At 34.2% G+C, this 288,358-nt stretch overlaps 1 protein-coding gene across 1 annotated transcript; it reads right to left on the bottom strand.

Moving 5' to 3' along the window:
- Nucleotides 1-143,543: 143,543 nt before the first annotated feature.
- Nucleotides 143,544-285,748, bottom strand: LOC115445015 (hemicentin-2). Its single transcript, XM_030171052.2, has 18 exons — nt 285,642-285,748; nt 271,625-272,113; nt 175,167-175,299; nt 169,465-169,673; nt 166,160-166,270; nt 163,690-163,896; nt 162,283-162,428; nt 160,574-160,724; nt 159,858-159,988; nt 157,989-158,148; nt 154,399-154,560; nt 153,802-153,936; nt 153,097-153,303; nt 151,893-152,042; nt 148,825-148,942; nt 148,142-148,269; nt 145,562-145,659; nt 143,544-143,729 (listed from the first exon to the last, which is right to left on the bottom strand). Exons 2-18 carry the CDS (start codon nt 271,740-271,742, stop codon nt 143,613-143,615), a joined length of 2,481 nt encoding a protein of 826 aa, XP_030026912.2. The 5' UTR covers nt 271,743-272,113; nt 285,642-285,748; the 3' UTR covers nt 143,544-143,612.
- Nucleotides 285,749-288,358: the final 2,610 nt, after the last annotated feature.

Here is a 288,358-nt window from a genome sequence, read left to right as displayed (position 1 = left end):
TGTTCTTTTGTTAGCAATGCACCCGAATATTCCAACAGTGTTAGCAGATTCGTTAACCATGTTGACTTTTGACCAATTTCAAAATGGATTCACATTATAGAGCATTGTGGTAATTCGGAAATGTGTGTGTTCCGAATTATTGAAGATTCAAACGTTGATTTTAGTGTGGAAAATGTTTGTCGATCCCATCTCTTTTATGTATCTTATCCATTCATCTCTCAACTAGCCTATTATCATGATCAATGGGATATATTTTTGATGCAAGATAATTAGATAATTTGTATAATTATATAAATTTCAAATACAATAATTCACACGTGTCTCACAATTTGTAATTCATTATGTGCTAATTCTAAATATATAAACTCTAAATCTGAATGCATTAATACATTTTTAGAGTTCTTTTTTCAATGTGTGGCAACAGAACCCTGTTTATTAACAAATTGTTAATAAACAATTCTTGTGTTTGTAGTATCTTAATAACGATTAATTACTTGAAGTTTTGTTTTGTTGTATACCAAATTAATTTTCGTTTGTGTCTACAAATATTTTTGTTAGTAAAAATAAGTCAGCTTTATTTTATTACAGTGCCTACGTTTTATCTAAAAATGTTATTTATCTACTCTTTTTGTGAGATAGATTTCGAAGATTTCTTCTTATTATATAAGTAGCGGTATGTAATATTAAAGATATCGTTGTGAGGGGAATATTTTTTTATTACTTTCGAATCAATTTATTGTCTTTATGAAATAGATTTATAATAAATAGAACTTTGCTAGCCGAATTTTAGCTACGGTGGCCAATCATAACAAAGATCAGCCAGGTACGCAAGAGATATTATAGTACACAAGTGTGTGCGAAATACACAGGTGCACTCATTGTTCCTTCAATCTTATAGTATTTATATATAATAAATAGATGTGTAGGTGTGTGCGTCAAGGGCGATTATAGAAAAAGCAGTTAAATATTGTAAATCAATAGTAACGTTTACTTTATTTATTGACATCACGTCAATTTTATCGTCATAATACGTCTAGATACTTTATTCTTTATGAGAGTTTAAACTCTTAAAACGGCCGTGTTACGTTATCTTCGTGAAATCAATGTGGAATGATACTCTGTATGCCAATTTCTATATTCTAACCGTGACGTGGTGCGTTACGAGCTTGTTACACAACGTTAAAATAACGCGTGGCATAGAGATAAAGATTCAAACATCTCGCCAACACACAAACCCGATCCTGAGCAACAGTGCCTATGTCACGGTATTTGTTTATTGTGTTGTAACATTACGACGTATTTGATTGTGAACTTCCGAAGAAACGATCAAACATTGTGTTACGTTACGGGGTATGTTACGGGTTACGTTACGCTAGTGTGGACGATGCTATTTGATGACCATACAAATCATGAGGTAATCTATTTAAATTAGACTATGAATCATGGCGAATCCATAGGTATCAAAAGACAGGCGCGCCTGTCGCGTTGCAGCTCCGCTTCAAATTAGAGGAACTCTACTCCGGGCCTTAACAATATAGTGACACGGTTTCATAAAAAAAGTGATGGCAGCTTAACGTTGCATTATAGCAAAATAGTTGGAAACTCTATTTCTTAATTTTAAGTCGGTTTTAGACTAGACACTATGATAATTTACTTTAACTTAGCTGGCATAGTTGCCGTCCTATTTTTTTATTTAGATGCAGCTAGCTTAGCTCTTGGTCAGTTGTTCATTATGACAAGTTCATATATGAATCTTTTGAAATTTTGGGTGTTTATAGACGTTCAAGGGTTTGTAGTAAACAGTTTTTAATAATATAATCATGTACAGTGTACATATACACACTATAGTAGGTATATATACCTAGTTATTATACTGAATAATATAAAAACATTTTAAAATTTTAAATTGCTATGCGGTCACACACGGACAAGCTCCCCGACCCGCAAATTCAGTTAGCAAGCATTTTGATACTGACCTGTTCCCAAAAACCGAGACCGAGAGCGACAATTATTTTAGTATATATTTTTAAAACAGTTTCAATTTAGATGGGTTCGGCCATAAATGTTTTTCAAAAATGTTTCAGTATTATCTGCACACAATATTTTTAAAATGTCATATTTCATTTAAAATGTTGTTTGTGAATTGTTTACATTTTTTTTATGACATATGATTCTATATTTGTCTCTTATTAAAAAATGTTAAATAGTGATTAAAAACATTAATTGTGTGAAATATGTGTGTGTACTTCACGTTGACAATTAAATATCACTCGTGACACCTAAAATTAAAAAGAAATAGTAATCGAAGCAACTAAATCTGCGTCTTCTACGCTAGCTTTTGCCTGCGACTACGCCCGCGTGAAAAACTTTCCGAGATAAAAATTAGCCTATAACAGTTAGAAATAATGTAGCTTCCTAGCTAATTGATGAAAAAACCAAACTCGTTGTAATAGTTCTTGTGATAAGCATGTTTTAACTCTTTAGCTTTATAGATTCATATAATATTCAGTGATTTCTAACACCTAGGATAACACACAATAAAAAAACGATTTTTTAAATAGAACATAATTATAAAGATTCAGATTAGAGAATAGATCCCTCTCAGTAGTAGAGGAGGCCCGTGCTCAACAGTGGGACAGTATATAATACAGGACTGATATTATATATTATAATTATAGATAAGAGAGTGAAGGTGTATACTATATCTTACTTACGAAACTAAATTTAAGGTCAAGCTGCCAATGCGATTTCATGCCAGTTTTCAATGAGATAGCACCACGCCAGTCGAGCCGGCCCATTGTAGCCAAATATAGCGTGAGTCTATTCAACATCTTTAAATGTAAACTCGAACGAGCCAATTAAGCAATTATCTCAACTAATGATAATCTTAATAATACGCATTCCATTTCCGATTAACACAAGTGGCTTTTACGCCTCAATTATCAACGCGTAATGGTGGATGGTTAATTTATTAAATAAGGTAATGTGCCATTTCGCTTAATAACATATTTAATGGTAACACAAATTGATGAGTTGAGGATGTATTTCTCTATATCAAAGCTACGATACGTTTGTTGCCATGACGATAGACTGGGAATGTAAGTAGGCGATTTATTAACGATTTTATACTTCCCACGTTTGAAACTAAAGTGACCTATGTGAGAAACACTGTTGTGAATGGACAGAGTCGGTCTAAAAGCCTTTGCATGAGTCCTTATTTCGGAACTGGACATCTAATATAGGTATGCCCCCCGGTGATAATTGCAGGGGCTCTCAAAAAAAAAAAAATATAGGTATGCTATAACACATCCTGTGTATGATTATAATTTATTTATTATTATTATAATGATGAAGAAAAGTATCTGAAAATACTGCGGAATAAAGGTTTATGACAAAACTAGAAAGTACGTAAATTTTAATATACGTCACTTTAGTTCTAAAGATGTTATTTGTATTGAGTGGAACAAAATATTACGAAAGAAGAATTTGATATTCAGATGTTTTCGAAATTAAATTAATCAATTCTTCTCGAGATTGAATGTGACTAATATGGCTTATTCTTCATTTCATTACCGTTCTAATCGTTCGTATTGATTGGGCTATTGGTATTCTAACAGACACACAGCTCTCACATTTTGTAACGCAAAAGTTATTATACTCATAATATATGTAATAATAATAATATCAGCCCTGTATTATATACTGTCCCACTGCTGGGCAGGGGCCTCCTCTACTATTGAGTGAGATTAGACATTAGTCCACCACGCTGGCCTAGTGCGGACTTCGTAGACTTCACATAATCCCAAAATCCCCATAGATATCTTTTTAGGTATGCAAGTTTCTTTGCAATGTTTTCTTTCACCATTAAATCAAGCGATAATTCACAAAGAATTTAAACACATCATGTTTAGAAAAGTCAGGCCCTTGAACCTGCGGACATTCGTCTCGACAGTCCGTTCCACACTTAACTAGGCTATCGCCGCTACCCACTACTACACTTATACTAGAGAAAAAATATCTGTAAAGCTAAGATCATATAGTATTTGTCTGAGTTACTTTCGTATTAATTTAATATCATTAGACGTTAGCAAACAATACGGGAATCACATGATTTAATAAAAGAGAATGTACTTTATTTAATATTCAGTCTTAAATTAAGTACAGTGATAAATTTAGCCTACGTGAAACATCACATTACGCTAAACCTAAAAACCGCAAATTGTTACGTTCTCCATAATTTATGTCGAAAATATTATACATTAATATAATTATACATATTTTACCGTGAATAAGGAATTTAATTAAGTGAATGAAACACTAAATTAGCTTAACAAATATGAGCGGAAAAGCTATGAGGTATACGTTTATTTATAAAATAAGAGAGATTATTGTTTGATTATCTTGCGCTATAAAAGTAAAGATATTTGGAAGGGAAAAGCTATATGTTCCAACTGGTTTAATATAGTAAAAATTATGTATTATTCTTCGCTCGAATTTGATGACTTTTAATTAAATGACAATTTTTATTATATTATTTAAAATCAGAAATCTTTTGAAGTGGGGATATATCCCCATTGTGAGTATTATAATACCATGTATTAAAGAGTCTGTGCGACCATTTTATCCAACAGATTTACTTAATGATTTTACCAAAAATTATGCACAGATTTGTTACCAATCATCGGGAAACTCAATTGTTATTCGTCCCGAGTTATAAGTAAACCCCATTTCCTCGAGGACATACTTATGTTTTTATAATTTTCTTCATCTATATCTTTGGTTGTAATTGAAATACGCAGTGTATTTTGCTCTAAGAACACTCGCTGGATTGTGTGCTTTTATTTGAACTTTTGTTTTCCTAAATTGGTCGAATTGGAAGGAAGCTACGTGTGAAAATACAATAAGTATTGTATGAAAAACTAATTATTTATATTAATATCATACATATAATTTACAATATATACATAGTTAAGCCCTATTTCAAAACATTTCTAATTTTAAAATATAACAAATGTTTTAAAATTGGAACTGATTCTGACGATTTCCGAAGATTGCTTTTTTATGTACACATTGACGCCAATACTAATGCAAATCTTTTCCATATTTTATAAATAATATCACTTAGATTTACCAACTAAACCTCTAAATTTTAACTGCCAGTTTGTTAGACAGCTAATTTAGATTGTAGTTATCTTTACACAGTTCAATTGGAAGTATAGTTGACTTTTGTATTTGAGCATGTTATAATATATTTCTGACATATACTCAATATTAGTGAAAATGGAGCTCTATTGTTCTTATACCACGGTTATCATCCTCATACGATATTATTATATCTGTTATCTAATATAACTAGACTCTATATGAACAAGTTAGTATATGAGTCATTATTTTAGTTATATAGCTTTCGTAAACCAGCCTGGAGTTTTAGTTTTTCTTCTTTGGGTATTCATCACAGGTAGCTAGTCAAAGGTTGGTAAGGGCTAAGAACGTCATCACCGGTGAGGATCGCGAGGAGTCATTGACATGTTTATTAAAAAAAATGACCCTTTACCTGCCAGCTCGAGCTGGCTTTTCTTATTTTTATATGTCTACAACATAGTCCTTTACTTTTTAATTTTAACAAATACTAAATGTTTGTAATTATGTAAGTAATGTAATTGTAATAATTAATTATAATTATTATCATGTACCTGTTATAAGTGCAAATATCTTGCCTACGTGACTAATAAGTTATATTATTTATTTATTTCTATACATATAACCTACGAGAAACTAAGTATCTAACAAGTAATTCCTAGGCTCTATTATTCGATAAATTTTGTGATGAGTCATTGAACTACATGTTTCATCTACACACTTGAACACAGAGGGAATTGTAACTTGTGATATATTAATTAAGATGACAAGTATATTTAAACATCATAATTTTGGATATATTTTGTCATTAATTATGTAACGCGCATCACAAAGAAGTATTAAATATGTACGGGTCCAGGAAGGCTTCGGGTTTTCCACGAAAATTTCCTCGGGTCTCAATTCAAATTTAAGCATATTTCGGCTTATATTTTGCAGTTGCTACCTAATTGTATAATTTAGATTTATTAAATCATAAATTTAATATTAAGATGGAACTATCAATAGTTATTATTCGAAGTAATTTTTTTACGCACATTTTTGCTTAAACAATTATCAATCCGGAGTTATCATTTTTTCAAATATATAATCACAACTTGATAAAATTATTAATTTTGCTATCATGAAGCCAACTTATACGATTGTAATTATTGAGCTGATATAAGTAACTGGTAAATTTTAAAAACCTTAAAAATAAAATAACGCAAAAAGTAACGATTATGAAAATGACATTAATATAATACAACTATAATTAATCTCAAAGAACATGAATTATAGCTTATATAAATACTTAATTCCACCTAAAGGACACATTCAGAAATTCCTCGGATATTTCAAATATTAAAAGGCAAACACGGCTAACCTGGAAACGTTGAATGAAGGAAAATCTAGGTTCAAAGCACGATTTTTGTTATTAGTATTCCACGACCGTGCTTGTAGGCTTACTGCCGTAGATAAAAATGTGTTAACAAGCTATTGTGGTGATACAAATGGAGGCGCCCAGTTTTATGGACTACAGATTTATGATTCCACCTTGGGTAAACGTAAATAGATAAAACTAAACAGCTTTGTAATGCCATTACCCAAAATGAACTTCAATTCATTAACTATATTGATTAAAGTTCATTTTTCCTTTAACAATAATTTTCTGTAAAGATTTTCGGACAAAATTTCTCATGAGCTACTAAAATTACATTTACTAAAATAATATCCATAATATGCCAGTCCCTATGTTGTTTTATAAACATACATTTTACAAAAACAAAATATTCATGAATTACCTTTTTAAACATCATCTACATACGTTTATCATAAACCACCGATTTAAATGCAAAGAAAGCACACCGCGAACAGCCTTAAAAATAATGTGACAAAATTAAATCGTTCCCGATCAACAAGTGGATTGTATTACGTCACAGTACACAGAAAATAGACGATTTATTTTATTTTCGGAATACGCGCGGATGTATCAATCAGCGGCGGTATCAGCTCACAGCCATTCGCTTTGGACTGCGAGCGGGCACTGATTCGGCATTGGACGATGTTTTTCAAAGGTGAGGATTTCGTGCGCCCTCGGCTGAAGTCGGCAGCCTTCGGGAACTCATCCCGATTCGATTGTGAAGAATTTGATGTTTTTGTGAAACATTTTAATTGAAAAGGTTCTAAACTGTTTCCGACAGGTTTGTTTTTAATCGTGTTGTGTGTGGCTGTACGTTTTAACTTTTTATTGATATGTTGTAGTTATGATTTAATGGTTGTAAAATTACGGTATCGTAGCTTAATTGGTCACTCCCGGAAGTACTACATAATCTCTTGAGTACCGGTTTGAAGGATATTGTGGCCAGTGTAATTACTGGGCATTGTAAAACTTATGTTTCAGGATAACGAGCGCAATACACTTATATACACTTATATAGTATTGTTTAATACTGTTTATGGGTACGCAGAGTGCTCACCTTCGAAATATTAAACACAGTCGTGTCGCCATTTGGTTTTATTATAAGTTCTAAACAATATACGAAATGCAGAATAGCTGTTACTTTATTTTAGTTTTCTGTAGGATAATGCTGCATCGATTACTTCGCCCCTACGCTGTACATTTAAACAGTTTATTTTTAGCATATAAACAAAATTGGCTGTGGTGTGCCTATAGAGGATAGCCTCTTTTTAGTGTAACCGGTAGTATAAGAGACTTCAGGTTTTGTGACCCGCAAATATTTATTCCGAACCTAGTTGCTACGGGAGTTAAGTCCTTTATAATATAATACCTGGGAAACAACACACACTAGTTTAGTGTGGGTTTACGACTGTGTAACTGTTAGTAGTATAATTAATCCTTTTTTATAGCATAAGCCGAAAGTCAAGCAAATGGTCCATGCAACGTAAAGCGAAGTCCATGGCTCATAAACACCCACACACTAGGCGGATCTCTACCACTTACAATATTGTGTTTTGTTAGTCCGATAAAGTTGCCGTTAGGTAGAGAAATCTCTTTCAATTCTCATATTGGTAATACACCCATAGACCTTCTGGTTTTGTAAATATAATGACCACTTACTATTGAGCAGGCAATTCCTAATAGAAACCCTTGTCCTACGCCATTTTACAGTCTATTTTCCTATACAAACATCTACGGAGCCTGGTCGTATATTAGTGTTCCAAGGTGAATCAGTCCACAACGTGGTAATAACACGATTATAAGTCATATTTGTTGCACTGAACGTGTGTTTGTATTCTAAAACAGACTCTACCTCGAAGTATGGCGATCAGATGATTGGCAACCGACTGACCGCATTGTATCCGATGGTAAATAGGGTGGGGTCCAGATAGAGTGTTAACTGACGAGAGATTTTTATCCCTTGCCAGTTAACACAATTATGCCGGCCTGTTGGAACCATATATACACGGGTTTATCTAAAAACTCGACATACTTAGAGCCACTTTGGCGAGATTTATGCCATGCACGTTGATCGATATCCGGGCGGATACAGGTATCCCACCACCGGTAAATATTATACTACTTGTGATAGTTTTCATCATTTTCGTTCTGTACACTAGAGTCCTCTACATTCCTTAAAATACACCTAATAAAGATAACTATGTTAGCTTTAATTCCAATTCCGAGACGATACCGCGATAAATTTCGGATAGACCGTATACACTGTTTGATGGGAATTTCAATACAAAGGGCGCATAATTAAATTTGTTTGTTTGTGCACACGGTACTGCGGGCTTAGGAGCTTGTGATTTTTGCCCCTCTGTGTACCGAAAAAATTATAGGTGAAGTTTAATGAAATTTTAATCGAAACGAGTAAGGTAACAACATTTTTTTACAAGTCTATAGCCTACGTAGATCTATATAGAGCTGTGTTTTCAATACAAACAATTGCTTTGTAAAAAAATACTTTATAATAAGGCTTTCCACGGATTATTCTATGATAATACTAGAGTACCATCATACCGCGCTTTTGTACTTTGGAGTTTTTATGATTATTTGAAAATAGTAGGGCCATACTTTAGAGCTAATTAAGTAAATTCTCGGATATTCATTGCCCGACTAGGCCGTGGTATTACTATCTCATAAAATGGATGAGAAATGACAAATTAGTGTTGCGATCCGTATTGGGAAATTTCCTGAGGCCCAAACAGCTTTTCCTCCTGCCCTAATTTTTATTTTATTTCCTAAAGACAGCAGCTATAATTCTGCAGGATATAATTCTCGGACGAATTCTTCTGTTCCTGACGGACATCAGTTAGAAGTTGACTTGTTCATTTGCCATGTCAATAAGAAAATATGTACTATAATAATGCCAGCCGTGTATGGACTGCCCACTGCTGGGCACGGGTTCCTGCTACTGAGAGTGTTTAGGCTCTAGTACAACAAGCTGTACCGGGTTTTATAGTTGTATGATAGACAATAAAAATGTAGATTACTGTTTAACTGAGTTATACAGTATGAGCGATATTGACCGTAATGTAAATAGTTGAAATGCACTACAGTGGTTATGACTACGTGCATGTTTTTAAATATTGCTTTTATCAATTCTGTATAATTCGTGAAAACGTGAATTTGTTTAAAACCAGCAGGTACTTTAATTAATATCAAATAATGTCACTGAGTAATAACAGCCGTGTTACTGAAATTAAAGGACTTTATTAAAATGATGTTTTGGTCGAGAAATCAAGTTGTGTTTGTAATTTTCCACTACAATGTTATTTGTTCATACGAAAAAGCTATTTTAAACGTTATTTGAGTTTAAATTAAAGTTAATATAAGATAAAAGATATAGTTTAATTTAAAACAAAAATTATAACTAAGTATATGATTGATATATTCTATAATTGTGCTGTTATATAGTTTTGTGATATATTTTGAATATTGTAAGTCTGAAAATATAATATCGCTTCTAATATTTCCGGCACGTCTCGTTAAGGATTTTTGTGTGTACTTGTTATTTCTTCTCTACATAATTATATTTTAAAAGTTTGACTGTTTGTAGGTTTCTCATATGTGAGAGTCGCCCTGGGTAGGTACCGCCGCAATGTCTATTTCTGCCGCGAAGCAGCATTGTGGAGTCACTATTGTGTTCCGGTTTGAAGAACATTGTAGCCAGTGTAACTACTGTACGTAATAAGACTTAACATCTCATGTCTCAGTATGGCGAGCGCAGTGGAATACAAAACAATACTTTGTAATTCAAGGTGTTGGATGGTATTCTAGAGTTTATGCGCTGTCGTAACGCTTACCGTCAAGCGAACGGCGAGCTTGTTTAGTCATTCAAACCAATAAAAAAAGTCAAAATTATGTTTGGCTCGACCTGAGATTCGAACCCAGGACCTCAGCGCGGTAGACGTATCGCGTAAGCAGTCTAATGAGAATATCATTAAGATATAAATGGATAATTGCAATAACATAACTGTATTATATTATAATAAAACCAGTAATATATTTATACTATCCCACCGCTGGCCTCTATCTACAGAAACAAGTAGACACAGAGACCTTTACAAACATTAAAACCTATATTTCTAGAGACTCTATATATGTATAGTATATCGTCTACAGTATAAAGGAATTCTACAATGAATTACATTTATCGTGGCACGCAATTTCCTATGCGTAATGTTCAATTAAATATCCATTTACACGTATCCACAAAACATTTGATCGGGATCCCAAGTATTTGATGGAAGTAGTGAAACTTCGAGAAGGCACTACAAAGAGACGTTGGGTGCTTGTATAAAATTGTTCCACGAAATTTTCTGATGCCATTTATGTGCGCGTGTAATTCCTCAAACTAACCTTTTATATTAAAACAAGCGAATTTGGGGATAATACCTGTTTTATTTATAAGGGTTTTGGGAGAACTAATATTATCAGTAATTTCGAATTGTGTTGTAAATGTATATAGAAAGGTATAAGATAGGTAGATAAAGTATATAGGCTCATAACTTATAATTGACTTAAGGACAGATGCATCACTAATGCATCGCCGGATATAATATCGCGGGATATTGGACTATGTATTCGTCTTATGATGTGGTAGAAGCCACGCCTTTCCCCATATGGAGAACAAAACCTCATCCTGGCAACAAAGTTTATTTTGAAGTATTTAAAAATAATTCTCTTATTTAAAATTCGAACAACTGTACTTTTAAAATCACAATTCCAATAGTTTCTTTTAAAATTCGCAGAAAATAATCAAGTTGCATCTACAACATACCCCACGTAACTTAATTGCGTTACACATGAAACACAGTTTTATCATCGAACAGCTGTCTTGGGGTCCCCAGACGTTATCTCCCCGCAAGATATACGCAGGCCTATCTCTGGAGAAAAATCGGTGGGCCTGTCACAGAGGCGCGGGGGTGCCATTTCTCACGCGACTGCCGGCTCCCGTGTAGACGTGTACTGTGACTAACGACTTGCTGATTATGGCAAGCTTCATCGGTGCTCGATACGAGTTGATCTGGTTCGGCTTTAAGTGAAGGTATTGAACGTTTGGCGTTTGGCTTTTGTTGGTGATTTTGTGTTCATTTTTTAATATTTTGTTTGGATTAGTTTAGTTGAATTAACATAGAAATTGTATGTGTTAATTTGTACCTATATCAAATACTTTACAATGCTATTAAATTAAGGCAGTTCGCAAAACATTTTTTTTTAAGTGCACGGCTATGTGACCCCTTGTCAGTCCACATTAGTCTAGCGTAGTGGAGACAGGTCTAGATCATCTCACTAGTCGAGAAGGTCCTTGCCCAACCCTGGGACAGCAAACCATACGGTTCATCTAATATATAATAATAATAGATGAAGGATGAACGTGTTGTGAGACATACACGTTTGATAACATCATGATTAAGGTTTATTCGAGCTTAATCTGTTGATTGTAGTTTTTATTACTTGCTCTTAACGTACTATTTACCATCAAGTAGCGTCTTACACGTCTTGGTTATATATAATGACAGAAAAGCTACTATGTATGTGGATCTTATGGGATTATGTAATTTATTTCCCATCTTTTGTTTGTCAACAAGAAAAGAAAACAAAGCCATTTTTCTTTGTAATAATTCTTGTTCTTTCGTTTAATTCCTTATAAGATAAATTGCTGCAACAGACTATTCACATAAATAAACAAGTTCTATCAAACTTGTTGTTTTCTTGTCCAATGTCCATCAAGCTGGTCCATGACGAATAGTGCAGAATTCACATATTGGAGTTTATTATTTTCCCTTTAGTAATTATTTTTGGTTTTAGAAACATTCGATAATATTGTTAGTATAATCAACCGTCTTTAATCTGAACTTATATCGTATCCAAATGATTGACCGATAGCGCCATTAAAGATCAGACAACGCACACATTTAGTAGAATCATCATCGTAGTATTTCCTTTCCAGCGACTCAAACTATGACCACACTATATTGTATCGAAATTCGTTAGATAGTTTTTGAGTATGGCATTCACAGACAGACAGACAAATGCTGCGGGTCTAATGTTGCGACATCTAATTAAAATTATAATGATACTTATTATCGATGCGAGGGCAAAATAAAAAAAAAAACTTTATGATTTACACCTGTGATGGGGTTTTAGAATTCTTTTCTATTTATCACGAACTACCTTTCGCCTGGGGCTCCGCTCGTGTAAAAATATTTTTTGGGATAAATAATTATTCTGGATGAAATGCCAATAGCACTCAGGAGTAATGTAGTTTCCTACTAGTAAAAAAAATATTTAAAATCGGTTTAGTAGTTCCTGAGATTAGCGCGTTCAAACAAACATACAAAAACACTCTTCAGCTTTATAATAAATAACATAAAGAAGAAATTAGTATAGATTTAAGAATGTTCTTCTTCAATAGATTTCCAAACACATATTCTTCAATAACTCACCATAAAAATTTCACAGTCAAATTGAATTTTATTTATATCAGATAGGTACAGACTAGATACCAGAAATATGTACACTCACAAACACGGCATTATACATTAGTTACTATAATAATATAATATCAGCTATGTATTATATACAGTCCCACTGTTGGGCACGGGCCTCCTCTGCTACTGAGAGGGATTAGGCCTTACTCCACTACGCTGGCCTAGTGCGGATTGGTAGACTTCACACACCCTCAAAATTACTATAGAGAACTTCTCAGATACGCAGGTTTCCTCACAATGTTTTCCTTCACCGTTAAAGCAAGCGATAATTCACAAAGAATACACACATATTTTTTTTAGAAAACTCAGATGTGTGTGCTCTTGGGTTTTGAACCTGCGAACATTCGTCTCGGCAGTCCGTTCCACACCGCATTCTCTAATAACTTTCCATAAAAAATTCACAGTCAAATTAAATTTAATTTATATCAGATAGGTACAGACTAGATACCAAAAATATGTTTTACGCTCACAAACACGGCATTATATTAGTTAAGTTTGCCCGACTCATAAACGTAAATTAACATTTCACCTCCAATTTGTAGAAATTTGTAACCTTCTGTGAAAATATTGAAGATTTACTTATAACTCAAGTGGCCCTGTTTAGTTTGAAGGTCGAATGTAATGTCTGCAGAGGGGTTCGTGCCTTATCTCTCAAACGGCACAAAGCTGGAATTTGCCTATTATTATATCTTGTAGGTAATTTATTGCTTCCATTATGAAATTGTAAATTGTTTCTGTGTATAATTTTTATGTTAATTATTAGGCAGTGTCGGCTGTATTTCTTACGAATACGTCTTAAAATCTGAGTTTTATAAAATGGAATAATCTATTGTAATATAGGTTTAAATCTCGAATATTGTTTGCCACGTGTATATGTAAACTATATCAAACGAATGTAGTTTCGTAACAGTCTTCAAAACCTTTTTTGTCATCAAAATTTACCTCTAACACCCACGGGAACTATCGAAAGCATGTGTCCTTCAACCGATTTCATAGTAAATATTAGGATTCACACAAATTCTTCAAACACTTAAGTAATAACCAGAACCAATTTCGTAAGACATTTAAATATCAAACCCATTTATCGAACAAATCGCAAATGCGATAGTCAATTTCATACCCGTCATCTTCAACAATTTGAACGTATTTCAAAAGAAGTGTTTATAAATACGTAGACGTCTTTATTCCTATTTGCATAGGAAATAATTTTTTATAGCAAACGTAGCTACAATTCCTTTGTTTGAAAGCAGGCGAGTAAGACGGCAAGGCGGCATGCAACAATGGCTTTTCCTGATTATTGGTTCATTGCGTCACGAACTTTTGTGCAGACAAATGAAAAACGACTTGAATGCATTCTTTTTCTAATAGTTGTTATTGATTATGATAATGAATATTCTAGAAAGTATATTGAACCGAAGCTTTTTGTATCAAATTGGCTTTTTGCCGGTGTTGATTATGAAATCTGGTGGAAGATATTAACTTCAATATTAGGATTCTAGCCCCATAACTCTTTTAGTATTATTGAAACTGTCAGTGTTTAATTCAGAAAATCAAAAACTTTATGCAATATTCAAGTTTTAAAAAATCCTGGTTACTTTACTATCGTAACTTTATAAGTCAACAAAGTCACTTGCAGTTTCCATCATGATGTTGACGGCAAGTTCTAATATATTTTAGAAATTATCAAGAATGTTTGTACGGGGACATGTTAGCATTGTGTTAATAAATAAAACTACATAATAGTCTTTGCATTTGTTGACATTTTACCACAAATAATTTATTAAAACCGAAATAAAAAAACGTTTTACTTTTCTGATTTTTCTATTTCTGAAAAACGTTTTACTTTTCTGATTTTTCTATCACTTTGTAGTTTAGGTTGAGTATAGCGTGTGCTTGAGAGTATTTCTGAAATAATGATGGATCTGCAACGAATTCTGTTAGAGTAGTATTTACATTAGGACATGTAAAATTAAAAACAATTTTTATAGATATTTATTGTGTTATAAAATTCCACTTTTTAATTTTATGTCTACAGTTTGATTGACTTATTGTGTTAGTTTCAAGACGATAAGTATGTGATTTCATTTAATAACGCAATGTTAAAATTCCCCTATCTAAGTTTAAGACCGAAATCTTCGTATAAAAGTTAAAAGAAATAGTTATCTCCTATAACACTAAAAGAAAGGCATTCTGAGTGCATTTCCAAGCAATAGTCATTATAAGACAACATATCTTTAGCTGAGAAATTCTAAGCGTAATGACCATAGTTGGCCGGTTTCTAGACTGCAATAAAGGCGATTAAACTATATTTCTACTGGACTTTTATTTTGCACTTAAGGGCTTTAATAAAAGCATTCTTCCGTCCTGCGGGTCTGATGTAGAAACTTTTAATTTCAATAACAGCAGAGGAAGCCTCGATTAATTACACATCTAATTAACGTTTAGATGCTGTTTTTTATGGAATGTGGCAGTTGATCAGGGGAGTTTTTTGTGTAACTAGTCTATGGAAATTATAAATTGTATTTTTGTCTAGGAAACTAATTATCATTTTTGTAAACTTACTTAAAATGTGAATGAATCCGTACCAGGGGAATATCGCCCACGGCGGCCAGTCTCAATAGAGATTAGCCAAGAACGCAGGAGATATAATAGTGCACAAGGCTGAGCGCTATATACAGTTGCACTTTCTGTTCCTTCACACTAATAGTTCGGTGAGACAGCAATCCGACATGACTGAAGAGAGATCAGGCGCAGGACTAACCGCTTTACATGCTTTTCGGTCACAATTATTTTAGGCTTGTTCCGCGATTCGAACCTAGGGTCTCAGGGCGTAGTCGTGATCGTATCGCGTACGCATTACAACACCGTCACCGATGCAGTCAACTACAAATGTAATACAATAAAGTGCTTTGTAACACACTGCCTATATCATCCCAAAAATTATAATTTTCATTCAGGCCACTATTTACTCTTGTTAAAAAGTTATTTAAATTTACACATCAGCTTCCATCCTATTGCTTAGCAGAAAAGGCAAACGTGATGGCACCCACAGTCTTACAAGAAAACCGTGCTTCAAAGATTCCAATAGATTTACTTTAACTTCCGAAAGTAAAATAAGTAATTACGAAAGAAGTTATTGATCCCGTAACAATGTAATATTTATGTTCGCGTAATGGAATTTGATAGCATTTATTATAATATTCCGAGTTATGGACGGATTGCAATTAACGGAGCGGACGCTTTAAATATCTCCTTTGAGGGTCGTTATTATTTTTATGTCCATTGGAGATTTGGAGGAAATAAGGTACTTTCAGATTACTTTAAGTTTGTCAAAAGGTAATAAATATTATAGTTGATTTGGATTGCTAATGTTTTATGTAATCCAAGGAGCTCTATATGGGCGATAAAATTACATAACTTTTTATACATTTTATTTAATATAATTTAGTTTGTTAAATATGTCATTTAATTAGCAAAAAGTAAGAGGCGTTTATTTATTTATACGGATATGAAATGAAATAATTTATTTGAACCTGTCAAATGTTATATATTATTTAAATTCAATATTAACTCTACCACCAGTTCAGAAATCAGTTCTCATCAAAGAACGGACAAGAAACTCTGATGTTGTTCTTTTCAAAATCAGTTTAAGGTATAAACATATAAATGATACACAGAAAAGAAAGTTAAGAGCAGTTCATTTAACAAGATAAGATGCTGCCATGTGATATCGTTGTTCCGGTATTTGCGTTTTCTAAAGTGAATATTTTATTATTACATATTGCACTATTATAATAATATTATATCGCATTGGATATTAAATCGGTAATTTTTTTATATTCATAATAAGCTTACAGCAATAAATTTTCTTCTTTGTCATATGTAACTTTAAAAGCAAAATCTGTTTATTTTGCTAAAAATATTGTATAAATTATGATTTTAAATATATGCATGTGAAAAATACTTTACCGTTTCAACAGTATACATTTTTTTTATATATGATTATATAAATAAACTTTATTTCATGCCTATCAAGGTTCTTAAAGCTGCCGGCATTCTCTTGATTGCGGGCAAAAAATTAAAATGTTTATTTAATTTTTTACAACTATAATTTAAATTTTGTAAAATAAAATCATGCTCACAAACATTAAATTCAACATAAACGATCCGACGAAACGCCTTCTGTCCAATGTCGGAAGCATTCTTGAATTTAAATTGGTCACTAGTCGAGCCGAGTTATTTTTCCACTCCGGCGGCCGTTTTCTTTGCGGATTAAGCTCACCACTTTCGATCAAAAGCCTGTAGTTTGCAGGGAGCTAAGCTTTGAATGTTTTCATTGGGGTAATTCACTGAGTATAGATTATTTTTGGACGCAATTCGGAAAACAGCTATTAGGTAATGGTTATTGATTTCTATATGTTTTTGAGCTATAAACTCTAATCTATATTTACGCGAATGTTCGACATTAAAATAAACTATTTTTCGGATTTTATCGCGGTTTTTATATTATATTTTTCTCCCGACGTTTCGAAGACTGCAGCCTTCGTGGTCACGGGGCAAATTAAGGTGTTAGTCATGCGTAAAGTCAAATTTACAAAATGTAATCTATGTTTATGATATTTATATAGCATAGTCCGGTAGATAAAAATGTGGGTCACGTAGTTTGAGTGTACCTATACCGTGGTCTATAGATACGTATCATAGAAGAAGCATCATGGAATTAATGGCTTAAAGGAAAGGAATAAGGATTAGGGACGGGATAGGGGTGTCTGGGCTTCCGGAAATCTCGTATTCCGTACAAAAGGGAACAGAAAGCTGTCACTTACGTTTCCTGGAACATGTACATTACATTATCTTACAAACTTCTATGAATATTAAACTACTTTTCCACACAAAAACTATTTTTCCAAGCACTTACCAAATATTTAAAACGGAATTAGTTATTCTATCGCAGAATATTTACTCTTTATTGTACCAAACACAAAAAAAAACGATACAAAGAAGAAAAGAGAGACAAGAGGCACATGTACAATTGCCGGTCTTATCGCTCTAGGCGATGTCTTCCAGACAACCGTGGGATGGATATAAAAACGAGAAATAGAGAAAGAGTAACTACAAAATATCCACGCCGAAGCTGCTATCTCGTCCAGTCATCCAACAAGGTTTCGTCACGATAAAGAGGCTCAAATATTTGTAAAAAGCTTCGCAGGATAAATTACGTTCGTGTCAAGTATAACTTCGCTAAGATGTACATTCTGTTTAACTTATGCTGCCAATTAGTTAGGTTGCCAATTAGGGAAACTTTCTTGCTTCGAACAAAATAAATACATTTACTGAACAGGAAATGGGCGGGGCATTGTGTTTTGAATTTTTAATATACTGTCGAAACAATTAAAGTACTAATGAGCGTTGTAGATTAGCGACTCTATATAAATGTGTCAACAAAGAATTGGAGGATTTATCTTTAAATTTTGAGATCTAAATCCCACGTAATAGAGGTATGTCGCCATTTACTGCACGCAATTCTAGACTCTAAGCTGATACTGAATTGAACAATTATATTGAAGATTGGTCTTGCGATTGAATTTGAGATAGTGTCACGGTACAACAACCACATCACACACGTACAAGTTCGTAAAATTGAAAATACATTAATTGTCCTTTTTAAGTATAATATACTAAAAAGAATACCAGCACTGTATTATTCACTGTCCCACTGCTGGGCAAGGGCTCTACTGAGACGGTTTAGGGCTTAGTCCACCACGCAGGTTTAATGCGGGTTGGTAAACTTCACATACGACCTTCAAAATTCTTTGTTTTGGGGATTCACGAGTGTGTAAGTTCCTTTACGATGTTTTCCTTAACCAGTAATACGAATGACAATTCATAAAAATAACTTCGAAAAATCATAGGTTTGTAGTTTTGAACCCGCACACATTCGTCTCGGCAATCCGTTACATTCCCAACTAGGCTATCTCGCACGTGCACTTAAAATATACTTTACATTAATTGTCTACGAACCTCGTATAATCTGATATTAAATTCGTTAGGAACATTCATCTTCCTTCTAAGTGTCATAGTGTAGGCGAGGAGCGGTCGTGCCGTATCGCCGCCCCATCTGACCCGATTCGAGAGCCATGGACAACTGGGAGCGACTGTGCGAATGAGCACTAAAGCTATATGTATGTTGAAGTGCCACTCGTTTCTCTCGCCAATGTTTTAGAATATATTTCGTAAATATCATGTTTGGCCGGTTATAGGGCTTCGCAACAGTTTTAGTTAACTATTGACTTTGTGTTTCTCTTGCTATAGTCACATATTGCTGAGGTTGAAGTCTAATATCGCTATAAAGTAAAAATAATAAATTATATCAAATGAATATCGTTTATTTAACCATATACGGCAAAGTGACCCCACTGCGCCTGATGGTAAGTGTAGTGGAGTCCGATAGACTGTCGACTGACGAGAAATGATTACTCCTCGGTAGTCGACAGAATTATGTCGGCCTGTTAGAACCGGATATACTCAGGCTGATCCCAAAACGCAACACACTTGCGTGGGCCACTGTGGAGGGTTTTAACACCCTGTATACAATGGTCGCTATCCGAACCGATAAAAAATATACCGTACCATCAACTATTAAACATTAACTTAATCTATTATCAAATTATTTTACGGAAGAAAGTATCACGACAGTGAAATTCACAAAATTCAACCATGAGTTCTCTTTTGAATTTATAAATATGTAGTATAATAAAAGCGCAAAATACAAAATAATACAACGTATTAAAAGAACCAAAAAGCAAAGAGTAAGATTTTCTGCATTATATTGTACTTGTAGGCTTAGTTACAAGAAAATTAATTGTGCGCAATATGTATATTTTCATATGCACTATTTTGTTAATAGGCTTCATAAATATAATTCAGGGCTTTTTTTGTCAGTAATGTATTTAATAGCTATTTTACGAGCAATTTTATGCACCTTATTATTTTATTCCATTTATTATTGCTGTTTTACAGGTTATTAATTGCGTAAGAAAATTTGAATAATTTATGCCTTCCAAACAGTCGGATCGCACGCGATCCTCTGTCGAAATGTGTACAATTTAATCTTTGAATTCGCATATCCCGGTTGACTTTCCGACAAATGAAGTATTTGTCGAAATAACTCCGCAAGTTTAGATAAAGGGATGTATCAGGGCCTGCGAGCGGCTGATTTAATTAGAATTTCTGAAGTGGAATTTCACGAATGACTTTTGTTTCTATTTACTCGTTATGTAAAGTGGTAGTGTAGTGGGCATCCTGCCGCTTTGTGGCAACTTCTCTTGATTTATTAACGTACTTTCGTATATGCGCGTTGACCCTACTTTATTGTACGGCTATTGGGAAATTAAATGAAAGTCAGCCCAATGTTCCGAAGTTTTAATTACTTCTACTTCTGGTTTTAGCTCGGCTAGGAATTAATTTTAAAATGTTAGATATAGGGTTTATGATTTTATTACGTATTGTTATACCTAGTATTATAAATGTCGCCTTAAAAAGTAATGATATTAAATTGTATTCGTGCTTTTATATAAGAGATGTAAAATGGAATAACTTATAATCTTTAATTCATATACACCGTATCCTGAATATTGTTTACTCCTTCGAGTGTTTTTTTTTACATCTATTTTATTGGAGATCATCCCTGTATGAGAATCATGCCTCACGATTCACAACCCCTTTATGTTGCTAATGGACCATTGAGTGATGATCATTTTTTTTTAATATTTTTATTTAATAATAATAATATCAGCCCTGTATTATATACTTGCCCACGGCTGAGCACGGGCCTCCTCTACTACTGAGAGGGATTAGGCCTTAGTCCACCACGCTGGCCTAGTGCGGATTGGTAGACTTCATACACATTCGAAATTCCTATAAAGAACTTCTCAGATGTGCAGGTTTCCTCACGATGTTTTCCTTCACCGTTAAAGCGAACGATAAATTCACAAAGAATACACACATGATTTTTTAGAAAAGTCAGAGTTGTGTGCCCTTGGGATTTGAACCTGCGGACATTCGTCTCGGCAGTCCGTTCCACACCCAACTAGGCTATCGCCGCTTTTAATATTTTTATTTATTATATTACTAATATTTTAAAAGCGAAATTTTTTAGATAATTTGATGTTTGTTAAACACAAAATCTACTGAGCAGATTTGAATTAAATTCGGGACATACAAACGAGACCATTTGTACTCGTTTAAATTTTATTCAATTGCAGTTATTTTTACATTACTTATTATTACATTACAACACCTTCAAAAAAATTATCTTTTATAAAGCTAAATTATAGACAAGTAAATTCTCGAACCAATGATTTTGCTCAAGAACGTCCAAGTACACACACGCGACTAGCGCAAGTGCTGCAAGCTTTAAAATTTGCAGAAATCAGCTTGCCGTGACTGTTTGCCGACTTCTGCTAGTTTTCTTGTATATTCAAACGCTTTACGCAAGTAGGAAGCAGAATTAACTTCTGAAATATGTGGAATGAAATGAATCATCGCACAGTGTAAAGCAGTGTAACAAATGTAATATTTGCAATGTTTAACAACACAAACACTCACAAAGGAAGGAATTCCACGAATTTCACAACGGGGTTTTAAAAGGCTTTTAACTTTATAAAAGTGAAGAATTTTTGCTTCATTTTGGTGAAAAATTTATTGACGAATAGATGAAATAAAACTACTAAGTTTGTGTAAGGAATAGGTATAATGAGTAGGTAACTAATTTATTTGATTTTAAGGTTCCATAAATCAAACAAAATATTTGTGATGTATCTATACTTACATATAAAGTTACTAGGAAAGATCTTACCTAAATTTATTAGTAAATAACTTTTGGTCGCAGTTTTGTCCAGTGAAAAAGTTTTTGTGGAATAAAAGTACTATTACATATTTTCAAAAAAAAAATTGCCTGTCTTTCCAAGGGTATTAAACTATTTCAATAACAATGTTTAATATTTTTTTAAATTTATCGCGTTAGACAGAGAGATAGACAAACGACGCGGGGGCTTTGTTTCATAATATTGCTACGGCAACTGGTACTTGCTAATAATGGCGCCTACCCGAATATGGAACGGTCGGCGATGGTACATTCTCGAAAGATCTCCATATTTCCAGAATGTCGTGGAAACTCCCTTTTTTATTCATTTTCGTGTTGCAGTGTTTGTGTAAGCGTTTTATTGAGTGTTTTAGTGTGCAAAACATCGTTTTATTTTTTAAGTATAATCGGAATTTTCCTTGTTAATCTTGAACCCTAGCACGTTACAATATGTAAGTATAACAGCCTGTTACCATATAGGGTGCTAAGTGAATAAATTTGATTACATCTTACATCAATGATACCATTACATTGCTACACTTTAAGAGTTCGCCTAATTAGCATTCTACACTGTTTTAAACATTTCCCTGGATGTAGTACTCCCATCAAGCTACTGCTTGGTATCAGCTCGATCCTAGAACTTATATAGCCTGGCTTGAAGGACTTTATTAGTATAACAAATGGTATTACAAATTTTAAATCTGTCAAAATAGCAAGCCCAGTTTGACGTAATTTAAAGTTAATTGCTACTGTTTGACAGTCATTATCAGCTGAAAGACAGGCCTGTCTTTGAGCTGTACAAAAAAAAACAGTCTCTCATTTCCATCCAGTATTATCAACACACTGTCTAATTTCAATTACCCAACGTCATCCCAGTTTATAACAGGAAGCGGGCGGTTTGCTTGAAAACGCCTGGGGGAGGCCCGACGTGAATGGAACTCGTAAAAATAGTGAATAGTCCCGCAGTCGACGCGCACCTTACTGAATTCATACTTTACGTGATATCACGCTTAAGAGCCCAATATAACGCGGAGTTAGATGAAATATGGTGCCTGAATCGCAAAAATGATACGTTTTTTGAGAAGACAAGAGTTTTAAAAAAGTCTAGGCGGAGCGAACCACTATACAATTCAAGTGTCATATCTCAGAAAAATAGTGCTTGTTGTTCAATTATTTTAATCTATATTTACCTATATCTGCTGAGCTTTAATTTAAAAGGATCCCTAATAGCGAACATATTATTGTCTCAAAAAACTGCGTCCGCAACATTAAGAGTTAATGAGATTAATGAAGCCGTTAAATAGGGGAATATTATGATCATGGCAATCTAAATTTAAAAGATCAGGTTTACTAGCCGCCTACATAACTATAACATTTTCTGCGGGATTTAGTTACGGGCGAATTCTATGTAAACTTTCACATGATGTAATACAATCTGGTAATCGAACCCAAGACCTCCGATTTCACAGCTCATAAACCTGCGTTAGACTACATCAAGGACACGGAGATATGACTTCATAAATTCATCATCACATAAAGTCCACTGCTGAACATAGCCCTCCACCCAAAGATTTCCAGACGGACCTGTCGAAACCGGCCTGCATCCAACATGTTCCTGCAACCTTTATCAAGTCTTTATGATAAATGACTAACTTATAAATTAAATTTAGCCTTAAACTCATCCCAAATATCCCATCAAGCAACTTGTATCATACCGCTAAAACCAGTTACAAGATTCAAAACTTCACACCGGCCAAGCTTCAAAACCCTAACGCCTAAAACAACACGTCCGTATAAATTTAATTTGCCCGCAAACGGCGAAACTCGTAAATTAGATAGCCAATAAAAGGTAATAAGGCAAAGTTGAAGTTTTGTCCGGTCATAAAAAGTATCTATTGTCATAATACACGTAAAACACCTCGGGCCGTATAAAGGCAACCGCTTCGTTGGCACTTTCACAAAACACTTCCACCATAAGAAATCCAATTTAACTTTGTCGCCGAACAAAATGTGCTCCAATAGAAATAATTTCGTCAAGGACTACCAACAGCTGTACAATTCAATCAGGGTGGAGTCTACTGTTTTTTTTTTATCTTCCCCGCAGTATTTTCTTTACGCGTCGTAAAACTTAGTTAATGTTTCCGATTCTTTTAACGCTTGTAAAATGGCCGACATTAAGAATTTTCAAGGTAATGTCTGAGTGTAATTTATTTATTTCGAATCTGAAATATTTCAAATCATATTGTTAAATAAAAGAGAACACGGATTACTGTGAACAAATTAAACCGTAAACACAGGTTAAAATAAATGTTAACTGCAACGTTGATTGAAATATGCGTACAATTTTTATTGCCATATTTTCTGGCTTATGCTTCATATTTTTTTATTATCCTGTTATAGAATGAATGTAGTTCAAGGTTGTCCAAGTAGTGGGAACCCTTCCTTTGTATTCTGTCTCTGTCGATCGTCACAATTGGAATACTAAAGTTTAAATGTTTGTTACTATTCAATGTTCACTTTGGCAGTGCTGTTACGGTGTCGCTTTGCCTAAGTAAATATGAATCTATGAATGAAGACATAATATATGTCTTTTGCAATTGTTTTGCTTTTTTACAGTTGATGAAGTACTGATCTCTTATATTTGCCAGGGCCTAAGTCACTCAAGAGTTGAAAAAGATACCTTATTTCATGAGGAATAGTAATAACCGCATCATTTGTAATAATATGTACAGAAACAAGTTATAGTTAATTTTTGTGTTATTTTGTGCTCTTTGTCATGGAATAAAAGACAAACTGGTATTTGCTGTATAAAAATACGATACAATTTTATTATTGGAATTTGCACAGTTTTATGCAATAGTCGTTTAATTAAAAATTTTGTTTTCAGACGCAAAAATCCTTTGAAATTGTACGTTGACACATTTCTAGTAGTATTATTTTTTTGACAGCATGGAATGGAAAAATACTCAAAATTGTGTAAATTCATTAAAATTATTAAGTTTATTTTTAATAAATTGTAACATTTCAAAGTTAAGACAGAAAAAAAAACTCAAGTATTGTAATATAATACAGCAACTACAAATAGAAGTATAGAATCTATTTAAGTATCATAATAATATGGCTTGCCTTTATATTTCGCGGAATACTATTTAATTACCAAAGATTGAAGTAGACACTCTTAGATAACTGTTTAATTCTAACAAGTTTCCTGACTTCTAATCAATAGTTACAAACTACGTTTCTATTATGTTTTGCTTAACTTTGGTATTTCAAAATTATTGATCCAGCTATACCAGCTATATGGATACTAGTAAAATTAATAAATTATTGTCAGTACATCTTGTGTTTAAAAAATAGTGTTAGCTTGTTTTTCTGACGTCAGCTTACGTAAAAATGTGTCGTGTTCAATGGGATGGAATAAGAGCCGATGGAAGATAACTGATTTTGTATTTATCTTCCTTTATAATTATAAAATTTTACTGTGCTTTATAATCATAGATGTAACTAGTTAATATATTAAACGGATTTTTATTTATGTATTTATCTTGTTAGGTTCTTCTTCTTTTTTTTTAATACGGGCTTGGCAGTTTAAACTCACTGCACCTGATGGTAAGTAGAATGTCGATTGACAAGATATGATTACCCTTCGATAGTTGACACAATTATGTCGGCCTGCTGGAACCGGTTATACATAGGCTGATCTCGGAATGCGACACACTTAGGTGTGCCACTATGGCGGGTTTTAACACCTTGTGTACGGTGGTCGCTATTCTGGCGGATATAAAATACATCCTACCACCATCGTAATTAAGTATGGTTGCTGTTATCTCCTTAGTTGCAGTGTACATGGAATATGTTCAGTGACCATACAAAGAAACATTGGATATATTTTCATATATTATTATCGCTAGTAAATCATAAGGTATTGAGGATGATTTTTATTTTATTATTGCTTTAATATTCAATTTTATAAACTAGAGATTTTATCAAAGATTTATCTTTGAACACTTTTAAAATACGATTTTATGAAGGTTTTAAAATTAAGTCGGCCATCAATGATTCCTTTACCTTAAAAAATATTTTAATGATATACATATATACCTGTTCATAACATTGATTCAGCAGTTGCAATTTCAAATCTACGCAACGATGTTTCTAGAGGTCATGACCTTTGTTAAGGACCGTCTGAAAGTTGTAAAGATCTTAATACATAGACTGTCTGTAGCTAGAGGGTTGGTGACAGATTTTATTTGCTGATTAATCTTAACAGTTTAACGGTCTGCTTCGACCTGGGCCACGGCTTTACTTTGTCTCGTATTAAATTAAAAATAAATTTGAACTTAATGAAATTTGAGTATTGAACGAATTTATATTTAAAAAGTCTATGTTTACATATTTTAAATAAATTATTATTATAAAGCATTTAACTTCGTATTATATGGACAATTATGACATTCACAAGGATTTTTTTTATTGCTATAGTAGGCAAATGTATTTCACCTGATGGTAAGCGTCACCCGCCGCCCACTAATTGTAACAATGTCAGGGACTCAGTCTAGCCGTTGCCTACAAGGAAGTGAGTTAGTGAGTTTATTAAGCCACCTTTAAAAGATATCTTTTTACTAAGGAGCCGATTTTTAAATATGGAATAAAGATTTTTTCCAATAAATATTTTGTTGGAAAAATACAAGCAAATCAGTCCACGTGATAATTTTTTGGTGGATGATTTATGATCGAATCGAATCGAACTTTTATGATTGAAAAACCTGTCCTTAATATAGAACAGTATATTAAAATAAAACACATTTTATGCATGTAAGTTAATATAATAATCATAAACAATTGATCCCATATAAAGAATAAAGAAAAAAAGGTTGTTTGCACAGGTTATCAATTTTAAATGCCGCAGATTTCCTGATGCCAAAAGAGAGCAAACATGCAGTCAACAGGCTTACGGCGAAATAGGTCGACAACATTCAGAATAACGCCTATATAAACATGCCGCGATTGGAATGGGATAGAAAGAAATGGTTAAAATGTACTTTCGAGCTAAGGGGTTTATGTCATTTATATTATTTATTATGGTAAAAAATTTGATGTTTTTGGGCTTGTTGTGTTAGTTAGTATTTCTACTGTGGATGGGTTGTTCTAAAACAGTTTCTATTGGACTGGTTCGTTAGGTATGTTGTCATAAGATTCGAAATAAATCCCTTCTCCACTAAACTCAAAAACATTTGCGCCGACACCACAGTAAAGTGATTGGGTAGGTGAGAGGAACATAGTTATTCTGATACGCGTAAGTACAAGCATAAAAATCATAATTCTACACGCGCCGTTCCTCAGTTTTTATTGTTACAAAGGTTGTTTGCGATTTTTTGTTGCAACAGCAATTTCAGTGCTACTAAAAAACGTCGACGACTAACGAGGTTTCAGGATTGTCATTCGCATTTGTTTCGTCTATAAAACTGAATATACTTGCAATACGATCCGTCCGATGAAACTGGTCAGTATTTCTAAATCTATTTGTATGGGGTTCGAATTTTGTTTAGCTGTAAAGCGTAATTGTTTTTTTAAGTTATTGGTACTTAGAAACTACGGGTGAGACATATCTATTATGTTAATATGAAGTCTATGCAGAATTTAATGCGCATCACCGACATGCTTTTTAATACTGTATGTATCGCGATTTCTTTGCGTTTGAAACGCGTTATCGTCGCCCACAAATTAGTAGTCTGTACATCCCTTTATGTGGGTGTTACTAGAAAAATCCATAAGGGCCTGTTTCGTAAGTTTCGAGTACATTTTATTTGACAGTTATTGTATTAACACTCAATGTAGATAGTATTTAGGAGCACGGAGTATGACTTTTGTTTGTTCGGCTTATACATTTATGTGACGAGTGGCATTTACTCAGAAGTTGTGAAACAAACCCTTAAAGTTATAATAATCGTTTGTCAGTAATACATTTAAGTCAATCTCCATTTGTGATATATCGGCTTCAAGACTATTTGATGTTTGAACTTCATAAATATTTTAGCAGTTTACAAAAAAATACTAAATTGTTTGATACTTATTTTAGTTCTTACGTGGGTGAATCTGGAGCCATTCATTGATCTTTTGTTTAGATGTTAATAATCCATCGTGTATTTAAGTCAAACGGTTATTTTAAAGTTGTATATTCGAGCTTATTCGACAATAAGCTAAAGAAATAAATTTTAATGTTAATCAATCAATCATCAGCCTATCTACATGGATCTATGGATACATATTTATTATGAAACTAATCAATTAAGGTCGATGCAACTGTCAGTTTCATAGCAGTTGTATGAAAAAAGAAATATTAACAGACTGTTTCCACTATTTTATATTATAGTTATTATTCTGATTAAATGACCTCAATCAATGAAACCAGATGACCTCATAAGTCGCAGGAGGTCACTGGATGCGGGTCGCTTCCAATAGGTCGATCTGGAAATCTTTGGGAAAGGCCCATGTTCAGTAGTGGACTTTCTGCAACTGATGATACTGAATGTCTTTAAATATATTTTAAAAGCATTTGTTTATAATACATCTAAATAATGACTATATTTTAATTTTAAATCTTCATAGTTTTAAACAAATCGCTTTAATCTTACAAAATCATATTCCAATCACGTGAGATACATCTAAAAGAGCATTTACATCACAGCAGACAGTAATTTATAAAGGGAACTATTTTTTCCTCAACGTACGTGACCGTGGCAAGCGCATCACTTGCAGGTGGAGTTACATGGACCGTACCCTCGCAGACACGTTCGACAAAATCATATTTTACGTGATTCCATTCTGAGATAACTTTGTGGATCTGTGCATAAGTGGCAGGTGAATTTCGTGTGTATTTTTCGTGGTTGGTTTGGATATTTTCGCTTATTGTTTTATTTCGATACTTTATGTTATTGATTGACTGTATAAATATATATATCCATACAGACTATATGTATAGACATATCTGTATTATTTGCTAGGTGTTATTCGCGGTTCGTCTGTGTCTAAAACCCCTCCTTAGGCCTGTTATTCACTTAGCTGGGATAAAAAGTAGCTTCAATGTTATCCAGGACATAGTTTATGTATTTAACAATTTTTATCAAAATTCGTTCATCAATTTTGGCGTCTATTTCTGACCTAAAAATTTGACCTTTACAAACATTCGCATTTATAACAGTAAAGTAGCATATAAATAAATAGATATGCTTGATCCATTTATTATAATTAAATTAACAGAAACGGACGCAATTGGGTTATAAATTCACAATTTTAAAAACGTGCTTTAACTGAAACTCTCTCAAGAGCGAACCAGGGATTAAGTATGAAGCCGTTGTTGGCTCTACGTCCGTGTATCCGTTTCATTGGCAAATTGTATTTGTCCCGTTACAAAGTGCTGGACATGTTATTTTTATAAATATATGAAGGGCAGTTGTACAATACTATTGAATTCTGGTGCTTCTATATACCTTACCACATCAACAGTAGAGTAGTAGAAAACTCTTCGGTGGTGAAACAACTCTCTTGGCTTTATACAACTAGAGGAGTTGGTTTGCTAAAGGACAAATTATTCGTCTCGTCAACAAAATTTATATAAATTAATTTAATCTACGCCAGTTCTTCCACTACCTTCATTCTACTTAAAAGTGGGGTTGGCACAACGATTTTAAACAATGGAAAATAAAATATTTAGCTTATATTTCTTGGGCTTCGAGTCGCCCTTGCAGATTAAGTGTGGAAAATAAACCAGGTTTTCCGTCGAATAGGAACTTATATTTTCAATAGAGTTAACACGTTAGACAATCGTATTAGACTAGCACAGATTGCTTAGTAACAGTACATTGTTATTTCATTCCAAATACAATAATCCAAAATGATACATACTGTTACGCGGCCAGTTTACATTACATTATTAAAAAGGCTTTGTATTTGTCTATGCAAACCTCAACAATATTTATGATCGATCGCCTTAAATATATATAGATACTTCTCTAACAAGCCATTTTGGATTCGGAATAATTTCATTTGAAACAATCCAAATACAGTCTTCATACATGTAAATTTTCATTTGGATACAGTGGAAATTACCGGGAATTTGATTTATACAAATTAACCCCACGCTTCGACGGCGGGAAATGTTATCAAAGTGCTTCGTGACTAGGTCAGCCGGCCGACTCCGACCAAGATTTGATGAGAACTTCCTAAACTGTTCCACCCCGTTGACTTTTACAGTGACCTTGTGTTTGTACGGGCCGGATGACTATCTCTGCCCGTACTATTTGCTTTAGGTTTTCAACATAATCTTAAGAATTTATAATGGATTTCTGAGCAATAATTTGCTAACTTTAGTAATAATATGTCATTGATCTGTGATGGCGTAGGTTAGACGTAGATGTGACTCTGGTTTTGTCTACCAGGTTCCTTTTTAATCGTGTTTTACTTCTGGGCTCAGCTAGAATATATAATTCTTCATATATATTTATTATTAATATTACTTACATTTTCAGATGAACTGTCATTCAATTACCTTCTAAATTATTTCTGCTTTTCAATAGAGATTCTTCTTATGCTTCTTACCATAACCAGGAGACAGTAAAAGATTACAATATGCGCAACAGACGAATGATATTTAAAAGAAAAAATAAAAATCGGAGAATCCGCGTTCTGTGACTCCTTCAGGCGTGGTTTGAATATTTATCTAAATAAGAATAGTTTTATCTAAATTTCTTATCTCGGTTTCTATATTGCCTTAACATTTGTCAATTCGTCCAGATTTCTTTCTTGAAAATATAATATAAGTAAAATAATGGCTTATGATTCTAAAGATAAACATCCAAAACAGTATTTATAAATAAAAGAATATGTTCTTTAGACATTTTTAGAAGCCGAAATATTATGAATAGTATTAGATATTGCTTACGGCTTCCGCCGCGTTAGAAGCCTGTCCCGCTACAAAAGTTCAATACAAATATTATCTTGTCTAACAATCAAGTCTACCTTATGTTAAATTTACTGATAACGGGTCATTTTAATAATAATAGGCGCATTCATTTATCCATCCATCCATCTTTCACTACTAAATCTTATTACTTGTAGAACTATCGTGAATAGCGAAACATTTTATCATTTATATCGTCTTAATATTAAAGTATTTTAGTTCTTATTGTACCTAAGATATTTTCAAGTATTAAACCCTGAATAAATTCGGTCTCAGTGATATTTGAAACTCTGACTACACCATACTTATAGTGCAATATTAATAAGTATTACAAATTGTACTGAATAAAATGTATTATTACCTTTCGATTGTATTTTTTCAATGATTTTATATATTAACTAAATCAAATTGTAACCGGTTAAGTCATTTGATAGATTCTTTGTCATTATCATTCACAGTGAAAGCAGATGAGGGTACTTGATTTTCTAAAGTGTACCAATAGTTGTTCCATACTAAATCTATATATATAAAAATGAATTGCTGTTCGTTAGTCTCGCTAAAACTCGAGAACGGCTGAACGGATTTATCTTATCTTGGTCTTGAATTATTCGTGGAGGTCTAGGGAAGGTTTAAAAGGTGAGAAAAATTCGAATAATTGCCGGGAAAATCCTCAAAACAGCATTTTTCTATTTCCCATACAAACGTTTTCTAACTAATACGTAGAGTCAATTTGAGCTTTATTGCTATTGTATAAAGTTCACTGTTGTCTAAGCAATGTAGGTGTGTTCCTAACATCAAAGCAGTGTGCGTTGGAGCACAGAATATAATAATGTAATGTCGCGTTCTGAAACTCAACAAAAGTGATATCGCGGACCCGACTAAATTGAACAGTCACAAAATTTAATATATCATTAGTTATTTGGTTGGCTTCACGATATTATTTCTTTTGTTTTACTTTAAAATGCATGTTTTCGTTATGGGCAATTTTTGAGCTACTTTTGCATATCTATACTTATAATAAATCTGTAGAGAGGTCAATTCTGTACATGAAATATATTTCCAAAATAACTGGGGGTGATTAGGGATCGATACTGATGCCAAAAATGCAATTAGTAAAATTTTTGTCTGTCTGTCTGTATAACCGTTATAGAAACAAAAACTACTCGACGGATTTTAACTTAACTTGGTACAATTATTTTTCATACTCCTGAGCTGGTTATAGTATACTTTTCATCACGCTACAATTAATAGGAGCATAGCAGTGATGGAAAATGTTGGGAAAACGGGAGAAGTTACTCCATTTTTTAAGCTTCCGTCATTTCGTGTGCAACCTTAATGGTTAAAAGTTCCTTCAATTTCACCAGGATCCCATCATCAGACCCTGACCGGACAATCGGACCACCTGCATACCACCATAAATTAAAAAAACATCCCGACAAATTGAGCACCTTCTCCATTTTTGAAACCCGAAATCCACGCGGGCGAAGCTGCGGGCGGAAGCTAGTAGTTATATAAAATTATAGCCTACATTTTGCGTTGCGAGCTACCCAGACTAACCCAGAATAACTATAACATACAAATATAGTTACCACTACGGAAAATAAAAGTAGGATATAAGTTTTAATTATGTTTGAGCGCGTTGGGGTTTTTATAGGCTATTTTAATATTAATAGTTTTAATGGATTTAACGATGAATATAAAAGTCATCTTAAACAAACCAACAAAAGATATTTTTGAAATATCTTACAAGAACTCAGAAAGGTTCTGGAACTTTTGGTACGGCAATAAATTCTGTTATCGAATCGAATAGCTCAAACTTAGTGAATTAAATTATAAAGGTTTTCATTATTTGCCTTGGCAAATATTTGATTGGAAACAATGGCTGCGTGGCCGGCTGGCATGCTTATTTGTTTAATTGACGTTGTTTGATTGGTGTTTATTGTACGTGACAGATATAATTTGTTCAATAATTTTTGCTATCGCATTATGGAATTGGAATGGAATATTTTATGAGGGGGTAATGATTCTCGCTGGATGAGTGGCTTTCGAATGTTATTTATTTGATGAATTCTGTTAAACAAATTTTCTTTATCATTTAATATAAAGGACCAGTTTTTGTTTAAATTGATTTCAATATAATGAAATATTTTATTTACTTTATTTATCTACTAGGGTGAATTAGAAATAGTTTGCACAATGGACTGTGTACTTAACTTTTAAAAAACATGTCAACTGATTCCACAAATAATTAAAACAAATCATTTAGTGTTAACATTGCTACCGATTTTGAAACAAATTATAGATAATGATTTTATCGATAGATAGAATTATACCTGTAATAAGCGAAACGGAAAAAATATTTTAAAACAAAATTTCCCTTACATAGGGACGCTAATTCAATATTCAAACTCAAGATAAGGTAGAGTACTAAACGTAACAAGATTATGGTATTACAATAATGGTTATGATAGGTGGGTAGATAAAGGCAGGAAAAATAAAAATAAATTAACAAAATAAAACCGGTCCTGACTCTAAATAGCATCAGTTAATCGAGGGACAACTCCAAATGGGTCAAGTTAACCAACTTACGTAATAAGAGCTGTCTAAGAAAGTCATTTTCATACAATGTAGGATTCTAGTGCTTAATCGTCTACGTGCTTGTAACAATAGGCTATTTGACTAGTTTCTGGAAACCATCTCACTTTAATTGGTATCTATGGACACTAAAGATAATGTTTATTTTAATATAATATTATACATATTCCATTCTTATGAAGTCACATGTCCGTAAACACTAAACATATTATTAACAATGATGACAGCAGATATCTACATACACGATCACGCGTTTCCAGCTAAAAATAATTTAATGTGGTTGTTTTTTGGTAAAAATATTTAATATTTTCATATAATATGTTATTGCAAATAGCTTTTCAACTCCAAATTCTACGCGAATAGCAATAAATAGCCTATCGATATTTTAGGTAGGTACTTATATAAATGAGGCGACTAGTTTCAAAACCGGCAATCTGACTTTCTAAAACATGTTGGTAAATAAAAAATAAACATCCTATTTTCTTTGTATTATCCTTGTTATTAAAAAACAAATTTACATAGCATCTTAGATAAATAATAGATCCAATAAACCCTATTTTAGCATAATTCATTCTGCAAGAGTTACAAAATCAGTTTTAATTTTACAGATTGTCTACCTTGATATCAAATTTTACAAAATGCTGTTTTTGAAACCAGTTGACTCAAATATGATATAGATGTTAGGACAAATTTACATCATCTTTATATTTGAAAGGAGAAAACTAGAGGCATAGTTAGTGCGTCAATATTAAACAAAGCTTACCATTACGTGATTATCTAAGTAATTTAAAATTAAATTAATTATATTTGGGAACCTCTATTAAGAAGCTAATTTAGTTAAATGGGCTGTAAAACATCTCCTGTTTTCATTTTAGGTACAGCCGATTTTGTACAAAATAATAATCCAGTAGGCGTATCCTATCCAGAGTAGGCAGCGATAGCTTAGTTGGGTGTGGAACGGTCTACCGAGACGAATGTCCGCAAGTTCAAATGCCAAGGGCACACACCTCTGATTTTTCTAAAAAATGATGTGTGTATTCTTTGTGAATTATCGCTCGCTTAAACGGTGAAGGAAAAACATCGTGAGGAAACCTGCATACCTGATAATTTCTCTATAGGAATTTCGAGGGTGTGTGAAGTCTACCAATCCGCACTAGGCCAGCGTGGTGGACAAAGGCCTAATCCTTCTCAGTAGTACAGGAGGCCCGTGCTCAGCAGTGGGCAAGTATATAATACAGGGCTGATATTATTATATTATTTTTGTACAAAATATGTATTAATAACACAAGTCGACAAAAAAAATTTTTTTTTTGTGTTTCTGTTCTAATGCTTGAATTCTGATATCCATTTTAACCCTTAAAGTTTGCTTTTGTCTGATTTATGTTGATAAGTACGTTTTGAAGATTTTAAATGATTCTTATGAGGAATAGGCGGTAGCATTTTGATCATTTTAATTGCAAATTGTGAATTATGTCTGAACGGCAGTAGTGAGTGTTTACTAGTCTATTACTATTTAAAAAAAAGTATATTTGAATTATAACAACCGACTTTTATGTGGTATTTGGTTAGAAAATGGCACCAAGAAAATGTAAACAGAATGTTGATTAATTCTGTTTTATTTGCGGTGAATTTATTAAAGTAAGAAGTAAGAAATTTGCTTCGGCAACGATTTTGAAGCATTGCGAAGCCTATGACGCTTATTATAATCTTAAAATACGGAATCAAGATAAGAAATGGGTGCCTCACGGTGCTTGTGTTAATTTCAAATTGGAAAATATAATGTGAAAGTGAAACCAATAGTAGAGCCTAAATAAATATTGATGCTACCGTTACATATCAAGTTAGGGCTAATGAAGCAATTTCTGTAAGCTCTAGATCATATTCTGAAGCTATTGAATGTCTAAAGAGATTATTTCCCAAATTATCTGAAGCTAAAGTTAAAACTGGTATTTTCGTTGGACCACAAATAAAATAAATAGTGAGCAGCGATGATTTCACAAAATTCCTTATTGCTCACGAAAAATAATCCTGGAAGCGTCTGAAAGCAGTAGTCAATTGTTTTTTTTGGAAATCACAGAGTCGACAATTATGAAAAGTTCATTGAAACTATGCTTGAAAGTTTTAAATTTATGGGATGCAGAATGTCCCATAAACTCCATATGCTACATGCTCACCTGGACAAATTTAAAGATAATATGGGTGCCTATTCAGAGGAACAGGGAGAACGTTTTTACCAAGATGTAATGAACTTTGAACGATATTACCAAGAGCAGTACAACGAGAGTATGATGAGAGATTACATTTGGGGATTAATACGCACACGAACATAAAAGATCCATTAAAAAAAAAAAACATTTTTGAACATGATTTTTTGTTATTTTCTATTTGTATGCTATTATTAGTCATAATTCTTGTATAAAAAAGACTTTGATGTTCAATTAAAACTTTTTTTATCGTAATTTTAAATGAAATTACAGAGGAAGTATAAAAAGGAGAATGCCCATTTTTGTATGAGAGTTGGGCTATGCTTGCGTCTGTACAAAACCTTCACAAAACTATGGGGAATATATCCTAATTTTTATACAAATTGAAAACAATTAGATATTCGATGGGAGTTCGGAGTAATCAGAATTTTTATAGGGCGGTTATTTTGAGGTTAAGTATGGACTGCAATAATGTAAGGTAGAAAGTACCTACGTGTCTGATTAAGCTCAATATTGCAGTACCTACTGGTTATTGCTATAAGCGATTAGTGGACGGTCTTTTCACCTAGCTTTAATCGCCCTCATAAGCAACTGATAGGCCCTAAAATATCTGATAAGACGAAACTCCAATAAAAATTCTAACATATTATGGCGGAATATTAGTTTTTTCACGAAGCATACATATGTTACCTGACCTTTTGTGTATATGTTTTTCTGACTTACGACTTATTCTATTAAATGGATTACCTAATTTTAATAGAGGTATATATATATTTTCACCTACCATTATCTCACTCTAATATGGCGTCAACACATATTGTAGAATTGATCCAGCTTAGTTTTTATGGCCGGCCTCATGCCTGACGCCAACCCTATTTGGAGAATTCCGATCCCAGGCAACTCATGTAAAAATACCGAGATAAAATGTTGCTTGGCCTGGAAATCGAACCCAGGAACTCACTTCACAGCTTGATTAGGCTAATAGTTATTTATCATAGGGAAAGAAAAATAAAACCAGAAATACGAAATCCGATGCATATTTTTATATAGATGTATATTTTTAATAGAGGTATATATATATTCTTGGCATCCCAAAATAAAAACAAGAATTTAATATAGCCGCAGCACGGTTATATACACTCCTGAAGTGAGTGAATGACTTCTTGCAGCGCTGGTCGGGTCATGCCATGTTGTTGTTGTCTGTGAACCTCTCTATTAGCTGATCTCCAGCAGGCAGCATAAATTCATTTCAGCCTTGAAACCTAAAATATAATGTAGAAGTTGAGTAAACATGCTCAGATTATTATTATTGTTAAACTGTTGTTTTTAACTTTGGCAAAATATTTCCGACAATGTGGGTATGTTAATAATAATCTACATAACTTACAAACTGGACAGCTCGTCCAAGGAATATACTTGTCTTTGCTGTGGCGCCGCAAAGGTGCAGTCAATACACCGCCGGGATATGCCGTCTCGATTAACTGTCCTGGGTCTAGGCTCTAGACGACATTGTGTTGCTTACTAAAAGCCTTCCGTCTCAAAGTTCGAAACGCACACTATACACGATGTTTTTTTAAAAGAGGATTTTTCAACTCAACATTAAAATACACTCCGATCTTTAGTAAGATAAAATATATTAAAATATTTTAATGATTTAACATTCAAACAAATCTAAAATGTCAAAATGTCATTAATTTCTGTTGCCAGTGTAATAAAAATCTGTACCCATATATTCATTAATTAAAAATACTTAGTCTGGCCATAAATACTGTTACACTTAATTATAAAAAAATATTACATTTGAATTTCGAATCTGTCATTTTTATACGATTGTTCATTGTGTTTTCTCATTTTGGCGCCAATACATTGTAAAATATTTTGCGATATTAAAATGGTGTGGGGTGATAAAGAGAACCGAATCGCTGTGATAGCATTACACAAAGTAGGTATGGAGCCAAATGCAATTTTTAAAACTCTCCATACACTTGGTATTAGTAAAATGTTTGTGTACCGGGCTATTAATAGGTACAATGAGACCTCCTCTGTTTGTGACAGAAAAGATCTGGCCGTCCACGTAGTGTTCGTACGAAAAAGGTGGTCAAAGCAGTAAGGGAAAGAATTCGAAGAAATCCTGTCCGAAAGCAAAAGATTTTATCTCGGGAAATGAAGATAGCACCTAGAACCATGTCGCGTATTTTAAAAGATGACTTAGGACTTGCAGCCTATAAGAGACGCACTGGCCATTTCTTAACTGATAATTTAAAGAAGAATAGGGTGGTAAAATCGAAACAACTACTGAAGCGGTACGCAAAGGGAGGTCACAGAAAAATTTTGTTTACGGATGAGAAAATTTTTACAATTGAGCAACATTTTAACAAACAAAATGACCGTATTTATGCTCAAAGCTCTAAGGAAGCTTCCCAATTAGTCGACAGAGTGCAACGTGGACATTATCCGACTTCAGTGATGGTTTGGTGGGGTGTTAGCTATGAAGGAGTGACTGAGCCATATTTTTGTGAAAAAGGTATCAAAACATCGGCACAAGTGTATCAAGATACCATTCTTGAGAAGGTAGTTAAGCCCCTTAACATCACCATGTTCAATAACCAAGTATGGTCCTTCCAGCAAGACTCGGCGCCGGGTCATAAAGCTCGGTCCACGCAGTCTTGGTTGGAATCGAACGTTTCGGACTTCATCAGAGCTGAAGACTGGCCGTCGTCTAGTCCCGATCTTAATCCGCTGGATTATGATTTGTGGTCAGTTTTAGAGAGTACAGCTTGCTCTAAACGCCATGATAATTTGAGTCCCTAAAACAATCTATACGATTGGCAGTGAAGAATTTTCCCATGGAAAGAGTGCGTGCTTCTATTGATAACTGGCCTCATCGTTTAAAGGACTGTATTGCAGCCAATGGAGACCACTTCGAATAAGCTTTTTATATTTTTAATTGTTTTATATTTATGTATTAAACTGACACACTGTAAAAGTAATAAATGTTATTTGCAGTTAACAATTTTCTTTTTTCTTTATTACAATATTTATGGCAAGACTAGGTAAAGTCCAGACATGTTTTAGCCGACTATTGTATTTCTGTCAATGCAAATACAAGTCGCTATTTGTTTGTTTTTGGAACAATTAATATTTTCTCTTTTTTTACCCGCTATTTGGAGTTTGGTCATAATTATTAAGTAAAATATATTATTTTATAACAATATATTTGAGATGAATAATATATTTAATACATATATTATAGATTCAAGTACGGGCACATTTATTGTACATAATATTTACTTTTTTTATTCCATTAAAAAGGGAATTTGTTATGAATTGGTATCAATTCGCCATATTGGCAGTAAGTACATTATCCGGTGTTTCATTTGCAACAATTAAACAACTTTTTTTTCATATCTTTTAAACCCCCATTCGCTTATGACTGAAATAAATACAAATGAAGTAATAATTAAAATGATGATTTTTCGTGAATATTTGGTTAAGACGCATGACTGACGCAAAGATAGCCTGGTTTTGGGCATTGTCCTTTGTATGTATTTTTTGAAACTTAGTAAAATTGCTCTAGTTTCTACAAAAGCAAACTTTGATCGGAACAGTTATTTTTTTATTTATTTGTAACATAGGAGAAACCAAAATTTCACATTCAGGAGCCAGACTCAAAAATCGTGTTGACCGGTGTAATTTGTTTCGTGTGTAACTACGGGAAAATTTTTACTCGTCAAATAAAATTTATACATACATTGAATAAAGTAATAAATAAATAAAATATAACCTGATTAAATATAAAATTGAAACAAATTGACAACTTTATATTTTATACGTCATGTAATTTAACTCGTCTCGTTTGTGTTGCATTTCATTTGAATTTATTTTATTTGATGGCGAAAAAATCATCCCCCAGTTAAATATAAAGTTGGAAACAGTCGGAAATATTTAATACTTTAATATTAATACAGCATATATTCCGGTATTTTTATACATTTTAAAATTATCAGGTACTCCATAAATAGCAATATTGATATTTACAAGAACATTTACAAATTGTCGCAACACTATATCAAAGGTAAGTGAACAAGTTAATTCGTGCTTTATAACTTGTTTAATTTGAACCAGTCAAATGCATCTTCCTGACTTTGGCAAGGCAGCGTTTAATTATTGCTGCAAGACTTCCCTAATTTGATACTATGAACCATCATTGTATATTGTGCTCGGCGAGCTGTGGCTTAATGCACAAATTCGTCTTCTATATACACGTAGTTTATTGTAATTAAATGCGTATTCTTATGTAATGCTATTGCGTTTTGTTATGTTTTAAGGATGTGGATGATTAAGAGATCATATTGATAGCACCCACTTAGAGAGGACGGATGGTCGATAGAGCAAATAGATGTTGTAGCGGAGACTGCGATTAGGTAGACGTAGTAGGACGCCTTGCTGCACGATGTCCCGACTGGAAAAATGTAGGTAGCGGATGGATGCGGCTGCTTAAGATCGGAATGGGTGGCGCTCACTTGGGGAGGCCTACGTTCAGCAGTGGACGGTGAGAGACTGATGGATTTATTGAGACAGTTATCACTTATACAAGTATACATAAACGTTACTTACCTAAGTTCGCAGCAATGCTGTGATAATAAGTCTGTTTCTCAGTACCTTCGGCATGACAGTCGTCGCAGTGCGTAGACACAGGCGTTGTGATTGGCTAGTATTGAGATACAATTTTACTTCGATTGGCTGTCGGATAAAGCTGAACAAAGCCAATGAAAATGAAATTGCTGACATTATTCGTTCGTGCGCACTCTGCATCCTCATAGTATTTTTTGTGAATACGATTGTTGTCTTCTCTTGGGGTAATATCACGCTGTTATTCGTGTAGAGGTAGGCAGACTAGGTGTAACTAGAGAGTTTCTATTTTAATCAGTCCCATGTTATAACATGAGGGTTTTTGCGATATAGTTTTTTATTTTTTTAAATTTAATTGTAATCTTGACCTCATACTATTTTATTATAGTATAATTAATTTAAATGTTCTTTACGCTGTAGATTTTTGTATTATTGTTCTGGTAAGGGAAGAGACCCTTACCTAAATTCTAAATTAAAAACAAAATATATTTTTCTAATTGCATAAATAAAACAAGATACCAGTTTATATTTATCTCTTAGCAAAATAACTCAATAAAACAATAATAAATGCATATCAACGTATAAACACGCCATAGCGAGTGAGCGGTAATAAAAAAATAAATTCATATTCCGTGGATGGTGTTTGCGATGCGTTATGTTGGGCCATAAAGACGCCGAGTATAATGCTCTTGTGTGTGCTTATTGTGACATTATCTATGTATAAGTCTGGATTATGTATGTATTGAATTTTTATATATATTTTTTGTATGACGAGACGAGCTTGCCGTTCGCCTGATAGTAAGCGATACGACCGCCCATAAACAGTAGAAACACTATCCAATACCTTGAATTACAAAGTATTGTTTGGTATTCCACTGCGCTCGCCATCCTAAGACATGAGATGTTAAGTGTTATTATGTCCAGTAGTTTCACTGGCTACAATGTCCTTCAAACCGGAACACGACAGTGACTATATACTGCTGCTTGGCGGCTGAAATAGACATTGCGGTGGTACCTATCCAGGCGGACTCTCACATATGAGATATCTACCACCAGTAAAGCTGTACGATCTTTTACTGAGTTATATTAGTTTTTACAGGAATAACTTGATGAGTATTCCGCTTGGTAAGCGCTGTAGCATCTTAATAATAACATCGCCCATAAGTGAAACTTTATCCATAAGATAGATGGCAGAAAAAGACATTGCCTTTAACAACACAACGTAATCCTTAAAACTGCTTGGTTTTTAAGAAATCATGTTTGATGAATATAGGTCTAACAGCTATAAAAGGAGCTGAACAAATTTAAAATCATATATAGATACACTTTAATTGTGTATTCTTTTCACAAGAATTAAATAAAATGGATTTACTTTACATTGCCTAAAGAAAAAGAAATGTTTCATTAAAACTTAACGCGTATTACGAGATTTGAAGTTTTGTTTTTTATTGTAACCTCATTAATTTTGATCATATTATAAATTCATTTTGGCATACGAAAATGCACTCTATTACAATGACGCTGGTCTCATAGCCTCTCTGGATGCTCAGATGACATCACGACAAAGATAGGTACAGGCCGTCACTTTCATCATTTCCTAGGGGCCATATTCACCCGATACAGCGAGCCGTGCGCTCAGCAATAACCTGTGAGTGCGAGTCCTTGAGACCTATTGCATTTTCTGCTTTCAATACACGAAATGCGGACTCGCTTGTTTCTCGTTGGTACGGCGTGAAAAAAATATCATAGTAAGGTTGCATTCTTGACTTGAAAAGGTGTGAAATGGAAAACTTGTATTGTTGCTGTACTGAATGTTTGTTTTTTTATATGTGCAAGGCAAATTGATGCCACTGCACCTGATAGTAAGTGGAGTGTGGTTCAATAGAATGTCGACTGACGAAAGATGATTACCCCTCAGCTGTCGACACAATTATGCCGGTCTGTCTGTCACAAGTCTATCGGGATATAAATAGGCTGATTCCGGAACGCGACATACTTACGTGGGCTAATAAAGCGGGCTTTTACAAACTTGGTTATGGTGGTCGCTATCCGGACGGATATAAAATATATCCTACTACTAGCAATATTCCTCTTACATATTTTTGTCAGTATTGTTATAATAATACTATGTAATAATACCAGCTACGTATTGTCCCACTTCTGGACACGGAGCTGTTTTCTAGAGGGTCTAAGAGGCGACAGTATAGAAACTACATCCGTTCTGCAAGTTCAGCAGCAACGCACAAGAATGATCAGGTGAGATGAAAGTAGCGAGTTAGAATTTAGTCCACTAGGTACTTTTCACTTTATATATTCTCCCTCAATTTAACCGTGAAGGAGAATATAGTGACAGTGAAGAAAAGTGACATGAACTGTTAAGTCTTATTATATCCAGTAGTTACACTAGCTGCAATATGTTTAAAATTCGAACACAATAGGGCCTACACACTGCTGCTTGGCGACAGATAAAGACACAGTGGTGATACCTACCCAAGTGGACTCTCATATATAAGAGAACTACCACCAATGAGTAACATTGAAACCACAGAGTAACATTGAAACGATAAATTATGAAGCATAAAATGTATATTCCCATTAATCTAGTTAACGAAAGTTAAAGAAGTTGTCTAGTAGTTGTGAACTATCGTCGTTTTACGTTAATTGCTTCTTCCAATGAGGGCTTGTAATATACAGGTAGATGGACAGCCATCACGAATCGTTAAACAGTAATTGAAATTTTAATTTGCACCATTCAATTTAACATACATCTTCTTTTTTGTTGTTTTCTTTATGACTGAAGGACTTGCTGTGGTAAGCTTTGGTGGCGGCGCTGACAAGCTACTTCCACTCCACCCAGTCTTATGCCTGTCACAGAGCATCGCGTACATACTTATCTCTCTTATAATGTATAGTCTGAATTCGCACTAGATCAGCGTGGTTAATACCTAAACTCATTTGTAGAGAAGGTCCGTGCTCAGTATCGGCCAGTACCAATACTATACAGATATTTATATGTATTATTATTTATCATTATCTCTTAGTATTTTCATCGCATCAAGCAGCCGTGGAATCCTTATAATTCCCACACTACATTTTCATAATGGATAAAATGAGTCTTAACAAGTGAATAAATCACGTTTCGTGGGGATTGTAACAAAAAAACGCCACCGCCCCCCATCGAGACGTGTCGGAAATATTAACTTGAGCATTTGAATACTTTATGATCAGTAAAAAGAAAGATTTGAATCGCAAATGTGTTCGCATTTTAATCAAACATCCAGACGAGTGCTCACGGTTTTGTTGCTTTATATCAAAACGACAATCGTAATTTTAATATCGGGCTTTTGTTTTCCATTTTCGGACGTTGATGTCGATATGTGATTTAATATATATCTTCAAGGATCTTCCTTAATAAAATATAAAGCTCGAAAATAAAATATGAATATAGTTAAATATTTTGACATCCTTAACATTAGGAACTAAGAACATTAGGTACAAAAAGATTTACGTATAAAATATTGTAAAATATAAGACAAAGAACTTAAAAGAATATTTCTGAAATGACAGACGGATCAGTCATTTTGATAAACAATGAAGTAAATTATCACGACGCGTCTTTTAATATTAAAAATATAGAGACAGTGGAGCCCTTTGAAAATTAGACCCTTCTCGATAAACCTAATATGACAAAAATGTAAAGTATTTATCTCATATTAAAGGGGCTTATGTTAAGTTCACCGATACAAAAAGCCCTTGCCAACAAGACTTGTAAGAAATACAATTTAACTTCCTCCAGAACACAGAATGTTTCATTTGAAAACGTTTCCTGTAGGATTGTAACAAATTGAATCTCACGCCCGCTCAATCCTTTATTTCATAGCGTTCCCTTAATGCAAAGAAAAGATTATTAATCGAAAATTTTCCATCTTAGTTGAAATGTTTGGAATGAGTTATTTTGATTTATCAAAATATTGTTTCTTGACTTATATAATTTGTTATTGCTTTGTTAACCGGGTTTCGTAAATTTGTATACGAAATTCTATTATAAAATAGACCTCCGTTACATGATAATGTAATAACAAAATCTTGATGAAAATGTATTTTATCAGAGCTATATAATTATATTTCGTTTTTGTGGAAGGATTTTTAGCCTCACTGGGCCCATAAAAATAGTCCTTCAGATCCTCAGATAAAGATTTCAAATTCGTTTTATTATAAATTCTAATTATGGCAATATTGGTATTCCTAAACTGTGCAAATAGACTATTAAACATTTTAATTTAAAATGGACAAATCAAATAACTAATTAAAAAAATCACTTAATCGTACAAAGCAACACCGAAACCCGAATTCCTCAACGCAAATAACTGAATACCGTCGGCATGTTATATTTCGCAATTCCCCACAACGGCCAAACTACGTAATAATATTGTGCTCGGGCTCGCATTCGGGGCAGAATCATCGATAGTCATTATCGGAAAAGCGGGTTTAAGAGGCGTCCCGCTCCCGGTGGGACCTTTACGGAGGTCTCATCCGACGCGTTCGATAACTATGCTAATGTTATTTGCGCCAGTAGGTTTGAAAACGACGGCTTCCACTAACTCGGCATTCCCAAGAACATAGGGCTCCCTAAAGGTAAGGTTTCAGAATGAAACATCTTACTTTACGACCCATAATACCCATATTGCGAAAAGATTTGCTATTCCCAAAACTTATGGCTGGTGAATTTCTTTGGCAATGGTGGATGGTGTTTGTTTAGGATATTTGTGATTACAACTTTACAATTAGGTCAACTGAAGTAAATTCGGGCCGAAGGGTCTTATCTTCGTTCATCTTTCCGTTGGTGATGGAAATCTCCTCAGGGACCACCTAAACAGCTTATATACGATCTTCTAAAGGATCTTGTGAGCCACTCGAGGATAGTCAATTACAGGCCCAATGCAGTTCCGTTCGAGGGATGGATTTTAAGCTCAGGTAATATCAAACCATTCATAGGTTTCTGACAAATTGTATTAGCAAAATTACGTCTCCTTGTATAGCATAATGCCTAACACCGAAATATGGTATTATATTCATTTTAAAATAAATTACCAAAATATTACGTAATTTAGTAAATTCATCCTGATAAAATAACTTTTTAAATTCTATCTTCGACTGGGTGGCTGGTGCAGTATTGCGCGCACGGTACAACTTCTGCTTTGAGGTCTCAGGTTCGAATCCCGTGTCGGGCAAACCCTATTTGACGATTGAAATTAACAAATTATTAGGTTTATATGTTACATTAATATTTCTTGATTATGTAAAATTAGCAGAAGCTTTTATATTTATTTTATCTTTCGTAGCTAAAACCCGAGAGAAGCACTAGCGACTATAATACAACTAATAAGTGAAGACAAGTAACTCTATCCCAATACTCCCGGGTGGCCTCAATATTGGGTCGCACAAGGATATGTACCTAAGCCCACTCTGTTCTCTTGTATATGATCAATTCTTTCACGTAATGTTGCTAGTTCCCTCGGAATTACTAGTATTTTTCATCCCGCCGCCAATTCTACCTTGTAACATCGTATTCGTGTGTCAATATTGATTCTCTTATATTTCATCTCTTTAGTTACATAGGTTTTTCTGTTATATTATTACAATTCCGTAAGAATATTACTTAAGGTTAATTTTGTGGAAATGTTTATTTTTACGCACGATGTCGACGTGGTATGTTTTTAGATAATCAATTTATATTAACAGAGTTTCTTTACTGGATTCCTGTAAAAAGGTAATATGCAGAGTTCTTAGATTATAAAGAGCGGACATTGGGACGATTATCATACAAAAATGTTCCGCTCATGCGATGGTTACTTAATATACTGTGAAATAGCAAAACATAAATGTAAATATGCTTCATAATTTTTCCATATCATGATTTGCATGATTTTACTGGACATATTAGCATATTTCTTATACATACATATATTATGTTTGTATATATACTTAAGGCACTGTAACATCTAGGCACACGGACTATTCAAATTACACAGCGACATGTAACTAATTATTGGTAATAAGTTTTGAAGCAAATATTTAGCCCTGATATTCAGTCTATAACTAACTATACAGTTCAATGTCTTTGGTAATATGTGATTAAGTTCTATGTGGCTCGATGCTCTCGCTGCCTATTTTCGCTTTTAAAATGAATTATCTATAAACAAATCACTGTGGGTCGTTTGGGCAGCGGCGCAATTAGCACCCTACATCTCATATCCAATGGATATAGTGCGATAACCTACCCCATTGTAAGGGGATGAGTCGACCATAATATCAAATACACAAGATTCAAATTTCTATACTTAGATGAGGTTTTAATAGAAAACATTAAATTAATTATTGACTTACCTGGGAACAAATCCTACGAACACATGACCACCAGTATAAGACATGAAAATGGTCATACAACATGACCAGAAAAATAAAATACCTCGTGGTAAAATGACATGGTTGTCAATGTCAATGCTTGTCTGGTAGAGATCGCCTCGAGCGATAAGACCGCCATTTGTACCACCTATGTTTTAATAATTTCCACCGTCAGTATACAAATTTGTCTTGTTTCTTATTTTTACAGTATATAATAAAGTTTTAAATAAATAAATAATAAAATAGTCTTGTACTGATAACGTTAACTTAAAAATAAAAGCTCCCAAGTAGGTTTTTTACTTTCCTGGCCAAGCTATACACAGTTACATCATCAAATTCAGCTGATCTAACAATATACATATAGAGTTGTTACTAGATGCTGCGTAAACAGAATATCGCAATATGACATGCAGGTGACAGCAACGGTTGGGCAGGGCCCTTATTCTGTATGATAGTGTAAACGCATAACGCGGCCGTGTCATGTTATCTTCGAGAAATGTGTGTGGAATGGTATTCTGTAAGCCAAATTTCTATAGTACTAAACATGATGGATTGTGTTACGTGCTTGTTACGCACTGTCAAAATAACGTGCGGGATAGAGAATAAGGCCCCTGAATCGCTCATGCTGCGTGCGGCTTTGTCTAAGGTAATTGTAATTCTACACATTGTTATGCAACGGCTCTCAATATTTTATATTATGTTCAATAAGATTTTATCAATTACGGGACTGAAAACTTGTCCCGTTGTGGTCTGCGATATCCATATACAAGGTATTCTTACATTGCATCATTAAATAAAACCGCATATTCGTCTTTATCTTTGGTAATATTTTGCGACAAATCGTCCATGAATAACAAATGTTTTCGCCAAAAACCCCGGTTTTATTTTGCTGATTTCTTTAATTTAAATGTAAAGTACACTTTCAAAGATAAGTAATTGAAATTTAATGAGGTTTAGTAGATGCATACTGGGGTAACATGTCTTGGACAGGACAACATACACTGGGTTTTGTTTTCAATTGTCAGGTGGTTTAATATCTTGGGCAAGTAAAAAACAGAAGACTGTTGCACTGTCGAGTACAGAGTCAGAATATATTTGGATATCAGAATGTTGTAAGAAAGTTATATATTTAAAAGACCAACACAAATAAATTGTATTATATCTGGTTTATAATGATGATCAAAGTGCCCAAAAATTGTTAACTTATCCCGCCTTTCGCAACAGAACCAAACATGTGGATATACGTTATCATTTTTGTAAAGAGTATATATCGCTAAAAGTGTTGTTAATGTTAAATATATGCCAATAGCGGATATGCCGACTTATTCGTTGACAAAAAGTCTAAACAATGTTAAACACCATAAGTTGCTATGTCTAATTGGCATACATAATGTATCTTAGTTTATTAATGTTTGTTGTTATCTTTGTATGTAGGGGTGTTGCAAATATCAAAATAATTAATTTGTAACACCTTAATATGTGATAATTGTAATTGTTTTTTTTTTTTATCTGGCCACACTGAATAAATGAATGCTTTCTCAAAATCTCCTCTCAAACCAAGCTAACATGTTATATTTTAGGACGACTACCGAATCGTTTTTGTATTTTTAAGCAAAAGGTCCGACCTGTTGAAAAACATATTGTCAATAATTATCTTCCAGTACATTATGTATTAATATTTGTGCTTACATACTCACTTTGTACTCGTTTATTAAGTATGTTCGTGTAGTATACTGTTATACATTATTTATAGTATCTTTTTTGTTTCGTTATTTTATTATATAATTATTTATTATGTACCTACCTATAATATTTCATCTCTGCATCGCCCAAAGTTGATAGAGAATGCCTTTAGCATTAACCCCGCCTTTAAACATAGTTGTATAAAAAGTGTGTAAATAAAATAAACTATAATATGTAATTTTAGTAACAAAATAAGTTTGCATATTCCCAGAATTTTCATTTAAACTTAAACAATACTAAACTTAAACTTACAGGGAGTATTTAGGATAATTGAGAAACTCAGGCATGTGACGAGTGACGTCACATTATTAGTGTCAGCGGATGTACTTAGTTCAGGCAGTTTCATCGACATGGCAAATGTAATATGTATATATAATTGACATGCTAATGTGTAATGAAACGGCAAAAATAGATTATTATTATAATTGACTACGATATAGTAAGGTTTTTATTTTCCTGGTCAGGTTAAAACTCTAAAATAGTTATGATTTTTCTAATCTTAATTTTTGGTATTAAGAGCTACCTAATCAAGTACTTAATACATTATAGTTATTTAAGTTTATTTGTGCAGTTCAACAATTTATGCATTACTCCTAAGAAACCTCCAAATATTATTCGTATTTATTTTACGGAGGTGCAGCGGAACATAGATTGAAACCTACTACTTATGTGTAAATAGTAAAGAGCTATTTCCTCCAAAATACCTTGGGAACCCGCATACTGTTACAATTAATCGTATGTACAATGAGACCTCCCATACAATTATATTTGCATAGTTCATGCTGTAATTGGTTACACTAAGCTTAACCCAACAGGAATGCATTATTCTATCTATACTATTACATAAAGCCGAAGAGTTTGCTTGAACGCGATAATCTCAGAAGATTCTGGTTCGAATTGAAAAAAATGTTTTAGTATTGGTTAGCCCGTTGATCGAACACGGTTATATACCATTTATTTTGCATAAACGATTTTTTTTCTTTTGATAACTGTCGTTGCATGCGCACCGTAACCGATTAAAGTTACGCAACAATCATGACGGAATTGTTCCTCTAAAAAAGTTCTGAAAAATATAATATTATAAAACATATCCTCCGCTCTACCTGTCTGAACGCAATAAACTTAAAAATATGGGGTCGGCACCAGACAATTATTTTGCTCATGTTAGAAAAATTATTTTGCTTAGTGTAGACAATCAGCGCCGTTTGTCTGTCGCCGAGTCCGTCCGACTTTCCAAGGGAGGCAATCTTGAGCAAATCGTATTAAACAACCCCATGTAAAATTGTCTTGTCTGAGAATCGAATCTGGGCCTATAAAACTAGAGCAAAATAATTTAAAATTAAATTTAAATTAGACTATTACAGTTTTTATGCAAAATTATCAAAATATACATTACTAGGTTTGGCCTGAAGGTCCACTCGCGTGAAAAATTTTTCGAGATAAATATTTTCCCTGGATAAAATAGCCCTAATAAACAATCTTCCATCTTCAATCTTCAATTTTCTAAAAAGCGGCGATAGCCTAGTTGGGTGTGGAACGGTCTGCCAAGACGAATGTCCGCAGGTTCAAATCCTAAGGGCACACACCTCTGACTTATTTAAAATCATGTGTGTATTCTTTGTGAATTTATCGTTCGCTTTAACGGTGAAGGAAAACATCGTGAGGAAACCTGCACATCTGAGAAGTTCTCTATAGGAATTTCGAAGGTGTGTGAAGTCTACCAATCCGCACTAGGCCAGCGTGGTGGACTAAGGCCTAATCCCTCTCAGTAGTAGAGGAGGCCCGTGCTCAGCAGTGGGCAAGTATATAATACAGGGCTGATATTATTATTATTATTATTAAACAATCTTCCAACTTACTATTACTGAAAAAAAAAATCAAAATCGGTTGAGCAGTTTCTGCGATTTGCGCGTTCTAAAAAACATATGTAGATGACATTATATTAGTATAGATTACATTATTTATATCACGAATGTTATGATAACTCTATTTAAAAATACTTAATTTGACGTTTGTATCTGTACCTATAAATAAATTATGCAATTTCCTATTATTATTCCTATTATACACTAATCAACCTTTCAAACAACACAAAAGCGAAATAATAAAACTATTAGCCAGTAGCATTGTGCGGAATAATAAAAGGTCAACACATCTGTACCGTTCATGTTCCACGTACGAAGCACTATTCAGAAGATCGAAAAAGTTTTCCAATACCACAGACTCGCTGATGACAGAAAATACTCGGCCGCGGAGACCTGTGTATGATTCTGAGCGAAACTCGTCGACTTTTATTGCAGTCACCTCTTCTGAGCTCATGGAGTGCAATAAACCCGGCTACCGGTAATTGTCTTAGTTTTCTGAACTAATGTTGCTGGAATGAAGATATTGCGTGATGTTATCGAATCGATTTCGAAGTTTATATACTGTCTGGTGTTTTATTCGATTTTCAGAATAAAAGAAATATAATTATTTGGGACAAAATATTATGTATTTTCTCGTAAAATTAGGACCTAAATGTGTTGTATTAAGTTATTTAAATACATATGGTATATATAAAGTCATTTACAATTAAAAATCAACAAAAAAAATTACCATATTATGCATTAAATAAGAAAATTGTAAGAGATATTACATTCATAACAGGCAAACCTTTAGACAGCCTTTTTATGAGATTAAGTTTGATATTTCAAATGGATATTTGGAACTCTTCCAGGTTTCAGAAAATAATAATGCGGCTGTGTAGTTTGATGTCAATCGCTACGTGCATTATAAGCATTTTATTTATTTACAAGATGTTGCTTGCGGCTGTCCACCATATATTATTTCCAGATAAAATTCCATGATACGTTTTAATTCTAGACATGAGCTATCTGTATATTTTGTACAAGTATGAAAACTCCACTGAACTTCATGGTAAACGGTGTGGGGTCCAAAGTATCGATTGAAGAGAGATAATTATAAGTCCCTCACCAGTCGGCACACTTGTACCGGCCTGCTTGAAACCGCACATAAACAGAGTGATCCCGGAACGCGATACATGGGCTGCTATGGCAAGTTTGGCCAATTTCATACAAATCCGTTTGGAGTTTTCTACGTTTGCTATTATGAGACCAATTATCAAAAGTCTGACGTAAAATGTGTCTTCACAGTGGCTCAATTAAATGACCATGAGGCCATCCGCGTTTCGGTTATTGTAATTTTACTTAGCGAAAATAAAATATTGGCAGTTAATAGATATAAATGCAAAAATAATCCTGTATAATTCTTGTCTTTCATATAAGTTACAATATACATTCAATATTTTACAATTGTCAAATATCGAATTCTAATAAATATAATTTAACTAGGTATTATAAGTTTCATATAATATGTTAGCTTTGGTATAGTCAAAGTTCTTGTCTATTCATTATTTTCCAATAATTTTGAATATAAACCATTTTATTACGCGTTTTGCATAACCGAAGGTACTTATGTGGTGAATGTGTTAATAAACAAACAAAACAAATAATCGTAATATTTCGGAATTGTATATTTTGGAATTCTTAAAATCAATATAAATATTATTGGAACGCTTGTTGTAAAGAAACGATTAATTACCAGCATAATAAAATTTGTAAATAAATGTTGTAAAATTAATTATTTTTAAATAATTTGCTAATATTATTAATGAATCATACAAAGATTTCCATGATCTCAATGAAAAACTCCAAAATGCCGTTTTATATATTTTCTCAACAATCAATATACTTTTGATGCAAAGATAGTTTTTTTATCTCTAATCATAGAAATAAAACAACAGAAACCCATCAATAAAACGTAGAAAACACAAGAGTTATATAAAAACAATGAAAAGTCCAGTGAATGCTCAATCTTCGCTACTATTTCACGAAATAAAAACTTCGATGATTAAAAATTGTATGACCGGAACAAAGAAGCGAAGTGAAAAGCATACTTCAGTGGGGTTAGATTACTCGTTAAGGTGAGTCCGATATAGATTATTCGGTCATCGTGCCATGAAATGACAACACTATTGAGTTTCCTTCTATATTTTATCTTACAATGATAGATATTGGGTATAGTTTTGTGATGATTAAATTGGATTAAGTCAGCCAAACAATTACAATACTATCTTGGTTGTTAAACACACACAAACTTATACATCCAAACTGATAGTTTAATCACGCTATCATTTCCAGTCTGTGGCCTCCAAACTTATAATAACTGGCTTAAAAATTGCAGGAAACTTTCATAAAGATAGAACTTGAACATCTTGCCTCGCAGTGACGTTAAAAACGGGCTACGAAATGAGGAGTGCAGAGTTGAATTCCCACGAGAATATTAGTGTTTAGTTTAGAGTTCAGAAATGGATTAGACCGGAGCGGTCTAGGTTTGTGGGGAGTGGAAGAGACTGCTGGCACAAAGTATGCAAGTTCGAAATTAGCAAGGCGCGCCTATTACTTCGAAGTTACGGATGTATTCACTGTTAATAATTATTATTAATGCTTTCTTTGAAGGGGACAGTAAACTTCATGAGATCAAAAATCTCTATAGTAATTAGAAGTTAGTTAAATCTCGTATACTCAGTATATATACAGTCATTCCTAAATGAAATAAACGCGTCCACTTACTAGCAGTCGTAAAGGAAAAAGAATACAAAATTTAACGAGATTTACAGCTTAAGTATCCAATTAATAAACCAACAAGGCCTTCGTTTATGGACTCAGAATCGAACTAGTTCAAAGAGCCGTGCCGTTGGTCCAAATACGACTCAACAATATAAGCATTATCGCATTATGATACAGTCTGATAGGGTGTTTAGGTAAATTGTATTATATTAATGCTGTCCCTCTCTCACGCTCGCCGTCTCGCTTGTACCCTCTCTGTCGCACTACAAAGAAGATTCCAGACATTATTCAGTAATCCCTAATATTCAATGTACCTGTATTTACTGGAGCATGTAAGCTGCGAACTGAACATGTACCTTGTGGGATGAAGGTTCTAATTAATTTCTATACTTGCGTCTGAGACAGCGATAAAAATGTTTGAAAACCTTTTTACAAATACTAAGAAAATAAAATATACTTTTGTTTAGATTAAAATAATTTGCTATTCTATGAAGTCTCTATATGCATTATCGTATCGCAAGACTGATATAAGCTTGTCAATGAGTGCATGTAGCTTCTGCCTACCTTATTTTTATAAAAAACAGACAATTCATTTTTTTATATCAATTGTAGTACAATCATATTATCCCTATGTATCAATGGCGAAGGATGGAATTTTTCAAAAGGTAACCTGAGGCAAAAAAAAACCTTGGTTAATATATCGCGACTAATTAAACAGAAAACAAAAACTAACGCAAACGTAAATAAACTTAAAAGGGAAGCCGGTAGGAATCAAATTGAATGGACGCTTCGCCACTATGTGTATAACTTACAATGAATTAACGGGCCATATAAGACAGAAACAAGAAACTATTACAATTTACAATACAAAATTTCCTCAAACATACCCAATGCACTAACATAAACAGCCCAATCGTGGCTCCCGAGGGCTCAACAAAGTAGTGTTGTGCTTGTGAAGCAAAACCTCTCAGCCCTTTGTATTCATGACGTCACCACGGGATAAGCCTTCCCAAAACGTGCCCCTGCACATCTGTATCGGGTCACATAAAGAAGTTTTGGCTCGTCGACCAATCTGGGATATACCAATCTACTGGAAAACGATTCTGGCTAGTACTTATGGACACTGTACGTTGTTTGAGTTGAGGCTTTTCTAGAAATAAGGTTTTAGAAAATTAGTACTTAATAATAATAAAAAAAAAATTGCACCTTATTTTTAAATCCTCAAATGTTTCCAATGTTAAAAACTGTTTAGATAAAATTCAATGATATTTTTTATTAAACATATTTTTTTACTCTTAGCGTTTTTTGTTCCTCTATGACTGAAAACTAAATGTGTCATCGGCTATTTATATTTTTTTAAATTTTCTGATCTATTTATAATAAATTAGTTGATGTAGATTTGAAAATATCGATGCGTACCTATTCGCGTTGGCCGTCTGCTACCGTTCCTGCCTCTATTTTTACATGAGTGACATAATTTATAGTTCGTAGCAGGCACCAATCAATAGCTTATACGAGTAGTAACAGTGTACGAAGATACCAGGGTATTACAATATTTGTTCATATTTAACAAACATTTGTGTTTTAAACTAATCATTTAGAAAATGACGAATGGCACAACTTGCGGACGACAAGCTTATAAAGGGCTGCCACTCTGTACTGCCGGGGAAATGAGACGTCTCAATCAGCTCTTAGTTCGTTTCCTATGAGAGTGATTTCCAATTTTAAAATAAGAAACAAATAACTAAGATTAATCTTAGTTTTTTTTTTATTTTAAAATTTAAAAAACTAAGATTAATCTTAGTTTTTTTAATTTCTTGTTTTTATATCCATCTCATGGTTGTCTGGAGGACATTGCCTAGGGCGATAAGACCGCTATTTGTACATATGCTTTATTATATATATTTATACATATTACAATGTTGTGTACATCTTTAATTGGTACATGTATTAGTTATTAAGCCTGTGTAAAGTGTATTAGACTGTTAAATATATGTACTGTTGATGTTCCTATTATAGTAAATAAATAAATAAATAAATAAATGCCTTTTGTCTCTATTTTCTTATTTGTACTATTTATTCTGTTTGGTACAGCAAAAAGTATAAATAAAAAAAAAATTAAAAAATCTTTTTTTATATCTCTATTTTATTAATATTAGGTACCAACCGCAACTGCGAATTCGTGTGCGTAGATTTAGAGATATGTGGGCTCACTTATATTAGGCATCTCTCCCCCGACAAACCGCTCTTTAACACAAAAACACGAGACGCGTAGTGGCGCTCTACAATTTAAAAAATATCAGTCATTATTCTCTTAGTCGATTTTGATGAAATAAACACAAATGTTAATCAAAATATATAGCTATCTTTTTCATTAGTTGTGTTCTGAATTTAATGACTGGCTTTTGCTTGATGCATTTACAAAAGAACAAACTGACAGTGACAAAAATAAAAAAAAATAATAGTTCACGTCGAATTGATAACCTCCTCCTTTTTTTTGAAGTCGGTTAAAAAACAAAATGACTTTTTACTTTCCATTACTTATTACTGGCGTCTCCGATATTTTACTGAAAATTCTTAATCACTAAATTATATTATAGAAAAGAATTGAAAATATTAAACAATAACCTTCATTAATTTTTTTTTAATTAGAACGCATTAGGAAATTATTATGTACTCATTTCTTTCTTCACTAGTTAACTAGTCCTATAAATTAAATTATAGGGAATTCGTATAGTGGATAATGTGGACAGTGTATTTATTATTATTAAATTTAATATTATGCGAATAATATGTCGTTCTACCGTCGCTACATCGTCTCTAAAATCTACAGACGTACAATGCATATAAAACAGTTCTCATAAAAAAAGGTATGATATCGGCTCACCGAATTTTTTATACAATTCCGCCGTTCCTGGGGGAAGTTCGATTAACAATTTCGTTTCACATGGGTAAACGCACTCACTCCCCGATCGGAGATAATGTCACAAACGGGACTAATCGCGCGGAGCAACCCTTTTACGGACCATTGTAGTGCTATTGTATCAAAAATGAGGTTTTTTTTTGTAAAGCTACCTGTAAAATAAATGAAATGCATTTTCCTTTAAAATATTTTGTGAGTATATTAGCAAATGGGAAGATTGGATAAAAAAAAAATAAAAAGTAATGTCCAGGGGAAGCAGTCAAGGAAATTTTTCGTGCATTATCCATCTGTATGGAGAATTAATAAGAATAGAGGGCATTTATTTAGTGAAATAAAGTAATAATGCTGTGCGACGATAGCCTAGTTGGGTGTGGATCGGATTACCGAGACAAATGTTCGCAGGTTCAAAACCCAAGGGCACACCCCTTTGACTTTTTTAAAGTTATGTAAGTATTCTATGTCATCATTTGTGAATTATCGCTTGCTTCAATGGTGAAGGGAAACAAAGTGAGAAAACCTGCACAGCAATGAATAGTTCTTTATAATAATTTTGAAATTATGTGAAGTCTGCCAATCCGCACAAGGCCAGCGTGGCGATCCAAGGCATAATTCCTCTCAGTAGTAGAGGAGCCTCAAGTCCAGCAATGGGGTAGTACATAATAGAGGCATGATAGTATGTAGATTATTTTATACGTAATAGAAAATCATATGAAAAAGAACTTCGTCTGTAAAATTTGCATTACAATTTGTAAAAAATTTGGACAGTTATCTATTCATATTTAAAATATTGTTGTGAGTAAAAGTGCGGGTATGGTGGGGTTATCGCGCTATCTCTTACGCTCGTAACGCTTTAGCCGGTGATACTCAGTGATGTCACAGTTTGTTATTACTATTCTTTAACAGCAACTCCTTTTACTAAATATCAAAGCGTAATTTTTTTTACCTGGATTATAAAAAATCGTTTTCCGTTAAATTTTAATGACATACAATTTCATAAATGTATTAAAAAAAGTAGTCATCTACTCTAAAATAATCTATTTATGTCTCTGTTCTACATACGTAACATCTTGCATGCCTATATCTATATACTCATGTTCTTTTACACAGAATATCTTATCTTAGCCTTTTGTGGTCTAAATCTCAGTTCATCTCTGAACACCATCCCTGTTCTACATCATGCTGCTAATGTGAAACCACAACATCAATCTCAGATTCAGAACAGTCTAGAAATTTCTAACTATGGCACATTCGTGGAACAAAGGTTTGTTTACAGTTAAGGAAGCCACGGGCAGTGACGGGACAAAAAATTATCGATGATTATTTTTTTATGTATTTTGAAGTATCCTCTAGACTTTTACCTGCCACTATTATACTTCATTACACACTGAAATTATTCCATTCGTATAAGTAAATAACTAATAATAATCATCACAAGATGGCGGAAGCATCTCGATAACTTCACACGTTTATAGAAAATCCCAAAACCGTCAACGATACGAGAATAATACAATCAATCACATTCCCACAATCACTTGAAAGCTTCGCGACAACGTTGTTCAGTTAAGTAGCAAAATTGACTGAAGGTATACTTGAGTTGTTTTTATTAACATTACACAATGATTTCTTATGTTTACGCGAATGATAGATATTACACATTTATATATTATAAAGCTATAGAGTTTGTTTGCTTGTTTGAACGCGCTAATGTCAAGAACTAATACGCCTAGTTTAGATTTTTTTTTCAGAAATAAGAAGTTACATTACTTCTGAGAGTTATAGGCTAGTTTTTTTATACCGGAATAACTTTTTTCACGCGAGCGAGAAATTCAATTTATATAAGTTTATTTTTTATAGAAAATTATTTGATGTTATTTATTTTAAATATTATTTGATGTTATTGGTGTTAGGTCTCTCATGTGAGAGTCCACCTGGGTAGGTACCACCGCATTGTCTATTTCTGCCGCCAAGCAACAATGTGTAGTCACTGTTGTGTTTCGGTTAGAAGGACATTGTAGCCATTGTAACTACTTATAAGGCTTAACATCTCATGTCTTAGGATGGCGAGCGCAGTGGAATACAAAACAATACTTTGTAATTCAAGGTGTTCGATGGTATTTTTATAGTTTATGGACGGTCGTATCGCTTACTATCAGGCGAACAGCTAGCCGCCGAATCAGCTGAGCACAAACTCTTAAATGACATCTTAACCTTGGTTTATTAAGTACTTCAATACATTAAATGTGTACTTGAGATTAAATTAAAGAAATTAATTCTTTAATACTGTCCCTAGTCTCGATTACTGGTCTCAGCATAAGAAACCCTACAATTTATTTTGTGTCTCAATATGGAATACAATTCCCCACAAGACTTGTTGCAATATGTTAAACGATGTGCTGTCTGAATTGTGAATCAAGTCCCGGAAAACCCATAAACCAAGGTCATGCTTCTACTGACATCAATAAGGAATGCCTTTACTTACGTGTTCTATACTATTTTTATGTATTACTAATATTATAAATGCGAAAGTTTGTGAGGATAGACGTATGTTTGTTCCTCTTTTACAAAAAATCTACGGGAACGGATTTGAATAAAACTTTCAAGTAATATTGGTTATACATCATAATAAAACATAGGCTACACTTTATAATGATTTTTTGTATTTTGGTCATAATATAACGATACATATCAAATAAGTCGGAAAACTCCTTCACGCGGGCAGAGCCGTGAGTAAAGCTAGTATTATATAAGCTTAACGTCCACATTGTTTACAATGTCAACAGAATCCAGTACATGCACCGTGTTTGTTCGAAACGCGTCGGATCGTGAACAGCAACACAGCTTTCCAAGACTATTGGATCGGCACCGATACAAGAATTATACAATTAATCATGTCCACACAATCTTGGGGATATTTCGCTGTAATTTTGTATATTAATATATAGTTGTAGCCTAGTTAATGCTGAGGGCCTAGGTCGATAGGGTATATTATATCGATAAGTACTAAATAACATTGGTCGGATTGACGCAGGGGCGGGGACATCCGTACAAACGTTCATCTACCAATTGACTCGCGTTTCAACAACTTATAAATTTAAAAAAAATAATTAAAAAAAAGCGTAATTTGTTTTACAGTATTTTACTTTATAACATATTTAACTAACTATTAGTCAGGTTGACATATTTTTATGTATTAAAGTATTTGATTGAATGATTTCTTATGTAAATAAAATTAAATATTATAGTAACACTTTTGAAGCATGTTGTAGGCGCATACAAAATTCATCCCTTGCATATCTTTCCAATCTAACATTTAATAATCTCATTTCATCAGCCTACAAATGCCCACTGCTAAACATAGGCCTCTCCTAGAGCGCACCATGTTGCTCGGTCCTGCGCTCTCCTCATCTAGCGTCCACCGGCGATCCTGCGAATGTCGCCGGATATAATAATACCGGTTCTGTATTATACACTACCCACTAGTGGGCACAGCCCTTCTCTATTACTAAGAGGATTTTATACCTTAGTCCACCACGTTGGCTTAAGCGGGTTTATCAGACTTCACATACCTTTGATAATCTTTAGTAGCTTAGATATACAGGTTTCCTCACGATGTTTTCCTGCGCCATTAAAGCAAGCGATTATTCATAAAGGTCAGAGGAGCGTGCCCTTGAATTTAAACCTACGGTCCTTCGCCTCGGCGGTCTCACTCCCAACTAGACTATTACTACTCATAGTCATTTATAATAATAAATAATAATATCAGCCCTGTATTATAAAATATCCCACTGTTGGGCTCCGGCCTCCTCTACTACTGAGAGGGATTAGGCCTTAGTCCACCACGCTGGCCTAGTGCGGGTTGGTAGACTTCACACACCCTCGAAAATTCCCAATAGAGATTTTCCAGGTATGCAGGTTTCCTCACGATGTTTTCTTTCAACGTTAAAGCAAGCGTTAATTCACAAAGAATACACACATCATTTTTTAGAAAAGTCAGAGGTTTGTGCCCTTAGGATTTGAACCTGCGGACATTGGTCTCGGCAGTCCGTTCCACAACCAACTAGGCTATCGCGCACTTAGTCATTTATAGTCTATTATAAATTAAAAGGCCTATGCGTAAGGAACTATAACGAAAGGTATCATTTAAATATATTGAGACGGATTAAAGAAAGAAAACAAGTTATGCCCAGTCCCACGTAAGCGTAATCACCCTTCCTTAAAAGTACGAAAAGGTAAGCATATATGCTATTAACACACCCTCATCAATCCAAATTTATATCCATGAATTATTAATAATTGTAGTTGCCCAACCTATAATACTGGATACAAATTACAATGTTCGATTTAGTTGTGTATTTGAATTATAAACTTTAACAAACATGTTGTTTCTTGACTATTAAAGGGGTATAGCTTGAGTTCGTTAGAAAAAGAAATGGTCTCTCACTTAAAACCGAAACCAAAAACGTTTTACAAGCTTGTAGTCTTACTTCCACTAATCTTTTAAAACCTTTCATGAGGTCTTAATGTGTGGTCAACCATTTACATTTGAACACGTAAAAAGGTGCTAGCACGCGCGACATTACACGAAGAAAACGTGTGAGGGCATTCTTACAAGAGCCGTGGTAAAAAACCTTTTTCTAACCTCTTAGCGTATCATAAAGCTTTCCAAACAGAGACATTACGTCCATTACCTGTTAGTGTTCTATTAGGCATAATCAAGTAGGTGTTTTTAGGCCAAACCATTAGTGGAACAGTTAATAGAGAAACATTAACAATCAGACGACGCATTTACTAGTTTGAATACTTTTATAAAACTACTGCTTGCTATAGCTTGGGAGAAACATTAACAATCAGACGACGCATTTACTAGTTTGAATACTTTTATAAAACTACTGCGGACGATGAGTCAATTGCGAAACGAACCTTATCAGTGTGATCTATCAGCAAGCATTTGTTGTAGATTCTTTTGTGAACTGATAACTTTTTTAATTATATATCTATAATACAATACAAGACCGTGTTTATGTGTCGAAGACAAAAACCTATACGACACACCAATTTGTAGCCAACAGTCGCACACACCTATATGTGTGTATGTGACAGTTACACATAAATGCGTGTGTGTGTATGTGACTCGTATATTTGTTAATCAATTACTATCTAGTAAAATAAATTACGTTCGAGTAATGGTCTAAAAATCCTTTCGACTACTCACATAATGTTAAGATGGATATAAAGAGCCATTTATTTTGAAGCTACCTCTGAAAGACTATTTTAACTGTCAAAGTTAGTTTCACAGATTTATAGCCGAAACAAATGCACTTCTGATCACAATCTAAAGCTAACGTTAATATTTAAAATGGATACAGAAAAGGCAACGCTCACTGAGATAAAATAAAACAGTTTTTTAAATGCCTAAATCAGTTCATATTTGAAATGTATGAGAATTATAATATTTATGTTTAATACTTGTTGATTGTAGTTAGTGTCGCAGTCAGTTTGGCTTATAGCCAAAGTAATAAGACTGGTTTAAGTGAGTTAGATAATACAGATTTGATACGATTTCCATAATTTAGTTTTAACACAATGAAGTATCATACACAATAAGAACAAACCAATCTAGTTAGTGGTAATAATAACTTGCCGAAAACAAAAAAGTATCCATAATTTTCTTTTCATTTCTTACCTGTTTATATCATAAATAATTTTAGTTGATGATATTAATACTTGCTAGCTATCACTACTGTATTCCAATGGGATTATAATTTAGACATCTCCAATAAAAATGTCTTAACTCACCTTATATTTGATACATAATGTTGGTACTGTATATGTTAATAGACAGAAGTAAACCTAAAGCTTCAATAAGCTGGTCGAGGTCATCAATTGCCACATTTTATCCAAAAAAATAGATGCCCGTTGCTGCATTTTTTTTTTAAGATAAAATTGATGACAAATAATACAACGCGGTGATTCGTTTACCGTTCTGTTTTCCAGAATAAAAAGAAAACGACCCAGTGTGCGGTGGATTTAAAACGTACAAATGATGTAAGTGTTAACGTTAGCTTGACAGTGGACAACGATTCGGACCAGGAGAGTCATTTGTCTTTCTTTACCCTAATTATGTGATGAAAATTTATTGTCTCCACTACACACCCACTTGTTTCGTGTGCGGCTTTGTATAAACCTAAATTACTGGGTTAGACTATTTTTGTTGTATGGTCTAAATTTCTGAATTCGGTGGATGGCGTTCATTTTTTATAAACTTTAATGTTACTTTGTCTTGGTATGTTAATGTATGTAATATGATGTGGAAATATTATGAGATGGTTTATCATATTTAATGCTACTAATATTATAAATTATAATCATTTTTATGCACTATTATTTTTACATAAAATTTTTACAATATAATATTGTTATGTTTGACATTTCCACCAAACCCATAAGCTATTAACAATTGAAAAATTTCATTAATTACTTATCTACTTTATAACCAAGTGAACTCGCTTCTAGTATTTGTATAATATAATATTATTGTATATATCTAACCCAATGAATTTAAAAACAATCGCACAAAGAGTTATAAAGATATTTTTAGAAATTAAACTGTATTGGAAAGAGCTTAAAAATAAAAATCAAAGTATTGCGAAAACCGTATGCGTTTGATGTTTTAATTAAGAAACCATTGACGTGAAAACATATTGAAACCTTTTTTAACATACCTCGGTATTCTTCGAAATGTGCCTTTGATATTTCAAATAACATATAGGTATCCTTTGACTATATCTTTTTACTAGAAATGTCAATAAGTTCAGGGTAGATTAATTTTTAAACTACCCTCTAGACTTAAATTAATTATTGTTCACAGAATTGACAGGGTTTTCGTATAAATAGCAGCTAAATAGTGTCGCAATCACATACATCTATTCAAGAGTTACTTTTTGGAATATTAACAATGCTTGAAAGGCAATAATATCTAAGCGACAATTGAGTAGAGTGATTTAAAGTTTCGATTTTAATATGAAAATTCGTAACAATTAAACTTTTTATTTTATAAAGATATCTTTATTTTAATATCATTAGACTATATAGTCTAATGATATTAAAATTGTCCTAGACCTACGAAGCCTAGATTAAATGACGCAGAAAAATGTGGCGAGTCTAAATATTTATAGAATACATTTTCGGTATATTTGCCGCTTACATATGTTTGCCATTCAAGCGTCATATTATGAAGAATACGTTCATACATTAATTAAACTGTTATAAAATGGACAGTAGACACATAGTAAATCCCATTTATCACATACGGTAAATATGTATAGGGAATAAATTAGTTACTCTTTGATGCAGCGCTTTATTTTTATAAAGCGCTGGTCGGTTTTAAAACGAATATAAATATCTAATATTATTGTAAAAGCGAATCGATAATTTTTGTTTTATGTTATACTTTTATTCAATATATTTTCCGAAGTTGTGTACGTACGGTTTATTTAATGTTGAAACATTTCCCCATATATCTTAACCTGTTAAGGCCAATAATTCCAATGCATGTGACTGTAGAATGCTATAGTCTTTTATACTCGGATCTCATAAATGCTAACATAAATAACATATATTTTTTTATTGCCTTATTAGGCAAACGAGGTAGCGGTCCGTCTGTTGGTAAGCAACATCCACTGCCCATGGACTTTGCAGAGGCACAGCTAAACCGTTGGCCATCGGTATGTGGTATGGCGTCAAAAACACTGTGTTAAATCAATCTCAAATATAAAATTTTTAATTGCCATTATCAAATAATATTGCCTTAAGTCCTAGTCACCTACATACTCTCTCGACTAATATAATGATTAATGGCATAAGTGTACTTCTCAGAACTAAGTACGCAACACGACATTATCGCTGTATGTACACATCTCGCCTGACGTCAGAAACAGAATTCCGTCCTAAACCAAACTTACCATAAATATCACGGATCCACGTCGCGCCATATTATGTTTGTCGCCCAAATGTTGTTAATAAAAAATAAACAACGCGCGGTTGCACGGTGTATCGCGAGTGTTTGCTGATGCCCGTCTCGACGTAAACAATTAGCTCTTTTGTGTACTTGGCCAGACTTGCCTCACTTTGCGACGAGGGTGACGCACAAGGATATTAACGTGCTGGAAATGGACTTTAAAATGTGTGTTGTTGCGTTAATGAGGTATGGAGTTCATTGAATTCAAGCTTTTTAGCGGCTTTGTCCATTTTAAAGTACTTTTTCAGGATACAGGTTCAACTTAAAATGGTTTTCGGGTTATAAAATACCATATAATATATTTATTTATTTATTTAAGGACCTCCAACGAAGGATACACGGCATATAATAAATACAATGTGGTAGCATTTTTAAAATTAGTAATGTGACGTGCCTCGTCAATTATAGGAGACCACAGGATTCAGGATCTAGTTTATCTGGGTTTTGATACCACATATACACATATATACTCACGCCTTTTATTCTATAAAGTGGTAGCCAGAGTCGCAACAAGTGCACTAATTTTTGTCGTCTGTATTCTATCCCATGATGTGGTAGTAGGCGAACCAACCGCATTATTGGGCACAAATTCCAGACTCTGGGCTGTTAAAGAGTAGAAAAACCCAATATCACTTTGCTGGATGGGTCGGACCCGGAACTTCAGAACCGCAGTCGTGCTATAATGCATCTACGGCACGAAAGCAGTCGAGATTTTGTACCTTTTCATCCAAATTCATTTTGCGGTTATGGCGCTTACAATCAAAACATACAAATATCTTTTACAAGCTTTGGCGTGTACAATATTAGTCAGAAGTAAGATGCTGCTGACTTTAAATAAAGTTTTGAACCTCTAGAATCTATTTATTTGTCAATCGAATTTAAAACTTATGCCAGTGACATTAGGAATAAAAATGCGTAGTTTATATGAATGACTCTTCCAGTGTCTCTACATGAACGTAACAGATAAAACCGTGTATAATACACACACAATTAATATTTTTGTTTGTTCAGGTCACCATAATTTATATGTGGGGTAAGTAACGTGCGATCTCTGAAGATGTTTAATTACGTATGATGCTAATTTAAAGGGGAGATAAGTTTTGTTGCTTTTTAAATGGAAAATGGTTACTGCCGTCCTAGTTATACGTTCTATTTTGCAACTACAAACATTTTTTGGCGTATTATTTTACATATTTACAAGCAAATAATTTTAGGGCGTTTTTCAACTACGTATAATTTTTTTTTTATTTGTAATAGAGAGTGTATTGTTGATAGTTTGATTGTTATTTGTTTACTAAAATAGATGACTGCCTGGGTGGCGTAGATGTAATTATACACGCTACAAGTACGACTACTGCGCTGAGGTCCTGGGTTCGAATCCCGGGTCGGGCGAAAAATAATTGTGACTGGGCTTTTCCACCTGAAAATTACTCAGCCGCAGCTCGGAGTCAGAAAGTTGCCGGTGTGATACTCATGTGCCTCGGAAATCACGTGAAGCCGTTGGTCTGATCTCTATCCGGTCATGTCGGATCGCCATCTCATCGAATCATAAGAGTGAAGGAACAGAGAGTGGACCTGTTTATTGCGCACACACTAGTGCACTATAATATATCCTGCGTACCTGGCTGATCTCCGTTGAGATTGGCCGCCGTGGTCGAAATTCGGCTAGGAGGGATTCATTTAATCACTAAAATAGCTATCATAGGGAAAGATCTCACTTCACACACTTAATTATATTGTAAATGCCAAAGTTTATGAAAATATTTTGTTTGTTTGAATTAAACACGATAGCGACTCACCATCCGTGTTTTTAAATTTTGCACACGGCTTGATCCTGTCCTGGATTAATACATACAGATACACACACACAACATCACGCATTTATCTCCGAAGGGATTTGCAGAAGCGCAACCAGGGCACCCACTTTTCGCCAAATGTGTTCCGTCCCATGATGCAATAGGGGGCGAGCCTATCGCCATATCGGGCACAAATTCCAGACTCCGGGCTGATACTGAGCAGAAAAATACAAATATCACTTTGCCCGACCCAGGATTCGAACCCAGGGCCTCAGAGCGCTGTTGTACCGCGCATGCAGTACAACAACGCCACCGAGTTAGTCCCAGAGGATTAACACATAAGCTACTTTTTATCCCGGTGATTTGCTCCCGTGGGACATATTGGGTGTTTGTTATCAAATTTTATATAGCTGGCGCTGGCATAGTAGTATATAGTAGGTGTTTAGGGATTTTTGCAGCGGGAGAGGCTATTCACGCGGGCGAAGCCGCGAGCAACACCTAGTTTTATTACACTATTTCAATATTCAGTATTCTAATATCTAAAATCTTATATTACATTAAAAATACATAAATAAATAGTTAATTACCTCTTCAGACAAAATTAACATAATGAGTCCATTTTTCATCTGCCTAGTAATTATTAAAATTATGAAGTATTTAAAGCACTTTAATTCTAGCTTACGTGCCGAAACGCAACAAAATGAAAAACAACACTTACCAGCCTGTTTTAAACCGTACAAACAATACTCATTTAGCATGACTTGAGACTCAGGTTAACAATATTTAACAAAACAAATTAACACAAACTGGTAAGAATGTAGTGACCGCCGCGGCACTCTGTATGTTGATGCCATAACAAAATTAATTAAATTTGTGTGTACACTAAAGATTACATTCACCGTTCGTTGTTTGGACGAGAGTAAATCTATTATTAATATTCAGCTGCATAAACCGCGTATTAAAAACCTCTACTGCGTTGTTGAAATTATTTTTTAATAGTATTTATTGTGAAACTGAATATGCTGTGTGATGGATTTTGTATACGTGCACTACAAAGTAACTTCACTACACCTGATGGTAAGTGTATAATAATAATAATAATATCAGCCCTGTATTATATACTTGCCCACTGCTGAGCTCGGGCCTCCTCTACTACTGAGAGGGATTAGGCCTTAGTCCACCACGCTGGCCTAGTGCGGATTGGTATACTTCACACACCTTCGAAATTCCTATAGAGAACTTCTCAGATGTGCAGGTTTCCTCACGATGTTTTCCTTCACCATTAAAGCGAACGATAAATTCACAAAGAATACACACATGATTTTAAGAAAAGTCAGAGGTGTGTGCCCTTGGTATTTGAACCTGCGGACATTCGTCTTGGCAGTCCGTTCCACACCCAGCTAGGCTATCGATGGTAAGTGTAGTGGGGTAAAATAGAATGTCGACTGATATGATTACCTCTCGGCAGACGGCACAATTATGCCGGCCTATTGGAACCGGATATATAGCAAAATGTAAGCATTATTGGGTTCCAATTTGAATGTCTAAATGCAGTCTAAATATTGATGACAACCTTAGCCTGCGGGTCCGCTCCCGTGAAAAAGTTTTCTGGGATAAATACTTGCCCGAGATAAAAATAAAGGGAAATAATGTAGCCTCCTATTAGTGAAGAAAATTTTAATATCGGTTTAATAGTTCCTGTGATTACCGCGTTCAAACATAAAAACTCTTCAGATTTATATAATAGTGTAAAGTATATATAGATTATGATAACAAACTGAAAGCATTAGTACAAAAATGATTTAATTTCAAACATTAAAACTCATAGTTTCGCAGACCGGATCCTAACATTCGAATATAGAACAGAGTTGTTAACCTTTGTTTGTGTTCATTACTGCTCCCATTAGAGCAGTTAGCAAAGTTCACGACCGCGTACATTCTGCATCGGAGGAGTTAAAAATACAACCATCTAATGACCACAGCTTCGCTCTGAGCTCTAATGGCGACGTCTTAAAGTTCCTTTTCCTAACTTAATAAAACAATTTAAAACTGAATAAATATAGTATGATATTATATGATACAATATTGTAAGTTGTATAGGACCGTGACAGACAGGTCTAAGACCGGAATCTGAAATATTTTTTGTATATATCGTGGTCAGATTTTAAAATTGATCATTTCATGAAATGGCCAACTAAAACTATATTGTTTCATCTTTGCATCCCCCAGATTGACTAGTAGACAATATTCATACATTGGTGCATAGAAAGCGTGTAAATAAATAAATAAATTAATTAAACTGACCATATCGTTTATATGTCAGCGTTTGACGACATTTCCACGTGGCTATATTATTAATGTAGGGTTTCTATGATATTATAGGTTTTATAAAATTCCAAATAAACAAAGGAAGTTATATAATTATTTTTATTCTAAGTATAAAAATTTGTTACTTTGATGGATTCACTTTTATTTCCCATTGGCGCGTTATTACTTGCTTTTATCACAATAATTCTCCGCCGACATGATGCAACACGAAAACAAAACGCTATCACGGCCTCTGACGGTGAACAATGCGACTATTTTACGATATGTTTATTAAATTTAATGTTCGGTCATGTTCGGACTAGCTGTGCGTTTATCAGTCTATATCGTCAACTGCCGATTATTTACTTGGCAGACCATATGTAGACAGCGAAAATGTTGTATTTCATGACCAACCAGTTCAAGAGAGTAGGGTTGAGTAGGGTTTGGTATGTATGTCGCGTGTTAGCGTGACCGAGAAAGGAGAACACAACACGAAAACTAACGGTCTCAAGGTAGTCTCCATTCTCTTATGGTCTCGCTGATATCTCATCGCAGCGAACCTACACCTTAAAAGTTTTTAAAATAGTTTCATAATTATGGCAACAAAACATTAATTATTTTAGTAAAAAAAAAATGTACACAGGTATGGGCTGATAAATGCTTACCGGGGTTAATACCCCCCAGGAAAGAAAATCGTTAATTCATTTTAAGAATAAACTTTTGCCGCTGTGTGGGTGTTTACACGGATTATAATAACACAAGTCTCTTGGGAAAGAAGGTTGCAAAATTAATAGAATAAAATCAAATATCAATTTTGGTATCATAATTCCTATATTATAAAATTAATATTGACCAAGTAAAGTTTTCTATTAGTAGTATTCTTAGTTATATTTTTGTTTTTATGTGGACGGCAAAGTGATATCTTTGCATCTGGTGATAAGTGGACTAGGGTCCAATAGAATGTACTGAGCCCTTATTCTGTATGATAGTGTAAACGCGTAACGCGGCCGTGTCATGTTATCTTCGAGAAATGTGCGTGGAATGGTATTGTGTAAGCCAAATTTCTATAGTCCTAAACATGATGCGTTGTGTTACGCGCTGTTAAAATAAAGGCGGGATAGAGAATAAGGCCCCTGACGAGAGATAATTACACCTCGGTAGTCGCCACGATTATGCCGTCCTGTTGGAACCGTATATACACATCCTGACCCGGATCGCGACACACTTACATGGGCCACTATGACGGGATTTAACACTTTATGTATGGTGGTCGCTATCAAGGCGGATATAAAATATATCATACCACTAACAAATATATAAATAAGGACCTACAGACCTGACTTATTAAAAAAAAAACAAACGGCAGTAAAATTGAATTAAAATAGTACTTATATAAAAGGTATAAACGATAGTAATTTTTGTATTAATGTGTGCCGGGGGACTTTTCAACACTGACAGCTTTGTTAGTCCGTGTCTGGTCGGCCATCTATGCAATATTAATTATGTCAATTTATTTCACAAAGTAATAATATATTTGGAAAATTAATTAATTACGTAATTCAGTATGATGAAATGCCAACGCATTTTTGTGTTTAATTAAATTAAATCAATTAAAACCATGCTTACTATTTCAGCATTACTACATTTTTAATATAGATTACTATATTTACTTTAAACCTAGTTATCCAAATATAACGTTTATTATTTGGTGCCACATTTGTAAAATGATATTTATATTTAATAATTTTATTTGTCTGACTTCGTAATGCATTAATCATTCTTTTGTTTTCGCAGCCTGTACCTTAATTATATTGAGGAAAGGATTATTTTTTAATAATGCTTTAATTAAAACTAGTTTTGAGGTATCAATTGCGTTTAGCATAAAATAGATATCAAAGAAGACGCATCTATCATAGTCACCACTGTATTTAAGAACATCGTAAAGATAAGTCACCTGCTCAAAGACCAAAATTTCGAAGTCATGAATACATCTTTACAAGAATATATGAAAGCAAACTTTATACTTGAAACAGCGTACTAAGATTGCAAACTGACAAGAAAAACTCCATGATTAGCCGCTTGACTCTGTACTGAACAAAAACATTAAACTTAACAAGGGAATCATTTAACCTCTCAGCGGTGGAGGGTTTCAATACTACGCATGGGACGTATCAGACCGCAAATTAATATAATCCCCTTTGCAAATGAATTATAATTTATTTTTAAATATTTCGATTGTTTCAGAGCCCTTGTATGAGGGTAAAGTATTATTTTTTATCTTTTTAATATTATTTATTATCACGATAAACGTATTTTGTATGAGAATAAAGTATTGTATTTGTTATCTTATTATAATTATTTCATAAGGGTTAACGTATTAATATTGAATCTTAAGGTAATGTTTATAACAACAGATAGAGAGGGAATATAAAAAGTATTTTGTTTCAGATTATTGAATCCACCAAGCAGGTACTATTTAGTCTCCTTCTTCCAGCTATGAACAGAACTAACGATAGAGTAGTTTTAGCACATCAAAAATGTGGACTAGAAAAGATGCGTCAATCTAACGTACTATATTCTTCATTGTTACGAAGTTATGAAATGAATTATTAAAGTAACGTTAAAATATTTTCTACGAAATTGTCGCGATAAATATCTTAAGCAGGGTTAATGATTATTATCATTTTTTGTATTTATTATTATTATCAAAACAATTAACAATTAATTGTATACAATATTTGAGTATAAACGCGTACCTACTACAAATACATAAAAACAATCCAACTAATAAAACATAAGATTGTTATTAGCAATCGGTCTCGACGACCCATCATTCCGCAGAGGGTTGAACAAGAAGCTTGTTGGCTTGAAACCAAAAACGTGGCATCGAGTGGTGCCTCGCCGAAGCCGCTACATCTGATCCCGGTTTAATTAGAGACAATGCCCGCACTAGTGCCAAATTCACGAAACATGTTGTGTGCTGTAACTGCCATGCTCGTTGTTGGCCGAAACGATCCTCGATTGTTGTTTATATTCAGAATGAATTCGTTCCGCGATTATCAGACGATTATGAAGCTTTGCCGATGCACCATCTGTGGCGGTTTGTGTGGTTTTACTATGATGGTATTATGTGACGAATGGTTGGCTTATTGGCCGAACGTTGGTGTAAAGTTGGTGACGTGATTTTTTATCTAACCTATGACAAGATGAATAATTTGCTCGGCTGTTGCTACTGTCCTTAAACGATGAAAGAAAGTTCAGAAAAAAATGCCTTAACAAAACAATTTTCAGCTATATTTTGTATTAATTTTTGGTTATGAATTATATTGATAATACAGTTTAGCCTGGAAATTTCTCTAGTAACCCCTCATTATATCTCATTTTCTACATCACAGAGGTCATACCAAACGCAACGAGAGAAATTAATCGTTGCCCTGAAAATGTTCTTAGCGCATTAACTATAATTAAACTAATTTACTTAATAGTTTCAAGTAATGAAGGTGGTCTTATTCTCTTGATAATTGTGCTAAAATATTTCTCATAATGAATTCTCTTTCACGTAGTTTCTCAAGATCTTTTTCTCGCATATTATCTCACATAATTTTTCGTACCCGTAGATACATAATACTATATGCAAGTCTATATTTTGTTAAAATAATTAAATTATTAATAATTATCCGAAAAGTCACATATACTCCTGACCAAAGATTTAGATATTTTGTGTTGTATATATCAGAAATATAGTGGATTTAAATCTACCAACTCTTATACCTCAAAACATTGATAATACGGACGTTTGTTTCTGGTGGGATCGAGGTTTCTAATTCCATAGCCAATTTATTGCATAGCTACGGAGGCTACAATTTGACTAGCTGCTCCCCGCGGATTCATCCACATAATAAATTTCTCCAGGGAAAAAAAATAGTATAAAACACTAAGAGATAATGCAGTTTCCAATTAGTAAAAAAAAACAAAGCAAGATTTATTGTTAATCTGATTTTTAATTTTTATATTTAAATTTTTTTGTTGTGATTGCCTGTCATTTAAATAGCAATTAGTCTAATATTTTTTGATTACATTGTATTTTTAAATAATATTGTTAAGGTTGTTGGCAATCCTTAATAAATAAAATATAAATATATAAGTATATGTCGGAGTAAGCTATGTGTCCGGTTGATTGTTGTTTGCGGGTATAACGCATAATAATTGTTAATCTAATTTTATTTGATTTGTTACATTTTTCTATTACTTAAAACCTTACTTACGCCTTAACGATAATGTAATAAAAGTTTATTTAAAAATTATAATTAACGAAATGACCAATCAGAGCAAGACACGTGCCTCGAGCGGGGTCGAGGCACCATCTTTACTATTCAGGTAGGCCATGAGTGCTTTGGACATAGAATGGAGGATTCATGTCAGTGGCTGATCGAGTTGGATCGTTGAGAATATTTGTTGGTTTAAGTAAGATCGGTGCCCTGAACCCGCTGCTCGGTCCTAATTGTCCACTCTTCTATCATCATTATTGTAAAGTGACAAAATATTGTTAAATTTAAATCATTTTACCCTCATGACGCCCACTAGTCTGCAACCACTAATGACGATGTCGACGGGAATAATGCTTCTCTTATATACGTTTTTTTCATGTTTTTTAACCTATTTAAAATAAAAAAAAAACTATGTTAAGTCAATTAGTCTTTTAAGTTTAGTTATATGTATATATATGTATATATCGACGGTTAAAAGACTAATTGACTTAACATAGTTTTTTTTTTTTTATTTTAAATAGGTTAAAAAAACATGAAAAAAACGTGCTGATTTTAATTATGTATGATAGTTAGCATCGCAAAAAAAATGTCCATTAAGTCCATTAGCCTTCTAACCATCGATACATATTCCTCATTACAGAAACACATCTACACATAAACGCCACCCGTATCCACTAACCAAAGCTTTCAGCCATTCTATTTCTGAAAACCGGTTTAATAGTTAGCTTTGATTAATCTGCAAGTTAAACATGAGTCAACATCTCACTCGGGCCTGTCAAAGTTCTTGTTCCTTAGTTAAACAAACCCAACTTAATGGCTTAATATTGATGCGTGCGCTTGACATTTTCTTAGTGACCATTGGCACCTCTTAGAAGCTAAAAGGTTATTTCTCTTAAACCCTTGTCCTTACTTGGCAATATAGAGTTGTTAATTATGTTAATAATTTATTTTGTTCCTGTCACGTTGACTGATCAAACTTTAGAGGAAGTAGGGATGACATTAGATAGGTAACGTGGTAACAGTTGTGAAGTTTGCAGTGAAGTTGGTTTCGAAATTTTGAACAGGTAAACTTCGCAAACAAACATTTCGAAAATGGAATGTGGTATTACAAAGATGTAGATAGGTATATTCAAAGCATATATATAATGAATTATATTTTATTCATGCATATTAAACCTGTGTTCCGTTATACAAAAAATGTAAAAAACACTGAAATAAAAAAAAACATAGGTTAAAATACATACAGTGAAAATATTGCATTAAAAACAAACTAAACCGCTATTCGTACCAAATGAGACAGCGGAACTAATTCAGTTATTACAGGGACACTGAAACAAATCATAAAATATCATTGAAATAGAAAATTTCAAACAACTTAGATGCATTCGCACGACGTAAATAAACATCTAAAATCTGGGAACTGGCAATGACAAACACTGTATATTAGAGCAGGGATGACCAACCATCGGCGCGTCTAATAAAAAAAAACCTATAAAGTAGAATATGATTGTTATTGACAATAACATTAATATTTCAATATAAGTATGCGTGTAATTACAATACAATATGTATATTATTTAAGGCTTTTTGAAACGTAATTATTAAAACAATTTTTACTAGATACTAGAAACAGTACTTACCAGGATCTAAAGTGCGCGCAAACCTGCTAACGGTCAGTAGTTTAAAATTCTCGCCAAATATGTGTAGTCAGTGGCTTAGTTTCTTTTGGCTTTGTTCAACTTTATTTACAACCAACTGAATTAAAATTGTAGCTCAATATTAGCCAATCACGGTGCCCTTATATCTATAGACTGCGGAGGCTATCATGCCGTAAGCACTGTGACAAAAAGACTTATTATCATAGCATTGCTTCTTACTTACCTAAGTAACGTTTTTGAATACCAGCCTGAAGATTATTAATTACATTCTTCGCACTCTAATTTTTTAAGCAATATATAGCGCGCACTTATGAAAATGTTCGCCAGCCCTGATTTAGACAATATTTCGAGCGAAACCGGTCTGAATATGAAAGTATTGTTGGCATACACTATTGAAAGTCCATTACTGCACGATGAAAATTTCATACGGCTAATAAATATTTACGTTGGTAACTGATACAGTTTATTTACGTCAAAATCATCAATAAAATATATTCAAATTGCGTTCGTTGCTGTCAAATGTTATGGAATTTTTATTGCATCCTCGTAAAAATTGTCTGGATATAGCTAAGAGACGATCTTTCGTTTTATACTATTGACAATTTGAAACGCTAATATCTCAAAGCCTAACAATTCAATGACTAAACTCTGTACTGTTATGTTGTTTTAAATATCAATAGCCGATTGAATAGACGATTATGATCGCAATACAGATTGATCGCATAAATTGACTAATTAGAATAAAGTTTGCTTGATATGATTAATATAATAATAGTAATATTAGCCTTGTATATATATATATATATATACACTGTTGGGCACGGGCCTTCTCTGCTACTAAGAAGGATAAGAACTTAGTCCACCACGCTGGCCTAGTGCGGATTGGTTGACTTCACATACCTTTGAAATCGCTATAGAGAAATTCTCAGGTAGGCAGGTTTCCTCACGATGTTTTCCTTCACAGTTAAAACAAGCGAAAATTCACAAAGAATACACACATAATATTAAGATAAGTCAGAGGTGTGTGCCCTTAGGTTTCGAACCTACGGACATTCGTCTCGGCAGTCCGTTCCAAAACCAATTAGACTATCGCTGCTATATTTTGATATGCTTACAGAAGTTTTATTTTAACTGGTTTTTTTCGGGAACGTCCTGAACATAGCAATGAGGATCGTTTATTTATTCAGGCCGTATGAGGTTAAGTAAATACCATATTCCACGTAAATGTTGAGTTGATAAGAAAGTAGCTGTTGATCGCGGCTTCGCTCGTGCGAAAAGCTTCTCCCTAAAACACTGTAATGGTTCATAGTGCCATATGCACAACTCCAGCGTCACCTATTTAAAAAAGGGAATGTGTTTATCCAGTAGGTACATGATTTATCCATGTGCAAAATTTCATCTAATTCCGCTCAACTGTTTTTGCGTTTACTTCTAACAAACATCTATTTTCACAAAAGTTCGCATTTATTAAATTTGTTAGATATTATTTAAATTGGAAAACATACAAACAAACATATTCTATCATGTTTCTGAGTACTAGTACACAATCTTGCAAGTTAATAATCCTACTCAAAAGATACCTGATGAATTTTAAACTTGCTAACGGTCAGTAGTTTAAAATTCTCGCCAAACTACATTAAAAACAGTAGAAAGAAAACTGAGAACGCCAAAATGCAAATTGCTCCATGAAAATCTAATGTGTCGTCGCGTCTTTTGGTTCATGAAGTTTTAATATCATAAGGATTTTGTAGTGAGTTTGTAATTTGGTTCTTAATATATTTTCTTTGTAATCTTACGGACAATTATTGTTGGATTTTGCTTTGGAATTTTTACGAATGTAAACTACTTGGATTTATTTTTAATAAGTGTGTTTTTGCTCAGTATTTATTATTACAAAAGATATACGCTTTTATAATATAAAGCCAATAAAACGACGTAAAAACAACGGAGTAACAAACCACAATAGGTATATAATGATTTTGTTTAGAATATATTAAACACTCCTAAATTACTGTTTGTACTCATATAAAAATCTATGTGAGTATGTCGATCGTAGCACGATGTTCCCGATTGTGGTAATTGGAAGCTTAAAGGAATTTATTTTCAATTTCCTATGATATGAGTTTTTTCCGTCTATAATACGTTTCTATATTAAATTTACTCGTTTGCGTATTACGACATTATGTTAATTGGAATGTTTAATAATTGTAGCATCGATTTGTTTTGGCATCAAAATATTACATAGCAACATTATTGTGCTTTACGTATGTTCTTGTTTATGTGGAACTCATTTATTGCCGTTTTTAATAAATCCTCCCAAACTTGAATCAATGAACTATTCAAAAGAACTAATTTGTACGCTTGTCAAGAAAACTCTGTTCTTAGTAGGTTATATAGGTTATAGGTATAGATAGGTTTCTTGTGACATTTTCTGTTGTTTTTACGCTGGCTTTGGTAGTGACCCTAAAACTTAGTCAAATGCTCTGCACTTGCCGATATCTATAGGGGGACATTTAACATCAGACGAAGCTTCCCGCGCATTCCACAAAATCTCGCAGAACACTTTATTACTATCAGCATTAGGTAACTTAATTCTTATCGTAACGAGAACGATGATTTGACAACCTCTCAAGTCTTATAGATACTTTTTCTCCCGAAAATGACGCGTCATCCTCGGTTACCGCAACGAGGGAACAAAATGCTTCCACATCACACATTAGTATGACTTGCATTAATGGAGTCTTGTAGACCCTTATCGTGAGTAATCGACCGAGGACAGTTTGCGGGGTTGTGCTGTCATCGGGCGAACAAGTTTCTGCTACGTATACTTAGAGATTAGTTGTATATTGAGTGAGCGGTCGAATAATTGATTTTAGAATCAAAACCAATCAGCATTAAGGCTGAATTTTGATAACGTTAAAAACTACATAATAGGGTGGTGGTCTATTCTGGTCACCGTATAGCCTGTATATAGTGATAAGGAATACCTACCTGAATAAAAAAGAAAACAAAAATGTATTGTTACACTATAAAAAAAATATATTGTCGTCAAAGACCAGTCTAAATGCGGATTGTAGGCTCGATATATTATTTTATAAATGAATGCAGAAAGGATGGTATATATTGTGAAAAAGCAGACATGGCTCGAATCGGATTATAATATCGATGCTTGAAAGACAATCATAACCAAGCGACAAGCAGCAAAGTATTAAATAAAACATATTAAAGTTTGGGTTAAAAAACATATAACCATTAATTACTTTATAAAAATAATGTCTAATAACATAAAACTCTCTATAAAAGTTTATATGTATAAAAATATAAGCCTTGTAAAAGTCAGAGGTTCGTTTTTTATTTTGAATTTGCGGATATCGGTCTCGGCAGTCCCATACACTGCCAAGCCTGTCGCCGCGATTTGAATTAGCCAGGAGATATCCACTAAGACATGTCGACATAGTCGGTCAACGAACAACAATATATAATATCAGCCCTGTATTATATACTTGCCCACTGCTGAGCACGGGCCTCCTTTATTACTGAGAGGGATTAGGCCTTAGTCCACCACGCTGGCCTAGTGCGGATGGGTAGACTTCACACACCTTCGAAATTCCTATAGAGAACTTCTCAGATGTGCAGGTTTCCTCACGATGTTTTCCTTCACCGTTAAAGCGAACGATAAATTCACAAAGAATACACACATGATTTTTTAGAAAAGTCAGAGGTGTGTGTCCTTGGGATTTGAACCTGCGGACATTCGTCTCGGCAGTCCGTTCCACACCCAACTAGGCTATCACCGCTTCACCAACAACGAACAACAATATATAAGTTTCATATTGTTTTTTTTTTTATATCTGCCCCGGCAAATTGACCACATTGCAGCTGATGGTAAGTGAAGTGGGCTCCAATAGAATGTCGACTGATGAAAGCTGATTACCGCCGGCAGACGGCACAATTATGCCGGCCTGTTGGAACTAGATATACACAGCCGGATCCTGAAACGTCACACACGGTGGTCGCTATCTAGACGAATATAAAATAAATCCTACCACCAGCAAATAAGTGTGTTTCAGTTTAATTAGTAAGATCATAAACATAACAGTAATTGTAATTTTCATAAAATACAATTTAAATACCAATTCTAAAGACACATTGCAATATACCAATTCAAACAATTTTTATTTCGTGTCGTCAACAGGGATTAAGATAGACAGCTATGAATATTTTAGCTGAATTGCAAATCGTAAAAAACAGATTGTTTTAATTGTAGTAATAAAATTATTATTACAAAATAAATAATTTATTTTTATATATTTTTGTCTGTATTTATTTATATTTTCAGTTTAAAATGATTGAGATTATGCCTACATTATTTAGTTTTTAAAACTGTATTAAGTCAGTAGATATTATACCTAGACATATAATTAATAAACACATTCGTATACCTACTTATACCAAAGTTGCAAAGCAACTCTAAAGCATAATTGATAATTTTATATCTTAAAACCAAAAACATATCAAACATTAGAAACACCGCCCTTTTTTACGCCATATTTATTAACGCGAAATAACAGTTTATAACACCTCTAAAACCCACATCGCAGGCTTCATCAAGGCAAAATATATTTTGAAAGCGAACCATTTTCAATACCATACGGAGGAAATTCCTTTTAGTTTTTACTAATACTTGCATATTGGGTTATAAAATTTAAGTGAAAATCGCTTGGATGAAAATTGCAGTTTTACTGTCGTTGTGACGCAGTTTTCTGAGAGATATTGCTAAAATAAGTGGTAAAATTACATATATAAAAATGTTTAGTTGTATATGGTACGAGTTTCATTTTTTATTATGACGCATAAAGTATAGTGCTGGTTAGTTGATAATAATAATATTACCCTGTATTATATACTGTCCCACTGCTGGGTACAGACTTCTACTACAGAGAGGAATAAGGCTTAGTCCACCACGCTGGCCTTGTGCGGATTGGTAGACTTCATACACCTTCGAAATTCCTATAGAGAATTTCTCAGGTATGCAGATTTCCTCACTAGGTTTTCCTGCACCGTTAAAGCAAGCGATAATTAAAAAAAATAACACATAATTTTAAAACTCAGAGTATGTGCCCTTGGGATTCGAACTTGCGGGCACATTTATATCGACAGTCGTTTCACACACAACTAGGCTATCGATACCTAAGCTAGCTAATAACCTAACTACTAAAACATAAGAATTATACTATCCCCTTGCTATAAGCTAAATAAAGACCCTTGTTAATATATGTCCAATAATTGACCCATATTACTATAACAAGCAACCAAATGCGAAGAGAAATCATGACTCATCATCATGTCACATTGAGGACATGTTCTTTCCAGTCCAAAAATCTCTTAACTTACGTCATTAAAATTAGTCCGTTAATAATCATTATTAAAGCCAAATAATATTATTTTATCAATATGATGGCGTAACCAAAAATATCAATTTAGTGTCTACAAAATAAAACCTGTTTTAAAATAGATATTAAATACTACATTTTCGAAAGCCACACATCAATTAGACATGAAGATAATATTACGAATAATTCCCTATGAACTATATTGCCAATATTAATAAATTAACTCAATATGGGTAGAACTTTTCCTAACTTATTAGGTAAGGAGACGAAGAAAACCCGACGTAATACACGAACCAATAAGGCACGTAGTATTTCTTCGTGAATGTGTGAATTCCGTGCAGCTGTTTTGCGCTCGTAACCTGACGCTCTTAACTGCGCTACATGTATATTGACAAGGTATAGCATTTTCTTAGCTTTGCGGGCGTAAATTGAATTACATTACTTGAATTCGTTGTTCAGTTTTTTGAGTCTATAATTAATTGCTACTAGAGACACTAACCAGAGACTATCTCTGAGAAATCGAGTCATTTGACCATGGATCTGATTTCTGGCAACATGTTGTTTTGTCCTTATTTTTGATACTTGAATCTATCATGTCCTGTTATGGCTTACCATTTCAGATGTGCTTCTCTTGTATTCTAGTTTGATTCATAGATTAATATACGAAAATATTTCGTTTTTTTTTCTAATTAAATTCCTTCTGCTAATTAGCGGATTATTTGGATAGGGATAGGGATCCAATATTAACATATCATTTATGTTGTCTAAAGTTTAATTCACAAGGTCTACATTAAAATTTTCCTCATTGGAATTATTCAAAACGTTTCAAGCTATAATAGCCACGTTAAAATTTAATATTCCAGTCTCAAGGCTCACAACAGTGTCGTGAGCTGCAGTAAGTGTTCACATTTTTTATTAACGTTAATAAATGCACTCGTTATTTACTTAGAAATTTATTGTTCTCGCCGCACCTGCGCCCACTCATAAACTGCTACTTTTGCCGGTTGTACTTCTTATTGAGTCGATCGGAAACCGCCATTGTTTTGTTCATTACCTCCGATCTGTAGATTTGTATATCTATATATATAAAAGAAAGTTGTGTTAGTTACACTATTTATAACTCAAGAACGGCTAAACCGATTTGGCTAAAAATTGGTAGGGAAGTAGCTTAGAACCAGGAGACGGACATAGGATACTTTTTATCCCGTTCCCACGGGAACGGGACGTGACATACAATGTGGTATAACAAAACGAAATTTGGTATGTAGATAGTTTAAGACCCTGGGAAGGTCGTAGGCTACTATCCCGGGAAAACATATAGCCGGACTTTTATCCCGGAAAACTCCTTCACGCGGGCGAAGCCGCGAGCAAAAGCTAGTATATTATACATCTGAAGTTTTGAGTTATATCTTTGATCAAAATTACTTAGGAGGTGAAGGATATTTTTACAAATATTGCTTTATTATGTATAAGGAAATGGATCCCGGATTGAGCAGTTTTTTTTTTTTTTCTACTTAGTGTCAGCTCGGATTCTGGAAACATGCTCGGTAAATGACAAGAGGCCTGCCGCCTATTACACTGGAGCTAACAAAGTTGAAAAAATGTATGTGACTTTCATTTCTGCCTACCCCTAAAAAGGGAAAAGCCCTGATGTATGTATGTGGGTTTATTTATTTAAGAGGAGCATATTAGCTCGAGCCACTTCTGTGTGATTATCGCGATTTTACAATATTAAAACCCGTTTTGCTTAATCTAGGTATAGTAGAGGTCTAGCCGTTGGTATTGGTGAATATAAGCATGTGCCGTCATATTGAAATTTAGAACATGTTTGTAGGTCGGGTGTTATACAAGGTCATTTTGACATTGCGTTACTAAATGAAATTTATTTTCTTGAAAATACCATTTTACAATAAGTAACTGGAACCGAACTGAACTCAAAGAAAATAAATTTCGCCTTAATGCCACTATTTCTACTCTAAGAGAACTCGACGCAGCGACATCACACTTTTAGTTAGAACTACACTCACCCACACGCCATATTAGCACTTAATAACAAAATGATTAAAAAATCAGAAACGTAATGCTGGTATTTTTGGGTGACATTTTTTGTTATTATTGTAATATTTTTAACACAATGTTACGGGAGATAACGATAATGTAGTTTAATTTATTAACGGAATACCAAAATATCTGAATAAATTAATGTAATTGAATTATGTAAATGCAACTAAAAACTTTCAAAACAGTCTCTAACACCTCGAACATCAACCGTCAAATTTACATCAGAATTCCAATTTAGCGGAAACTTAAACATGAAACCTTAAGATTAAGGAAATATTATCCCGAACAAACTCAATAACTTTAATATTGACGAGTTTAAAGTAAATCTTCCAACCTTTTAAGCAAATGAGTTGCGCCAGTAGTTGGTTCAACTTGCGATCCATGGTTAGATGTGGACTTATTCCGAAGCAATTAAAACTTCAACCTGGACTTAGGTTGTTAGCAAAATTCGGACCCTTTTTGTATTGTTACACTAACAATTGTAGAGTAAACAAAGAAGTGGAGAGACAAAGGAACTTCGCTTGAAAACAGTATTTAGTAAAGATTTCCAGTGGACTTAGTTTCTTTGGTAAGCTGCAAAATACATCCGTTGTGCCGAATAAAAACTAACTTGAGCCGAAATAGTTTTATTGGTAAACCTTTGTTTTGTAACGTAACGTTGTTGAACACTTTCAGTTGGAAACATGAATATTTGAATGTTTTTAGTATTTTGGAAACGATCAGCGTTATAACAAAGTTGTCAAGGTTTGTTCGCACAGTTTTCAAATGTTGCTTGCAGTTTTACATTCATCAATAATTTTGATACGTGTCTAGTGATCATAATTTAAATCAGACAATGTTCGAAATGGCTACTAACTTTCGCTCCCGACTGCATTCGTTTGAAAATATTTTCCTGATATAAAATTCTTACTGTTCAAAAATTAAATGTAGCCAATATCAACTTTACCAGACACGGTCTTTGTATGCTTAATTCTTTTGTTTTGTTTGCAAATGGGTTTATGTTGCCCCTTATTGTTAGGCTCAATATTTTACAGAAAACTTTTTCCTTTTTCGTAGATATGTAGGTATAACGAGAAACGAAGTGTTAGTACAGGAATAAAAATATGCTATTCTGTTAAATATTTCCTGTGAATGTATGTGTAAAAAAATAACATATTTAATTTAAAGCCGAAAAAACGTATTAGGTCGTCATATACGTTCAATATTAAGTAAGCGACGGGAGATGAACTCTCGCTCGAGAGTTTATCATCGCCCTGTCACTCCACAGTTATTTATGGACCAGTAAACTTGGAAATATATTTTCCTCGCCGGCGGCCGCGCGTCCATTTCAGGTTAAGCCCCTTGGGCCAGGGCACTAGACGAGTCGAGTGTCATAAATTTGAAAACTGTTTCGTGAAAGGGAAAAAATGAAACAAATATTTGACGTTCACTCGGAGTCGATCTTCGGTATGGCTGGTCGAGCCTACCGAATTTACGACTGTTTACATGCCGACCGAGTTAAACGGCACCTATAAATTTAGACGAATTTGCTATCGGCTCGCTATGTCATGCTCTACTTTTAGAAGATTTGCTACAATTTTATGTGTGATTATTTTTTTTAAAAAATTCCCCTTTTTATATTTTATATTCATATATATAATATAATAATAATATCGGCCCTGTATTATATACTGTCCCACTGTTGGGCACGAGTCTCCTCTCCTACTGAGAGGGATTGGGCCTTAGTCCACCACGCTGGCCTAGTGCGGATTGGTAGACTTCACACACCTGCGAAATTCCTATAGAGAACTTCTCGAGGTGTACAGGTTTCCTCACGATGTTTTCCTTCACCCACAAAGCAAGCGATAATTCACCAAGAATATACAAATAAATTTAGAAAAGTCAGAGGTGTGCGCCCTTGGGTTTTGAACCTGCGAACATTCGTCACGCCAGTCCGTTCCACAACCAAATAGGTTATCGCTTTTATACTCATATGCAAGTCAATATATTATTATAAATTTAATAACCGCAATTTTTTAGATCCAGATATAAAATACGCGGTAATAAGCCAGTTATTATATCGAGTACTGTATAGGGATTGTTCCTGAAATGACGAGGTACTAAAATAATTTTAACGACAGTTTGATTACTTTTATCGTGAGTTTTCGGTTCAGTTGTCACGTTTTCAAACCATTAGTTTTATGCGAATTACCTAGTACTGAGGAATTGCTTATTTATTAGGATTTCGAAAGCTAAACAATTTATCTCAATCGATTTGAGGTATCGATAATTTTAGCTGCTCTAAATTTAACACATTTAACGGATCAATGTTTCACGGAATATTTTTGGATTATGTTTGTGAGGTATTGTTAAAGGATCTGATAGCTTATTTCAGGTTGGATTATGGAAGTTTGAAGTATTTTATGCGATACAATATTGGCTAACAATATTTAGTCATCCAACAAATTTCGCTTTGTGTAAGAATCTAAATGATTTTGTAGTTTTCCTCTTATACACGTTATGATTTAAGATGTCTATATTTTATTTCGAGAATTATATACAATTAACTACATCCGTCTATTTTATTAGACAACTGAGCTATGAAAAACTCCAATCATAATTTCCTTAAAACATATTTAAGAGTATAAGTTGTTTACTTGAATGAATCTTTTCGTCCATTGATAACAATTTATAAAATGAAACATTTGTTTATCATGTTCACTTACCATTTATTTCTTTAAAAATGACAAGCAATGGATTCACAAGATACCACCTTAAAATAATACACTAATAACCCAAGTTTTCAACAATCACAGACAGCTGTGGGCTTGTCGATTTAAAAGCTAACAAGATTGACGACTGACGAAGGATTACCGGAGTCAATTCAACCTTCGACAAAGGAAAAATATTTTTAATATATTTTATGTTAGGAAAAATATATTTGGAAAGAGCAACACCAGAGTTTCTTACCCGTTCTTCTCTGGTGAGAACTGATTTCTGAACTGGTGGTAAAGTTAGTATACAGAATGTAAATAATATTGTATAATTTTTTATAGGTTCGAATAAATTATTTCATTTCATTATACTTATGACACCACTCTTTTCCGTCGGGGGCTAAAAACAATATAGCGTAAGTCTACGTCCTGCTAATTAAGTTTGAGTGATGCAGTACAAATGGGTGAACAACCACAAATATGTTAATATTTCCAAAACATATCACAAATACTAGGAAAATAAAACTGCAGATTCATAAAACGAACAGATATATTTCAAAATATTCTACATAATAATATATCAGTGTCAAATTATTGACAAATGACAGTCGTTTGTTAATTTGGTGGTGTATTTACATACTGCGCTTCATGTAGCTTCCCAAAAATATAAATGCATGAATCGGAAATCAATGAATTGTATTTTGTACTACCTGACCCGACAGACGTCGTTCTGTCTTAACTATGAATTTGCAGCGCGCATACTGTCAATCGCTGACAGTTATTTCAAACAACCGACAGCTATGTCAAACAACTGACAGTTTTGTCAAGTAACCCCCCGAGGGAATTCTCGTACGCTCAATCTCCATTCCGAATGCACGCCCATGAATGGGAGGACATTATAGCGCGGCCCTAGGCACATAGTGGAATGTGTATACCTCTTGGTTACAAAACGCTGATACTTATAAGGGACCTCGAACATTTCCTGGCCCGCTCCCCTCCGCCCATCATGAGATGGTTCCTTTTCCTTCCGCCACATTTCCTTCTCATCTATCCCTTCCCACTTTCCTCCAGGCCCTGCAGTCGCTAAAATAGGGGGAAATAATATAACGTTCGCAGGTTTCCCTCGGTTGACCGCAGGGTATGTACACAAAAAAAAAATGTGTCAAACAACTGACAGTTATGTAAAATTAATATCGTCGTTAAGCTTGCTTAAATTTTCTAATATTCCGTTTAACTTCCTTAATTTTTTCTTTCATAAGAACCTTCTTCTGACAATAATTAACCGTTCACGTGTCATGCGATGAAGGGAAATAGCAATTCATTTTTATGTATATAGATAAGAGAAGTCGATTATAAAACAAAACAAACAATGGCTAGTTAACCAGCATATGACAATGAGTATTTTGCCAACAAAAAGTAATAAACGTTAGGAATGGAAACATCTATTTACGGTCACGTTCCGAGTTCGGAACTAAAATAGGCCGATCACGTATGTTTCGCGGCGATATTATCAAATTAGTCTTCTTAAAAAGATATTATCAGAAAATAGGATATCCAAGCTTTGCTAGTCCAGAACTGCCTTTATATTACAACGGCTTAATTGTGTTTAAAAATATTTTTATCCAACAGATATGGTCTCAGAATTTTAATCTTATAGCATATTTGAAACAACTTCATACAAAGAGGATGGGGGAACCTTTCCGTAAAATAATTATAGCGTAGAAGGTAGAATTCAGTCTAAAAATATTTGGGCTACACATATTTCAAATATATTTGATCTAACTTGTTTTTAAATTAGCGTGTTTTAGGTACATGATTAAAAAATACCGGCTACAAAATACAATGGCATTAAAGATAGAAATGGCGTTTTGCATAGCTATCGTGTTTAACTCGCTCGTAGTACCAGTGAACTACTTAGCAGAGTAATGATTGACGGCTTAAAAACTACAAAGGCTTAATTGAAATTTTGCTGGTACTTAACCTAATTTGAAACAACACTCGAGTGTGATAAGCCCCTTAAATGTATGACATTTTGATACAGTGTAAAGCCCGGTGCACATGACATATTATTACGTGTTACTAGCTTTTGCTATCGGCTTCTTCTTCGTAAAAGTCCTTTCTGCGCTAATTATCTAACTATTTTCCGGGATCAAAAATAACCCATTAGAAACTTTTTATTTTAATACGAAAATTTGGTAGAATGGAGTTCAGATAGAATGTCGATCGACGAGAGAATATGGTTATCACTCGGCAGTCGACATCATTATGCCAGTCAGTTTGAAACTGGTTATATACGGGCTGATCCCGGAACGCCACACTCTTACGTGTTTACACCTTACATACGGTGATTGCTATCGTTTCAGATAATTTGTAGTTGTTGGTATGTTTGTGATTATAAACGTAGAAAATACTGAACAGATTTGGATGAAATTTCGCACACGGGTAGACCATGTCCTGTGTTAACACATAGGCACTTTTATACCGGTAATTTGCCCCTATAGGACATAATAGAATTTTTCTATTAAATATTTTAAATATATGGCCCTGGCATCGTTAAGTTTTAGCGACTTTTGTAGCGAGAAAGGATTTTGACGTGGAAGAAGCCGCAACCGGAGCAACCGCTTGCATCCTAAACCGATAGAACTAGAAGCATGGATTCTAACAACTGAAATCGACTTTTGAATATTCATTTTAGAGGGGCACATATTATCAGCTAAACAGTACTACGTACGTATTTGTATGTACTACGTACCAGATTTGGCGTTCCGAACATTCACTGTGCTCAAGTGAATTGCACTGCAATCCATTCAAACTGACTTTAGTATGGTCAATATTGACAACTTGTGGTTGTGTACGGAGTGGCGCTTAGAATATAAGAACTCGAGTTTTAGTGTAAACCTAGAGTTGAATAAAAATTTTAGTCAAATAAGTAAAAAAAAACTGTTATTCAAGTGAATAAGTAGGTTATAAAAGTGACGTTTTGGTTGCCATTTTAGTTCAGATTTTAAACAAATAGTTTGTACGGACATTCGTGTTTATAGAATATACGTTAATGACTTATAATATCAATCCGAGCCGATACAATATTGGTAAGACCACTACATATCGGTTTAACGTCATCGACCTACATCGCTGAAATGGCTGGAAGATGTGAAGTCACGCCCTAGTCGTTTTTGGCACGGGCAGAACATGAAATCCGCACGGGTTTATGTACTCTATTCTGTATAGATTTGAAAGTGTCGGTTTGCTATTAATTGTCTATATTGGGAAGTTATGGTGATATTTAATATATTTTAAGTTAGGTTTTGCTCGCGGATGCGTCAGTATAGTCCAATATTGAGTACATAGTAAATAGCCTGAAGTATAAATATGTGATAAAGTTTCATATTAGTGAGTGAATTTTGAGCATTTTATCGGTACGTATTTTACCCTCTGCATCCGAACTTATACTTTACATTCCATAATTATCACCATCTGGGATGCCCACTGCTGAACATTGACCTCCTCCAAAGATTTCCAGATCGTTCTATTGGAAGCAGCCCGCATCTACTTAATTTATTTTCTGTGAAAATGTTTATTTTTCTTATAACTAAATATACAATAACGGTGATTGATATTATTGTAATATTTTGCAGTGTCTTACTTTCATATTTGCAAGACGGTTCATTTGTATTTTATCAATAAACAAAATAATGATAAAAATAGTATTCATCAGAATCTTCCATTACAAAATTGTGCATAACTATCGTAAGATGTTTCAATATTATTTATTAAATTGAACTCGTCTGCCTCGGTGAGTTAGCTGTATTACGTTCGCGGTACGACTTTTGCTCTGAAGTCTTTGGTTTGAAGCCCGGATCGGGCATGACATTAGGTTGTTTCAGTATCAGCTAGGACTTTGTATTTTGTGCCCCATACACAGAACCGCCCCTTATCAATTGGGACGGAATGGAATACACATGGCGAAAAATGGGAGGGCTAACTTTCCCAGTCAAAATATAATGGGACGAAATAAGCTTTACAAAGTGTGGATGCAGATTCGAGCCCCCAATCACTGAATAAAAATGGTGCTAACTTTTGATAACATGCTAAGGTTATAGTATATTAATATTAACTACCAAAAAAGGGCTGTTACTTAGAAATTCCAAAATACATTTATTTTACAAATCTTATGATTATTGAACTCAAGAAGTAAATTATTAAAAGTGCTTTAAACAACTAAACTTGAAAAATACGTAACAGAACAAAGATGCTTACATCTGATTACATATTCTTTCTAAAAGACCCAAAAGACCGGGGCGAAGATTACCTATTTTACGAATAGGCCTATTTTAGAAGGGTTGCAGTAAACCAAACATCAGCTAAGCCCTCAACTATTTGAAGGGTGAATAAATGAAATGTTTGTTTTTGGTGTTTGTCAAGATTTTTAGGTTTTTGAGAAAAATTAAGGATTATCCATGTATAGAAGTAAAGATATTTAGATGTTTTGAGCTTAGTATTATTACTGGAATTTCTATAATATCAAAGAAATAAATATTATTTATAAAATTAATAATTTGATTTTACCATTCATCTTAGATTCATAGCTATTTCTCTATGTGTTCTAAAAACTTAATCGTTTTAATTTGCTCGAGAAATAAACCTAGGACAGTTTAAAATGTTTGTAAGATATTATAAACCAAAGAACTAATTTCATTAAACACCATTTAATTACTATTACAAGATTATTAACGACCAAATAATCTTTATTGTTTATACATCCATCTTGAACAGGACTGTGGGTCGATGCATCGCGCGGACAATGCGGGTGTTTGAGTGAGATAACTATGATAAATGGCGGTTTTGACACGCCCGGGCCGGCCGCGGATCGATTGTTTCGATAAAAATATATGCTCGTATATCACTATCTAGTTCTCACTACGGGCTTAGTTGTAAAACGATGGGTTTTTAAATATCGGAATGGAAATCGATTTCGTTTTTCGAAGTTTGGATGCCTTTTGGTATTGTATGCGAATTTAAATTTGAGTAATATAAGTTTTAAATCGTGGACGTGTACATTTTCCACGCACGATATTCCCTATACGTGATATTAAAAATACTAAGGTGTTTTTAAAAGTGTAACAGACAACCTTTGCTAACATCAATTCGAATCCTATCCAAGTAAATTACCACATTTCCACTGCGGCGTAACAAATAAAATATTAACTTTAATATACTTAAGCTTTTAGGTAACATAATAGGAAAACAGTGAGCACCAATTTCCGAAGCGCGAGTAACTGTAAGACGGTGCAGGTTGGCCATAAACGTCGAATCAGGGTGATATAAGGACGACAAACGGCTCCAGTACTCGATTTACTAAGAACAAAGAAAACGTTTTCGTCTACTTTTCTTTTGTGGCGGACCGACGACAGTTCGCAGTCTATTACTGAGCTATTCATTCGCTCAAATGAGCCGCTTAATTTATCGTTCCTTTATTAGAAATAAACGCTTTAAAGGTGCGACGTTTCGGATGCAGCGAACGATCCATCGTCTACTAATTAGGGGTGATATATCAATCAAGGTCTGTGAAAAAGTTCCGTTTATTCCAATTCTATTTTCATTTAATTGTAATTTTTATCTCTCTGTACAATTAATGAAAATAAATAATGGCTTTAAAATACAATTCCTTCGTGCGTAAATATTTATTATTCTTGTGTCTAGGAGTTGTTGCTTTTATAAGTTTAGTAGTATCTAATAATTTTAGGTTTATACCAGATCTATATTAGCAACTAAATGTAAAGACGGTGTAATACAACAAGAAACTTCCTTAGTGTGGGCGTTAGATATAACGCAAAACTTGCATCTCAATACTCAGACTCGGATCAAATACTAGCAATTCAAGGAACTACCCATCTACAGTAACCGATTTGATTGTTATGTACATATCGCAGATACCTAAATTTTTTATTAATTTTATGTAATTCGGATACATATGGAATTGAATTGTATTACTAACAAAATGATTGGAATACACAAAGTATCACTTTTGTGTTAAGGGCTATGGATTTTAATAAATAAAATACGTAACACTTCACGGTTCACGACACGTACTGTAATCAGATTTACTGTATTTAACGTCCTAACGACTGTATTAAAATTCTCTACAACCAAATTAACTCACTTTAACGTTTTGTATTACTGTCTTTCTGTTTGGAGAGAACAATGTTCGTTCTCGAAGCTTTTAATGTTTGTTGTAACATTTATCTTACTCCTCATATATTTTGCTAAAATGTTTTGTCCTTTTCCAGTCGCTTCGTAAAATTACTTAGCACTCCAAGAAGTGCAAAGAACGTGAATCTAGAAGAATTATTAATGTAGTTGATTTCCAATACTTATATACGGGGTGGGTGTGAGACGGGGCAGTAGGGACAGCTACCTTAATTACTATAGCTAGAAGAATTTTTTTTTTAGGAGACTGTCTGTCATTGTTGAAAACATTGCGATCTGCATTCACAGATTATAAAAACATCTGAAAGTTTTTTTTTGCAATTTTTAACCTTAAATGTGTTATATTCAAAACTTTAATGACTTCAATCGTCTTTTGATTCTTACAAGCAACAGAAACGATTGACATCAAAAAAAGATTTTGCATAAATTAAGCTCTCCATACTGCCTCGTCTCAAAAAGCCATCTGTATATTGGTTAATTTTTTTGTTGATTGTACAGTGTACAATTTGTTAGAAATCTGTGAATGCAGATTTTAATGTCTTCAAAAATGATCGACCTAAGGAAGTCTTCCTACACTACTTCACATCTACAAAGCTTAAAGTAGCCTTACTGCCTCGTCTCAAAAAGCCATCTGTATATTGGTTAATTTTTTAAGGTCGAAGTCTTATATATTTCTATAATAGTCATAATATATAATATAGTTTTATTACCTTTATCAGTTAGTGTCAATACCATGCTATTTTTTATACGTCCGCGGCTAATTGACCTACTGCAACTGATGTTAAATGAAGTGGGCTCCAATAGAATGTTGACTGAAGAAAGATAATTACCCATTTGTAGTCAACATAATTATATTGATGAAACCAGATATAATATCTTAGAAAACCAAACCTAACTGAAAAATGTACACATTGTTGAGCAAGAAACTAGCATTTCTCACCTCGAAATGACAAAGAGCAATTTGAAAGTGTACCAATAAAGGCTGATCCCGACACGCGACACACTTATGAGGGCCACCATGGTGGGATTTAACATCTTGTGTATGGCGGTCGCTATCCGGACGGATGTAAAATATATCATACCACCAACCAGCTGATATATAATAATTTATTTTATCTTTAAAATATTTCTTTTTCAAACAAATTATAACATCAGATAATCGTTTTGTAATTTAAAGGCGCTGAAACCCGTTATCTACTGTAAAGGAATATAGGTCTTTGTGCAAACGAGATTATGAAACTAAGCTTTTATAAATATCAACAAAAACTCCACAGCCGGGACCTATAAAAACGATGTTGTTAGAATTTAAAAATATTTTTCATTTTCTATTTTTTGTGTACACTAAACAAGCAATCTGGTTTTTTTTTATTAAATGCTTCTTAGAACATTAGAAATATGTGATAATAGAAATCGATGAAGTATGTATATACTTATACATACTAACGCATTAAATTCAGCTTCGTTTGAAATCTGAAATAAATTTTATTTCTAAATATTAAAAAAATAATTCAACTGTAGGTTCATTATACGAATAAAAACGAGGTATAATGTACTATCGTACTTAAGTCAATTCTTTTGCACACTTCAACAAAATTCGCTGGCAATGGGAAAATATCAACTTATTGCCGTTAGAGCCTAACCAAAGTATTAAGTATTAATTAGTTTATGACTCGTTAATTCTTAAGCATATACATAATAATCTGAATTAATGTTTTCGAAAATTACACTCCACCCTTGTAGCGCATGACACTACGCAGCGGTGTTATATCCATTATCCATACTATCAATTGTATATAAAATAATATACTATACTCTTTATTTTGAAAGTTAAGCTGACTACGTAGCACTTACTGTCACGTAGCATACAGCCGACTACGCAACAATTTACGCGTAGCACTTCCCTTTACGCCACTATCATATTCGTAGCAAATGCTACGCATATTGAAACACATTGCACTTACGACGGCATTCTATCTATTCATAGCGATAGCTTTTTCGGCGTTATCTTATCTATCGTAGTAGATACGACGCGGCCATTCAACAAAAGTTACAAGGACCTAGAATCAAGTTTTGCAAGTCTATGCAATTTGTAGAGCTAGACTATTCTAACAACGAAAAGTATTCCAACAATATTATTGAATTCCGTGTCACGCGTTCAAGTAATGTTATTAATAGGGAAACTTGGTGCTGTTTGTATCAACTATTCGAGTAAATAACGATATACGAATTCACGAAAGCCGGCGCGTATTCATTTCCCTTACTTTAAGTTCGTAGCGTAAACGAAGTAGGATTATTGTAGGATTATAGTAGTTAAGTCTCTGATATTGAATTTCGTTCGGTGCATTCATATAAGGTAAATTGATTTTTTAAAATTGTACCGAGTTTAAATTGTAATTTAAATTGCTTTTTCATAAGTTACCTTTTACAATGTGTTTTTTTACAGACAGTGAAGTTATGTGTACGATATATTTTCAGTTATTATATTAAATGGGAGGGAGTCACACACAATACTTATTTGTAAGCAATTTTTCAACTCAATTAAATAACTAAAGCTGCTTCTAATATCACAAATATAAAAGGTATTATAAATTAAAGACTGTAGTAATATGTTATGTAATTAAGAGAAATAACTATAAAAATATTTCTTAAAAAATAAAATGAGTGATAATTTACCGCTAAGAAACTTTAAATGCTCCTTTGAACAGTGAAACTTACAGAAATTTAATGCAAATACAATTACTACATCAATACTAATAAACGTACTGACATTCTTAGTAGTAGATTCGTTAAAAAAATAACTATTACAATATATCTTTAAAAAAAGGAGTGATAAGTTACCGCTGAGAAATCTTAAATGCTTCTTGGACTGTACATAAAATACAATTACTACTAAACTACTTTAATAATAATAAACGTATCTTTCCAGCAGGAAAGATACAGTATAACGTACTGACATTCTTAGTAGTGGTTGCGTACAATCAGGTAACAAAATACATGCAAAGCGGCCGGTCGCGATGCGGGATTGTTATACTAACAATTATTTCCAATTGAATAACACGATTTGCTTATTGTGAATCCAGTTAATATAATCTAATTGAAAAGGTTCGAAATATCAATATGTTGCGAGTTACCTGAAATATTTTGTTTGCCAGAATTTGATTGTTTATATAAAATTTATAGCTAGTGTTATAAAATTCAGATTGAAGGACGCTAGATTTTTTTGCTTATATACTCTACTGGCGGAAGATTAAATTTTCCGAAAGGTAATCCGATACAACATATAGGTAGTACTATGCATAAATTTGGTCTGCAAATCGTTCTGATGAGAAATGCCTTACTTTCTACATATTTATTTATTTATAAATTGAATGAAAGTTTACAGCACTTAACTACTACCAAGTAAGCTATTAAATCACTACATAGTATAAAACAAAGTCGCTTCCTCTGTCCCTATGTGTGCTTAAATCTTTAAAACTACGCAACGGATTTTGATGCGTTTTTTTTTTAATAGATAGAGTGATTCAAGAGGAAGGTTTATATGTATAATAATAACATCCATTAAATAGTCAGCATTGCACCCGTGCGAAGCCGGGGCGGCTCACGAGTTCTACATAAAGAGAAGCTGACAGGAATCGGGCTATATGAAGCCTTCGTCACTGTACTCTACATAGACTTGCTAGACAGATGTAGGTGGTAGGATATATTTCATATCTGCCCGGATAGCGACTTAATGTTTATACACGTCATAATGACCCACGTAATTGTATCACGTTTCGGCATCAGCCTGTATATATACGGTTCCGACAAGCCAGCATAATTGTGTCGACTGCTGAGGGGTAATCAGTCTCTCGTCAGTCGACATTCTATTGGACCCCACTACACTTACCATCAGGTGTAATGGTGTGACTATGCCGTGCGTATATAAAAAAAAGGCAACACGTGAAAGCCACCGTCACAGCTCTGGCGACGTTGAAACTCGTCTCTTCGGGGATGACATAATTTGAACTGTACTTTAAGTATCATTAGGCGAAGAGAACTTTAACATCTGAGGACGGAGACAGTATAATTTCACTCGTATTTTTAAAGCGGTTTCGTTCATACTTTAGAAGGAATAAAGTATTAGATTCTTCGTATTACGTTGTATGCTAGTAGTTAACCATAACATTATACTATATAGCACATTATATTTTTATTAATTTTATTAGGTGTGAATAATTTTGCCCGCTACTAAATCCGTTAAAACAAAGTACGATGCCAGCGCTATCTATAAAAAAAAAAAAACATTATTTTCCATTAAAATAAATGACCCTGATAAAAAGTAGTCTATGACTCCAAAAAATGACCTACCCGCAAGCCAAATTTCATCCAAATTCGTTTAGTTGTTGCTGCGTTTACTTTCAAGAAACATACAAATATTTTTATAACATTAGCATTAATAGTATTAAGTAAGAAATAAAATAGTAAGATATTACGTTTGCTTTTTTATTATTGCTTTAAATGACGAGACGAGCTTGCCGTTCGCCTGATGGTAAGCGGTATGACCGCCCATAAATAGTAGAAACAACATCCAAAACCTTGAATTATACATATTGTTTGGTATTCCACTGCTCTCGCTATCATGAGACATGATATGTTGTCTTATTATGTCAAATAGTTATACTCGCAACAATCTCCTTCAAACAAGAACACAATAGTGACTACACACACGCTAAAAATAGTTATTGCGGTGATACTTACTTAGGCGGACTCTCACATATGAGAGACCTACCACCAGTAAATACAATGCAAATACAAGTAAAAATAGTTGCGGAGTTATCAGATACGTAGCAACATACATAGATGAGGTTAAACAAGAGACCGCATATTCGATCCGTACCAAGACTAATGATTTTAAAGTAGTCTTTACAAATCTAGGCATTTTCATCGTGGGCTTAGATGATTCTTATTGATATTAAATAATTATATTAAGAAAATTGACACGTCTTAATATAGTGCACAAAGTTTGGATTGGTATGGATTCTGAACATGATAAATATCCAGTCTATCTGTCAGTTCCTTATTTCGTAAATATATTATTTTTTGTAGATAAATCGACCCTGAATATATGAAAGAAAAGAAAAGAAAGAAAGAAAGAAAAGTTTATGAGCAATTATTGACTGTATTCGGAATTATAGTCAGCAAAAATATTTAAAAGAAATTAAACCATTCAACTCGAAGATAACTTAGAGAAATAGAACTTTCGAAAGTACAAATCTATTACAAATTATTGTATTATATGAAAATGAAACCCTCAATCTTGTGGCTTGAATATTGAATTATTGGATTGAACATGTTTTTTGGTAAAAATATTACATTTAATCTAATTTTGGATACAACCGTAGCATATAGCGGTAAATTTGACATATAATCTGATGAACCATTTTTATAATTCCTGATTTGCTTACTGTAAATGTATTTTTCCTGCCTCTAGATATTACAAAATTACATTACAATTTAAAGACTTTTAATAGTACAACTCCAAATTTTATAAACGTATAATTTATTTCTACGAACACAATTTTATCTTAGTAATCTTTTAAAATGAATTTATGAAATGAGTAAAATATTTTTCCAATAAAAAAGCAGATTTATCAGAGTCCGAAATCAAAGTGTCACCTCCGTGGGGCGATCGGTACTATTTAGAACACTCCTTTGATGTTCTTTTACTTGTTTCATTCAAAATTTCAATAAAAGACACGATCCGTGTTTCCCGACGGATGACTTCTAATAAACATAATACTTAATCGATAAAACTGGAGCTATATTAAAAAGAGTATATTTCTGCCCGTGCCCATATTTTGTGAAAATATTTATTTGAATAATTTTCCGGTCGAATTTTCTTCCCGTTCGCGCTAATAGAAATTATAATAAAATATTTCGAGCGAAATGTTTCTTTAAACGTTAAATTGGTTAAATAACCATACCTTTGCGATGGTAATGAATTCGCAGAATTTGTTTTTTATTTATGAATATATTTTTTTTCACACGATCTAGACTAATGTGACAAATTGAATCAATAGATCATTCGTAATGAAATACATTATGTACTCGAATTTCGATTCGAATTTGAAGCAATAATATTGAAACAAACGAGATTACTCGCGAACAACCATTACAAACGAGCCACGACACACGTCAACTTCTATTTAATAACGAAACGCAAAAATCATGGCACATAGGACGCTTTGCGGATTTATCACTCTCGCTTTACAAGATTACCCAATACGACAGTGACGGATTGACTCCTCAACACGTGCCGTCCTTTTCTATCGTATGGATAGTGTATATTTGTCCCTCTCCCGCTGTGTCGGTAATTAGGCACCTGCATTTGTTCAGGTCACTAGGGATACCGGCGAGACTCTATCTAGACACGATGTTAATGCAGTAAGATTGATGATTACGGATAAAAGATCGCTTTATAAAGCATTAAATGGTGGCAAGGTTGCAGAGAAATTAGATTTTGGGTATTTTGCTAAGTAAATTATTGAATATATTTACATGATATGGATTGCGCGTTAATTGTGATAATAAGAGCAATTATAATATTCGGTATTGGTTATAATAAGGGGTTTTCTATAAACATAATCATGGAAACTGTAACAACTTAGTAAAAATACAAAAAAATACACAAAGAAAAACACATTTTCAAATAATAATTTAAATAAATTGCGGACTAAAAATGTTTCGCTCGAAATCATTTTTCGTCGCTTATATACTAAAATATAACTTGACAAAATATTAAAACAGACTTTTATTTCGAGCTCATCTCGCTATGACTTATGCTCAACATTTGAATACTACAAAAGAAACGTTTTTAATCCTACAAAATTTAGTATGAAACTCAGGTAAGCTGCTTAGTTTTTGCAGGACTTTGCAAAATAATATTTTAAAAACATGGTTCACGTTTGGTTATACTCGAAAGGCTCTTAAAGTCTCTGCTTTTTTACTATTACATTTGCTAAAATAACAACATTATTTTACAGAATTTAATTCTTATTTATTTATTCATCTCGATAAAATGTAACTAAGCGTTGTTATTGAATATAGAAATATTTATTCCTTTCCAGAATATCAAAGATTTCATTTCGGTCTTATTTCTAATTCCATTGGTTACTAACTTATTATGTACTAGCTTCCGCCCGCAGCGTCGCCCGCGTGGATTTCAGCCTTCAAAAATGGAGGAGGTGCTCAATTTGTCGGGATGTTTTTTTAATATATGGTGGTATGCAGGTGGTCCGATTGTCCGGTCAGGGTCTGATGATGGGATCCTGGTGAAATCGACGGAAGCATATAGCATGATTCAGTATTCACGCGTGATGGCTTATTATCAGCGTATTTCATGTATAACTTTGGTGTTTCTATACCGATTTCTATGATTCTTTTTTATTGAATTTTAATAATGTTAACTTTTTTAATTAGGGATGACTGAGAGTGTTATAAACGTAAGAGTAAACAAATACAATGAGAAAGCTTCGAACTGCTAAGCTATCGGGAGTTACACGTGTTATTGTGAGTCAACCATAAAAGATAGACATATGCTGTCGTGGGATATTTTTTATATAATTTTAAGGAGAACATTTCCGTCATACATGATTTCTGTGTAGCTTTAACCATTAAGGATGCACACGCAACGGAAGCTTAAGAAATGGAGTAACTTCTCCCGTTTTCCCAACATTTCCCTTCACTGCTCTGCTCCTATTAATTGTAGCGTGATGAAAAGTATAGTATAACCAGCTCAGGAGTATGAAAAATAATTGTACCAAGTTTCGTTAAAATCCGTCGAGTAGTTTTTGTTTCTATAACGGTTATACAGACAGATAGACAAAAATTTTACTAATTGCATTTTTGGCATAAGTATCGATCCCTAATCACCCCCTGATAGTTATTTTGGAAATATATTTCATGTACAGAATTGACCTCTCTACAGATTTATTATAAGTATATATTATTCTGTTAATAACTATTTTAAATGCTAGTAAAGATGTTCAGATGTATAGATATTTGAATGTCTGTTTTAAATTACAAAAGTATGAACGGATTTGAATAAAATTGATACAAAGATTATAATTCTAGATCATCATATAGGATATTTATTCCCGTAAAAGTATATAGTGGGACTTTATTCTGGGAAATTCGCAAGCATAGCGTAGTCTATATGTTTAATGCCTTATTTATTAATAACCCTCTAAATAAAGGCAGATTGGCCGTATAATAACAATAGAGGTTAAATTTTGACAGAACATAAGCGACAAACCCTAAACATAATACAATCAAAATCACTGCATAACACATTAATTACAGCACTGCAATCAGTTTAACATCTGACAATGCGGAACGTAAAACTAAAAAAAGGCAATCAATGGAAAAAGTAAGTGTCCGGGATAACAACCATTGTGGATTGAAGTCACGTACCGACGCGTCCGCGGCACGGCGCGCACATAAATAACGCTAATGATATCCGATCGCTTGAAAAAAATGTGCCCGAAAACCGCATGTACAGATAAAATGTTACGTTCCGCAATTAGCTTTGTCCCCCCTTCGTGGGCAGGTGTTTTGGGTATGTTTGGGGTGTAACAGAGTACAGTTTTTTTGTGACGACCAGGTTACGCTGCAAGAATGGTGATGTTAATTATGTGTGAAAATGTCGACTAATACGGCATGATTGTTATTATTGGTCTTTTAAACCGATAATACATGTCAGTCAAATCAATACTCTGAATGTTTGTAACAGGAATATAACCCAATTTAAATATTATTTATAAATATTTGAAGACACAGATATTTTATGTTAATCACCAGATGTGCAATATTATATCTTGTGGATAAAGCAGGGTGTTTTAATGTCGTTGTTTGTGAAGATTTTACAGAATTGCAGTTAAATATTTAACATGTCAAGCCGCCATAACTTATACAAAAATGTAGTGAAACAAATAGATATAAGTATTAAATGTATAGGTAGCCGTTACAAATACGCAAATGTATTGAATGTAAGTGATAAGCACAGGATTATTTAAAGTGATATATAATTAATTGTAAGTGGGAAATCATTAAATACATTACACAAATGTCTTAGACGCAGATGCAGAGACATAATAAATTAGGTTCCAACAGGCCGGCATAATTGTGTCGGCTGCCGAGGGGTAATCATCTCTAGTCAACGACTAACTATTCTATTGGACCTCACTCTACTTCCCATCAGATGCAGTGGAGTGACTTTCCCTGCCTGCATAAAATTCACAACAGACGTTTACTACGTCATTAAAATTTTAGCGTTAATATATTATATGAAATCGTGAGTGACTACTTCATTTAACTAATTAATAATCAATCCAAACCGATATACGCCTTCAATAAAATGAACTAATTCACTTAGTAGAGGCGAAAATAGCACGCAAAAAACACTATACGAATGTCAAGAATAACACGTTCTAATATTCATGCGAAATAAATATTTCTGCGCCATAAGTGAAGAAGATAATAATATACCATTTTAACATTGTAGCAGCAAAATAGAACAGAGAAAGTAACACGTAATGCCGCATTTAGACTACTGGCGAATAATTCTGGCACTTAGTAAGTTCTGAGTAAGGAATACATCCTAATAAACTATTTATATATTTGTGTTCGTGAATATTGGTACTCAGAAAATATCTATATATCCTCTTCTACAGAAAAAAACTCGTTTTTACTGAGTGACAATGCTATAGCTCACCTATTTTATACTATACTGCCGTGCTAAGCTCAAAAGCGGTGTCTCAAAAAACAACAAAATCTTGATTTTTATTTCGTCAGACAGCTTAAAGAAATGCCCATCCAATGAACTTACCTAAATAACGGTATCTTGTTTAAAACTTGTTAAAAAAATCCTTAAAAGGGTTTCTCTATTTCAGTCTCACATACAAAACTATAAAACTATATTTACAAAACTTCGATTATCTTGTAATTAGATTTCCCTGATATACGGCTATTGCGCTTAGCACGGCACCATACTATAGCTTCCTGTGTTGACGCTGCAAAAACAGTATAACTGAAACAAATATTCCCATAGGAAGACAACTAAACCATCTTTATACTTCTATATTTGAACTAGGTATTGCTCGAGGCTTTCCCCGCGTGAAATAGCCTTTCTCAGAATAAATATTTAACGAAGTACTTTTCTGGAATGAATAGTGCTTTATATTTGTTTGATATCCAGAGCCTAGTCTATGTTTATGCTAAATTTTATCCAAATCCGTTTAACTATCTTTGGCGTCACTTCTAACATCCTCGTTTATTACAATTGTAATATAAAATGAGCATGCCGCTTGCTTGGTAGTAAATGATACGAAGGCGTAAGTAGTAACAACATATAAAACTTATAATTACAAAGCACTGCGTGGCACTCCACTGCATTCGTCATCCTGAGACCTAAGATGTCTCATAATGCCCAATAATTATGCTGGCTACAATATCCTACAAATCGAAACACAACAGTACACACTGCTGCTTGGCGGTAGATATAGATATTGCGGTGGTCCATTCCCAGACGGCTATCGCATACTAGAGTCCTACCGCAAGTAAAGCATGAATATCTTCACAAACTTCCAAATTTAATATTAGTAAAATTTGATTCGATTATTCGAAACCACTTTAAAATCACGACACAAACCCACCATTTATGCTTCATTAACGTTGGTTTTTGGACATAAACTTTTTGCCGGAGAAGCTCGCTCGTATTTCAATTTGGATTTTAAGCCAATATTGAAATGAATGGCTTGTTAATTGTGCTGTTAGATGATAATGAACGGTGGGCGACGGGACTTCATCGCGGGTTTCGTTATGCTCGCATTGTTTTAGCTTAAAAAGGTTTTATAACTTCATCTCCCTTGCTTTATTTATATTGTATACTTAGACTTATATTATCAATTCAAGTGCTTAATCCCTAAATCAATTGGAATGAATTTTATCAAACCTTAACCAAAATATAACGAGGTAATATTACATCGAAAATAAAAATAACCTTATTAATGGAGATTTAAAAACAACCCAAACACACAACTGCCATTTTGTCCGAAGTTAAATATCCAAAGCAGTCAAGGAACCAATCAGTGCATTACCCAATTGGCTCAGAAGCCGTGTAATCAAATCGGAACGTCTGCGGATCTGGTACGGTCTGCATATCTGAATGGCGCGAAATGTTCGAGTCACGTCGCCTGGACGGCACGTCTCGAAGCGGCTTAAATACTATACCTTAACGGTACTAGTGAATTTTATTTAAGTATACAAATTTCTGAGTTTCTAAGTATGTAATTTAACTGCAAATGTGTGAGTATTGCGGTATAATAACTTATTATTGAAATAAAAAGAATATACTATCGAGGATTTTAATATATTATAATTTTCTCTCGATATTTCGAAGATTTGGTAGCCTTCATGGTCACGAGGGGAGGTCCTTGGCACCCATATTGGCTGCAAAGTCTTCGAAACATTGGAAGTAAAGTATAATATATAAATAACCGCAATAAAATCCGAAACAGTTTTATTTCAATTCCTAACATTCGCGTAAACATAAGAAAACTCTTATTATATTTATTGAAAGTGAAATAAAGTATTACGCTGCAAATATTATATTTATTGAGGAATATAACCTTAAGAAAGAATGTATTTTTTTTTGGGAGAACTTATATATAAAATACGTTTTATAAATGATGTCTCGAAAAAAATTGTAACAAGAATTTCTTTTCTGTACCATTTGTTCTATATATAAGGGTAAATCTATGAAGAAAATATAATCTAGATCTATATTTAACACGCAGGAACTTTGCTAAATGTAACGTAAATATTTTCATCCAAATTTAAGATCTGAATAGTACAATCATGACACAACAGGACGTCCATCAATTTTGGGATAACGTATAAGATTTCAATACAACCTATATTTAATTCTAAATTGTTCGTAGTTACGGCCATATTAGATTGTGTTTTGCCAATATGATTACCAGATTTACTTTATTCAAACTTAAAAAAATCTAAGGCAAGTTTTTTCCTTCAGTTTCTGTGGTACTATAAATTCATGGAGGATTCCTGTATTCAGTGGCGTTGGCTTGAATTTTGCTTATAACTGTTGCTGACACCCGGTTCAATCCGTCTATCTCTTTAACGTCTAATGTAATTATTTCTACTCATATGAGTATCCATATTTCTTATACGACTAGTGAAAGACAACTTGCATTATCAGTAAGTAGGTATGTCCTTTTACTTGTTTACAAACTTTGTGGTAGTCTGTACAGTATCTCATTTATTCTATAAACTAAAAACTCATAAAGCAAGAATTTAAAAATATTTACCCATAAGAAATCTGCTTCTGAAAATATTTATAAATTGGTTCCACATCAAAGTGTGTTTGAAATAAATACTCAATTAAAAATATAAAAAACGCCGGTCATGAAAAATAAAACAATTTATAATCCTGGTGTGATTATAAAAAATCTGATAACGCAAATTGCCTGCGGCATTACTAGACAGTGGCACTTCGCAAGCCAAGGAGAGGGGAGATTCGTAATAAAGTTTTTCTTCGCTTAATTTTATTTCTTGCTCTTCTTCTTAACAAAGAATTCCTTTAGAATTGGCACTTAGGTGCACCACTTACTGTAGTCTCGATGTCCGCAGAATATCGAGTTGTATGTTTAAAAATAGATACGATGTTTTTTATTTACGAAATTATGAAAAAAATCCAATTTGTCCAATGCAGACCAATTTAGAATTTCATAGCAATATTGTATTTTGAACGCATGTATAGTAAAAGTATATATATTATGAAAAAATATGTTACTATTTTCAATTTAATTTTTCTTATATTATCCCTTGTAGAATAATGACATAATTTTGTATCTGTATTTATATTTATTTAGATAAAAAAAATAAAGCGATAAATACAATATATTAGCATCATGCTACAAAACATAGAACACTACATAAGTATTTGTACCGTGCAAATTTTTTATTAGTGCTTTGACTTAATTCCTGTGACGTTTGCATTGACAGCAGTCTATTAGGCAGCAAAAGCCATCGCATAGGGTAATTAAAACATTTTCGTCACCAGTTACAACAATTGCTCATCAATAATGAAGGCGTGGACCTGCATCAGGACAATTACCCCAACCAGAAATCATTCGTATTCGTAGCCCGTAACATGATGTCATTACCCGGCTAATTTAGAGCCGTTTCATGAGATACAATTAAATAAATTTCGTATGTGGTGAATGTATTTTTATTATTTCACTGCGTTGTTAAGTTTGTTCGGATTTTGTTTACTTTATATTTCAAACACGGCTGGTGTAAATAAAATATACTGTTAAAATGATATTTAACAGGTTTTACAATAAATAGTGATTCGTTTTATTAGGCTCCTTTGATCAAGCAGCAATTGTAAATAAAATAACTTGGGGGATTATGTTGTTGATTAATTATGATATTTACAATCAATCGAAATAATTTGTCTAACGTTTTTTTTTCGAGCACGATAAAGTGACCCCACTGTATATGGTAAGTGGAGTAGGGTCCAATAGAATGTCGACTGACGAGAGTTGATTACCCCTCGGTAGCTGCTACAATTATGGCGGCCTTTTGGAACTTGATATACATAGGCTGATCCCGAAACCCACACACACTCTTACTATGGGAGCTTTAACACCATGCGTACGGTAGTCGCTGTCCGGGTGGATGTAAAATATATCCTATCACAAGCAAATTAAACAACCTATTACTTAACAACTGTACGACCTATCTTCATCACTGTATTTTACTCCATCGTTTTCCTAAAATAGATGTAACACGGTGAATACATCGCGATAACATGTAGGCTACGTGTTAATTTAAGGCTTAGTACATCTGAGTGCCTTTCATCGAATTCTATTCAGTTGATTATGCGTTTGTTTGTATCAAAGACTTTACCGTCGTCACGCCCACAACTAGAACTTCTGTAAGCAAGGATAAACAGTGGCACGCATTTTATGACAACGAGTAGTGAAGCTCGGAGAGTTCACGAACACTAATTTGTTTTATCCCGCAACGAAATAATAAAATGTCTGTATCATACAAACGTCATAACAAATATTCATATTTAAAAAAATATTAACAGTCCATTTGCGTAGATACTACGAATGTCTATATCTGCCGTCAAACAGCAGTATGCATATAGTTCCGCTTAGAGGCACTATAGCCAATGAACATAAAACTTAACATTTAATATATTTTTTTATGTGGACTCGATAAGGTGACCCCACTGCACCTGATGGTAATTGGAGTGGGGTCCAACATAATGACGACTGCCGAGAGACGATTACTCTTTGGTAGTGGACAGAATTATGCGGGCCTGTTGGAACCGGATGTGCAGAAGCTGATCTCAAAACGTGACACACTTATGTGAGCCACTATGATGGGTTGTAATATCTTGTGTACTGTGGTCGCTATCCGGGCGGATATAGAATATATCCTTCCATCAGCATCAGTTTTAATCATTAAGCAGCATACTGTATTCACTTCTAGAAAAGCATACACAACTGTATAATGTCTTTTTCTATATTTCTGTACATTCGGTAATTGTTAAAATGTGTAAAACTTTTAGCCTTTTTAGTGAATATATAAAAAAAAGTTCTGGATGTTATTACTATTTTTTATGGATAGTTATAGTTGTTAACAGACAAGCTGCTGGGTCTTGAAATCATACAGCTGATATACAAAAATCATCCACCTACTTTCTCCCCCAAATTACAACAAACTACTTCCATTTACGTACATCTTTTAAAAACACATCTCATTCCTGATCTACAGACTGCGTCGGATGTTGTTCAGCGCAGATAACCGCCATGATAAATTACAACATGGTGTTGAAAAAATAACTTGGGGTGACGACACCCTTGGACTTAATGAGCGTGTGTATGAGATATTATGCAGCGTAATACCGTACCAACTTTTGTGAAAGGCAGAAATGTACGCTATGTACACATATTTCTGAATGCGTAGAAAATGATATTGTTGAAGAGATTTTATTTTTCTAGGACTGTTTTTATGAAATGTAAATATATGAAATGAATGGAATGTTGTAAAAACTGTAAGATATTTTTTTAGATTTTTATGAATAGAATGAACTAATAAACCGATGTAAGAGTAATCATTAATTAGGAATGGCTCTTCTTTTATCTCATCTTAATACTATAATTTATCTATATTATAAAGTTACTTTTTCATATTTTTTGTATACATAAAAACATCAAGGCATATAAAAACTATATAAAAAAAACTCTATGATGGCGAGGCTCAAAACCACTTCACCTGCTGTTAGGGATCTAAAGTGAATAAACTCCTTACGATGAGTATAGTGTCCAACAATACTTGAACCCAACGACGACCAATTAAGAACTTCTGGAGATGTAGTCGGGGCTATTTGATATAAATCCGTGGGCAGCAATGTCAATCGGGACAACAATTGTAGAGTCCACATCCCACACGTCAGTAACCTCGTGTGCCAAGTCTAAATGTTTAGACATTTTGTCTTTTTCGGCTTTAACAAGGTTATCGTCATTTAATATTATTATAGGCACCTATTTCATTAAAACAAGTCAGAACAAGTATTTCCTGAGATCCTAATAGAAGTATTTGAACTACGATGCCGTCTTATAGAAAAAGGCAATGGCGATTTAGAAGAAAGTGAAATCGTATAGGGCCTATGTTAACTTATAAAACAAAATCTAAAATTAAAATTATTTACACCAATTTTCCATGAATCAGTGATGAATGATAAAACATCAACAAATCTGCAACATGACATTTAACAAGATGGGTATATGTCACGTAAACGTAAACAACTGTATTGATAACTAAAACATGTAAAACCGTCAAATTACTCTCCAAACATTACTTTCACTTTAAACGGTAGTAAATAAAACTGTAATAGCCGAAGCATTCAAGCCGTGAAGCGTCCGTGCAAAAGAACCAATTTTAAACATGCGCCACACGACACAACTTATTTGTCACGAAATATGAAGCTACAAAAATTCATGAAATCGAGGTGGCTTGTGGAATTTCATGCTATTTATACATCTAGGAAGCCGGTGCCGCGGAAGGAAGGCCAACCGACGGCAATTTCGTCGTGTGAAATAAATTCAAGCACTCTCCTCTGGCGATTTTTAATCCGAATTTTCCTTTGAATTATGCGAGGTGCCGACTAAAGGACGAGTTGACTTGCTGAGAGGTTTTGAGGTTCCTCCACATACTGAGACTTGGCAAGGATAGCGCGAATGCTGTGGCGCATAACGTTTTATCCGAGACTCTTATACGGTTTAAGTTAGATAAATGTTATATTTCAAGGTGGTGATCACAGTTCATTGTGAATGAAAGTTATTGATGATATTTACTATATTATGGGTAAACGATTGATTGACTATTAGGCCAGTAACTTTCTCCTTTTCTTGTAAAACTAACATTGCCAAGAGTCCCAATCTAAAACTACGCTATCCATTAAATTGTTGCCGTCGAAAATAAACTGCGCTGGTCCCGTCCCCTAGTGAATTTCTGGAGTTCCCTACATAAGACAGAATAGTAAAATTGAAACTACAAGCACGTGCCAATAATTGCAGCGCTCAACTACCTATGGAGCTATACCAACTTTTATAACGTCTTAAAATGTCTTACGTACGATTTTATACCTTAAAACTTGCAATTTAGGTTGGAATCAGAAAATTTTTAACCAAAACTATGTGGTAGCATTAACGGTGTTAGACAAAGTTTCGAAAAACAAAATATTAAGTAACATTATGTACCCGTAACAACGTACTCTTATAGACAATTATAAATACAATCGTTGAAGTTAGCATTTCAAAAGTCGATAGCAACTTAGTCTTTATACTTTAAACTGGTATTTAACTTTTACAACAATGCAAGGGGAATAAAATTCGAATAAAATAAAAAAATATTATAAGTACACTACACAAAAAAGTTGTAGTTTTTATTTTTATAAGTTTATTTTTTAAGGCGGTGCATGATATTGCGCCTTATTCTCACCGATAATCATGCACATAATGATGCCCCAGCGCTCTGGGTAGATGACATCAATTCTAACCTTATAGACTTTGGATCACAAATTTATAGTCACTTTGGATACGAAAATAAAAATATAAACGGTAACACTCATAACTAATCATACCATTAGACGTGATCTTTCTACAATAGTAATACCATATAAAGAATAATATTTTAAAAAAAATATGGCAAAAATAACATATCGAAAGTTCTTCTCTATATTACCTTTTCATTATAATTCGTAATGTATTGTTAAACTTCAAAACATTTCGTCGCTGTTACAATTTCTTTGAAAATGTTTCTTCTTAACATTGTATTAAAAAACCGATAGATAAGAATGAAGCGCACAGAGTTTGAGATTAACACTCTAAAGATAAAGTGGTCTCGTCGATTTCTAAATCCATCATTCTACTAAAGATATTTAGTATGGATAAAGTATTTGCTTTTAAAAATATCTATTGAAATAGCAAACCATTAATATATGAATAGCGAAATTTCTTATTAGATCTTACCGAATATAAATTTAATTTCTTTTGAATTAATACTAGCTTTGAAGCTACGTTTCAATTATAAAATACAGAATTTATTGGTTCAATGCCTAGGTTTATCTTAGAGATATTTCTCGAGGCGAATCGTGTTGCATTTAAAGACCTCAAAGTTTCAAACCGATCATTGTTTGAATGTGGCTTTAAATTTACATTAGCCACTTTCGTTTGAGTTGTATTTTTGACTTTAATTTGCCAGTTGGACGCCCCGATCTACGGCTTCACGTTCAAAAGTAAAAGCAGACATATTTCTCTGCAGCGTTCATAATTCCTCCCCGGAAACACTAGTCCGCTAACGAAGTTAGTTCTAAGGTAAAGTTTTAATTGCTCTCTGGCAAATCTCAGTTTATCTTTTCGTGGTCTCTAGGAAACAGCTTTGTTGACTATAAATTCAATTTGAGCGAGGCGGAAAAGATTACGAGTTTATTTATGCTGAGGGCTCGGTTTGAAGAAACAGTTCTTGGAATGGTTTCAAGTGGGACAATATTACTGCCGTGTCGCACGCTATTATTTACAATGCGCATGTCGCATTCGATTCAAATCGCAAATTCTAAAGTGGAATGTGTCATTTTGTTTCCGATTCTTCTGTATCCAAACATGTGGTAGTGATGTTACATGATTCTTGAAGGATTTGATTCCCAAATAAAATTCCTCTGCATTAGGCACGTAAATATAAATATCTCAAATCATTAAGATGTTACTTACAGGGATTTGATTCCTAAATAAAATTCCACTGTATTAGGCACGTATATTACGTATACATTTGTCCATTATTAAACTACGTTGAAGACTCTAAACTGAAAATGACACGGCGGAATATCCGTTTAATTTAAACCGGCGACAGTTTCTTAAACATCCCGTTATCACCTGAGGAGCACGTAGATGGCGCGAGGTTTGCTCTACAGCTAATGAATTCTTATTTTGTTTACAATAAACCAAAAAGATTTTATGAATATCGTTCATTAAACGAATCTCTGCATTATGCGTGAAGCCGCTTGGCGAACGTGACTTTAGATTCCCTGTAAATTGACTTTAGTGAGTTTCGATAACGTTTAGACACGGCGTTAAGTGTCGCTTCTGTCATAAACTGGGAATTATGTTTGCGAGATTTAAAAAATATAGCAGGAAGAGGTTCGTATTTTGAGATAGTGAATTTAATTTCGCGTAATTTAAAGAAATTGTCTCGATATTATTTATTGATTAGGTTTTCCAGTAGACTTACTTAACCCTACGATTACAATTATTTAAATATTATAACTTATAGCTATAATCTAAGCTCAAGTTATGAAAACTCAACATGTATATAATTGAAAAGGGACTTAAGCGCAGTAATCATATTAGTAGGACTCTTAAAGTTCGCCAGCGGGACTTATTATCATGCTACGGCTTTATCAAGGGATATACTTTTCAACATATTATCGACCGTATTAGATGTCTTCTAATGATAATATCTGATTGACTAGGTTTTTTTAACCTGAACTACATTTGTTAGCCCGTCAGTCGCCTTATACAAACATACCGGACTATTGGGTGAGCGCTTTAGGCGCTCGCAACCCTGGAAAAATTAAGCGACTATGCTAAGGCTAAATGCACTAACGGGTTACAAACCTCGGCTCAGAACGGCCACTAGAAGATTAAACATTATTTGAGTGATTGGCTAGTAAGTAATCCTATGAATTAAAAAAAATATATTTTTTTTGAAAAGTTATGGAATGGCGACCACGGACCAGAAGACTCAGCGTAGGTAGGCCCCCCACGAGATGGACCGACGACCTGGTGAGGTTCGCCGGAGTCCGATGGATGAGGGCGGCCCGGAACCGGTCCCTATGGCGCTCAATGGGGGAGGCCTATGTCCAGCAGTGGACGATTCCTGACTGAAATGATGACGATGACATTTTTTATATTTTGAATGACATATCAAGTTGAAGAGAATGAAGTTTACATTACCAAAATCGTCAGTCGAATTCGCATTGGTAATACATTTTTTGAGATGCAATACGTCCATAAATATATGTTAAACCAAACTCTCAAAATAAAACCCCTTAGAAAATATAAAAAGATTAATTTTATAATATTATATTCCAACACAAAAACAAAATCTCTAACCACCTTGACCAATTACGTGAAACTAAAGCGAGTTATGTTCGCAAACATGATATTTCACTGTGACATTCAAAGGACCTTTGTACTTTACACGAATAGATAAATTCGGAATACATTAAAATTTTGCCGTACCTCTACATTATTCATAGCTCGGGGCCATTCGCCTAACTAGGGACAGCTAACGTAAGAACTTCACTGAATAAAATGTTAAGCACAATTAACCGGTAAAATATCCATGTTTAAATTTTGTGATATTAACCATACATTTAGATTGACTAATTGTTTTAAACTATATTCTACTACTAAGTGTTGCTTCCGGCTTTATTGCGTGTGCCTTTGCTATCAGCGCCATCTAGGTCAAATATCTGATAAAAGTATTCAATAATTTTACACAAGAGCAAAAATCCGGCATAAAAGTAACCTACGAGTTAATCCATCTATCCAAGTGCCAAATTTTATCCAAATCCGTTCAGCTCTTTATGCATTTACTTTTAACGAAAATCCAAACATCCAAAACATTTATACATAGTTTCGTACATAAGATATTTGTAAGATACACTAGGTGTTGAGCAAGCCTCCATGTGAATGTTGGAAGAAGAATCCCACTATGATTTGCTGGGATAAAATATAGCCTATACCTTAATCTTTGGTATGTTCAATCTATGTGGCAAATTTCATCCAAAACTGAATTTGCCTTTAACAAATATCAAACAATCAAACACCTCTACAAACCTCCCCATCTATAGTATTAAAATTTGATTCTTGACAATAAAAGGTGTCATAAAATATAAAATTCCGGAAGATATTATTATAGACTGTATCAGATAATAATTCATCATATATACAATGACTAGCTTTTGCTCGCGGCTTCTCCCGCATGAAGCAGTTTTCCGGGATAAAGTCCCGCTATATATTTTCCCAGGATAGAAAGCCTATAATAACCTTTCCAAGGTTTTTAAACTATCTCCATACCAAATTTCATAAAAATCCCTTCAGTAAATTTTGAGAAAATAGCTCACATACAGACAGACAGTTTTGGGGACTTTATTTTATAATATGTATAGATTATAAAAAGTCTTAAATAATTCTTGATGAAGACGTAGGTAAGGTTTGCGTGCGGGAAGTCGTAAAATGTCTCTCACACTCGTACAATGTACGTTTCGTATTTTCCTTCATACTTATTAAACACGTCAACTATATAAAGTGGCTTAATTTTTAATATGAAAGCATATTATATGTCTTCTTTTAAATTATGGCTTCCACCGTTTATCCATTGTTAATTTCGCAAATGTAGAGAAATTATAGCAGAAACAAAACAAAAGTGACTAAATAATTGATTGAAGTCTCAGTCGTCAAAAATTTGTTCACTCAAATTTAATTTAAATCATAATTAGTTATGGTTTAAAGATTACAAGAATGAAGTGAAAATATTGCTTTTTATATATTCTGGTATCTCACTAATCTCACCAGAATTACGATTATGTTAAAGTTCAATTACTTATAATTCCAAATACACTCCCGTTAGATTTATAATTAACCGCAAGTAATAGTCGGTTGATATTGTGTTTATAACTCGTTCGTGAGAAAGTGATACAGAAGGGAGGTCATGACCCTCGATATTGAGAAATACGACGCAAAGAGAGAGAGAGAGAGAGAGAGAGATTGTTTAAATGAATATATCTTAATATAACATTTTTAATAATGTCTCCTAAAACATATTTTTAGTGGAAAGTTATTATTACACAGTTGATCTTCAAATTTTGATTCAAACTAAGCTTTATGTATGCCTTTTTTTAACTGTCACAATTTTTTGTGACATAAACTTGTTTGTATCTTAATTGAGATCTTGGATTTAGACTTACCCTAAACGATGTTGCTAAGATTTCGTGTCAGTTTCTTAGTTTGAAGGTTATTATAATTAATAAAAAAAATATTAAAGAAAGTGTAGAAATAATTTAATAATATAATATGATATAGACTACTTCTTAATAAAATGTACCCCTATATATAACTTTGTAACAGAATGTATATTTAAGCACAAATGAGCTAAATATTTTTATTCTTAGAATAATGGATTTGACGAATAGCAGCTAAAATTATTTGAGGTACGGATTGGCGGAATCTACATTTGTCCACGGCGGCGAATAAACTAATAATTGACATATTTACAGCCCTGAAATATAAATAAACACACTGTCACCGTATTCCAATTGTGATTTTAACTGAAAACACCAAATAAAATATCAAAAACCCATTGAAAATATTACAATTCTGAAGAGTCTAAATTTCGCCTGCACAGAGTAAATAAAAAGCAAATTTTTGAACAGTAAAATACCACACCGATATCTGACCGCGACATGTGACAGCGTCCACTTATTTACTGACACGGTACCGCTGTAAATACAGTATGTAATTTTGTTTTATTCTCGACCACTGATAAATTGGGTGCGGAGGAAGCCCGGCCGCGGTGGAACCGGCCAATATTTTTCATTACTATGCTAATTTCATTGGCCCAATAAATGCGACGACCCACGCCGCGCCGAAAGAGTTTAGGTGTTTCACGACCATTTTTACTGTGAAAATTTTGAATTCGCGTCCGAAAACTGTCGGTCTAGATAATTTGAAGGCTGTTTTTTCGTCCCTTTTTCACATGTGTATACTGTAAATAGAAAACAATTTTTAACGCAGACAAAATGACTACATCGAACCTGTTGGTAAATCGAGTTAAAAGAACGACGACCTGCGAGAAGGGACAGTTTAAAATGCAATCTACTACACAATACACTCGCTGCGAGCCAAAAACAACTCCAATGTAGTGTAGGCGACGATACTAACCAGGTGGGCACTAGTACACTGTTCACTTTCGGATTCATTCATTCTATTTCAATCGAAATATACTACAATTTAATTTGACACGTCTCTTAAATAATGACGTAAACATTATAGCTTCAAGGAGAAATGAAACTGATTAAGATGACTTTAAGTACGAACTTTGATTAACAGATGACTTTGAGTGGGTGTGTTTTAGTTTTAGCATCGGTAAGCCTTCAAACTGTCTCCGTGGTGTAGTGACCAGGTGATAAGTGAGTGAGAATGAGGTGATGTACAGTGATGAGTCGGCTTTAAAACAACTGTCTAGGGATCGATCATCGCACACAGATAAATTTTATGTGATGCGCATTTATTGGTTCCTTATTTAAGTGTAGGGACGAGAATTCTGGTAGATTAGTAGTTCGCAATATCACGTTATCATCAACTGGTACCTTTATTTGTGGTTGGGAATATAATATGTACAACTATGGAGGTAGAGTGGTGGTAGTCAAACATCTATAATAAAATCAACATGAAATTTCATTCAAATTATGTAATAATTTAGACTATTTTTGACTGTCTGGATCATCTTATGTGTCATTTTTGTGATCTATCGGCCTGAGTTGAGTGACGCCCTATAAGTGTGTTCTACATCAACTATTTTTAACATTGAGTAATTTTATCTTCATAACCGTTTTTTGCCGTGTAAGTTAAGTTATCTTTGGTATGCAAGTGTTGGTAAAATTTAAACACAATATAAAAAAACTATATTTAGACAACGCAGGATTAATTATTTTGCATATATTCTTATACCTAAATATATTTATTTACCGTTTCATAAACTATCACAATCGATAACCACCATTAAAATAACTCGCAAGCCAAGATAATACCACTACAGCATACATGGAGGCAGACAATGAGAACAAATGACGGCTTGCACTATATAGGTTTATATTACTAACCATTGAAATGATTCAATAGATCAATAGGAGTGCAGAGGCTTGTAGTATGGCGGTCACGTCCACGCCTTCCGGTGCATTCTGGTCCGTTCTTGTAAGTGTTTCCAATACGACATGTGTCATTTTGAGCTGACATTATTGGTTTATAATGAAATTGGTACATTTCATAATTATGTTTTTTTTTTTTAACTAATTATGTACTTGGATATAATGTGCTTTGTTTACCAGTGGTTACAAAAAGTTCACAAAATATTTTTTTCAAACATTTCTAAGTTCTCGTATCGATATCACTTAATGCAAATTACGGACATATTTTGGAACAATATAAAAACTTCCCCTGTATAAAAAGAATAAAAAGTTAATTTAATAGGTACATCGTTCCCTCACTCACTCTATTCGGCGTTAATAATTAACGCGGCAACTAAAAACATTGTTAAACAAAAATGTCATGATTTTATACTCGCGTCATAGCAAACAAATTGTACAAAAAGAAAATTCAATTTATTATAGCGTTTTCAAAAAACGTTGCGTTTAACTTAGTTAGAACGCGTACAGTACTTTTTGAAACGCTTTTCAATTTTTTAAAGTGTACGTGACTATTTATTTGATTGTTACGTATCGTTAGGGACTTTTCACCAAAATCTTTTCACGACTTAAATATAGCCGTGGTGTCTACAAACATATAAACAACTAAGTGCTGTTCATTTGTTTTTGTTAACAAGTTTTAATAATAGGATTAAGGTACTTAGTTGGCCATAAGATTATGAAACTATTTTCTAGTGACGGTAACGTCATCTTCTATCTTCTTCTTCTATACTTATAATAAATCTGTAGAGAGGTCAATTCTGTACATGAAATATATTTCCAAATCAACTATCAGGGGGTGATTAGGGATCGATACTGATGCCAAAAATGCAATTAGTAAAAATTTTGTCTGTCTGTCTGTCTGTCTGTCTGTCTGTCTGTATAACCGTTATAGAAACAAAAACTACTCGACGGATTTTAACGAAACTTGGTACAATTATTTGTCATACTCCTGTGCTGGTTATAGTATACTTTTCATCACGCTACAATTAATAGGAGCAGAGCAGTGAAGGGAAATGTTGGGAAAACGGGAGAAGTTACTCCATTTTTTAAGCTTCCGTCGCGTGTGCAACCTTAATGGTTAAAGCTACACAGAAATCATGTATGACGGAAAAGTTCTCCTTAAAATTATGTAAAAAATATCCCACGGCAGCATATGTCTATCTTTTATGGTTGACTCACAATAACACGTGTAACTCCCGATAGCTTAGCAGTTCGAAGCTTTCTCATTATATTTGTCTACTCCTACGTTTATAACACTCTCAGTCATCCCTAATTTAAAAAGTTAACATTATTAAATATTCCATAAAAAAGAATCATAGAAATCGGTATAGAAACACCAAAGTTATACATGAAATACGCTAATAATAAGCCATCACGCGTGAATACTGAATCATGCTATAAGCTTCCTTCGATTTCACCAGGATCCCATCATCAGACCCTGACAGGACAATCGGACCACCTGCATACCACCTTACTTAAAAAAACGTCCCGACAAATTGAGCACCTCCTCCATTTTTGAAGTCCAAAATCCACGCGGGCGAAGCTGCGAGCGGAAGCTAGTAATTATATAAAATCCAGCCATATCCATGTTGAAAATAACCTAATGAGCTCTCAAGTCTCGCAAAACGTTTTAAAATAAATTACAAAATTTAAATGAATTCGATATATAAACATGAAAAACAAATTCATCATCATCAGCCCTGTATTATATACTGTCCCACTGTTGGGCACGGGCCTCCTCTACTACTGAGAGGGATTAGGCCTTAGTCCACCACGCTGGCCGAGTGCGGATTGGTAGACTTCACACACTTTCGAAATTCCTATAGAGAACTTCTCAGGTATGCAGGTTATGCAGGTTTCATCACGATGTTTTGCTTCACCCTTAAAGCAAGCGATAATTCACAAAGAATACACACATAATTTTTTAGAAAATTCAGAGGTGTGTGCCCTTGGGATTTAAACCTGCGGACATTCGTCTCGGCAGAGGAACAAATTTGCTAATCTATCTTCTATATCTATCTATCTATACTTATAATAAATCTGTAGAGAGGTCAATTCTGTACATGAAATATATTTCCAAAATAACTATCAGGGGGTGATTAGGGATTGATACTGATGCCAAAAATGCAATTAGTAAAATTTTTGTCTGTCTGTCTGTCTGTCTGTATAACCGTTATAGAAACAAAAACTACTCGACGGATTTTAACGAAACTTGGTACAATTATTTGTCATACTCCTGTGCTGGTTATAGTATACTTTTCATCACGCTACAATTAATAGGAACAGAGCAGTGAAGGGAAATGTTGGGAAAACGGTAGAAGTTACTCCATTTTTTAAGCTTCCGTCGCGTGTGCAACCTTAATGGTTAAAGCTACACAGAAATCATGTATGACGGAAATGTTCTCCTTAAAATTATGTAAAAAATATCCCTCGACAGCATATGTCTATCTTTTATGGTTGACTCACAATAACACGTGTAACTCCCGATAGCTTAGCAGTTCGAAGGTTTCTCATTATATTTGTCTACTCTTACGTTTATAACACTCTCAGTCAGCCCCGGATCTAGGGGGGGGGGGGGGGCAAGCCTGGGCCCGTGCCCCGGGCGGCGAATTTAGAGGGCGGGAAATTCAAACTTGGCAGACGAATACACATCTCATCATTAACGCAACTTTAACTACTGCGACATCTATACTCTATACTATCTATACTTCTATCTATACTATTATATAAAGCTGAAGAGTTTGTTTGTTTGTTTGTTTGTTTGAACGCGCTAATCTCAGGAACTACCAGTCCAAATTGAAAAATTCTTTTTGCGTTGGATAGCCCTTTGTTCGTGGAGTGCTATAGGCTATATATCATCACGCTATACCCAATAGGAGCGGAGCAGTAATAGCTAATCTCAGGAACTACCGGTCCAAACTGAAAAATTATTTTTGCGTTGGATAGCCCTTTGTTCGTGGAGTGCTATAGGCTATATATCATCACGCTATACCCAATAGGAGCGGAGCAGTAATGGCTAATCTCAGGAACTACCGGTCCAAACTGAAAAATTCTTTTTGCGTTGGATAGCCCTTTGTTCGTGGAGTGCTATAGGCTATATATCATCACGCTATACCCAATAGGAGCAGAGCGGTAATGGCTAATCTCAGGAACTACCGGTCCAAACTGAAAAATTCTTTTTGCGTTGGATAGCTCTTTATTCGTGTAGTGCTATAGGTTATATATCATCACGCTATGACCAATAGGAGCGGAGCAGTAATGACTAATCTCAGGAACTACCGGTTCGAACTGAAAAATTCTTTTTGTGTTGGATAGCTCTTTATTCGTGTAGCGCTATAGGCTATATATCATCACGCTATGACCAATAGGAGCGGGCAGTAATGGCTAATCTCAGGAACTACCGGTTCAAACTGAAAAAATATTTTTGTGTTGGATAGTTCTTTGTTCGTGGAGTACTATGGGCTATATATCATCACGCTATGACTAATAGGAGCGGAGCAGTAATGGCTAATCTCAGGAACTATCAGATCGAACTGAAAAAAATATTTTTGTATGGGATAGCACTCTGTTTTTGAAATGCTACAGGGTATATATCATCAAGCTATGACCAATGGGAGCGAAGCAGTAATGAAACATGTTGCAAAAACGGAGAAAATTTATTAGTTTTGAGGGCTTCCGTTGCGTGCGCTGCGTAAACAGTTAAAGTTATGCAACAGTGATGTATGACGGGATTGTTCCTCTTAAAAAGTTCTACAAAAATATATTATAAAACAAAGTCCCCCGCTGCATCCGACTGCCTGAACGTGTTAAACTCAAAAACTACCCAACATATTAAGATGAAATTTGTTATGGAGACAGTTTGAGATCCTGGGAAGGACATAGGCTCCCGGGAAAATATATATAGCGTGACTTTTATAACGGAATACTTTAGCCCGAAAACTTTCTAACGCGGGCGGAGCCGCGGGCAAAAGCTAGTACTATTATATAAAGCTGAAGAGTTTGTTTGTTTGTTTGTTTATTTGTTTGAACGCGCTAATCTCAGGAACTACCACTCCAAACTGAAAAATTCTTTTTGCGTTGGATAGCCCTTTGTTCATGGAGTGCTATAGGCTATATATCATCACGCTATACCCAATAGGAGCGGAGCAGTAATGGCTAATCTCAGGAACTACCGGTCCAAACTGAAAAATTCTTTTTGCGTTGGATAGCCCTTTATTCGTGGATTGCTATAGGCTATATATCATCACGCTATACGCAATAGGAGCGGAGCAGTAATGGCTAATCTCTGGAACTACCGGTCCAAACTGAAAAATTCTTTTTGCGTTGGATAGCCCTTTGTTCGTGGAGTGCTCTAAGTTATATATCATCACGCTATGACCAATAGGAGCGGAACAGTAATGGCTTATCTCAGGAACTACCAGTTTGAACTGAAAAATTCGTTGTGTTGGATAGCCCTTTATTTGTGGGGTGCTATAGGCTGTATAATATCTCGCTATGACCAATAGGAGCGGAGCAGTAATGAAACATGTTGCAAATACGGGGACAATTTATTAGTTTTGAGAGCTTCTGTTGCGTGCGCTGCGTAAACGGTTAAAGTTATGCAACAATGATGTATGACGGGATTATCCCTCTTAAAAAGTTCTAAAAAAATATATTATAAAACAAAGTCCCCCGCTGCATCCGTCTGCCTGAACGTCTTAAACTCAAAAACTACCCAACGTATTAAGATAAAATTTGGTATAGAGACAGTTTAAAACCCTGGGAAGAACATAGGCTCCCGGGAAACTACTACTTTTATAATGGAAAACTTTAGCCTGAAAAACTTTATAACGCGGGCGGAGCCACGAGCAATCGTAAATAAATTTTACTTTAAAGACCTTAGCGTTGAAAATACTGTCTGTTTGGTTTGACAGCAGCACACAACACATATTCGATATCCGACAATAACATCACAGTAAAGCTGTGACAAGTGACGAAAAGAATTTTATTTTATATAGATAAGTTTTTTTTAGCTCGTGACACGGGTCGCTATGTTCGTATTTTGATCTATGTGGCAAAAAGTTTAATAAAACAAATCATATTTGCTGTAGTTGTTTCCGTCGCACTTTTTTTTTTCTGTTCATGGAGAAATTATATTGATAACATAGTACACACCTTATCAATGACTAGCTTTTGCTCGCGTCATCGCTTGCGTGGAAGTTTTTATGGAATAAATGTCCCGCTATATATTTTCCCGGGATAAAAAGGCTATGTCGTTTCCAGGGTCTGTCGTCAGGGTTAGGGTTTCAGGTTCAGACAGATAGACGAGCTGAGAGACTTTTTTTATAATACGTAAGTATTGACAATTTCACTGAAAGGAATTTGCGAATATTCTCTTGCATTTTTGTGAATTATGTATTTCAATATTTAAAGTTTAATAATCCTGGAACGATATGATTGTTATAGTAACATTTAATTTCATGCTACATTCATGAATGGAAAAATAAAATGTAATTATTTGGTTAAGATCTATATAAATGTTTAATGCTCTAAGTCTTGGCTATGTATTAATTTTTTAAAACGCGGAATGGTAACTGTATTTTGATTAAAACATTAAATATATTTCTTCTTCGTTTTATTAGGTTTTTTTTGCTTATGAGATTCGAAATTTATAAATAATTATTTATAATTAGAATTAGTGTTACTAAATATGCTATCCCCACAGGAGCACTCAACACATCACTTTTCATCACAATTTATCATTTACTTATCGCCAAGTAGCTGATCGTAGACATACAAAGAAAAAAGATAATATTAAGTAACGTCTACATTATTTTTATAATTCGAATCAAACTAAGCGCGAGGGAATAAGATTACTACGCTGAGAACAATAGTTTTTGTAAAATATATTTAAAAATACAAAGAAAATTAACAAAAACAAATTGCCACTTCATACTGACTTCGTGAATTTATTAGAAAACAAAAACAAAAATGAATAAGATAAAGCAACCGCTTTATACTGCTATCCCAGTGGTCACATCAAAAATGACTTCTTCGCAGTAAATTCTTATCGTTGCCTTGAAAAAACTTGTATAAAAGTTTACAAAAACACATTTGGAGTTATCTCGCGAGCTGCAGCGTTGATCAGCAGTCAAATCTCCACCAAGTATTTTCATCTGAAACCAGAATATTAGAAAAGTTTTTCGATCCGCTGAATAGTGCCGGCTACGTGAGACACAAATATTGCAGTGGAGCCCGAGATAATCCCCTGGCTTCGAGCCAGTTCACAATATGTAAGCGTAGTTTTCAATAGAGCCGTTTAGGCACAAGAATAAAGAAGTGGATAGATTGGGACATCCATATTAAAACAGCCATTAGCGGCGCGACTGCTGCCTACTTCCTTGTGACGTTATTTCACTGCTGTCATTTCGAAAATTCACAACTCTTTTATGAAATTTCCTTTATTTCAGTGAAAATAATTTTAAATACCTACATTATATTGACTTTATTTATTTTGTCATTCACATAAAAGAAACGTGTTGATGTTCTCAGAATGTTTATTTCAACATGCAGACGTTCTCACAGAGGTCATTTTTAATAAGTTAATAAAATAAGCTTCTCCAATTATCCTTGAATGATAAGGCGGAAGGCAAAAACTTTTCAATGAGATATCCGTCCAAAACCCCATGACGGGATAAGAAGCAGACCTCACCATTACCAATTCCAATCCCTGATATGGCTCAGATTTTTTATCCCATTGAAAAACACAAAATATTATTGTCTCGTTTCGGAATTGAACTTAGAACCTTCCTATTAGATGAGGTTATAAATCATATTTTTCTCTTTCCTTTATCAATGTATATGCAACATCGCCTCTGCAAACCTATATTCTAGTGGTTTACGTACGTATCGGTCTTGAATAGCGATTCGACAATTAAGTGAGAAAGCATACGGAATGATTATCGGTTGCCATGCGAATGCGAACAGCGTGGAATATTAGAACTTGTGGGGTAATGCCGTATTCACGGTGATTCTATACGCATTAGAGTTGGAATTAGCGCAGCATAATTGTAAGAACTTCGATAAATGCTCTTGAAAATTACCTCATTGTCGCCTAAACGTTTCTTGCGAACTTGGAACTTGTTTGTCTATCGTCTAGTTGATCTTGGTTTCTTGAATGGTATACATCTTGAACTTTGGTAATAGACTTCTTTTATGTTTAGATTGATTATTACTACAGAATTTGTAGTTAGAAATAAATTTTTTAACTTTGTGATTTCAAATGATTTTTATTCAAATGCCTAAAATATATGTATCCCTAATTTATTTCCTTTAATAATGACTAGTTTTGCATAGTGGATACGTTAAGATTGATATTAAATGCGTAAATTCTAATTTTACAAGCTTTCTCTTCTAACCTAATCTGTAATTAATACATCTTATCTGTAAAAATATTTTCATAAATTATTTACACTCTCATAAATAATATTTTGCTGGTTCACTATATAGGGTTCTATACTATATCTGATATGGAAATTTAATGATATTATATCGCGTGATTCTAATTCTTTTTCAGTGATATTTTTTAATAATCCCGAAAGATAAATTTATTGGTGGTAGGTCTCTCATATGTGAGAGTCCGCCTGGGTAGGTGCCACCGCAATGTCTATTTCCGCTGCCAAGAAGCACTGTGTAGGCACGGTTATGTTCCGGTTTGAAGGACGTCGCCAGTGTAACAACTGAACATAATAAGATTTAACATCTCATGTCTTAGGATGGCGAGCGCAGTAGAATACCAAACAATATTTTGTAATTCAAGGTGTTGGATGGTGTTTCTACTATTTATGGGCGGTCGTATCGCTTACCATCAGGCGAACTGCAAGCTCCTCTCGTCATTCAAAGCAATAAAAAAAATTACCTTAGAACCTTGTAATAGTAAAACCGGAAATTGGTCTATATAACATTTTGACCACAAATATAAGACGCATTAAAGACACTAACGCAAAATAAACAGCCAAAGGACAAACTTCGCAACATTCTCCGACAAGTAAAGGAAATAATGAATCATCGTCGAACATTTTCACAGAATAGATGGGGCGATGTTCCATCATCCTGGTTTCCGTCGGGGACACGAACCTGTATCGTTGCTTGTTAACATTTGCACTTATAGTTCGCGTGATAAGACAAGTTAATCGTGTTAGCGAGTTTATGAAATGAAGAAGTTTCGTTTGTAAACTTTTGTAGATACGAAGGTATTTGGAACCTAGAACCAAATATAAAGTAGGTACCTATGTCTATTTTGTGGAGATATCAATGTTTTCTGATGTCAATTGATTCTAATATCATTTATGAACTGATTAAAATATACGTGTTGATGCGATTTAAAGAATGTGTAGGAAAGATAAATTTCCGAAATCTTCATTAGTAGTAACTATAGATCCCATAGTGAAGCTGTTTTGAATCAGTTTTCTGTGAGAGTGGTCGAAATCACCGTCGTAGCGTATACGAACTGCATATAAAATTGGTTATCAACAAGAATATCATTATAATAACATCGTTAGTAAAATACAACATGTATATATTAAAATATCGGTTTGCATAGCATTTAAATAATTCGTTTCGTTGCCAAAAATCTATTTTAGTTTTAAATAAGTGACCAGCCAGTTTCGACATGTCGCCTCGACAATGTTAAAGTGACAATTAAAGTCCAACCCAAAATGGATCTGCACTTTGGACTATGGTGTATCCCAAACTTCGAGACTTAAATATTTTATGAACTTATCAGAGCAAAATACTGTATGTCTATTTCTGTCTTGTTAATTATAACATGACTGCCCCGGTGGCGTAATTGTATTGTGTACGCGGTTCGAGTGCCGAGGTGTGTGATTTGATCCTAGTCGGGTAAAATTATATTTTCGTTTTGTTTTTTGTTGAGGTCTGTGTGATTTTTTTCCAAAATGAGTTCACAAAACTATTTTTATTATCACTAATTTACAAAATTAAGTGTTTTTGTCCTCTACAAGTGGGGTTTCGGAGGGAGACTAGGTGCGATTTCATGCGTTGCTCATCAGCAGCTTGGCTTTGACTACCTCTGTGTCGTAGTTGTATTACGGTGCAGTGCTGAGGTGTCGGGTTCGACCTCGGGTCGGGCAAAGTGATATTGGATTTTTCTACTCAATGTCGGCCCAGAGTCGGGAATTTGCCTCCGATATAGCGATAGGCTCGCCCCCTACCGCATCATGGGACGGAATACGTACAGCGGAGAGTAGGTGCACCAGTTGCGCCTCTGCCTACTCCTACGGCAACCGAGCGCGTGAGTGTGTGTGTTTTAAGTTTGGAATTTAGCATATGAAACGTCAATAGTTTCGCCTCCTATTCCACGGGACTATACACAGACAACGGAACTCGGGTATAATACAACTCAGCCTACCCTTGAAAAATGAAAGCTGTGATGTTATACAATATATTACACCAAGTATACTAAGATTCCATAATAGCAAAATAAGTAACGCGGAGTAGGCACGTAAATTGAGTCCCTCACACATTGATCGCTGTCGTATGCAAATTAAGGCGAAGTAAGGAAAAGGTCGCCTAAATTACGTGAAATGTGAGTGTAATTAGTTGTAACAAGGTCAATGGGAAACTATTTTCGGTATAGTTTGAATAAACGTAGGAAGATAATTTGGTTTCCTTTGACGTGGGGTTAAATTAATATTTGCTTTCGCCGCGTCGAGTGTCGTTACTTTGACTTGAATACATTTCTGAGTAAGTTGATAGACTATGTTTTAACAAAATAATTTTCGTTTGAATTTACGATTAATCATTTCTTTTTCGTTTCAAAATGTTTTCAAACATATCATAATTGTGATTTAAAAATCTCGTCAAGGACTTTGTGTTCGGTGATGAGATTTTTATTTTACAATCTCTATAAGAAATGAATTCATAAAATTTGGGTTCACTTAGATTTACTGAGTGCCAAATAGTTTAAAAGATGTTCGTGTGCTATTTAGAAGTAAATGCAATGCTCATTGGATTTAAATGGAACTTGGAATACAGAAAAATCAAATCAACCTATCTTCATAACCAATTCTTTATAAACATTTTTAATAAAAATACACCGCAGAAGTTTTATTCTAGGAACTTTCACGCACGCAAATTCGCGAACAATGCCAAGTATAATATAAAAAACCAATATAACCAGGTATATAAATTGCTAGCAAATAATGACGTTATTTGCACCAAAAAGTGCAAGTCACTGCGGGCGGGAACAACCGGCTGCAAGCCCACTGAGTTTAACAAGGAAACTACTCTAACCTCTTACAATGTAAACTCATTTAGTTCTACTGTTTTTTTTTTAAATACGTATCTTAAGTCAGTACGACATGGACATGGAATACACAGTGCGCCAGAAGCATTAGTTAGATCTTTTTTTACTTCTTATCTTACTTTTCTTATTAATATTATAAATGCGAAAGCTTGTGAAATTGTTTGGATGTTTGTTAGAGGTGAACACAGAAACAGCTAAACGGATTTGGATGAAATTTGGCATACTTGTAGCTCGTATTTTCAAGTAACTCATAGGTTAATTTTTATCTCGGTAATTTGCACCCATGGGAAATAATAATTTTTTCAAAGAGATGGCTTTGACATACAGTGTTTTAGGAACTTTTGTTACAGGAGAAGCTGAGAATAACACTTAGTCCATTTAAATCTGAGGTCCATTTACCTATTTATTGAGATAATCAATGTAAGATTTATGTCAATTGAGATAATTATTGTAAGAGTTTTTTTACGTTGAATTGTCACACCAAGTGTTACTAATATACATAACACACAGCACGAAAACATCTGATAACTTGTAATATCCACACTGAAGAAATTTAACACAAATTAACAAATCGTCTTATTAAAAATAGTAATGATTTCCAATACCCAATACTACAAGTTCTTTACACGATACGTTTTTTTTTTAAATATAGCTTATTTGAGTAGCGCGTCAAGAAGTACAACGGAGTACACTATTTACGTTGTTTCAATAAAAACGCGCGACAAAATCGACATAAAGTCATGCTTATTTTACAGCGCCTTTGTGTCGATACAAACGCGCGAATAACGCATCTCAATGCTGAGGAAATGGTAGAGACGCAGTGCATTTTTAACGGCGCAATTGTTCAACGTGTTTATATTGACAGTTTCTGCGTGTTTGCGTCCAAGTTTTGGTGGGTTTTTTAGGCTTTTTTTATCCGTCCACGGGAAAGTGACTCTTCTGCACCTGATGATAGTGGAGGAGAGTCCAATAGAATGTCGACTGACGAGTTTTGTGGGTTTGTTATACTTTTAGACGTGCACGGGAAAGTGACTTTACTGCACCTGATGATAACTGGAATAGGATCCAATAGGATGACGACTGACGAGAGATGATTACCCCCAGCATTTGACACAATTATGCCGGCTTATTGGAATCGGATTTACACAGACTGATCCCGGAACGCGACATACTTACGTGGGCAAGTATGGCGGGTTTAACACCGTGTGTACAGTGGTCGCTATCTGGGCGGATATAAAAAATATCCTGCCACCAGCAAAATACTAACAGAAAGATACAAAAAAGAGATACTAGCGGAGATTTTGTGTACATATATATATACACGAGACTATCTCACCCTCATCCATCACCCACCACTCCTATAAGCTAGGATCGACAATGCCACGCATTTTATGACACCGAGCGGTGAAGCCGAGTCTCGGGGAGCACTAGTTAGTTTTAACCCGCCACGAAATTAATCACATAGAAGGTTAGAGAGGAGTTGGAAATAAATTTTTCCACTTCCATACTAAAGCGGGAGACAAAATTAAGAACTACAAAAGGTATATTTTAACTTTAATCATAGACATTTTCAACTGGAAAAGCCAGATGTAAAACACCACGAATAAAATTGAAGGGGTCCTGTCATTTGAGCAGTCAGAACTGAATATGTGTATTATTTTCTAACCAATGTTATGTTGCATATTGAAATAAAACAATTTTACGAATTTCATCGCAGTTTACGATACAATAGCTAAAACAATTTAAAATTTTGTATAATTGTAAAATGTAGGTAGATACTGTAAATTTGATTTTACGGATGACCAACAACTCAGTCCCCTCCTTGAACATGAAGGCTGCAACACTTCGAAAAAAAATTATAATATAAAAAGCCGCGATAATTTTAGTAAAATAGTTTTACTTTAAGGTCTAACATTCGCGTAATCCTAAGAAATCGTTACGTTGTATAGCTATATTTGGCACTCCTGTATGCGACATGTTCCATTAATTTGTTTTGTATATTCATACTTACCTATTGTTATCTTTATACCTACACATAAATAAATATAAATAGTACTTATATAAACTACGAATTTATACCCTTTTCTTGTGTGAAACTCGCATCAGTACGAGTATGTCCTTTTTTTCTGTGAAACCTGCTTCAAAAAACGTACAAAAATTTCCGTCACATATATCCAATAAATTAAAACTCGGGAACAATATAACATTGATATTATTATAACGTTTTAAAATAAACGTATAAATGACTTATTTATCGCATTTCGCATATCAGAGAGAAAACAAATTTTAGAATTTACATATTATATTTTCAGTAACAGAGCTGGTTAAAAAAGTTTTTTTTTTTATTAACTCGTACATGTTTGTAGTTGAAATTCGCATGCTTCTATTTAAAATATATATTCACAACCTTGGAATTCAGTATTAATTTACATTTTTATGTGAATTATCAATGTTTATTATGCAAAATTGCTTATCAATTATTTAAAACATGTTACGCTGTCAATGTTTTTCTCATAAGGTGCGTGCCTTTAGTCCAGAGACCTTGAAATGCTAGAAAATAATGCAATGGTCACCTAGATGCCGTAAATATTATTTTCTTCTCATAACGCAATGGACCATAAATGCAGTAACAACTACATCATATTTAACTATATTTCTATTCGTAACTATGATGAACTCGAGAACTTCTTGTTGTACAACTCTAGTATATTGCTGCTACACGTTATATAGTTTCCTTGAAGTTGCAGAAATGAGAAGAGGCCGCAGCTTTGATTCTCCCACCAAGAACAATATATTTAATAATTATAATCAGCACCCACAGAAATGATGGGAGATAATGTAAGTCTTGAAAGGTGACCAAGAACTGGTCACAGAAACTGGTATAGGCCTTCAATGAGGTAGACCGACAACTTGGCCCATGTGGCGGGAAGAAGTTGGATTACGCCTGCCCTAGACAGGACAACCTGATGTGCATTGCAAGAGGTCTACACTCATCCTTAAGTGGATATATATATTGAATAAGAAGAAGAATCAGCACAAATCTTGTGGGACGCATCATTCATCGTAGTTTTTTTTTTCTTTTTATTGGTGATTGAAGAGATGATCTTGCCTTTCGCCTGATGGTAAGCGATAAGACCGCCCATAAACAGTAGAAACACCACCCAACACGTTGAATTACAAATTATTTTTTGGTATTCCACTGCGCTCGCCATCTTGAGACATGAGATGTTAAGTCTTATGTCCAGTGGGTACACTGGCTACAATGTCTTTCAAACTGGAACACAAGAGTAACTACACACTGTTGCTTGGCGGTAGAAATAGACATTGTGGTGACTACCCAGGCAGACCTACCACCAATACACAATACTTATTGCGCATAACTTTAATACTATTATACCTATATAAGACTAAATAGAGAATGGAAACAAACTCAATTAATCCTTAAGGTATTTCTGGCTGGAAAGCCGGTCAGCGGATAATATCCGGCCGGAAGGATCACGCTGAGTGATGACGTGCAAGAGATGTCACGTCGCCTGCTCATACGTCTTGTACGAGACATGCTATTTTCTTCGTGTTACTTAAATAGCTAGTTATACTATATAGTTTTATTGTGTGTTGTTCGTGAGTTGGTGATTTTGGACAGTCTAAGATGTTGGGATTTTCTCTTGCTTTTGTATTTTGTTTTCTTTTTTAGTTTTGATGGGGTATACATATTATAATAGTTTGATTTATTTTACTATTGCAAAATAAGTCATTCCACCTAAAGATATGTAAATGTAAAGTTGAAAGTATGTAAAGTATTATACAAGACATTTTGGAGTATGAAAAGCTTGAATGAATTTATGAGATGGCAAATATTATGATACTACGAATAGTAAAATAGCTCCAAATAGTCGCTTAAAATTAAAAACAATACTATGATAATAATAAAATAATGATAAGAGATAATAATATCAAAATTCATACCCAAATGTAGTCTATATAGGAATTTTGGCATCGTTCAATAAGTACATTCATTCTCAATTATAATGACTACAATTATACAATTCAATGGACGGCTAAGATAAATATCCAATAGACGACTGATATTTTAATATAATTATATTATCGGATAGCTCGATCCTATCTTGTTTGTAATAATCTTTTCTATTAAACCACTATTTATTCCAAACTCTAAGTTTCTTATGAAGATAAAATACTCTGTGGATAATTTAGTATTCATTTTGAACACTCTTTATTTGAGATTCGTCTGTATTTACCCCTATGTAGTGGAAAGATGCATATGAATACTTCGAACAAACACCTATGAAAAAGGTATATTAAAAAGGGTGCTAGCATAAGCAGTACTTGTAATTTAGGGTTCCTTATAAAAAAGTCGCCGTTTTAAGTTAGGTATTCAAAGAAATTCACCACCTCCGTATCTAATACCTAAGTATGGGTCACAATAATTACTAATATCAGTATGGATAATTTGTAGAGGCATTGTGAGGTTGAGGAAGACATGACGAATTTATGAGGTTTATGTTTTTGCCACTCTGTCACGGAATCCTAATAAAAATACTTTATTTTGTTGAAAAGCAAGATTTCGCCTTTGAAGCCGCTACCCCTATGTGAAATAAAAACTGCCATGCTCAAAATGTGTAAACATAGCGCTGTATGTGTCTTGCCAAACTTATTTTTGCATTTGGTAAAATGAAAATTCACCACAAAGTATATTAAATCATCGCGAACGTGGCCGCAGGAGTTTGTTTGCCACATGGGTATTTTTCGCATTCAACGCCCATACGTATCTTATAAGCCGATTTTTATTACTCTTCAAAGAATATGCTTACAAAAATACAGATTAAACACAAAAGATAAAAGCAATGACTGTCGAACATGTTTAGTTTCGTGCCTTCAACGTGTAATCTTAAAAGGAATGTTGTATGAAAAGAAATTTCCACACAAAGTTTTCTTCATTCAGTTTATATAAAAGACACGGTATTACGCGTAATGATTTTTGAAAAGAAATTCAGGGATTTTAAAGATAAAAATAGCGATGTTTTTTTATGATATTGACAGTTATATCGTAATGATGTTTCATTAGTTTGAAAAAAAAAATGAAAATCCTTTAAAAAATATGTTGTTTGTGAATAATCTTTGTCATATAGAATATTTAACTGAATACTAGTTTTAGTTGCAGCACTAATAAACGATTGAATTTTATAAAAAATTACTCAGTTATTTGTTTAGTATTAACTGAAGAAGATAATCACCTCTGTATTTAAAAGGATTGTCCTTTACCCCTATTTAAGCACTATTTTTCACTGAACTAAGCCATATTTGACGTTAATGGTTCATGAATAAATTTATCGTTTTTTTTTCATTAATAATAAAGTATTGACATATTTTTATCATACAATACCATATTGACGTCATGCGATATCGTTTACGTAGTTAAGCCCGCGGGAAAGATCTGTCCTAGAATAAAAGTCCCTCGGTGTACTTTCCGAAATTAAAGTAGCCAAAATATAGCCATGACGTAATAAATACCAATAGAGCAAATTTCATTGAAATCCGTTTACCAGTTGCAACGTTTACTTCCAACTAACAAATATCCAGCCGTACAAACAACAATAATCTTCATAAACTTTCGCATATATTTGTAAATGCGATCCTTACTTAATATTATAAAAACAGTCCCCCGCTGTATATCTATATGTACGCGATAAACTCGAAAACGACTTTCTTTTTTTAAGCAGATTTCGCTGAAACTTGGTATGAAGATAATTTGAAACCCTAGCAAAGACATAGGCTACTTTTATCCCGGAAAAATACATCACAGGACCTTCATCCCAGATCAAGTCTGCCACACAGGCGAAGCTGCGTCCAAAAGCGAATATAATGTAGTAGGTATTTCAGAAATTATTTTTCTCAACTTAATTTGGTAATGTCCTCAAGCATTTCATGTTCGTGTAGCCACATTTTTACAATTCCTGAAAGTATCAGACTCCCACAAACTGTTACGTTGTCACGCCAGCTATTTTTAGGCCGAAACGTGATATGAAACCAGCACAAAACAACCGTATAAGACAAATGTGGCAACAAAATAATAATAGTTGTTCCGTACATAGTATACTAGTTGTGAAGGCTGCCAGGTGTATAGAATTAGACGGAGTGTTTCAATTTATATAGTTTTATCTTATACTGCGGCACTCCCCGCGTTTTAAAGTTTTTCCGCAATAAATATTTTCCCGGGACTAAAAGTAGCCTAAAACACTTAGGAGTAACGAGTTTCCTATGAGTGAAAAAAAAATCAAATGAGTTTTGTAGTTCTTGATATTAGCACGTTCATAGAAACAAACAAACTCTTCAGCTTTATAAATTTGTATAGATACTTCATTTATACCTGCTGCAATTGTTTACACATATACTTTATTTGCCTTATATATATACTTCGAACCCATACAATTTTAATCATATTTAAAGTTCTGAATTTATACAAATCCCGATAACGATGCTGTCAATGCTGAAGTTGTTTTAAATATGCCTCTCGTGCTGGCAACACCAAGCCTACGTGTCCTGGTGACGTAACACTAGCTGACCAGTTATACAACACATTTTGCGACACTTTTGTCGACACTTATTTTTACGTGTTCATTTTAGAATTTTATTTTGGTAGTATGAAGCTGATTAAAGGATATCGGATATATTTAATATTTGACTGAATAACAACGTGCAAGTGGCTCTGATGGTAGGTGTTTCGTATGCCAAGATCCTTCTAGATGGGTTCAAACACTATGTCTATTTTTAGCGCCAAGCAACAGTTTCCATGTACAATATTCCGGTTTGAGAGACATTGTAGCCACTGAGCATTATAAGACTTAACACACTGTGCCTCAGGGAGACGGGCGCACGTATTAATTAATTCAAAGTTCTGTGCTATTGTTTATGGGCGGTTGTATCGCTTACCATTAGACGAACGCCATGCTCGTCTCGTCACTCAAGATTGGCATGAATCCACTAAGAAGACTCGCTTCGAGGAATAACGCGGCAGAACAACTTGCATACGATAGGATAGGGAAGTACATCCCTTCGATTTAACAAGCCAGCATTTTTACGATCTTTACAAACATCGATCGGCAATATTATAGTTATTATTTTTAATACTAGATGTTGTCATTTTATAATGTCAGAATGGAAAAAAAACTGTTTAAAACTATAAGGACAGATGGCTTGTAATAAACATTGTCATAAATTTGTCATTAGCTGTTTGCTTAATTATTATGAACTTATTATTATAATAAACCAATGACCAACTACATATATTTTCATAATTATTATAATATACTAGCTTTTGCCTAATAAATATTTTCCCGGGATGAAAAGTAGTCTCTAGCGCTCAGGAGTAATGTAGCTTCCTATTAATAAAAATAAATTAAAATCGATTTAGTATTTCCTTAGGTTAGCGCATTTTAACAAAAAATCTCTTCAGCTTTATATAATAGTACCTATCGATTAATAATGTGTCTACTTCAATAAACGCGGGACAGTTTTCTTTCAAAAAATTCGATCAACATTACTTCAAATGTTGCTACTGAATTAGGATAATAAAATAAATTAATGTAATTTTTTATTTAAAACTCGTTTTTATAGATACTAACGTGAGCTCATACGTTGTTATTATACACTAATCTGTTTCTTTTATTTTGGAATAAGAGAACGAAAATTTGATGTGAAATAAAACTAAAACAATTTGCTAAATATATAGATCAAGAAACGTAATACATTACTTTATTTTTTTTTAAACAATAAAATGGATGTCAGTGACATAGCTTTTAAAGCATTAAATAACTGAATAAGTGCTCTTAAAAAACTAAGCATATACAACGTTACGGGCTTAAAAATATATTCAATTGCATTATATATTTTATGACTGATAATATTATTTATTAGAAGTAATAAAGAAATAACTTAGTCTAAACACAAATCGTGGTACTTATCTTCGTTTCTCGTTTATAAAAAGTCTGAACCTAGACTTGTTTGTTAACGCTTTAATTTTATAATAAAATTGTTAACTGTAATACCTCACATTAAACTGATGTCATTAAATAAATAAAGCTACTTACCAATAATTGCGTGCCGTTAAACCCGTCCAACGTTTATTTGTTTTTAAACAAAGCTGTCCAGTCGTAAATCAAGCCAGCCATTTTTGTAATGATGCAAAAGGAACAATACATTGTGATGGAGGAAAAATGAATTCAGGGCGTCGCGGGGCTCTCGTGGGCCGTTCATTGGACAAATCCTATTAGCATAGAAATGGAAACATACCTCATTGGCTATCGGTGTAACCCAGGATTACGGTGCGACCTGGCGAAGATTTAGTTTTGGTACTTATAGATGCGCTTAGATTTTCTGGGAATATTGATTTTATGTGATATTGAAGTATTTTTCGTTGTCTACCTTTAAGTATGTGATCGGTAGGTTTGCTTCTTATCACATTTTGCCTACCTGGTAGCAATTTTGACTACCCCTTTGAGGATAAATACTTAATGTGTTTGTAAGTGGTTTGTTATATCATTAATTTTCTTCTACATTGTTTTATTAGAACTGATCGCTTAACGAACCTCAGATCTATAGACTATGAAGTACGATTTACTAAAAAATAGATATAGCCTAGGTGGTAGACATTACATTCACTGGGTAGACTAGAAGTTTTAAGCTAGAAGGCCAATCGGCGGGAAAAATAGTAAGTAAATGAGAAGTTAAATATGATAAAATAGGAAAATATAACTTAAATCATATTACGATAAATTAAGACTGCTAAATATTTTTTATTCATTATAATGGTGTAATGCGCGTTTCCGATTTAGTCATGGTTCCTTATATTGACTGGTAGTGGATACTGATTACTCTAATTATTTTTGCATAAACGTTGTATAAAAAAAAGTTATCTATATAGCCGTCTTTAATTCAATCCGCTACCGACAATGAACCAATCATCACTAATAAAACTCTTACAGCACATATTGAGTTTTTTTTATACTTATTCAAGGCCCAAATCGTAGTATATTCCGCACTTCATGCTAACAGAAAATGGATAAAGGTGACCGCAGCGAAAATCGTGCCTGCGCACTGTAGATAAAATTATACAGTAAGTCATTTCCGTTCAAGTATCGTATGTATTAACATATAGAAAGGAACAATTTTACACTTGTATTACTTAAGGAAGCTGTGTTGGGTGCGATTAACATGGTATTACTTTGATATTATTTAGTATTATTTTTGTGATCCCTCGCAGTCACATACATGTTCTTTGAATTATTTTACTAAAAGGTAATAGTCAATTATCATAATGTTCAGACTTACTTACTTTTAAACCTTTTAAATAATCTTCCATTGCATTTTTATAAAAACAAAAGAGTATGTAATGCTTATGCTGGGCAATCTTAACCCTAACAAATATCACTAGCCAAAAACATTTATAGTAGCGAAGTATTATAACCCTAAAACAGTATCTGGGTACAAGTGATCTACTGCGTAAACTGTTCATTACATACGCAGCGGTGACGGTAGGCGCGGGTTAACTAATTGGGAGGGGTGGGTCGGATGTGCGAACAAGGCAAATGAAGATTTATCATGTGGCCGGTCCTCCGAGCCCCCGCGCCGCCAGCGGGTTACTGAGGATATTTTTGTATACTTTGTTTATAGTGAAAGTGGTAAAGTGAGATTTATATTCTTTGGATTCTGTAGAATTTGTCAAATACCTGTAATAGAAACAGAGACTGAATAATTATATAATAATAATATCAGCCCTGTATTATATACTGTACCACTGCTGGGCTCGGACCTCCTCTACTACTAAAATGGATAAGGCCTTAGTCCACCACGCTGGCCTAGTGCGGGTTGGTAGACTTCATACATCCTCGAAAATTCCTATTAGAGAATTTCTCAGGTAAGCAGGTTTCCTCACAATGTTTTCCTTCACCGTTAAAGCAAGCGAAAATTCACAAAGAATACACACATAATCCTTTAGAAAAATCAGAGATATGTGCCCTTGGGATTTGAACCTGCGGACATTCGTCTCGGCAGTCCGTTTCACACCCAACTAGGCTATCGTTGCTATAAAAATGAAGACTTAATGCTTGAAGAAAACTAACAAATTTATATATAAATACTTACATTCTAAGTAACTATATAAAAAAAAAATATGATGCCTCCAATATGAGACTCTCATTCAGCTATTCTGCAGTACAGTATAGTCGGAATAGGATCTTCAGCTGTAATGACAATAATTCTTCATGCAGGATCGCGCTGCCTTGCCAAAGTAAACATGGTAATATAAGTTTTCATAAATATCTTTTTTGCGTCTTTTGTTTAGTCATTACATTATACAGGGCAATTTTGACACTGCGTAAAATAAAAAAAACAATAATTTTCGAACAAAATAAACGTTACTTAATAAACAGTAATTTTAATATTACATGTTCTAATAAGCTACAACCCCACGAATAGAATTTATGGTAGCGGCAACATCCTACTTTCAATCAGAAATACACTTACACACACCATATTTACACTAACCGCCAAAATGATTAGTTTCAGAAAACTTTAACCGGGATTTTTGGTGCAAATATTTGTTATTCATGAATGATTTTAAGCACAATGTTAGCAGAGGTCCAAACAAATATCTAGTTATATTTAGTAACACCATGCAGAAATGATCCTGCATGATGGACAAACCCAATTTTTTTTTTATCCTAATATTCGTGGTCGATATTTGACCACTACTATCACTTGACCGCTACTATCTACTTTCGGTTACAAAAATAGTATTATTTGCTATTATACGTTGTGTAGGTTCAATTCTCAAGTTAAAAGTAACTTATTCATAAATACTGAATAAAACTTTAGGCGGTGCCCCAAGCAAAACGGCACGTTATCCTTATTTTCAGAAGCTATCGTTTCGAAATTATTATATGATACACATAGCAAAAACTTTAAATAACTTTTCTACGATATGTCATATTTACTTTGGTTGTTTAAAATTATTTATAATGAGGATATTGTCCATTATTTTTCATAATCAATATGCAATGAAATTATTTTATTCCGTGCATGTCCTCCTAAAGTACACACCACATTGCAACCAACACTATTAGATAGATGATTAAGGAACGTATTGTTAGTCTAAAATCTTTTATATTACCGTTTTTATAGCAATTGTTATTAATCTTTTCACGTTCCCACACCGTTATTTATAGGAATTATTCGTAAACCACATACCCTCCCGTACCTCATGTGTTTTAAATGTATGGAACAAATTCTCAAGGCCGTTACCTCGGTGGAAGGCCTTAATAAATTTGACACTAAAACTGTTTATATTTCTGCCAGCTACGTGAAAGGTCACAGACTAATAAAAGCATTAAAAAGGTATTAATAAATATTTTTGACATTTCGACTAATGTGTTTCTAATTATTAGAAATATTATACTATATACATATTAGATTACAAGTACATAATTTATTATTTTGTGTAGGCAGTGGTTAGTACTTATCTCATTTCATTTTAAAAGGTAATGTAGCAGATTATTATCAGTTGCAATTTTAGCTACTCAGTACAATAATCAATTTCAGAATATTATAATAAAATACTAAATCATTATTTTTCACAACTAAGATAAGCAAAATCTGCAAGAAAATCACCAAGACTGCCTTGGTGGCGTAGTTGTGCTGCATGCGCGGTACGACAGCGCTCTGCGGTCCTGGGCTCGAACCCCGGCTCGGGAAAAGTGATATTAGGGTTTTTCTGCTCAGTATCAACCCGGAGTCTGGAATTTATGTCCGATATGGCGTTAGGCGCGTCCCCTATAACATCATGGGACGGAACACACTTGGCGAAAAGTAGGAGCCCTGGTTGCGCCTCTGTATACCGCTTCGTGGATAAATGCGTGACGTTGTGTGTTAAGACTAGCGAAATTAAAAGCACTTTAAAATTATCGTACCGGTTAAATAAAATTGGTGTAAATCGAGCTGAAATACCATAACGTAGTATGTAGATTGATAACAAAGTCGGCGTCATGTCTCCTCTTTTTTACTCGTCGATTGAGGACATCGTCGGCAATAAATCTTTTTCTTCAACGTAAACAGAGCTATCTTAAGCGAAGACAGTCAAGCCCACTAATACCTACACTTACATTATCTACGTATTTTTCTTATAGCAAATGGACCGTTATATTTCTCAATTTTGTTTTCATTAATCCGACATTTATTGAGAATATTTTTGATACGTAAACTTGGGTTGAAGTTTTTTAACGAAATTTATCTACAATAGATATCATTATAGCTGACATATTTAACATTTTATTTTTTAGGAATTCTGCTTACTGTTGCAATTTGGCATTGTCTTCTCTGGACTTTGGCATTATATTTTTATAAAGTAGGAGGATGTGACAATTGACAACTCTAACTATTCTATTGATAACCGACTCATAATGCTAGGAACATTGTTCCTCTTTAATCATATTAGAATAACACTTCCAACACCAAATAGTTTGAAAGCTAAAGATTGAAGATTCCTTTTTTCACTGTGTTAAACCTTAAATTGTGCAGAATATAATATTTGTTGTGAATACGTTTTCGTATTTTGAACATTGATCTAATAATTTGATTTGAAACATTTATAGGTTTTTTTATGTTACTGTTAGACACCTTTCCACATTTTACAAAGACATTGATTTATTCTCTGTAAATAATCACATAATGGTACAGTAAAAAACAGTTAGAGTATTCCCGGATATGTTATTTAGCTGTTGAATAAAGCGGGCAACATAAATGGAAGCCGATTTTGTATCAATTAAAGTGGAGGATTATTAGCTGGTAGTCAATGACCATCGAGCGACCGACGTCGGGCCGTACGGCGCTCTGACACGAATTAACTTAATCGCTGTTTACGCCACCATCCGAGGTATGTTACTGGTGAATTATGGAGAGCAAGCCCAAAATGTTTTCCAGTGTACTTGGCAATGATTCTGAAAAATGTTGAACCACGAAAGTAGGCGACTAATTTAACTCCAACGTTCTATAATTATTTGTTTGCGTCATGCAATTTTTAAATGCTCATTTGATCATAGATTTAATGTTGCTCAAGCAGTGAAGATGTCGACGATTAACTCACGCATCTAAACAAAGAATGTCAAGCATGTCCCCAAAGGGAACGTTCAGTAAGAAAATGAGTGTGGGAGAACATTTCACGGGCCACAAATTTCCCCGTGAAAACAATCGTAAAACGTTTTTATTACTCAAACATTCGCCATTGATTCACGGCCCAAAACAATAAAAATACTGACTCAATCAACCTACCGAATTTTACGAGTTTTGTAGGTGAGTGGATTTATTGTCAGATCGCCAATAAAGTAATGTTTCATTTACACCTCCGCGCTAAAATCTACTGGCCACATTTAATGTTTTATGACCACATCAAAACATGAGAATTATACACCGACGGTAAACACAAAAAGCCCTAATTCTGATCGTAAAATTGTTTCTATTTCTGCCGCACTTATATCTTTATGCTCCTTTCATTACTATAATTAGAAACAGACCTCAAAGCGAGAACGACGTCAAATTGGAATCTAAGTTTACACGACTCAAAAGCAGCGTTCCAAAATAACTACCGCCAAAGTGTACGTTTCACACTGAAGTTAAAAAGATTTTCACAAAAAATACGATGAAACAAGAACGCGCTTGAGCGGTCGGAAAAGGTCATTTGACATCATACGGTGGCGGCAGCGGGCAGACTTAGGCTTCGCACTGTCCCTCGCCTCTGTTGTTCATTTTTCTTCCCCTTTTCCGGGGCCAAACGGTAAAGAGAAACTTAATTGGAGGCTTTCCCGCCGACTCTCAGGCTCAATGAAAAATTACGAGCTAAACGAGCACACGCCTGGGAATTTTGCGCTCATTCTCGACAGCGCAAGCAGAAAGAAATGCTGCGTCTTTACGCAAGGCACCCGTAAACTCAGATAAATGTAAGCTGACGAACGTAATTTCAATGAAATATACTGCTCATTAGAACAGTTAATTTAATTTAGCTCTTTTAGCGAATTGTCGGAGGACGTCACGCTTTGCCGTGTACATCTTTTATGAGACTCGTCTGTATGCCTCTTTTCTGTCGACCCAGACATCTTTATGTCTTTTCTTTTATTTTGAAAATGTTATCTCGTTTGTATGATATCGTTTAGATAAAATATAATTTATTTTATCGCCTCGTTGCATTAGTTTTTGAGTGCGGCTTTGGGGGCTTGTGTAGATAAGATTCTTTTGTGGGACGGCTTTGAGGTTTTAAATGTAGAGCACTAAAATTTTATATCCATTTTAAATGCGACAGTAGGTAAAGTTACAAAACACTCCTAATTGGTTAACCAGCCAGCCCGATGGCGGATTATGTTGGATGTTCATTATTGCGCTTTCGGGATTTCCCTTAGAGGCAGCCTGCATAATTCACGTGGCTACGATTAACCCGAATGCATTAGGCATGTACCTACTGCAATATTTACTAAGTATAATTTGTTTTGTTACTACTCGTTCGTGCATTAAACTTTGTTACTAAAAGTAATTGGATTGGAAGTAAATTCAAAAAATTTTTTGTAGAGGTAACTAATTGAATTTGTTCGTCGTTTTGTTGTGATATTGCTTCAAGTTCTTTATGTGCTTTGAGCTCAGAGCAACAACTTAACTAATTTTGAGTAATATCTGAAAAAATCTAAGTCTTATGATTCCAAATTTAGGTTTTATATTTGAAAATACCAAATCCTTTTACTGGTATAAAGAGGGCACAAACGATGCTTTCCAGTCTTTGTGTCTAGCACATAAACATGGTAAATATTAAACCGAGCAATTTGCCGATTTCAAACACAAAATTAAAACATAATTATGTATCGTATGCAAAAGGGATTGTAATAATAATATCAGCCCTGTATTATATACTTGCCCACTGCTGAGCACGGGCCTCCTCTACTACTGAGAGGGATTAGGCCTTAGTCCACTACGCTGGCCTAGTGCGGATTGGTAGACTTCACACACCTTCGAAATTCCCATAGAGAACTTCTCAGATGTGCAGGTTTCCTCACGATGTTTTCCTTCACCGTTAAAGCGAACGATAATTCACAAAGAATACACACATGATTTTAGAAAATTCAGAGGTGTGTGCCCTTGGGATTTGAACCTGCGGACATTCGTCTCGGATTGTAATAAAATATCATATTGTAGATATTACTACAGTAGAAAGAATTTATAAGTGTCGGCCAGTTTATCCGCAATTATTTTAAAATTTTAAAAGTTATAATTTTTCGAAAATTGTTTTAAGTTTTAAATATACACGTCAAATATTTTATATTTCGTCATATAAAATGAGGAAATATTAGCATATTAAGGATTTGTTTCACAACTTCCGAGTAAATGCTCGTTATATAAATTTATAAGCCGACCCAATTAAAATGTTCGACTCTAATCTATGTACGTAATAGTGGCACTTTTGATATTAACTGTTTAATACGCTAACCAATTACTTGAAACTTGTGATACAGTCCCTAAGTGCCAATGTTTCACATTATTAAAGTAGGTAAATAGATTCCACTACCTAACCTATCGGATAACAAATGCTGCAAATACCTACTTATTTGATCACCATTTATTTAGGACCGCTTCGGTAGTGTAGTTGTGGTACGATTCCGCCTGTGATGTTGTTTTTTTTCCTCTGTATCGGCTCGCAGTCTTGAATTTGAACACAATATGACAATAGGCTGGTCTTCGATCACTAACTACGAATGAGACGGAATAAATAAGACGAAAAGTGATAGCACAAGTTGTGCCTCTGCTTATCCCTTCGGGGTTAAAATGCGTGAATGCGTGTGTTATTTAAGAACATATTTGATAACCATGGTTATCTTAAATCGTGATAATGAATTTTACTGGTGGTAGGTCTCTCATATGTGAGAGTCCGCCTGGGTAGGTATCACCGCAATGCCCATTTCAGCCGGCGAGCAGCAGTGTATAGTCACTGTTGTGTCCCGATTTGAAGAACATTGTAGCCAGTGTAACTAATGGACATAATAAAACTTAACATCTTATGTCTCAGCATGGTGAGCGCAGTGATACCATACAATACTTTGTAATCCAAGGTGTAGAATGGTGTTTCTGCTGTTTATGGGTGGTCGTATCACGCACCATCAGGCGAACAGCAAACACTTCTCGTCATTCAAAGCAATAAAATTTTAAAATAAAATTATGACCGATAGCTTTTAACTAGTCGCGGTCAAGTTACAAACGCGACGATGCCGATGTCACCTGGCAGACATTTTAATTAAAGCCCACGAGAAAAACGGAGTGGAAACTCAAAGTTGATTAAAATGATACCTATAATTACTGACCTATTTAAAGCAGGTTTTATTTTAATATAAGTGGAGAATTTTAATGTGATTTTTGATACAATTGATGGACGAATGTTAGTCTTGTACATTCTCTTTCGAAATTCAAATATATCAAAGTTAGGACAAGTCATGTTGTTATTCCGAATAATTATCTATGATCAGATGTGATACTTATTGTTAGGCATTAAGGTATATTCTATATATATCGATGTTGTAAGGCGATTAGTATGCTTGTCTCGTCAATAATTTATAAAAAAAAAAAAATATCTATGTTGCCGAATGTGCATCGGCAGTAAAAATTCGATTATTTATTTGTTTTAATAGAGCGGTCAGGATGGAAAGTACAAAATCTATCGTTTCCTTACCACCAATCATTTCTGGTTTTCATAACTTTAGCAATATGCAAGTCGGTAAACACTAGTATTATCTGTTTGCATTACTTAGAACTTGCACGATTGGCTTTAGTTACTAGTAACACTGATCTCACTTAACTTGCAAATTTCTTGCTTATTAATTGTACTTTGGGGAACCATTATTTTTACTTACAGTTGTTGTGTTATATATTTCAGGGATGGAAATAATAAAACTTAAACAACGAGTACCTGCTTTTTAAACGAAGCTGTAATGTATACATAATTATTTTGAAATTGTGTTAATGAATCAAAGCGCATACTTATTTTCTTGTAAATAACACTTTACAATAAGTTACTTGAGCCATATATGTTAAATAAAACAGTGTAAATTTCGAACAAAAGAAATATTAATAAAAGTATTAGTTATTTGACAGGCCCTAATGTTATTACTACTACTCTAAGAGAATTCGTCACCGCGGCAACGTCGTACTTTCGGTCAGAAATATGTATTTCTGTAGTGAATGTTCACTTACACACCATATTCGCAATAGCAATATGACCCTGTATACGTGTTAATTACAATTCAATCCGAATATAATAGAGATACTTTAATAGTCTTTAAATATGTAATAGTTCTGTGACATTTCGCGCATGCATATCCTTAAGTTATGCACTTAAGGGATATTTGGTCTTGCAGATCCCTTAACTCGAGAGATGATAAATAAGTCTAGTTACATCGTTTAAGCAACTTTGTACAAGATTTTGTTTTATCCCTTCCTTAGTCTAGGGGTTTGAGCTACGAACCGAGAGGTCCAGAGATCAATTCTCAAGTTGGCTACAGCTATTTCTTGTTTCCATGTCTGGGACGACTAGCAGAACTCAGATAAACGCCCATTTGTAAAATTTCAGACTTATGTTTTCTACAACACGCTCAAAAAACTATTTTATACTGATCGCATATTATAATGAGATGAAAACAAGATGAGATCTAAACGTGGGCCAAGTCATGAGCAGCACCTAGTCCGTTGTGTATTCCATATCTACCACTAAAATAGGGAATTCCGTTTTCAATTAACAGCAAACTGTAACACAATTATCTCCGAATTACACTTAAGACGTCAATCCTAAATTTTATTTACGATAAACTTTACATCGAATTTAATGTATATACTAAAAAATATAATATTCCTGAAGCTTAATAAGTTCATATTCCCATTTAAGATTTCTGTGTCATAGACAACAATGTCCCTCGTGAACCATAGCCTGCAAATACCCTGGTTTATAAAATGCAAAGACAGTCGCTCGGCGCCCCACTGACAACTCGGACCAGCATAATGTAAATGACTTTCGTTATGAAAAATAGCGAAAGGATTTTATACGAAGCCAGCGACGAAATCTGGAATATTATATTCCAAATTTTCTCTTTGATGGGCTCGTCTGTTTGTAAATTCACATTGTTGTGGCATACGCGGAGATATGGGCTATCAGAATTCGTTGTTTATTCCGAATTTGTATGTAATTTTATTTCTCTTTATGGATTTATTATTCATTATTTATGTAATATATTTTATTGTTAACCAGTTAAGGTATATAATTTATAGATTTAATTTACTGTCCTATCGAAATCATTCCAAGTGTTTACTTCCCTCTCAGTAGTAGAGGAGGCCCGTGCTCAGCAGTGGGCAAGTATATAATACAGGGCTGATATTATTATTACTACTCTGCAGTTCTTTCTTACTTCTTACTAGTCTTATATTACTTCTTAATCTTACTAATATTATAATTACGAAAGTTTGTGAGAATATTGGATGTTTTTATGTTTGTTAGTAGTAAACGCAGTAGCAACTGAACTGATTTGGAAGACATTTGGCACACGAGTAGACCATATCCTGGATTATCTCATAGAATTTGTATCCCGGTAATTTCCTCCACTTGGAAAATATTATAATTTTAAATCTTTTCTTTTTTTTATTGCTTTGAATGAGGAGACGAGCTTGCCGTTCGCCTGATAGTGAGCGATACGACCGCCCATAAACAGTAAAAATACCATCCACCCGAAGAATTACCTAGTATTGTTTGTTATTCCACTACGCTTGCCATTCTGAGATGTGAGATATTAAGTCTCATTATGTCCAGTAGTTACACTGGCTACAACGTCTTTCAAAGCGGAACACAACAGTGACGTATGCTTGGCGGCAGAAATAGACATTGAGGTGATACCTACCCAGGGGAATCTCACATATGAGAGACTTACCACCAGTCTGTCAGTCAGTGTGATTTTTTGAATAGATAGCACTGGCGTCGTACTTTTTAGAGGTTTTTGTACCGGGAAAAGTAATTCACGCGGGTGAAGCCGCGAGCAACATCAACAATAATAAATAACCGACTCAACTCACTTGATCATATTTTTATTTCCTCATTTATTATTTACATTTTATTTATCACAATTTCACAGTCAATACATACATCTACTATGTACAAAATGTTACAAAAATCCTATTTTGTTTTATTTATATCTATACACAACTTTCTGGTCCGGGTATTTCTTCTGCTATGAGATGTTCTCGCCTACTTAACGTCATAGTGCCTGAGACTTGTTTACTTGATACTGAAGTCCTTGGCGGCGACATCACCTGAAACAAGATTTAAAATTTCAATCATTTTACTCATAGTTTAAGTATCGGCTTCAAAATTTGCCGAAATGAATTTAATAAGAGTATTTTTGTAGCAGTGTAATGAATGGTTATAATAATTGGTCTTCGTAGTCATTTCAGAATAGTCCAAAACTCGATAGGTGAACAAATTTGTGATAAACATTTTATATGAAGTTCTGATGTTCTTTCTATCTTCGGTAACTGTAAAAAAAACATCTATCTATTTTCCAAATATAATATTACTATTGAATGATTCCATTTTTATACAGAAACATTATTTTTTTATTGTACTTAATAATTTTCAGAACGGAATAGATAATAAAATATATATGTTGTTTAAAAATCGAAGCTTTTAATGCAATCGACATAAACGCTACAAAATGCAGCAAAACAAAAATACTCGAGGCTGAATAATACATACATAAGCTAGATAATAAAGATAAAACGCGGAGAAGAAAATAAATTATCATAATAATTTACAAAATACAAGGAATAAAGGTATTTTAAAAGGTAGCGCAAATTTTCAGTGTACTTCATTACGTTTCCACGGTTTGCGAAATGCTCCGACTTTATGTGCAATTACTAACTAAGTATGACTATAACTTAATTAAGCCCGCATTTTAATGAGTTAAATCTTCGATGTCAGAACAATTTTTGATGATGAATAATTTTATAATTGTCTCGAGTTATGCATGAGTGGAATGATGTGATTATGATTGGTCCGCGGCATATTTTAGTTTAGAAGGATCGTAAAAAGTATATGATGCTTTAATATTCAAATTTTAATCTAATTAACATAATTTAAAATTTTATATCTTTTGAAATTTATTATATTAACGTAATATATTCTATGCGTAGTTATTGTTTTAATTATTAGTAATTTCGAATAATTACGGACCTAAGTTATGGAAAAGTTACGAAGAACTTTTCATCTTATTTTTTTTATTTATTGAATTAGCAAAACCTAAAAAAATATTTAAATACATGCCCATAATATAAAGGTGATTATAATTAGATAGGCCTATAACATTATACAAACAAATTACTGTTTTCTGTATACCTCCAAATAAAATTTAAATTAGTCATCCAAATTATATGAGATTGTCATGTGGCAACATTAGATGGAGTGACGTCACTCGTTCGTCGACAACGGAGTTTGTTTGCGGTAAGATTTATCAGTTTGACGTAATACCGCGCCGCCCAAAGATTGACGGATGCTTGCCTACGAGTGTTTATGGAGACATACTGTCTGCGCCACACAACACCGTGGCATGAATCTTTTAACGAAATCCAGTGATCTGTGGCACTTGGAGTAATGGATGGTGATTTAAGAAGGATGTTTGACATAGGCATGTTACCATTTATCGAAAGAAACCTTTAATCTGAATAGTAATATTGTCGCCTTTAATTGGTTGGTAACATTTTATGATAAACTTGTTTTCTAGTAGTTATAGCTGGTATGGATGATGATTGTTGTTTGATGACTATATTCATCACCCTTATTAATTTTAAGTTAATAAGTGCAAATAATTTTAAACTCACTAGTTGTTACGAACACTTATGTAGGTAACAGACTAATGTTATTTGTGATTTCATTCATGTCCTTATTATTCAAGATAAAGGAGGCTATATGCTAAAATAGCGTATTAATTTATCCACAAACCCGTGACCTTAAAGAAAAATAAATCTCCACTAAATGCAATTATTTTAACCACCTATGGCTGAACGTAACAGCTTCCTTTATCGGCTTGCTCTTCAAGTTCTATATTCAAAAATCCAATACACATTTTAAAAACACACTCGTTACTGACCGCGTGTTCGTGCAGCTCGCCCGACCACTCGTCGGCGTGGAGAGCACCATTTTTGACAGCTGCCTCTAGCCCGCACTTGACGCCCGGAGGTTCCCCGTCTAAAATAACAAATTGATATTTTTCATATTTCCAGTTTTATCAATGTAGCTTATTCGGTTTTGTCGGAGGATTTTTGTTTTAAAATGCTGTTCTGTCCTCTGGACCTCATTCCTCTATAATAATGCACGTGTTTATAGTAAGAAGTACAATATTATCTTGTCACGCTTAATGTATTTTACTCTTTATGTTGTCAGACTTTTAATCTTCTATTTCTGTATTTCTAAGACGCACATTTAAATAGTCCCTAATTTTTATATTTTACACAAGTATAAAAATTAAATTAATTATATTCATACTAATTTAATTCTAAAGGAATTATAGATATGTGTAAGGGATGGAGGGGGTTACAGATTAGTCAAACAGCAAATTCAAAGACATTTTTACAAGTGTGAGAACTAAAAAGTAAACGAAATGACATGGGCGCTACCTACAAAATACACGCGTTTAAAAAAACGCAAATCTTCCCATTTTGCTTATTTATCGAGAGACATGGTGTAAGTTCTCAAATTCCATATATTAAATTTGGTCTTATTTTATTTAGAAATAGTAATATATAATCTACTTGTTCCGATTTTAATTCATATTTTTGTTTCTCTGTAAAACTACATTTATCCATAAACGCCGTTTCATAATAAAGTCCTTAATTACGCTTTCTAAATGGCGTACACATACTTTTAAATACAAATTAATCTTTAAAAAGGCTGGAATGTCGTCTCAAAGTGAATTTTTTCTTGCACCTAAAAGGCAAAGGCTTCTAAAGGACGTGAAGCCAACATTCACGCACATTTAGTAGACACAAGATTCTTTGAGTAATGGCGTCTAACGAACTGTTACATACGGGTTCAACTTAGTTAAACATTAATATGGAATGAGATAAAATTCTGATTATACGTTGAACGTCTTGAATACATCATCGTGATTTCCATAAGCAATATTATTTTATAAAGTAATTCTGTTACAATATAAAATACTTCAGTTCAGTAAGAATAAGAATATATAAAATATTTTCACGATTTACGTATTAGAAATAAAAAAGTGTTAAAAACATGCTTTGTGTATCCCTGATGTATTCGTCTGTGAGAATAATTATAATTACGAAAACTTGGTAGAATTTCTATATTATTTTAAAATTCGCTTTTGGAAAAATCTTTATAAATTTGAATACCATTGGGTCACTAATCACGATATTTAAGAATCTATAAAGGATACAATTTCAAATTTAAAAATCTTCTAAGTAAGAATTCTTAGAAATCCCATACCTAGTTAGATAAATCCTTAAACTTCTCAAGTAAAATAAATTTCTATAAAGTTGGAGCTGCGATTAATCGATTTTAAAAATATTATATTCCTTTTACGAAAAAAATGAACTATCTATTAAAAAAAAATCCATCAATTTCGGTCCATTCGTCTGAGTTGTGATACCTCAGACAGACATACAGATGTGTATCTGTGTATCCTTAAGTTTATAAAACCATTATTTTGCACCGGGAGTTAAAAATTCATCAGGTATTTTTACTTGTTAATTCTATACCAAGAAAATCGCATATTGTGTTTTTCGAATCTATATTTTTTTATTATTCTCACCTGGCTACTGAACCCACGACCTTACCTGCTACTAAAAAACTTTTCTACTATGCCAGTGAGGCGATTTTACGAAACTAGATTCAGAACTTTAGTTCTCATATCTCTCAACGCTTAAAGTACTTTGTTCGCTTGTTGAAACTACTAAAACGATAATGCCTTTGTAAGAATCAAGTTATGAAAATGAACGATAACTCTAATGAAAAAAAAAAAATACTTTCAGGCTTTTTTGTTTGCTTTTAAGTCTTTTGTACGTAAAACTATTTTTTGAAAGAGCTTTGTGTTAATGATTCTAAGAAATGATATTATATTAAAGGTCACACTTTTTCTATTTAAAAACTGATTAAAATTATTATAGCTTTATATCTGATGACACCCACACTAGTTCGACTTATTGTTCAATGGCTTCATCTTAACAGCAAGGGAATAATGTCTCATTATCAACAACAATTTTGCAAAAAAAACATAATATATTGAGTATCTATCTACATTTTAAATATTTTACACCATAAAATTGATTGAGTAGGTAGACAGTGCTGAATCTAATTACTGCATTTTCATTGCAGCGAATTTTCAGACAGTTCTTACATTCATGTTGCTCTTAGCATACTCCTGTAGTGTTTTAAATTAATCTGCGAATTCTATTATATTATGATTTCACATAAATTGATGTGCAATTTCCTATGAACGCAGTTATAATATTAATTTGGTTTATAATTATTGTTGATATAAAGTTAGAACTCAGACACTGAACTATATTTTTTGCCTTCGACAATCTATTTGCCATCTGAAACCAGACAAAACTAGACACATAAACCATGGTTGAGAATAAAAACACTGCACTGAGATAAAAATAATTTTGCTAGAATAGTAAAGGTAAGCCGTGGCCGACTGACTCACCTGGGGGTGGATTCAAAATGTCCGGCTGTGCCTGCTTGGGCGGCTTCAGTGTGTAAGCCACTACGTACTGGCCGTCTCCGGAATTTATTTGTAGCTCCGATGATTGTTGTTTTATTGGCTGTCGGTCTCTAGTTAGGTTGGAGATAAAATATTTATTTAATATAATATCAGTTGTGATGTAAAATGACGTAAGTTGTTGTTCTAGCTTCCTAAAAAAACTACGTGTTCTTTTCGATCTCTTTTGAATGTGTTATAATAATACATAAAAACTATTTTTAAAAAATTCTATGTCTTCTTACATCGCTAACAAAGGAATTTGTTTCCAGATAATGCAAACCAAATGGCAATACATTAATGTTATTGCTGTCTACTTTGTTATTGTAATCAAATGCTGTTTGAAACCTTTTTAAAAATGCATGTTATTTACATACAAATTGAATCATTGTTAATATTATTTCTACGTAAATCTAACATACTGATCTTCGTTCGTATTAATGCATTTTTCGCGCAGGAAGTATTATGTTCACAAACATGCAACGCAGTCATTAGCGACGACATATTGTTAACCACACTAATGTTGTATTTTAAAATTGAATTAAGTCTGTAAAAATGCTTATTCTCAGATTTAAATAAAACTAGATATATTTTTCTTTTACATTCATATTCATATTGTGTTAACGTACCTTTTTCTTCTAAGGAAATATCCAGTAGATACAACTGCAAACGCAGCAAATATTGACGTAAGTATGATGGCCCAAAATGTTGTTTTAGTTACTCCAGCGACTAATCCGTTACTGCCATCTATGAGAAAAGTGGTAATAAAGTAATGTGGCAGTGTTTTTAACCAATACTTAACTTTATGGTCAACTAACTTCTGCTCGTGTTTTCGCCCCTTAAATATCCATTACCATAATAAAAAGAAGCCTGTCGTTCTCCGTGGTTTGAAACAAACATTGAACTGTGTAATGTTAGTATCTAGGTCATAAATAATTTCAAGCCGTCTTATTGCAACTCTTGAGCTTTTGTCAAACAGCGGACGGGGTGGGACGGCAAAGCGACGCTAGCCACTCTATGTGAAGTCTAGCGTCGAGCGAAAGGGCTCTACGTGAATTATTAATTATTCTATATTAACTAGTATTGTACGAATAACTTACAAATTTAATTAGGTTATTACAATATTGCAACTGAAGACTATGCTTAATGCCTAATAACGCATTATAACATATATTAAAACAGTGTGCAATATTCAGTCACACATGGCGTTTTATTTTATATCATTCCTTGTCCGTTATAATATCAGTCTATCAACTATTACAATCATCATTTATCATATCACCAGCGTAAGGGAAGAAGATTCCCGTACATTGTTTTGGTCCTTCGAGCCGGAAATTGTTCTTAAGCCAGCGACGCGTCGCCGTCCCGCCTTTCGCTCCTTAATCAAAGCTTTTTGGTTAAGGAGCGAAAGGTATATTATGCACCTCTGCACCTATCCTTGTTAACTATAATTCTACTATAGGTTTTTTTTTGTTGCTGTGAATGACAAGAAGAGCTTGCCGTTCGCTTGATGGTAAGCGATACGACCACCCATAAACAGTAAAAACACCATCTAACACCTTCAAATACAAATTATGGTTACGAGCCTGCCTCGCCCTTGTACTCACCACTGTGACTCCTGTAATCTGAGATTGGCATTGGCAGTTGGCACACATTTTGTGGCACCGAGCAGTTAAGCTCTGCGAGACTTGGGGAGCACTAATTAGTCTCAAGCAACGAAATTAATGACATAGAAGAACAAGAACAATTTGGAAATAAATTTTTACCAAAAGTTAAGGTGAACAAAGATATTTTGAACAGAATAGTTGGTACACTATTACCTATTACTCTATTATATCCTTTGACGAATGGTTCATTGAACACTACGCTGAATGTCTTGTAACAATGCAATAGGAACTACGAGCGAACTTAGTAAAGTTTTATCGAAGTAAGACACGAGCTCACACGACTCGCTGATCTATTTCAACAAAATGGTGATCACAAATGCATATTGTAATCATACAGTTAAATATTAATTAAAAACAAGGGCCGAGTTAATTTGGTCGCATATTGATAAGGACAGCATATTTTATATACGTAGTGGTTCTTAATTCGGCAAAGTCTTTTTCGTTATTTAATTTCAATTCAACGCACATACTAGTAAATGCGCTAATAAGGACACTTCTGTAAGCCTATAATGACGTCATGTTCCACTTACATATTTAATTAATTTTTAAAACTAAGTAAAAATACAAGTGGTACTTTATTCTACTTAAGATTTTATTCTACCCAACAACAAAATTAACAGCTCAAATAATAGAACCCTTTCAATTTTATCCGTGATGCATAACATCTGGCTTTTCCAGTTGTAAATGTCTATGATTAAGCCTAAAACTACATAATTTTGTCATCTCTTTCTAAGCTATGGATGGAGGTGGAAAAATAATATATATTCCCAACATCTTCCTATCCTTTTATTTCATTAATATTGTTGCGAGTTAAGAATATTAGTGCTTAGACTCGCCGAGCTTCACCGCTCGGTGTCATAAAATGCGTGCCACAGTCGATCCTGGCTTATAACAGGAGTGGTGGGTGTGAGAGCGGGAATGTCTCGTTACTGACTACTGATAGTTTGCGTTAACATGGCTGAATAACATTTCAATATTCAAACCAACTTAAACGAACCGTGCAAAATTGGAAACTAACACCGTTACCATAGAACCACATACTAATAGACATTGCATACGTCAGTAATAATTATTGGAAATTTCAATGATGTCGGTAGTTTAATTAGTCAAAGTCACTAAAGTAGTGTTCTCTCATAATTTTAGCTCAAATATCTGCGTGTTGGAGTGAGATAGAATTATTCTAGCTTATTAGGTCATGTTGATAACATCGAATTTATGTCTAACCATCTAGTAGATTGGTTCCTTTATTGTCTAACTAACACCAGTCAATTGCACAATAGGCTAGAACGGCCATGTGATCGGTTTCTGCACAATTAGTTTTTGGACGACAATGCGGTACATCATATTGATTATGATAGATGTGTTATAGGCGTGCCTAGTTACGCGTCATGGGTATTGTAAACACTAATGACACGTCCATCAGTTAGTTGTAAACCTTTGGTTTGTATTACAAAAACGTTTTCGATTTTATGATTGCCTAAATTGTCAGATGTTTCGTTTTGGGCCATGACTTAATCATATCAATATAAGTCAATTATTATTAATAAACATCTACAAATTTTAAAAATGATGTCACTGAGTAAAAATTTATTTTATGAATCAGACTTATTAATTGGGTATAAAAAAATATTTTTAATTAATTTTAATTAATACTCAAATTTCAAACCTAAGAAATGCAGTAGAAGTTTATTTTCGAGAAAGCACTTTCACATAAACTCTACGATCACAAACTATTATGTCAAAAAATAGAAATAGAAATATATAAAAAATGCTTCCAAGTATTTGACAGCATTTCAAATGATTCCTATGGCCGTCTCCAGTGCTCTACTAAAAGTAATAACTTAAAAGGAGCATTCTTTCTCCTCCGTAAAGAACACCTACGAGCTTTTATTATGAAAATAACTTAGTTTTCATCGAAAAAGAAGTCTTATACAGAAATATAACAAAGCCAACTTATATAAAGAATTTGTTCAAAATTGCGACTGTAAATAACCTACCAAAGGTTGCAGAAATGCTAATTTATTTCATACCTGTCCTTCTCTCAGGATCTTGATAAGTTAGAGCTTGAAGCATGATTCGATCTGATGCTCCTTTATCATTCCTTGAATGTACAGTCAGTCGTAATGAGTTGCCAGCTGACCAGAGGACTCCTGCTGGCACTAGGAACAAAGCCACACCATCTAGGAAGAAACAATAAATAATGTCTAGAATTCAAAGGGTCTGCAGTTTGCTGAAAAAAGATTGGACATTCGAAAGCAGCTTATCAAAGACTCAGTTCAAGGCATTTGAAATGAGCACGACCTTCAGTAAAAAGAATTAATAAAAAAAAATCTAAGATGTCTTCCATGACCAAAGAATAAACAGTGTCGACGAATAAGACAATTTCTTCTCGAATTGTAAATCTTCTAGAATTATAACTTTCGATTAATAGATCGTATCATACTTTGATACCGCCATTCGTTTTATCGTATCTACGGGTAATTCCTCACGACATGTTGCTATAAATTATACAGTAATCTGGCAGTTGTCTCATTGGTCGGTATCGATAATTTATGTAGCAACATTTATATAGTCTTTAAATAATCCATTGATTGATTCCTTTCCAACGGAATTTCGGCCGCGTCGGCCGATCTCAACGGAAATTAGCCAAATACGCAGGAGATATTAAAGTACATAAGTACAGTTGCACTCTCTGTTCCTTCTGCGTGCACTCTCATAGTACGATGAGACGGCAATCCGACATGACCGGAGTGAGATCCGGAGGAGTAAAGGCTTTACGTGCTTTTCGAGGCACGAGGATATCACATCGACAACTTCCTGATTCCAAGGTGCGTCTAAGTAAATTTTAAGATGGAAAAACCCATTCACATTTTTGGCCGAGCTGGTATTCGAGCCCAGAATCAAATATTTAATATATAATTTTGTCTCACATTGTTGGTGAGATATAGGTGTGTTCCATCACAGACTATCCATGAGACGAAAAAAACGGAGTGCATGTAAATTAAGCTATATTTATGAATATTAATGTTTGTTTTGGCCGAGGTGAATTTGCTCTATTATTGTTTTCGGTGCATACAATTTATCATTGTTTCGTTTATATCTTAGTTTAAACGACCCTTACCCTTTACATATTAACCTGCTTGTAAAAACTTGTAAATTGCCTTTTTTTAATATTATACTTATATGCTAGCAGTAGGTTATCTAAATAATTAAAAAAAAAATCTTTGTACTTACCAGTATCATTAGCTGTGACATTAAATTTAATAATTCCATTGTCGGAGTCCAACGCTTCTAGAACAACTAATTGTGGTAGACCTCCATCATATCCTGTGACACATCGAACCATGAGCGACTCTCCGACGTCATCCTTGTTCGAGTCCTCGATCCAATTGGACCCATTCCCTGCTGATATCGTGCAGTTTCTCGGCGGTGATGGTCGCGCTGTCAAAAACGTGTAAAATGTAGAACAAATATTACCTAGGAAGCTCAGATGATTTGGGTTTTGAGACAAATAATAGTATAGATTAAAGCAGTGGCATTAATTGCAAAATTTAAAAAAATAAATAAAATCATAAAAATCAAAATTATCGTTAAAGACACACTAAATTGAATCCGTGAGACATTTTTCTTAAAGAATCCTATCAATAGGGGTTTGATAATGATATATTACTTCTTCTATTAAAAGGTACTGGAACACAAACATAGCAGCATAATCAGTGAGTTCAGTTCCAGTGTCACAAGACAACAGTTATCTTAATGGTACTGGAGCACAAATATGGCAAATTTAATCAGTGAGTCCGAGACATCAGTTCTGCCACGAGACATCAACAGTTAATTTTGATGTCACCAAGATGTCGCCATTGTTTGTAATGTGGTGCTTACACTCAACTAACCAAAATGCTCTTTAGTTGTAAAAAAATCCTTAAAATCTAAACGTACCTGCTGGGACAATTTGAAAGATACACGGCTGCACTTGTCGACCGACCGTGTTACTCCCTCTGCATGTTAACGCTCCGTAATCTCTCTCGCTGGCGGGTGTGTACCGAAGTTCGCTTATACTGCCGTTAACCGTTCCTTTACAACACACCAGACCTTTGATGAACAAACTTTAGATATCCGTGCAGATTTATGATTAAATGCATTGTTTTCGTGTTTTTGTTTTTTGCTAGCGGATTTGACTGATTTAAAATCTTTTTGGGGAAAAATTAATTTTTATTTTATTTATGCACTTTATATACATACGTATATCGGCCAAACAATACTAAAGGCATTCTCTACCATTTAACCTTAGGGTGGTGCCAAGATAAATAAGGTAAGTGCATCAAAGTAATTTGATATTTAAAGATACGAATAAATTTAATGTAAAAATTAAACGACTCTTTCTAACTCTATCGCTATTTTAGAATTTGTTATTTCTATACTTATCCAGAGAATGTTATTACCTACATATTCAGAATAAATTCAGCCAAGTAATTCTTAGATTTAAATAAATGCAATGGTATCAATAAAACAAACAAACAAATAGGTTTAACTTACCATATCTAGCAGGAGATACGTTAAAACTTTCGCCACTGTTATTAAACTGCCATAGAAATGTGACGTCATCCGGGTCGGCGTGCACCGAACATCGAACCCGCAGTGCTTCATCCAATGCCGCACCCACTACTTGAGGTGACGTTTCAGCGCATACCGGTGCATCTAATTTATATAAATCTTAATCAATTTATATAACCTCAGTCATATTGATGATTATAATGACGTCTCCGAAGCTAATTTCGGCAACGGCAATTACAATAACTGGACAGGCATATTTAACTCAGACTAAGACTGGATACTTAATACTCGTGCTTCTGCGCTTTGATGCACTCTTACATGACTTATATAGCCAATTTTATTTATGAAAGCGCGAGCGCATTTTAGGCACGACAAAACCCCGCCGACGTAATAATAATTAATAGCCACAGATGGACGGATCTGTAGTGGCTCTTATCAATTTCCATACGACGCTCAGAATAATGATATTCTCAATCATAATATGCCAATAAAAGTAGTTCAATCGAGTACTATATGATGTCGCTGTATCTCAATTTCTTTCTTGTGACATTTTAAGTGGAAGATAGTTTCAAAATAACAATTTTCTGAATGAAATATGATAAATAATATAATAATGTTACAATAACTTTCCTAGCTAAAGAAAGTGTTAGGATTATGTTGTCTTTTGTACTTAAGGTAGCAACAACGCAACAATCCTATTGCATTGTCAGTTTGAAGAATACCCATTACCTTTAATTAGGTTTCAAAACAAGTAATTACTATCGTACATTTGGATTCTTGCCACATTAATTCAAAAGCTAATTAAATAAATCCACTACGCTATCTCAATTAGTTAAGTTCTAAGTAACTTATTTAATTGGTAATCTAAGGGTCATCTTTAACAGAATCATTCTATGAATTATCAATCAGTGAGTTATGATTGTCAGAAACCGTAATGAATTCTTAGAAGACATTTTGAAGGGCAATCTTGAATCTATACTAATAGCAAGTAATATAATCGGAATAGTATATTTACTTAGCAGTTATTGTGGACGAATGGGATAGACCTGTTTTGACACCAAATTGAAGACGCGTGTGGATGAGAGATAAGCTTTTGTATGCGAGAGGAAATAAGTTTGTTTTGTGTTAGTTATCCACAAAAATTACACTTAATGACAAAGAATCTTCATCACCACCTTGCAGCTGGAACGAAAAGGCTGGATTTGAAGTGTAGAGTGAACATTTAACTACGTCAAAAGAAGCTGAAGTAATCGTTTCTGGGTACGAGGATTCCGAAGCCAACAAATGCCTTCAAAGATGTTAAAAAGATATTGTCAGTTGGAAAAATTGACAATTTTAATTAGTACTTGATGTAATAAACTTAAAATGAAAACGTATTGACCTCGGAATGAACGTTCATAAACACAATTTTGTGAGTTATCAGAACAATAACGCTAACGGATACGTATATTTCTGTTAAAAAGCCTCAGAACGCTAGTATTCATTTTGATGTAATGGCATGTATTGTTTTGTAATTGTGGATAATCATGAGGATTCGCTAAACAAGGGACAAGGCGGAACGAGGTCGCAACGCTAGCTGGACGTGAATAGTTGAAGCGTCGCGCCGTCGATCGCCGAGCGCGTCGGCTCTACGTGACGTATTATATTAGCTATAGTATACTTCTATATTACTTGAATCTTACAACTACCCATCGTCGCGTCGCCTTCTCGCCCTATCCGCTATTTAGTGAAACCATAAGTCAAAATAGTAATAACTCTAGCCATTTCGGTATTATTGCGTCTTACCTACACGTCAACAATTAAGTTTCGGCCAGTTGCGCGCGGAAGGAAACGTTCCGAAGCGCCAATATACAATTGTCTATAATAAATCAAACGCACGGACAATGTTGTTGATTTACGTATCTGCGATGTATAATCAACGGGTAACATTGCCATTCAAATGTTGTTTTTACTCTCCCTAAGGCCAGTGAGAAATTTAAAATTCAGGTACTCATTTCCATTTGTAAAACTTAATCTCCAAAATTAGGAAAAGATGAATTTACTTAATGGGGTCCGAATTGTAATTATTCAATACAAAACGAGGGAACCTCCGAAAGTCGCAATGTTTCCGTTATTTCAAATCTATTTAACTTTAGCAATTAGTGAAATTGATTTGAACCTCAACAAATTAAATTTTATTAATCGTTTGCAATAATTCGTGGACTGGATCAAAACATTAATTTTGTGCCATTGAGATTGAAATAACATTGTGTGGAATATTAAAATTTTTATAAGCTGTCAAAAATTATACTGATATTATTTTTATAATTAACATTATCTCAAAAAATATTTGGTACTATTATCACATTTCAAAAGAGCCTTTAGTCAAAGTATAAGTTAGAATTTTGTAAAATGGAATTCTTGGCGATTTTTTTATCCGTCTGTTTTTGTTTAAAAACCCTTTTTTGCTACGTGTCTATGGCAGACTTCCAAGGGCAAATTCATATAGCAATTTTTCCACGTAAAATCAAACATACATACGTAATCATGGTCAATGGCCAGTCCATAGTCCAACCGACAATTACAGCACTGGCAAATGTATCTTTAGAATTTGAAACGAAATTTATTCGGAGTCGACGAACTAAAACAAAGCTATATGAATTAAAGTGAAGCCACGAAACAACAGATTGCGAAGGTTCCCGGGGAATCGCAGTAATATTAGGCAATAATTTTGATGATTTACCGCCTGTGCCGCCTTCCCTTCGTGCCAATTACTATGCGGACGGTCGGCCACGGAAGGAAGTTGGTACGTCGATCCGGACCGCAATCATTTGAATACTATTTGCAGACACATCGGTATTTATAGGCGAGTAATTCATACCGCGCCCGGTGACGTTTTATGGGTATGTGTCCGATGTATATTACAAGAGGATTAGGGACATGCAAATGAAGTGTCTACTACCGACAAACGTTATATGAAATTCCCACCTTCACACGTAAGGATACAGGTTTGTTTACGGTCCGAGGATAAAATTTAAATATGGGCAATGTTTTGAGGCGTGTAATCAAAAAAGGGCTTGCATCGTGTACGGAAATTGGTGTCGCGATTTTATGCTATAAGTCTTGCGTAAACAGTGGTTTATGTAAGGGGAAGTTTTATTGGAAGTATTTTGTGACCTGTGCCTGTATACATATCCATATTGGCGAGCGCCGATAAATTCTTATTGTTACTCTTCGAGTCACGTGACGAATATCTGTTCACGAACAATATTACCTACATGATGCGCACGAGCAGACACAATCGTAGACTCAAAATGCATACAATACGCCTATTAGATACATTTACTTATCAAAAACCTATATCAACCATATTACGCTTACAACAATCATTAACTCCAAAACATTTTATCGAAATGAAACAGTATAACAAATGATTAGGGTCCGAATCATATTCAACAAAAAACCTACCTCAGTCGATGACATCGATCTTATCACCACAAATTACAAACTAATAATCATTTTGTCCAGATAACCAAATAGAGCACAAGTAAGACTCCCTCATGCTCGTTATCAATATCACGGTACGTACTTACATTGCACTCTCAGTTTGACGGCTTCGCTGGAGGTTTCCCCTCGACTGTTGGCCGCCTTGCAGGAGTACGCACCCGCCTCCTGCCGCGTCACCTTCTGCAGGACCAGCGACCGAGTGCTCACAATGATCCCCGACGCCATGTTCTGCGATACCGGCCTGTCCTGAATTAATTTTGTCTTTATTGTTGAGTATTTTGAAATTCTGGAACATTTTAAATTAAGAACTTTCGAATATGGAAATTCGGTATTTGAAATGTTAAGTTATTTTTATTTAAATTAATAGTAAATTTTAATATATTAAATAATATTATTTTAATAGAAACGGTATCAGTATTAGTTTAAAATTGTGTATGACCATCTACTTAGAGAATTATCTAGAAAGATCTCTGTTGTAAAAATATAGAATGAAACAACAAGCTAGTAAACTTAATATTTTGTTATGTCAAAATGTAGGTTTGTCTGTCTTAAGCTTAGAACACAAAAGATGTCTTGAGGGCAACTAAGTGTTCGTTTGAAGTAGGGCTTGTTTACTTTAACCCTAAACTCTAAACGATTTGATGAACATACAAGACATCAGCTTTAAGTAATATTTACTATAGGTTATAACACTAATCCTTATAAAACATGACGCTATTGTAACATCCTTGTGATGATGATGATGATTGTAATGATGATGATGTTTGTAAACTATTCTAATACTACATTATATTATCAATGATCAATATAAATAATCAATAACCAAGCGCAAAATTAAAGTCTCATAAAACACTTCTATAGAAATAGTTTGTACAATAAATGTATACTTCTATTTTTAATTCTAGTCCATTGAAAAGTTACATTTGGGGTTGCGTTTTTTAGAGGACGCAATTTTATTTTTTTGAATTGTAGGGGGGGTCAGTGTTAAGCTAAAACCAAGTTTGTGGGGTCGCCACCCTTGTCCCACGGCCGCCATCTTGAAAATAGGGGTTGAAAGGGTTTTTACGATGTATCTCTTAAACTATTTATCTGACAAAAAAAATATAAACATTTTTTGTTGCAAATTAAATTCTCTACAACTTTGGTTTAGTAACTTTATGTCGTAGAACTATAAATAAAAAAGTTATAAGCGAAAATGTTAAGAATTGATAGACAATTGGTTCATCTGTGCCAAAGCGATGCAGGATCCAAGTAATTCGGGTACAAGCCGACAACCGCGGGTTTGTGTTGTACGTAATGAGAGGAAAAAAAAAGGATTATGAACCTTATAAATACACGTTCTGATGACGTTGCAATGGACATTGCTTAACATTGAATTTCTTAACATTTTCGCTTATAACTTTTTTATTTATAGTTCTACGACAAAAGTTACTAAACCAAAGTTGTAGAGAATTTAATTTGCAACAAAAAATGTTTATAATTTTTTTTGTCAGATAAATAGTTTAAGAGATACATCGTAAAATCCATTTCAACCCCTATTTTCAAGATGGCGGCCGTGGGACAAGGGTGGCGACCCCACAAACTTGATTTTAGCTTTACACTGACCCCCCCTACACTTCAAAAAAATAAAATTGCGTCCTCTAAAAAACGCAAGGTAAGGCCTAAAAAATTTAACATTCCAATGGACTATTCAGAACGTGGTGAAGAAGACACAAAAGTTATATGCTATCTGTACTATAACAATCTTATTTATAATGAAAATGTCTATATGAAGTCTGATTAGGCTTAATTTTTTTTTTATATTTCGCACCGTCAACATAATAGTACTTTTTGCAACTCAGTTCAATCAAACCAACGCCCAAAACGTCATCAATAATTTATAATCACAACAAAATTCCAGAAAAATCATTCAAATACAAGAATAAAAGAACCCTAAGAAATCCATTTGCACTTACGTCATGAAACCAAGATATCCTGTGCTCCCTCGGGTTCGCCCGTACGTTGCACTCGAAGTAAACGTCATCGCCTTCTTTGATCTCGTGCGGGTTGAGCGTACTGCCCAGAGTCAGCGACACCAGGGGACTGTCTGGTGGCAAATATATTTCTAGCTAATTAAGTGTCGATACGTGTTCGAGTGTCTATCGTTTTTCATTAGAAATGTGATTTGAGTGGTTTCTTTTAAATTTTCCAATTAATGAACTTTTGAAGTGATGTAAAATTGATACGTATTTAAACTGATTACTTTGAAATACTTCGGTTTACGAATATATTTAATCACAGAGTGATATTTAGTCAATTAAATTATATGTTTGCTGTAGAAATATCAGTTTCAGATTCTAAGCGTTGCGGTTCATTAGTCCTATGAGAGATGGAAACATCACTCTATTTACAATAAAATAGAGTAATATTTATTAAACATGATCCAATTTAGTTTGTAAAATTTTTCCCTTTTTTGGTTATCTTCAAAATTATAATTTAATGTAAAATCTAAGTGTATGTAATTTCACACACTATACAAATTGATTTCTTTTCTTTGTATTTTTTGTGAAGTTTTTTATGTTTATGCAGACCGTGTACGCCTTATATTGTAACGAAATTTAGCTTTAGATTACGATTAACGTTGCTATTGTAATAAATTACGTGTTAAATAAATAATTAAATATTTACTAACATACAACGTTGACTTGAAATTGGTCATCTATGGTCCTCGTGGGTAGGCTGGGATTTGAAGCGACGCATTTTATGACCCCGCCGTTGTCCGCTGGCGTGGGACTGTACACTAGTGTACTGACCGACCACGTTTCGTTTGAGTGGTCTGTTACCTGTAGATAGATAAAAAAAAAAACATACAGTCGAATTGAGAACCTCCTTCTTTTTTGAAGTCGGTTAAAAATAGTTTCGAAGAAACAATAAGTTGATGTAAATAATTACTGGTAGGATACTTGTATTCGTCTGAAAGACAACACTATGTAGAAGTTTCTATAGTGTTGTGTTAGTGAATCAGCTTGTGTAGAGTTTGAATACTTTGGCGTAATCACATAAAATACTTTAGTTTTTATACTCATACTATTTTTGCTGTTAAAACTGAGACATTGAAATATTATATTTTGAAATATTGGGTTTACAACGACCATAAACCTAGATCCGTCAATCCATCAATTATCGAACGTGAATGTTAAATTATGACCCAAACCTTTTTAATACAAAGCTTTTGCTCGATAAAAGATGAAAAACTACAAAAAAAGACGTCAAGTAGCAAAAAATATAAGTACTTTGGAAAAAGTAAGACAAGTTGATTTACTCATCCATAATCATATTTCGTTTATAACTCAGCACTCATATTTTTATGTACAGCCTTTAATATCTCGAATTTTAGGTTAATACTTTATCTTAAACAAGTGCATAAAAGCTTTCAGCGTTTCTGGAACGTATTTCTAAAAAGCGTGCCGTACCATTTCCTAGCTATTGTATTTTATATGGACATTCTAAAACATCAATTAGTCTGTGAATCGCGGTCCATCAATGGTCGGATACAATCGAATGGTACAATCGATTTAAAAGCCACACAGTGCTTAGCTCCAGAATGGAAGTTAATTGACGGTTACCTTCGGCATCAAGCCACGGCAATTAGTGCTTCGAGGTATAGCTTTATTTACACATTGTGAGGTTATATGGTCAATGTCACGGACCTGAAGATGTTAGATAAGTTGTAATTTGAAACACATTATGACGGTATACAGAAAGTAAATAAATATAAATGTTATGTAACAAATAACAACGCTTTGTAAATATTTTCCCCATAAACATCCTCATCGCATCGTTTTCTTTATTGCTGAGGGTCGTGAAACCCTGAATATGGAGTAATATTTGTCTTGACTAAGTTGCGTCACCTGTTCCTATCTTTGGAATCGTGGAGCGGATTATGAAGTTTGGTACTTAGCGTAGAATAGATTTGGTCGGACTTTCTGGTGGAAATACGACTTCTCGGACGTTTGCCTTTGACTTTCCCAATATCCATCAGTTCGAGGCTAAGTCCGTCCTCGTCGGTGACGTCTGCATAGCAAAGATTAGAGATCTTAGTGCCACCACCCTTCCAGCTCGTAAGTACTTCTTGTGATGTACTCAACTATTTCACCTATTTATTCACCGCATTAAATAGAAGGAGGAGAAAAAGCAACCCCCATAAACATAATAACATTATTTTTTGTTAAGATGTCATAATATTACCACTTATAGTACCATATCTTAAATGGTTTGGTATCTAAAAAATCATACGAAATACATACACACAATCCTAAAATCATAACCTTTGATTCACCGTAGTAGGTTAAAAAAATGGCCTAACAGTAAATTTAGGACTGAGAAATGAAATATGTTTACCTTTTCCTTTTCAAAAATCCTGTTGTCCTTATACCAAGTGATCTGCGCAGGAGGTCTACTGCCTTCAGCCACGCAGCGAAGTGTCGCAGCAGCACCAGCTATTAGCTGCTGCGGCCGATTCAACAGCGAGACAGAGAGTGGAGCAACTAAAGACAACACAAAGTACGATGCATTTGATGTCTTGTTTACTTTATAGGTAGATATTATACATTCAGTAAAAGTAAAGAATTTAGAATTTAAACGATGGTAGAATATAAATAGATTTAAAATCAAAATAATGTACTGATTGACATAATATGTGGACGATTTAGATAGATTCAGCTAATTATGAAAATATTATAATCAAATCTTTTTGTCATTTTCTGAAATAAAACAGAAATTATTGATGCTACAAGGAAAGACGCTGACGCACTCTGTTTAAAAAACCTGATTAAAATTCTATTTTTTTTCATGAAAGAACATTACCAGGATAAAAAGAAGCCTTTTAGTTAATCCACGACATGGTCTACCCTTGTACCACATTTCATCCAAATCCGTTTACCTGTTTCTGCAATTACTTCTAACGAACATCTAAACATCCAAATATTTTCACAAACTTTCGCATTTTAATATTAGTAAGAAGTAAGACAAGATCAAAATGCAATAGGCTCATTTTCATTGGTCGTTAGATTTCGCATTTGGGGTTTGGGGAACTTTCTGTTTACGCATGCCGAGAGGACCACATGAGGAAACCATTTTCATTAGTCGATGGGACCCAAATGCGAGGTACAAGGGATTTCTGTTCAATCATGCCATGGGCCCGCATGCGAAAATCTATAATCATTTAGTAAAACAAATTGCTGCTATAAGCAAAAAAATGTGCGACATCGTTTACAGAAAGAAAGATCGAAAGCAATACCATTAATCAAGTATAAACTCGGTATAGTACATGCGATGTTCCAACAGAGGCATTGTTATTTTTTATTCCAATAAGTTAATTAAAATAAACACTGTAGCGTAAAAGGATAAATAAAATCACTTGAAGTGGGAACTGAGTTCCATTTACCTAAACCGTTATATTCCATTTTACAATACTATTTTTGTTACCTGGCGAAACGTAAAAACATTAAATGAAATGATAACATTGGGTGTATAACAAAATTTCAACACTTGTTAGTATAGCAAAAAATTAAAAAACATTGTGTTATAGGATGCCAAAGATTATATTACTTTTTGTATCGAAATAATTTCTTTTTCTCTTTGTGCTTTTTCAGTGTTATATGTGATATGTTGAATGTGATTGTCTTTATTTATATTAATAGTTATAACGTTAATAAATAAATTTTTAAAATTCATCGTGCGTATTATAAAATGTACGTCAATAAAAGAGTGAATGTATGTTTGTATAACAGATGTACCCTTACTTACGGTTCATTTCAAGCCTGATGACTTTCTCTTGAGGCGGCACCAAGTTCGTGTTCGAGGCCCTACACTTGTATGTAGTATTCAGGTCTTCTCGCTTCAAATGCTGTAGTTCCAATCGATTCACCATCACATGTGTGTCTGTTTTCATTCCGATATATTGAGGAGCTGGAGTCCCGTCAATCCACCAGGAAACCAGCGGTTCTGGGCGACCTTGGACAATAACGAAAAACAAATTTAAATGTGTACGATAATTGCTTGTATAGTTAAACGACAAGAATTATGATGTATTATGGTGAAATGTGAAAATTCCGGTTTGTGGTTTCCATTTGTTTAAAGATTCTTTTACCGGTTCTCGTCCCTCATTCAATAGAGTACTATGCGAAATGCTTTTGGAATTGACCCAAAAACTTAGACGTAACTTAAACTCTTACACCCTTTTATACAACACTTCAATCCTAAATTAAAAAATGCTAGCAGCTTACTTAATGGTTGGAATCAAAAGTTAATAACTCTCACAGGCTTTCAAAGCTCACTGTAGTTAATCCTAGGTTCATAGTCACGTTGGATACCTCCTCAAAAAATGAAAATGTCGAACAGTTCAATTTTTCTATTGCTTGATTTCTTTTATGGAAACATTGGAGGAGATATTCCATCTGAATGGGTTCATTGAAAAGTCCGCAGTATGGCCGGTTGGCGACGAGCCAGTACGCGGCGCGGATTATCTTCGGCTGTGTGCCCACCAATTGTGATGATGCAGCGGAGCGGACAGCGAGGAATTTAGGCTTTGAACCTGTTATCAGGCTCATGCTTAATTATGTGGTCTAGGATGTCTAGAGCGATAGCCGCGAACTATCCATAGAATGTTACTGTTACGTTTTGTTGAGAATACATTTTGAAAACAGAAATGATTACTCAAAGCAAAATGCTTTACATGATCTAGTTGGGATACGCACGCAACTATATCGTATACAAAATGTATTGTTAATTCATTAAGAATCTGTCACTTTTCAAAATGGAATATAAACTTATTACTTTATATTCTAGACAGATATAATAACTAGCAATTCAGTTAATAATTGCGTGAATCACATTGGCTTAAGTCTTCCAGTGGCCACATATCAGAAGCGCGCAGGCATACCTGTTCCATTTCGTATCTAAGTTTCCTGCAAATGACCAACCGTACCTCACAGTTTCTACTCCTGACATTAATGTTCTTTTTTGGTTTTGTTATGGCTCCACAGCTTACTCGCGTGGTATTTGTAGCCTCCTGGATGGCCTTCGTAGCGGGGATAAGCTCGCGATATTTTGTCCAAACGATAAAACGATAGTAATGTGTGCGCGGCTGGTACTATTAATGTCTCCTTTGTGTTTTATTTGGATGTAAAAACATGTTACTTTGCGGTTTGATATATGAAATTTCCTTTGTCTGGTGTATTTTAGCGAATGGAATTTATTTCAGACGTTTGTTTGTTACCTTTGTGCAATGGTGAAATAAAATATGACTACACACTAAAATATTGAAGTTGCCACTTTAGTTTTGGCAACGAGATTGCTTTAGTTCTTTCTTTATCCAAATCCTATAAAGCAACAAATAAGATATTGTGTTAAATGAATATTTCATTTACTATAGATGGAACTTTTTACTTGCGGCTTATTGTTTGAAGTGGAGTAGGCAGATGTGTGAGTACGTGTTGCGAGTTGCAACGAAGTCATATCGTGAAATTTAACTTTTGATCGATGACCTGGGCTGTATACAATACGTATTGGAAACAATTCATCTGTTCTATTTTGGTCTGCCCTGTTTTTCAATATCGTTTTGATTTTTTTCTTCTTTCACTCGTCTATTTCAACGTGGAATCCGGTATTTAATTAAATACCTTTCAACCGGAGTTCTTTTGACACCACATTCATTTTTAATGTTACATGGATTTTGAATAAATATTAAATACCGATAGAGTCTACTACTCTGAACATCAAAGTATTAACATCTTCTTAATACTATACTTTATCACTAAAGGTCCTAGTGGCGACGAGTGGAATTTCTCAAAAAGTAACCCGAGGCAATAAAAATTGGCGTAGTTAACATATCGCGGCCAATTTGACAAAAAAATAAAAAACTAAGACAAACGTAAATAAACCTAAAAGGGAAGCCGGTAGGAATGGGGTAGTGTGGACGCTTCGCCACTAAAAGGTCCGTCTTGAAATGCTTTGATGGAGTCAATAACGAGCTTTTTTCCATACCCCCTGCTTTGGCTACTACTTTCTCAGTCCAGTGGTGGAAATCCCATTATAGTTCTTATTTAGTCAAACTAACAGGCAGGTGGTCGCCTACGTGGTCTTTTATCTTCCACTTTCCCTACAACCAGTAGTTTGTCGAAGCTATCTGGATGTCTTCGGGCGATGTGGTTAAAATAACTTAAGACTCGTTGGTAGCATATTGTGACAATTTCTATTAAATATGTATTTAACTTACCTCCCCGTACTTCGCAAATGAGTACCAACGCTGCACCCTCTTCTAAAGGGCCCACTACACCAGAGACATCAGCCCCTGACTTATCATAAAGAAGCATTTGATGTGGTGGTACTGAAACAGAATACACCTATTTAGTTATAAAATAGTCAGGCATGTATGTGGCTTCTCCCCATCGGCTAACCGTAAAGGAGTCGTTACTGGGTAACCCATATGTACAGACTTAAAGTACCCAGAATCGCAATGCGTGGAACAAGCATGTGCTGGTTGGACGTCAGACACACGATAACAACTGGTTCAGAGCATTGGCAGACAGAAGACAGAAATGTTACACCCGTCGAAGGCGCCTTTTGTAATTTATGCGGCAGAGTTTGTCGCTCTAGAATTGCCTTATATACGAAATAAAGTGTAGGTCTACCAGACAATGATTGAATCGTCTAAAAAGACGTACAAGACTACAACTATGTTACCAGCCGGAGGGCACAAGAGCAAAAGTATGTTAGCAAAAAATATTCTTGTGATTCATCGTTCACACAATCATTTGTATCAACGTAGGTTTCGAGCCTGCGATTTGTCATTTTATAATTAATTATTTGCCGGGAGCGCCATGTAGGCTAGCAAATTTCTTTTTTTTTAACCGAACCAAATCTCCATTTACTTATTATTAATATTATTTCTTAATTTTTTGATACAATACAAATAAACACATTTACTATTTTGTTTGTTTGTTTGGGATAAGAATTTTCGAAGTCACAGTGCGGTGGCCATTGTCAGATGAAATTCTGAATTCAATTTCGGTGTTGCGGTTGCTTTGTCAGGGTGATGCGGCTGTTCTACTCTTCGAGAGTTAGTTTCCAAGGAGGACATACATGAAAATCGTTGATGCACAACACAGCCGATATGTATTACCGCCACCTTACTAATATGATGCAATAAAATAAAAATGTAGGTAGGTATTGTATTGGGAACGTCGAGTGTAATTAAATACATTTTTCACTTGGTCAGACCACTACACACTTTTTTTCTTATTTTTATACGTGCCACATTGGTGGCCCCACTGCACCTAATGGTAAGTGAAGTAGGATCCAATAGAATGTTGACTGACGAGAGATGATTACTCCTCGGCAGTCGATACAATTACATCGACCTATTAGAACCGGATATACACAGGCTGATCCCGGAACGCGAAACACTTACGTGGGCTACTGTGGTGGTTTTTAACACCCTGTGTGCGATGGTCGCTATCTGGGCTGATATAAAGTATATTCTATCACACATTCACACATTTCGTCCCCTAAGAAGTAGCAAAGGCGTGAGACCAGACTTTCCCGTGTTATGATAGGGGCGAATCTATCGCCACTTAAGACTTAAATCTAAAACCACTACAAGCGGCCGTTTTTATTACAAAAAATGACAACGTTTTACGATGCCCGTAGACTTGATATCTCAATTTTTTCTTTAGTAAATATAATATTGAATATATGCCGCAGACAATATTCACGGATCGTCTAGTTACTGATTTTTCGCCCGACCGCAGTCTATTGCGAGACATACTTATACTCGTACATATTGAAACCGTATTTGTACTGCAGATCAGTCACGGATTAGTAGACGAGTGGGGAAATGTCTATAGGCTACTGGTTTTGTCAAAAAACTACAGTTGGAATTCAAAAAGTTAAGTGGTCTTTAGATAGATTCTTAGAGATAGAGTATGGTAAAATATAAAATATTTTTAAGCTCCTTCATGCAATAGATGACTTTTACATTACTTTTTTTTATTACATTAATAATTCGTTAATAATTATATTATTTACATCATGTGATAAGTTCTACATATTCTTAAATATGAGCTAAATATCGATCCATAATATACGCATTATATAAATTAAAACTCCCTTTGCCGTATTAAATACAACATTTGTAATCATAGATATCGGCAGCGCGTACAATATTATTAGACATCATTATTACGCACCCCCCGTTCTCAATGGTAATTGGATATTTCATGATATGAATACCGCTGATTATGTAAGTAAGAATTCTTTGTGTGAACAGTCCCTTTAGTATAACAAAAGCTTTTGCAAATTACCTCTCAGCACGAGCAGACTAATGGATTTCAATGGAGTTGCATATATGCGATGTAGGCTCACTTTTAAATGCTTTGTTCTGTGCAAAAGAAATTTACCTCCCTCATCTCCTTTGCCCGCGTCTTTCGTCGCCTTGAATAGGGTAATTTCTTTGAATACCTCAGTGGTAGTTTGCTCTGTTTTTTATAGGCATACTATTTATTATGATATTTTTTGCTCATTGTCTGAAATCTTATTTAACAATGTCGTAGTTCTTTTGAGGTATAATCTTATTAGATTAATTATACGAGAATATAGTTGCATGTATATAAATGGATAAATCCAAGACACGAGCTCATTATTCTATTACATTGAAGAAAATTCAGCACAATGCCACTTTATTTCAATACGATATTGTAAGAACAAACAAATAATATTGCAAGTCGTATTAATGGAGTTGAACAATATTATATATTTTTCAAAAGAAGCGTAAGTTATTAGGCTTGTCTATATTTTAACTTAACCCTCATAAAAAATTGAATATCTTTAAAATATATTTATTGCATTCGATAAAAAAACAATTTCCATTAACGTCATGAAAACGAACATCAAATTGATCAGGTTTATTAACCAGCAAAATAAAGGTATCATTCCCGAGCACTGATAAAGCCCAGACAATTTGATCTATTTAAATCTAATTTCCTTTTAAATTTAACCTGTCTCCTGCAGATTTTATCTGTGTCATCGTCGGTCGGCGCGGCCAACGTTTTTATCAGAACGGTTGAGCAAGCCGATCCCCAGTCGACATTTCATAATTAAAACGTCTACGCGATGTCATCACTCGGTCGCGATGCCCCTGCGATTCATCCGTAATGACTAAATTGATTCCCCGCCGACGCCTCGTAAAATTTACATTTAAAAGTCCTGAATCATTTTCACTTTATTAGATTTCGTATTAATAAATAGCTTGACGTTTTGCGACGTCATTTACATGCCCATGATACTTTGTTAACTTGTTTTATTTCTAGTTTATTATATCGTTCGATAGTTTCTATGGGGGAAATGTAGTAGTATTCATTATTTTACACACAATGCCGACTAAAGTCGCTGCATTTAAACTTGTACCAAAGTAAGTTTTACTATTGTGACCATTGGCATATTATATTTTTTCAATCATGTCAGCGTTTCTATAGCTACTAGTTATCCACAAACTTATAATAAATCTATTGCAATATTTCTTACCAATAACAGTCAAACGTATTTGAAAGTTCCTCGTCGGTGAGTTCTTGAAGTCTACTCGACACCTGTACACGCCTTCGTCGTCCAATTGCACTGAGCTAAGTGTTAGCGCTGCCGGTTGCGCCACGGTCGCGAAGTAAGCCCTTGGACCAAAGGCTCCCGGGTCGGACCACTGCAGGGCTTTGTTGAACGAACGGCCGCGGACGTCGAAACTGGAACAAATAACATTTTTACCTCACTACGAAGCGAGGGTAATGCTTTTGTATGTGTGTGTGAATGTTACGCTCGTACTGAACTGATTTTGTTAGGGTATTTATTGATTCGTTTCTACTGGTGGATGTTTATGCTATTTAAAATTAATTTTAATTGCAATGAAAAGAAGAAAATGTATTCCGTCTGTAGTTTGGTCCGCCAGTCGTGTTTTTTTTTGTGTTGTAATGCAAAAGGTACTGCCATTTTCTATAAGTTCTTTTAAATATAGATAGTACCCCCTTAAGTATCAATGTGCTTCGGCGCGGTGGTATAGTTGTAATACCGAAGTAATAGTATATCAAATTTCAAATCATATGAACTTGTAAAAGAAAGAAAACAGTTAATGATTTTGTAACGTTTGAACAGATCTTTCTAAATTTAGTTTCTAACGAAAAAAAATCATCAAAATTGGTCCATTCGTTTCATAGCTATGATGCCACAGACAGACATACATCTGTATATTGTAATTAAAGGTGTGTATCTACACACCTTTAACTAATAACAACCCTCGTTTTTCGTCGGGGGTTAAAAACTAACTCTCTTCTTACAAACATTTCAAAATCTCTTAAAATGTCAATAAAATCATTGCCGTGCTAATAGATTTCAACTCATCTCAATAGTAATTCATGAAATAAATATGCCACGCCATTGAACGTATAAAAATAAACAACCCTGTTTTTTTTTTCAAACAACTTTAATGAAAGTGCGACGTACCACGTGGTACGCGTCAAAAATTTTATTTTCTCCGTAAAAAAACTGTCAAATTGTAGAATAAAGGAACGGGTCGCGCCGGTGAAGTTTTTCAATTTCCGGGCAGGCTACATTTTCTCAATCTCAACCTCCGTCCTAATTTATACAGCAAGAAGCTTTGAGATGATTTGATTGTACACCCTGCTGTTACCAGGTAAAGGACATTGTTCTGTGCCCATACATAATTCGCCCTGGAACCAACAGCAATGGAAAAATATTTGTAATATTTAGAATCATTAATAAATTCTCATGACATATTATTTATAAAACGGACAAGCTGGGATATCGCATTAATCCAAAAAAATGATGAGATTTTGAGGTTATAATTGATAGTAAACATTGAAAGCTTTTCAATGTTCAAGGTAGATTTATAGTCCTATCATTTACGCTTTAAATATGATTTTTATCGATATAAGTACCTATCTAATATATATAAGCCCTAAAGATTCATCACTATGTAGGTATCTGATTATTTTTTACTTAAATCAGGCTATTTTAAGACTTGATTCATATAATTTTTATAAGTAAAAAGGTACCTAATATGTAGTTATAGTATTTACATCCTCTAAGAGTACCCTTCAGATTTTATGTATTTTCTATGTATACGTACGTATTCCTCGAAGAGACAGACAGAGGCGCACTGTTGAGCATTCACGCTTCATCAGAGGCATGGCATATTTAACAAAGTTTTGGTAGACTCTTAGGGCATGTAGGATTAAATTAAACAAATAAAAAAATATTTTCAGTTCATATTATTTATTTCCTCATCACCTACATTGTTTTATAAAATATTATCTGAGTATTGTGCAGGAGGGTTGTTGTTATGGTAATATTTATCAATTCAGTTTTGCCAATCACCATATTAGTTAAATGAATATAATCTTTCATTATATGTACCTCCAATGGTGCAAGTCTTTCTAAAATGACATTTCTGCTATAAACATGATGTGGAGTATTTGTCCTTAATGGAATTATTTGATGTGAGCGAGTCTGGAGTTCCAACATTCTATTACAGAGCACGCAGCTTCTACTAACATAGTTACAGCTGAAGTATGTATAGGCTCTTGGGCCGTGGTCCGACATGCTGTACATATAAGATCAAGGGCTACAACCTGAAAAAAAAACAAACAAACATTATGCTCAAAATAGAATGGCAATATATTAATATTGTGTCACACGGAAAGCAGATTTATGTATTCAAATCTTCCAGCTGAATTAAATGTAAAAAACCTTCAAGCATATGACACACGTTTTTTAATCAACAATATACTTGCTAGTTTGCTCTTAAGTTGCCACAGCCACATGCTAAAGTGTGTAGTAGGTAGTATACAGACTGTTCGCTGTCTCCACGCAGTTACCAAGAACAGGAACTGAGGAGCGAACTAGAAGTTTGGCGGCAGTTAAACTTGTACGATTACAGAAAAAAGTGCTTACCAAACGAGGCGCTGTCCATTGTTGTATACAATGGCGAATCTGCTCGTTCTCCAACACTATGGACCCGCCAGCAGAGCCACAATTAATGCAAAAAGCAATTTCCATTTCGTATCCGTTATCAATGCCAGGTAAATTGTTACATCAGTTCACAAAGTCCAGAAATCACAGCCAGTGTATGTCGATATCGTAATCAATCGCACAGAGTCTTTATAATATCCGAATCGTCAATGATATAGTGAGAGTCAGAGAATTATAATATATTATATGGAAAGTGAGAGTCTAGTTTATTTGTCTTTGATGAGTGAAGTTTGAGTGACATTAAATTGAATTGAACAATGAAGTAAGAATTAGGGATACTACTCGACTAGATTCTGGATCGATTATATCGATCATTTATACAAAAAATCGATTTTTATTCAACATAGGGTTATTTTTATTCGGAAAAATATTTAGAGGACCCTTATTCCGGAAAATCTTTCACACGGGCGGATCCGATAGTAGTTTAATATGGAGAGAGTTTGAGGCTCCCGGATGGATAAAGAGAGAAGAACGCTACTTTTTATATGTATGATTCATAAATATTTTGTACGACAGAAAAATAAATGTTCGCATAATATATTATGCTCTGCTATCTGTACGAAGACAGGGCGGGTCGCTAATATAGAATCTAAATAAAAAAAGTAAATCAATATGAATTAAAAACTAAAACAAGAACTTTTTTCGTAGACGACTTGATCTATAATCAATTTAGTTCTAAAACTAACTACTTATTTATTTAAGACGCATCCACTGCTCGATTAAATATTATTATAATAATTAAGGAACATATCGCCTCACAAATCGAATATTTTAAAATGTTTCAATAATTAATTATCGGTAATTAGATTTATCGTTTTGTCGAACCGGTACATCTCTATACTCAATTAGTTGTAAACATGTCGGCGACTTTGACTTTAAGTCGTTACAATACTTTTATATATTCATTTTGGATGTAGCAGCTTGTCCGTTTTATACACATATTTGCAAATAATATAAAAAAATACATAAATAATTATGGTGCTAGTCACACCTTTGTTGGTTCTGGGGCCGTTTTCGACAATGTCCTTTAACAATTTAAGCACGCTTTTTACGACAGTATTATCTCCACAAAACGGCGGCGCCGCGCGGTTATTGCCTTTCAAATATTTATAATTGCTATTTCATGTAATCGCCGCTTGGTAAACAGCCTCTGCGCTTCGTATACGATTTGAATATTGTGTGGATTCGCATGATGGCTTCTAACAGAATGCATCATTGGGTTGAAGAAATATACACACCGCGATTGTATATTCCCGAAAGGATAGGCAGAGTTATAATTAACGAAACAAAGGTAACAGAGCTTTTTTAGTCTGTGAATCGATAGAGTAATTATCATCATGCCTAAGCATCAATAACAGCTTGATTATTGCGAGAGTATATGTGATGATCACAATGACTTGATGATACCTCGTTTGCTACCACTTATATAAAAAAATGTTACGTAATAAGACCTTCAAACTGAGCTTCAAACACACACTGTATTGACAGCCACACGTTTTCTCGCGTCAAACAGAAATGGTTCCTTTGAAGAAAATAAGATTCCTATTTCCTTTCGCTTACAAAGAGATTTGCTTTCACTCAAACTTTACTAAACAATTATTCAATTTTGTAAATAAAAATATTCAAATCATTACATTTGAGTTACGGAGTCAATGATCGATAAATCATTTTCCACGTTATACGGATTTCAGAGCGACAATTTTATCATGTATTCGTTTATGAATATTAATATAGATATGTTATTTTAAAATTATGAACTTGTCTGAAATATAATATTCTATTATATTGAAACTAATTATTGTTTTACAAATGTTAATAAGGTATAATTTACGTCAGACATTACATTTTTTGATACGGACTCTAATAAGGGATTCCATTGCTCCTGACTGTAAGTGACGCAGTACATTTATCCCTCGCTGGTCGACACAATTATGCCGTCCTGTTTGAAACCGGATATGCTCAGGCGGATACTGGAATGCGACATAATCTTTACACATATTTACTATTGATGTGTCTATTAATTTGTTTAACGAGACGTAACAGAAACTTAAGAGACCCATGACCTAACATGGCTTCAACATATTATATTTTATCCTTGTACTGAAAGTTTTTTTTAATATTATCCCGTTATTCCGTGATAGAACCAAAGTAACGAACATAGCTCGGAGAATAAATAAGCTGAAGTGGCAGTGGGCTGGCCATATCTGACGTAGGACCGATGGCCGCTGGAGCAGACGAGTCCTAGAGCGGAGACCGCGTCTCGGTAAGCGTAGCGTAGGACGACCTCCGACCCGTTGGTCCGACGACATTCACAGGATCGCCGGTGGACGCTGGACGAGGAGAGCGGAGGACCGAGCTACGTGGCGCGCTCTAGGGGAGGCCTATGTTCAGCATTGGACAGTTGTAGCCTGATGAGATCCCGTTATACTGAAAATTTGTAGATTCTACGGCAAAAAATCCTGTTTATAAAATATGACATAAAGAAATTTTAAAACCATAATAGCCCAGCTGTGGGTCTATGAACGACTTATCAGGTATTTATAGGTAATTCTATTATTTTACCACGAAACAATACAATAGTACGTAGTAATACAAAATCCAGGAGACGACAGCTACAATCCCCACTATCCAGCCCCGCTATTCCTGGGTACCCCCCTGCCAACGTCATCAAAATTTCAAAGATTGAGTGACAATAATACGGTTATACCGAACATTAATAGATCCCAGCCACGAATACTAGAGTGCGATTTCCTTAACGAGCGGCAGGTGACGTCTTAAGTGTGTTTCGTTGTAGGTGTGTTCCTAACACTAATTGGATTGGTTGTGCTCGGCTTCCGTTCATCCGTTTAAGGTAGCGACGGACGGTTCATTAGTCCCGACTTTACGATGTTAATTAAATACGCATTCATGGTAAAGTTTTTATAACCGGCCGAGTTTGGACCAGGTGGAAAAGTAATTAAGGCTCATTATTGCGGTTTGAAATCGTATTTCTTCGATTACAATCAACATTTAGAAAGTAAAAATATAAAAATAACCCTTAAGTAAATCATAATCCAAAGTCATTACTTTAACGCCCACATAAAGTATTTAAACAAAACATGGAAACGCTACAAATAATGAAAACTTTTGTGCTGTTAAAAACGTCCTAAATCGTATTTTATAATAACATCGACAAGTAATTATAAACCAACCTGTATATTGGTTTTCCTCCACTTTTCCGAAACCACAGCACCATGTAGACGCGGTCCTCGTTAGCGTCGGGCGTGACGTCACACGGCAGTGACGCCGTGCGGCCGAGCACCGCGTCCACGTCAACCGTCGACACTGGAAAATAAATACGAGTTATTTATCAGATTTAAAATGTACTTATTTTAAGGAATATTAAGACCTTTACACAGTATCAGCGCGAATAGTTAAATTATGCCTAGTAAATAGCATTAAGGTAAGACATATATTTTAATGTTTATTTTTTAATTTTCTGACGCCAAGCATCAATTTGTAGTCACTGTTATGTTCCGGTTTGATAGTCATTGTAGCCAGTGTAACTACTGGACATAATAAGACTTAACACGTCATGTCGCAGAATGGCGAGTGCAGTGGAATACCAAACAATATTTTGTAATTCGAGGTGTTGGATGGTGTTTCTACTATTTATGGGCGGTCGTATCACTTACCTTAGGCAAAGGGCAAGCTTGTCTCGTCATTCAACAATAAAAAAAATTTAACGCGTTCAAAATACCTGAATTAACAATACCTGAATTAACAATAACAAAAATATACTCTGTTAAAGTTATGAAAGAACCTAATTATAATATCTAGAAGTTCTTTCGGTTCTTTCATTTGTCACAGTATTCAAAGAGATACTTTCATAGCATCAATATAATAGGTATTATACAAAAACGGAGTCGCGAGAAGATTCTCCGAAAAAAGTTTAACATAAAATTGTCTCCATGTCACTTCAGTGAGCTTATAAGATTTACAAACGAATGTCAGTCCAGAGCCGGCCATTTACATTTTAGAATTAATACAGAATGAACATTAAACAAAATTTATTGCACCCAAGACAAAAAATAACTTTACGCATAAGAAACTCGCTGTCGACGCTTCATAAGAAAAGGAAAAAATGAAAGGAATCCCTGGTGTAAGGCCAACGTTTATTCATTATGAAAGTATTTTAATGAAATTACTGTAAAGTAAGAGCATAGTTACGTACAAATTGTGGATACGAGCGTCCCTTCTTCAATCAGAAGATGAATACTGACGCAACCCTACATTTATGCGTGAGGAGATAAAATATTAATACATCCTAAAATTTCTTCGCTTCAGGAGGGTATAACTCATTTCCTGGCTTCCATTGTGTATTTATATAACCGAAGGCGCATCGAACGCCATCATATTTTTTAATAACCACGCGTAGAAGATACAACAGCAAAAGACTATTTCATAGATTCGCTAACAGCGTGCGAAATTTCTTTCCGTTTCGCCTAATGTGTCACTTTAATGTAAGCCGGTCTTAAATTTCAGATGGACTATTCGAGAATCTTATTGCGCGTACCGTCGGATCCGATCGACATTTATCTGTATAAAATTAGAATATACGGGTCCGCGACCGCGAGTAGCTGTTACGGAGAAGCTATAGTCTACATCTGTTACAGTCGTTTGTTGTAACGTAATGCTGAGTAATACACCGAGTGATTTAATGCATTTTATGCAAAATGGAGAATCGTTTGAATTTTAAGATATTTTTAGTGGTGGTACTGATTTATCTGTCGTCACCGTGATCGGGCGCTTACTATAAGCGTACTTATCATTTCAAAGAAAACAAGCGTGAAATGACGAAACAGCTTACTGATATGTGATGAGTGGTATTGTTAGAGGCTTACACTCCCACTCCTTGCCTAAATAATAAAAATATGTATCGAAATCTTTATAAAATGGTAGATCAACGCCCCTGGAGGAAACATAATTTATATTTATTTTTATCATAAAAGATGCAGTTATTATTCCGAAAATACGAAACATTCTAAAAGGTGTAACCAAAACTTCGTAAAAGCAAGAAAACAATTTCCCCAACGGAATTGATGATAAAAAGTAATAATAAATGTAAACGGTCACAATTTAAACATTGTCGCAGATCGCCAAAAACAACCATGACTGCTATGAAGCAAGTATTTTGGCTAAACTGCCTACTGTTTGGGAACAACATTCATCCTCAACCAAGTTAATTGGCGCCCTGTGTTTTCCCTCTGTACATTTATACGCGTCTGCTAACTTAGGTGCCGAATTTCTTTTGGCAATTTAGTTACATGTAAACACACGCAGAAAATGTGGACCAATTTAATAAAGCAAATCAACTCTAAGGCGTCAAAGGGGGTGGGTAAACAACTTGTAATATGTATTCTACTGTGATGGCCTGATTACTAGATATTATATATTCCCGAAGCTATACGCATTATATGGCATTATGTTCGCAAGTTTTAATACGTAGAATCATAGTTCAAAGTTTGATAGAATTTAAATATTCATTGGCATCTTAGAAGTTTGTATCGTGCTGAGCAGGTATTTAGTCGAGTTTTTAAAGTCTTTCAGGCTTAGAATATTAATAATTTCGTTTTAAAATTCATGTAACTTTTTAACAACTCTTTTATAACAAATAATCGAAAAATTAAATAGTATTCCACTCTATGGTAAATGATACCCACGCCTATAAACATCTGCATTTTATCAACGACTAACCATACTATTACACCTATCTATATGTATATGTTTAATTTATGTAGCCAATAGCAATAGCAAGTAAGATCATTCTATTCGCGCTGTAGACAATATATATAATTACCTAAAGTGCGGCTTACTCATACCGAAAATTTCAAATACACGAAACATTACGAAGCTATCAGAAAACAAATATATAAGAATCCTTCAATTTCTTACACAAACACCATCCCATTTATCCAAGATATTATGGAGCGGTATCGGCCTAGCTACACAAAGGTGCTTATTACTTAGCACCTGTATTAGGAATACGTAGCCGGCTGCCGCATCAAATGAGTTGGCCTAAAAACGAGTTCGATCACGCGACGCTTCTGATTCACGTCCGAAAGCTGAAGGAAGTCGATAATCGCCGAACGAAACTACAGGTTACTGCAGTTTATAGGACGTTAACGTGTTACATTTTTTGTAATGGGTAGGATGGTGGTAAAGTGTGTACCACCACCCGTGAACACGAACACATCCTCAGGATTTCTGGACATATAGAATTAATGAGGAATTGAAGGGTGAGTCTGTATCTTGCAATATAGAGGTACGAACTAGAGGCAACGAGTCCAAATAACTCGATTCCTGTCGGCTTCCCTTTATGTAAAATCTATAATCATTAGAAAGATTTGCAGATCGCATTCATATATGTTGTGTCGGGTTTCCTTTTGGAAAATTTCACTTTGCCACTGATATGAACTCAGACGAGACATTCATGCTGCAGATAAAATGTATATGGGAAGATCAACAGACAGAACCAAGTATGTGAATAATATTGTTTTGTGATTTAGGTCAGTTATGTAATCACAGTGCAAAAACGCCTGATGTACGCAGGGAATAGCATCTGCAGTCATCTCGAATCGATTATTCAATTCGAATCCGTCTCACGTGAAGATTCGAAACCGGCCAGCGGTCCACTGGGAACGTTGGCTCCCCTCCGGCACGACAGCGCGTGACTTGACTATATTTTTGCTCTGCACCTTTGTTCTATGTTCACACAATAGCATAACGTAATAATCTACTGAATGGCAATTTCATTTTCTCGTTGTTTTTCGATTGTATGGTCTTGATGCGATTTTAAATGTGTAGGAGTGACGTAATGAATGAATGAATGAATGAAATTAAGTGTTAACAGTATATAACCATTCACAATTGTATATTTTTCGACTGAATTACGATAAACAGGCATCAATTTAGTTCGTCATCGTGTGTCATATCTTCTTAGTACACGAGAAACGACCATCAATATAGGAGAAAGGCCAGAAATATAGGAGTTGCACGGGGAATTTTTAATAACAACTTTAATTTTATTACATTACCCTTGTAGGTATATCTACAAGTATAATTTGAAAATAGAGTATAGGCTATTTTCGTGTTTCCAGCAATTTCATTGACTTTGTAATATAAAATCTGTATGCCAAGTAACGCTTTCATAGAAAAGCAATTTATTTCGAATAAAATAAATAAATCGTCAAATAAATTAGCATTTAAGAATAGCTATTTAGGCCCAAGACGTCTCGATTTTCATGCAACCAATTCTAGGTCGCAAAGTACATTTAAAAAGGGATTTTGTGGGATCTCAAAGTCGTGAAAAATGTCGCCGACATAACGATGCCTTTGAGATTTTAAAAGCACGAAAGGCTAATAAACAGGTTCCGTTTGGTGTTAGTCGGAGCTATTTATATAAACTCTTTGTGCTTTCTTTAAAACATAATCTTAAATTGTGCAATGTTTTATAAAATACCAAATTTAAGTAATTTAAGGTTTATAATATCAATAAAAGAAGAATTACTACGTGATATGTCAGATGTGTGTTTTTCTGTTCAAGACGGTATTTATGTTTATCTGTCAGTAAGCAGGTCCCATCGTTTCGTCTTTCGTGCTTTCAAGCAGCATTGTGCGAGTTATCTTAAGGATAGTAACATATTATAATAAGGATTATGATATGAAATACTTTAAGTGAGCGGCGATACCATAGTTGGGTGTGCCCAAAAAGTCCATACCACAGTATGGACTACCAAAACAAATGTTTACAGGTTCAAAACCCACTGGCACGCAGCTCTGATTTTTCTATAGCTATGTATGTATTAGTTGTAAATTATCTCTTGATTTTACGGTGAAAGGAAATATTGCGAAAAAACCTGCATACTCCAGAATTTCTCCATAAGAATTTCAAAGATATGTATGTGGGATATAATGCCTAGACAACAAAACACCGTTTTCAAATAAATCAGTCTTTAATTTCATGAAAATAAACTTGCGCCTCTGCATACCCCTTTTGGCGATAAATGCGTGATGTTATGTATGTATGTATGTAAAATAAACTTAAAATACGTTTTATAACAATCACGTCTTACTCCCCCGACTATGCACACGCCGTCTTAATTTCCTACCCCTTTCCCCTTCTTTCCCATACATCCCTCTCACTCCCACAATCACGTTCCGTTTCCCACATGTATAATCTGTCGATCCGCGCTAGCCAAGCCTAAAGCCTCTCAGTAGTAGAGGAGACCCAACAGCAGTGATACAGGGCTGGTATTATTATATCAGGACGGTGAGCGTAGTCCAGTACTATGCAGTGTTTTTGATATTAAAGAACTTTACGGAAATCGTTACTATTTATATCTAATCGTAGGATTTCCTTGGATGACCTCTCTCGACATTCGGCCGACAGTAAAAAAGTTACGGTGTAAATAAATAAAACCAAAATAAAACGATAAGTGATATTGCCATAAAAACCTGCGAAGTAATTTAACAATCAGTCAAGTGCGTGACACAAACCATCACAACTTTTATAATAACAAAGCTCAGTTCATTAATACTATTTAAAACATTCTGATGGAGTTAATTAAATACCACATAATTGATAGGATACGCCGTGCGTGATTTAATTAGGCGCATCAATAATGAAAAGTGTATAGAAGGCAACCTGATTGAAATGCATTTCATGAATGGAATAATATTGATAAATCTAATAACGATGTATTAATTTACAGCAGTTACAAATAAAATTATTTTAAACACGCCTAAATCAGACTGTCCTGGGAATTTTAGTACGCAATATTCATTTTAAAGTTGCTGTATATTTTATGTAGAAAGAAAAAGGATGTGTTGCATCTAATATGTATATTAAATAATTACCTTATGTAAATCACTATTAACGATCTTAAATCACATTCTAGATAAGCTAGGATCCGAGATAATACCAGGAGTCAATGAATTTTAAGAAAAAAAAAATCGAAATGAAAGTATGTAATTAATAAAAGCCTATATAAGACAATGTACATTAAAACGTAAATCATACCTAAGCCAATCCCAGCTATATCGCGTGACCGTTCTTGTGTTAACTAAAACAGCTTTCGTCCTAATTGCTCTAGTGATAGATATTATTAAAGCAAAAAATAATGAGATGTGTAACATGCGTAATTTAATTAATTAAATGTTATTCTAATGAAGCTTACTCGTAGGATCGGGCGTGAGCAAGAAAATTCAATTATAATTCGGTATTCAGTAACAAAATATTGTGGAATATAGAGTATGTGGAAACCGTCCGGCACACATTCAAGTTTTGTATGTAGGATTAAACCCTTGAATCGATTTGGTTGGAAATTTACCGTTTGCAAAACTTTCTATGATAATTTATTTTCTTATAAAGTATTTTTAGCATAGCACAATGCCGATAAAAACTAGGATAGTGAAATTAATGATCAGATAGATTTTTTTTTAAATATCTAAGTTCAGTCAATTGCGTTGTTTATGCAAGCTATACCTATACCATTGTACCATTGGTACAATTATCTTAATAATACAATTTTATTACGTTACTAGCCATGTTGCCCGATACGAACTCAATTTAGCTCTGATTATCGGCTTTGCAGGCACTCTGAGGGATGAATTTTCAAAAAACTTTATAGTACATACTTCATAGGTACAATAATCAGCTTGGTTGAGCCACTGCCTACCAGAAAATCGCAATGTAACAACAGCCCGCTGAGAATGTCCCAAAAACATGCGACTCGTAGGTTGATGTCTAAATTTAATGTTTTTGATTGTTCGAAAGACCAATTCGTCGATCACGTGTTTATCTCTTAACCAATCAAAATAAAACGACACGGAGTAGTGTCGTGTTTTTTGTCCCATTCTAAGCAGACAGCTCGCGTTGCGTTTTCTATAATAAAGGTTTGGTGAATAATTATTTAATAGGCAACGTCTATCACACGTTTCATTTAAAGCACACGGCACTACTGAAACAATGGGTTGTTCGTCCGATTTTAGGTAGGATCAATATTGCACTGACAGATCTCGGATGTAGTTGTTTATGCTGTCTGCGTATCAAGATATATATACAGTGCAGTGAGTGACTATCGCCTACAGATAGATCTGAAACAGACACCTATATAGTTAGGAAAGGGTAATATGGCATATTTTGTGAAAATCCATGAGTCGTATATGATCTAAAGGGCTCAAAATATTGGTAATTTCATCTATTTGTGTATGAAATAACTTAGACTAATTCGTCCTTGTATAATTGCACTAAAAGTAAATCGTTCTCAGCTAACATCTTCATTAAGTCAAGCTGGCATAGTAAGATATTGTGACCAATTTTTGTCACATCCAAACTTGGAGCTTCAAGTATTTTAATAAAATCTCCCCTCAAAGGACGCAGCGCAGTTCTCATACTCTCTGTAAAGGTGTACATTTGCATGATTTTAATTAAATTCTACTTTCAACTTGCAATAAACCGTAACAAAAAAGGCGACACTTAAATGAGCCGACCAGAACAATAACAACGGGAGTTACGATTAATTATAAAAAATGTATAATCACATTTAAATAATTTTAACGGGGCAAATTAAATTTGACGTGATCAGAAATGACAAAACTGCTAATGCAGTGACATCACTAGAAATTATTAATTTCGGACACACGATAGTGGTTTTCATTAGACAATGATAACATTTTAAAACGAATGCAGAAATCATGATATTCAAAAATACATTCACATATCTCCCTGAAGTTTATTTCTCGTGTTCGTTAGCATTTGACAGTAACGTATAGGCGACGGCAGGTACGGTTTCACGGCAGCTCGTTAAGAGCTGACAAACTAAGGGTAAGACTATGGTTCGTTAGTGATGCGACTCCCACATCGACACATCGATCTCGTTTCATGATGTTTCCGAGTGTCATTTTTTGGAGCAAAACAGTGGTTAATGTTCCAAATTGAGCCCTTTATGGGAAAGATTATGAGTTCCAAAAGCCAGTTGTAGGGCACATCAGCCAAAAAAAAGAAAGATCAATCGGTGTTGAGTGTTATATTATCTACGTTTACCCCATTTTCACCTTTATTTTTAATGTAAGCGTAAAAGTGAAAAATATGCGGAAAATAATCTTTCGCTTTCGCTTATTTAGCGCGCCTGGTACAGCATATGTCATTCGCCACGCCACGTGGCCTGTCGCCTGCCCATAAACAAATTGGGCCTTAATCCCCTCATGCGTGTTTAACAGTTGGATTACTCGATTAACCGCCCTCCAAATTTCAAACGACGTTGTCGAGAACCCGAAATTCGCTCTTTTAATTGACCGAAAAGGCCTGTCACAGCCCCGAACCGTAAAGTTTGCAAGCGACTTTTTCATTCGGAGAATTTGTTTTTGGATCGGAAAATAATAAGGCTTTTGAACGGTTTAAATATGGTCGTTCATTAGCGTGTTTTCAGAGTAGGCTCGTTTAAGCATTATTGATGTAAAATAATTGCATATTTCGTGGTAAATATTATATTAATAACACTATAAAATACTGGTTATTGTTACGTTCGAATTAAAATTGAATAAATGGACAGTATCAGGATTACGGGTTGATTAAATATACCAGGTGTTCGACTGCGTTTTTAATTTTAGATGTTATTGTTTTGGAAAATCACATTTTGTATTGGCGTATTACATACATTAAGGGACGCATGATTGAAATTATTTTCAAAACAGGTGTGAGTATTCGTATCAAGAATAAATTAAATATTTTTGTAAAAACTAGTATAAAAATATTTCACTTGTTATCAATATTAGTGTTCTAAATAATGTAAAGTGAATCGAACATTACAGAAATTTTAAACAAACGGTTCAAGTTTTATTGAAGAAATGATGCTTCAGAAATGGATACCCGACTTTATATAAATAATATTATTGTTAAGGCAATCGTTTATACAAAATATTAAATACTTACCTACTTATTAATACTTGATACTTGACTCAAATCATCCCGCCAAATATGGCCGTTTAAAATATAAAGTGTGGAAACCTAAAGTTAAAAAGTTCAGCCCGAAAAAAGCACAAACGCCCGTAGTCTTTATTCAAAAGCTTTGTAGGAGTTGACGTCGGGACCAAAGTGGTACGGGTTGATGTGTAAAAAAATAAAATGCGTTCTTGTTTACCAAAAGCGATCTGAAATATAATTTGTTAAATATAAATTGTGGTAGTCTCTCGACATTGGATAATTAATGTTAAATTAATTCTTAGATAGTTGTTTTCTCTGAAGGATAGGCAGAGACGACACAAGTAATATATGTATTGTTTATACCATCTCATGATGAGACAAAGATGAGTGACACTGAGCCAAAAAACCAAATATCACTTTATGCGACCCAGAGATAAAACCAGTGACCTTGACGTTACAGTACAATTACGCCACCGAGACAATCAGTTAATAAAAATTCAAACTTTGAATAGTCTGGAGACCATTGACTGGTCCCACATTACGCTGAACTAAATGCAAACATCACAACTTGCGTGTTGCCAATTGTTTCCTCAATAACTATACTAAAAATAACACATTTCGTATACGAACACAACATCAAATACTAAATAGCCTTTCTAATTCTGAATATTATTTTTATAGAATCATTAAATATTTAATAACGCCTAGCTTTTAATGTCAGCTAGTCACGGACGTGGAAAATTGATTGGCCATAATGTGCGGCCGCAGCACAAGAACTTTGCAACATTGTGTGCGTTTTAATCAATCCAGTTGCCTCCTACATTATGTTATAAGGTGGCGATAACAATATTGTTTCAAGTATGTTTACAACTTTCTTACCGATTACTTATTACACATCTCGATTTTATTGTCTACTAGACGGTGCTCGCGACTTCACCCGCGTAACTTTTCTCGCTGCAAAAGTTCCTAAATCATTGTTGCGATTTACAGGGCTAACTGTCCAACACCAGAACCATCTAACCAAAACAATATTTTATTTACTATAGGAACTAATTACCGGAATAAAAAGTAGCATATGTGTTAATCTAGGACACTGCCTACATGTATGCCAAATTTAATTCAAATACGTTTAGCTGTTTGAGCGCTTACCTTTAACAAAAATCCAAACTTTTTCTAAAACTTCTTCATTTATTTTATTAGTGTAAGTAAATAAGATTTCTACATATTAGAAATATTATGAGCAAACGTACCTACTCTCCCAGATAAATGGAAAGTTGAAATAATAATCTTTGAAGGCATGGTATTTATTTGAATTTCAACCAACGCTTCTTAAGAACAATTATCATCGTAGACTATGCGTTCACTAAATAATGGTGTTAATAAACTTTAATACATTTAATCTTAAGTCTCGAAAAATAGTTCCTGCTTTGTTTTTCAGTTAAGAATTTTATAAAAATCTCTTCAAATACAAAATTATGGATATCGTGTCCTATATGATATGAAAGGTGACGTAAAATGATAGGTCAAAGAAACTCCAAAATATCTTAACGTAATCCAAGAGGACGTGAGGGATGCGAAGCCTCGGAATGAAAAGTCACCGGCCCCGCCGTAGTATATGGGTTTTATTATTCTGTATGTCAATTCAGTTGACAGCATTAGGGTTTTTTTCCTTTATCAAAAAAGCTGACTAAGTATATTAGATGGGAGGGTTCTCTAGGTTTGAAGTGGTAAGTATATCAGAAGCGTATGACCTTCTAGAATATTCTACGTAGTCAGGGGTAATATTTTCTTTTCTAAAACTAAATAAACGTCATAGTTTTAATCAACAGGAGTAACCAAACAAAATTGTCATTATATTTATTTACTGCACCACACAATGTAAGGGTAAGTAATGACTTACCCTATTTAAAATGTGTTTGTGATCAAATACACCGGTGGAAACTGCATTTAACTTCCTGCATTAGTTTTTCCGTCATGTATGTATAAAATTACAGACGAAAATTCTAAAAACTTTTGTTTTGGTTTGCACTAACAAAGACCCCATATAAGCTTTTCTTTAATATATATTGTAATTTACAGACATCGGCCTATTACAATTATATTATATGTAAAGTTACTCAATAACTTTCTTGAACATTATCTTCAAACTGGACTGCACACCCTATGTAGTGTTTAGTTACATATGGGCAAAAAAACTGAGCAAAAAACCTATGGAATGTCTAAAGAGATTCACTCATGCTTAACATCTATCTTACCTCTCTTCTAATCAAGGGTCTACGTAAGGTAAATGAGACAGGTAGCTTCACAAATCAATATCGTATATCTTATGCCAGTAAAAAGTCTCGTATGTCCTCGCTCACTATAACTACTCGTTTACCCGTATTTTTTTAAATATAAAAATAAATATAGGTGATTGAAAAACTTCATCACAATAATAAATAAAAGCACAGAAATTTTCTTGCTACTTTTCTACTTAATGATAGCCAAGACATAGATGTTATTAAAGCGTCCTTGAGCCAGTATTCAAAGTGTTCTTGATAGGGCATTGTTTTCCAGTTCAGTATTATTATACTTCTTATGGAAATAAAGCCAGGGTTACCTTATACACACTGGTAATTGTTTAATAGAAAAATAATTACAACTTCTCAATTGCACGTAATCTTACTGTGTTATGTTCTCTTACTAATATTACGAGTGCGAAAGTTTGTCAAAATGTTCGGATGTTTGATAGATGTAAATTTAGAAAGAGCTAGACGAATTTAAATGGAAATTAGCACATGTGTATTTACCATATGCTGGATAAACACACGGGCTATTTTTCCTCCCAGTAATTTGCGCCCATGGGAAATAAGAGATTTTTTATGTAATTTTTTTAAATAGGTAGCGCTGGCATCGAACAGCTAGCGTAATAAATTTTGTAGCAGAAGAGGCTGTTTACGCAGGCAAAGCCGCGGACAAATCTAGTACTATATAATGACACCATCCCTGTAGTAACCTAAGTCTACCACTGCTTCTACTAATAGTCTTCAGTACAATATGTTATTATTTTTAGATATCATACGTAACATTGTGTATATAAAATATAGCATACAATGTTATGTGGAATATAACAATAGCTTTTATAATAAGTACTTGCAGAAGACGCCTCTACCTTGGACACTATCTTGGTTTTTGCCCATCAAGCAGACTTATTTCAGGTTTAAAGAAATATCCCATAACTATTGACTTACCCACCTTTCAAATATTGTCATTGTCTCTGAGCAATGTTTCTTCACGTTTCCTTTCACTTCATTTTAGTTTTTTATGAAATAGTAATTTATAAAATTATACGAGCTGCTTTTCTAGAGGGGATTTATCAAATTATATTTGCAAATATTTCTGAGCACAAACTAAAATATTTTTCGAAGCTAAATAGCTTTATAAATAATTATTTGTGAGATAACTAACATTAATAATTATTATCTTAAATTAAAATAAGTACTTATTTATAACAAAATGGGTTCGTATAAAATGCCCACGTATTTTAAAGAAATAATGTTATCAAAGAACAAATTTGTAAGCGGGTAACTACTTACATAATATATTTCCCTACACCGGATTAATAAATTAATCACAGCAACCCGAGCAAAATTTGTAAAATAAAGTGACACATAAAGCTTATTAAATTACGCACGAGAATTAATTGGCGCGCAACTTTCCCGCGCAATAATACATAAATCGTTCATTTTTAACACGTTCCCGGTACGGCAAAAGTCACTGCATACGTACAGCCAAACAAAGGGGGTCATTAACATTTTTAATTTTGTAGGATTTATTAAATACTATTTTTTGCTAGACTCTATAGAATATATTATAGTATCTATAGGTTTATTTCTCAACACTTTAAAATAATACTAATGGACCCAGTCGTTTGAAAATTTTCTACAATATTTTTTTTTATTTGTCAGTAAATAAACCGGTAAAAATTCAATATTTTGCTTTCGTAAACCTCTGCAATGAACTTTTCACTAAATAAAGGTTTGTTTCAATTCAATAACGTAGACAAAATGACTCTGTAAGTTGGGACTTAGGTAACGCGATCCTTCTATACTCAAGTCCTACTTTTAGTAGGCATCCGTCACACACGGCTTTAAAACTTTACTGCACACACCAATTAACTCACGGTAGCGAGCGGGCAACATTTTAATTGTAATCAAAACATCACCGAACAGTTACTACGCCCTGTAACTTATTGCCTAACTCCAAATTAATTTATGGATGCGACGACCTTTTCCAACGCGTAAAGTTCGAGCTTAGATAATAAACAAATTAATGCTTAGTTTCGGGACCGCCATTTTATATGCGGCGGTATGTTTCGCGCCATTTCTGGGATGCTTGTGTTCGTACTTTGGAATTACTGTTTAGTTTATGTTTGACATGTTCTGTTTATATAAACGAATGAATACTGTTAACCCAGTCTATCGAGCGAAACAGAAAGTATTATTAGCATTTAATTAATGAAGAGCATACGGGTACGGCGTTGTATTTAAATGGGCCGACGGTACATTTTAAAATAAATCACATAAAAACACAACGCAGTTAGAAGCTGTGTTGGTATTTTTTTTTATTATCTGCTCTAAGGGGGCACAGCAACCGCACATACTTATAAAAACCACTTTCTACACATAATCTTAAAAAAGGCCTGTGGAGACGCCCTTAGGTTTTTTTTTCACTATAAACGTTACAATTTGCGTTCTATTTTCAAAATATTTAAATATAAAATTACAATAATTTCTAATTAGTTCTCGTAAAATCGCTGTACGGTCTGTTAGTAGTAATATCTGTGCCGGCCAAACACGACGCACGTCATAGTACACTGTACATACCGTAATCTGTTTATCTGGCTCTTCTGTATTAGTGCCACCGGCTGGCACTATTGAATATTGCCATCGGGACGGTGAGCAATTGATTTAAACGAAGCGTTGCAGTGTAAACTATGAGTCCCGGCTACAATCTCGAATGGAGTTAATAAAAATATTTATTTTAAATCAATTTAAATGTATTGAAATATTGATAGCCATCATATTTTTATTCAGTGATTAGTGATTAAAAAATATTGTTTGCGCTATACCCTTAATGAACACGACATAAGGCTGGAAATTACAAAGCACTAAAACATAAAATAATAACACATATTGACGAGCGAGTTGTCATTTTAAATACAAGACGCAGAAAAGTTCACATTTTATTAAATAACTAATATAGAATTAGTATTATAAATGCTATTTCTATACAATTTAATCCAAAAAGCTGGTTACCAATTACTTTTGAAACTGTATCGAAATTATATGTGATAATTATGTATGGTTAAACACACTGTTACTGAAACAAAATTTATGATCAGTTATCTGTTAATACCTAAACAACTTCTAATTAATACTATCCAATGCCATTAGCCTTTATAGATACGGCTTTTATATTGACTAAAATAATATTAAAATAAATTATATATACCGCCAAGCAGCTGTGTGTACTGTTCCTGTTTGAAGGACACTGTAGCCAGCGTAAATACTGGATATTATGAGACTTAACATATTATGTCTCAAGGTGACGAGTGCAGTAGAGTACCACGCAGTACTTTGTAATTCAATGTTCTGTGTGGTGTTACTGTTTATGAGCGTTTGTATTGCTTATCACCAGGCGGGCGGCATAATACTTTAATTCATTGATTAGTGATTAAAAAATATTTTTATAGTCTCGTCTCTCAAGTTTAACAAAAAAAAACCTCTTCTTCACTAAATGGCATAGACACGAGAATAAACCGCATAGTTTCAACACCTTAAAAGGAAGGACAACACACTGCTATTTAGCAGCAATATAGACAAAGCCGTAATACATGCCTGGCAATCATTCTCATGCGAGAAAACCACAATAAACAAATTTATTAAAGGAAATCTAGTTCTATGTGAACAGCATAAAGCTTTCATCACAAAAACTCATACAAATCGATCCTTGTATTATTCCAGAAAATTCTATAAGGATATTTCGGTTTACGATTACATGTTACATCTTTAGTAATATACACAAAATTGGACCAAGGCGTCGTGCCCACCTGGCTTACCTAAGGAAATTGCTTCGGAACCCCATTTTTATAGCTACACACGTTGAGATGAATTTGAGCTACAAAATTACTTATTTCCGTATAGATGTAATTAATTAACATTTTAGTTTGCCCGGTCTTATTAAGCGTTCAATTCATTCATTCTATAAAATATTAATAATACAACATCATATTACTTTTTAATGTAGATCTATGAAATTCTTATTTAAGCTGTAGATACCTTCAAAAGATAAGCATACGCCGTTATATATTTTATAATAGCTTTGTATAAAAATGTATTGTATGTGTTGTCTAATGGTATCTCTAATAAAAAAAAAATCCAATCCATTCATAATATGTTTATTTGTAGTACTGCATCCGTTGAACTTATATTAACAGGATATGATAATACAGTAATAGTTAATATTCTTATGAAAGTGCTGCTTGAATTCAGGGACTTATCAATATAAGTCCCTGAATTAAGGCCAATGCCCTAATATAAAATATTTGAGCCTTTCGACCGTTTAATTTATTTTCGGAGCGAAACACTCTTAAGACCATGGACTTAATACTATAAGAAAATTAGTCCCTACCTTATCAAGTATAACACCTACATCTCCCATAGAACCCATCAACACAAACCGCGGCAAATTTTCACCTTACTAATATGTTAATAAATTCACATTTTGCGCAACGACTTGCTTGTAAAGTATACTTTACCCGGGTTCGCAAATCCAGAAAACCACATACGACTCGTGAAGTTCCCAGGGCACCAATTAACCTCTAGGGAGCAATCCCCAAAGGTATTAAACAAAATTGACTCCAATATCATTTTATAGTAGTATGAAAATGAGATTTTACCTAGGCATGGCAAACTAGGAATATTTTACGGTTCCATTGCCGCGACCCTTGGGTGAATGGAGTTATTGCAGTTGAATTAGTTTTGAAGGATTTTTATTAGTTGAAATTAATAATATAAAACAGAAACGTGAGTTTATATTGCTTTAAATGACGAGATGTGCTTGCCGTTCGCCTGATGGTAGCGATACGACAGCCCATAAACAGTAGAAACACCATCCAACACCTTGAATTACAAAGTATGAGTATTAACGCATTGGTTATATCACAGTATAGTTTAATTATTTTTGTTTAAAAACATTGGCTACAATATATCAGGTTTACCGGAGAAACGAATACTACTAAGATATCGCGAGTGTACTGATGAGTTTAAAAAAGATTCATCGAAAAAATCGTAAAGAAACGCAATACAATTTAAAAACTGACAAAAATATTATTATTGTTTATCTTTTACTAGTTATTCACTAATTAGTAAAAGAGTCGTTTCCGTAGTATAATTTCAATTAGGACATAGGTTTAAGGAATACAATCTAGTCTTAATGTAACTTAGTGCTTAAGTATTCTTTATAATTATTGTGTTCTGTGTTATGCCTTTTGTTAAATAATATAAAAAAAATGATCACTATTGAAGTTAAACTATTTTAAGGATTTTACCGCGGTTTTTTATTTAAAAGAAATTACAAACAAAAATCAAAATTGTATAATTATAAAATGTAGGTAGATATTGTAATATTGACTATTCAGATGACCCTTAGTCCGCTCCATGAACACGTAGACTGCAGTCTTCGAAACATCGGGAGAAAATTGATATAAAAACGACAGAAATCCGCAAAATAGTTTTATTTCAATGTTAAAACCTATGTCAAAGAAACACGATCAAAATTCAAACAGTGTTTAATTTTACCGCACAATCAGATACGAACGTCCACAAAGCTATAGCCGACCCGTTACGTCACCTTACAACCTGTTATGTCTGCAAGTTCACTCGGTCAGTCACGCACAACAAGCAATTACTAAGAATTACTCGGAAATCTATGAATATAACCCATAACCTGCGTTCATGGGTCTATGCGGCCCTCGACGCGTATTATCCAAATTACAGAGCACATATTCAAATATTAAACAACATGTTTTGAACGCTTTAGCGCTCCCAACACTACAATATTTGTAGCAATCCGGAAACCACACCCGGGTGGTATTAAACTGATAGCGCAATTTATTCTAAATACTAATTTCCATTTAAATTGAACGGATTCATAATGGTTTACATTTTATACATACTTCTCTGATTGAGTATTTAATTGGAATTATATAATATAAATAAACGAGGTCGCTTAATAATCAAAAAATAAATTTAATAATTACCCACTTCACTTATTGTTATATAGACCAATGATTTCCAAAGTGTTGCAGGTGGACCCCTAGAGGTCCACGGGAGACGGGGGTTTGCGTTGGCGTGAACAAAAAGGGGGGTCTACGATTCGTAAGTATGGGTCAACGAAAATTTACCTGATTTGATAGTAAAGATCTAATATGTTGGGTTGACTTCATCTATCAATGTAGGCAAATAATATTGATAACAGTGGCAAAGGATCCATATAATTCGATTCCTACCGACTTCCTTTTATATGAAATCTTATTATTATTAAGATTATTTGCAGACAGCATTCAGTACTAATAAATATTAGTACCAAATATTATGTTGTGCCGGGTTCCCACTCGAAAAATTTCACCTTTCGCCACTGATTGATAGAGGTCTTATGACACGATGACTCCAACATAACTGTCCAAATGCATCCTGCGATGGCTTTTGAATGTGGTCTATGAGAAAAATAAGTTTAGGAACCTCTGATCTAGACCTATTATATAAAAAGCTACAAAATGATAGATGTTATACCAAAGATAATTTGAACCATTTAATTTGTTTCTTTATGTAATAGGGATGAACTATGGCATTATTAGGTAAGAAAATCCAACGAACACTTACTTGTAATGATCTGAAAAACTCAAACAATTTCCCGATCCAGGCCTTGGTTATCAACAGACATCGTACTAGCAATCTAATTAGGTGATTCTAAATATAAACACATTATATTTCACTGTATTCTTACCATTTTATAAATTATGTTCGAAAATTGTTCATCGTAAATATTTCTTATAGCATAAATATGCGTACAAATGAGGAAATTAATTCCCTGATGTTTAGTGATCTTATAAACGAATGGTAGGTTAGTCACATATTTATATTCATATTCGAATGTCAGGTAACATTTACGATCTTAAACGAATTTTCTGCCAAAATATTAATGGATCTTAATTGACAGTTACAGGCGGACCGAAGACAAGGTGGAAAGATGTAGTACTGATGGATATGAGAGAATATCACGTTTCCGAACACATATTCGATAGAGCGAAGTGAAGAAGAAAACAGAGAAAGTTAGCCCCACCACCATGTGGAAGGTATAGCTAGAAAAAGAGTGAGACAGAGAGAATTTATAGTGACAATCGACGTTACTGTTTCGTTGTCAAAATTACGGCATTTTAACTGTTCACTTTAGCTGTTCCTTTTACTTTTACAGTTACAAGAAACGTTCTAGAAGTCGTGTTATTATTCCTATTTAGTTGACATTAAGCGATTAGCTTACACGTCGACATCCCTCTCTGCCTTTGAATCCTTAGCGTCGGTCTCAAGGGGGTCGTACGCTCCGCCACTGAATTGTCAGGAGTACTACTGAAAGGGGCAATAAAATATAAACATCGCCTCAGTTGTTCCCGGGATAAAATGCAGCATGTTGAGTGTTGATTATAAAAAGTTGGTAAAATATACAACAAATGCATCTGCAATCGATCGCCTAAATGTCTCGTAATGTGAATAATTCGTGCAAAGGGGATTCGATTCTATGATATTATAAAGCTGCTGTTACCTTAGGATTAATTAAACTATAATTTTATAGAATTAGATACTTCCTTGATTTAAAAAATTCTTACACTTTACTGTGTAAGTACGGACCTAAATTAATTTCCAGCCCTATTTTTTCTGTGGGAATGGACTTTAACGAGGGCAGGGCAATATAGAAGGTAATTATACATCAGCTCACGCCAGACCAAGACAAATATTGCACCCACAGATCACCGAGCTGATACTGATCACATGGAATAGGGGCAAGGTGATAGAACCGTATTGGCAGAAAATCGAATCTGGCAATACCTTTGTGCTATTCGAATGAAACCAGATAAAAATTCATTCATATAAACTCGAATATTTGGAACAAACACAATAAAATATTTTAGAACACGCAATAAAACCCACACTAGCGCTTTTAGTTTGGATTATTCATACAGTGGAAACTTAATGTGGCAAACGATGAAAAAATTTTGCGTCAAAACTGTGCCATATGCTTAGAATGTGGCAAAAAATACTAAACGACTCCGTGTCATTTTATTTTGATTGGTTGAAAGACTAAGACGGGACTGGCGCATTGGTCTCTCGATCAATCTCAAACATCGAAATTAAACGACATCGACTTACAAGTCGTGCTTGTGGGACGTTGTAAAGAAGATGTGTATATGTCGTAGCGCCATCTATGCTGCGTAGCGTTTATCTTCGTTGGCGATTAAGTAAATTACGACGAGAAAAATTATCAAAATTTAGTAAACAATAGGTATATTAATTAATAATGAATATAGTGCAAAGCGGTTACATAATAAACACATTTAAAAATCACTGGTGGAAAAGTAATAATGTAAATAGAATACAAAATATTTTTAATAAAGGGGCATGAACTAAGATTATGTTATATTAATATAACATTTAAAAAGGTGCATGATGCATATAACATACATAATATTACTACTACATGTAACTGTCATAATATACTTATTGTGTCCCACTTCTATGAGAGGAAACTCTACTAAGAGCGTTTAGCCATAGTCCACAACGATGGCACATTTGATAAAGTTGCATTAATTTGCGTCAAAAACTTGAGGTTTCTCTCCATTAAACTAAAATTGCCCTAAAAAAATTTTCTTATCGCATGAATATATTTATATATCTCGTCCTACAGACAGCGAATAAACGGGCCAAAATGCGTGTAGGTCGCGCACTCGTTTCGGTTTGTGAGCACACAAAATCCTTGACCCGCAAACGTGTAAACGTGCCATATTTCACGTCAAAGACGTTGATCACTTTAATTATTTAACACCTTATATTTTGCCTTGTGACGTTGTTTAATGTTTGAGGCTTTGTACTTAGATGAGATTAGGAGCTTAAGGTTGTTAGCGGCGATAAATTGTTAATGATGTTAAAATTGTACTTATGTGATAAAAGACAGGGCCATTGGGTTATGTACTCTAGTTTTGAGGCTTCCTAAAACCTATATCGACGGTTGCACGGTAAGGTAATTGACTTAAGCGACATTTTTTGCGACACGAACTTTCATACATATTTAAAATAAGTACATTTACTGTTTAATTACCTAGTTAATTTTTTAGAAAGAAATGTCGTTTAAGTCAATTAGCCTTTCAATCGTCGATATCAAGCGACGGTTGAACGGTAAGGTAATTGACTTAAGCGACATTTTTTGCGACACTAACTTTCATACATATTTAAAATAAGTACATTTACTGTGTAATTACCTAGTTAATTTTTTAGAAAGAAATGTCGTTTAATTCAATTAGCCTTTCAACCGTCGATGTCAAGTTCTATCTATCTAAATCACTTAGCTCGTTTCATAAAGAAATCACCACATTATTTAATACAAGCCATAAAATACTTTGTATTAAATCTATTCTTAATAATATAATTTTTAAAAAACCCATAAAAGAACGGTTTATCTAAAAGAGGTAAGACTTATAAAAGTGTAGCAGAATATATCTTTATATGTAAATGACAAAGCTATGACGAATTAAAATTTTCATGAATCCTGCATAAAATTATGGACACAACACAATCATACGGCAGATTGACATTCATCAATGAATACTAAATATGTGTAGAGATCATGTAATTTATTTATTTATTTATTTATTTATTTTAAGGACAAACAGTGGTAATTACATTAAAACAACTGAACCTTACAAACAACTAACAATATTTTAACTGCATTACCTTTAGTTGCCACGGCATGCATTGATATGTTGGAAAAAACAATTATAAAATATAAAATAAGTAACGTTAACAATCATAAAATTAAGGAACAAAAATTAAACTGTATTTAATGTTAATAGCTTATATTAAATTGGAACATATGACCTTTACCTTCTATTTTGTAAATGATAAATTAGTTATATAATACCATCATTCAAAGCCTTCAAAACCTCAGTTTTAAAACATCTTAGTGAACTGTTGAACACGTCTATAGACTGGCCAAGAGAATTATACATCCTGGATAACCTGGATAGTACAAAGTTGTATTTAAGTTTGCTTCTAGCTTGTTGTGGATACAACAAACCCATAGGTTGTCGCGGCAAGCGACTGGGAACGCGTAGTTTTATGGACTCCAGCAATAGTGGGCAATCAATATGATTTCTCAAAACTCGGAACAAGAATTTCATATCCAGAACTTTTCTCCTATCATTTAAGCTTATCATATTAAAGTAGTTGAGTCTTTCAGTATAGGAGTTGAGATTTTTGCGAGCCTTGCTATGGTAGGCGAGATGTCTCGTATACCTTTTTTGGATACGTTCAATTCGTAATTGATGTATATTATAATGTGGTGACCAAACCACACTGCAATACTCCAAGATAGATCTGACATATGTGTTGTAAAGTACTATTTTAGTGTGTGGATTCTTGAATATCTTACCATTTCTCAACACAAAGCCAAGCATTTTGGATGCCTTATTTATAATTGTGTCTATGTGTGGGAGAAAAGTAAGTTTTGTGTCAAAGACTACTCCTAGGTCGCGTATAGTGTGAATGTCTTGCAAGGGCATATTATTTATTTTGTATACTGTAGGAAGGTTGTTTTGCTTACGTGAGAATTTTATATGGTGACATTTAGTACTATTTAATGTTAAATTATTGTTAGAACACCAAACTTCTAAATTGTTTATATCAGTTTGAAGCAATAAACTATCTTCTGGACTTTTTATGGCCTTGCATATTTTAAGATCATCTGCGAAAAGAAAGGCTTGACTATATTTGATTGATGATGTTATGTCATTGATAAGTACATTAAATAGCCAAGGACCTAAGTGGGATCCTTGTGGCACACCTAAATTTGCAATGTATGTGACTGACTGGTATCCTTTAATCACTACGTATTGTTGACGATTATCTAAATAAGATTTGAACCAATTTAATAGAGTCCCATAAATACCGTAATATTCTAATTTTTTGATAAGAGTATCGTGGCAAACTCTATCAAATGCTTTTGAAAAGTCGGTATAGATAGAATCTACCTGGTAACCAGCGTCAACATGTTCTACAAGATAATTAGAATAAGTTACCAAGTTTGTGTTAGTAGATCTGCAATCGACAAAACCATGTTGGGCGTTACTGAGATGTTGTTTGAAGTGATATTTCAAGTGGTGATATAAGAGTGACTCGAATACCTTGGCGAACACGGGTAGTATAGAGATGGGTCTGTAATTAGATATGTATTTGGGGTCTCCTGATTTAAATATAGGCACCACCTTTGCCCTTTTCCAGACTTCTGGAAACAGTCCCGTAGTTAAGGATTTATTATAAATTAAAGTAAGTGGTTGGCTCAGTGCAGATGCGCATCTTATTATAAAATATGATGGTATACAATATGGATCAAGTCTTTTTAAACGCCTGTTGGTTGCGGAACGTGTAATATGTATTGTGCCCGCAGTGTTTATGTTATTCGCATAGCTATCGGTGACAGCATTTGTACTAGAGGAAGTAGTGGAGTTAGTGTAGGTGGAGGAGAAATATGACGCAAACATATTGCATATACCTGTGCCCTCAGTCGCAGTTGAATTATTGAGGCTCATTTTAGATGGATAATTACTAATTGAACTGTTTCAAGAGTGTCCAAAAATACTTTGGGTTGGTAGTTATACACTGTTCAATATTACGAACATAATTATTGTAACAGACTGTGGTTAATGCTTTACATCTTTTATTCAAAATACTAAGAGATATACCATCTAAAGGGTTCTTGTATATTCTATATTTGTATAGTAATTTTATCTTTTCTTTGTTTAGTTTAATTAATTCTTTAGTGTACCAGCATGGATGTCTTTTTCTGCGTAATGAATAACAACAAGACAAAAAATAGTAAAAAATATTTAGTTGTATGAATTAAACGAACGCTAGAAAATCAGAATCATGCACCTATGTAACTTTTGATTAAAAATTACTTTTTTTTGGGATAATTTTTTGACATCGAATATTTTTTTTTTTGTTTTTATCAAATAGTATTTAGTAACGACAGCATAAAACGCTATTTTTTATTCTTGGTAATAAAACACTATTGTAGTATTTAAGCCTTAACTCAACAAAAAAAACTACTATATTTTGAAGTCTAGCTTTACCTAAGCAACCGAACTAGCGTAGAAACACGTCAATATTGGAGAGTAAAATTTCGACACTCCAACAGAAAGATGGTTCCCAAACCCTGACGTGTCCCTACTATCAAGCAGAATATATCGCAACCTGCGATTTATATCTCCGAAGGAGAGAATTGTATTTTGTACCTGCGACACTAAAATAAATCTGGGAGTAGGTCTGTAGACAACCCTCTTAAGGCTGGAGAGACATAAAATAGTTTTTCATGATGTGTTCGTATCATGAGACAGAACAAGGTAGGGCGGTAAGAGCAACTTTTTGTATTATTATTTATTTATTTTATTTCTTTGAATGACGAGATGAGCTTGCCGTTCGCCTGATGAAGCGATACAACCGCCCATAAACAATAGAATCAGCATCCAACATCTTGAATTACAAAGCATTGTTTGGTATTCCACCGCGCTCGCCTTCCTGAGACATGAGTGGCTACAATGTCCTTCAAACTGGAACACAACAGTGACTAGACACTGCTGCTTGGCGGCAGAAATAGACATTACTTACCCAAGCGGACTCTCACATATCAGAGACCTACCACCACCAGTTTTATTTTATAATGAACTTTAAATGCCTGTTGATTGATTGATTGACAAAAGATTTTTATAGACAAATATAAGCTACCTTAATGTCAGTGAGACCGAAAACTTTAATTTTCTTTTAATTTTTAACGCCTTTACAAATGTAATGAGCACAGTAACCTGTAATAAACGAAAATTGTATTTAATATTTGGACTTACACTTAAATGAAATCAAAGCAACCTGGGAATATTAAAGGCGGAATTTAAAATAATAATTCGGACCCTGTCTCCCGTATTATACCCACATTACCAGTAGAACGACGAACAGTTATATCTTATTAATACCTCTTTCGTTTTTAAATCTGTGGAAACCGTTGTGGATTATGTATTTCTATTTGTTTCTTTTATTATATACTTAAAATTGTACTCTGTTGTTTCCTAAACAAAGTAAAATAAAAAAAAGAGTAAATATTTTTTTCTTTTTATAAGTCGAAATCATTTTCCACTAACGTGCTTCATTATAGATAATGAATTTATGGAAAACTCCACGATATCTAAACATTTTTACTAACGACTTGCTTTTAAGATTAATTTCTTGATATTGAAGTAAATTCGACTCGTAAATGTCTACAAATTACAGTAACGTTACGTATATAGTTCTTTTAAATATGTTTGTGAAAATATTTTTATTTCTTTATCTCATTAGGCGTGGTATTTTCGTAAAATCTTCAAACGGAAAGCCTGTCAAATTCGTAAACTACGGTAATTAAATGTAAAGTTGTTTTTAAAAACAACAAATTTCTCCCCAGATTTGACTTTTGGTGGACACCAAAGCGGACTGTTTATTAAGGACATTGTTATATTTTTAAAACGTTACTAGTTCTTAGTTAATGAAGGAAGACCACTTCCAGTAGGTTGGTCTGGAAATCCGCAGAGGAAGCCAATATTTTATGTTCAATAATGGATATTTTAGCTTGAAATGATGAGAATTTTTTATAACAGTCATTAAAACGAATATAATTTAAGATAGTCGTGTTTGCATTATATTTCGGTTATTATTACATTACTACAAAATCGTATCTTGGCTGCCTACATAAGTAAAATATTGATATTGTGAACTAAGATTCTATCAAGCAATATTACATTAACCGAGGCAAAGTGAGCTCTATTTTATATATGTTTTAAAGAGAATCAACGTACAAAATTTCCCACCTTGAATTACTGTTGGTAATTTGCGTCCGCCCGAAGCGAAAGGTTCTTGTGTGAAAATCGACACCCACTAAGGGAAAACGTATAAAGCACCACCTTTCACAGACAGGGTCGATTTTTGAGATGGGATAGTATAGATAGTTACTCTAAAGACTAGCTAAGACCGATGTAGCTACAGAAAAAATCTTAGGTGATTGTTCCCTTATCGAAAATGTGCATATCTTTGAAGCAATAAATACAGTCATCAAAAAAAATAATAATCGTTTCTGTATATAAAGATAGAAAGAACTATACACCAATATTGGGTATTAATATATATAAAATATATTTCTTGTATAAGTCCCAACAGCTCACAATGCCTACACATTCTGGACGCGCCGTGGGAGTACTCTAAGCGTTTACCGCTAGACTAGAAATGGAATCTAAATTACTCACATATAAATTTCATGGAAATCAAGATTGAAACTTGACTGTGGTTGCTAATTTTCAATAAACGTGAACTGCAAGTAGTGAATATGTTACTATATAGTTTTTAACTTGCGACGAACATTAAATACTGGAGTTTACGGGCAAGTGTCGTCCATATACCCTACAATGTATTGCGCCACCTGTTTCTCTGGTTCAATTAATTTATGTCTCATGTTCGGAAGGTATTCATTTATTAAAGTCGAGTATTAAGAGTACAAACGTCTTGTATATTTTATAGAATAAGATAATCATGTTGAACACATGGTTTTTTGCATTAATCTTATTTTATCTGCCCAGTATAGAGACAACCTCATTCTCAGTTTGAAACGTCAAATATCTCTGAAGAGTGACTTATGGTATTTAATATCTGTACTCACTTCTAAACCTTTACAGATCTGTCATACTACTATGCGGGCTGCTCAAGACCGGAAAGGTTGGCGCTCACTTAGGGAGACCAACGTTCAGTAATGGACCGCGACAGGCTGATTAACTGATACTACTATATACGGTTGGTAAGATATTAGGTAGGATATAATGTATCTTCTTGTTCTTAGTTAATGAATGAAGACCGCTTCCAATAGGTTGGCCTGGAAATCCTCAGAGGAAGCCAAGATTTTATGTTCAACAAAAGATATTTTCTATTGATTATTTATAAAGTGGTGAAGGGTCCATATAACCCGATTCCTGCCAGCTTCCCTTGATGTAGTATTTATGTTAAATCTAAGTATCATTAGAACGATTTGCAGACCACATTCGTTTATAATAGTACCTATATGTTGTGTCGCCTTTCGGAAAATTTCACCTATCGCCACTGCTAGATTAATATCCGATCTACATTTCAGTAGAAACACACCAAATCATAATCCGTGCTACCATATAGATACTATAAATATATGGCGATTTAATTAAAACCATATGAAAATTATCACACAACATTATGAAGACAATAACACGAAATCTCTTCCGGGCAGCCCATTGTGAGATTACAACGGCCCGTGCAAAGAACACTCATTATTTTAAGATTATGAAAGTTAAAATTTAACGGCAAACGCTAACTTGTCGAGCTACCGTATAACACAGTACGTAACTTCATTCGTGAGAAGCGAACTTGTGAAATTTATATTTAAGGCGCTACTAAGTTAAACCCGCCTCACAAACTCGCAGTTTTAGGGACAACGGCGGGGAAAATGGGCGGCGGGAAGGCAAAACACTTTAGAATTTTAGAATTTTGTCACGGAAAACTTTGTAATTTCGCAACGAGGCGCTATTCGGACGTAGGACAACATAAATCATCGTACTTGTTCTTTGTTTATACTCTAACATCAAGATGTAAATGGACGAATACTGCTTACTCAAAATTCAAAGCCGATACACACGCGTCTTAAAAGAACCGGTCCTTTGAGTTGAAAGCCAATTTTTCGCCAATATTAACCACCCAAGCGAATGTAACAAATGAAGTAGAACACCAAACTCTCAAACTTCACTTTTAAATTGAAAGAGCACGACTTGAAAATTCAATACCAGATACACTCCATGAACTTCGTCTTCTACTAACAATTAGTTCCGGCTCGCTATACAAAGGCTCCCGATGTACATAAGGCGTGAATTGGCCGCAGCCGACGCAGTGCGAAGCCTTGTTTGGTATTAGGTACAAGGGTTGCTTTGTTCGTAAGTTGAGCATTACACTCGGGAAATATAGTAGGAATGTTCGGCGTCGCTATGAATATCCGAGACGCTTGGGAGACCTCAGTAAACGCCATAATGTACATTTATGCCATAATGAAACGATTCGCAACCACCCTCAGTGAGGTTTTAAATACATGAGTGTTATTTTGTTCGAGACGAAGTGGGGCTGTTTGGAGATTATCTTTATCTTGTTTATGACGCCTTTGATAGGGGAATATATGTGCAACGCATTTGGTTTTATAGTTACTCGTCTTTGTAGTTATCTTACGCTCTCGTTGTATGAAATGTGTGACTTCATGTATCCGTTTCATAATTAAAAATCTTAAAGTACTTTTAGCTACCTAAGCCTACAATCTATAAATGTACAAAGAATCCATTCTATCAAATGCAAATGAAAGCCACTTTTGGCACAAGAGTGCATGCACTAACGCTCAACACTACGGGCACAACGCGCGACCACACGAAATTGACTCGGAGCGGACTTCATTGCATTACGCACCTCTCGCGTCCCTTGCCGCTTCCACCTACAGGTGATTAAGGCATCGTGTACACGTTTCGATGTCTGCTTTAATTGTACAGGATTGAATTAGTGTTTCGTGTTCATGCCCTAGTCCTAATTGAGACGGTGTAAATGTACAATACTACGCAAATTGGGCTATGGATTTACGACTCGCCAAAACATTATTGTATTTTTAATTCTTATTATTTATTTTGGACTTTTTATTAGGATTTTTTGTTATCTCTGTCTAATGACAGTACAAGATAGCACGAGGAGTAATCTTTGAATCTCGTCGTAACGCCTCAGAAACAAGATATATCATTTTTTTTTAATAATATTTTTATGTATTTCTTCAGTACTATTACAATACCGTATCAATAAAGGAAGTTAAGTGAACTCAACTATCATTAACGATATCATAATGCCCGCACAATACAGCGTACACTCGATACAACAAAAGCTGTTATGTGCAAGACCTAAGGTAGATAGTATTATTGTTTCCACGCTGCGATGGCTGCAATATCACTTCCACTAAACACAGTTTCAAACGCCAATGGAATACCATTGTTTAATAAAGGTTGGAATATTCACCCCATCCACCTCGTACAATATCAGCTCCGTTCACCTGTGCAGTTTCATTTTATTCAATTTAGCGCTTCTGGCGCTGCAATTGTTTTTGTATTAAGATAAAGACAGCGCAAGATGCATCGCTTCATGATTATTAGCAACCTATTGTTATCTGAATATTATAATAAGTATCGGCTTTAAACATTCCAAAACAATATTATTAACGAACAAGATCTAAAATAATATTGTATTAGTTTTATTACCGTACAGTTTCGTTCAGGCAACTTCTCGTTTGTAGAAAAAACTCATGAAAAATTAACAAGATTGCGTACAATACGATAACAACTGAGCTTAGTAGGCTATTCCGTAGAACTAGGTTGCTCCAACGGGGAAAGGGAATCGTTTAAGCCCCCGTCGAATTTTGTGCCACCTGGGTCTCTCGTATTAAGCACGCCGGAGTAATTTTCGGTATTACGATCACAGTTTAAGACTTGCCTGGGAAAAATAATACAGTGTTGCTGGTATTTTACATATGTACGTGAAAACAGCAACACTGTAATACTATGTAGTTATACCGGTTTTTATTGTGGGAAGAGCCGGACGAGGATTTTACTGTACACCACTGTAACATACCTTTGCGTTATTTCTTGCAAAAAAAGTAAAACATTTTTTGGAAACATTAATCTATACGCATGTTTTTAGGCTATTAGTCGCTTATTATTTTTCGGCAGAATAAAATTTCACTTTTTTTTACTTTAACGCCAAAATACAACATTATGAAGAGCCCTAGATACCTAAAAGATAGAAAATATGTGAAGTCTATAAACATGCACTAGAACAGCATGGTGTTCTAAAAAATAAAACCTCTCAGTAGTAAAAAAAGGCCTGTGTCCAGCAATGAAATATAAAGCAGCGTTTTTGATAGAAATTCACATCAATTTAATACATAACAAACATTACAGCGTGCACAAATACATAACAATAATCAACTCAGAAAACGCAATTGTGAAAATCTCTGCGGAGTGACAAACGAGGGTTACATTTCTGCATGGCGTACCTGGGCTAGAGAATACCCTGGAGACACGAATCGGCTGCGTCAGGCCCTTATCAAAGATTTACTACCGCCATAGTTTAGTGTCGATCTGATTTAACACCTCTTGCTCTTTCATTAGAGTTGTTTTTAAATCTTAGGTTATTTATAAATTTTCATTACTAGTAACTATGAATAATTATTTGAAACTCTGATGATAACATTCTAAGCGTATTAAAATTCGTTATATACTATCTACTCCGATAAGACAGAATATATAGTAGATACTCCCAACGGCTATTAAGGTTTATTTATGAAATCGTTTTATAATTAAGTACTTAAATCTCTACGGATATGATATCCCTTAAGGCTACTGCCTTAAGGCAGTAGCCTTAAGGGATCATCCGTTGCTATTAAGCAACGAGCCATTCTCAGATTTCCCAGCATTTTTCGATAAAAGTTACGCTATTCTCCTTGAAAGTCCGTTCTTATAGGAAATGCATTTTTGTATTCCATCCTCAAAGTCCAAGTGTCTTAGGAAGCGATTGTCAGTAGTTTCAAGTCTCAACGCGTGAGAATCGTAATGCGGTCTCTGAACAACGCTGCCGAGGTCCGGAACTAACTATTCTAAAGCAAAATAAACGGGGCTTACAAAAAACCTTTTTCCATTTTTAAATGAAAACACACATTTGTGTGATGTTTTAAATACACGTTTAAATTACAAAAACATTTATTTTCTCTATTAAATTCATAAAAATACGTTTTTGTTTTTATAATCATGACCACGGTAGCGTCCGAATATTTTTTCCCGAAATAAAAGTTATGGAATAATAACATAATACTGCCTCAACCACTCTCGAAGAATTAAGCGTTTTTGTAAAATCATTTCAAAATATAAAAAAATAAAACTATCGTCATATTACTAATATTGTAAATGTGAATGTCTGTGAAAATATTCGGATGTTTATATGTTTGTTAGAAGTAAACGCACAAACCGCTAAACTGATTTAATGAAACGCATGAAATTTGGCGCATGGTTAAGCCATGTCCTGACTAACAGACAGAGTGGGCTTTTGAGATCAGGCAGTAAGGGGTGCTCTTTTTTGATCTCGCGGAGAAAGTACCTTATGATTACCGCCCTGCCTTCATGGTGGGCGACTGGACGGTTATGTTGAGGTCACGTGCCTTACGACCCGGCGTTGAGCCTGAAGCTACCTTGACCATTACTAAACTTAAACTGTAGCTGCAAGAATTATTTTTTTAGCAGACTTTCCAACATTTTAGTTGCTTTAAGATCAACAATGTACAGTAAACAAAAAAATGGTAATTTACACAAATTTCTTTGGATGCCAATCGATCCTGTTGATCATAAGCATCGAGACTCTATGTTACCATTAGAGGTTTGCGGACTTTTATTGCAATAAACTTTCTTCATACATTTTGTAGGAAATGCGATTCCAATTAACTTTTGAACATAACAAACCTTTGTATTGCAGGTCGCTTAAACAGCAAATATCAATAGAAATGCATTCGAAAACTGAAAAATGCTAAGTAATTATTGAGGATGTTAAAAAATGTACATCGATAAGTTACTTACGGTTGGAACAGACAGCGAAATTTTTAAAAAACACAATAATTGTTTTTGTAAAATTTTCAGTTTCTGCAAAAGTTCGTTCGTACTATTCATTGTAGATTTAGGGATTTTAATACAAAGTTTTGTTATTAAAAGCGCATTAAGGTCGCATTGTGTACAAAATGTATGAAGAAAGATTTTTGCAGTTTTTGACCTTAAAAACAATAAAACCTCCAATGCCCCCATAGTCTACTGATTCTAATTAGAAACAAAATTGTTTGGCACGAAAAATATTTTTTTCATTAATCGCCCCTTTTTATTCTTTTTTGAATCTGTGAATGCCGATCTGAATGCCTTCAAAAATTATGGACAGTCTATAAGCTAGCCTGGACCTACAACAGTCAACATAGCTGCCCTTTTTGCCCCATCTCAGAAATCCACCTTGTAAGGATTACTTTTTGTCCTAATTTGCTCCCATAGGAAAAAATGGCTTTTAATAGTATTGTTAAATAGACTGCATCGTGTTTTAGCAACTTTTATAGCAGAAAAACTTTCCATGCGGGTGAAGCCACAAGACATAGTGTTTCATAAATAATTTGATTATTACATTTGACGTACAAGTAAACATGATGTCAACCCAACCTATTTTAACCTAGAATTTCCCCATAACAAAGGTTTTCAAACATAAACCCCAACCCCCAACGGGCTTGAAAAAGGAAAGTCAAAAAGGATAAGCGGAAATTCGTAATCTCTGCGGCCCTCTTAACTGTCGTTAATAAAACTCGTTAACTTATCTTTTGGGAGAGATAAAAATACTTTTCTGCCGAGAACAAACAGCGACACAATCACGCGTGAATGTCGATACGATCTTTATTCAATAAATTAAATATTTTTCTGAAAGTATGTCGTTTACGGAAGTGGACAAGGCTTTAACTTGAATTTATTTAATTGCATTATTTTCACTTATTTTCCCCTCCATACAATGTGTAGTATACTGATTTCGGTGATATCTAGTAGCACTCAGTTAGTTGATAGATCATATTTTGGTTACAGATCAGTATTTAGGACTATAAACAAACAGATTGCTGAGCCGAGACAAAATCATCAATACCATAATAATACGGATATAAGAATAAAAGTTAGATATACGAAGGTTTCCCGAACAAAATACGTTTGTAATGTTGTTCAAATCATGGTTGTTATTGGGTTTTCTAAGAATGCTAGATGCCATTTCGTCGTGTATAGCAATTAGCATGATACCGCATCTCAAAAAAACAAAACGGAATGTGTGGATAGTTATTTTGTATTTTATAAACCAATAACAATTTAGTTATTCACTATAGCCCGTACGCGCACTACCATCCCTAAAGATTACGAAAGATCTTCTCAGACTAAACCAATCTCACTCAATTTGCAATATCACACAAAAGCTTCAACGTGTTCAAATTAAATTTGGTACAAATGTACCCTTTTTGTAAACATGAAAATGGAAAAGATTTTCATAATTACACACATCCTCACAGCCTACAAAGGAGTGCCGCGTGAAAAGCCTAAAGGCTAAGAGGCAGCCGCAATCCGGTAGAAGTTACGGGTTTTTTCAGCGAACCGTATAGAGTAACTAGATTTTTCATTCTAAACGAGATTGTTCATCGAAGTTCTGAATTCTGGCGTAGATGGTATAAACTTGGAATGTTTTTTTTCCATTATGCTGCTTAACTTGAGTTCTCTTCGTGTTTCTTAGTTGAAAAGTTTTATAGTAATATACATAACTACTACACTAAAAACACCTTTATGGGCAGTCGGAAGGTACTCAAATATATTACTAACCATATTGACAATTATATTAATAAACAAGTATAATTAGTACGAACACTTTTGTATTTAATTTCTAAAACACTTTATTAGTATTTACTCACTTACGTAAACGTTTGGGAAAAATCCAAAAAAAAATAGAATATTTGTCACGACGACGTATAAAAGCACTTATGATATGTATAATAGAAAAAATATCAGCACCAATACGTAGGCAAGGGATCCAAACAACGAGAAGATAAAAAACTAACTTGCTTTAAGACTCATCGATTTAAATTGTACGTTGTGTACCAGTCAATAATTCCTTTATTGAATAGTGAATGTTTTATAAAGCTAACCTTTTTTTTTATACGTGCAATGTTAAATTACCCCACTGTATATGGCAAGTGGAGTGGTTTGCAATAGAATGTCGACTGATGAGAGATGATTACCCCTCGGCAGTCGACATAATTATGCCGGCCTGTTGGAACTTGATACACAGGCTGATCGCTATCTAGTATGGCGGGTTGTAACACCTTGTGTACGCTGGTCGAAATCTGGGCGGATATGAAATATATCTTTCCACCAGACCTACCTTTCTTCTCTTTGAGCAAAAATAATTTTGCTCAACCATAAGCTTGTGATCACACATACGAATAGGAAACATACTAAGAAAATTACCATTGGTTTACTTAATGGATACAATTGAATTGTTTGTTTGTACGTTGTCAAGGAAATGGATATACTGCTGATAAGAAAATTTCGTCAAGAATACTCTAAGTGTTTCTATTAAGCAAAATCTGTTTCTAATGGGAACCAATTTTTATAAATTTCCATACCTTATAGAATATACTTAAAAGGCTAAAAATATATGTAGTTTTGTTTTCGACTAAAATATTTATTAATAAAAATTCGCTGAAATTGCCGGTGTAACCACGCATATTTTTGCTTTATAGAAAACTAGCTAATGTTTGCGGCTCTGCCCGCGTGGAGTTTTTCAGCATAAAAGCCTATATATTAAGTTAGATCACTAGCAATATATCGATGAAAACTGCATTCAACTTCATACAGTAGTTTTTGCATGATACAAACATTTTGAGAGGATAGATTAGAGTGTGACTTTTGTATTGGGTCGAATTATACATTTATGTTACGTGCAGCACTTACTCAGAAGTTGTAAAATAAGCCCTAAGTAGCTTTGTAATAAGTATAGAATGCAAAAATATTTAAATATCCGTGTGTCAGTGGTACTTGCTCCAGTCTTATTAACGTTATAGACAAAACTGTCTACACCGTGACTCTATCACAATAAATATAAAATTCGGTTAAAACAAACGAATCTTCATCAATCTACGCTCAACGAACTCGGCACACAATAAAAGGCCCCTTACAAACAGGCAAAACTTAATACACTGTCAGCCATTGTATGTGTTTTCACAATCGCTTCCGCGCTTCAAGCGGTATACTCGACAACAAAAGTATAATTATAGGCGAGGCAATAAACGGACATAATGTAAGCACATCTCCATCCACTCGGGGGAACGTGAAATTTAAACACAAATTATTTACTCACCCTAAAATGTTTTGCTTTTAAACACTTATGTCGTTAACGATACCTACTTCACTTCGCGATACAAAAGCTCGGAGAATGTATTGCTTAATGCGTTGTTAGAGAGTGGTTATTTATTTCATACGGATGAAAAATATTTTTTTGTCCGCCCGTGCACGGACGCGGTAGATTTTTCTAAATTGGAAATTGTTTTATAAAATTCTCATTCCATATAAAGTGAAACGGAAACAATTATTGCCACAAGGACCATGCAGCAATTTCTTTAAAAATAATTATTTGAGTTACATCTCTTTCCAGTTTCCTATAAATTAACACAATAATCACAATACCAGTATAACACGCGCTTAGTAATTATTGATTGTAAAAAAAACTAATATAACTTATTGTACAATACCATTCATCAAAAACCAAATATATTGTTCAATGTAGTAATAGAGTTGTTGAAAATAAAACTCGTGACGGTCAAATGCATTTAATTAGCTAATACATAGCAAGTTTGGAAGCAAGTAACAACCCTTAAGTGCGAGTCACCACGGCTTGGGGACTTTGGCGGGTCGCAAGAGCCCTTATAAGGGGCGACACACGTTGACAGGTCGCTTCCCTTGCCTGAATCTACAGGCGGTATTATATATTACGCTTAAAGAAATAACTGTTTGTTATGAATTTTGTCGAGAATTGTACAACGAAACGTTGGGTTAAACAGATAAAATAAAATCTTGAGTTTTGTTTTTATTATAGTAATTATAAGTTGCTTGTTTTCCATTAATTCCATAGTTAAAAAAACTTGTTTATTCTGACTATGCAGCTACAAATATTGTTTTGTATGGTTATAAAATACAAAGCAGTCTGATGCTGAATATAATTCCAGCGTTAAAGGTATGTTCTCCAAAGCTTCTCAAACAGAGCTTAAGTTTAATTTATACCCACTTACCCGTCGAAATTACGCTACTATTCGAGAAGATATCCAAATAATGTCACGTACTAAAAATATCCATACAAAAAAAAATATAAAAGAATTTAGAAAAAAAGTTTAATAAAATCACGTCGCCGCCGGCTCCAATAAATGTAACAGGGGTGAAATTGTCTATTATTACGCTAATAAAATAGTTTGTGCTCAGAATTTAGTGGAGTCAATTCGAAATAATTACATATTGGAATCCGCAACCCGAGTATCTTTTTGTTATTGTTTTGAATGACGAAACGAGCCCGGTTTGCTCGATGGTAAGCGATACGACAGACGATAAACAGTAGAAACACCGTCCAACACCTTGAATAACAAAGTATTGTTTGGTATTCCATTCAGCTCGCCATCCTGAGGCATGAGATGTTAAGTCTTATTATTTCCAGTAATTATACTGGCTACATTGTTCTTCATACCGGAACACATCAATAAAACTACACACTGCTGCTTGGCGGCAGGAAAAGACATTGCGGTGGTACCTATCCAAGCGGACTCCCACATATTAGACCTACCAGTAAATGTTTCTATCGCTGTATCTTAATAGTCTGAAGTTATTCAGAATTATTTTATATGAAAAAGTGACTCAGTGGCGTAGTTGTATTGCGTGAGCGGTACGACTACCGCATTGAGGGCTTGGGTTCCAATCCAAATTCAGGCAATAATTATACTGGGTTTTGTTCTCAGTATCCGCCTAGAGTCTGAAATTTGTGCCAGATTTGGCGATATCACGAATGGAAATACACAGGCCGGAAAGCGAATGTACAAGTTACGCTTCTGCCAACCCTTTCGGGGAGTAAAGGTGTATTTGTATGTGGGTATAAAATGATTAAAGGTTAGGATTCCGTTAGTTTGTAATTAAATTTTAATGTTGGACACAAAAATGTGTGCTATGATAACAATTTAATTATTATTTAGTTAACTTAACAATTGAAATATCCAAGTCCAGTAAATATAAAAAAAAATATATATATAGCGTTAAAAAAATATAAAAAATATGAAAAAATTTTTCAAAGCCGCATTTTTCAGCCTATACGCAAAAAGCGTGACCTCAATGTAAAGGGTAAACATTTTTGACAAACATGGAATAGTCGGTTTGTTGTTATTGACACTAAAATCAATAAAAATAAATCATTTTCTAACATTTTAATGTATTCCATTCGTGTACCGACGTACATTGAATCTTTTTAATAGACTAAGCATTAACAAATACATAGTTTTTATCCGTTGACGTAGACATACACTATGATACTGCTGGAGATACAAAAATCTCAGTACATAAAGTCAGTAAAACTTTCCCGTCTTCGCTAATAATAAGATTAAAGCCACCAACTTCTGAAAAATATAATAACAAAGGTAGTTGATGAAGTTTATGGTCAACTATACCGTACATCAAAACAATAACATTGCAATTCTTATTTTTGACCATACCAAATAGTACATAAAAAGTAACTACATGGCCCACACAAAATCTTCAACTTTTAATGAAATCTATTAACTGATCCCAAACACGCTGTATAAGACGTAACAGTTCATTGCTAATGCTCGTTCATAAGAAACACATAACAAGCTTAACGTTCTACATTGTTAAAGACACTTGTAGTACCGAGCGAGTAACTTGAGTGGTTTCGAAAGCAAACTATGTAGGTTAGATAAACCTAGTGATAATAATGGCAAGTTAAACTTGGCTTATATGCACTATAAAACGACGGAACGAGCTGAATACTGCGGCCGGTTTATTGTTCCGACGTGGGATGGGCATTGAAATTTTATCTGTGTATCTGTCGAATTGCATTTTGATTGAGATTCGTGTGATAAATAACTTCATTAGTCGCGGCAAGATTAGTTATAAAACCCTATGGTATAGACTAGATGCAGTCGACGCGTTTTGTAGGCGTTAAGAACGCGTTTCAAATGCACAGTATACGCGAGGCAGGCGAGAACTTTGTACTTCAAAGATAAATATACACTACGCCGGTGCAGTACATTATGTGTGTCATTTAAAGTTTTGACGCTAAATAAAAAAACAGTCAGTAAATGTTATTTTTGAGATACAATAAAAATAACATGATTTTGAAATATAAATATTTTAATTCTAATGGCCATGACAAGCATACAGTTGCGTTAGTCTCAACTAATACCCTACGGTTCTGTTGTCGGTGAGCATAAGGTCGCCGTGCTATTTTCTTAAGTATTTCCCTGAGGGCTTATGTACCTTAATTTTATAAAATTATTGGGTAGTTGTTATCATCAGAGGATTTTACATTCATATCACCTTCCTACTTTTCTAAAAATCATCCTCAAAGTAATAATAATAATAATATCAGCCCTGTATTATATACTTGCCCACTGCTGAGCACGGGCCTCCTCTACTACTGAGAGGGATTAGGCCTTAGTTCACTACGCTGGCCTAGTGCGGATTGGTAGACTTCACACACCTTCGAAATTCCTATAGAGAACTTCTCAGATGTGCAGGTTTCCTCACGATGTTTTCCTTCACCGTTAAAGCGAACGATAAATTCACAAAGAATACACACATGATTTTTTAGAAAAGTCAGAGGTGTGTGCCCTTGGGATTTGAACCTGCGGACATTTGTCTCGGCAGTCCGTTCCACACCCAACTAGGCTATCGTCGCTTAAGTAATAAAGTAAGAAAGTAAGAATTGCCTTAATATACTGTAAAATGGTACATTTACCTTACATGTACAAATATGCGGACACGCAGCGAGCGCGCGTCGTTGGCGCGTATCTATAAAAACACGTCGTCTACATAAACCCTAATGTCAAAAAAATAAGGCTCATAACTAATATATAACGTGAGTTTGTTTCCAAGAAGAAGGTTAGAACCTTTGTAAAACAGGATTGATAGAATTAATGATTAAGTAAATACTTCAAACTCACCTGAATATTTTCCGAATCAAACATAAACCAGATAATTAAAAATACAACAAAATATAATGTCTAAAGATATAAATGAAACTGCCCTCACCTCTTGGCAAAGAGAAAAAATCAATGAAATGAAAATCGAAAAACTTAGGTACACGAAGCAAACGTTCAAGTTAGGTAGCGATAAAACCCGCAGAGCGCCACAGGAATAAGTAAATATTTTTCAAAAGTGAAGCCCGTGGGGAGAAGTCACGAGAAATAGTTTTATTGATGTCTGAATGCCGACGGGAGAAATTTACTTTTCATTACTATAGAAGTTTGTTCACAAACAGCTCACCGGTTCACGCAAAAACACTTATGTTCACTACTAATGGACAATTCGTAAAAAACGTGTTGAGTGGCTTTGCGATGAGTTTCGGTTTCATTAAAGGACGTGTTCATTTATACGAGAACGAGGGACTCGATTTACAAAAGGATAAAACACTGTTCAAATATCAAAGTTTATACAATCTGTTTACGTGAATTGCAATTTATTTTTCTTTTAAACGACTTTAAAAATAGGAGTTTCGTCATTGAATATGTTTCTATGTATGTACACTAATTGCCTTTTTCGATGTATGTACTATTACGTAAAAAAAACTTTGTGCCCCTTTTTAAGCACATTGCGTGAACCGAGGAGTGAGACACTACACTGACACATCACGCACTAATCCCCGAAGGGGTATGTAGAGCTGCAACCAAGGCACGCACTTTTCGCCAAGTGTGTTCCGTCCCATGATTTGATAGGGGGCGAGCATATCGCCATATCGGGCACAAATTACAAACTACGTGCTGATACTGAGCAGAAAAATCCAAATATCACTTTGCCAGACCGGGGATTCGAACTCAGGACCTTAGAGCGCTGTCGTACCGCTAAAACTACGCCACCGAGGCAGATTTGACATAATTAAAGGTTATATAGAAAAGGAGTGCAGAGGAACCTCAATAACATCCAAACTTAAAAATGCATTGAATGACGATCGAATATCGACCACTTGTATTCATAAATAAATCTGTTGATCATAAAGTTCTCTAGTCATTGTAGTGGCGAAGGATCCATATAAACCAATATTGCCGGCTTCCTTTTCGTAGTTTTTGTTAAAAAAATATCATTAGAACAATTGACAGACCGCAGTAATGCGCATTAGTTGCTATAAGTTATTTATTTATTTATAGGTACAGATACAAACAACAGATTAAATTTTACATAGCGTTACATTCATAACAAACATTATATAAATCAGGCGTCCATGTACTACTGCACACAGCATTTAATTACACGGCTTCGTAGATATAAAAAAACAATAGTTACATTAAAGTTTAATACTAATACTACATTATTATGTCGGCATACCTTTCGAAAATCTTCGCCTGAGTCATTGTAATAAATATCAAGTTCCAACCTTCTGAATTATTTTATTACATTATTTTTAAAATCTATATTGAATTAAAATATAATACGTGGTCAAGCATTAATAAAAAAGCTTTAATATTTTTTAAATTGCGATAAGCCATTATATAATATCCAAAAAAATAATAATTTATCTTAACGCGAGCCTTGGCCCAGACATTCAAATTAGTCAGACAAATTATAACCATGAGATAACTTTTAAATATTTTTCAAGAGAATTTATTAATTTCAATCAAACATAGAATTATGTAATTAAAATAACGAATTAATTACACTTCAACTATATTAATATTTAATTACAGTAAATCGCGCAGTAATTTAATATTTGTGTTACGTCTGTTACGGACGATTACATTATGGCTTATGTCAACTATTTTATTTTTTTACATGTTCAGGCAATACATATCCTAAAAATTTGACAATATTTTTTTTTTTATTCCCCTGTTATGAGAATATCAATCTTTCTCCACGTACCCTAACTAAACGTAGGCCGTTCTATGTGTGCAAGAGTTCGGAGACCGAAAATTATCTGTAATTAATAATAGGAGTTAAAGATATAAATATAAAGTTTTAGGATATCATTGGAAATAATAATATAATATAAAAAAAAAATGTTAGTGAACCCTGACGTCATCGGTTGCAACTCTTATTTTTTTTTTTGCTATGAATGACGAGCTGAGTTTGCCATTCGCCTGATGGTAAGCGATACGACAGCCCATAAACAGAAGAAACACCATCCAACACCTTGAATTACAAAGTAATGCTTGGTATTCCACTGCGCTCGCCATCCTGAGACATGAGATGTTGTCTGATATGTCCAGTGGACACTGGCTACAAACTTCAAACCGGAACACAACATTTACTCTACATAATTTCGCATAGGTGTAGCTTTACCCTTTTTATGACTATAGCCCAGCATTAAAAATCACCTGTCAGCTAATATTATAAATCACGGTTACTAGCAAAATAAAATTATACACGTTTTATAGCCCTGGGATACTCGTCCCAAGGGCGTTAACAAGTTTTACGACGAACCTCCATACGCTACTAACTCCTTTTTATCTCCAGATCTTTGTCCACTACACACAAATTGATTTGTGTTTAGTACGATAAAATATGCTATGAATAGCCCTGGGATTTTATCGATTTTCTTGGTGGCTGAACATTTTTTATCTTTGGAATAGGATTTAAATATGGAACATTTTGTCTTCTCAGTAATCAATTTTAATATTGATTCAATAATTATTGAACTGATAGAAAGCCATGTGAAGTGAGTTTTTTTTCGTATGATAAGTATTCCGGACACCCATGTATCCTTAATTTTGTTATCCTTAGACAAGCAGCGTATCAGTTATTATATTGTGAAAGTGTTTTTTTACATATCATATCAGATCGTATGCTTGCTCATCCACCAGCCTAAGCACAAAAATTTACATAATAATATGTACTTAACCATAATATAATAATGTTAAAACAGCATTTCCTAAAGCCATGAACTTTGATACAACACTGTCGGGGTATTGTAATGTATATTATAATGCCTGCCACATTACATAAACTTTCTAAGCGTGTCAAACTTTGTCGAGATTATAATTATTAGATTCACGTTACACAAGGATAAATCTTTAATCGAACTTTATTGTTTATACACAATTTCGATCCAGATGCTATCAAATAAACCCATCTGAAGTTTTTGTATTCCCTAAACTCTGAATAAAATCATTCACCCAATTTGTGAACGGTGAGGGCCACGTCTGTATCGCTGTATAAACTAACCATAGAACGTAGCCTCCTCGATAAAGGACAATAAGAGAAAATCACCACAAATTCTCGTCACAAACTAGAGTGGATACAGTGTGGTTATAATAAAAAATCCCTTTTAGACAATTTTCCATTATCTGGGCGTCCATTGTTGGGTTCCGGCGGTCAGCATTTTATGGCTGGACGCTGTGTCGTAACTTCTTATTAAACCGTCGGGGACGCACCGCCTTGGCTCTAATTGATTTAGAGACCCTGCCACTCTTGACAGTTAGCTTTTCTTTGTTTACTTTATGCTTGCCAAGGTTTTGGTTTGACTTTGGAGCCGGGCCGTGTGATTAGACCTTCACAACTATCGGTTCGTCAGGAAGTTGTTCTAAATGCTTATATTTGTCTTACACTGTTTGATAGTAGCCGTTTGACATTAGCTGGTAAAGTAAACTACATCATGGTGAGTAAACATAAGTAATAATTGCAGGTTATTACAGTTTCTGATATACGTTGCGATTATTCACTGTTAGGTTTTAATACTGAGTTTTACTAGTTTGAAGTCGGCGGCGAAATCTTTGAATTCAATTAACATTACGCAGTAGACAGGTAATATCAAAGTTATGGAATATTCCTTGGTATTTCCACTTATTGCTAATTGTTTATCAATAAACGTCCCATACAATATTTAAACAGTGTACCAAATTAATTCATTGTTATTTTAAATAAATAAACATAACGAAGAGGAAACGCTTACTTACAAGATAAATTACCATGAAAAAAACTTAGGTGAGTTAATTTGATAAAAGAGTTTACCGCATGGCCAACAAAAGGCATTTAAGCGCAAGGGAAGCAGAAAACGACGGAAGAAAAATGAATGATTACAGCAAAAAGGGCCATCAAAACGAATGATAAACGAGCTTAATCCCAGGCCCCATCCTTGTTTTATTACCCATGGACGATTGTAAAAACGTATTAGTGGGCGGCCACAGCGCCAGGCAGATCGTCGTTCGATCTATGACACTTTACTTGACCTTTTTATGTCCAATGGACGGTATTTGAGGTAATTTATTAGCGATTTACCTTTAAATACCACTAAAACAGTTATTAATCGTAAATATTTCGATTTATGTTACTGTCTACGGATTGAATTCAAAGGATACGGCACCGTCGGCATGACTTAGTTTATTGATTGTCTTTGAGCAACTGTGCATTATTTCGGTATGAAACTATGTTCATCTGTACGTAATTCAAATTTGAACATAACTTTGTCTAGAACATCAATTTATGTGTTATATTATATCTACAATAGTTGCGCTGAACTGTCAGTGGATTCAACACGCACGGATATAAAGCTGTGATACATATTCCTTAATATCCACTTTCACAGGATATGATTACATGGAACGCGGCTTTATACAAGCATAGGTAGCTCATTAAGCCGTCTAGCGGCACTTGTAAGCCCCCTTATTAAATAGGGAGTGGGAGCATGAGTGGTCATCAAGCTATTCTCTCGTTACGTGGGGGGCTGCGAAGGCTGATGTTTGCAGGGACCGTCGCGTCATATAGGGAATCATTTTTAGTTTTATTTTACATTGCAAGTTGGATTTGGTTGTTATTGGTAAGTACCTTTTTCATATATTCATTTTAGTAGATTTTCTCAATTATTGACATTTTTTTTTATTACGTTAGGTATATTATGACTGCTTCATTTTATTTGATGATACTCAGTAAAACGAAATTCTATAACAGGCCCTTGCTCTCTTTAACACATATAACACATAACTTTAATTAAAGTCAAGTAATAAACAAGAATCTCAATATAATTTAACAAAGCGGAAAAATAATAAAATTATGAAAATATTTCTTCATTGTCAAGCGCTATTTAATTTGGTTATAATAATAACGATATTAATGCGACTGTTTACTTCGCATGAATATTATAAAGTTATGTGAACATAAAAAAATATTTTATAGTTGATTTCGGAATAAGGATATCCTATTCACGATAATTGCTCGAACTGTGAAACTGAAAAACGAAACTACGATTTTTTTATTGCAAAATGAACCATAAACCTATGGATACTTTAATTAATTTAGTGTGTCAATTACGCTTGGCATCATATTATAAGAACGAGGCCCGACAAATCTGACGACGAACAAAAGTTCGAGGTATCGAATTATGTGATGAAACTCGAAGGGAGTTGGGCCACAACTTTGTCTGGCCATGTAGCTGAAGTCGTTACAGGTGGAATAAGACGCTTGCTGAGTGGTGGCCAAGATGGGACAGGTGCAGCGTGGGCCGCTCGCAAGATGGGTCGAGGACACTGTAAGGGTCGCGGATCAAACCTGGATGTGACTGGCGCATGGTATGAGAGAGGCTTATACCCAGCAGTAGGACTCTACAGGTTGTGGATGATGATGAATCAAAGTTGCCAGTTTTGTCAACAGTGGTAATAAACCAGCTCGACCGAGATGATACCACTATCCATCAAAAGTGACGTAATGTACCTAACGAAGCTTTTGGATTTCCTACGGTGAAAGATACTTTTAGTACTAAACCATTTTAATTTCAATTTATTTCCATAAATATATTAAATAAAAAATGACTAAGGTTGTGGCTCTACCTAGAAATCTGCTCACTGTTTTTTTCATACTCACAGTACCCGATGATAAGTGGAGTAATGTTCAAATAGACCGGCGGATAATGAAAGACCCTTCGCGACTAGACACAGTTATGCCGTCCTTCTTAGAAGTTCACAATATAATACCTAAAATACAGTTGTGCGGTGTGCATTATTAAGTAAACACGTTTGGTGACTGGCGATTGATGCCTATTGTCTAAGTGTTTTTTTTTTTTTTGCGGCCGTCTACCTGAGAAATGTTGCGGGTGCAACGCAATCAATAGTGCACCTTATTAACAATGGCCGAAGGAACAATTTTGGACGAAGATGTTGCCAATCGCAATTTATTAGTCGAAAACATCGTTGATACGACGGAAGAGTATTCACCAGATGTTATGATGAATACACAGTGTAATCTAGATATAGAGGATGAAGTAATTGACAGACCTAGTAAAAGAGGACGCGACTTGGATGAAGAAGAAAAGATGGATTATGGTGGGAAGAAACGGGAAGAGAATACCACAGGGAAAAACTGAGATATGTATTACATGTAACGAAAAGTTACCAAAGCAATTTGCATTCGCAAAATTATTAAAATCACAGAATATTAAAAATGTTACTCGAGTTAAATATGTTAATGCATATAAAATATTACTATTAGTTGAAGACGAATCAAGCGCCGAGCGTTTGATAAATTATAAATATTTTCAAGAGATGGGTTGGCGATGTCAAAAACCAATGGAAGTAGGTATATCATACGGTGTGATTAAAAACATAGAACTGGACATGAACGAGAATGAAATAATGGAGTCAATTTCTAGCGATTATAATATTATTTCTGTAAGGCGTCTTAAGCGACGAAATAAAGATAAATGGGATGATAGTGAAACGGTGAGATTGGGATTTAGAGGACCTTCATTGCCAGCTTCAGTTAGTATTTATGGTATGAAAATTAAAGTAGAACCTTATGTCTATCCTGTAACTCAATGTTCTAGATGTTGGCGATTTGGCCATATACAAAAAACTTGCTCGTCGAAAAAAGAAGTTTGTCCTAAATGCAGTAGTAACCATACAAATTGTGATGTAACTTCATTCAAGTGTGTAAATTGTTCCGGTAATCATTACGCTTTAGACAGAGCATGTCCTGTATTCCAAAAAGAAAAAACATATAAGAGACCTGATGGCTCAATTTAATTGCGCATATAGACAAGCTGTGATGATGTATATACCACCAACGCCAAACGAAAGGGATGTTTCCCCTCCGAGACCTGGATTACCCGTTAATGCAGATCCTCCAATGCAAGAAGATATTCAACGTGAAAATACTTATGCTGGAATCTTGAAGAAAACAGCCTCTTTAGCTGCCACAAATAAAAATACAAAATCCACAAAAAATGAAAACTTGAAAGAAAAACTTAAAAAACAGAAAAAGAAAACTGAGGAGAACGCTCAAATAAACTTTTGGGACAGCACATCAGAATCGGAAATCTATGAAAACAAGGATGTAGGTAATACGTCTGAAGATAAAGAACATTTTAGAAAGGAGAAAAAATCGGAGATTTCTTTCAGACAACTAATAAATAAATTGAAATACACACTATTTTCTGGAGAACATAAAGATATTATAAGCAAAGTTAAACACGGAATATCAGTTCTGGTTGAATGGGTAATTAATTTAGTTGTACAGTACCTCTGGGATTTGCCATCTAAATTAAGTAACGGTTCATTTGATGGATAACAATAATATAAACATTATTCAGTGGAACTCACAAAGTGTTAAACCTAAACTTGTCGAATTTGAGCAGTTACTTTCACGAGAAAGGATCCATATAGCAACTTTAAGTGAAACATGGTTAAGCCCTGGACCCCCTAAAAGTAAGCTTAAAATTAATGGATATAATATATTTCGAGCTGATAGGCATGATTCCTACGGAGGGGTAGCAATATTCACGCACAGATCTATCAAAGCACAATTAGGTTCTTTTCAAAATTATAACAGCGGAATTGAAGTAATTTATGTTAAAATATTTAATTGCCCACACATTGAAAACATATTATCTGTTTACTGTGCGCCTTCGGTATCCACGATATCTCAAGATTGGGATCAAATATTTTCCACTTTTTCTAAAAAAACTCTAATTCTTGGTGATTTTAATGGGCACCATCCGAGCTGGTCATGTAAGGTGAATCCTAGAGGAACTCAAATATTTGATTCGTTATTGGAGAATAATTATGTAACACTGAATAATAGATGTGCAACACGAATTAAAATAGTTCAAGGTGTTTTACAAGAGTCTTCCCCGGATATTTCCACAGCAACTACTGATATAGCAACACGCTTTGATTGGAGTGTCATGAATGAACACTTGGGAAGTGATCATCTCGTTATTAAGATTAAAATGTCATATTACAATCACAGCCCTCAAAATCTGAAAAAAAGGAATTTTAAAAAAGCTAATTGGGAGCTTTATACACAACAGTTAAATGAAAAATTTAAAGATTTTATTTTAACCGAAGATTTGCAAAACAACTATGATACATTTATTACTAATATAAACGAAATTGCAGAAATTCAAATACCCTATTTAAAAATAAGTCAAGACCCAATCCAAAAATTTGTTCCGAAACCCTATTGGTCAGTTAACCTCTCAAAAGCTGTAGCAGAGCGTCGGCTAGCCCTTACCGTTTTCAGGAAAAATCCTACACCTGAGAACTTAGACACCCTTAAAAACAAAAGTCAGAGTGCCCAAAAACTTATTAGACAAGCCCGTAGTAAAGGATGGAGAAACATGTGTTCATCAATATGTGAATCAACAACGGTTAGTGAAGTGTGGCGTCGATTGAAATGGTTGAAAGGATGTAAACAGCCTACCTGTCATGTAGATAAATCAGTTGCTAGTAGACTTCTGTGTAACCTATCACCGGACTACGTTAGTCCCAATTCGCCTGTTTTTACTTCCAGTAAATTTGCAACTTGAATGCCCTATAAACATAAGTGAATTAAAAGCGTGCATCAAAAATAAAGATACCTCTCCAGGTATCGATAATATTTCGTACTCAATGATTAAAAAATTACCTGAAAACGGCATAGATATCCTTGTCCAACTATTCAATCAATTTTTAGTATCTGCCTTTGTACCAATCCAATGGAGAAAAATTAGCATTGTCCCTATCCCGAAACCTGGTCGTGACCCATTAAGCATTTCAGCTCTACGCCCCATTTCACTTATTTCGTGTATGTGTAAATTATTTCACATGGTAATAAGAAATCGATTAGAGTGGTTTTTGGAAAAAAATGAAATATTTCACTCTGAAACTACAGGGTTCAGAAAATCAAAGTCTACTATTGATAATTTAAGTAACTTAGTGACACGAATACAACATGGTTTTTCTAAAGATCAGATCACTCTGGGTTGCTTTATTGACATTGAAAATGCCTATAACAATATTGATGTATGTGCATTATTACAAATTTTAGATCGGTTGAAAGTAGGTTCAAAAATTTGTTACTATCTTTGGTCATTTCTAAGAGAACGCTATTTAAGTATCCAAGTTAATAATACGTTTATAATTAGAAGTACAAACCGTGGAATTGCACAAGGGGATCCTTTATCTCCTCTGCTATTTAATGTTGCCACAATTAGCATCTGCAATTTAATTACTAATGTTTACGTCTCCCAATATGCAGACGATTTTGCTTTGTATACAGTTTGTAAAAGCCTTGAAGAGGCAACAAGTAAATTACAACAGGCTCTAGATAAAATAGCATTACTATTGCGAGATTTGGCTTTAGAAATTTCACCTTCGAAAAGTAAAGTTTGCATATTCAAGAAGGGAATCAATAGGCACTCTGTATCCCTTAATATTAATAACTTGACACTTCAACAGGTGGATGTGGTGAAATATCTGGGGATGTGGTTGGACCGTTCACTGAGATGGAAAAAACATATAAATGCGTTAGTTGACAAAATCCCTAAATATCTGAATGTATTTAAAGCGCTAGCTGGATCAGAATGGGGAGTTCACCCTAAACATTTACGACGATTGTATATCGCCCTCATAAGAAGCAGAATGGATTATGGTAGTTTTCTATATAACAATAGCTGTCAAAATCATTTATATAAATTAGATAAATTCCAGAATCAATCTCTAAGAATTATAGGTGGATTTATTAAGACAACTCCAATACATGTAATGGAGAGTGAATTATGCTTACCTCCACTATTCGTACGAAGAAAATACTTAGGTAGCAAATATTGGCTCAAATGCCGTTCCTTTAGTAACAATATTACAATTAACTTATTAAATCAATTATCTCAATATGATAATCATCGATACTGGCACAATAAGAAGGAACCACTATTACTTTCAATCCATAACTCTCTTCAAAATCTTCGTATTTACTCCAGCCAGCGGACTGAAATGTTTGCGATGGATACATGGATAAGCAACCTAAATCTATCTGATGTAATCAAAGTACACTTGAAAGACATTACAGAAGCTAAACGTCAATACAATATTTTTCAATTAAATAACATGTGTACAAACTTTATAAATCGAGAGTTTAAGAACTATTATAAAATATTTACAGACGGTTCCAAGGACGGGAGTTCCGTAGGAGCTGCATTTCTGGATGCTCAGGCAAATACATTCGTAAAATTTAAAATTAAGGAGAATATTTGTATTATGAATGCCGAACTTATTGCGATTTGTGAGGCTTTGTCTTATGCAAAATCTTTAGACAATAAACGAAATTTCGTTATCTTTACTGACTCCAAAAGCGCTTTACAACACCTGGCTCGATGTACCTCGGCTATCCGAGGCACACCGATTGCCTACTCCATCCTTGAACTAGTTCAGGATTTGAAACGTCAATCTAAATCCATAGTACTGCAGTGGATCCCCTCTCATTGCTATATTGAGGAGAATGATAAAGTTGATATTTTGGCAAAACAAGCTTGTGGTGATGGTTTGAGTTATAATATCCTTCCATTTTACACCGATTGTATTTATTTAATTAAGAAACAGTGTTATATTTATTGGAAAGAATATTTCGATGAACGGTCTAAGGAGAAAGGCATTTGGTATAAGACAGTCCAACCACACCCCCCTAAAATACCTTGGATAGATAATAAGCTTTTAAATAGAGTAAGTACTGTGACAGCAATGAGGCTTCGGTCAGGACACATTCCATCGAAAAAATTTGCTTTTTTGATGAAAAAAGCTACTTCTCCCAATTGTCCCGACTGTAATATATACGAAGATACTTATCAAATATTGATGGAGTGTATCCGTAACGATGCTTTTAGAAAAAGTGAGTGTTTACATATTAAAGAGACAGGCAGTGTAAACTGTATTTTGTCTAATCCAATTACGGATGAGGCAAAACTTATATACAAATTATATGATATCGGCATGCGTACTTAGATTGTACAATGTTGTATAATAACTATGATTCTACTTAATCTTAATTATTCATAAGATAATTTGTAATGTCTGTTACGGAGTGACATTATCGCGCAGCGATAAAACTCCTAAAATAAAGAGAAAAAAAAAAAAAAAAAAAAAAATACCTAAAATATTTAATGCATAAAAAATACTCAAAATAATTACATGTTTCAAACAACACTCCCACCCTTTCATAATAGATTCAATTACTAAGAAGTACTCCATCGTCATTTAATAGAAATACCACAGACTGTATAATTAAACCCTCACAGTCTGTTTGACTTTTAATAATAAATTTCATAGGTAACTGAGACCTTCGACCTTTAGGGCCTAAATACTAATCTAAAATATTAAATTTTCAGACTGCAATCTATATGTTAATACGTGAAGAAAAACTTTGTACCCCTTTTTAATCACATCACGCGCACGGAGTAGTGTAAGATTTAGCGTAATTAAAGTGCATATAGAGATGGAGTGCAGAAAAAGGAAATTTATTTATAATATGTGTGACAATTATATAAAATTTGAAGAATTGCGACCACTGGACGGCTACTAGTTGTAAAACAATAACAAAATATTTTTCTTATTTTATTTCTTAAATATTTTTTTCGTTGGTATTCTTAATGATATAAAAATCCTTACTCATTTCCATTCTAGTACATTGAAATTGTTGCCGAATAAATTGGACTTAATTTTTATGACAGGGCACCTGCCTCACATCGTCTGAACAAATCGTTAAAAACCTACAAAATATTGCTCGTACTAAAAAACGAACCCAGGCTCTCCCGACCCACAACTCACATATACTAACAATATCGTGGACAGTAGACATTTATTTATTCATATTAATTACAGGCATTTCGATAAGAATCATCGAATACCAACAGCGTGTAATTAATTTAATACATTATACACAGAAATGCACTTATAACGCTTAAAGTAACTAATTACTAGACCGTAGCTAATATTACTATTTTTATAGAAAACTTAATATGTAAAATAAATTTTTGATTAATAAGTCAATTTTGCGTTTCTACGCATACCAAATATACAAATCAATAGTATTTTGAGTTAAGAGCTATACAGCAATTTTCTTTTTTTTTTATTGCTTTTGAATGCCAAGACGAGCTTGCCGTTCGCCTGATGGTAAGCGATACGTCCGCCCATAAACAGTAGAAACACCATCCTACAATTTGAATTACAAAGTATTGTTTGGTATTCCACTGCGCTCTTCATTCTCAGACATGAGATGTTAAGTCCTATTATGTCCAATAGTTACTCGTACACTGGCAATAAAATTATCTATGTATTGTAATTTTTAGGCACAACTAATTTATAAAATAAATAGAATATAATGAGCCACTTACTACTTACTTATTTATAGCCTATGACTGCCTCGGTGGCGTAGTTGTATTGCATGTCCGGTACAATAGCGCTCTGAGGTCCTGGGTTCGAATCCCGGGTCGGGCAAAGTGATATTTGGGTTTTTCTGCTCAGTATCAGCCCGGAGTCTGAAATTTGTGCCCGATATGGCGATAGGCTCGCCCCCTATCACATCATGGGACGGAACATACTTGGCGAAAAGTGGGTGCCCTAGTTGCGCCTCTGCATGTTATGTATGTATGTATGTTATTTATAGCCGTTTTCCATAAATAATCTCAATCGCTTTTTCGAACCATCTTAAAAATGAGCCTGTCAGTTCTTTTTTTTGACATACTTAGATACAAATGACTTATTTGATTAGTTCATTCTCAGAATCGGATTGAATATTGAGATATCGATTGTTTATTGTAAACAGCTGTAAGTTAGTAAAAAGTTTATGATATTTTGTTTATTTTATAAATGGGCTTTGCCCAAAAATTTACAATACATTAGAATACACGTCAATGCAATGCATATAATAAATTTTTATTACTGTATAGCTCTTAGTTCAAAATACTAGTGATTTTTATATTTGGTGTTCGTGGAAACGCAAAATTGATGAGAAATCAACGTAACTATCGGATTTCAATGATTACATGGATATTGGATACTGCATAGTGCATTGTTTCAAACGAAAAAAAAATATTTTATAGACCATGTAGTCTATTTAAATAGTTTTTATGTGCAAGCCATAAAAACAAAACAAATTCAATTTACTTCAATTTAAAGCGAGTTGATTCATGTTTCCACAATATTAATTATTCAAGTAAATGCATAATCACCATCAGTCACAGGAATTTCACTCCTGAAGAAGCGGCCTGCATCCAGGGAGATCCTGGATACTTTGTCAGTACGTCTGTGCACCTTAAAACAATGCTACTAATGTTACTCAGAATTAAAACTAAATTTCTTTTTTCTTCAAATAACATTTCATAAGGTCTTTTGAATCGTCATGAATCTACCACCGCTTAGTAACGTGTTGTCGCTATGAAGAAGCGGCGTAAGAAACTCCCCCAGCAACTTTTTTTTTTATCTTAGGCACGGCAAAGTTCCTTTAACAATTCCATATCATCACACCTTTTTAATTAACGTCCTTCGTGTTCATGAAAAAAAGAAAAAACTACCAAAAACATCCATATTACGGTAACCCGATCGCAATACTGACCCCAGGAACGTCCCGGTGTCGAACTGGGGAAACGTCCCAAACACTCAAACTTGATCCTAGTACATCACAAGTATTTGTCCTCACCAAAACGAACCCCTAACTTGTCCTTCTTGGATGGCTACTTCAACATAGTCAACATGTCAATCGATCACTAGAAGATGAAACTACTTAAATCTTAACGAGTATAACAGTAAAACATACTGGCGACCTACATAAATCTATATTGAGTTTAATGTTTATATTCAAAAATAGTTTTTAGGTATTTTTGTGTAACCTGTTGCGTCGATCGATATCTTTATTAGACGTATTTATACTTCTAAATATGCATACGTTTTATTTTTACTTTAACGAAAGAGATGGTAGAGGAACAAATATCCGAAGGTGGCCGTTGAAGTATACTTTGAGAATGAGAAATGAAGGTATTGAAAAGGTTTTAAAAGAGTAGCGTAAGTATTAATCTCATTAAATGTTTAAATCTGTTACTTCATATCTAATTCTATGTGATTGTATTTCTATCCTTATTGAGCAGACTTATCATTGCCATAAAAACTGGCTACAATTCATCTCTACTTTAGGAGACATTAAACCGTTCACCAAAAAGCTTTATAAGCATATCATTTTCCAAAAGCGAATCCATAAAAAAAATCCAAGATTGCAAATTGTCTCGCGTGTAAGTCGAAGGATTCATTGATAAACAAAACAGTGATGAAGATAGCTTCCCTTAAAACAACAGTACAACTGCAATAAAACGGAACAAATTAAAACAGTTTGTCAATAATTCTGGAACAATCAAATCGCGACACGCACTGGCTAATATATGTGAAAAGCGGCAAATTTGGTCGCCGCTGCCTCCAGCCGGATTGAAGCGAAATGTTTTATGATCCAACACGCAGTAACGTGTCCGAACGCTCGTGGCATGTGGACAGAACTGCGGAGAATGATTTAGGGGCTTTCATTTCAACTACAGTTTATTTGCACTGCAGCGCCATGTAGGTCATTGGCCGACAATTGTGTTATTGCAATAAAAATCGCCTTTATAGCTATGTTAAACTGAGTATAAAATATAACAGTCTAATAGTTCAAATATATAGTTTCCTAAAACGGTTAGTTTCTATTCATGTCGAGTCGCAATTTCAATGAAAATTTGGTTAGAGCTGACCTGATTTTTCGAATTGTTCGCTCTATAAAAACGATTCGTATCGATTCTTTACTCTTTTACAAGTTCAAAAAGATAAGCGAGCAGATTTCTTCGTTTTAAATTTACGCTTTGAAACGGTTGTAGCTATTGGCGATGGGTCTACTTTATTTTTATTTTTCGCGATATTTTTTACCGTCAAAGTTTTAGACTCCATTTTAATTACACGAATAGTTCAAACATACAGAAAGCTCTCCTAAATTAACACCACTCACTGTTGTCTCATACGTCCTAATAGATCTTAAGCAACTACCCCTGTAAAATTCATTGGGGCACGTCACCCCTGGGAACTGTTACATGCTAGACCTTCTCAACCCCTTGCTAAACAAAAAATAAAATACGCGCCAACCGTTCCGGACATTTAGGGGAAGCAATAAAAACTTGAAGTAATTATGCCTTAGAAAGAACCTTGAATAAAAAACTTTTTATGAACAAGAGATTTGTCTTTCTAGACTTTTCAATGTCGTGACACTTTTGGATGTTGGGATGAGACGTAATTAATTGTAAAAAGTTTTTTTTTAAGTAAAATAGATATAATTATATATCACATTACAAAAAAAAAACATAGCTTGTAGGGTATAGAAGTTTAGAATTATTACATATCATGAACTCACCATTGCAAGGTTTGTATTCCATTTTATGGGCAAATTGAATGAAGTATATTTTTCATTTTTCAGAAAAAATCGAATTATCCCGAAACATAAATAAAGGAAGAACCATGAAAAATTGTCTTTCCACTTTTTGCGAACATGAAAATTTTTAATCCGATTTTTCGTCAAAGTAGAAAATTAACTTGGCACATCGTAATAATGAGCCAGCGAATTATAAAACTACTTTCAAGCCAGAGTATGAACTTTAACAGGGACATATTTACTTAAAATTGTGAGAATCGGGTGTGATTGTAAGTCTTAAGAACATACTTCCTTAATCCCCACTCTATCATTTGAAAATTAAAATAATAAAACTGAATATCAAGAGTTACCATAAATCCACAATTACCTTTGAATAAATAAAAACATTGGCTTTTAAAAATCTACCACCAAATTCATTAATTACAAAAATTGCAGACTCAATCCAGCCCATCAGTATCTAGTCAATAATATTTTTTGGACATTATCTGCGAGGAAAAAACACATCCACTCAGTTGTAGTCATCAGTAGAACGACACGAACAAAAGAGAGGCGTGGCCGGGTCGTTTATCAGACCCATACACGGGCTCATTGCTCACTTCGCTTCACCCTGTAATATTTTTTTCACAATTCTGTCGCTGAGCACGCAACGAGATAAATCCCAAGTTCAAGGCTCACGCTCTTTTGCTTCAGATGTGCCTTTATATTCAATTTGCATACTTTCTAGTATATGCGTTTATGCGAATAAACAGTAAGTTACGAGTGCTATATGTGTCGGAAAACATCTCCATTTTGGAGTGCTCGTTTATTTTTACATGCCAGTACTTGATACAGCAAGAAAAAAAAATTTAAGGTGATAAAATGGTTATTTATTTCAAAAAACGTTATTAAAGATGGAACAAGCTAGTTCATAAGCTATTTATTTAGATAAACAATACAATACAAACACGCTTTATTGCACACATGTACAAAACCAAACATTATCTATACTAATATATAAAGCTGAAGAGTTCGTTTGTTTTTTGGACTCAGAAACTTCTAAATCGATTTTGATTCGGTATCTAGGAATCTATAACACTCCTAAGTGATTACTTTATATCCTGGGTAAATATTTATCCTGGAATTTTGTGTTCACGCGGGCGGGGCCACAAAAGCAATTACTTAATAAAATAAAACATGATGCACAATAGGCAGTATTATCGCTTTAAACGATCTCTTCCAGACAATCATAGAGATACATTATATTATTATCTTAAATCTAAACAAAACAATACTGTGATTGTATAGTAAGTATATACCATTATATTATATATAAATATATTTCTGATATCTCATTGAGCGATTTTCTCGTATTATAATAAGAGCACCAAGGTTTTTTATGTTTTAGTTATTATGTAATCTGTGTTAGTAATTCTTATCCCATCATATTTCACACCAAAACATTACAAGGACATTAAATATCCATTATATCAATAAGAAAAACATCTGCAATTAAGAAAATGGTCGTAAAAGTTTGTTTGCATTAATCGCCATTATCTTAAGTTAAATCATGGCCTGTGTTATCACATCCATAAATAAGCCCGAGTTATCTTTGAACATAATCGCTGATTTTCCGGCCGTGTTATTTCCTTGTCTAAATATACTGCCGCAAAAAATGTTTTCACCGGCAAACGAGCTTTGAATACCTTAAGATTGGGTTTTCGAAATAAACTGCATAGTAATGTTGGCATTAGGTATTTTTTGTCATTTAAATTTGAATTTAACGAGAAAATAAGATACGTTATGTCACTTTGAATTTAAGTAATTTTGAAGACATTATTATTAAAACAATGTTTTTCTTTTATGGTTTCTTTTATAGTTTGACGTGTAACTGGCAAAAGGATTGTTTTACCTGGAACATGATGAACAATAAAGCTCATGGAATAAATTATTCGGTGATTCCCCTTTTTTTTATTTTTATAATATTTTTAATGCAGACTGATTTTTTAGAGATCCCCAGTGCTTGTAATTTTGTGTTACTCTTATTCCATTGACCGATACTAGCAGAAAAAACTCCGTACTAAATACTCGATCGAACAAAAATGAATGGCTTTCGACAGAAGAGAACTGACGATACGTTTTTCGCAATTTTAACAGGGAACCACGTTTGTTTTATCGGAAACTATAATCACTATCGAAGTGAAATTTGACTAAATCGTTTCGCAATTCACCATCATTTATTTGCGACATGTTAATTTATCTTTGTCCTGAAATTGATATTAAGTTCTGGAAATGAAAATTGCCCAATTTGATGAAAATAATACATGCCAATTTACGATTTTGGATAATATTAAATGTAATAATAACAAAATAAATTCTGTAAAAATGGCTTGAATATTTGTTGATTTCATAGCGTTATCTCTTTCTTACACCAGCATTGAAATGCTTGGTGACGTCACGTCTAAGAATATTCATCTCTTTTCTGTTATATAGGTAATATCCCTATCAATTATTTATTTTTGGGCGGATGTTGTAATTCTTCTCTGTGATTTATTTTAACTGCCGTAAATTTTAAATAACGAGAAGAACAGTGGAAGAATATGTCTATAGCTTGAAATCATAAGGTCGCTTAGCATGGTTAGTAGATAACGTTAAATCGATCAATAAAATTGTTTAAATTCATCGAGAAATAATCTTAGTATTGCTTGCTTTCTTGAATTACATTTGCATGTAAAGAAACACATGAAAATGTAATCATTCATGTTTTAATTAAAATAATTTTATAACTACCACTCGTCGTAAATTAGTCCTGTACACTTCACGCGTTCGATATCTGGTGGAATCTACACGCAATTAAAAATTTTATTTCTTCAGATAAAATCATTCAATTCGTGTTACTTATTGCATGAGACTGCCCACCAGAGAGGTCTTGATTACCAACTTCTTACATTGCTCATTGTGCGAAATATGATTCCATAATTTGTCCGTTATAGAGTTACCGTCCGTTATAGAGCCGGAAAACTTAAAGAAATTATTTCCTTTAAAACACCACGCCTAAATGCCTAAAGCCAAAAATTCAAGTTATTCAAATATTTTTTTTACGGCCTCGGTTGCGTTGTAATGCGTACGCGCTGAGATCCTGGGTGAAAATCGCAGGTCGAGACAAAAACAGAAATTATGGCTAGGTTTTGCCATCCTAAAAATGACTCAGTCGCAGATCGGAGTCGGGAAGTTGGTGGTGTGAGCCTTGTGCCTCGGAAACTACGTAAAGCTGTTGGTCCAGCTTCTGATCTCTCCCCAGTCATGTCGGATTGCCGCCACACTGAATTATGAGAGTGAATGAACAGAAAGTGCACCTGTGTATTGCAAACACCCTTGTGCACTGTAATATCTCTTGCGTACGTGGCTGATCTCCTTTGAGATTGGCCGTCGTGGCCGAATTTCAGTTAGGAGAAATTCCTTCATTCATATTGAAATTCATTAAACTAAATATCGCATACGTTTCGTAAGTATGAACTGGAATCACCTATAAAATTTAATTATTAAGATCTTAATTTTCCTAACATCGTGTTCGTGTCACGAAATACCGCAGAAAGGTCAATGTCGACTCAAAATAACTCGACATGATGGCTTTATTACTGGCGATTTATAACGTCTGTCATTTATGATAGATATTCAGTATGGTAGGGAATTTAATACACTTGATAGTAACTGGGTTACCGTACTTGGCTAGAAATACATCGTAAATGAAGACTGACACGATGGCTTAGTATCGACCTGATAGTTTGCGTTTTCTGAATACATACAGCATTTATGCAAAAATATTAATGTCATGTTTCCTTTACCATTATAACCCACTATAATCGATGAACATAACGTGCATAATATCGAAAATTCTGTGGTATTTGCATTGGGTTTCGTACCTGCGCACATTGTCTCGACAATTCATTCTATTCCCAACTAAGCTATCGTCCCTTTAAATATGTTACTTTGATAAATACACAGAATACCAAAAAAACGAAACCAAACGCACACGACAGTGTATTTCTTTAATTGCTCAACTTGAAGCCATACGTCATTAGGTAAAGTTAGATTGGACTAGTTGACATTCCCGACTTCGGTAACGATAACTTAGTTCTCCCAGGGGAACTGCAACTTACCGCATGTCTGTGGAATTTCATTCGTAACGACATAAAGCAGTTTCAACTTTTTAATCATTTATAATAATTGATGTTCATGCCTGATTCTTGCATGCATTTCTATGATAACATTATATAATAATAATATCAGCCCTGTATTATATACTTACCCAATGCTGAGCACGGGCCTCCTCTACTACTGAGAGGGATTAGGCCTTAGTCCACCACGCTGGCACAGACTTCACACACCTTCGAAATTCCTATAGAGAACTTCTCAGATGTGCGGGTTTCCTCACAATGTTTTCCTTCACCGTTAAAGCGAACGATAAATTCACAAAGAATAAACACATGATTTTTAGAAAAATCAGAGGTGTGTGCCCTTGGGATTTGAACCTGCGGACATTCGTTTTGGCAGTCCGTTCCACACCCAACTAGGCTATCGCCGCTACTTAACTAAATAATAACATTGAGTTTTGTAAAATAATTTTATAAATAAATACTATAAAAAAAAAAAGTTAATTAGAAATAGATAGTTATTCCGTTAATCTAACGCTTGATTAATAGTTAATATCCGTATGGCATCGCAAATTTCAGCTCTGTGCATGTGATTATCTTTACGTTTGAGATAATGAAACATAGTTATAGAATTGAATTGATTTCTCTATTCTATATTCAAAAAAAATAAATAAAATAAAAGAAATATAGAAAGATGAGTGTACAAGAAAGAGTTGGGAAAAAATTATAAAAGATGTACTGAACTATTGATGACAAAAAAGTAAGCCCGGAGTTTCTTTCTGCCTATCCTTCACGTAGTCATAACTTAGGCAGCTAGTGACAGGTTGGTAGTTACCTAGGTTAGGGTTCAAGTCCTCGCCGGTGAGGATCGCGACATGTTATCCTTTTATTTCTCCCTACCTGCCAGCCCGAGCTGGTTACTTCGCTTTGTAATTTGTATTCATTATAAATTTTATCCCTAATTTAAAATGTCCATAATTTTATAAATAATTTTAATTGTTATTTAGAAATAATAATAATTATCCTTATACATTGTTTTGGCCTATCATAAGTGCAACTCTGTTCGCCTACGTGATAAATAAACTATTTTATTTTATTATAGGAAAAGATAGAATAAGCAAAGAGATAATTTCGAAACTGTATATAGCCTGACTGAATTTAAGTGAAACCATGGAACAAATTTATTGCATGAAGAAGTTTCATGAGTGATTACAAATCAGCTAAGTGCTGGAGGCATGTAACGGTTGCGTAAAACGTACATATTGTCCACGCGATTGACATGGACCGCAAAATATAGTCTGTGTGAAATTGCGTTCGCTCGCTTTTTTGTGGTTATAGTGGCACGTCTGAAAGTGTCAACCGTGGCTAAAATTTGACAAAAAACGGGAAAATTGTTACAGAAAAGTGTATGGCTTCATCTATACTCACGATTTTTAAAATACTAGCGTACTGATTTTAAATACTTGCTACATGAAACATTTTTGCATTACCTATTTATATTTTATAACCTTAATCACCTATTCTAAAAACAATGACCTCAAAAAACCCTAAATCATTAAGCAATAATTATACAAAAACTCAGTGTTGCCAACAATAAACAAATGACGCGGCGGTGTTCGCAAATTCGTGTGGCAACACAAGGCTGTTCCCAGGGAGATAACAGGAATAAATCCACAGAGTTCTGTTCTCATTTGTTACCCGACTTTAATGGAACTTTTTTGGAGCCCTCCACTTTTTCACCGTCATCTTTTCACCTTAATTTAATTGTCTTTGTATTTAGCAACGATATTTGTCAAAAACATCAACGAATTTTACGCTAATTTACCTGTTTGAGCCTCATGAGCCAGAGACAATATTTTTATTATTATTTAATTTCAGTGATCGAGAGGCCTCCGCGACGCGACGTCCTCTTAGCAATCGCCCCTGAGGATGACCTACTTAATAGGTCGAAACTGGTCGGCGATTCCGACTACTTTTTAAACGTGAGTAAAACCGTGTTGCTTTTTCGACTAATTTAATATGTCTTGCGTAAGTTTTAATAATATTATTATTTAATTTCTTATAATTAAAATGAATACCCTGAAACTGACTTTTAGTTAGCACTCAAATATAATTGGCAAAAAAGGATTCACCTTATTGCGTATTGCTATATAAAAAAAAGCGTGAGACGACCCCGTATTCCGACTTGTCAAACAAACAATATGAATGCCCATGTCAAAAATAACGAATCGGTTTGAAAATTGAAATCAAATTGATTGGTCGGTTGTGGAGTTCCTACGCAAATTGTAGTCTTTATTAAGTTATAGTTAAACAATTATTTACACACAAATATTACTGAATACTTATGTTTACATGAATGTTAGAAAACGAAATAGAATGTTAAAAATTATTTTTGATAGCAAACATTACTTTTTCCGTTCGATAATTACAACGAAACTAATGTGAATATTAAAGCAGTATTTATTTATACTGAAATCAAAAATATAAAAACGTGTATACGTACAATAATATCATTGTGTATTAGTTATTATTTTTGTTCTATACAGTATTTAGGTTAGTCGAGGGACTTGTTTAAGGAAGGTATTCAGTTTTTGATTCTCATTCAAGATATGTAGAAAATATATAACCTTATTCTTACGATAATTACAGGTCATTGGTATTTTTGCCTTCCTACGCCAAGTTTGAAGTATGAAGAGAAAACGGATATACATAAAGGTCACATGCATTCATAATAACTGACATGATAGGTTAAACAAGTAGCTAACATAAGGGTACCCAGCTTGGGAACCTTTTTACGATTTTTTGAGGTTTTACTTTATTATTTGTTATATTTTTGTTATATGATTTAAATAGTTCGATTACAAAGTTGAGGAACCTTTTTAAAACACACACTGTATATACGTGAGGCCTTATATCAGTAAAGATGTTATCCGCGGACACTGCCACGAGCATCGTCTAGTCAGCTATAAAAACAATTTTTACAAACAAAATAACGTCAACGTCAAATTCAACACAACAAAAATGTATATCCACTTTTTATATTTCTTACGATACAAAACTGCCGTTTGGAATTTTTTATTGCCGCTGAATGATGCACATTCTGTAACGCGTTCTGAGTCAATAAAAACGAACGCGCGTCGTAAAAAGGGTTGAATTTATTGATTCACATTGACGATGACTTGATCGTCTGCTTGTATCGAATCTATTACTTGGTGTGAAGAGCTGGTATGCCGTATCCAAAACAAGTATATATAAATAAGTCGCTATGGAAATTGTAAGTATATAACACTAAACAGACATGAAATTGAGCCTCTGTGGCGCAGTAAGTAAACAACTACAAGTGAGACTGTGTTGCCAAACCCAAAATATTAATAAATGTGTGTATGATTCTCATAATATATATGACCAGTTTGAACTCTGATTGTTTTGAAACTAAAAATCTTTCACCAGTCCCTCATACAATAAAATATAGGTGGCTTATTATGACTTTGGGATTATTTTTTTTTCTATTAGGATTGCAAAAGGCGACGAGTAGGGGATGGTCGCGGGCTGTTACAGACTGGGATGGTTGACGCTCACTAAGCCTACGTTCAGCAATAGACGGCGATAGGCAGATTGAATTTAAAAAAACACGATTATTACGAACACCTACATATTTCTATAAAACGTGTTATTGTATAAACATATTCCCTCAAAAAGACTGTACTACCAATAAACAACTCACCCGTCTAAGAAGCTCATTATAGATTCACACCTCGCATCTAATCTAATTAATTTACCCTTGATTAAATATAAGCCGCGTCGACACTTCGCGAACGATTTACACCTCGGCGCAAACAAGATTGACAGCTGCTTATAAGTACATACACGATATGGAATATAAAGACGTACAAGATTAATTTTTGTATACCATAAATCTGAAACGCCCAAATTAGTTTTTGGTGTGAAAGATCACATAGAAATACAAAAATAATAATAACAATGAAAACTCACGCGGAATTGATAGACCAAGCACACCGCCCCCGCCGCCGCAGGAACGAGCGGGACCTGTGCGGGGCCGCGAGGTGGGGAAGGGTGTGCTTGTAATAGTCGGCTGTAGAAGTATGTATCAGGAAACGACTGATATGCGCCGAATTTTTATTAATATAAAAGGTAACCAGCTTGACGAAACTAGTATGTTTTTGGGATAAAGTAATGTAAAAATTAGTGCAATGGATTGTGCTACTGATTCTCGACAAACAAATTTCGGGTTTGTAATATTATACTAAAAATAATGTTGTATATATTCTGTTTGGATAAAAATCACTATGAAAAAATAATCGATGGCATTTCAGCAACTTCAACAACTGACAGTTTTATAGTAATATTTCTCGTTAGCAAGTTGATAGCATCTGTGATACGCTTTATTGACATTGAACCGCGTTGGATAAAGTTAAAAATTATCGTTTTCTTTATCTAAGTAGTATTTTAGAAAAACGTATTCTATGTTGTATTATGGACTGCCTCGATAGCGTAGCTGTATTGCATGCGCGGTATGACACCACTCTGAGGTTCAAATCCCGGGTCAAATATATTGTTTTTTTTGCTCAGTGTTAACCCTGGTTGCATGACTCCTCTGACTTCCCTCTAGTGAATAAAGCTGTTTATAATTTTTTATAAAATTAAAAATTCCGCTGTTATTTACTGATTGATGAGGTCTTGATATATTCTAAACACATTACGTAAAAATGTAATATTCAAAATATATTAAATACATTTTTTTTTTTTCAATTATTTCCGATAAAGTCAAGAAGAAATATATTACACAAGATTAGAATAAGAATAACATATCGTGCTCCTATTATCCCACAAAGGTTGCTTAAACATTAAGAAAATAAAATTTACCCCTGTCAAATGTAATCGAAATAGCGAGTTATGAAATTGGATACTTTATTCGCAAAGAGGTTTACATACTAATGGTTTTTACTTTACGCGAAGCAATAACTTTTTGTACGCAAAAAAAAGGTACATAGAGTTGTTTTTGAGCTGTCTGCTTCTATTTTTATATTAAAGCGGCTTAAACGCTTGCTCTGCATTCTGGTGTTTTAAGAAATAGGAACTAAAAATAGGACATAAAGCAAATTATAAAACAATTCATCTAAAATGTCTGATGTTACGTTTATAGTTATTTAGATACTATACATACCCACTTCATATTAATAAACTACGTAATAAGTACTTATAATCAACATACCTTATTAGTGGCGAAGGGTGAAATTTGCCGAAAAGGAACACGACAACATAATATAGTTATATAAATAATAATAACATTAATATTAGCCCTGTATTATATACTGTCCTACTGTTGGGCACGGGCCTCCTTCACTACTGAGAGGCAATAGGCCTTAGTCCACCACGCTGGCCCAGTGCGGATTGGTAGACTTCACACACCCTCGAAAATTTCAAATATAAAATTTCTCTGGTATGCAGGTTTCCTCATGATGTTTACGTTCACCGTTAAAGCAAGCGATAATTCAAGAATACACACATAGTTTTTTAGAAAAGTCAGAGGTATGTGCCCTTGGGATTTGAACCTGCGGACATTCGTCTCGGCAGTCCGTTCCACAACCAACTAGGCTATCGCTGCTTTATATGTAGTATATAGCTTCAATAATATATATACTAGTATGCAAATCGTTCTAATAATAGTAAGATTTTACATATATTACGAACGGGAAGCCAAGCCACTATATCATGTTAGATAACTTGTTGTAGCACTGTATCTGATACCCCCTGTCAGATCGTCTCATTGGCAGGACTCCTCAATATCCAACTATACAGGGTCATTTTGACATCGCGTTACTAAATGAAACCACATATTTATCTACTTGGAAATAAAAATTTACAATAAATTACTTAAGCCCTAGATGTAAAATAAAAATGTTTAAGTTTCGAACAAAATAAGTAATAATAAAAAGTAATTTTAATTTTACGCGCCCTAAAGCCACTACTACTACTCTAAGGGAATTAATTGCAGCGAAAACATCATACTTTCAGTCAGAAATATACCCACGCACACACCATATTCGCATTAAACTACAAAATGATCAAACAATCAAAAAACTGAAACCAGGATTTTTGGTGAAAATATAAGTTATTAATGCAATGACGTTTTACAAAAACATCTTAGTATAATGATGATTTTTGGCACAATGTCAACAAAGGTGAAGACGAGTATGTAGTTTCATTTAGTAACGCAATGTCAAAATGTCCCTGTATAAACTATATGGTTAATAAGTGATTTTTGTCCTGCACCGGATTCGTCAACAGTTTCATTCGTACTATGTGAAAAAACTTTATTATAACTCGCAAATCGATCCAGCGAACGCGCGTCAAAAGTTCCGCGACGCCTTCCGTCCCGCATAGTAAACAATTTGCATAATATAACGCTATCATGATATTTGGCTCAATGATACTTTCAGTGCGATCCTATCCTAAAGAATTTACGGTTGCCAAGGGAAAAGAACCAATTCCGCGTATAGGGCGAATTGAATTATTTTTGTTTTTCCCATGTTCCGTCTATTGGTGTGTCTGTTATATTCGTTATTTATCGTGTGAAAGCAATATATTTGCACGTAGACTTTATTTTAATAGGCCGAAATATGATTTTATACAGGGTTTAAAGAAGTTCCTAACGGTAATTACTGGCCTAATTCCACGGCTTAAATTGAACAATGATTAATCATTAAATTACTACTAATTACCAGAACTTCTCTCTTGTTATCCATTATTGAAACTCATTCATACGCAACAAATCACAGAACAAAAGCTGTAACAACATGAAAATGAATTGTTCGTTCAATTCGCAGGGTTATTTTGTAGTCTACGAACGGTCTGACGCGTAACCTGATGTCGCTGACGCCATTAAAACGGAATAATGAAACACCTGCGGTTTTCGTCTCCACACACGGATGTTCGACTACGTGATGCGGTAAATGATTTTTGTACGAGTTTGGCTGATTTTGATTTAAAAATGGGTAGTTTACGCGAATGTAACATTGAAATGTATTGGGTTATGGGAGCTTCGTGATTTTGTATACTTTACATAAATCTCAAGACATTGATTGATAGCCAACTCAATGCTTAAATCAACGCGTATGGGAGAATTGCATTTTATAACAAATATTACAACGTAGGAAAGTGCTTCTTTTAATTCATCTCCTAATGGGTTCCCACTCATGCCCCTATTGACTTAGTAGCGACACGCAGCGATGAGGAATTTCCACGCAGCATATCATATAGTTCTTAGGCCTTGTATTGGGTTAGAAAATGGGAGTGCCACATAGGTATAGTATGGTAGATACTATTTTGGCTTGTATCAGCAAATCGCTACATCCTGATGGTAAAACGTCTTCAATTGATAGTAATTTTTCGTCCTCGTTTTTAATCTATTAACTTGGAGGTTTTGCCAGGTCGTTCGTAGTATTAAATAACGTTGCCTCTTCGTGTGTTTAAGATCTTTGCCATAGGTGAGATTTTCTCACGTGTCGACGCCGCTTTGTTCCCGGGGTGTCCGTACAAAGGGGCGTTGCACAAATAATTATGTGCATACAATTATTTCCTAAGCGTTTGTTCATAGTTTTATCTCGGAGCCGCGGTTTTCTCTATTCATGCTCTTTCTTTGTTGAATTTTTCATACTTTGTCATGGTATAATGGATTTGTATAATTATTTCTAAACATTGTCATAAATAAAAGTTATTAACATAAATAGGAACAATCATGTTTCCACTTAATTAAAATACCTCAAAATACAAAATACAATTGTGAATTAGACATTTTTGAAATAAGCAACGTAGTAATTACTCAGATTAAAAAACGTGAACACTAAAAATATCAAAAAATGTACTACAACTTGTTCTTTACATCCTTATGTTCTTGACCAGAAACTTTATGAAGAAAAAGAACTGTTTAAATAAAGAATATTTAAATTACCGTCAAGAAGTCTTTAAGAAATTCCGTCATATTTAATTCAAATAATCCGAGGGTTGTAAAACGGCCAGAGATTTATTTAAAAGGCACACTGTTCTCGTTCCCACCCCTTACTTTTTTGACATTGACACAAACCACAATTAACTATACACTCACACTTCGTTTTCTCAGGATCGTAAGTGCCTTGCCGTGTAGTTACACCAACGCGTAATGAATTCTGACATTATAATTTATACCTACACTGTGCTAATTTAAATATTAAAGCTATAGAAATTTCTAGAGCAACTAGAATAAGTAAAGAATCCATGCCGCTGAGGGTGGAATATTTGCAGAATAGGGCTAATTGTAATCATAAAATGGTGGTAAATAAGTCTGTACGGTTATCAGAACTAAAAGTAGCTAAAAATGGCGAATTTAAGAGCCTGCCTTAAAAATCCTTTCTTCTGTTACCATAAAACCTCTAATTAAGAAATGCATAGTTAACTCCAAATTATCTCGCGGGTAGTAAATTTCTGGAAAGCGACTACCCTACATTGTCGTATTGTAAAACCAGTTATAGTAGTTCATTCCGAAGTGTCGCGTTCTGGGATTCAGCAGGCCTGGGCAAATTCGAGAAGATCGAGACCATTTGTTTCCACGGGCCTCGGCGGGGGCCACCGGCCGGTGCCCACATCGTGGTTGAGGGGGTGCGGATTCCCATCGGCAAAACTATGAATTATTTAGGTCTGACTTTGGATAGCCGGTGGGAATTCCGCGCCCATTTCGAGAAGTTAAGGACGAAGTTGTTCCGGGCAGCGGGCGCTCTTTCCAGCCTGCTGCCCAACCTGGAAGGTCCTGGTATCCCTTGCCGAAGGGTCGTGCGGTCCATGGCACTGTACGACAGCCCGGTCTGGGCTGACGCCCTGGGGCGGTGTTCTGTCGCTCTCCTGCGGAGCCCGCAGCAGATCGTTGCGCAGCGGGCCATACGGGCGTACCGCACGGTCTCGTACGAGGCGGCTTGTGTTTTGGCCGGATACCTGCCTTGGGATCTGGACGCCAAATCTCTCTCCGACACTTTCCACTGGAGGGAGTTCAGGAACGGGCAACGTCCGGCCCCGAAGGAGGTGGAGGCCAAAAGGGCCTCCTTACGGCGAGCCGCCGTGAAGGAGTGGCGTTTCAGGCTGGAGGCCCCGTCAGCGGGGCTTCGGGCCATCGCGGCAGTGCGTCCTGTCTTTGCACAGTGGCTGGACAGGCGCCACGGCGTGGCGACATTTCACCTGACGCAGGTGCTCACCGGGCATGGTTGCTTCGGTGAGTACCTGTGTCAAATAGTACGAAAGGAAGTAAGCGCCGTGTGTCACCATTGTGACAACTGCCCGCAGGATACGGCCCAACACACGTTGGAGTCCTGCCCAGCCTGGGACGAGGAGCGCAGCGCTCTCGTTTCAGTCGTCGGAGGAGATCTCTCGCTGCCGGCCGTGGTCGCTTCCATGGTCGGCAGTCGAGAGGCTCTGGCGTGTGTGGCCCACTTCTGCGAGGTGGTCCTCTCGCAGAAGGAGAGTGCCGAGAGGGATCGGAAACGAGCCGATCCCTCCCGCCGTCAGAGGAGACGAAGGAGGCGCCGGGTGGACGACTGACCGGCGTCTCCCGCCCTGTGGAATGAGGGCATTTGGAGAATTCCACCACGGTATCTCCTGCCTGTCGTAAGAGGCGACTAATAGGGGCCACGAAGGGGGTCGTCGGCGGGTTTTAGCTGGTGGGCCGTTCATAGGTCAAGTTGTATATAGGGTTAAGGACTCGGCCCGGCGGTCGCCCGAAGGTCACCATCAAATCCGGGCCGCTCAACGCCGGGCCGTAAGGCACGGTTACCCCAGCATAACCGCTCAGTCGCCCCCCACGAAGGCTGGGCGGTAGTAATAAGGGACTTTCCCCGCGAAACCAAAAAAAAAAAAAGGCCTGGGCAAGTAATATCGACAAGCGTCAAAGGAAACAACGTATTCGACATTATTTTTAAACTCGACTGTATTTACAGCCAAGTGCAGTACTGTAACTTATGTAATGTGCTATAAAAAAAAATATCATTGAAGTTGAGTTATAATATAATATTATCGATTTAACATCACAGTGCCCCTTCTATATTTTATGACTACATTATGTCGCGTTCCGCTATAATCCCAAACATGCATACGAAGTAAATAAATTCGAGATGACTTGTCCAAAGACAGTCGGCGTAACAGAATAGAGTCCGGGTTTTCCGCTGTTAATAATGGAAAGGTTACGCATCGGTGTAATAAGCCGCCTTCATAAGTCGGGCGTAACTCTGAGAGCTGTCGGGAGCGCATTGTGTGCCCGTATTAACGACGAACGCACAAAAGACGACGGTCGTATATCAAACTAACGTCACTCCAATGTCTTCCTTCCTTACAGTTACAGTTCCCGGGCCGCAAGAAATGGCCTTTTTTTATTGAGCATTTAGTATACTAAAATTATGGCACGTAAAATTCATACTGCGTCGGGTATCGAGCGTTATTTGTAGGCCTTTATCTACGGTTCGAGCATTCGTAAGTTACATGTAATTTTTGGGTGCGTACTTTATCTTCCCTCGTGCCTAGGGCTCGATAGATTTTATTTTCTACGTTATAATACAAATATACGCGTTCCATGACTATTATTTTCATTGTACGCTCTGAATGGAATCCCTTTATTCTATAATATATTTTATGAAGAACACGCTTGCGGATTTAAGCTTTTTATAAATGGCAAAGAGATTGTTTGGCATTACCCAATATCTTTTGTTGTCAGCTGTAGTACGGAGTAGTCAACTGTATTGATACAGCAATATTCTTGCAAAAAATAGGCCGTATGTGCTATAATACTACCGTGGTAATCGAGGGGGAGTAAGTCAAAGGCGGCCAATTTTATTACTGATTTGGAATGTACGTTGAACGAACTTTGTTCCTATCTAGATTCCATACTTCTTCGTAAATTATAAATGAATTTTCTTGTTTGATAAACAGCAGTAAGAATGATAATATAGTTAACCATGTAATTGTGCAGAACTGCTCTTTTGATTTACTTCTATAGCGATTACCAGGGCATATATATATCCCTAAATTTATATTTTATTTTGAACATAAAACAGTCGTCGTCGAGCTGTCGCTCCGATCACCCGTTTGCTATTGTACAGATTGTTTGCTAGTTTACTTGACAATTGATTTTGAACCTTGTGCGAACAGTTTATAGTTTAATTTCCTTTAAAATAACAAATACGCTTGTGACTTTCCGCCACTTGTGCCGTATCGCTGTGCGCTGTTTTACTACGTGAATCATCACATTGCGAAATGAATATACCTCCACCGTCAGATGCGCTTGCTTCTAAAAAATTATTGCAGTCTGATAATTCATCGGCTCTGGATCCTTATTCACATAATAAAACTACCAGAAGACAGAAAAAACAACAGGAACAGGCGGTCAACAACGACGTAATAATGCAACAGTTGTCTGACTTTCGTGTTGATATATTATCTTTACTTACCTCCTTCAAAGATTCACAGAATGAAATCATGGTAAAAATGCGCCAAGAAATTACGACGGACATCAGGGAACAGATTTCTAAAGTCATCTCATTAACAGAAAATTTATATGAAGAACAAATCATAATAAAAGGCGACATTAGCGATTTAAAAAACAGATTACCCACAATTGAAAATGATTTGGCCTCTTTGTCTTCGATTCCCAACACTATCATCAAGGCAACAAATAACATCGAACATATAATGCAGGAGTGTAATAAAAATAGACAGTTTTCCATGCTTAACAACTTAGAAATATCAGGCATACCGTTCGTAAAGGGTGAAAATCTTACAAAGATTCTCCGTGACATATGTATAAACGTTGGGTACAAACTGATCGATACTGACATCGACATAATACATCGTGTTCGGCGTTTTTCTTCTGTGAATTCTGCGAATGCACATAACAGCAACCATCGACCACCAGCCATAATTGTACGTTTCGCTCAGCGCCGACGGAAAAATGAATTATTGGTTGCAGTTCGTACTCGGCGTGGCCTGACTACCGGTGATATAGGGCTTCCTGGACCATCCGCCATAATCTATATTGGAGACCATCTAACACGTACCAACAAACTTTTATTAAAGCGAGCGCGTGAACTAAAAAAGGAACATCATTACTCCTTTTATGGATACGTGATTGCAGAATCTACATGAGGAAGAGTGAGAAACATCACGTTATTTGTATTTCTGATGAGTCAGATTTAAAAAAACTCAAATGACGCTTTTATGTGTGTTATCATAATGATAATATTGTAGTGTGTTATTTTCTAAGCCGTATAATATCTGGCCTGATGTATAATGATAACATTAATTATAATTACTATCCTAATACATTATGTCATTTGCCGGTATTGTATGCATTTATCGGTCCTATTTTGGGCCTATTTATTGATAATTTGTTTTGCTTTATGCGTCAACAAGTCTTTTATATTTCCACTATAAATATTTGTGCTTATTTTGGTCTGAATTGTCTAAAAGCTGTCTGTAAAATCACTATAATTAAGATTCTGCTTATTAATTACTGTTTCTATTACATTATACATTTTGCTTTCTCATCTTATCCACCATGGCCATCGGTTCAGATATATTATATAATTTATACCATGCTATTGGTAACACTGTTTTATAATTCACAAATGTACACTAATTCACCTTATTTATAAATGCTGCCTAAAATTTTTCATGGTTATTACCAAAATGTAAGGGGTTTACGTACAAAAACTTATGATTTTTTTTCGCAGACGACTCAATGCGATTTCGACTTTATATGTATCACAGAAACATGGTTAACTTCTAACTTTTATGATCGCGAATATTTTGATAACCGTTACAGTGTTTATCGTTGCGACCGGTCAGCAGTTGAGAGCGGCGCCGATAGAGGGGTGGCGTAGCCGTGGCGGTGCTTACTGAGTACCGACCTCAGCGGCGCGATTGGCCTGTTCCTTCGCGTGCCTACTCGGACTGTGTTTGGGTATCTATTCCTCTAAATATTCTAACTCACGACTATTCTAGCGGATATAAATTAGTACCCCGATACTTAAATATAGCTTGTATTTACATTCCACAAGGGCCTGGGTATAAGGATACTTTAAGTTCTTTCCTTGATATAACTGGCGACTTAATAACTGATAGACCAAACGATTTATTCTTGATTACTGGTGACTTCAATATCTCAGCGGGTGATTGGTCTAATTCCTCATTTGCTGGTGTACACTCTCATCTTCTTAGAAACAATAATGTGCAACTAATAAATGAATTTTTATTATTTACGGAAATGAAACAATATAATTTAATTGCTAATACTTTTAACCGTATTCTTGATTTAATAATATGTAATGCAAGCTGTGGTGTTACTACTTGTGCCCGTCCCTTAGTAACTGAAGACCTCCATCATAAATCTTTGTTACTCGATTTACAAACAAACTATTTGCCCCCTTTTAAGTCAACTCAATTCAAATATCGAAATTTTTATCAGGCTAATTTTGACATCATTGGAAAAGAATTATTATTGGTAGATTGGAATGTATTCTTTTATAATTTGGATGTTGAAGACAGCGTCGCCAAATTTTACACTCTGTTAAATGATCTTATCAGGAAGTATGTACCTCTTCGCATGTCAAAACCATCTAATAAGATACCTATTTGGTACACTAGACCTCTTAAAAAAATGCTAAATGAAAAGCGTAAATATCATAAATTGTGGAAGTTGTACCAAAACCCCATTGATTATGAAAGCTTTAAAGTTCTCCGAAAAAGATGTGAAAAAATGAGCTTAGAGTGTTACAAAAATTATTTGGCCTTTTCCGAAAACGAAATTAAACATAATCCGAAATTCTTTTGGTCTTGCCTTAAATCTAAATTATCAAACAATGGTTTGCCCGAAACTATGAAATATAAAGGCGAGCTTTCTGCTGATGGTATACAGATATGTAATTGGTTTAATTCACATTTTCACTCTGTTTTTGAAGAATCCAGTCTAGATTCAACTTTTCTTAGTAATTTGAACGCTCCTTCTAATCCATTGTTTGACATGAACACTATAGAATTGAATAACACTATAGTATACAAACACTTAAAATCCTTAAACGTTAACAACAGTGCCGGACCGGATGGTATACACCCACTGTTAATTAAAAGTGTGCATCGCAGTTAGCCTCACCAATTACTATAGTTTATATGAAGTCTATTCAGGAGGGCCATTTTCCTGATATTTGGAAACCTGCTTGGATAACTCCCATACCTAAAGGATCAATGAGTAACGACATAGAAAAATTTCGACCAATTTCTAAGCTATGTCATTTTGGAAAAATTTTCGAGAAAATTGTCACAGATCAAGTTTTCAATGTTGCCAAGCGCCATATTATACCCAATCAACACGGTTTTTATAAAGGTCGCTCCGTAGACAGTAACCTTCTTGTCTTTACTTCAGAAATTTTTAATGCTATGGATGACGGCTACAGCGTGGACGCCATATACGCCGACTTCGCCAAGGCATTTGATAAAATTTGTCATAGGACTCTTCTTATCAAGCTTTGGCAACTTGGCATAAGCGGAGATTTATTTCGTTGGATTAAATCGTACATTGAAAATAGACACCAGTGCGTTGTTCTTTCGGGGTTCTCGTCACAAAACAAGTCTGTTAGTTCGGGTGTCCCACAAGGTTCCCATTTGGGTCCCTTGTTGTTCACATTATTTATTAATGATATAAATAATTTTATTTTTAGGTCAAATTTACTGTTATATGCAGACGATACAAAAATTTTTAGAGTCATTCGTAATATTGATGATTGTAATTTATTGCAAAAGACTTAAACAATTTCGTTACATATTGTAACAATTACAAATTATTCCTAAATCTTGAAAAATGTTATGTTATTAGCTTTTCAAGGAAACACAACATTATTAACTATAACTACAAAATAGCTAACAAAAATCTTGAAAGGGTAACTCAAATACGGGATTTGGGAGTTCTTATAGATAGTAAACTCACATTTATTCCTCATATAGATTCTATAGTTAATAAATCATATAAACAACTTGGTTTTATATTGCGTGTCTGTAAACCATTTAATAATGCTTCCACATATAAGATTCTGTATAATAGTTTTGTTCGTAGTCGCCTCGAATTTGCTTGTGCCGTCTGGAAACCGTATCACAAATTTCATATCGGTAGGATTGAAATGGTCCAAAAGAAATTTATTAAAAACTTAGACTATAGAACTGGCCGGTCTGGCTTTAATTACGATGATTCACTCGCGTATTATGAACTTTCAACATTAGAAGTAAGGAGAGACTGTGTGGACTGTGTGCTTCTATACAAAATCATCCATAATTTGATTGACAGTCCATTACTTCTGCAAAATGTATTTTTGAAGGTACCCGCGCACCTGAGCGTCTTTGTCGAAAAAAAGATTTATTTTACATTCAAGGTTGTAGAACTCTTTATTGCAAGAATGCCTTTATAAGACGTGCTTGTATAATATTTAATGAAAATAATGAACTGTTTGATATAGATATTTTCAATTGTAGTATACCCCGTTTGAAAAAGTATTTCAATGTGAAAATAAAACAGGTATGTTGCTAATTAGATTAGAACCATGGCCGTGGTTGTGTTATGAGTTATATGTACAGCGGCGACAATTTATTTAAATATTGTATAAAAAGCGCAATAATAATAAAAATATATGTATAATAAGAAATGTGCAATAGTAGGTGGTGGAGCTTAGCCAATAAAACTTATAGATATATATATACTATTATATTAAGGGAACTATAGGTCCTATTTATTGTTTAATAAAGCATTGTATGTTTTTTTTGTGTATGACCGTTTGTTTCTTAAATAAATAAATAAATAAATAAATAAATAAATAAATAAATTATTATAATTCATCATCATCATATCAGCCGGGAATCGTCCACAGCTGGACATAGGCCTCCCCCATTGAGCGCCATAGGGACCGGTTCTGGGCCGCCCTCATCCATCGTACTTGACCCTCACCACGTCGTCGATCCATCTCGTGGGGGACCTGCCTACGCTGCGCCTTCCGGTTCGTAATTAATTAATTTAATTATGCATTGTTAATGACATTTAAGTTATCCGTATTTTCAATAAGACATTGATCCTTACGAATGAGTAGTGAGTACTTGCGAATCTCCTAAATGTCATAGCCATCCAGCTATAAGGCGGTCGATGACCCGAACTGAAAAGCTATTTTGGAGTTACCGCGAAAGTGTATCCTAAGGTATTTCAAATATATCACATGAAAGGTCTTCGAACCGTTGATTAATAGTGAATTTTCTGGAAATGAGGAATAAAAAGAATTGAAACAGTTATTATGTCTACATACAATATTAATTCTGAAGGCACACACTCATTCGTAAGTTATTTCTACCGAATTCTATATAATAAACTGAATCAATAGAACTAATTACTCGGACATGAAGCAGATTCTAGGTATTGACTGTCACATATCAGACTTCCGATAAATTCCATAATAGGAGACGTAATTAAAGTGTACTAGGATGTTGGAGCAATGCTTTGATATATTACGTTTGATACGGGCTGTCTCGTTGAGTACTATTCAATCATAATTTGATTACTTTTATTGTATTCCTACTAATATTGCTTCTGTATGCAGGGAAAATTCTGAAAGGAGATATTAAGAATAAAAGATCTTTATTGCTTTGAAATTTAATTATTGAAAAAATAATATTTTATATTGCCTATATAATTTTTAAGGGGTAATTTTCAATCTATGATAGTATAAAAATAGTTACTAAGATATTCAACTTAAATAAATAAACTTAACATACGATAAAGATTTTGTCATTTCATATTTTACTTTTAAAAAACTAAACGCAATAAACCCGCCAGACCACTATTTCCACGTTCCAAAAAATGTTGATCCAATATTTGATCAAAAACTTGGATCAAAGTTACACCAACATGCATATTAAGACCAATAAATCACCTCACCATTCGCAATACGTCTACAACTTAAACAATTTCGTCAAAAAGACAACAGAGGCACAATTGTTATCCGTCTACAGAAAATATTTATTTTACCCCCGCTGGAGTTCCTAACTTCACTAATGACTTCTTTCGCAAGAAACTTCGCTGCTTGAAAGGTTTTTCCTATCTGTTTAAACAAACGGCTTCGTTGACGCCAAATTTTCATTCAATTTTGTACTGTTAATCTATCAATCATTACAATTTTCAAAATTAAAATGATTCCATTAATAATTACGATTCCCAAAATTGAAATATTTGGGAACACAGTTATTGGTTTGTATTTTTATTTCAGTTTAATAAAAGAACTAATCTAACACTCACTAACATAAAACATATCGCCAAGCAGAATGGGAAGGGTCTTATTCTCAGACAAAAAGGGTCTTCTCACTAGGAAAACTACGTTATAACTTAGTGGTTAGTTACTGTTATTACACTAGGAGGTGAGTGGAACGATTATACTGGTTTCACCAGCCTTACGGACAAATATCTGTACTCGGGAGTTTAGCATCAACCGAGCGGGCATTGGACAGAATCTCTAATCCTATGTGCACTATACGTACACTGGCATACCAAACGAAACGCGGTGTGGCCTTCCTCAGCGCACACAATAGGACATGTCTGATGTTATAACTCTCAAGTTATAAAGTAAGTGTATGAATTACTTATGTAAATTTGGTATTCAGACTCTACGATTATTTCTTCTCCATGATGTAGATTGATTTAAAGTGTTACGGTGAACGAAGACAATCTTTTTTATTGCTTTGAATGACGAGACGAGCTTGCCGTTCGCCTGATGGTAAGCGATACGACCGCTCATAAGCAGTAGAAACACCTTATCGAACAGGGTACGAGGTGTATGCTTCTAACATGAAACATAAAATTTTCTCAATTCTCACTTTTATGTTTATAGTTTTACAGTATAATTAGATATATTTTCATCTTTTAAGACGATGCCTCACAATTACTAATCTTACATTTTATAAAATATTCACAAATAAGATTTAGAAAAGCATATTCATTACATTAATAGAAAGCTAAAGTATTATGAGATCATGAAACTGTTAGCGCAGGACATTAAACAAATTAAAAAAACATAATCCCCAGTGAAAGGTTGTTAAAACACATAAAAAACTCAATCCCCAGAGTTTAAGTTCGAGACAAATTATAAATAGTTCCACTATACTTAAAGAGTTTTTCCAACGAGATTATGTTTTAAGCTAACTCGGTGATGATATTTTTGTACAATTATTGAATTGCACAGCCTACGGGATTTAGGCAGGGATTAATTAATAAACCAATTGTTTCATTCGACTTTTTATCAACCACCGTGTTATTATTAAATTGTATACATTTGTCGAAAATCGAATCAATTTTAGGTATAACAAAATATGCTTAGTAATGACACGTCTGGCTTTAAACTCAAAACTTAATTACATACTACCGATATTATGACAACTTTGATTGTTACCAAGGCTCAATATTTTTAATAACTACACAAGTGGACAGTTCTAAATTCAAAAGCCGAACCTTAAGTATAATATGGTTGACTGGAGAATGCCCATAGTACGCTAGTAATATTACAATATATGTTTAAAAATATATAACACAATGTTAACCTCACAAATAGGATCGTAATCGTACCAAGTATTAACTACAGCTCATAAATAATATAATATAATAATAATGTCAGCCCTGTATTATATACTTGCCCACTGCTAAGCACGGGCCTCCTCTACTACTGAGAGGGATTACGCCTTAGTCCACCACGCAGGTCTAGTGCGGATTGGTAGACTTCACACACCTTCGAAATTCCTATAGAGAACTTCTCAGATGTGCAGGTTTCCTCATGATGTTTTCCTTCACCGTTTTAAAGCGAACGATAAATTCACAAAGAATACACACATGATTTTAGAAAAGTCAGAGGTGTGTGCCCTTGGGATTTGAAACTGCGGACATTCGTTTTGGCAGTTCGTTTCACACCCAACTAGGCTATCGCCGCTCATAGATAAGTACTAATTAAATCGAAGTCAGTTTCAACTAGACTATTACTAGTTCACGAAATTCACAACTAAGTTGTATAAAATTCTCATGATAACCAGACATACGGGCCCAGGCAGTAGGCCAAGTTTCCGCAAACTTACTAGAGGTGAAGATATTCAGTCAGTCGTACTTTGATAAACTACGTTTTGTGTTCCTTTGTGCTTCATGATGATAATCCTGCCGCACAATAGCCCGACATACTACTGGAATACGGGCCGCTTTCAACAAACTTTCTTACGATACATTTTTGACTGGAAATGTGCGGCAATTTCGCTCGGTTTTATTGCCCGACTGCCGCGAAGCTTAGAGTTATGGATTTTGTGTTTTTATGTATGTTCATCTGTTCTGTTATAACTCCCAAATTATAGAGTTTGTTGAAAATAAAATTAATTGATGCGGCAAGTCAATAAATATGAACTTTAGAAAATTTTAAATATGTTATTTGATTGTTGAATGAGAAACGTACAAATATCAAATGTTGTTCGCTGTTCTACCCTAGTAAAGATTTTTTCTAACTGTACTTGATTGTAATTGTACTTTTATTGTCCTACTGTGTACTTTTCTGAAATAAATGTAGCCGTCATATTAATTTAGGACATGTCAGTCTGTTTTCTATATTGAATCGTATTGACTTCAAATTCGTAACTGACTTTAAAGACGACATAATGTCAAAAATAATAACACAATAATAATTCTAATTACTACAATCACACTCAAGCACCGACGGTGTCATTAAAATTGACCGATTTAATATTTAAAATGTCATGGGCTTCATTAATACAATTAAGTATAGTATATTGTTAGTTGTTTAGATTTGTGGTAGTTGGAAGTAGATACCTACACAATTACCTATATAATATAGTAGACTGGTGGTGAGCGTGTGGTCGAAATTCGACGGCAATACATACATTTTTAAATTTCAACCTTATTTAGGTTGTTCAACTACCCTCATTATGAACTTTAAATATGCCAAATGACACTCCTCCGTGCACACAATGTGTTAAAACATATTTTCACGTAATAATATATAGATAATAATAATATAATTTATTAGGAAACAAAGGTTTAGAATTCCCGAACAAAATCATATGTCATTTTTAATACGGATGGCGTCTTACAATCGCTGACACCGCACCTAATGGCTCGGATTCCGATTGACGTGGTGCTCGAGAGCTCATTCTAGAGTTTTTGCTTCATATTAAATTATGAAAAAAATACTCATACAAATATTACTGTATTCACCAGTCAGTTTCATAAATTTAAGAAATCTACCCACTTTTCAATAAGTAATTCTTTTTAAGGAGGTTTTAATTCTGCTTACTGTATATATACTGTAATGGTGTGAGATATAGAGTGTAGAGATATAATCTACATTAAACAAAACAATCAATCAATCAGCCTGTCGTCATCCACTACTGAACGTAGGCCTCCCCAAGTGAGCACCAACCATCCCGATCTTGAGCTGCCTGCATCCATCCGCTGCTGCTGCCTGCTGCACCTGCACCTGCTTTCCAAGCCGTCGGTCCATCGTGCAGCAGGGCGTCCAACACTACGACTACCTCATACTACGTCTACCATCTACACCTGTCTGCTCCATCAACCGTCGCTCCGTATGCAGTCATAGCCAGTTCACTTCCACTTCTCATCAGCCCACAACTGTCCACTGCTGAACATAGGCTTCCCCTAGAGCGCGCCACGTAGCTCGGTCCTCCGCTCTCCTCATCCAGCGTCCACCGGCGATCCTACGAATATCGTCGGACCACGTCCACTTCACTGTGCTGATTTTACCAGCAACGTCGGCTACTTTGATTCTCTGGCGGATGACTTCATTTCTGATTTATATACCAGAGAAACTCCGAGCATCGCTCGCTCCATAACACATTGAGCGACTTTAAACTTGTGGACCAGGCCACAAGTAAGTGTCCACGTCTCAGCTGCCTAATTCATTACAGGTAGGACACACTGTTAAAAATATTAAATAAAGCGTCGTACACAATTGTAGAAAATATATTGAATAAAAATATAATGTAAAAACAACAATTTTAGATTCTCTTTGACAGTCGTTTTAAATATTTGCATTAGTTTTTAAACCGACGAGCGCTTTATAAAAAAGAGCGCTACGTCAAAGAGTTTAACCAACCTATTCCCCATACACCAATTACTTCATGGAATTACCCGAAAATTACGATATTACACCAAATATAACTGTTAAGTAGGTAGGGTGTTCAAATTCCTGAAACTGGTTGATGCATTCAATTAAGAGTATTTATTCCATTGACATGAGTATAAATAGCGTAAATAGGACATATTACACAAAATGATACAACCTACAAACTGTTCAAAATTTAAGTTTTAACTAGTGACTATGTGTATTCGCATAGAAAAAAAAAAGATTTTATTTTATTGCCATATTAGACTAAAATAAGTCTTTGTTATTAAAGAATACAGATCATTTCAGATACTTAGTATTTAACCCAATTTAAATTTTGACTTGTTGTTGGTTGTATAATTTCTGTGAAACACGGTCCAAAAAAGGATCGTTGTAAAGCGGTTAAATTAGTTTGCAAAATTAAAGCGGAACTGAAATTGTATTGCATAATTGAGATCTAGATAGAGAAGAGGCGATATCGTCCCGTGAATACTTCAAACACTCTTAATTAGCGTTTCAAGAAGTTAATGAACTGAATCGGCAAGTATCCCGTCCTTATTAAATAAAATATTATACCATTTAATGCATCATGTGTGCCCGCCGAGTTGCTAAAACAGTGTTAATGAACTGATAGAAAATCCGTGTTTTTAATTTCTATGAATTTGAAAAATACTGGAATGAAAGGACTGATATCATTTATACTCAGTTTTTGGTCTCTTGAAGTCGAACTTCAAGATGCCCGCGCGAACTTTAAATTATATAGGGCTGATAATGGTTCCCTAACCTAAATTATAAACTAACTTTGTCAACCTTAACTATTACCGTTGTACCGATATAATTTTTCAAAATTGGAACCACTTCTGAAAATTATAAAAAACTACCTATAAAATTCTAAAAATTCTCATTGTCTTTTTTTAATAACCCAGTTATCAATCAGAAACACAGAAAACCGTGCACCAGCTACCACCCGTAAGTCCTGTCTATACGCTAAAACCGTCATCATCATTATCAGCCACATAAACCATCTGTAACATTTGCGAACGTAAAACTGAAATCAATTGCAGAGCACATTAATCATAATAATAAGAACTAATCTAGCATCGAGCCCTATCGATCTGTCATCGCAATAACGCTGTCACATAACCCGATACTGTTACACTGAAATTGTTAATTGCCATACGATTAAAATCGATTTTAGCGTACGATTTTCGATGTGCATAATTCGAATGATAAGTGATTTACCTCAGGAATGAATTTTTTCTTAATATTATAAAACAAAGTCCATCGCCGCATTTGTCTGTCTGATCGCGATAAACTACTGGTATGAAGAGTGTTTGAAACCCTGGGAATGCCATAAGATACTTTCTAACCCGGGTAAAAATGTAGCGAGCCTTTTATGTCCCGGAGAAACTTCTTTGTCGCGGGCGAACGCGGGTCAAAGCTAATTTGAAATCTATATCGAAGGATATTATTATGTAAGTTATTAATTTTATGCTCAACGTTAAAATTTAAGAAGTTAAATTATTGCAAGCTTTTGTAAGGAAAAAAATTTAACCTATATTTTATATTCTTTGCAGGAGAGGCTTTTTTAATTATAATTTTTTCCACTATTTACTTAGAAAAATAAGCACTATAAAAAACTACACCCTAATATAAATATAACTACGACTAATAATCAAATATAATTATTCATAAATTATAAAAACAAATATTTATTGAAAACTAAAGTATGAAATGCCAATTACGACGTTTACCATGAAAAGGCTCGATTGATCAAGATAAATGGCAGGTAAGATAAGAATTTTCCAATAAGCGACTTTATACAAATGATATCAATGAAACTTTTCACTGAAAACAATAACGTCGACAGCCAATTATGATCAGCGATAACCATTACGTTTAAAAAACACGAGTGACGAATAAATAATGAATTCCCAGAAGGGTCGAAATTGCTCCGAAAAAAATTACAACGGACCCTCTCTGAACTCTCTGCACTGTATTTGTGCTCGTTGCGAAATGTACGCGAATAATTAAGGTAAACTAGACTATCACCTCTAAAGGTCTTTGCACCACGATATAACACTTGGAAGAAAATGAATTTGCGGTACACAGTGCTGTTCTACCAACAATCAACACTTTTCGAAGGACTATCTTGCGGGCAACCTTTAACAATGAAGAGGCACTTGAAGAAGAAGAGTTTTCAGTCTTATGGTTCACAAATTAGTGCTTTAAATAGATAAAGTGTGAATTCATGGTAATCACTTCTGATTCTGGGATTAGTTAGAATTTTTAACGAAACCCAAGCCAGGGAAATTGCCATGAGACTGACATAACTTAACATGAAATATCTTCCTATTTGTGAATTTTTAGGATTGTATCAGTTGTCAACGATACGAAAAGATTTATTGTACTTAAAAACACCTTTCTCAATTTTGAACATAAAAATCTCAATTGGCTAAATCAAACTTTGACTAACTTTTTAAAGGCCAATGGGAAAGTTATTAAAATATTTAGTAAGTTATATTGCTCTCCAATGATGAAGTCCAGGCGCGTTAACCAGCCTCAAACCATCTCTGAATGTTGCAATGCGCAATATACAAGTGCACTCTCTATTCCTTCACTCTCCTAGTCCGGTGAGGCTATTCGTCGACATGAGCGGGGAGAAATCAGGCGCAGGACCAACGGCTGTATATACTTTCTGAGGCAGGGAGGAATGATATCGCCAACATTGCCTGACGAGAGATGGTTACCTTACGGCAGTCGACACAATTATGTCGGCTTGTTGGGACCGCATATACACAAACGGATCCAGGAACTCGACACTTACGTGGGCCACTGTGACGGATTTTAACACCTTGTGTAAGGTGGTCGCTATCCGAGCGGATATAAAATATATCCCACCACCAGTAAATCAAAGTGCATTAAAGTACTTCGTAAGTTTTATGCTTTCACATTACTTCATGCCACATACTGTAAACACATGATTTATTTACAGTAATTTTATAGACAATATTTAGTAGTTTAGCTGATGGATTTGTCGTTTGGTTTATTATTTGAAGAATTACTTGATACTGTAAAATGGGTTTACGTCACGATAGCTTAGTGGTACCTTTTAGTTAAATTTAAAGTAAAATATTGGCAAATTTTCTGGAGTTATTGTACATATTCAGAAAATAGTTTATTAATTTTATTCTATGTTACACAGCATGTATATTGGTCACCTACGATACATGCCGTGCCTCGTGTGAGTATCAAGGCATAGTTTTTGTCCTATGATCTCAATTTAATTTTTTTTAGTATGTTGCAATCTGTCTGCAAGCGGCGATAGCCTAGTTGGGTGTGGAACGGTCTGCCAAGACGAATGTCCACAGGTTCAAATCCCAAGGGCACACACCTCTGACTTTTCTAAAAAATCATGTGTGTATTCTTTGTGAATTTATCGTTCGCTTTAACGGTGAAGGAAAACATCGTGAGGAAACCTGCACATCCGAGAAGTTCTCTATAGGAATTTCGAAGGTGTGTGATGTCTACCAACCCGCACTAGGCCAGCGTGGTGGACTAAGGCCTAATCCCCTCTCAGTAGTAGAGGAGGCCCGTGCTCAGCAGTGGGCAAGTATATAATACAGGGCTGATATTATTATTATTTATTATTATGTTGCAATCTAAGAGTTATTTGTTTTGGTTCATACAAAATTGTACTTTTGGTAAATTTAGTAAATATATAAATAAAACAAAATTTGGACTAGGTTAGTAAATTATGTTGGTCCAAATGAGTGGAGTTGTCGATGAAGGTTTTTTGTTTATACATTAGATATTCGTTTAGCCTTTATACACCATGTAACAAAGGTTTGGACTTTCATTACAATTGCTAAATATATGTCTGCATATTTTATTGTAAAATTTTAAGCACCTAATGAAAATCTAGAGACCTCGGGGCGCAATAGAACCAAAATAATAATCCTAAACTTATATGTAGTTTAACTTTTTATGACTGTCTAATGTTTATCCATAGTTTTAATATAACCTTACGGAACTTATTTCGTAACTTACTATTTTCCTATTTACGTAATAAAATATAATCAAAGGTAAATAAATAATTATAGTCCGCTTTATAAACCAGAAAGTGCCCCATTATTAAATATAATTATTTTTAATGTGCGAACTTTGAATTTGTTTTGTTATGGTCGGGCAACACCAAATTTAATATCGAGCACATTGATTTCTTATGTTTACGTGAATGTTAGACATTGCAATAAAACTATTTCACTAGAGAGGAATGGGTTAGGATCATGAAGGGTGGAAAGTCTTCGAAATCTCGGGAGAAAATTATAAAAAGTATTTGGTTTCATTTGGTAACGCAATGTCAAAATGACCCTGTATAAAAAACCGCGAAAAAATCTGTAGTATACTTTTATTTCAAAACAAATGTGACCTAAAAATACAGTGTTAAAAAACGTACATTTTAACATAGAATCCCTCCTTATTTAAGTCGGTTAATATCAAATGTCGTACTGCCTTTGTCTATGGGGCATTCCACGTGAAGCGGGCACGAAAAAAAACCAAAATTTCCAAAAATACAATAAAAAACTCATTAAATGAAGTATTTATTTCGTTGCTTTATTTATTTTATTGTGACATTTAAAAACTTGATAATTGGATTCGAAGTGGCGTATACCAGCCGGCCAGTCAAATCTTCAAAGTCCTTTAACTCGCTAACCAGGCTTTATACTTTAATAATATTTTGTATCTGGATCGAGGACATATACAGGTATAACATAATCAAATATTACGAAAATCTGAGACATCGAGTTTTTTTTCGTGCCCGCTTCACGTGGAATGCCCCCTATTTAATGCGCTGTCGAAGCTAAACCTACATTTTCTCTAATACAATAAATTAACAACATTAATAGTAGCTATAAAACGTTAATTCGCAATATTTTAAAAGTTGAATTAAATCACCATTTTCGCAAATCTAATGAAATAAATCCTAGATCTCAACGTTGATAACTACATACGCGAATAACGAGCGATAATAATAATAAAAAGACATTCAATTATCTTTGTATCCATTTAAATCGTTAATAATATTTAGGCCCTTGTGTACATTCATAAAAGCTTAACGATTAATACATTAATTAAATTTAAATGTATTTGCACTGTCATATTTGTTTTCCGAACCATAATTTATTAACGAATCACTTTGTCGAAGCATGCATGGTTGTATCATCGTGCTAATGGCCTTGTAGGCTGAAATCGGTGTAATTTTGGATTCAGGCAACCATAGATGAAATTTTCTGCCAATTAAAACTACTAATTTGACTTGTTCCAGCTATATTTGATACAGATTGATATTAGTAGTAATAGATTTGACGGTCGAAATAAGATTGTCATATATAAAAATACTTTTAAGCCTTATTCAATCTATACTAATATATAAAGCGAGTTTGTTTATTTTAACGCGCTAATCTCAGGAACTACTAAACCCATTTAGATTATTTTTCACTAATCAGAAGCTACATTACTCCTGAGTGGTAAAGTCTACTTTTTATCCCAGAAAAATAAAGCGGGACTTTTAAACTGTTAAAAAACTGATTCACGCGGGCAGAGCTGCGAGCAAAAGCTAGTGCCCAGATAAACCTTAGTACGTTCTAGCATAAAGAAAACACCGTATTCAACGCATTTCTACCAAGGTATATTATTTTAATCGCCGCATTGCTGCGGCGTGATAAGCGATAATAAAAATTAATAGAGTTTTTCATATTTTACTTGCTTTTATATTCACACCTAATCACTCGTGAGGGCCATTAATTGTATACATACATAACGATGCAAAAAAAAGGATTTTTATTTCTTTTTAACTGCGATTACTTTACATTTTTTTTAATGTTTGATATTGGAAGCAAAGGTTTTAAACGTTAAAGCATTTTAAATAGCCTTACTCAATCTTCATTTTTTTTCATTAAAACATCAATATTTTTAGAATATGATGTTAGGTTATATACTGTCCCACTGCTGAGCTCGGGCCTCCTCTACTACTTTGAGAAACGTTAGGGCTTACTCCACGACGCTGGCCTAGTGCGGATTGACAGATTTCACATACCCAAATTCCTATAGAGAACTTCTCAGGTATGCAGGTTTCCTCGCGATGTTTTCCTTCACCGTTAATTCACAAAGAATACACACATAACTTTAGAAAAGTCAGAGGATTCCACAAAATAATGCATAAATATTTAATAGCTTAGTAATAATTTATATTGGATTTATAACTAGCATTGCAGTATTTAAATTCTGTGTGTAGAGATAAACTTACTAAATTAAACTGCACTTAATTACATATGCCTCGCATTATAGCAGAAATAACTAATTAATTCAATAAACAATTACATTACTGAGTTTAATTAAACACAGCGTAGTGAGGCTATAAACCAACATAACTGAATGGAATGAAAGCAGTTAATAAAGGTATTGAAACATTTCCAAACATGACTTACTACGTTTTATCGGTGGGATCACTAAAAGCGCGAAATAGTTAATTATTAATATTTTGAAGTATTTAGATTTCTTTATTAAGCAATAATAGATCATTTAATTTACGAAGACGGGCTCCACTATTTTCCCTAATCGCTTACATGCTTGCGCTTGCGCTCGCGTGAATAGCATAAGTGCACAAGCACACTACGATGGATAGCGTCAGGAAAAGTGCTAGGGTCATTCTTACAGCGGGACAGCTCGCAACACCCCCGCTTAAAAGGTAGGACGCATGTTCATGAATGAAATGACCTAAATATTGACATTGAATTTCATCACATGGTGGTTTCAATTGAAGATTTCCCAATCAATAATGACCAGGTCGTGGGAATGCTATTTTTTTATTCAAAACTGATAAATAAATTCTTTCGACTTCTCTTTATACAGATAAAATATTCTGTATAAAGCAATATATTTACGAATATTGTAATATGTAACTTCTTGAGAAAGAACAGGTGTATCTCATGCAAGGAAGGCAACATCAAGGTCTCGTTTTACGATCCCTTATACAAAAAACATTCGTTACTTAAACAAATGGCTTCTATATTTTATCGACACGTTAGATGTCGCAAACTATTCTTAAATTATTGTGGAGATTATTTGTTATTGAGTTCGGTTTTTTTTTGTAATACTGCACTTGACCCTCAAAAGGTTGCAAATAATAGTTCTAAAATGTAAAAAAAATTGTAAGTCTCTAGTGGTCACTAAATATTAAATCACTCAATACTATAATGTGTTCAGTACTGCCTACAGTTCCATGGGTATAAGTGGTGCGTAATGGGGAACGACTAATGAAGGCTGACGAGCGCGCTCCTGCGCAGCTACAAAATATACTGGGGGTATGATATATTTTGTTATATATTTTATTTGGAAGCGGCGATAGCCTAGTTGGGTGTGGAACGGTCTGCCAAGACGAATGTCCGCAGGTTCAAATCCCAAGGGCACGCACCTCTGACTTTTCTAAAAAAAAATCATGTGTGTATTCTTTGTGAATTTATCGTTCGCTTTAACGGTGAAGGAAAACATCGTGAGGAAACCTGCAAATCCGAGAAGTTCTCTATAAGAATTTCGAAGGTGTGTGAAGTCTGCCAATCTGCACTAGGCCAGCGTGGTTGACTAAGGCCTAATCCCTCTCAGTAGTAGAGGAGGCCCGTGCTCAGCAGTGGGCAAGTAAGTATATAATACAGGGCTGATATTATTATTATGATATATTTTATATTCGCCCAGATAACGACCACCGTACACAAAGTGTTAGAACCCGCCATAGTAGCCCACGTAAGTGGGTCGCGTTCCGGAATCAGCCTGTGTATATCCGGTTCCAACAAGCCGGCATAATAGTGTCGACTGTCGAGAGGTAATCATTTCTTGTTAGTCGACATTCTATGGGACAATACTCCACTTATTAATGCAGTACCGTAACATTGCCATGTCCATTTAAAAACATATAAAAAAAACATAATTACTCAGGTTGAAGAACCTATTTTGTAATTTATAGTTCGAGTTATACCCATATGTCCAGGGTTGCTATTATCGATGGTTATCACGACGCTCACCATCAGGGAGCTTACTCAGCTCAAAACAAAACACATCACGCTTTAATTCCCGAAAGGGTAGGCAGACATGCATCTTTCAACCAAGGCTAATTCTACGATTATAAGACGGATGATTAGACAATGCACAATGAATTGAAACCTGACTGGCCGTGTAATTGCTTATTAATATAATAATCTATAATCTTAGATGATTAGTGTCAAATCGACCGTGTAATAGATCAAGTATGTTCTGTAACGGGCACCGCTCATTTGAAAGATAACGTATCCTATAGGTATATTAAACATCTCGCGAGATCTCCCTGCCATTAATTTCAAAACAAAGCTAAATCAGGTGTACTAGTCGCGTTATTGCCTATCCCTTCGGGGACAAAAGGGAGGGAGGGAGGATGAAAAGAGTTGTGTGACAAAACAATACATGATCTATTAGTTTCAAATTTTTCCATCATGTACACTGATTACTGCAAAGTTAGGCAATATTTAACCAGTAAACTATTTAGAGAAGACTACAATATTGTGTTTTACAAAGTATTTCCTTCAGAAAAGCTGTTACTTGAGCTGTCAATGTTACTTCTGTAAATCGATAATACATTGATAGGAGTTCGACGGTGATTATACAATCAATATCGACTACAAAGTAAATGTTACTTCTGTGAGTCTGTTATACCCTGATAGAAGATTCATAGCGATAATCAATACCAGTACAAGGTAACATCACCACATAAAATAAAACACAATACGTATAATCATGATTACAAACCCATAAAGATGATATAGAGACTTGAAATAATGAACATTGTATGTAACACTTAATTTTCACATAAAATAAGGAGTTCACGAGGAACAAAACTGTTTAAAAACAACCACGTCGACACCATTAACAGTTTTCACAGCATTAAATAGAAAATTTATTGTATTTTTGGTAATTATGCAGCGTTCAAAATATTGTAGCTTACTCGCAGCGGCAAAAACTGGGTCAAATTGAGTTGCATCGGCGCTACGTAGAGTACATAATTATGGTAGAGCAAATATGCAATTAATTTACGTCGGCGGCCGTACAGTAACAAACAAACCTACACTTGACTAAATACTAGGTTTGTACTTTATTCTGATTTAAAAATCGACAATGTCGCTAATGACCTGACGATATGAACTAATCTCGACGACGAAGACTTATACCTATTACGGAGGTTTTAATACTGTATTTTCAATTAATTATAAAGGTTTACTTAAATACTATATTTGCACTTTATTCTAATTCGAACGCTACTGGCAATAATGGGCCGATATGACCTGACCTTGACGATTAAAGCCGTATTGTTTTGATACTAGGTTTGCACTTTACTTTGTAACTGACATTTGTTGTTCTGAACTTGCCTATTTTACGAGTTACTACAATATATGTAACTCTTGACATTCAGCTTCGAAAATAGAGATAGATTTATCGTCTGTTCATTCGACTGAAAATATTATGAATATTACATAACTGTGGTTGTTTATATTTTTGGTGATTCAACAGTCTAACCCATATTCAGTATCAAACCAAACAATTGAAATAGCGACAGATCAGTTTAATTAAGTGTAAAACAATCGCCTAATTGGGTGTCGCAGCTTATTACATGAATCGGTTTCTGTAAGTAATAAAGACATAGTCATTTTAAAATTGCTTTACTAAATAAAACTACATACTTATCTTCTTAAAAATAACACTTTACAATAAGTTACTCGAACCGTAGATGTAAAATAAAGAAATGTAAGTTTCTTACAAAATAAATATTAATAAAAAATAATTAAAATTTTACATGCCATAATCCACTGCTATCACTCTTAGATATTTCATCGCAGCGGCATTATCACACTTTCAGCTAGAAATATTCTCACGCACACGCCATATTCGAATTAAACTATAAAATAATTAATAAATTAGAAAATTAAAACTGGTGGATTAAGGTGAAAATATTCGTTATCCATTGATCATATTTGGCACAATTTTAGTAGAGGTAAAAAGGGGTATCTGGTTTTATTTATTAACGCTTTGTCAAAATACCCTATACACTTACTATTATATATACCTACGCAACTTGTTGAACATATTTATATGTTCAAACCTTTCAAAGTTCCAATGTATTTGGCACACATATAGAACCTGTCCTGGACTATTATATGGGCCACTTTTTATGCCCCAAAACTGTAAAATGCAAGATTCATTCCGACGGCCGACACCGCGAACACCAACTATTAGATAACAATCATTTTAAAAAGATATATGTTATGCATAAACACAACTGCGGTAAATAAGCATTAACTATTATTAATCGTCAGATATAATTTATGTATCAATTCACTATACGCCCACAGCAATAATCCCAAAATAATAATTAATATCAAAATAGTAATATTAATAAGCATTCACACAAATATTTGAAGCACTAATAAATGTCCAATACAATGCATAAACGTTATCCACAGCATTAATCGCAAATATGGTCAATTTTGTTTCAACATCATCATTCATTTACTTTGCAAATGTATATTACTATTTAGTACGTTCGCCCGTGTAGAAAGCCTGGACTAATTATGCAACCTTATTTGTGCGTATTTGAAAATGGAATACTGTTAATGATGTGGCCATTTTTAAATGGATACGTGATTTTAATTTAATTTCGAGCAGGCAGCTATTAAAACGTGTGGCGTATGCGGAGCGAAGTCAATTTTAGAACTACTTTTTTATCAATATGATTAAAATTAAACTATTTTTCGGATTTTATCGTGGGTTTTATATTTTAATTTTCTCCCGACGTTTCGAAGTCTTTGCAGCCTTCGTGGTCACGGGGGAGACTGAGGTGTTGGTCATCCACAAAGTCAAAGTTACATCTACCTACATTTTACAATTGTACCACTTTTTAATTTTTTAACTGTTGGTGGTCCGATGTGCGCAGAATGAGCTCACAGTGTCTTGAAGTCTAGGATTTTAATACCTAACATTCACGTAAACATCAGAAAACAATATCATTAAATAGATGAACTTACCGGAGAATTCTTTACCATTTAACTGAGCCGACACAAAAAAGAGGGTCTAAAAACGAATCAGCTGGAAATAATAAGACTTAACATCATGTCTCAGGATGGCGAGCGCAGTGGAATATCAAACAATACTTTGTAGTTCAAGGTGTTGGATGGTGTTTCTACTGTTTATGGGCGGTCGTATCGCTTACCATCAGGTGAAGGGCAAGCTCGTTTCCTCATTCAAAGCATTAAAAAAATGCTAGGACAATATACTATGCCATATGTTATTTTGATAAAAACATGAAAAGTACGTAATGCAACCCATCCAATGATTTATTAAAAAGTAAATATCAGTGATCTCATGCCGGTTAAGACAATTGAAATTGGAATACAGAATAACATTCTACGCTAATACCACGCAGATAACGTAATACGGCTGTGTTACGCGTTTACTGTATTTTTTTTTATTTTATTAGGTTTACAAAACTTGTTACAAAGAATTGGAAATTCCTAACATACAGTCTTACTAAAATATTGTTATCACAAATATTTGCAACTTTCTAGATGTGATCACAGCATACATGAATTTGAAATGGAGGCAAAATAGATTATAATTGACTATCTAATAAGGAATGACACGTGTTAAGCAACTGCTACATTAAAAATGTAAGGTTTAAATTTTTATCATAGAGAATATAGAATAAGGCCCTCCGCCCCTGCACTTTTACATTCTATTTACATAGTTTCAAATAATCTACGATAAACCTTTCCACTCGACCTAATTTAATCAAAGATTATGATCTACAAACTTAGCCATTAATTATAATATTGATGTAGGGCCCAAAGAAAGTTCCAAATCAATGAACAAGAAATCGACTTCAGACTACCTTGGCTAATTACTTAGGTGCTGTAGCTATTGGTATTTAATGCCGAAACGGTATGTAAAGACTTGGTTTTTGGTTAAAGGTCTTCATGGAAATTGGATTAATTGTATCAAAAAATAAAATAAAATACTTTATTTATCACGTAGGCGAACAAAGTTACACTTATGATAGATCAAGACAATTTAAAAGAATAATAATTATTATTTCTAAATCACACTTAAGATCACTTACAAAACTACGGACATTTACGAAATGAGGGATAAAATTTATGAGGAACTTGTATTCCTTACATAAGGTAAATAAAATAACCAGCTCGGATTGGCAGATAGGGGGAAATAAAAGGACATCGCGTCGCCATCCTCATCGGTGAGGACATGATCCCTTGCCTAGCTAACCTAAAAGCCAATTCACACAAATTGCAATAGCATATCGTTAGGACACATTTCCAGATTCATCTGGTATAAATAACATCCAACAACCAGAATCATCTGGTATAAATAACTAATAATATACTAACGAATGCAAATACCACATGCATGCAATAATGACTCTCAACAGAAACTCGAAGACGTAGAAAGAGTTTGAAACTGTCACATTCAGATTTGGTAAGTGGTTGCGCCGTGACGCCGGCGACTGGCTGCGAGCCAAACAATTACTTTGTCTTCACATTTCTTCCGCGGATGGATCTAAAGTGTTTTCTACCTTCTTGCTTTTTATCGTTATAATTATTATAACAATGCACTTTTCTCGGTCTTTTAAAAATTTCGGTCTAGTTTTGTTCCATTTCTGAGATGTTTTATGCAATCTTTTTATATTTAACAGTTTAAAACAATTCTAATATTTTGCTTTTTACATCATCTTATAGTCTCAACAATATTTAAAATAATTCTTATGCATATTAGTAAATATTTTTTTTTTTCTGTTCATAAGAACAGTCAAGTATGTCCCACCCTTTTAAGAGAGTATATTATATCCTAGTGAAATTATAAAGAATACGGTGATATCAAAATATTACGTCGACCTACTACTAACACATGGACGCGATTATCTGCAACTTATAAGTTTATTAAAAGTTATAAAAAGACATATATAAAAACACGATAGGTACTTCATAATAAATATATAAAATCGCTGCCAACAACCGTCAGTAACAATTAATTAATTCGGTTAAAAATAATTAAATATGAAAACGAAAACATAAATATAATTAGTGAATAAATGTCGTAACTCGTAGCAAATAACTTATAATCAGAATCTAAAACAGATCGTAATCAACATATAAAGATAATGATCAGCTGTATAATTTCGAAACTGCAACTAACGACTCACGCAACTAAGGTCACGCGGTCAACTTTGCTACACTAAAATCATTCGTATTAAGGGTCATGCGACCGTCTTAATGTCATCAAAGGACATTAAATGTAACTCGATAGATACATGCTATAATTACCGATTTTATTAAGTTCTTTTGTATAAGTAAAGATTTTTTTTAAAATAACACAAAATTTCAAAAAGCTGTATATTTGTAAAACGTAGGTAGATATTGTAACTTTGACTTTGCGGATGAACAACACTTCACTCCCCCGCCATGACCATGAAGGCTGCAAAGTCTTCAAAACGTCGGGAGAAAAGTAAAATATTAAAACCGCGATAAAATCCGAAAAATAGTTTAATTTAAATAACACAAAATGCTTATAATTAATCACGATTTACAAAGTAAGTTTTCTTGTGGCTCTCAGTAGAGTATCGCGGGGGGGGGGAGGCAAGTCCTCTATTTGATACGTAGTTCGCTCCCTCCGTATATTATGTTTTGTATTAAGTTCTTAGTTTCGGTTATACCAAATACACGTTTGCAAAACCCGAAATTATTGTGTCAACATTGTATAAATCAGGTTAAACCTATCTAGGCTAGTAAACAATTTAAAGATAAACATTTTACTTTTAACAGAAGGTAGAGAAATCTAATGGGTCATTTGATTTTGATCGCTACGATCTATGAAAGTGTGAGTGAACTGTTAGAAAATTGTGGATGTATGTAGAGAGAAAAATTATTCTCGGGCAATCAAATTGTTCGAAATTCACATTCAAATGACAATTTCAATATTATACGAATTTTAATATCCCAAATATATAATATATATTGTACGAATTGCATATGAAAATGACTAATTTGTGAACAGCAAACAGTAGTTTCAATTTCTTCTATAACACAGTAATATCACACTTTTATTTAATTGGTTTTTAAACGGAGAAATCCATTTACAAGTTTATGTTCTGCTAAAATACGCTACTGACTATTGACCGCCATGCAATATTCTCTCTTATATCGATGGTCGTGGGGTGCGCATCGCATGCCACCGCAAACCTTGATAGAAGTAGCATCCCCTGGCCTTGTTGCTCCATCTTTAAAATACCTTAAAAAAGTTTGTGAAAATGTTGAAATGTCCGTATGTTTGATGGAAGTAAACGCAGAATAAACTAAATGGATTTTGATATTATTTAGCATACGTTTAGGCCATCTTCTGTACCACATCCTGTCCTGGCTAATTTTATCCTGGTAATTTCATTCCATTCACGCGGGCGGAGCCGCGAGCAACTTCTAGTTCATACCATAAATAAAATGCACTTTACACAACTACTACTTACTTTGCACATTATTTTTTAATTAAATATTTTAACATTCCAACCCCAAATTTTAGTTTGTAATATGGAAATATTTTTAACTAGCGGCTTTTCCCCTCTTGAGTTCTCACCCGTACATGGAGGCGGTTATTCACGATAGTCAAAAGGTTCACACTCAAAACCGTTTAACCCAAGCCTGACGATTAACGGTTCGCTGATAGGTTAACAACATTTTTGAAGTGTGTAGTCTAACTAATAAATTATTTTTGGAACTTTCCTTGTGCAAGCATGCATCAAACTTTTTTCTTGAGCAAATTTGCTTGAATACGTATTCAGTATTAATTATCATGATCGTTACGGCGCATATAATTTTATTTTTTCAATATTCAGACATGAGTTAAAAATATATTTTTGTATATTGAAGTAAAAAATTCTGAGAACTGTACATCATTCATATTAAAAAAAAAATAACTTTATATTATAAAGAAACTATTAAATATCACACCAGTACAAGCAATAGCCCAAATTGTAAAATCATAATTCAAAGAATTAAAGTACACTTTTTTAAAACTACATTCGTTAGTGCATTAACTCACAATTGATCTTGACCTCCACATTACCCGCCTAAATAACTCAAACAAACTATAATAATCGTGTGTGACCACAATTTACCGAACAAAAACATTTCCAAAGTCACAAGGGCGAAGTCAAACTCATTTATTCATCATTTATTTGTATTAAGAATTTGTAACTTTCATACTTAGACTTAAATCATGGACTAAGCCTTAATAATTATTTGACAACGTCAGCTAACATAAGTTGTTAAGTTTTGCAGACGTGTTTTTATAGTCTTAACAAAATTACATAATTAAATGAAGAATACAAAATTATTGGATATTAACTGCAACAACACTATTCAAGTTTATTACCTTGATACAACATTCTTCTTTCTAACTATACATGTATTAAAAGTAAGCCAGGCTTCCTTTCATTTATATTAAAAAGTTATTAGAGACGTAAGCACGAATTATAAATTCTATGTTCGTATAAAATTGTAGTACTAGTAAAGTTGCAATGTTTGTAACTGTACTCATATTATACAATGAGAAATAAAGTGTCATCAGAAGTTATTTGAATATCTAATAGAAAGATACAGTAAGGAAAAATACTTTTTCATTCCTGTTCAAGTGTTGAACAATGCTTTAATTGTTAGAACACATTTAATGTCCTAAATAATTTAAGATAAACAATTTCCAGAATATGTATCTCCATCCACAATCATACCACACTAACTAACGGAAATGTTACCGCGCGCAAACAAAATGGAAGAGTACAGGGCTGTAAAAAAAATTTAAACTGGCCAGTGACTTGAAAACGACCGAACGTTGCCTCCCGGACTTTGATCTTCCGTACTCAATTTCCTTTTGTCAATCATATTGGAGTCAGAAATGTAGACAGTAGTTGTTGGTAAAAGCAATTTAGCTTCTATTTCAAAGGCCTATTCGGCGCGCCAACAATCAAACGTATCACGTCACAACCTACAGGATAGGCCATTTCGATCATGATACTCTCAAGATTACTATATTGAGCAGCTATTTGCGTATTCCTTATGGCAAACTGTCTATATTTTATTCCTTTATAATAAAACCCGACCGTTTATCTTAAGATACTAATTGTGAATTCAGGGTCCTGTTTACACTACATTAATTGCCAATTATAGTAAAACTTTCTCTTAAATTAATTTCCATAGTCAAATTCACTACAATTTAATTCATAAATATTTATATTTCACGCTCTTTTAATTTATTCTTCGGCGTGAAACAACTAAATTTCATTTTGCTTTCTATAATTGGTTCATTATTTTTTCTTTTACGTGTACGTATCGTTTAAAGTTAACACACGAAGAAACAAAGTAATTTTTCTATTAACAATACGTCTCAGCAATCATTGGCGAGCAAAGCAGGCGTAGGAATCGAGAAAAGTCCTTCAATAATGGAAATACCTGCATCGATGAGACTTGAAAGGGCGTTGACAAAGACAAAGAAATTGTCTGGCGTGACGCCAGCTCTATTTCCCTTGAAACTCCAATTCTGCCCACTAACAGGTATGGAGATAGAAGGAAGCGAGCCGATCAAAGATTGGTCTGTTTCAAAACGAGGACAATGCAAAGTTTTGTTGTTCGAACTGATACCGGCTTCCGGAATAAAAATGTGAATTTGTTCAGCTTTCGTGTGGTACCCTGTTCGGTGAAATTTGTGCTTTTCGAATTCTAGACAAGTATTTGAACAATCAGACCGTTCGAATAGCACCCGCTTCTTTGCGCACCAACCGTAATTTGTTGCACTGAAATTTATTTTGTCATTTAGTTACCTCAGCCGATGTTATGCCTTCTACGTTCGTTTACTTTACGAAGTTACTATGTATTGGCTTTCTTTACCTGTAAACACGTAGTACTATTTTAGGACAACAAGAAAGGAAAATTGGATTGTTATCTTAATCGTGTTAGTGATCATTTTATTGCTTTTGTAATAACCTTGAATAAACCATCGTAGAAACCAGTGGCGAAGGGTGAAAGTTTTTGAAAAGAAACCCTACACAACGTATAATTACTGATATGCATAAATGCGATTTGCAGATCGTTGTAATGATAACTTGATTTCATGTAAATTACGAAAAGGAAGCCTGCAGGAATCGGTTTATATGCACCCTTCACCACTAGTAGAAACGCAAATTACAGGGAAACAATGTGAAATATATCCATAAGTCACAATTCCAAGCCACAAACTCTTATCTTTCACTTGGCATTGAACGTTAAGGAAATATACGACTTACCTAAATCTTCGGCGTCTTCGCTCCATTCGCCGGTGGCTGCCACCAGAACCGCGCACACGGTAGCTAGCAGTGCATGTCTAAGCACAAATTTTAGAACACTCACACTATTTATCCACATGATGATTAGCGTTTCTTTGTTAACTTTGGCAACATTATATATTTTAGTGTTTACAAAATTGATTGAGTCTTGTTACATAAGTGTTGTCATGTTTTAGTCACATTTTTATTGTCCTCTATTTTCGAATCATTATTATCAATCCAACTTTTTAGTGACATAAATTTATATACAGCGATATAAATTAACATAATCGTAATTACAAGTTATTTAAATGTCCTTTCCGTTTGAGTAATCTGGGTAATCTTTGCAACATAATACGTTCTTGGACAGACAGTAGTGGTAGCACGCACGGCCGACTTTTGGGACGCGGTTAAATATCCCGATGAATTATTCAGTACTCTTTTAGCAGTGCTCGCTTCAGGACCGACCACCTGCAACAAAGTACATAGTCCCTCATTTGTGTTCAAACATTAATATACAGACAAGTCGCCGTGCAAATTGGAAGGGAATTTTTAATCAGTTGTCACTTTATATGTTTAGATAGTGCAAACATATTTTGTAGTTACTTAGATCTAAATTTTTCGGTATAGATGCGCAATATTTATGTCAGCGGTATCTAAATATATTACTATGCGAACAGATATAACAATGCATTCGGTTTTATAAACAACGCTTTTATAACTAAATAAAAAGACATGCATAAAGAGTAACAAAATGGGTTAAAATCTAGACCATAATGCAAATGTAGAATTTTTAGATTTTTTATTAACACTAAGTCTATTTCCATAACTTCAAACGTACAATATAATGCGTTGAGTCGAGAATAGGTTTCGTGCTCGTCCTCGCTCCACTTAGAAAATGCAGTCTACCTTCAAGCCAAGATTTTGTTATGCCGACTGTATTTTAAATTTCGAATACCGGTTTGCATGTCAAAATACCTATTGATAACTTTATAAATTTAAATAAAAGCCGGTAGAATATACGTCAATGAATAAAAGCAAATGTATGCCTGTATACAGACTGATATAGGTAAGTATATTTTTGGCCTTATTTCAACTCCTTACGAATTGAAGATCTGTGCGCTCAAAGTATGTAGGTTTATAGGCACCCCGTTCGCTACATTTCTAAAGGCCGTGTTGAAAAACTGTGATCTAACATTTTTTTTTTTTCAATTTCTTGCTGCAATTCACTGCGCTTCCGCCAAGCTACTCTACTGTTTATTTTAAAAGGGAATTCTTCAAGGAAATTTTAACAAAAGCTTTCAGCGAGCAAATCCTTCATCAAAGGCAACTAAACGACCCGAAGCAAGTGTTGAAGCGCTAATATAGTTTAGACGACACGTGCCCTTATTTTCCAGCTTTTAGTCTGAGTACGCGGCGAAAATGTACCGTTTTATATATTTATATTTTCACCGTGAGAGAGAATATATTTCCCCTAGTCCCGATTTAGCTATGCGTGCGGACCGATGGAGCGGAGGCAAGATTTCATCAGCAGCCTCTATGGTTCTACGCTTTAGTTCAAGTAAGCCGCCAAATAACGATATTGACCTGGGTTCGTATCAAAAATGCCTTTCTACAATCGTTGACGCTAATAGAAAAAAAAAGTTTGGAAATGATATATACTATCGATAAGTCTGTTGCTATATTGTATCATTCTCATACATAACTTTAGTGTTAATGAATGTTCGCAGGCAACTTTACTACGGCCCCTGTACTAAAAAAATTCTGTTGTATATCTATATCATGAGCTCTCTATTATACAGGGTCATTTTGATATTTCGTTAACGAAAGTAACCACATACTCGTCTTTACCTCCATTAACATTGTACCAAAAATCATCCATGAATAGCGAATATTTATATCAAAAATCGGATTTTTTGATCATTTTAGTTTAGTACGAATGTGTCGTGTGCGTGAGTGTATTTCTGACCTAAAGTGTGATGTTGCCGCTGCGACAAATTCTCTTAAATATAATAATAATAGTAGCATTAGAGCGTGTAAAATGAAAATTACTTTTATTGATATTATTTTTTTTTTCGAAACTTACATTATTTTTATTTTACATCTACAGTTCGAGTAACTTATTGTAAAGTATTATTTTCAAGACAACAAGCATGTGGTCAACTAGAAGTTATAATAATTGGAAATCATTATTATTGGTGTACTCTATCATGGCATAGGCCATGATACCAACATTGATTAAAATTATAAAATAAGGTGTAATGATCCCCTGATCACTGGCACGAACGTCACTACAAAGCCTTTTACGAGTTGTTACCAGATTCAAAACTCTAGTACATACTCACTAAGTAATTAAATTACGTACAAAATGAGCACTAATTGTAAAGCTGTGTTCTATACACAGTTTTTTTTATTATTAGAACAAAAATGAAATCTTTTATAAGTCACTAGTTTTCACTTTGAACAAAACAAAATCAAATTATTTCTTAAAAACATCTTATCATGATAAAAATAATTTTAACAAAAAATTAAACCGCCTTCAAAAACCACTCAAAACCAAAAAATAATTTCACATAACAGTTATATATTGGATACCAATTTTGGAGTCGGTGCCTAATTAAAGTTGCTAGTTAAGCTAGATAAATACATTAACAAAAAAAAAATTAAAAAAAGTTCACGTCGAATTGTTAACCTCCTCCTTTTTTTGAAGTCGGTTAAAAAAGTAGCCTATATTAATCAAGGACTTGAATTCCTAACATATTTTTACACTTATACTTAAAATATTTGTAGGAAATAAAATACGTAGAAAAATGAAATGATTTCGTGCGATTTTTTTAATACAGTCCAGAGCCACTATCACGTCCGAGCGAATAGGCGAGTTTTATGATTTTATTAACGGATTATTAAGTTAATTAGCTCATAAGCATTGCTATCATTAGTTGATACTATAGCATAATACCTCTATAAATCCGTTCATTTTATACGCTGCGTGTATTTCGAGTTCCATTCGTCACGTTTTTTTAATAACAGGCGTGGGTAGTAAATTATTTTAGTGTAGGAAATATGAATTATATAATGTGACTTCTGGTTAAGCTTCATTAACAAATGAGTAACTAAATTATTCTGTAGTAATAATAAAATTAACATGCCGCATATACCTACTCGAGATGTAAATTCACAAAAGTAATTGAACAAATTAAAAACTTCAAAACCTATACACGTTAAGAACGAAACGTTTTTTCTTTGTGTGAAGTAAAGCCTTTTTGGTGAAGGATGAAAAATGTTGGTAAGGGGACAAAAGCGTAGGCTGTGCCCCTGGCATTGCTTTAGTCCATGGGTGGTGCTGCTTACAATCAGGCGAACCGCTTATTCGTTTGCCTACTGAGGCAATTAAAAATACCTATTTTTCACAAACGAGAATCAAAAACAAAATAAAAAAAATCAATCAATAAACGTACTTTTAGTTCTAGAACGTTGCGAGGTTTTTTTTTATTGCTGCTTGTATGACGAGACGCCTGATGGTAAGCGATACGACCGCCCATAAACAGAAGGAACACCATCCAACATCTTGAATTACAAAGTATTGTTTGGTATTCCACTGCACTTGCCATCCTGAGACATGAGAAGTTAAGGCTCATTATGTTCATTAGTTATACTTGCTACAATGCCCTTCAAACCAGAACACAACAGTGACTACACACTGCTACTTGGCGGCCGAAATAGACATTGAAGAGGTTCCTATCCAGGCGGACTCCCACCTATGAGAGACCTACCACCAGTAAGTGTCGTCAGTATATTATGCTATATGACTTTGAGACGCACCAACGCTCGTGTGGCATTTACATTGAAATTGTAGTGTCTACTTAACTCCCGTGTGGCTTCACCTTAAGGCATGTCAATAAAACCTATAGTTGACTAAAGGCCCGTATTGACAAACGTTGTTTAGCTGATTACGGAGTAATGCTATGATAATAAGTCTGTTTCTCAGTACCTACGGCATAGCAGCCTACGCAATGCGTAGGCATAAAAGCGCTGTGATTGGCTATTGAGAACTTTCCTTTAGTTAGCTGTCAGATAAACAAAGTTGAACAAAGCCAAAGAAAACTATAAAATTGCCGACACTATGCATTCGACGGTAGTTTGCATATAGTTTTATTTTTGAATATAGGTGCTAAACGCATAGTTAACCTGCACTAAAGGCTTCAAAATACTCAAATAATAGGGTATTTGGCTATGTTGTATTTTTTGCATTTTTTAATATGTAACAGCAATTAGTACAACAAAAGTAGTCATGCTGTGAAAACAGAATTAAAATTCGATAATAAATGGAGTGGTTATTCATATTTCAAATATTGCTACGTGCAGGAAAGGGCGCGAAGTGGGAGATCGCTCCATCTCTTTCTTTCGCACGCATCGTAATTCACGATGACGTCACATGCAAGTATTTCATCCCTTTTCTGTTTTTTGACACTTACCCCTACTATCTAATTGCAATGGCTTGTAACTTGAATATTTTTCACCACATTTCAATGATTTCTTCTGTTTAAACGACGTACATGTTACATAAAAGTTATAAATAATAATAATTCAAAAACCCTATTATTGAACTAAGTACTTAAATTTAACAAAACAAAACCGCAAGTCTAGATGATCTATTTTTAAAGTAATATTTATAAATGTAACGGTTTGGCCATATTAAAACAACTCATCCAAACATAGTTTCTCGTAATACGTATTCCCAAATCAATCGGATACACGCTTCCATATTTTATTGGTTCCACTTTCTATACAAGAATATTCATATTTTTTTCATCATGTTTCCATTCGCGTGCTTTGATTTTGGGCATGGCTCTTAGAGGAAATTGTTTGATCTTTGCTCAGGAAATTGGCTAAAAGCCTTGTTTGTTACATGTTTTCGCCACACGAGCGTTTACTTAAGATGCTGAGCCATACATTACAATGAGCCGCACTGAATAATCTTTGATTTGCCTATTATGAAGTAGGTAACCCCTTAAAAGCTTATATGAATAGATCAGACTGGTTTGCAAAGACATCTTTTTTTAATAAAAACGTGGTGAATGTGAGCAGTTTAACATGATGAATGTAAACCTACGGATTTTTTTAAATTAAACCACATAATTATCTTCTTGAAAATAACACTACAATAAATTACTATAACTATAGCTGACGTAAAAATAGTTTTGTACAAAATAAACATTCATAAAAAGTACATTTATTTATACTCCCTAATGCCACTACCACTACTCTAAGAGAACTCGACAGGGCGGTAACATTATACGTTAATTCAATATACGCCCACACACCATAGTCACAATAAACTATAGAGAGATAATAAAATCAGAAAACTAAAACCTGGGACTTCAAAAAACAAAAATATTCTTTATAATATGCAACAAGCAAAGCCGGTATATGGTTTCAATTAATAATGCAATGTCAACATGCTTCTATATGCTAGTTCATGACATCAGTAAAGCCCATAATTTGTAGTAAATCTCAAATTTCTTACAACGATTGTTATTTACAACACGCAATGTCAAAGACAAAGCTTATTAGACAAAGTTAATTTTTGTTGGTCGATACGCCTCGACACTCCATTAGAAAATTAAAAAGAAAGAAAATTTTAAGTTAGATATTATTAACAATTAATAAATAATTGAGTTCTTTAATAGATTTTAATGTTTTCATATAAATTATATATGAATATAATGATTAGTATTATTCTAGCCAAACATTATTGAAATAATTATATATTTTAACATTTCATTACAAAAAATATATACGTGAGACATACATTTAAATACTATATTGATATCATAATAGATCTATATTATACGTACACAGTAACAAAGAGTTTATTTTTCCTTTTTGCCAACGAACACTTATTAGCAAAGACATAAAACTGTATAATTCAATCTTAAAACTGTTTACTTATTAGTAAGCAATCTTGGATATGTAAATAGGCCGTATAGGCCGCGGCCTATTGGCGACAGCCTCTTAGGGACGATAGATTTCAGAGGACGCTCACTCGATCTAATTAATCATTCGTTTATTTAACTTTAGTGCCTTCCATAATACAAACAAGTGTAAAATTATTAAGTATTTTAGAAACCTACATACATAAATAAACCTCCATGTAGGTAGCTACATGGAGCGGCGGAAATAAAGTAGCCTACACTAATAAAAAATATAAATCCGGCACTGTTAGTAAGACATTATCAATAATGAGTTCAAAAACAGCTTTTAAAGGATTAAAAACTCATCCTTTGTGTTCAGACATCTCATGGCGAACATTAAAAAAATATGTTTATCAATATTGTCCGATGTCCACATCGTATTAATGAATATCGTTTTACATTATTCTTTGTCTGCAGAAATTCTTTGTTTTACAGTCGCTTTCATTAGCATTAAAATGAGTTTTATCCTTTTGCGTTTTATTTTCTATAAAGCAATCTACTTAAGAGGTTGGAAATACATTATTTGTATACCTGATAGACTAATCTTGGGCCTTTCCAATATTTTTCGTGTTGAATATAGCCATGAATGATCGGACAACTATTGCTTCCAGAAACTTTCGGTCAGTTTCTTAATAATAAGTCATTTTTGCCTGAATGTGAAAATTTTACTGTGTTAACAATTTTCACTATTATTTTAGTAGATTCACACTCATACATACATGCTTTCTATCCCCGAGGGGGTAGGCAGAGGCGTAACTGGTGCACCCACTTTTCGCCGTGCGTGGCGTTTCTCCCCTAAGGGGTAGAGGTTAGGCAGGCACAACTGGTGCACTCACTTTTGGCCGTGCGTTTGTCCAATGATGTGATAGGGGGCGAGCCTATCGCCATATCGAGCACAAGTTTCAGACTCCGGACTGATACCGATTCCTGGATATCGAGCCAGTGACCTCATCACTGCAATCGTGCCGTAATACAACAATACGAGGCAATCATTTTAGTTATTAATATGTCAACTTATGAAGAAACTGTCTGATACTAAGTACAGAAACGTAAATAACTACATTCAGGGCATTCAAAAAGATTTAGAATAACTATACCTATATTAGTGCGTGTACGTACGCAATTTCGCAAAAACACTCATAAACTTTACGGCGAAGCAATTAGCCCGACACCAGCACATTTTAATATAATTAACCCTAATACAAATTATCAGTCCCCTTTGTACCTTGTCCTAGTTTTTGCATTTGTTTGTTATGCCTTGTAATAAGGAAAGCCCGCGCTTTAACTTACATAAACTAATGCTACAGAGATAGCTGTTCCAGAGTGCACCTCGCCAATTTTCGTAATTTCGGACTGGATTCATAAAAATTGTAAAATTGGCTACCTTTTCCGGTTAACTATTTTTCAGAAACTGCGATTAGATTTCTGGAAACAGGTATAAATAGTGCTTGCAATCCTTTATTGATAACCATGGTTCTATGCATGATAACCAATCTATTTGAAATATTGAAGAAAAAAATATATACTGTTTATATATATAATTATAAGAAATATTTAAAATACAAAATCATGCTGCTGTAATAATAAATACCAATCAAATACCTACCAGGAATAACTGCCTAAAACTCTACGTAGTAAGTATTGCCGAAGATTGTCCAAGTGCATTCGGAGTTGCCTTATATTAACTATTTAATTTTATTTACTAAGAGTCGCTGTTTCAACACATAAATACATTAAGATATTCCGGAACAGTCTGAAGTTAAATTAGAGTGCAAGTGTTTAAGTAGTGATAAAATTTAGACTCAAGTTAGTTGCTTCTTGGAAAAAAAGACTAACGCCCGTATTCATAAAAGTTATTTATCTAAGGACGGGGCATCGCTGTGATAACAAGTCCGTTTCTCAGCTTTATTTATCTGACAGCTTGCTGTTTGTTCAGGTTTGTTTATCTGACAGCCAACTAGATTAATGTTGTATTTCATTAGCCAATCACAACGGATTTCTACGCACAGCGAAGGCTGCCATGCCGTCAGCATTGAGAAACAAACTTGTTATCACAGCAATACTCTGTCCTTAGATAAATAACGTTTATGAATAAGGTAGTAACTTTTTAACTTGAAAAAAGCGGAGAGTAGCGAATGGATACGGGCTGCACAAGATCGGGATGGGTGGCGTTCACTTGAGGAGGCCTACGTTCAGCAGTGGACGGCGACGGGCTGATAGAATATAAATTTGTAAATTTATTAATACCCTAGTGTTGATTATACATGATAATTCTGATTCAAGTAGAGATAGAGTAGGTACCTAGATTGTGAACTGAAAGGTGTATGAAGTAAATCTCAGATCAAACAAATCCAATTTGAGTTTTTCGAAAAAAGAACACCTGAGTTATCCAGAACTGGAATTTGTTTGCGATAGATTCTTCAAATTAAAGATACATTAATTTAGCATCTGCTTAACCCTTCAAGGATATAAGGCTTGTGTATTTAATTCAATATACATAAGAATATGCGAAAGTTTCATATCGCTATAGTACGCCTAAATAAAACTTATTCTACAGAAACTCCTCTACAAATAAAAAAATATACAAATTGTTAACATTCCTATAAGACAGCATTAAATTTATACCTTTGCGAGTATTTTCAATACCCATTTTGTTCTTATTCGTAATAGATTTCCCATATTATACCGCCCACAGTAACCAGAGCGCCCACCTTTGAATATGATAATTTATGCTGTTATTGTAGAATGAAATAAGATAACAATGCATAGTCGAAGTTATTTCTGTATTAAAATAAAAAGATATTGTTGTGATAATGTTACTCACTATAACCCTTGTACGAGTGCGTAAAATGAGAAAATATAATTAAAATACTATTACCTTGATTACGTGATGAAATATTATTATAAATTGGGAAGATTATGAATATTATTGTGTATCGGATTCGGATCAAAGGCGATTACATCGGATTAACATGTAGGCATCTTTTAAAAATAAGATACAATAGTTTATATGAACTAAATCACAGATAAAAGCTATTTAAATATTCAAACAATTAAATTATTATAAAATATAATATCTATTTGACGTCTTCAAAATAATCTCTTGTTAATTGACATAATAGATTTAAGCTAAGTGCTCACACAATAATAAAGCCGAGAAACTTGCTGGATGCTTAAAAAGCATCTTGTCACCACCATTTTGTATTTGAACAAAACTGACAGCTTTCAGTTTAAACCTCGGTTTAACTTTGTTAGTGCAAGTAGGTCTTAAATCCTAATGAAATGTACCACAATGTTTATTACTTGGCATAATGAGCTACAGTGCCACGAACCTTTACTGGAGCTTGGGTCGTTTCACCATGTTGGGCATACCCACGGGGGTTAATAGTTTGTAAAATATATTTAACTAGGTAAGAGAACTGAAATAGCACGATAGATAGTTGAAAATGGAACGGACTGTCCAGTCGAAAGGTTCAACATGCAAGGCACACCCTATAGAAGTTATGAGTATTTAATTTTTCAATTATATCGCTAGCTTTAATAGTATAAAGAAAATTGTAAAGGAACCTACATAACTAAGAATTCCCTATAATAATTTCTTATGTGAAGTCAGCGAACCCGCACTTTGCCAGCGTGTTGGACTAAGGACTCAATCCCTCAGCTCGGTAGTGGGACAGTATATAATACTGGGCTTTGTATATATCGCTGGCTCACTGTGACAAAGTCTTATGTTAATTTTTATTTATGTTTTAAAAATGAATGTTAAAATTTTTTATGTATATATAATTATTTTTTTGCAAAAAAATGACTAGGAACCTTGTAATAATGAGACAGCAATATGTGTATCACAAACGTCCATATTAAGTATATTCTTGCTATCTTGATTTTTGTTTGATGGACATTATAGTCAATGATGTTTAATAGAATAAATAACCCCCTTATTCATAAACGTTTTTTATCTAAGGACGGAGTAAAGCTGTGATAACAAGCCTGTTTCTCAGTGCCCAACGGCACTGAGAAATAGACATAGGGCCGTTGTGATTGGTTATTATTGTTGTATTTCAATATTAGCCAATCACAACGGCACTACGTCTACGCACTGCGAAGACTGCCATGCCGTCAGCACTGAGAAACAGACTTGTTATCACAGCCTTACTCGATCGTTCGATAAAAAACGTCTATGAATAAGGGGGTAGGTACTAGGTATATACATATGTTATACCATTAGGACGCGCATTCTGAAGGCTCAAAATTACCCCAATTGGGACGTTTTCATACATTAACTATAAGTGTCAAATACCAGCTGCCTTTTTTGTTCGCACTGGTTTAAATATGTCATGTCTTACACACACGACATGTCAATACAGTGAAATGTCAAATATGTATGTGCATACCGAAAACTTTTTTTGTATGATTTGATGGGACAAAGCATATAATAGTATATTTTTACTGCTTAAATCAATAGCCAACCAGTTAAATTGACTTTATAGGACTGATAGGCTCCTACTTAAAGTTAAAGAAAATATTAGTTGTATGTAATTTTAATGTTGCTTTTTGTACTAATTTTGCTCTTAATTTGATATTAAATTCTTAATATTCATTAGTGAATACCTTACTTGTCTATGTATTTTAGTCTTAATGCCATTATGTTATAAATATAATTGCACTGTTTGTTTCCTAGTATAATAAAATAAAGATATGCTCATCATCTCGTAAGCAAAATGTCACTCATTATGACAATCAATTCAATAATTTTTATTTAAGTAGTTAACAAATCATATCCACAATTAATGTGAATAAAGTATGAGTCGAGTTAATTCTTACAAAAACGTTTTCTCATAACGTAGAGTTAATCGTCACCTTTTTAATATCTTGCTCCGTGCCTCATAATATTCTAATTTATTCCTGCCGCGTGAAAAAACCCACTTTGCCAAGTAAATTATGAAGTTGATATAATACTAAACATCTCGCTGGTTCTTACGCAGTATACGGACGGCCTAATGAATACTGATTACAAGCTTTAGATCGCGACTCCGCTCGTGATAAATGATTTTGGGTATAAAACTACCATTATGCACTATTATGGGATAAAATCTAGCATTCTTATCTATCTATACTAACATATAAAGCTAAAGAGTTTATTTGTTTGATCGCGCTCATCTCAGGAACTAATAAATCGATTTTAAAATATTTTTCGCTGATAAGAAGTTATATTACTCTAGAGTCCTATAGGCTTTTTGTCCGGGGAAAATATTTATCCGGGAAAATCTTTTTCGCGCGAATCAAGCCGCAGGTAAAAGCTAGTTTAAATATATTATTTAACTTCGACACCCAACTTGTGTCATGTATGTATGTAAAAAATTGTCTATATAAGATTTTCAATGTCTTCATTTTATTTTCTGTGTATTATTGTTGTATTCTCGTCTAGAAGGTTACAAATATTTAAAATTTAAAGTACCAGATCATTGTATTTAATGAATGTTGCTGTTGAAATCCATTCTGTGGACCTAATAAATATAAAAAAAATTAAAATCTTAATCATATATTTGTGTTCAAAATATCATCGATATTTATTCTACGATGAATATTGTCTGTAAACTTTTAAACATCTCTAAACTTTTACTTTTGTCATAGAAATAGTCATGATTAGTAAAATGCTTAACATAACCATTAACATGATTGGATACAATTAATTTTAAATGTTTTGAATGAAAATTTATGGATATATTTTAGCTATTATTAAAAATCTTGTAGACATTGTTATGATTACGCTTGTAGTGGCTAAGGGTGTGGACCCGTAGCGTTACAACTATGTGGCGTAGAGTTTATAAAGCATGTACCTATCATTTAAATTATTTAATAATAAATAATAATATCAGCCCTGTATTATATACTTGCCCACTGCTGAGCACGGGCCTCCTCTAGTGTGTACCCATGGGATTTGAACCTGCGGACATTCGTCTTGGCAGTCCGTTCCAGACCCAACTAGGCTATCACCGCTTAAATAAATGATAACCGCATAAATTATTTGCAGACTGTATTTATGCATATAACACCTATTATGTTTTATCGGGTTCCCCTTTAGGAAAATTTCACCTTTTACCACTGCGCATGTATCCCCCAAGGATTCGGGCAGAGGCGCAACCAGTGCACCCATATTCCGACCTCATATCCGTCCATGTGAAAATTGTAAAACTATTGGTATAGCGGTATCTAATTCCATTTTTTTTTTTGCCATGACCTCCAGCCGCCGACCATGATGAATAAGTCCAATCTTACATAACTTAAATGTATTTTCAAATAAAAACCCATGCACATTTCTGTTGCACGCCCTGGGAATTGAATTCAGAATAATGCAATAAAAAGCTATAGATATGGCATTTTTAACAAAACAAAGGCAAAACGAGTTTACACTCATACACATTTTTTATATTGTCGTAATATGTTAATGCAATAAAACATTACGAAAAAAATACAGCAAGTATTAATTATTTACGAATAGTGTATGCAATCGTCTTAATTGGGAAGAAAAATTGGCTCTACATTGCGTGTTCTAATGGCATATTATCTCTTTATTTAATATTATCAGTAATCCAGAATTCACAACCTGTGTACGCTCGTTGTCCGACGGACATATTGATAAGTTATTAAAATAATATTTTCTGCACATTAGAACTTAAAAACATAAATAAATATCTACTAAAAACCTAGATGGGTCCACTACATTTAAAATGAATAAAAACAAGATATGTCATTTATGAGTATTCAATCAAGTATCATTCGTCGTTCTTTGTTAAATCTGTTTTTAAGCACTATGAGTTTTGATATTTTACGACCAAATCTATTTTTCTAATTTAGAACACCTGTTTCAAGATTATAAATACAATAATTTTGTTGTAGTTTTTGTTAACAAAAAATTTACCGATTTAAAAATTATTTACTTTAAAAGAATCACATAAGATTGTGATTTAAGAAAAGGATAGATCTAGATAGCCTTCTTGGTTAAAGTCGGTCGCCATACAAAAGACGATGGAATCTGATCATAAAATAAATTATTTAGAGAAGCATAGTAACGCTAAAGAAAAGTGGAATTACAAACTATTAGAAAGTACAATTGTTGAAGTCATTAATAAAGCATAATAAATAAATACTAACTGAACACTGTCTCTCTCAATATCACTCGCACGTGTATAAAAACCTTATCAACTCCATTATTTAAAAGGAATGCGTTTGATTTTAGTACATAACAACAAGAATTCTAAATTCCAAAGAATAAAAAAATGTGACACTTAATGCAATATCTATGCACTGTTCATGATGAACTTAGCCATTATTAGTTAAATATTTATTTATTATCTTGTAGCCAAAAGTAAGGAAAAAGCTCCGACTAGTCTGTCGGTATGTAAACATTAATCGTGCATATATTTATGGCTACATAATGCAGAAATGAATATTGACCTCAATAAGCTGTTAAGTAAATTATTGATAAATATAGAATGAAAATAAGCATCAAAACCAAATTTCTAACAGAACTTTTAAAGCAACTATTCATGTTACAATACCATTAAATAAACACGATGGTCGCAAATTATTTTACTTCGTTTGCATCGAAATTTATATTTCTAACAAAATTTAAAGCAATTATTTGGAATAAATACAAATGCAAAATGATAACAAAAAAAATAATACAAATAATGTGCAAATATTGATATTTCCAATAAACTAATGAACATAAAGCCTTACTACATCAATATTTAGGTACAGATTCAAATAACCCACTAAAGCAATTCACGAACCGCGGAACAGTTGATATCTGTCATCAACGCAACGGAAACTGTACAGTCAAAACTATGACAGCGCCGAAATAAAATAAACAAGCAACGTTCGTGCATCATAATTTAAACTGCGTGGGAAACATTGTTTTTTTTTACTTTTTACAAATTTTTAGACACGCAAAAAGCAATAAATTGAGAAATATTTTTTCACGATTGTAAAACCGTAGATACAATGTTAATAGTGCCTACCGTAAAATTCACTTCAGTCCAATGCACTCAATTCACGTTTGTTAAAGTTTGGTTATGCGTCGGAAACGTGCTCCCTTACATCGGAAAATACGTGTACCGTATCCCGCGGCGCGCGGACTACTGCCCCAGGCCGTAGTTACCTCCAGTAGGCTCGAAGTACTTCGCCCGCCCTCGCTCTCCGCCAGGTAAGCTATTAACTACACCAAGTTAAAATGTTTGTGTCCAATGAGACTTTTATTTCGCAGACGATTTAGTAAATGGATAGATAATTGTTTAGTTTTCGACCTTAGAAGACTTAACAAAACATTTAATCTGAACTTATTATCAATTATTTCCCACATTGTCCTAACAGATACTAAAAAAATAAATTCAGCAAAGAGCAGGTAGCAAAAAAATAATAAATGTACTAAAACTTGGTAATATAATCTAGCAAACGTGTACGCAAGTACTCCAGCCCACTCGTCTCTTTCATTACTGGGTCGATGTTTCGACTGCCGCTCCGTGGGTACATATTAATTACTGGAAACCAAATTAGCGCATTGACCGTACCAAACTTCTCGTTAAACCTTGTCAAACGTTTTAAAAATTATACATACTGTAGTCTTTCCAACAATTATTTTTATTAGTAAATTTTGCGGCTTTACTGGAATCCTACCACGGTATAAGAGATAAGGGAACGCCAAGCTTCTTGCAAAGCTCAACTAATTTCAAGCGAAAGACGTCTCACGCCTCGTAGGCGACCTTTATAAAATGAATTTGAAAAATACGAAATATATTCATAGTGATGAATTATTAATTGAAAAAACGATGTGTCAAAGTAATAATACAATTTTTAAAGTTTTCTATTCTATTTGCTTCAGTGTTTGGTGATAGGAGACACTAACACTGTGCGGCGAAGTCATAATTTCAAATACCGCATTTTTATTTAATAATATATTGTTTGCAAGTCAATTCATTCTTCACTAGATAATTAGCGCAAGAATTATTCATGTAGTCTACGTGTATAAAAAATTTACGTGATCCATAGTTGAAACATGATCTAAATTGTGTATTGTATCACAATTTAGATATCCCGCATAAATTTAGCTACGCACAAAGCATGTCTATATCAGATTGTTAGGTAACTAAGACCATAGGTAACAATGCACAGTTCAGCGCGCGTCATGTTGCGCATCATCTATTCACCGGTTTTCTCGACGTTGATTTATATGTTTTGATTCATATTAATTAACGCATTAAATTAAAATAGGCAAAAAGAAGACACAAAAAAATATTGGATAGTAGTAAATTAAACTGTAGCCGCTATCTGCAAATTTTTCGTGCAACTGTATCGCATCGAAGTCATGCCAATTTAGAACGCAAACATCTAAAAATTGAGGTTCAATTTTCAATAACGGCGCATTTCGTAGACTTGTCTACGCGCTCGCTACGCAGCAAATGCACTGAAGCAGCGCTTAGAAGTGACAAAAATTGAAATACTTCCAGAGTTCAAAATCTCTACGACTATTCCTTTATCCCTTTGGTCATAGCTATGGATTAAAGATTATTAGTATAATATTATATACAACTATCTTTTGCTTGCGGTTTCGCCCGCGTGGAGTTTTCCGGAATAATTTTTTTTCCGACTTACTTGGTATGTATCGTTATATTATGACCAAGTTACACAAAATCATTATAAATTGTAGCCTATGTGTTATTCTGATGTATAACCAATATTACTATAAAGTTTCATCCAAACCCGTTCAGTAGATTTTTCGTGAAAGAGGAACAAACATACATACACACATACATCCATACTCATAAACTTTCGCATTTATAATCTTAGAAGGATTACTGGAGGATAGAAATAAATAAAGTTCAAAGAGTGTAACACTCACGTAGTAACTTACCTACTAACATAGTAGAAGGATTCCATAATTATAATTAAATATTTTGGATATAATGGTTGTATGCAATAAATACCTTAGTAAGTACAGACTACACTACAGTACAGTGTACTACAGTACACTGAGTGCAATAATATAACAAACCAGCTCTTACTCGTGGCTCCATCCGCCTAAAAAAAGGTTTTTGCGCGATAAAAGTACAATTTTATATTTCCCAGGGATAAATTATAGCCTATATTTTAAGTTGGATATATAATACATCAGTGAGAACTTCATTAAATTCCACGCAGTAGTTTCTGCGTAATGCGTGTACAAGAAGATAAAAATTAAAAAAAAATAGTTTGACTTCTGCTGCTCTAATAAAGACCATATTACATATATCTATAATATACAGACATCGGCCTGTTACAATTTTATTATATGTATAGATAATCATATCTCATGGATAAAACATCTTCGGAAAGAACAACTGTGACATGTATGTTACTATATGTACGGTGTTCGGTCACTATCCAGTCAGATACAAAATATTTCAGCTCTAAAGTTCATAATGAGGCCGTGCACCTCCTCTCTGATTTTAAAATAGGCATTTCATGCCTCATTCGTTTAAAATACGCCATATTTTCGTGTATTTTAAAACACCGCAGTTACATTACTCAACGTTTCAGTGGCTGTCCGAATTTTATTTGTTTTATTGTGACCTGATTAATAAATAAAGTGACGTTACGTTTATATTTAACGAGCGAAATTATCGAGGTAGTTAAATATTCAGTGTGTACAAGTTTGTCGAATTAGAAACTGTTAAGTGGTAAAGGAATAGATGAAGAACAG

This window comes from Manduca sexta, chromosome 13, assembly GCF_014839805.1.
Source record: "Manduca sexta isolate Smith_Timp_Sample1 chromosome 13, JHU_Msex_v1.0, whole genome shotgun sequence".
Lineage (NCBI taxonomy): Eukaryota > Metazoa > Arthropoda > Insecta > Lepidoptera > Sphingidae > Manduca > Manduca sexta.
This window is presented reverse-complemented; position numbering and strand designations above follow the sequence as displayed.

Coding starts and splice junctions, on each gene's coding strand:
- LOC115445015 (XM_030171052.2), bottom strand. CDS start 271,742: ATGTGGATAAATAGTGTGAGTGTTCTAAAATTTGTGCTTAGACATGCA. Junction 154,561..157,988: donor CGTCAAACTGAGAGTGCAAT/GTAAGTACGTAC, acceptor TATATAAATTAG/ATGCACCGGTATGCGCTGAA. Junction 153,937..154,398: donor CGTATCTCCTGCTAGATATG/GTAAGTTAAACC, acceptor TGTGTTGTAAAG/GAACGGTTAACGGCAGTATA.